Raw genomic sequence first — 288,358 nt, 5'->3', positions numbered from 1 at the left:
CTAAAAACATTATCATTAGACCAATATGCGGATCTAAGAATGTCCTCAAGACGGGAACCCGCCCAAAAGGCTTTAGATGCCATAGCTCTTCTGGAAGTGTGCTCCAAACCTGGAGGTGTCAATCCCCGCTAGCGACATTATCCATCTAACCCAATGGGCTAGAGTGGCAGAAGACACAGGTTTATAAGGTTTCCTGAAGCAAATAAGAAGTTGTGGAACTGAGGACATTCTTAGATGTGCAGTCATCTGTTCGTAAACTTTCAAACATTGTGCAACACATAGCTTGGGGTGATAATTAAGATTAGAACACCCCCATCCTGGGTGCTGGTCGGACCACTACCTGACACCATTCTATATAAAAAAAGAAGGAATTAACTCTGCACTCACACACCAGTCTAGACCATGTAGAAGCTGGGCTAATCTGAATGTTGAAAATGGGAATCTGTCCTATTTAGCTCAGTTCCACCTATTAAAGGAGAGTTAGCCATCACGTGCACCCCATTTAAAAACTGGATTGAGATTACTCTTGACCTGGTAATTCTTAAGAAAATACGGAAAAGTTGTTATATCCAAGCACTCACCTCATGGTTCTCTGATGATCTCCCTACACTGCAAAAGGAATGTAAAAAGAAAGAAAGAAGTTGGAGAAAACACTATGATACCAATAGTAAAAGAAATCCGTAAAAGCATGGTAAAAAAATACCACCATGCCAATAGGAAGGCCAGGGTCTCCTTTATAAGTGGCGAGATTGAAAGTGCTCCAATTCTGCAAAAGAACGTTTCAACACGGTCAAAATGTCTATGAAAAGTCTTGCTCCCCAACCTGGACAAATCAGCTCTGAAGCCAGAAATAATATGCTTGCTAGCTATTTTTATGAAAAGGTTAATGATATCTGTGCCTCTATGCCTAAGGTTTCGCCCTCATGTACTAATGTCACTCCAATATGTCAGCCACAGAAGGAAATATCTTTCTTCCTTTGCTGAAATCAGATCAGAAGACATAATTAGTCTTATATTACCATCAAATCAGGATCCCCGCTAGACGTTGCCTCCCCTAACATGCTACTCAAAGGTAGAAATACTATCTTCCCTCTCATGACCAAAATACTCAATCACTCCCTAGAGAGTGAAGTGCCTCCTGAATGTAACGCTGAAGCCACATCCTAAAACAAGCATTTGCAATACAATAGGTCTCGCAATTGCGAGAGTTAGAGCTATTGGCGTTGTAAATGACAATGTATTTTATTTATGTGTTTTGGTTTGGAGTGTAGGGGATGTATGTGGTGTGGAATGGAAACTTGTGTTTTGTATTTTAATTGTTACTTGTGGAATTGGGCACTGTGGAATTGTGTGGTACGGAGTGTATTTGTATAGTGGAATTATGTGGCAAAGTGAATATATAAGGGTGAGAGCTTCATAGAATAAATATAAAGGAAGATAGAGAGGCATAGGTAGCTTATTTAGAAACTGGTGCAAGCTTCCCTCACACAGAATGTACAATGCAAGCTTCCCTGATAGAGAAAGTACAATGCAAGCTTCCCTCACAGAGAAGATACAATGCAAGCGTCCCTCACATAGAAGGTATAATGCAAGCTTCCCTCGCACACAAGGTACAATGCAAGCGTCCCTCACAGAGAATGTACTATGCAAGCTTCCCTCAAACACAGAAGATACAGCCCAGGCAGCAGTGCATGCTCCCTCTCAGAGGACATGCAATGCAAGCTTCGCTCACCCACAGCAGATACAGCACAGCAGCAGTGCAAGCTTCCCTCACACACATGCAGATGCAGCACAGCAGCAATGCAAGCTTTCCTCACACACAGAGCAGATACAGCAGAGGCAGCAGCAGTGCAAGCTCCCATCACACACACATCAGAGACAGCATAGCAGCTGTGAAAGCTTACCCCACACCCAGGGCAGATACAGCACAGCAGCAGTGCAAGCTTCCTTCACACACAGCAGATACAACAGAGGCAGGAGCAGTGCAAACTTCCCTCACGCACAGCAGATACAGCAGAGCAGTAGTGCAAGTTTCCCTCTCAGCAAATGTACAATGCAAGCTTCCCTTACACAAGGAACAGATACAGTGCAGGTAGCAATGCAAGCTTCCCTCACACACAGCAGATACAACACAGCAGCAGTACAAGCTTCCCTCACAGAGAAGATACAGTGCAAGCTTCCCTCACACAGATGGTAGAATGCAAGCGTCCTTCACACAGAAGGTACAGTGCTAGCTTCCCTCACAGAGAAAGTACCATGCAAGCTTCCCTTACAGAGAAGGTACAATGCAAGTTTCCCTCCCACAGAAGGTACAATGCAAGACTTCTGGAGACCCTCACTTAATCATTACTAGAAGCTGGGATTCCCACTGAATCATTATTGGAATCCTGGACACCCCACAAGTCATTACTGGAAGCTTGGGTCCCCGGCCTAAGCATTATCAATCATTTGAACTGCAAAACAACACACAAAAATACAGAAAAAAGCATTTATCAAACATATACACAAATGAAGACACATTTTATTTAATTTGCAAACACATATAAATAAAACATTTTAATTGTAATAGAAAGCTTGGAGTTCAGTAAGGTTTCTTCACAGTGGATTTTGCCAATGTATAGAAGCATCCAAAATCAACTGAGACTCACCTGACAGAGTATTTAACCCTGTTCCCCTGGACTATATGATTATGTTATAGGGAATATGGATGGCAGGGAAGCATTAGGTACATGAAAACATATGTAAATTGCACAAAAATATAGTTTTTTTAATCTACTGAGGGCACATAATCTCAGATGGATCAATAAAGAATAAAGGCCCGATTTTGCAATAAAATACAGTGCAACAATAATCTGTTGTAAAAATGGCCAAAACCAGAAAGGGTTGATTGTATTCCATTTAGAATGTGGCAATTAGAACCTGAATGATCCTGCAGGTCCAATGGTGTGTCTGGCCTCTGTCTGGAGTGACATAGTGAGAAACAAGTAATTACCAGTAACTGAGGTTAAGGCCAACAATCCCACCCGTCAGTGTTTTCCTAACCATGATAACGATCATCAAAGCAAAGAAGTGTGAGGTTCTCACATATTTAAGCAATGAAATGGGTTAATAGTGGCAATTCCCTTTTGACTTAAAAGGCTCTACAGATGCCCCTCCTGGGCCACTCTCAAGGATAATAAGGATGTTGCCTGGTGGGTTAAGTGCCCAGCTTGATGTCACTTTTGAAGTATATGTGATGCCTAGCAGTCAACGCCATATGTGCAGTAGAGGTAATCAGCGCCTCTGTGTTATTCCTGGCTCACAACATGTAGGCAGGGGTGACAAGGGGTTGTGGAGGGAGGAGGAGGAAGAGTATTGAACAGTAGGAGGGGGTTAAGACAGAGGAGCTGAGAACTAGTGGCAGAGTGAGGCAGGCAAAGTCTTCAAACCTTAAAAAGCAAATAAGACTGGAGAATGGCATGGGAGGGTAAGGAGCACACAGTGGTAGAAACAGATTTACATGGAATGTGAGGGGGCAGAAAATGGGCTGGTAAGTTCATATGAAAGGTAGAGAAGTGGGGGGTTGAAGAAAGAGGTGAAAGGGTCAGAAGAAGAAAGATGCAAAGGAAACCAGTACTGGTACTATCATGGCCGATCAAGGGCTACTGGGCCTATTAAGCCATGCATAAACTGTGCAGCTCTGAACTACTTCCAGGCACTTTACACACATCTTTTCTGTTGGGTAATCATTTTTTTGCAGTTTTATGCAGAGCAAATTCAACCTGAAGGTATTGAAGCGCTTTACATGAGCTCCAGTTACATTACACATGGAGACATTCATTTTTTGGTAGGCACAGTAAGATTAAGTGATTTCTCCAGAATCACTGGATGTTGAGCCGGTACTGAGAGTTGAAACTCATTCCTCAGCTTCAAAGTCAGCAGCTCAGGCCATTGCGCCACATCCTTTTCATTGTCCCTATTGCAAAATGGTGAAGCATTCATTTGCATAGGTGAAAGTATACGCCACCAATGCACATAACAGCCAGATCATCACACATGCATTACAGCTGAAGCACACCCATGGCGCGACAATAAAATGAGATTGATTTAGTCAAACTCTTGAAAATCACACTTCAGTTTTTTCCCCTGCACCAATGAAAAGTGGTGGATTAAAAAAATTACAATATCAAAGTTGCCAGAGGCCTGAAACATGAATAATAGATTAATTGAAATTTTCCTTAACCAACAGTTGTTCACGGTTGTGGGCAATTCAATGAGCAGCAACTTTGTTAGTGATGCATGGCTTATTCCCCATTCAGTTTCAACATGAGAAGGTGACAGTTGCTAACTGGTCACATACACGTAGATGCTGGAGTCACAAAAGGGACGGCCAGAAGGGACGAGACATGGTTGAAAGCAAATACCCAGCTCAGGCCTGGTGGCTCTAGTACACTCCCTGCCTGCTCTTTCTGGGCTCTGCAGAAGTAGTGAAAAGGGTAAATTCCTCATTTTAATTTAATGCAGGCCAGAGAGGGAGGTTCTTGCATGGGTCTCTGTCACCCCTACCTCTTCAGACAACAGCAAGGAGAGTTTTAGAGAGGCTGGAAAATTATACATTGTCTTTCCAGGGAAAGGAGAAAAGTGTGCACTTTCAGAATGATGAAAGGCAGAGTTTGGGTAATACAGGGGGCACTATTGGTGGCATTTCTAGTGGTTGAGATTGACATGGAGTTGAGAGGGCCAACTCCGCTAATGCTCAAAGGCCCATATTTATACTTTTTGACGCTAAACTGCGCTAACGCAGTTTAGCGTCAAAAAATTTAGCGCCGTCTAACGCCATTCTGAAGCGCCATGCGGGCGCCGTATTTATGGAATGGCGTTAGCCGGCGCAAGCAGACCGGCGCTGCCTGGTTTGCGTGGAAAAAAACCACGTACACCAGACAGCGCCGGCGTAGGGGGAAAATGGCGTATGGGCGTCTTAAAATGGGGCAAGTCAGGTTACGTCGAAAAAATCGTCGTAACCCGACTTGCGCCATTTTTTTCCGACGCCCATCCCCCATCAACATGACTCCTATCATTGTAAAGATAGGAGTCATGCCCCCTTGCCCAATGGCCATGCCCAGGGGACTTATGTCCCCTGGGCATGGTCATTGGGCATAGTGGCATGTAGGGGGGCACAAATCAGGCCCCCCTATGCCACAAAAAATTTGCCCGGGAGTATAAATACCACGTAAAGGCCTGGGAGTCATTTTTTAAGACGGGAACGCCTCCCTTGCATATCATTAACGCAAGGAAGGGGTTCACGCTAAAAAATGACGCACACTCCGGGCACTTTGGCGCCCGAAGCGTCTAACGCCATAGTATAAATATGGCGTTAGTTGGCGTTAGTTTAGCGTCGAATTTGCGTCGAAAAAAACGACGCAAATTCGGCGCAACCAGAGTATAAATACGGCCCAAAGTCTTTGAATGCACAGCAAATGTGATCAGATAAGATTTACAGCCCTGTTTCCAGCAGAGATCAGAAAGACAAGCGCTCCTCTCCAGTGCTCCAGATGAAAGATCAAAGTAGTCTCTGAACACATCTTAAAATGGTGAGCAGTGCATTTAGATAGTAGTTGGTTTGATCTCATGGGAGGAGACAAAAAAGAAAAAAGGTTGGATAAAGAGTAAGATTGCCCAGTAGCAAGCAAGGATTTTGAAAGGACACTGGCATACACAAATCACAATGAACGGGTAGAGCTGAACCTCACAAACCATCTACAACAGGTCACTAAGTGATAGCACAAGCGCGGTCTAGGCTCGACCTAAAAACGACTCTGGATTCCTCTTCACCCGAAAGTTACAGACTAATATCTGTTCTTCCATGCATTACTAAGGTGGTGGAAACATTTGTGAACAATATGCTCTCCACATTTCTTGAGGAACAGGGACTCCTACACCATACACAAACAGGCTTTCAAGCAGGAAGCAGCATGGAAACTGCAGTGACTCCAAAGAAACAGTGGCGGTCCTCATTTTAGCCCTAAGTGCCACTTTTAACACGGTGTCCCACCCAATCCTCAAAAGACTGGAGCAGGTAGGAATTAATGGCATAGCCCTTAAATGGCTATCCTCTTTTTTGGATAAAAGAAGTTTCCAGGTGAGTGAGGAATTATTTTGCTCTGACACCCTATCCCTGGAATATAGGGAACCTCAGGGCTCCTTGTTAAGCACCACCCTGTTTAAAGTCTATGTGCAGCCCCTGGCAGACATTGTAACAGAGTATGGTTTCTCCATAGTATAATATGCCAATTATACTCAAATCATCATCACTTTAACTCACAATACAGGAACACTTTCCTCTAAACTTAATGGCTGCCTAAGAGAAATTACTGACTGGATGACTAGCAGCAACTTAAATTCAATGGAGATAAAACTGAGGTTGTAGTAGTTGGGAACACTCCTACTCTTTGATCTGAACTCTAGTGGCCCACCCACCTTGGTGAACCCCCCTTCCTAAAACTGAAATGAATTTGAATTTTGTTTAATTTTTTCATAGATAGTCATCTCCCTATGGAGGTCCAAATAAGAAAACTCAGTAAGAAAACTTGCTTCCTCCTGCTTCGGCCTTGGTCCTAAGGAAAGTTTTGAGCTGTCTCACCCCTACCCTCGCTACTTGAAGAACCGTGGTCCAATGTCTTATCTTATGCATTTTGTTGAAAATTCCCAAGTATCATTCAATCTACTCCTTCCTTGCCACCCTGCCGGTTTGTAAAAGAATCAAATACAAAGCCCTCTGCATGACCCATAAAATGATGCACCATAAAATTTCTCCTTTAATTCAGTGTTTGTTAACCTCTTACACTCACAAAAGGTCACTGTGTTCCGCTGACCATAGGGTATTTTGGGTACCTCGAATCAAGAAGGTGAGAAGTGGAGGACGTGCCTTTGCCTTTTTGGCAGATAAACTCTGGAACTTCTTCCATTTATCTTTAAGACTGACAGACGAAAAAAACGAATTTAGGATTTTTGAGTGATTCACCCTTTGTGCTAGATAAAGGAAGGACATGACTTCAGCACTGGGAAGTCCGTCAGGTAGCCATGCACTTTACAAAGGCATAGCATAGCATGTCATGTGTCACCTTGGCCCCATATTGCAGGTGCCTGCAGTTACCTTAATTTTGCACCAGCCCTTGCCATGTTGCTACTAAAGGCTGAGCCAATAGACCCTTTACCATTGAGGAGGCTTTGTTTCCTTGCCTTCATAAAAAGGAGAGAGAACACAGTGGAGGGCAGGCTTACCATTGCTTTCAGCAGGAGTCCATTATCACCATCCTATAAAACAGCTGCTGAGTTTAGTTGTGGCAATTCCCAATGTATGTTAAATGAGAAATCAAGGACATTCCCCTGAAAATGTGAAAAAAACATGCAAGAGACCCCTGGGGCCCAATTTGCAAACGTGTTTTGCCATGGGTAAGTGGGGTTTATATGTGGAGATTCACGATTAAGGGGCTTATTTACAAGCCCTGTGGCGCAGGGCTGTGCAGCAAATGTCTTAGTATGATTCCTGTCCCATAAATGCCCCAGTTTAGAAGTTTAGATATGGCGATCAGGTCCCAGACTCGAAAGCCGTGCCAACCTGCTACTTGTCCAAGCCAGGCCCCTGTGCCAGATCGAGGTCTTCTCACATGTGGGGACTCCCGCCAATCAGATCCATCTCAGTGCAAAGTACCAGAACAGCAGTGTTGCAGTGGTGTATCAAAGGCCACTGCAGCCCCAGTGTGCAGAGGGGCTCCAGGCCCCCCCCCTCAGCCCAGCACTTGGCCTGAGTAAGTCATCCTTGCAGGGGGCACCCTTTCTTTTCGTCACGCCACTGCAGTGTTGTCTGGTTGGCAGGAGGCAAATCCCAATGCCTAGTTGATTAATATACAAGGTCAAGCAGTCCCATTCGACCAAGCTGAAACCGTTCTAGCCTGCTACTGGGATCATCACAATCCATGAACATCCAGTCATTCACTGGGGCCATTTTGAACACCCAGTAATACAGTATGATGTCTGCTAGGCCTAGCCTGCCTTCGCATGATGACAGAACGCATTTGGTAAAGAAAATATGTGATGGCACACCCTCAATTGAAAATTTTATCTAGATGAATGAAGGTTGTTAATAGAATGTGTGGGGCTCTCGTGGGGGTAATTTTGCATCACATAGAGAAGCTGCAGCAGGGAGACCATCTTAAAGAGTGCCACTCTACCAGCAATGAAAGTGCCAGTTCGCTCTAGGCTTCCATATCTAGACTTACTCCTTTGCAAATTGGGTTTATGTTCAGTTCCCAGCATCTTATATGGACTTTTGCGATATGCGTAACAAGGTACTTAAAGTGGTTGGTTGTCCACTTGAGGTTGGTATTACTTAATCGTAGGTGTAGAGCCATGGCAAGTACATTGATAGTTTTGTCTTTACTTATGACAAGTCCAGAAGACTTAGGTGGTCATTACGACCCTGGCGGTCAGAGACCGCCAGGGGTAATGTGGCGTCCGTACCGCCAACAGGCTGGCGGTACGGAGGCCCTTATTACGACTGCAGCGGTAGAGCCGCGGTCGCACCGCCGGGGCCGGCGGTTTCCCGCCGTTTTAGCCCCGGCGGTGATAATCCGCCAGGGCAGCGTTGCAAGCAGCGCTGCCCTGGGGATTATGACCCCCCTACCGCCAGCCTGTTTCTGGCGGTTTGCACCGCCAGGAAGAGGCTGGCAGTAAGGGGTGTCCTGGGCCCCCTAACAGGGCCCCGGCCAGCTTTTCACTGTCTGCATAGCACACAGTGAAAAGCGCGACGGGTGCAACTGCACCCGTCGCACGGCCGCAACACCGCCGGCTCCATTAGGAGCCGGCTCCTATGTTGCGGCCTCATTCCCACCGGCCCAGCGGGAATGTCATAATGGGGTCCGCGTGAGTGCGGCTGCATTGGCGGCCGCACGGCGGTTACCACCTGGCGGGCTGCAGTAGCCGCCCGCCAAGGTCGTAATGACCCCCTTAGTGTATATACAAATATTCACTTAAAAAACCCAAGGTTACAGTGACGTTATAATTAGGCTCACATTTTAAACGTATCAAACCGTAAAAATTCAGCTGTTATAGGTAGAGTTATCTAAAGTAACTATAACTCGTGCCCCCGCCATGCACAGTTTTTTATCAATAATTTTACAACAGATGTTACAGTGATATTATCAATGATGTTATAAAAGGTGTAATAATTACTGTAATATTTAGGGTAATTAGCAGTGCATGGCGAGTGCGTGAGTCATAGTTACTTTAGGGCACAAGTTTATGTTTGTGGTTCCAGTTTTCCATCTAGGTAGGCCAATCCAATGGGTAATGTGGCAGAAGGGCTCACTTGCACTGTGCTGCCTGGCCCAAACATGGCTGTGTCTTAACAGTTCCTGGATCTGGTTGTCAAACAGCCTTCAAAAGAGGAATATTCCGTTTTAGCAAGCAGAGTAGGTAACTTTCTATTATCACTCCTCATGCCATTTCAACTGTGTGGAGATACTTTTTATGCCTGGTGACATCAGAAGACGTTTGTTGGGGAATGGCGGGATGAATATGAGTCATTTATCACATATTTCAGATTTCGTTCTCAGTTCCTGTCCTCTAAATCAGTCCCTCTTACAATGTATAACTGAGCCTGATTTTAAGCTTATCTAGTATCACACTGTATGTGAGATCTAATCCCTTTACCACACCATAGAGTAAGCCACGACCTTTCGGTATTGCACCTTTTGAAAGATGCCACATGTACAATTCTATTTTCCAAGTGGAATGAAACAGTCCTTGTTAAGCTTTAAAACACTAGTAGTAAATATCACTATGTATTGTGCATAATTCCTAGCAACCACTTACTCCCACAGGACCTAGTCAAGTTGGTATATTTTAGTCATGGAACTAGGAAATGTAGCCCAGATTTACTAAGATGTCATGCAATGCAGCACAGTAAGGGAAGTTACTGTTCTGTGTTGAGTGAAAGGAAGAGAGCAGAACTGCACCATATTTACAAATATATGGTTCACTTCAGCTCTCTCCTAGCACTGGCACACTTGTGGCTGCCTAGTACCGACACAGCTTGTGTGTGCTAGTGGGGAGAAAAGACAAAGTCAACATGGCATTTCCCTCAGGCATAGGTAAGTCACCCCTCTAGCAGGCCTTATAGCCCTAAGGCAGGGTGCACTATACCACAAGTGAGGGTATAGCTGCATGAGCACTATTCCCCTACAGTGTCTAAGTCAATTCTTAGACATTGTAAGATCAGGGAAGCCATACTGAGTATATGGGCTGGGAGTTTGTCATTACGAACTCAACAGCACCATAATGGCTACACTGAATACTGGGTAGTTTGGTATCAAACTTCTCAGCACAATAAACCCACACTGATGCCAGTGTGGGATTTATTGAAAAATGCACGCAGAGGGCATCTTAGAGATGCCCCTGTATGTTAGCCCGACTGCTAGTGTAAGGCTGACCGGTATATGCCAGCCTGCCACTTCCAGACGAGTTTCTGACCACATGTGGTGAGTGCCTTTGTGCACTCTCTGGTCAGAAACAAAGGCTGTCCTGGGTGGAGGTGCTTCACACCTCCCCCTGCAGGAACTGTAACACCTGTCGGTGAGCCTCAAAGGCTCAGGCCTGGTGTTACAGTGCCCTAGGGTACTCCAGGCAGTGGAGATGCCCAACTCCCGGACAAGCCCACACTTTTTGGCAGCAAGTCCGGAGGGATAATGAGAAAAACAAGGAGGAGTCAGCCTCCTCAGCTAGGACCACCCCTAAGGTGTCTGGAGCTGAAGTGACTCCCCCTCCTTGAGAAATCCTCCATCTTGCATTGGAGGATTAGGACCAATAGGGTTAGGGATGTGCCCCCCTCCCCAGAGGGAGTGGGCACAAGGAGGGTGTAGCCACCCTCAGGGACAGTAGCCATTGGCTACTGCCCCTTGACACTAAACACACATTTAGGGGGTTATTCCAACTTTGGAGGAAGTGGTAATCTGTCCCAAAAGTGACGGTAAAGTGACAGATATACCACCAGCCGTATTACGAGTCCATTATATCCTATGGAACTCGTAATACGGCTGGTGGTAAATCCGTCACATTTGGGACGGATTACCACCTCCTCCAAAGTTGGAATAACCCCCTTAGTATTTAGGGGCAACCCTGAACCCAGCTCTTCAGATTCCTAGCGACCTCAAGAAAGAAGAAGGACTGCTGAGCTGAAAACCCTGCAGAGAAGAGAAGGAGACACCAACTGACTCAGCCCCAGCCCTACCGGCCAGTCTCCTGCTTGAAAAGCTGCAAGAAACAAAGCAACATGTTCTGCAGGACTAACAACCCCTGAAAAGCCTCCAGGGGACTACCTCCATCACTGAGGACCAAGAAACTCCAGTGGACAGTGGACCTGTCCAAAAAGAAGACAAAGAAACCATCTTTAAAGGGACTGTCACCTAACTCCAGAAGTGTAAGTTCAACAAGTCTGCACCCGACGCCCCCGGCCCATGTTCAGAGAAACCAACTAGCCAGAGAGGATCCCCAGGTGACTCCAACGATGTGTCCACCCTGAGCTGACCTCTCTACACAATGCATCCCTAGGACCCTCCTGACCGCGACTTCCCAGGGCGAAGATATCTGTCGCCTTGAGAAGCACTGCACCCGCATCTCCCAGACCCAAGACAAAGTGACCACCGGTGCAGCAACAACCAGCAGGCGGCCCTCACCCTTGCCCAGTCAGTGACTTGCCCGAGAGGTCCCCTTGTGCCCATACTGCAGCACCTAAGTGACCCCGGTATCCCTCCACAGAGTTCTATTGAGAATCCAAGCCCTGTTTGCACACTGCACCCTGCCGCCCCGTGCCGCTAAGGGTGTGGTTTTAATACCTACTTGTGGCCCATCCAGTACTCCTCCAAACTCTCCTGGTCTTCCCTCTAACAACGCGGGTACTTACCTGCAAGCAGATCGGAACCGGAGTACCCCCTGTCTCCATAGAGGCCCACGTTATTTTGGCTCCTGTTTGACCTCTGCACCTACTGGCTCTGTGTTGTTGGTGCTGGGTGTTTGGGGTTATCTTGAACCCCCAACAGTGGGCTACCTATGTCCCGGAGATTGAACCCGTAAGTTTGTTACTTACCTCAAAAACTGTACTTTACTTACCTTCCCCAGGAACTGTTTAAAATTGCAGTGTCCACTTTTAAAACAGCTTTTTGCCATTTTAAAGACAACTGTGTACATTGTTGATTCCATTCAAAGTTCTAAGTATTACTGTGTAAAGTTCCTTTCATTTAATATACTTACCTGCTAAATGAATCTTGTGGTTCTAGAAATAAATTAACAAAAGAATATTTTTCTATATAAAATCCTATTGGTTTGGAGTTAAGTTATTGAGTGTGTATTTTCACTTATTGTATGTGTGTGTACATCACATGCTTAACACTACCCGCCTGATAAGCCTAACTGCTCGACCACACTATCACAACTAGAGCATTAGTATTATCTATTATTTCCTCTGTCAAGCCTCTTGGGAACCCCTGGACTCTGTACACACTATGACCCTCATTACAACCCTGGCGGTCGGTGGAATGGTGGAGGTATTACCGCCAACAGACTGTCAGTACCTACCTCCACTATTATGACATTGGCGGTATGGCCAAAGCCAAACTGCCAATGACCACACCGACTGCCACAACGGTAACAACCGCCCTCGGCCGTCAGAAGGCTGCCCATGCCAATATAACCCCGCCCCACCGCCATGGTTTCAGTAGTATCGGTACTGCCACTGAAACCATGGCGGTAGGCACTATCAGTGCCAGGGAATTGCTTCCCTGGCACTGATAGGGGTCTCCCCTACCCCCAACCCGTCCCTCTCCCCAGAATCCTAACCCTCCTAACCCCCCTTCCTCTCCTGACCCGCCCGCACATTTACACACATACATACACACCCATACACACATGCATACACACATTCACCCACGCATTCATACATTCATACACACTCACAGCAACACTCATGAACATACATCCAGGCACACACGCAATCTCACGACGCAACATGCACATACACTCACACAAACTAAGGCATTCACACAGTCACACACCCCCACTCACGCACACAACACCCCCACCCCCCTCTCCTGTCGGAGAACCCGACTTACCTACTTGCAGGGAGTACTCCGGGAGGAGACAGGACTCGGCACTGCTGCCAGCAGCAGCGTCCACCAACAAAACACCGCCAGGCCGTATCATGGAACATGATTCTGTAGGCAGTGTTTTGCTGGTGTGGCACTGCTTCTGGCAGCAGTGCCACCTTACCGCCGTCCCCCGCCATGACCGTTGAGGGAATTCCGTCAGCCTTCTGGCGGTATTCCGTCTACGGTCATAATGCCATGGATGGTCAGTAGCGACAGTTTGTTGGCGGCCGTCGCAGTGGCGGTAGGCGGAATTTGCCGCCAATGTCATAATGAGGACCTATATCTCATTTTGATATAGTATATACAGAGCCAGCTTCCTACCTTATGTGTATCACATAGATACCTATAGGGATAATCAACCAAACTTCATCCATATGTCTGTTGTTGTGTCATTTACATTTTTCTTCCAACAACTGCCAACTTACGCCATTGTCTGATTTCTCTGTGATTTCCCAGATAAATCTAAAAAAATCCTACTCCAGATAAAAGGGCTCCTACCTCGAGGAATCCAGAAAATACTTAATCCGTAAGATACGCCTGTTAAGAGACAAAAAAATGTAAAAACATTTTGGGCCTCATTTACAGGTGGCCTGCGCCACAATGTGTCACTTTTTTGGATGCACCGGCAGCACAGGCGGTAAAAAAATTGCAATTACGACCATGGCGGAAACCACCAACAAAGACAGCCACTTTAACACTCCGACCGCCACGGCGGTACAGACAAACAGCTTGGCGGTCACCGGCAGCAGACAGGCGGGAGACAATGTACCACCCACACTATTATGACAGGCCAATCCGCCACCTTTTCCGGGGCAGATTCACCGCTGAAAAAAACACGGCGGAAACAGGAATCCAGAAGGGAAAACGCTCACCTCTACACACCCCATGAGGAACGAGGACGCCATGGACCCGGAACTCCAAATTCTACCTGCAATAGTCTTCCTGCTCCTCTACCAGGAGCACCAATGCCGGCGGAGAAGACCACAGTGAGTACTGCACCTACGACACAGGGGAGGGGGAGGCAAAAAACAGGGATACACACACGCAACACCCCCACCCCCCACCCTCACCCACTACAACACACACACTAATGCATATCAATACATTACAGTTACACCCCCCAAATTCCCCGGAAGAATGCAAAGACAATAGAAAATGACTGTAACCATTGTAATATATTAAAAGCAAGTAGGCAGAAATATATATATACACCATGTACATAATATATACCAAGCATAGTAGTCCGTGGAACACTGGGACCACACGGTATGGGCAAGGCCCACACAAGATCCCCGACCATGACGGAGAGAACACTGCAGGGGCATCAGAGAGCAACTAAACAGGCACCTCAGGGGGAGGGAAAGGGGGGGCACCTCAGCCGCTTGAGTGCACGACGCCAAATCCACGAGGGGGCCACATGCCCACTGTTCCATCCTGGGGAGTGCAAAGCCACAGTCTCACAAGTCTCTACAGTGGGTGGGTTGCCCACTGCCATATCCTGGGGAGTGCAAAGCCACAGTCTCTCAAGTCTCTACAGTGGGTGGGTTGCCCACTGTTCCATCCTGGGGAGTGCAAAGCCGCAGTCTCACAAGTCTCTACAGTGGGTGGGTTGCCCACTGCCATATCCTGGGGAGTGCAAAGCCACAGTCTCTCAAGTCTCTACAGTGGGTGGGTTGCCCACTGTTCCATCCTGGGGAGTGCAAAGCCACAGTCTCACAAGTCTCTACAGTGGGTGGGTTGCCCACTGCCATATCCTGGGGAGTGCAAAGCCACAGTCTCTCAAGTCTCTACAGTGGGTGGGTTGCCCACTGTTCAATCCTGGGGAGTGCACAGCCACAGTCTCACAAGTGGATGACAGTCTCCACTGGTTCTGGAGGGGGCATTGTGCCCAGAGTGCTTCATCCTGCTAAGGACAGAGGTAGTGGATGCATCTCTCCAATGGTTCTGGAGGGGGCATGGTGCCCAGAGTGCTTCATACTGCTAAGGACAGAGGTAGTGGATGACAGTCTCCACTGGTTCTGGAGGGGGCATGGTGCCCAGAGTGCTTCATCCTGCTAAGGACAGAGCTAGTGAATGACAGTCTCCACTGGTTCTGGAGGGGGCATGGTGCCCAGAGTGCTTCATTCTGCTAAGGACAGAGGTAGTGGATGCATCTCTCCACTGGTTCTGGAGGGGGCATGGTGCCCAGAGTGCATCATTCACCCCGTGACGGACTCAGTTGTGTCAGTGCCCCTGCCGCTCATGGGCTAGCGGTGCTTCAGACGGCGGTGCCCTGTTCAGCGGTGCTTGAGATGGTGGTGCCCTGTTCAGCGGTGCTTGAGATGGCGGTACCCTGTTCAGCGGTGCTTGAGATGGCGGTGCCCTGTGCAGCGGTGCTTGAGACGGCGGTTTCCTGTTCAGCGGTGCTTGAGACGGCGGCGCCCTGTTCAGCGGTGCTTGAGACGGCGGTGCCCTGTTCAGCAGTGCTTGAGAAGGCGGTGCCCTGTGCAGCGGTGCTTGAGATGGCGGTTCCCTGTTCAGCGGTGCTTGAGACGGCGGTCTCCATTGCTGGGTCTCAGCTGCTGGCGGTCCTTCATGGCCCAGCGGGGCTTTTGCTGGCGGTCCTTCATGGCCCCGCGGGGCTTTTGCTGGTGGTCCTTCATGGGCCAGCGGGTTGGTGCTGGCGGTCCTTCATGGCCCAGCAGGGCTTTTGCTGGCGGTCCTTCATGGCCCAGCGGGGCTTTTGCTGGCGGTCCTTCATGGCCCAGCGGGGCTGGTGCTGGCGGTCCTTCATGGCTCAGGGGGGCTTTTGCTGGCGGTCCTTCATGGCCCAGCGGGGCTTTTGCTGGGGGTCCTTCATGGCCCAGTGGGGCTTTTGCTGGCGGTCCTTCATGGCCCAGCGGGGCTGGTGCTGGCGGTCCTTCATGACCCAGCGGGGCTTTTGCTGGCAGTCCTTCATGGCCCAGCTGGGCTTTTGCTGGCGGTCCTGTATGGCCCAGTGGGGCTTTTGCTGGCGGTCCTTCATGGCCCAGCGGGGCTGGTGCTGGCGGTGGCCCCTGGCCAGGTGGGCTGGTGTTGGCGGTGGCCTCCTGGGCAGCTGGGCTGATGCTGCCGGTGTCCTCCTGGGCAGTTGGGCAGTTGGGCAGTTGGGCTGATGCTGGCGGTGGCCTCCTGGGCAGCTGGGCTGATGCTGGCAGTGGCCTCCTGGGCAGCTGGGCTGATGCTGGCGGTGGCCTCCTGGGCATCGGGGATGATGGCGGTCTTCTCCGCCGTGCTGCTCTTCCCAGACTTGCCGGGTTTCTTGTGGCCCTTCCCCACCTTGGAAGGTGTCACAGCTGACTCCACACTCCCAACAGGACCCCTGGGAGCAGCTTTGGTGGCTGGAGTCTTCCCCCTCTCCCGCCGGGCACTGGCCAACTTCTGATGCTTCACAGGTGGGGGACAGTCTCTGCTGTGGCTCCGTGCCACACTGGCTACCCTGATGGCCGGTGCACTCCACATTCCGGTGACTACAGGCACCACTGTTCCCGGAGATGTTGTGGCTGAGGTGCTAGTTCGGGACCTATGAGACGGACGGGGTGGGGGAGGTGTGGGAAAGAGGTCAAGGTTGGACAGGAAACGTTTTTTGGACACACTGGGACGGGTAGCTGGAGGGGGTTTGGGAGTGGAGGAAGAGGCGGTGGTTGTAGGAGGTGTACGTTTGCTGACTTTGGGTGAAGGTGCATGCGCTTGAGGCTGTCGTGAGGTGGATGGCTGTTGGGTGTGTGTGTGCCTGCGTTTGTGTATCTTGGGAGGGGGCATCAAAGACACGCTGAGAGAGGACACAGGGGATGTGTGAATGGTAGTGGGGGTGGGGACTGCACGTGTGCGGGGTGTGGGGGTGGGTGTGCTGGAGAGGGACATAGTGTCTGTAGAAGTAGTGCATGCAGGTGTGAGTGTAGACAAGACTGGGAGGGAGGAGGGATACGAGGAGGAGGGGGGACACAGTGGAGGCAGTGGATGTTGGTGTGTCTGCATGTGTGTGATGCTTGCGTGAGTGCCTGTGGGATGTGTGGTGCTTATGTTTGCCTGAGCTTCCCTTGGGTGTTGAGGTGTGTGCATGTTGGTCTGTAGGTGTGCTTGGGATCGGCTGAGGTACAGGGGATTGGGCCGGGGTGGAGGAAGTTGGAGCGGGGAGGCTAGAAACGGGGACAATGGCTGCTATCAGTGCTGAGGCCAGAGTCTGAAAAGCTCGGTGAAGGGCCGCCTGACCAGAATGAATGCCCTCCAGGAATGCATTCGTTTGTTGCAACTGCCTCTCTACACCCTGGATGGCATTCAAAATGGTAGACTGCCAAACAGTGAGGGACCTGAGGAGGTCAATGGCCTCCTCACTGAGGGCAGCAGGGGTGACTGGGGCAGGGCCTGAGGTGCCTGGGGCAAAGGGGATGCCCACCCTACTGGGTGAGCAGGCACGGGGCAAAGGCTGAGGGGCTGCTGGGAGGGCAGTGCTGGTGGGGGGGTGGCGGCTGTACCTGTAGATGCGGGGGGCACAGATGTTGCCGCCACCACAGAGGACGAGTCCGTGTCGCTGGTGTCAGCTCCTGTCCCCGCCGTGGAGCTCCCCCTCGCCCTCCGTCCCACTGGTGAATTCAGACTCTGTAGTGTCACCCTCCAGGGCCATGTGGGATGCAGCTCCCTCGTGCTCCGGTGCCACTGCTCCTCCGCCTGATGATGCTAATGCACACAAGAACAGGGAGACCACAAAAAGGGGGGGAAGACAGAAGAAAGACATGTTGAGTGCATGCATTACCGCTACCGTTGGCGGACACGACAAACACAGAAGGCCCCTGCACTACGCCGCGCTCTTGGGCTCCACTGTTCAATTCCTGGGAAATGGCCTACAAGGCTATGGACGACATCTGCACACATAGATGACACAGGGGCATGACTAGGTGTACTCGGCACTCTACAGAGGTGGCCTGGGGTGCCACATGGCCTGCCTTATGGAGGGGCCTTGCCTACGGAACTCGCCCTGGCCTAAGGAAACCCACAGCCCACCTCCCCCACCTAGACACCTCCACTGCGCGCAAAGTCAGCAGAATGAGAGTGTACTCACCCCCTTGTGGCTGCTGTGATGCTCTCAAACGCCCATCCAACTCCGGGTAGGCCACCGCCAGGATCCTGAACATGAGGGGGGTCATGGTGCGACGGGCACCCCTCCCACGTTGGGAGGCCATCCCCAGCTGAGCCTCCGCCGTCTTCTTGCTCCAGCGGCGAATGTCCTCCCATCTTTTCAGGCAGTGGGTGCTCCGTCTGTGGTAGACCCCCATGATCCGGACGTCCTTGGCGATGGCACGCCAAATATCTTTTTTCTGGTGGGCGCTGACCTACATGCATTCACCGTCTTTCATGCACGCAGCACTCTCCCCCCTTCCTTCTTACATCCAGCCCTCTCCACACAGGCATAGCCCATACAACATGCTCCCAGTGTACTTACCTATTTGTCTGGAGGACCCTAGAGTAGCGTGTACTGGGGGAGGACCCCATCCACGAGTTTCTCCAACTCCTCCGATGTGAAGGCAGGGGCCCTTCCCCCAGACACTCGAGCCATTGTCTCTTCCAGATCGAGGTCACAGCAGCACTTGCAGTGTAGGTCCTCTCCTGTCGAAGATCAGGTATCGAGTGATTGAACAGATAGAAAATGGCCGTCACCGCCGGCGTACATCGTCATTGGCTCCTGGGACCCATAGGGTCCAATGTTAACCAATGCAGCATTGCGCCGCGGTCTTCGACCGCCTACCACGACGGTGTACAACTTCAGCGCAGTTACCTCACATCCCATTGTCCCACTTTACAGGTCAGGCAGCTGCCATTTCAGGGGCCCACATGGCTTCATTTCCAACTGCGTCACACATACCTAGACCTAGACTCAACACACATATAGGCCACATTTTGTGTATGTTTGGTGTACTGGGTAAACTGTGGGTACGTACCTCTGAGTTGTTTGACTCTGTTCTCGCTGTTGTCCTTCATAGGCACCGTCCGCTGGGACATGTGAGGAGATGGCGGCATCCTCCGGTGTACCGACCTTTGGTGGACCTGTCGACAATGGAGGAGCGATATTTGATTATCACATACAGGCTTGACCGTGCCACAATCCAGGAACTGTGTACCCAGTTGGAGCCAAACCTGATGTCAGCAATCCGCCATCCCACAGGAATCCCCCCTCAAGTGCAGGTGCTGTCAGTGCTCCATTTCCTTGCAAGTGAGTTTTTTCAAACAACAGTGGCCATAGCATCAGGGATGTCCCAGCCTATGTTTTCCAACGTATTGTCCAGAGTGTTGTCTGCCCTTCTGAAACACATGCGGAGCTACATCGTTTTCCCTCAGGTGGAGGATTTGCCTACTGTGAAAGGTGATTTCTATGCCCTGGGACACATCCCCAACATCATAGGTGCCATTGATGGGACCCATGTGGCTTTGGTCCCCCCCCCCCACAGGAGCGAACAGGTGTACAGAAACCAGAAGAGTTATCATTCTATGAATGTACAGATGGTATGTTTGGCAGACCAGTACATCTCACATGTGAATGCCAAGTTCCCTGGCTCAGTGCATGACGCCTACATCCTGCGTAATAGCAGCATCCCTTATGTGATGGGTCAACTCCAGAGGCACCGTGTGTGGCTATTAGGTGAGCACCTGGAGGCAAGTCAGTGGGAATGGTTGTCTGGGTCTGAGGATATCCCTCCAGGTTAGTGCGTGTCTAACAGTTGTCCCTCACCATTTGCAGGTGACTCTGGTTACCCCAACCTGTCATGGCTACTGACCCCAGTGAGGAATCCCAGGACAAGGGCAGAGGAACACTACAATGAGGCCCATGGGCGAACTAGGAGGGTGATCGAGTGGACCTTCGGCCTCCTGAAGGCCAGGTTCAGGTGCCTCCATATGACAGGTGGATCCCTATTCTACTCACCAAAGAAGGTGTGCCAGATCGTCGTGGCCTGCTGTATGCTTCATAACTTGGCTTTGCGACGACAGGTGCCTTTTCTGCAGGAGGATGGTCCAGATGGCGGTGTTGTTGCAGCTGTGGAGCCTGTGGACAGTGAAGACGAGGAAGCAGAGGAAGAAGACATGAACAACAGGGACTCAGTGATCCAGCAATATTTCCAGTGAGACACAGGTAAGAGTACAGACCTGCCTACTACATGTACTTTAACACTACTACCTCTCTACTGTGTGTCGTTTTCACCCAGTGTATGGTCACTGCGTTGTCACTTTCCCTTACGATTTCACAGATGTGGGTCCCACTGTGTGACATCTGCTGTGTTTCCTCATGGACTAGAGCTGTGTGACATAGGTATGTTGACATTACAATTGAAAGAGCATTTTGTCACTGTAATTGCTAATACACTATTTTTCAAAATCACAGGCAGACTCAAGATTGTTTTGTGCTTTAAGGGTGTTTATTTAAGTGCTCAGTATTGGAGGGGGTAGTGAAATGGTGAGGGGTGAAGGCGGAGGAATGTCCATGGCAGAGTCCAGTCTATTAGTCTCACAGGTGTATTGCCCAAATGGGCATAGGAAGTGGAGCTGGGGCAGTTAAAGTATGGACAGGGTGACAAAGTGGGACAGTAGGATGACAGTCAGGGTGGTCTCATTTCTTGGCAGAGGTCTTGGCATTGTGCTCTGTCTTTGTCCTGGATCTCAGGGACCATTTGCGTGGTGGTTCTCCCTCTGCAGGGGGTGGGGTGCTGGTGTGGTGGTCCTGTGGCAGGGCATCCTGTCCACTAGCGCCGGCGGAGGTGGTGGGCAGTTCATCGTCCATGCTAGTGTCAGGGGCCCCTTGTAGTGCCACAGTGTCCCTCCTAGTGTTCACAAGTTCCTTCAGCACCCCTACGATGGTGCCCAGGGTGGAGCTGATGGTTCTGAGTTCCTCCCTGAAGCCCATATACTGTTCCTCCTGCAGGCGCTGGGTCTCCTGAAACTTGGCCAGTACCATTGCCATTGTCTCCTGGGAGTGGTGGTAGGTTCCCATGATGGAGGAGAGGGCCTCGTGGAGAGTGGGTTCCCTTGGCCTGTCCGCCCCCTGTCGCACAGCAGCCCTCCCAGTTCCCCTGTGTTCCTGGGCCTCTGTCCCCTGGACCGTGTGCCCACTAACACTGCCCCCAGGTCCCTGTTGTTGTTGGGGTGGTGGGTTAGCCTGGGTTCCCTGTAGTGGTGGACACACAGCTGATTGACGTGTCCTGGGGACGGAGGTATGGGCCCAATGGGTGGGTGCTGTGCTGGTGTTTCCAGAGGGGGGAAGGTCTGTGGTGGCCTTTGACTGTGAGAGGGGAACCGACTTTCCCGAGGTCCCCAATGGGCCGGGCTGGTCATCTAGATCCAGTTGGACAGAGCTGCTGTCATCACTGTGGACCTCTTCTGTTGATGGTGTGGACATGTGTGGACCCTCCTGTCCGGTGACGTTGGGTAGGGGTCCTGCAGGGGTATAAAAGGATGGTTATTACATCTGTGTGTGTCATGGTGTACAATGGGTGGTTAACCATGTACCCCAGTGTTTGCATTCCTGTGTGGGACCTTGTGTGAGGATGGTTTAGGGGGTTGGATGGGTATGTGCAGTGGGCATGCTTTAGTGATGGGTGTCCATGCTTTGTTGTTGCATGCAGGGCTTGGTGTTGGGATGGGTGGTTTGTGATATTGGGAACATATGTGAGGAGTTGGGGTGCTGGGGGTGAGGGTGAGGGTGGGGGTATGTGATGGCATGCAGGTAGGGTGGGGGATGTAATAATTAAGATTTGTCTTACCAGAGTCCATTCCTCCACCTACTCCTGCGAGGCCCTCAGGATGCAGAATCGCCAAGACCTGCTCCAGCCATGTTGTTAGTTGTGGGGGAGGAGGTGGGGGTCCGCCGCCAGTCCTCTGAACCGCCAGGTGGTGTCTTTAGACCACGGAACGCACCTTCCCCTGTAGGTCGTTCCACCTCTTCCTGATGTCCTCCCGATTTCTTGGGTGCTGTCCCACTGTGTTGACCCTGTCCACTATTCTTCGCCATAGCTCCATCTTCCTTGGAATTGAGGTGTGCTGCACCCGTGCTCCAAATAGCTGTGGCTCTACCCGGACGATTTCCTCCACCATGACCCTGAGCTCCTCCTCCGAGAACCTGGGGTGTCTTTGCCGTGCCATGGGGTGGTGTAGGTGATGTGTGGGGTGGAGTGTGTGGTGATAAGTGTGCTGATATGTAGTGGTGTGTTGTGTGAGGTGCGTGGAAGTTCTGTGGGTGATGGTGTTGTGTGCATGTGGATGCTGTTGTTCTTGCTGGTGCTCTCTCTCTGGCCTTCTTTCTGAATTTTTGTGTCGTGGGGGTTTGTGGGTGATGTGGGTGTGTGTTTTATATTGTATTGGGTGTGTGGGAGTGGTGTGTGTATGTGTATGAGGTGTGTGTATTTGGAATTGTCCAATGTGGCTGTGTTTTGTAAGAGTGTGTGTATTTTGAGCGTGGCGGTGTGTGCCGCCAATGGAATACCGCGGGTGAAAGACCGCCGCGTGGATTCGTGTGTCGTGATAGTGTGGGCGTATTTCTGTTGGCGTCACGGTGGAGGTTTTATTTTCGCCAGTTTATCACTGACCTTTGGTGTGGCGGACTTGTGTGGGTGTCTGAATTTTGGCGGATTCCGACATGTGGGTCATAATAGCTGTGGTGGAATTCGGCGGCCGCGGCAGTGTGTTGGCGGTCTTCTGCACTGCGGTAAGCGGCTTTTACCACCAATGTTGTAATGAGGGCCAAAATGTCGTGAAACATATGATTCTATTTACCGTCCTTCAATTGTAGGTTGTCAATAGAGAGGGAAGCTATCAGTTTCTTAATCTTACAATCAAAACAATTTCACAGCATAATGACACAAGAGGAAAAGGAAAGATCTGCACAAGTTTTATGTAAGAAGATAAATGTCCATAAAGGATCCAGCACTTTCATAGTCGGCAAGGATGGCAACTTGGACTAAAATCTTGTTTATAGAATACATGCACACTGTTATTAAATCATTTTTATATTACCCAATGATGCAACATTTTCAGGGCAATTGCCTTCCTTGTTTCCCTGAAAAAGTGTTGAGATTCTTCAAAGAATCCTACATGATGGGTCATCGAACCATTAAATGATAAATTAAAAATCTAATAAGCCACCATTGAATCACCTAGAATTTGGCTGAAAACACCTTGCTTCCTGACAAAAAAAGTATTCAAAATGGTCACCTACAGTCTTTCCTAATCTTTCTGCCTTGTGTACCCTCTTTCTTGTCACAGAGACAGACTCGACCACTTAGGCACTTTGACAGGTAGGATATCTCCTAACTCTAAATAAGACTCTTAGGAACAGATGAACAAAACATTTTTCCCATCGCAAATGGCCTGATTCGCGGATTTGGCCTGTTAGCGACTGGAGAAATGCTTTTTCAAATGTACAAAATGCGATTTAGTAACTTGTTACCAAATCACATTTTGCATTTGTGATTCGGTATTTGGAAGGGGGGTGTTTAGGGCATCCCTTCCAAATACCGAATTCGTATAATATGTGTTGGAAATATCCCTTTTTGCAGAGTTATACCCAAACATTTCGGTTTCTTCCTCCTATATTTTCTAATTTGTTTTTGCTGGTTTATTGTCTCTGCGCACTTTACCACTGCTGATCAGTACTAAAGTGAAAGTGCTCCCTATGTAAATTGTATTGGTGATTGGTTTATCCATGATTGGCATATCTGATTTACTGGAAAGACCCTAGTAAAGCGCACCTGGGTGCTCAGGGCCTGTAAATCAAATGCTACTAGTAGGCCTGCTGCACTGATTGTGCCACCCACATGAGTAGCCCTGTGAACATGTCTCAGACCTGCCACTGCAGTGTCTGTGTGTGCAGTTTTAAACTGCCAATTCAACCTGGCAAGTGTACCCACTTGCTGGGCCCAAACCTTCCCTTTTTATACATGTAAGGCAGGGTGCAGTGTATGTTGCAGGTCTGACATGTACTGGTATGTTTTACATGCCCTAACATTGAAATACTGCCAAATTCTGTTCTCACTGTTGCAAGGCCTATCCCTCTCATAGGTTAACATTGGGGCTGCCTTTTATTATCCTTAAAGTACAGTTTCCCTTTCAGAGCAGATAGAGATATGGAGTTTGGGGTCTCTGAACTCACAATTTACAAATTCATCTTTTGGTAAAGTTGGATTTTAAATTGTTTGTTTGAAAATGCCACTTTAGGAAAGTGGGCATTTTCTTGCTTAAACCATTCTGTGCCTCTGCCTGTTTGTGGATTCCCTGTCTGGGTCAGTTTGCCAGTTGGGCTGGTTGCACCTCTCCTCTACACAGTGAGACAAAGGGAGCTGGGGTGTAGCCTGCATATCCTGATGGGCCATCTGGGCTAGAGCGTAGGGAGGATTGGTCACTTACACCTGAAAGGCCTGTGCCTGGCCTCACACAATGCAGTCTCCGACCCCCTGGAGTGTGTCTGGTACCAGGCCTGGGCAAGGCAGGATCTCGTGAACAACAGACTTTTCTTTGAAGGATGCCTACTTCAAAGGCAGAAAGGGGTATAAGTAGTGGACCCAAAACCCCAGACTTTTAGAATCTTTCTTGATCAAGAGGCACCTCTGCTCAAGAGCTGAAGAGCTGGAGGAGGAGTACTTCCCCTTTGCTGTGTGTGCTTTTCTGGATTGGCCTGCAGTTGCTGCTTTGGCCTTAAAAGAGAGCTCAGGGTGAACTTTGCTGTGTATCCTGCTTGAGAAAGTTCTCCAAGGGCTTGGAGTAGAGCTTGCCTCCTGTTGGAAGTCTCAGGGACACCAAGGACTTCAGTTTCATCAGCCTACAGCCCTGGGAACTGTGTGTTTTGTGCTGTTCAGGAAGAAAAACCACTGCGACGCCGGCAAAGAGGCTGCTGGTCTGCACCGCGACCTGCCGACGCTGCATTGAGCCGCACCGCCCCACTCCACACTGCAACCCTGGTGTAACTGATGCCGCCATCTGACACCACCTCTGAGCCGCTTCTTGCACCGTGACCTGTGGTCCCCGCACTCCGGCATCAGAGACAGGGGGGCATATTTATACTTTTTTTGCACCAAGCTTGCATCATTTTTGTAACACAAATTCGGTGCAAAACTAACTTCATATTTATACTTTGTTGTAGACCAGTCTAGCACCAAATTTATGGAGTTAAAGTCATTTTTTGGACGTGGAAACCTACCTTGCCTTAATGAGATGCAAGGTAGGCGTTCTCCTGCAAAAAATGACTCTATGGCCTTAGCACCATATTTATCCCCCATGCTAAAATCAGGCACAGGAAGGAGGGGTCAAATAACGGTGCAAAGCTTGCTTTGCACCATTATTTAATGTCTGGGTCAGGGAAAGCATTAAGGGACCTGTGGACCTATTTCCATGATGGAACACCATGGAATAAGCCCACAGGTGCCCTCCTCAGGCCCCAGGGACAACCACACCCACACCAGAGGGACAGCGGAGGATGGGGCAACCCATCCCAGGTAAGTATAGGTCAGTACAGGTAAGTATTTGTTTTAAAGTGCCATTGGGGACCCTGAAATGGGACCCCCTACATGGCACTGGGTGCAGTAGCCATGACCAGGGGACCCTGGTCCCCTGTGCTGGCCATTGGGGTGGTGGGCATGACTCCTGTCTTTTCTAAGACAGGAGTCATGTGGTATGAATGGTTTTGTGTCAGAAAATGACTCTAGGCAGGTTAGAGTCATTTTTTTTGTAGTCTAACCTGCCTATCGTCATTCTTTGGTGCAAAACCCCATTCTTCCATACCGCCAGCCCCACCCGACTAACGTAATTTTGTTTTACACTAGCCTACCCTTTGTACCGACTTGCACCATTCCATAAATATGGTACCTTGCTGGTGTACAGAAATGGTGCAAGCCGGTGCTAAACGTTTTGGTGCAAAACTGAGTTAGTGCACTTTGGCACCAAAAAGTATAAATCAGGGCCAGAGTCTCTAAGGCTCCTGTCGCCACCTGCAGACTTTCTTATTAAGCTGCCTACTGCATGGCAAGAAGCTGGTCTCAGAGACAGAGGCGGTCATTCCAACCGCGGCGGGCGGCGGTAGCCGCCTGCCATGCGGTTACTGCCGAATGACCGCACCGCGGTCAAAAGACCGCGGCGGCCATTCTGGCTTTCCCGCTGGGCCGGCGGGCGACCGCCAAAAGGCCGCCCGCCGGCCCAGCGGGAAAGGCCCAGCAACGATGAAGCTGGCTCCGAATGGAGCCGGCGGAGTTGCTGGTGTGCGACGGGTGCAGTGGCACCCGTCGCGATTTTCAGTGTCTGCTTTGCAGACACTGAAAATCATTATGGGGCCCTGTGAGGGGGCCCCACGACACCCGTTCCCGCCATCCTGTTCCTGGCGGTATTTACCGCCAGGACCAGGATGGCGGGAAGGGGGTCGGAATCCCCATGGCTGTGCTACAAGCAGCGCCGCCATGGCGGATTCCTTGGGCCAAGGGTAAACCGGCGGAAAACCGCGGGTTGCCCTTTTCTGACCGCAGCTTTACCGCCGTGGTCAGAATGGCCCAGGAAGCACCGCCAGACTGTTGGCGGTGCTTCCGCGGTCCCCGGCACTGGCGGTCATGGACCGCCAGGATCGGAATGACCCCCAGACTGTCTAAATAAGGTCTATGAGACTGCCTGCAGACAGTGTGTTCTACCTGGCATACCTTTATTTATTTAACAGAAGTCATTTATAGAGTGTGGTTGTCTCTCAAACGGTACAAAGAAATATACATAGCCACACGAAATATATTACCAAGAAGTGAGTTTGAAGTGGCAGGTTTGAGCATTTTATTATTAAAATGACAGAGTGTTAACCTGAGGTATGGAGGTAAACTAGACAGCAGCAGCAGAAGAAGAGGGGAGTGAATCAGTGCTTGAGAATTAGGGAGGTGAAAGAGGTGAGTATTGAGATTTTTACTGATGTAGTGCAGGAACAGGCTAGTTTTAGGTGCTGGGTGATATCATTGACAGACTAGGGGCATAGACACTGGTAACTTGCGTCCATTCTAATCTTAGGAGTCTGGCAAATACGTACTACAAGTTGCACTAGCGCTATGAGAGATTCTAGGATTGCAATCGTACGTAGTCAGGATTGTTGGTGTGGACTGCCTCTTGGATCACACCCACCATGATTTAAAGTGGATGGGTACTGCCAGGGCAGTTGCTTTAGTGTTATGCCATTTTCCACTGATTGGAGCTTACGGAATCTGCTGCCTGTAGTACAGTCTTTAGTAATAATTAGATAGTCTGTGGAAGATTCATTAGAAAGGTGTGCCCCTGCAGGGGCATAACAAATCTTGAGGGCCCCTGGCAAAGTACATTGAGGCCCCCCAGACTCACCCAGGAACTGTCAGGCCAGGGTACTGTGCTGAGGGCCCCCCCTGGAGGTTGGGCCACCCACATCATGGGGGCTTTAGGGGCCTTTGCTATGCCACACTGCCCCGTGTAGCTGTAAATTAATTAAGGTCTATAGGAGACAGTGCCTGGGTCAGGGGAAGGTTTGACTTTGAGTTTTCATACTAAGCTGATCAAGAATCAAGCTACATGGGTTTCTTTCCCACATAGGCCTTGACAGACTGGCTGGTTTCAATATAAAAGTATGTTCATTTGGAGTTGGCTAACTGCCATGGGCTGAAATGAATAAGTTACTTACATTTGGTATCACTGATTCCCTTGGAAACTCAGCCTAATCTCATATTCCACACCATATGAATCCTACCTGGCACCATACTTGAAACTTAAAATAGTTCCCATGCGCCGGCACATGGTGTCAACAGACTCTGCGTTGACTACTCACAGGTCACAGAGGTGACACCCCTGCAAGCTCACATAAGTTTATCACTATGGGCCTGATTACAACTTTGGAGGAGGTGTTAATCCGTCCCAAAAGTGACGGTAAAGTGACGGATATACCACCAGCCTTATTACGAGTTCCATAGGATATAATGGACTCGTAATACGGCTGGTGGTATATCTGTCACTTTACCGTCACTTTTGGGATGGATTAATACCTCCTCCAAAGTTGTAATCAGGCCCTATATCTCCTGTGCCCTCAGATGCACAGTAACTGACAAATAATTATAGACGGTCTGCTAAATCTTGGGCTCTTTTTAGCATGAAAAGTCAACTCCACAGATTTGAGAGGAGAGCAAGATATGAGGAATATGGAGTTACAGTATCTCCCAGAGTGAGTATTACAGATGGTAAGTAACTTGTTATTCTCTTAACTTGATCTTCAGATAGATACTTCTTACTGTAGATTCCTCACCTTGTGACACAATACCCAAGTAGTACCTTTAAAAAGGTGACGCCAACAGAAAGTCGACCATTAAGACAGTGTTCCCTAGTCCTATCGATATAGAAATTGAAGGCCCATTTGGCATTCAACCTGTGCATCCCCCCTTCTTAAATTGATATGGTGGAGATAAACATACAGGGATCATGACAGGGTGCGCCAAATGGAAGGGCATTACCACTCTTGGGAAGAGACACCAGAGTCCAAAGCACCAGTTTTGTGGAAAGAATGTGCTGTTTGGCTGGCTGCACAGATATTGTTAGTTTAACGATGTGTCACACAGAACCGATGATGATAGGCTGCGATCGGGGGCCAGGAAACAGTTTCAGGTAGGTCTCGTAAGAAAGGGGAGAGTCTCCCCTTTCTTACGAGGCCTTCTGAAACTGTTTCCTGGCCCCCGATCGCAGCACAGCTATTTTTTTTGCCCCAGGGAGACACGGAAGCTCTTCCGTGTCTCCCCCCGCCCCCCACCCGCCCCTTTGTGACGTCAGCGCGCCGCGAGGCGCGCTGACATAGCAACGTTGATTTCCCCATCGGAGCAGGAAGCAGCCTTGCGGCCGCTTCCTGCTCCAATGGGGAAAACGGCCTTTCCCACGAAAGGGGAGAGTCTCCCCTTTCTTACAAGGCGTTCCTGAAAGTGTTTCCTGGCCCCCGATCGCAGCACAGCTGCGATCGGTGGCCAGGGAACACTTTCAAGAAGGCCTCGTAAGAGAGGGGAGACTCTGCCCTTTCTTACGAGGCCTTCTGAAAGTGTTTCCTGGCCCCCGATCGCAGCACAGCTGCGATCGGGGGCCAGGAAACACCACTAGACGTCAGGGATTTCACTTTGGGGGGGTCGGCCCCCTTCTGAAAACGGGCCGGCCCCCCTCTGGGGGCATATTTTTTTTTCTGGAAACTAGACATTTGGGGGAGTCCACAGAGGTGTGACTTGTGTGGATTCCCCAAAGTTTCCTTACCCAGAATACCCTAAAAAGCTGAAATGTTGAATAAAAACTCTATTTTTCTTGCATTTCTGTCACACAAACTACAGGAATATGCTGGGATCCACAAAGTTCCTACCACCCAGTGATTCTTCACCTGTCCTGATAAAAACACTACCCCACTTGAGTGCCTACACCTAGTGCCTGCGTCAGGAATGGATCACCCCAGGGTCAACAGCTGCCTCATGTAAGGACCAACATTGACCGTTGTGTGATCTATTCCTGTCGCGGGCACCAGGCCTACCCACACAAGTGAGGTACCATTTTTATCGGGAGACTTGGGGGAATGCTGGGTGGAAGGACATTTGTGGCTCCTCTCAGATTCCAGAACTTTCTGTCACTGAAATGTGAGGAAAATTTGTTTTTTTAGCCACGTTTTGAGGTTTGCGAAGGATTCTGGGTAACAGAACCTGGTCAGAGTCCCACAAGTCACCACATCTTGGATTCCCCTGGGTTTCTAGTTTTCAAAAATGCGCTGGTTTGCTAGGTTTCCCCAGGTGCCGGCTGAGCTAGAGACCAAAATCCACAGGTAGGCCCTGTTTTCTATGAAAAAATGTGATGTGTCCACGTTGTGTTTTGGGGCATTTCCTGTCGCGGGCGCTAGGCCTACCCACACAAGTGAGGTATCATTTTAATCGGGAGACTTGGGGGAGCGCTGGGTGGAAGGAAATTTGTGGCTCCTCTCAGATTCCAGAACTTTCTGTCACCGAAATGTGAGGAAAATGTGTTATTTTAGCCACCTTTTGAGGTTTGCAAAGGATTCTGGGTAACAGAACCTGGTCAGAGCCCCACAAGTCACCCCATCTTGGATTCCCCTAGGTCTCTAGTTTTCAAAAGTGCACAGGTTTGGTAGGTTTCCTTAGGTGCCGGCTGAGCTAGAGGCCAAAATCTACAGGTAGGCACTTTGCAAAAAACAGCTGTGTTTTCTGTCAAAAAATGGGATGTGTCCAGGTTGTGTTTTGGGGCATTTCCTGTCGCGGGCGCTAGGCCTACCCACACAAGCGAGGTATCATTTTTATCGGGAGGCTTGGGGGAACGCTGGGTGGAAGGAAATTTGTGGCTCCTCTCAGATTCCAGAACTTTCTGTCACTGAAATTTGAGGAAAACGTGTTTTTTTAGCCACGGTTTGAGGTTTGCAAAGCATTCTGGGTAACAGAACCTGGTCAGAGCCCCACAAGTCACCCCATCTTGGATTCCCCTAGGCCTCTAGTTTTCAAAAATGCACAGGTTTGGTAGGTTTCCCTATGTGCCGGCTGAGCTAGAGGCCAAAATCTACAGGTAGGCACTTTGCAAAAAACAGCTCTGTTTTCTGTCAAAAAATGGGATGTGTCCACGTTGTTTTTTGGGGCATTTCCTGTCGCGGGCGCTAGGCCTACCCACACAAGTGAGGTACCATTTTTATCGGGAGACTTGGAGGAACGCTGGGTGGAAGGAAATTTGTGGCTCCTCTCAGAATCCAGAACTTTCTGTCACTGAAATGTGAAGAAAATGTGTTTTTTTAGCCACGTTTTGAGGTTTGCAAAGGATTCTGGGTAACAGAACCTGGTCAGAGCCCCACAAGTCACCCCATCTTGGATTTCCCTAGGTCTCTAGTTTTCAAAAATGCACAGGGTTGGTAGGTTTCCCTAGGTGCCGGCTGAGCTAGAGGCCAAAATCCACAGCTAGGCACTTTGCAAAAAACAGCTCTGTTTTCTGTCAAAAAAATGGGATGTGTCCACATTGTGTTTTGGGGCACTTCCTGTTGCGGGCGCTAGGCCTACCCACACAAGTGAGGTATCATTTTTATCAGGAGACTTCGGGGAACATAGAATTGCAAAACAAGTGTTATTGCCCCTTATCTTTCTCTACATTTGTTCCTTCCAAATATAAGAGAGTGTGTAAAAAAGACGTCTATTTGAGAAATGCCCTGCAATTTACATGCTAGTATGGGCACCCCGGAATTCAGAGAAGTGCAAATAACCACTGCTCCTCAAAAACTTATCTTGAGCCCATTTTGGAAATGCAAAGGCCCATATTTATACTTTTTGACGCTAAACTGCGCTAACGCAGTTTAGCGTCAAAAAGTTTTGCGCCGGCTAACGCCATTCTGAAGCGCCATGCGGGCGCCGTATTTATTGAATGGCGTTAGCCGGCGCAAGCAGACCGGCGCTGCCTGGTGTGCGCGAGAAAAACCACGTACACCAGGCAGCGCCGGCGTAGGGGGAAAATGGCGCATGGGCGTCTTAAAATGGGGCAAGTCAGGTTACGTCGAAAAAATCGTCGTAACCCGACTTGCGCCATTTTTTAACGACGCCCATCCCCCATCAACATGACTCCTATCATTGTAAAGATAGGAGTCATGCCCCCTTGCCCAATGGCCATGCCCAGGGGACTTCTGTCCCCTGGGCATGGTCATTGGGCATAGTGGCATGTAGGGGGGCACAAATCAGGCCCCCCTATGCCAAAAAAAATTATAAAAAAAAAATAAAAAAATACTTACCTGAACTTACCTGAATGTCCCTGGGGTGGGTCCCTCCAGCCTTGGGTGTCCTCCTGGGGTGGGCAAGGGTGGCAGGGGGGGTCCCTGGGGGCAGGGGAGGGCACTCTGGGCTCATTTTGAGCCCACTTGTCCCTTAACGCCATGCCTGACCCAGGCGTTAAAAAGCGGCGCAAATGCGCCGTTTTTAGCCACGCCCACTCCCGGGCGTCTCTTTTGCCCGGGAGTATAAATACCACGTAAAGGCCTGGGAGTCATTTTTTAGACGGGAACGCCTCCCTTGCATATCATTAACGCAAGGAAGGGGTTCACGCTAAAAAATGACGCACATTCCGGGAACTTTGGCGCTATACGCCTCTAACGCCATAGTATAAATATGGCGTTAGTTGGCGTTAGTTTAGCGTCGAATTTGCGTCGAAAAAAACGACGCAAATTCGGCGCAAACGGAGTATAAATACGGCCCAAAGGTTTTCTTGATACCTGTTTTTCACTCTTCATATTTCAGCAAATTAATTGCTGTATACCCAGTATAGAATGAAAACCAACTGCAGGGTGCAGCTCATTTATTGGCTCTGGGTACCTAGGGTTCTTGATGAACCTACAAGCCCTTTATATCCCCGCAACCAGAAGAGTCCAGCAGACATAACGGTATATTGCTTTCAAAAAATCTGACATCGCAGGAAAAAGTTACAGAGTAAAACATAAAGAAAAATGGCTGTTGTTTTCAGCTCAAATTCAATACTTTTTTATTTCAGCTGTTATTTTCTGTAGGAAATTGCTGAATTCAGAATTTTGTCTAGTTTTCAGAAATGTTTAGCTTTCCGGGATCCAGCATTGGTTTCACACCCATTCCTGTCACTAACTGGAAGGAGGCTGAAAGCACCAAAAATAGTAAAAATGGGGTATGTCCCAGTAAAATGGCAAATTTGTGTTGAAAATTGTGGTTTTCTGATTCAAGTCTGCCCGTTCCTGAAAGGTGGGAAGATGGTGATTTTAGCACCAGAAACCCTTTGTTGATGGCATTTTCAGGGAAAAAACCACAAGCCTTCTTCGGCAGCCCTTTTTCCCCATTTTTTTTAAAAAAACGAAATTTTCACTGTATTTTGGCTAATTTCTTGGCCTCCTCCAGGGGAAACCACAAACTCTGGGTACCATTAGAATCCCTAGGATGTTGGAAAAAAAGGACGCACATTTGGCGAGGATAGCTTATGTGGACAAAAAGTTATGAAGCCTAAGCACGAACCACCCGAAATAGCCAAAAAAGGGCTCAGCACTGGGGGGGGGAGGGGAAAGGCCCAGCAGCTAAGAGGTTAAGAGCCAACAACCTCAGGAAACAAGTGTGCATGGCCACAAAGTAAGAACCAAATGACAGCCCCAATGTGGCATAGCAAAGCGCAGAGGTGACAACAGATAGGTAGTCCTTTAAAAAAACACCTATCACAGTGGGTGTTAGACCTGACAGCCTTAGGATGATCACCCCTAACTTTTTGCCTGCCTCCCTCCACTTTTTGGACACTGTTTATGCTAGTTTTAGGACTCTGCACACTTTACCACTGCTAACCAGTGCTAAAGTGCATATGCTCTCTCCCTTCAACATGATGACATTGGATCATACTCAATTGGCTTATTTAATTTACTTATAAGTCCTAGAAAAGTGCACTATCTGTGCACTGGGCCTGTAGATTAAATGCCACTAGTGAGCCTGCAGCACTTCTTGTGCCACCCACTTAAGTAGCCCCTTAACCATGTCTCAGGCCTGCAATTGCAAGGCCTGTGTGTGCAGTCTCACTGCCAATTCGACTTGGCATTTAAAAGTACTTGCCAAGCCTAAAACTCCCCTTTTTCTACATATAAGTCACCCCTAAGTTAGGCCCTAGCTAACTAACAGGGCAGGGTGCTGTGTAGCTAAAAGGCAGGACATGTACCTGGTAGTGTAAAACTCCTAAATTTGTTTTTGCACTGCTGTGAGGCCTCCTCCTTTCATAGGCTAACATTAGGGATACCCTCATATACTGTTTGAGTGGTAGCTGCTGATCTGAAAGGAGCAGGAAGGTCATATTTAGGCCCATAATTATACTTTTTTAGCACGGCATTTGCGCCGCTTTTTGACGCAAAACCGGCACAAACTTACAAAATACAATTGTATTTTGTACGTTTGTGCTGCTTTTGCATCAAAAAGCAGCACAAATGCAGCACTAAAAAAGTATAAATATGGGTCTTAGTATGGCCAGAATAGTAATACAAAATTCTGCTCACTGGTAAAGTTGGATTTAATATTACTATTTTAGAAGTGCCACTTTTAGAAAGTGAGCAAACGCAAATGATGGACAGAATGTGGAACCAATCAGACATTCACCCCAGTCACATATCTTGGTTTAATCCATCAACTCTTTTGCTCACTATGCCACCCCAGTTTGGACACAGCCACATACAAATCAGTCTTGACCCTGTACCCCATGGGAACTGTCCTGCCCGAACTGCCAGACCAGGTCCTCCCTGGACCGCAAACAAGCATCCTGGGACCGGTTTCAGGGTTTCACCTTTCATCAGCAAGGTTAGCTTGAATCCAGAAGCATAGTGAGCCCGGAACCCACATCTGGGCATACCCGGCGCACTTAGGGCGAGAAAAGCCAGCAAACACAAATGATAGAGGGAATGGGGAACCAATCAAACATTCACCCCACTAACAGATCTGGGTTTAATCCATCAATTATTTTGGTTTGCTCACTATGCCACCCCAGTTTGGACCCATCCATATGCAAATCAGTCTTGACCCTGTTCCCCATGGGAATAGTCCAGCCTGAACTGTATTTGTGGCACCAAGTGGGAAGGGTATGCCCAGACGTGGGTCCTGTGCTCACTATGCCACCAGATTCAAGCTAGCCTGGCTGAAGAGGGGTGATACACTGAAACCGGTCCCAGGATGCTTGTTTCTAGTACAGGGAGGACCTGGCCTGGCATTTCAGGTGGACTGTTCCCATGGAGAACAGGGTCAAGACTGATTTGCAGATGGCTGGGTCCAAACTGGAATGGCATGGTGAGCAAAAATATTGATGGATTAAACCCAGATCTTTGACTCGGGGTGAATGTTTGATTTGGTCTACATTCCGTCCATCAACTGTTCTTTTTACTTTTAGAAAATGAACATTTCTCTGCACTTAAATTGTTCTGTGCCTGGCAATCCATGTCTGGCTAGGTTCAGTTGACAGCTCCCTTGTGCATTCACTCAGACAAACCCCAAACATAGGATGCTCAGCCTCAGTTGCATACATCTGCATTTTGAATGGGTCTTCCCGGGCTGGGAGGGTGGAAGGCCTGACACTTACATGTCAAAGGACAGTAGCCTGCCCTCACACAAAGGACTGCCACACCCCCTACTGGGACCCTGGCAGGCAGGATTGAACTGAAAGGGGACCTTGTGCACTTCTAAGCCACTCTTTGAAGTCTCCCCCACTTCAAAGGCACATGTGGGTATTTAAACAGGGCCTCTGCCCCTACCAACTCAGACACTTCTTGGAGAAGAGAACCTGAACCAGAACCTGCAACCTGCCAAGAAGAACAGCCTGGCTGCCCAAAAGACTCACCTGACTGCTTTCTGAGAAGGACTGCTGCCTTGCTGTTGCCCTGCTGCCTTGCTGCTCTCTGGCTGTGCTGAGAAGTGCTCTCCAAAGGCTTGGATAGAGCTTGCCTCCTCTTCCCTGAAGTTTCAGGACCAAAAAGACTTCATTCCTGCAAGAAGAAATCCCGGTGTGGCGAAAATTGACGTATCTCCTGCCACAAGCGACGCACAGCCTGCACTGCATGAAAAAATCACTGCATGCCGAAATGGAATGACACAGCCCGACTTTGCAAGGAGAGGTTTGATGCAGCGCCAGCGTAGCGACCGGAAATTTGCCGCATGGCCCACTGGATCGACTCACAGCCAAGCTGGAATGATGCAGCCCAACTTCTTGAGAGGAATCGACGCAGCGCCTGCCATTCGGTAGAATTTTTCACGCAACTGTCAACATCAGGGCAATGCGCACTCTACGGGCGACTGGAATGCAAAAACCCAGCACTTCCAAGATAACGTAATTCATGCATTATGCTAATGTGCTGTTGTTTAACCTTTTGCATTGCAGAGTTTAATCCTGAAGACTTATGTTCAAGGTGCTTATAAATACTGATCATTTACAATGTATAGCTGCAGGCTTTCAGAGTGTGTCAGGGTGTGGTCCCTTTCCAGGGCCTTCTAGAAGCTTCCTTTGCAGCTTGACTGGGTGTGGTTTGTGGGCTAGGCCAAGACTCTATATAAGGGAGCCAGCCCATCTCCACGTGCTCACTATTCAGAGGTCCCGGTGCAGAGCAGCAGCAACTTCCTGAGCTCCTGTTCCGGAGGCCTACTTTGAACTTCCAGGCATTGCCCTTCACTTTGTTGGTGATTCTTGATTAGGGCAGTAAGACAGAGGTCGGGCTGGGCCCCCGATCCCGTTCTCAAAGGATTTCGAGTTCTTGGGCCTAATTTTCATGATAAAAGATTTTACCTTGTGCGTGTGAATGTGCGCTTGGCTTTTTCTGGCATTTGCATCCTGACATTCGAATCGGCAAGACGCGCAATTAATTTCTTGTGCTTAACTCGTGATATTCATTGTGCACTACCATTTCTTGGCATTCACATGGTGGCATTCGAATCGGCAAGATGCGCAATTCATTTCTTGTGCTTAACTCGTGATATTCATTGTGCGCTACCATTTCTTGACACTCACATGTTGGCATTCGAATCGGCAAGACACGCGATTCATTTCTTGTGTTGAACTCATGATATTCAGTGTGTGCTACCATTTCATGGCATTTCATGGTGATTTTTGAATCGGCAAGATGTGCGATTCATTTCTTGTGTTTAACTCATGATATTCATTGTGCCCTACCATTTCATGGCATTTACATGGTGGCTTTCGAATCGGCAAGACGCGCGATTCATTTCTTGTGCTTAACTCATGATATTCATTGTGCGCTACCATTTCATGGCATTTCCATGGTGGCTTTCGAATCGGCAAGACGCGCGATTAATTTCTTGTGCTTAACTCATGATATTCATTGCGCGCGACCATTTCATGGCATTTACATTGTGGCATTCGAATCGGCAAGACGCGCAATTCATTTCTTGTGTGTAACTCTTGATGCTCATTGTGAGCAACCATTTCTTGGCATTTACAAGGTGACATTCGAATCAGCAAGACGCGCAATTCATTTCCCGCAATTGAACTTGATGTTTCAGATCGTTTGTAGTGTGCGCGATAATTTCATGGCATTTGCATATTCTTGTTGAAATCAGCAATGTGCGCAATTCATGTTTCAGCATTTTAAAAACTAAGTGGTAGAATTCTAGGTGTTACAATATATGTGCATAATAAGTCCTTTAATACAACTCCTATGGTGTTCCAGAGAAAGTTCAGATTATTCCTTTGTCCTGATGCAAAAAGATTATGGGGGTCATTACAACCCTGGCGGACGGTGTTAAAGCTGCGGTAATACCGCAAACAGGCGGGCGGACAAAAAAAGGGAATTATGACCGTGGCGGAAACCGCCAACATAGACAGCCACTTTAACACTCCGACCGCCACGGCGGTACAGACAAACAGCGCGGCGGTCACCGCCAACAGACAGGTGGAAGACAAAGTACCGCCCACAGTATCACAACCTACCAATCCGCCACCTTTTCCGGGGCGGATTCCCCATGGATAAAAACACAGCGGAAACAGCTTTTGTAATGGGAAAGCGCGCACCTCAACACACTCCACGAGGAAGGAGGCCACCATGGAGCCCGAATTACAAATACTCCCTGCGCTTGTCTTTCTGCTCCTCTAAGATCACCATCTACGTAGGCGCCGAAGACAACGGTGAGTACTGCACCTAGGACATTGGGGAGGCAAAAGTCAGGGGGACACACATGCAACACCCTCACCCCCAACCCGACCCTCACCCACTACAACACACACACCAATGCATTTCCAAACAGCAGAGTAACAACCCCAAAACCCCCCGGAAGAATGCAAAGACAAAAGGAAATCAGTTCAAACATTGTAATGTATAAAAATACAGCAAGCTAATATATACAGATATATATACACATTCCAGAATTGATACATTACGATTAGTAGTGCAGGTATGCACATATCAATGTCCGTGCACAACTGGGCCCAAAATGCATGGGCGGGGCCCACACTAGATACCTGTCCACAAACGGAGAGAACACTGCAGGGGCATCAGATAGAAATACAACAGGCACCTCAGGGGGAATGGAAGGGGGGGCACCTCAGCCGGATTACAGCACGACGCCAGATCCACGACGGGGCTCCATGCCCATTGATGTATCCTGGGGAGTGCAAAGACACAGTCCCTCAAGTCTCTACAGTGGGAGGTTTGCCCACTGCCATTTCCTGGGGAGTGCAAAGCCACAGTCTCTCAAGTCTCTTCAGTGGGTGGTTTGCCCACTGTACCATCCTGGGGAGTGCAAAGCCACAGTCTCTCAAGTCTCTCCAGTGGGTGGTTTGCCCACTGTTACATCCTGGGGAGTGCAAAGCCACAGTCTCTCAAGTCTCTCCAGTGGGTGGTTTGCCCACTGTTACATCCTGGGGAGTGCAAAGCCACAGTCTCACAAGTCTCTACAGTGGGAGGTTTGCCCACTGCCATTTCCTGGGGAGTGCAAAGCCACAGTCTCTCAAGTCTCTTCAGTGGGTGGTTTGCCCACTGTACCATCCTGGGGAGTGCAAAGCCACAGTCTCTCAAGTCTCTCCAGTGGGTGGTTTGCCCACTGTTACATCCTGGGGAGTGCAAAGCCACAGTCTCACAAGTCTCTCCAGTGGGTGGTTTGCCCACTGTACCATCCTGGGGAGTGCAAAGCCACAGTCTCTCAAGTCTCTACAGTGGGTGGGTTGCCCACTGTTATATCCTGGGGAGTGCAAAGCCACAGTCTCTCAAGTCTCTACAGTGGGTGGTTTGCCCACTGTTACATCCTGGGGAGTGCAAAGCCACAGTCTCTCAAGTCTCTACAGTGGGTGGTTTGCCCACTGTACCATCCTGGGGAGTGCAAAGCCACAGTCTCTCAAGTCTCTACAGTGGGTGGTTTGCCCACTGTTACATCCTGGGGAGTGCAAAGCCACAGTCTCTCAAGTGGATAACAGTCTCCACTGGTTCTGGAGGGGGACTGGCGCCCAGACTGCATCAGGCTCCCTGTGACAGTTCCTGTTCCGTCACTGTCCCAGCTGCACATGGGCTAACGATGCTTGATTTGGCGGTCTTTTCCCTGTTCAGCGGTGCTTTGCCATGGCGGTCTGTGCCCTGTTAAGCGGTGCTTGACTTGGCAGTTTCTGACCTGTTCAGCGGTGCTTTGCCCTGTTCAGCGGTCTTCACCATGGCGGTCTTTTCCCTGTTCAGCGGTGCTTTGCCATGGCGGTCTGTGCCCTGTTCAGCGGTGCTTGACTTTGCAGTTTCTGACCTGTTCAGCGGTGCTTTGCCCTGTTCAGCGGTCTTCACCATGGCGGTCTTTTCCCTGTTCAGCGGTGCATTGCCATGGGGGTCTGTGCCCTGTTCAGCGGTGCTTGACTTTGCAGTTTCTGACCTATTCAGTGGTGCTTTGCCCTGTTCAGCGGTCTTCACCATGGCGGTCTTTTCCCTGTTCAGCGGTGCTTTGCCATGGCGGTCTGTGCCTTGTTCAGCGGTGCCTGACTTTGCAGTTTCTGACCTGTTCAGCGGTGCTTTGCCCTGTTCAGCGGTCTTCACCATGGCGGTCTTTTCCCTGTTCAGCGGTGCTTGACTTTGCAGTTTCTGACCTGTTCAGCGGTGCTTTGCCCTGTTCAGCGGTCTTCACCATGGCGGTCTTTTCCCTGTTCAGCGGTGCTTGACTTTGCAGTTTCTGACCTGTGCATTGGTGTGTGGCATGACGGTCCCTCATTGCCCAGCGGGGTTGTGGCTGCCGGTGCCCTCCTGGGCACTGACTCTGGCGGTGGTCTCCGGACCTGTGACGACAGTGCTGCCCTCCTGGGCACTGACTCTGGTGGTGGTCTCCGGACCTGTGACGATTGTGCTGCCCTCCTGGGCACTGACTCTGGCGGTGGTCTCCGGACCAGTTACGATTGTGCTGCCCTCCTGGGCACTGACTCTGGCGGTGGTCTACGGACGAGTGACGACAGTGCTGCCCTCCTGGGCACTGACTCTGGCGGTGGTCTCCGGACCTGTGACGATTGTGCTGCCCTCCTGGGCACTGACTCTGGCGGTGGTCTCCGGACCAGTGACGACAGTGCTGCCCTCCTGGGCAATGACTCTGGCGGTGGTCTCCGGACCAGTGACGACAGTGCTGGCGGTGGCGTCCCGGCCGCCGGGGAGGATGGCGCCCTTGTCCGCCGTGCTGCTCTTCCCAGACTGTGCAGACTTCTTCTGGCCCTTCACCACCTTTGGAGGAGTCACAGCTGACTCGGCACTCCCCCTGGGACCCTTGTGAGCAGTTTTGCCGCCAGGAGTCTTCACCCTGTCCCGTCGGCCACTTTCCAACTTTAGGTGCTTTACAGGGGGTGGACTGGCAGTGCTTTGGCTCGGTGTCACACTGGCTGCCCTGGTGGCCGGTACACTCCACACACCTTGAACACGCACCACTGGTACTGGACTTTTTTTGGCTGAGGTGCTACTACGGGACCTATGAATTGGAGGGGTGGGGGTGGTGGCAAAGAGGTCAACGTTGCTGAGGAAGAGTTGCTGACGAAGACTGGGATGGGTAGCTGGAGGGGGTCTGGGAGTGGAGGAAGAGGAGGTGGTTGTAGGAGGTGTAACTTTAGGTGATTTGGGTGCAGGTACTGGAGGCTGTCATGAGGTGGATGGATGTTGGGTGTGTGGGTGCCCGCGTTTGTGTACTTTGGGAGGGGGCGTCACAGACACACTGGGAGTGGACACAGGGGACATGTAAATGGTAGTGGGGGTGGTGAGTGCAGGTGAGCATGGTGTGGTGCTGGGTGTTCTGGTGCGAGTCCTAGTGCCTGTAGATGTAGTGCATGCAGGTGAGAGTGTAGACGACACTAGGAGGGAGGAGGGAGACGACGACGAGGGGGACACAGTGGAGGCAGTGGATGTTGTTGTGTCTGTATGTGGGTGATGCTTGTTTGAGTGCCTGTGGGTTGTGTGGTGCTTATGTTTGCCTGAGCTACTTTTGTGGGTTGAGGTGTATGCATGCTTGTCTGATGGTGTGCTTGGGATAGGCTGGGGTACAGGGGACTGGGTCTGGGTGGAGGGAGTTGGAGGGGGAGGCTAGACACAGGGACAATGGCTGCCATCAGTGCTGAGGCCAGAGATTGCAGGGTTCGATGAAGGGCAGCCTGACCAGAATGAATGCCCTCCAGGAATGCATTACCGTGTTGCAACTCCCTTTCTACACCCTGGATGGCATTCACAATGGTAGACTGCCCAACAGTGAGTGACCTGAGGAGGTCAATGGCCTCCTCACTGAGGGCAGCAGGGGTGACAGGGGCAGGGGCTGAGGTGCCTGGGGCGAAGGTGATGCCCACCATCCTGGGTGAGCGGGCACGGAGCGAAGGCTGAGGGGCTGCTGGGAGGGCGGTGCTGGTAGGGGGGGGTGCGGCTGTACCTGTAGAAGTGGGGGGCACAGATGGTGCCGCCACCACAAGGGAGCTCCCATCGCGGACGAGTCCGTGTCGCTGTTTGGTGATCCGGTGACTGACGTGAAGCTCCCCTCACCCTCCGTCCCACTGGTGTATTCAGAGTCTGTGGTGTGGCCCTCCATGGCCATGTGGGATGCAGCTCCCTCGTGCTCCGGTGCCACTGTACCTCCACCTGATGATGCTGATGCACACAAGAACAGGGAGAGCACAAAAAGGGAGGGAGGACGACAGAAGAAAAACAGGTTGAGTGCATGGCTTACCGCTACCGTTGGCAGAAAATACAGACACAGCAGCCCCCTGCACTACGCCGTGCTCTTGGCCTCTGCAGAAGCAATTCCTGGGATCTGCCCTACATGGCTATGGTGGTCATCTGCACAAATAGATGACACAGGGGCATGTATACCTGTACTTGGCACTCTACAGAGGTGGGGTGGAGTGCCACATGGCCTGCATTCCGGAGGGGCCTAACCTACGGAACTCGCCCTGGCCTAGGGAAACCCACAGCCCTCCTCCCCCACCCAGACCCCTCCACTGCACGCAAAGTCTGCAGAATGAGAGTGTACTCACCCCCTTGTGTCTGCTGTGATGCCCTCAAGCGCCCATCCAACTCAGGGTAGGCCACCGCCAGGATCCGGAACATCAGGGGGGTCATGGTTCGACGGGCACCCCTCCCACGTTGGGAGGCCATCCCCAGCTGAGCCTCCGCCGTCTTCTTGCTCCAGCGGCGAATGTCCTCCCATCTTTTCCGGCAGTGGGTGCCCCGTCTCTGGTGGACCCCCAGGGTCCGGACGTCCTTGGCGATGGCACACCAAATGTCCTTCTTCTGGTGGGCGCTGACCTACATGACATGTACAGGTGAAGAAGAGAAGTCATTAACAACAGCACCGTCGGAGTGGGTGGCCCCAATCCCTACCCTTGCCATGTGGCACATGCATTCACAGTCCTTCATGTTCCCTGACCTCTGCCCCCTTACTACTGACATCCAGCCCTCTCCGCCCAGGCATAGCCCATACAACATGCTCCCTGTGTACTTACCTGTTGGTCTGGAGGACCGTAGAGTAGCGTGTACTGGGGGAGGTCCCCGTCGACTAGCTTCTCCAACTCCTGAGCAGTGAAGGCAGGGGCCCTTTCCCCAGACGCAGCAGCCATTGTCTCTTCCAGACCGAGGTCACAGCAGCACTTGCAGTGTAGGTCCTCTCCTGTCGTAGATCAGGTATCGAGGGATTTAACAGATAGAAAATGGCGGTCACGTCCGCGCTGGTGACGTCCACGGCGGTGCGTATCATCACCGCCGGCACACTTCATCATTGTCTCCTGGGACCCATAGGGTCCAATGTTAACCAATGCAGCATTGCGCCGCGGTCTACGACCGCCTACCGCGACAGTGTACAACACCAGCGCAGATACCTCACATCCCATTGTCCCACTTTAGAGGTCAGGCAGCTGCCATTTCAGGGGCCCACATGGCTTCATTTACTACTGCGTCACACATACCTAGGCCTACACTCAACACACATACAGGAAGAGTTTTGTATTTGGTGTCGTGTTCTGTGTAGCTGTGGGTACATACCTGGGAATTTGTTGACTCTGTGGTCGCTGTTGTCCTTCCTAGGCACCGTCAGCTGGGACATGTGAGGAGATGGCGGAATCCTCCGGTGTACTGACCGCTGGTGGACCTGTTGACAATGGAGGAGCGACATTTAATCATCACCTACAGGTTTGACCGTGCCACTATCCAGAACTGTGTACCCAGTTGGAGCCTGACCTGATCTCACCAATCCGCCATCCCACAGGAATCCCCCCTGAAGTGCAGGTGCTATCAGTGCTCCATTTCCTTGCAAGTGGGTCTTTTCAGACAACAGTGGCCTTGGCATCAGGGATGTCCCAGCCTATGTTTTCCAGCGTATTGTCCAGAGTGTTGTCTGCCCTGCTGAAACACGTAAGGAGCTACATCTTTTTCCCTCAGGTGGAGGATTTGGCTACAGTTAAAGGTGACTTCTATGCCCTGGGACATATCCCCAACATCATAGGTGCTATTGATGGGACCCATGTAGCTCTGGTCGCCCCCCACAGGAGTGAACAGGTGTACAGGAACCGGAAGAGTTATCATTCCATGAATGTACAGATGGTATGTTTGGCAGACCAGTACATCTCCCAGGTAAATGCTATGTTCCCTGGCTCAGTGCATGACTCCTACATCCTGCGGAATAGCAGTATCCCGTATGTGATGGGTCAACTCCAGAGGCACCGGGTGTGGCTATTAGGGGACTCTGGTTACCCCAACCTGTCATAGCTATTGACCCCAGTGAGGAATCCCAGGACCAGGGCAGAGGAACGCTACAATGAGGCCCATGGGCGGACTAGGAGGGTGATCGAACGCACCTTCGGCCTCCTGATGGCCAGGTTCAGGTGCCTCCATATGACAGGTGGTTCCCTATTGTACTCACCAAAGAAGGTGTGCCTGATCATCATCGCCTGCTCGATGCTTCACAATCTAGCTTTGCGATGCCAGGTGCCTTTTCTGCAGGAGGATGGTCCAGATGGCGGTGTTGTGGCAGCTGTGGAGCCTGTGGAGCCTGTGGACAGTGATGAGGATGAAGCTGAGGAAGAAGACATAGACAACAGGGAGGCAGTCATACAGCAATATTTCTAGTGACACACAGGTGAGAAGATTTTTTTTCACTATCACATTCACTTTCACACTTCTACCTCTATCCTGTCTGTCATTTAGTAGCAGTATTTGGTAACTGAGTTGTACCTTTCCATTACGGTTTCACAGGTGTGGTTACCATTGTGTGTCATCTGCTTGCATCCTTCATGGACTTGTAATGTGTGACATAGGTATGTTGGCATTACAATAGAAAACGCATTTTGAACTGTCATTGATAATACAAATTTACCAAATCACAGACTGACTCCAGATTGTTTTGTGCTTCAAGAGTGTTTATTTAAGTGCTCATAAATGGAGGGGGGTTGTAAAATGGTGATGTGGGATGGTGGAGGAATGTCCATGGCAGAGTCCAGTCTATTCGTCTCACAGGTGCATTGCCCATATGGGCATAGGAAGTGGAGCTGCGGCAGTTCCAATCTGGACAGGGTAACAAAGTGGGACAGTGGGAGGACAATCAGGGTGGTCTCATTTCCTGGCGGGAGTCTTGCCATCTTGCTCTGTCCTGTTCCTGGATCTCAGGGACCGCTTGCGGGTGGTTGTCCGTCTGCAGGGGGTGGGGTGCTGGTGTGGTGGTCCTGTGGCGGGCAGTTCATCGTCCATGCTAGTGTCAGGGGCCCCTTGGAGTGCCACGGTGTCCCTCATGGTCTTTTGTATGTCCTTCAGCACCCCTACAATGGTGCCCAGGGTGGGGCTGATGGTTCTGAGCTCCTCCCTGAACCCCAAATACTGCTCCTCCTGCATGCGCTGGGTCTCCTGAAACTTGGCCAGGACTGTGGCCATCATCTCCTGGGAGTGGTGGTATGCTCCCATGATGGAGGAGAGGGCCTCGTGGAGAGTGGGTTCCCTTGGCCTGTCCGCCCCCTGTCGCACAGCAGCCCTCCCAGTTCCCCTGTGTTCCTGTGCCTCCGTCCCCTGGACCGTGTGCCCACTACCACTGCCCCCAGGTCCCTGTTGTTGTTGGGGTGGTGGGTTATCCTGGGTTCCCTGTAGTGGTGGACACACAGCTGATTGATGTGTCCTGGGTACGGAGGTATGGGCCCGCTGGGTGGGTGCTGTGCTGGTGTTACCAGAGGGTGGAAGGTCAGTGTTGGGCTGTGCCTGTGCGAGGGGAACCGACTGTCCCGAGGCCCACGATGGTCCGGGCTGGTCATCTGGATCCAGTTGGCCAGAGCTGCTGTCGTCACTGTGGGCCTCTTCTGTGGGTGGAGTGTAGATGTCTGGACTCTCCTGTGTGGTGACGTTCCGTAGTGGTCCTGCAGGGGTATAAGAGCATGATTATTGCATGTGTGTGTGTCATGGTGTGCAATGGGTGGGTGTGCGTGTACCCCAGTTCAAGCATTCCTGTGTGGGGGTTTGTGTGATGATGGTTAGGAGGTTGTTATGGGTATGTGCAGTGAGCATGCTTTAGTGCTGGGTGACCATGCTTAGTTGTGTCATGCAGGGCTTGGTGTTAGGATGGGTGGTTTGTGTTATTAGTACACTAGTGAGGAGTTGGAGTGATAGGGGAGGGGGTGAGGGTGGGGGTGTGTGATAGCATGCAGGTAGGGTGGGGGATATGATAGTTAAGATTTGACTTACTAGTGTCCATTCCTCCACTGACTCCTCCGAGGCCCTCTGGATGCATGATGGTCAAGACTTGCTCCTCCCATGTTGTTAGTTGTGGGGGAGGAGGTGGGGGTCCGCCGCCAGTCCGCTGTACCGCGATGTTGTGCCTGGAGACCACAGAATGCACCTTCCCCCATAGGTCGTTCCACCTCTTCCTGATGTCCTTTTCTTGGATGCTGTCCCACAGCGTTGACCCTGTCCACGATTCTGCGCCATAGCTCCATCTTCCTGGCTATGGGGGTGTGCTGCACCTGTGAGCCAAATAGCTGTGGCTCTACCCGGAGGATTTCCTCCACCATGACCCTGAGCTCCTCCTCGGAAAACCTGGGGTGTCTTTGGCGTGACATGGGGTGATGTGGGTGATGTGTGCGGTGGTGTATGTGTTGATGTGTGTGGTGCTGTGTAGTGGTGTGTGGTGTTTTGTGCGTGGACTGTTGTATGGGTGATGGTGTTGTGTGCCTCTGTGTGGTGGGGTTCTCAATTGCTGTGCTCTCTGTCTCTCGGCTTCCTCAAAATTTCTGGTCGTAGGGGTTTGTGGGTGATGTGGGTGTGTGTTTTATATTGTGTTGGGTGTGTGGGAGTGGTGTGTGTATGTGTATCAGGTGTGTGTATTTGGAATTGTCCAATGTGGTGGTGTTTTGGAGATGTGTGTGTATTTTGAGCGCGGCGGTGTGTACCGCCAATGGAATACCACAGTTGAAAGACCGCCGCGTGGATTCGTGGGTCGTGATAGCATGGGTGTGTTTCTGTTGGCGTGACGGTGGAGGTTTTGTTTTCGCCAGTTTATCACTTACCTTTGGTGTGGCGGAGTTGTGTGGGTGTCTGAATTTCGGCAGTTTCCGAGATGTGGGTCATAATAGCTGTGGCGGAATTCCGCAGCGGTGTATTGGCAGTCTTCTGCACGGCGGTAAGCGGCTTTTACCGACAATATTGTAATGACCCCCTATGTTTGATTTTGAAAACATAATTCTAGAGGTTTCTTATGTTTCTAGTCAATGTGTAACATTTCATTAGGAGATTAATTGAGAAGTTGTATTAATCATTCTTAATTCCTTCCCAGGTACCCAGATGTCTTGAGGCCTAGTTATTTAGTCCATGCTTAAGTTATCCATGGTTACAGTATGACAATGCTTAGAATCATAGTCTAGTAAAGAATAATATGATATAATCTTGATATTGTGTGTTTTAACCTTTTGCTTCCTACAGGTCTCCTTCCCAGCTGTTCCCTACCTAATCCCCTTTTCCCCACTTGGACTCTCTTAGACTCTGTGACATTCTAATCAGAGTATTGGAGCTGTCTTGTGGTGGACATGTTGGGAATGTGCGCAGACCCGGGGATCTGGTGACTCTGACATCAACGCCCACCGGATCAACGCAGCCCCCGTGACTTCATCCTGCCAGCGCTGGATTTCAATGCATTGTCCCCGGGGCGTCCGAAAACCCCGCAACCCGAAAAGGATCCAAGACCAAGCACCGGAAATCGACGCAAAGCCTACCCTGCGTGAAAAATAAACAATGCATCACAGTGTGCGTCCTGAGAAATCGACGGACACCTCCTTGTTTCCATGCATCTCCTCCTCTGCGGTTCATTGCGGAGATTTTGAACTCAAACCCTTTACTTTTTTTTTCTGTTTTGATATTTTTTTATTATTTCCAACAGCACAAGGTCTAAAGCCGTTAACAATTATGCCAGTCACATAGAATAATAAATACAGTTTCTTAGCTGTGGTAGGAGAAGTAACATCGTATATCTACTGGTTATTGGCACCGTAATCAAGTATCGCTGTCTCATGTATACTTGTGAGGGTGGCATATCAGTGCTATAACAGAAGTATAATGACCCTTTTGCTAAGTCAGCTCTGCTATATATCATTATCCCAAGTCATCAACCACAATTCACAATGTAATCAGACAGCGTCTCTTACTATAAGGCCCTTGTGAAGGGAGTGTAGGGTAAAGGAAACCCAACTGGGCGGAAAAAAAACCAAAATAACTATAAAACGTTCCTGGTGTGTACGGTGCAGGGTAGAGAGCATCCCCGGCAAGGCCCTCATACGGGACTCTGATCCCCGAAGGTAGGCAGCTGAGTCGGGGGGAGTGGGCAGTTCGGGATCAGCACCCTTTATACAATGATCAGAGTGTGTCTATGGTGTGTCTACAGGGTGACTGGCTAGTCCAATCCCTCAATGACCCCAAGGGGCAGATAAGAAGACATGCAAGGAAGTGTATGATACTCAAGCGGGCGAGGGCAGAAATAAAGAGAACATCAGAATTTTATTAGTCATGTGAGTCTATTGTGAAATGGCAGTTTGTGTATTGGGAGTGCTCGTTTCTGGTTGGGGTGTTCCGGATGGGCTGGTGTTCTCATTCCCCTGTGGGGTCAGTTTGGTCTCCAGTTTCATCTGATAGGTGCCCCATAGTGTTGCACACCCACCCCACCTCAGGCACGTAAGTTCTGTTCCAATGTGCTAGCTTCCGCTGTGGCCCAGCAGGATACTGCCCGTAGCCAGTCTTTTACATCAGGCGGTTGGGGTGCCTTCCACGACATAGCGATAAGCTGTCTGAACAGTACGAAAGCAAGATCTACAAAATGTATATAATGTTTAGTCTGTTTGTTCCTCTTCGTAATCCCCAGTAGACAAAGGAGTGGGTCCAGCGGGAGGCGCACATCTATTATGTCTGATACGTGTTGTATGATGTGGGTCCATATGCTGTGTATCTCCGGGCATTCCCATGTCATATGTAAAAAAGTGACATCTTCATGGCTACATCTTGGACATAACGGAGTGGTTCCCGGAAATATACCATGGAGGCGATGTGGCGTCAGGTAAGTTTGATGAACATAATTGAAGTGCGTATATTTCAGTCTAGCATTACATGAAACATACCTTACACGCTGTAGCGTCATTCTCCATTGATGTTCGGTTAAGTCAACTCGCAAACAATCATCCCACGAGCCTTGCTACGGGGATGTGGCATGCCCTGTGTCCCCTCAATAGTATGTATAGATTAGAGACTGCCTTTCTCTCCAGTCCTCGTGTTAAAATATAATGTAGTCCATGGTGTGTTATGGGTTCCAGGGAGTCCATCTGCCAGACTTTCCCTATAATTGCTTGCAGTGCCACGTGGGCGAGAAACTGCCCTGCATCCAGATCAAATGTTTCACTTAAGTCCTTAAAAGAACGCAGTCGCCCCTCCTCATAAAGGAGTACAGTAGTCAACCCTCTTTCAATGTGTGAAAGTCATACATTAAAGTGAGGTCTCGTATTCGAGGTATGTTCCATATTGGGAGTCTAGGTGCGTAGTGGAGCGGCTGTCATCTGGGATGGATATATTAAGTCCAGGCTGTCTTTGCTGCATGCAGCAGTAGCCCTGAGTCTACCCTGCACCTATCCGGTGCAAGAAGCCATCGGAGCACCCCTCGTTCCCCTACAGCATACCGTACCATATCTCCCTCTATTGTCTGGTCTCCAGTCAACCAGAACATCATCCATTGCAGTTGTGTTGCTGCATAGTACCGTTCTATGTCTGGGACCGCCATGCCACCTTCAAGCAAAGGGCACTGGAGTGCATCTAGAGACACCCTCTTGCGTCCAGAACCCCATATAAGTGCTATCAGTAGACTGCGTGCCGCCTTAAAGAAGGCCATTCCAGGCGGGATCGGCAATGCCATGAACAAGTAAAGCAATCTAGTGAGAATCAACATTTTGGCAATGGCCGCGCTACCCATAGGGGAGAGGGGTAGGTACATCTAGAAGGATAAAGATTGTCAGGTGGAGGTTAAGGCCCTGCCGTAATTACCTACTACTAGGTCCTTCTCTGCGTGGTACACATTAATCCCTAAATAATGAAAGGTCCCTGTGGCCCACATAAGTCGCCCATTACCTGCCGGCTGGTCCATTATATCGCCAGCCCCACGCAAAGGGAACACACATGATTTGTCCCAGTTTACCTTAAGGCTTGTAACCTCACTGCATTGGTTCAACAGGGCAAATAACTCAGAGAGGGCACCATCGGTCTCCCGCAAATAAATTAAGACGTCATCTGCATATAGAGATGCAATATGCCCCCGTCCATCCACCCAGAGGCCCCAATCTAGTTCTTTCATCCGCAAGCGCAATGCAAATGGCTCCATTGCCAGAGCAAAAAGCACCAGGGAAAGCAAACAGCCCTGATGTGTCCTCCTTTGGATGGGAAAGGAGCAAGGCACCTGGTTGCCAGTGTGGGCCCTCGCTCGGGAGGCAGTATAGAGTAACTGTATTCACTGTATAAAACGGGGACCCAGCCCAAATCGTTCCAGCGTCCACAGTATCGAATGCTTTTTCTAAATCCAGGGACACAGCCACCGGGTGGCCTGCACCCCTGGAAGCTGCATCAATGATATGGCATAGCCCTCTAGTCTTATAATAAGTGGCCCTGTGTAGTACAAATCCATTTGGGTCAGGGTGTATCAAGGTGGAAATCAATGGGAGCAATCTGTTTGCCAGGGTTTTACTTAGGATCTTATAGTCAATGTTAAGCATGGACAGGGGTCGATAGGAGCTCACGTCCAGCGGGTCTCTACCGGGCTTAGGAAGTACCACAATAAGTGCCTCACATAGTGAAGGTGGCAGTTCCCTCCATTGATATGACGCCCTGTACATTTCTAGCAATCGAGGCGCGAGAGTGGCCCCACAGGTAGCATAGAATTAAACTGAGAACCGATCCAAACTAGGGGTCTTCCATCTGGCCATTTGTTGAATCACCAGTCGCACTTCATCCAGTTGTATTGGTTGTTCTGAGTCCTGCCTTTGTTGCTGCGTCAGGGTGGGTAAGGGAAGATCTTGCAGTATTGAGTGATTGTAAAGAGTGGCGGGGGCCGGTGGTGCTGCATATAATGTTTTATAATACTGTGTAAAGGTTTCATTAATTGCCTCTTGGGTATTGACCACCTCCCCCCTATCATTCCAAATTGCTCCCACAACTGCTCGGGGCACCTCTGAGCACAGCAACCAGGACAATGTGCGTCCTGGCTTGTTCCCGTCTCTATGCTTATGAGTCAAGTGCACCTTCCAAGTCTACACAACTCTTCTCGGTATTGACAGCGTTGAGCTAACGACAGCGGGTGTGCTAAGGGGTCAGATAAAGCCTCCTATTCCAGCTGACGTATATCTTGCTCAAGATTCAGTATACTACGCATGAGGGTAGACTTCACTCCCCAAGAGGTGGCCATACAGTGGCCTCGCAAAACCACCTTTATTGCATTCCACTCCACTCTGGGGTCACCTACCGATCCCCAGTTTTGTTGAAAGTACTCTGGGATAGTGGTACCTATTGTAGTTCTATATGCTGCATCCTGCAGGGCCTGCATCCTCCGCCTGAAACTTCCACAATGGAATTGTTGGTTTGGGTTTACCCCACTCAAAAGTAACCCTAAGGGGGTTATGGTCAGATAAAGTTCTGTCCAAGTATTCAGAATCACAGATAGAAGGCCATAGGAGTGAGTCACAGAAGATGTAGTCCAGTTGTGTATGTATTTGATAGCCCGGGTCATAATAAGAGTATTCCCTGTTCTCGGGATGGTGTAACCGCCAGATATCATGTAAACGCATAGAATGGGACCATTGCTGGAAATGCTTATTAGCTTGCAGGCCAGGAGTGTTCAGTAGAGGAGGGGTCGAACGGTGTTTTGTATACAATTAAAGTCTCCTCCCCAGAGACTAGGAGCTCCCAGATCATGTAATAAAGTTGGGGGTCAACTCATTTAGAAAAGTTCCTTGTGCGGTGCTAGGACCATATATAGATGCTAGCATAATGAGATGACCATTTAATTGACCCTCCAACAGAACGTACCTCCCTTCTTGATCTATGTGTTGCCTGACTTTAACAAAGGGCACTTCCAGTGCTATCCAAATTAACGTACCTCTGGCATATGCTGAATGGCCTGTACCATAAATTTGGCCCCTCCAGCGACGGCTAAGCTTAAGTAATTCCCCTTGCGTCAAGTGTGTCTTTTGTAGACAGTTAAAATGTGTCTGTTGCCGCCTAAAGTAGGAATACACTCTGTATCGTTTAATGGGATTATCCATACCCCGATGTTCCAGGATAACATAGCATATTCTACACCATTAGGTCAATAGATAATCTTCCATTCCACCTCCGCCCCCCTCTTCCAAACCCCCTGAAGCCCCCCTCCAACCCGCTTCCTCCCTGACCACCAAGCACTTAAAAGCAGTAAGAACAAAAAAAAACAACTCCCCGAACCCGGGCCTGATCCACAAGTATCATGCCAAAATTCCCAAAACATTCAAACAGTGCAATAAAAACTGCAATATATATGTGTCCCTTCGGTCAAGGCACTGGGCCTTCTGCTCCCGTTCTTCTGGGGGGGTGATGGAAGCTGTGATTGAAGTGCATGTCTGCGTTGTAGGCCCCGGGGGGGATAGAGCATGGCCAAGTCCAGGACCCGGTGAAGGAGTAAACCTAAATGATACAAGACCTAGCTCCGCGGGAACCTCCAACCTGCATCAGTTTCAATGGTTTATTAGGACAATAACAGGATGTCAGTTTTATCAAAGGTCATCTGCCATGCGTGGAGTAAATGTTGGGCATTCTTCTTCAAGCGAATTCCGGGAGGGCAATGGGGTTCCTGTGTCCGCATCAGAAGAAACTGGAGGATTGTCTGCCAGAGCAAAAAAGGGGTTACTAGACAGCTGTGATGCTTCTTTTATTGCCCCCTCTTGCTCCCTGGCTGACTGGGCCCGAGATGGCATCGTTCTGCTGGATTATCATTTGCACCCTTTATCTTGCGGAGTCAGCCAGGTGGCCACTTCTCGGGACTCCTGAGAGGGGTGCATTAGCCCTTTGGCAGATAACCAGGTCCACACGTCTTCTGGGGAGTTGAACACTCGTGTTGCCTCACCATCGATCACCTGAAGTTTTGAAGGGAATAACAGTGCGTATTTATAATTCAGTTCTCTTAAGCGTTGTTTCACTTTAACAAAGGAATTATGCTGTTTCTGCACCTCAGAAGTGAAGTCTGGGTAAGGTGAAATCTCTGCATTGTCGTTATGCCAAGGACCATTAGAGTGGGAGAGTTGTAGAATTAAATCTCAGCCTCTAAAATTAAGGAGACGGGCTACTGTAGGTCGTGGAGGTGCACCTGGGCGTGGGGCCTGATGGGCACTCTGTGGGCCCTTTCAACTGAGAAGAACTTCGAGGGGTTGCCACCCAAAACAGTGTTGATCAGCCATTGTTCCACAAAGAGTTCCATATTAGGGCCCTCCGCTTGTTCAGGAAATCCTACCAGTCTAATGTTGTTGCGGTGAGATCTCCCCTTTGTATCTTCTGCCCGCTTGTGCAGAGCAGACCTCTCCAGCCTCACCTGCGTCATCTGGGCCTGTAGTTCCTGTACTGTAGGGGGAAGGTTAGCAAGCAAGGATTCCGCTCCTTCCACTCGTTCCGCCAAGTTATGATGATCCACCCTGAGTAAATTAACCTCTATGGCTATTGCGTCGATCCTAGCTTCCAGTGACGTTTTCGTGTCCAGAATGGCTTGGAGTACTCTATCAAACTGATCTGAGTGTGATTTAAGCGTTGTGTCTAATAGAACAAGGGTCTGCAGTGCACCTCCATCTCTCAGGGCTTGACCTGGATTGTGCCCAGCGTTTTTGGAGCCTCTAACCTTACCCATCTTTTCAGCGCACCGGAGATCAATACACACCTGATAGTCACAAGTAGTTGCTCCAAGGCATGATCAAGAGCACCAGCAAGGCTGTAGAAGGCCGTGAATAGGGTATATCACCACTCACCTAGGCCTCAATTTGCTGTCCCCTCTGTAGGTTGAGGCCTACTGTGCGGAGTCCCCCTTGTGGTAGAGGCCATATGCATGAGAGGATCCCTCTGCCTCGTTACTGGCCGGTGGGTCACTGCTGGTGTTCAGTAAAGTTCCCAGGTGCCACGAGGAGCCCCTCCAATTCAGCTCAACTGGTGTTATTGCAAGGCCCCCAGGCTGCCACCACAAGGTGCTTCAAAGTTCTCTACTTCCGCTCTCCGCAGCAGTCACACACGCAAGCTGGCAGGGCGTACCCCTCCGCTCACGGGCCTGCAACTCAGGGAGAGAGCCGCCGATCCCAGCACGCGGCCACCTTGCTCTGCACTGGCCCGGCCAGCACTGCTGGCGTCACCAAGCCCCTGAGGAGAGTGCCCACCTTTCCCCTGTAAGTCCGGCAGCAATCCAGCAATCGCTGCCCAATGTGGCCGCCCACACGCGGACGTTTCACTCGCCGGCCCGGAGCGGCTCAAGGCAGGCCCAGCCTTCGAGTCCTCTTAGGCCGCAGTGACTGCTTAGTCTCCGCCTCACTGGGCGCGGCCGTCGGTCTCGAAGGTCCCAGTGTCTTCCCTGGGGCTGTGCTCGAAGCACAGCGCGTTTTGGTCCGCGTCCGGTGCTCTGCCAGGATACAATCCCCAGGGCCTCTAAGGAGCTCCAATTCAAACGTCCGCACCGGCTGCCATCTTCACTCCGCCCCTTCGCAAACCAGGTACTTTGTGCTTGCAAGAGAAAAGTGTTGCTTTTAAGAGACTAAAGACACTTTATATCATTTTTACTGTGATATTTCAACATATACTTATTGCATCTTAATCGTTTTGACCTACATCTTACCAGATAAATATTATCTATTTTTCTAAACACTGTGTGGTGTATTTTGTGGTGTTCTACTGTGTTATTGCATGATCTAGTGCACAAATACTTTACACATTGCCTTCTAAGTAAAGCCTAAATGCTCAGTGCCATGCTACCAGAGGGAGGGCACATGATAATTTGGATTGTGTGTGACTTACCAGGACTAGAGTGAGGGTCCATGCTTGGACAGGGGGTAACCTGACTGCCAAACAAAGGGCCCATTTCCAACTGTGGGTGATTTGAATAAAGAAGGCTGAGCCGACAAGTGCAGAAAGTCTAAAACTGCTGATAGGTAACCATTATCATTGACTACACCAAGGTCAAATAAAGAGGAGTAGGTCAGACAATTCAAACAGATGAGATTGACAATGCAGTGGTGCTCTCACCAAGCCACAAATGGCACAATGGCCAGCATAGATGAACCTACTGGAAGGCAAGTGAGCTGGCGAGATCACATCCACAACATCAGCATATTCAGACCACTCAGACAAATCTGATCATTCTCCATGCATGCCTGGATCCATAAAGAAGTGGACAGGCTATTGAATGATGTTAGAAATTGGATCTCCAAGTATACTCCCTTGTCTGAGCAGGGACCACAATCTTAGGCAGGGTAAGTCTCAACACAACCCAAATTATCCTATGCTCACCCTCTGGTAGCTTGGCACAGAGCAGGCAGGCTTAACTTAGAAGGCAATGTGTAAAGTACTTGTGCAATAAATCATACAGTAACACAGTGAAAAAACACCACACAGGTTTAGGAAAATAGATAATATTTATCCGAAGACAATAAGATCAAAATGATGAAAATCCAATGTATACAAGCAAGTTATGAATATTTAAAGATTAAATCCCACTAAAGTGCTTAGAAACTCAAAAGCTCCAACTGGGGCTACCACAGTATCGTTGCCGGAGTTGTCCAATGCCACAGGCGCCGGTCACGAAGTTGTTCGGACCCCCAGGTACAGTACCTTTGAAAACTAAGACCCAAAGATGTTGCACGGAGTCGTGGAGGTGAATCGTTGCTGGAGCCACAGCAGTGTGAGTCTCTTACAGCATCTGGGGAGGTGAGTCGTCGGTTCCGTACTCAGAGACAGAGGAGGCGAGGCATCGGTTCTGTCTGGTTGCATGGGAAGTTGATGCAGCTCGGTGGTGAGGATTCAGTTCCTTCCGACCCTGTGGAGTCAATGAATCCAGTCGGTCAAGACGTGATGTCACAATCACACTTTGTGACATCAGAGGCGTCGCAGCTACGTTGGACTTGCATTGCAGGCTGCCGTCATTACGTACAGCGAGGTCCACGGAGCAGGGAGAGCTGTGGTGGTGCTGGCGTCACTGAAGTTGTTATTGGCATTGATGAAGTTGGAAAACTAACTAAAAGCTAGCTGGTGAAGTCCTTGTTGACACTGAGACTTCAGAACAGGAGGGAAGCTCAATCCAAGCTCTTGGAGAGCACTTTTGGGGAAGGCAGAGTCCTTCCAGCAAAGTCAGAGGCCAGCAGGCTCAGGGCAGCAGCCCTTCTCCACAAAAGCAGTCCAGATGAGTCCTTTGGGCAGCCAGGCAGTCCCTCTGACAGAGTCCAGGTGTAAATCCAGAAGTGTCTGATTTGGTGGGGTCAGAAACCCAGTTTATATACCAAAAAATGCCTTTGAAGTGGGGGAAACTTCAAAGAGTGGTTTTGAAGTGCAAAAGTTCCTCTTTCAGCCCATTCCTGTCTGCCATGATCCTTGTGAGGGGTTATCAGTCCGTTGTGTGAGGGCAGGCCACTGGCCTTTGAAATGTAAGAGAAAGCCCCTCCACCCTTCCTGCCCAGTGGGACCCATTCAGTATGTAAGTGAATGCAGATGTGACCGAGTGTACTGTTATTGTGGCTGTCTTGGTGGAATGGACAAGGGGAGCTGTCAACCAGCACAGACCAGACGTGGATTGGAGACAGGCTGTAAGGAACAGATGGCAGTAAATGCAGAGAAATGCCCACTTTCTAAAGGTGGCATTTCCAAAATAATAATATTAAATCCAACTTCACCAGTAAGCAAGATTTTCTATTACCATTCTGGCAATACTAAATATGACAGTAGTGGAAATTAATTTATGAGTTTTTTCAGTACCAGGACATGTAAAACACATAAGTACATTCCCTGCCTTTTACCTACATAGCATCCTGCCTTATGGGTTACCTATGGCCTACCTTAGGAGTGACTTATATGTAGAAAAAAAAGAGAGTTTAAGGCTTGGAAAGTAGTTTTAAATGCCAAGTCGAAGTGGCAGTGAAACTGCACACACAGGCCTTGCAATGGCCGGCCTGAGACATGGTTAAAGGACTACTTATGTGGGTGGCACAATCAGTGCTGCAGGCCCACAAGTAGCATTTAGTTTACAGCCCCTGGCTCATGTAGTGCAATTTACTAGGGACTTATGGGTAAATTAAATATGCCAATTGGGTAGGAACCAATGTTACCATATTTAGGGGAGAGAGCATAAGCACTTTAGCACTGGACAGCTTGGGTAAAGTGTACAGAGTCCTAAAACCAGCACAAACAGGGTAAAAAAAATGGATGGATGCAGGCAAATGGTTGGGAGATGACCACCCTAAAACTTCCAGGTCTAACAAATAACCTGCGTCTGTGGACAGTCAAGGCCCATCAAGAACCCCTGGAATTTCCTGTATTGTTGAGGAAACTGACAAGTGGGGGAAAATAGACCCAGGGACATCTGCTTGTGACAGTTAGAGCATGGCTTGAAGTGTGTCCCCTTTGGAGAAGACATTTCCTCAGTATGCTGAACTTTTTGGAATTTTGTTAAGTTAGTAAAGTAAAGTTGGCAGCGGAGCTCTAGAACCGTGTAGAAGGGTGCAGAAAAGATGGACTGGTGGCAGTGTACAGGTATGGTGCCTTTATGTTGTTGTGTGTCATCACCTCTTGAGGTAGTGCAGAGTCAACGTGAAGTCTAATGGCACCACGTGCCACTGCATGAATGCCATTGCAAGTTTCGAGATCCACTCTGACACCAGGGAAGATTTACAAGGTGAGGAATCTGCAGCTAGGTGGAGTGCTTCAGGGTATACTTCTATATGGTGTTTGCAAAGTCCCATATACTGTTGGGTTTGTAGAAGAACTCCCCTGTTGTTTTTTGAGTCTCCCAGTCTGGTAACAGAAAGCGGCCGCAGAATGCAGGAGCGGATCAGAAGACATTATAAACATACAGGTGACAAGTTTGAGGACTTCGTCAAAGTATTATACGGAGAATTTAGGATGCCTTGCAGGGGACTGCAGCAGTCTTGGGTTACAAGCGGCTTGGTGTGGATATTTCAGAATGGTAAGCAGCTGTAGGCTGGTGGTGCTGTGGTCACCATAATGAATGAGAATTGTGGGTGGTTTATAGGGTGTGGAAAATCCCATTTGAGCATCCACGTGCTCATACATGGTACGATAAATATAAAGTATTAAATTCCATTTATGCATGGCACATGTATATAAAAAGTGTGTCTGCTAAGAGTGATATGGATAAAAGAATGTAAGTAACTACCAAAACACAACCTTGAACGCTATTGGTTGGATGCACTGAAAATAGGCTTGTCAAAGATTTCTTTTATTAAACGTTCTCTATCTGAAAGTTGTAACCTTGGATCTTGCTAATTTATGTGCAAACCACGTGTTGCATCAGATGACAGTGGGTGACCTACCAAAAACCTTTCAAGCAATAAATATTACGTCACATAAAGGTGAAAAAGTAATTCCCAATATGGTTCAATCCAGTGCCCCCAGAAAGAAAGCAGTGCTTCAGTTGTGAAATGCTCGAGACAGTTGAGAAATGCTTGAGACAGCAGAGCCAGCTCTCCGCTGTCGTTAAATACCCAATGGAAGGCGAATTATAGGTGTTGCCTTATCTTTAGCATTCAAATCCACTGCCAATTTGTTTATGATTCCTATTTTGATCAAAGCCAACCTGGTAAATACTCATCAACCTCCAAAGCCAACCTGGTAAATGTGGCAACAGCAGGGGCGCCTGGTTCTGTTTCATGACGGAGACCCCAAGTGTTCATGACGGAATGATTTCAGGAGGAGAGCCTGGTCATGTGGCTCGATTAAGAGGATTAAAGTGCAAAACAGAGCCGGCCGCTTTCTCTACCCTGATGTCAGGTAATCCCCGACTAGCGGAGCTATTGAAAAATACCAACAGCAAAGACCTTACTCTGTAAATCGTGCCGCGCATAGCAGAGAAAATAAACTTCCAAAGATTAACCGTGTAGGGTCTGCGCGCGGCGCCCGATGAGCGGTCCCAGCCTCCCCGATTAAACCATCTCCGAGTAATTCTGTCTGACATTGAGGCAGATTAATCGGTGACCTCCTGCGATGGAGCACTGCTCTCCCTATCTCCGGAGCCCTGGTCTGCTGTGATCGACACACATACCCGTGCATGGAAGTTAAACGATTCCAAACTGGATGGGGGTAAGCGCTGGGTCCAGTCCTCCTGTCATCATCCATTGGGTGAACCACCACAGAAAAACTGGTCCATGCCAGCCCTGCCAAAAGCGAAAGAAGAAAAGGGATGACTGTTCTTGGGGTAGCCTTTCGCCCCGTTAGTGACTCCCCTGCAGGGAAAATGAGGTACGTCTGTCTCCTCTGGGCCTGTCCAGCTTTCCAGTAGCACAGGGCGTTTTCCATACAATAGCGTCTGCTGTTGAAACCTCTGTAGAGAAGGTTTCAATCATCTTGAGAGATACTCAACTGTTCATCCCTCTGGTATTGATGAAGTGAATCCCGACGGGTGGAGTGATATTTAACACCACGAAACTATAGAAAATGTTTGGATTTTGCTAAGAAATTATTAATTATTAGCTGTGCCTAGACCAGCATTGCAGAGTGAAATCCTAGTGTATAATGGACTCGGTGGGTACTACTTGAATAACAATTGAGACACTTTATAAGTATTAATGCACATTAGGCAGGATGTTTGTGTATTTATCATTGCTGATACTCCATGCCTAAATAAAGTGCAAACGTGCATTTTTCATGGGGAACATCACTTACTCTGAGGAGAAGTCCTAAAACTACACCCCACATCATAGGAATTTCCCTCTTTTTCACTCTGAAAGCTGCTTACACCTGTGTTTCTAGGGTGGGAAAGCTACTTGCAAGAATTATGCTGATGCCAAAAAATATGTATTATGGTTGTTCACCGGCCTTTGCTCACCCAGGCGTGTTCGCAGTCCCGCTCAAAATAAGCACATGTGAAAATGTCACCTAACTAGGTTATTTCCAAACTTGTAACTGTATCACATGACACAAAATTTCACCAGAGCCAATTCTGTAATTAAGGATGTTAGAATTTACTTTTGAAATGTGTTTTTGGCTGTAAAAATGCCTCTCAGAGACGTGAAGGTGTACTGCGTTAGTTGGGTGAGAAATTGCTACAGTCTTGCTTTTCATTGGTTACTGATATTTGTAATATTAGCATTATTAATGTGGTCTACAGGTGCCAGCATGGAAAGTTACCAGAAGGAGCAGTTAAAGATACTCACAACTGACCAAGAACAGCTATACAGCTCCGTTTATTTTGCCCTGTTTTTTCGTCATCTTGTGATCTTGTGTGTCTAGTCTGAAAGGCTAAATGTCAACCTTTCATATCCAAGCATATTAAGGATAATAGCAATGGTGCCACCTTTTCCCAGTTTAAGAAGAATTTATATTTAGTATTCTTAACCTGGGTTTCACGTTGCCTACTGAGGGGGTTCACACTTGTTTAGACCATTTAATAATATGAGCAGATTAATACATTTAATATACATAAAAAAGCAAAATGGAAAATTGAGTTTCAAAACACTCTGTAAATGTGAAGGGATTTGAAATTGGAGGCTGAAAGCTAAGTTAGTATGGCTAGCTTGTTTCATGGGATAAGCGCAGCTACAGTAAGCGGAATTGGGTTGTCTCAGTTGAAGACAAGCTTGTAAAAGGAGCAAAAAAGACAAAGTGATGTTCATATTTTAGGAATAAAACCACATTTTGAAAAGCTCTTTCATAATTTCTGTATATGTTTGTCATATACCTGTTTCTGTATTTTATGACGTTCAAATTGTAGACAGTGCTTAGGACGGATTCCCCAGCTTCCAGTGGTACATCAGTGAAAACAACCACAGTGATATGAACCACATTTAATGAGTTATATGGAATATCATGAAATACATGTTGAATACTTAATATAATCGTTTTTTAAGTATAGTTTACTGTTGTAGTTTACCATTTCAAATCATTAAACACAAGTGGTACCTTTACCAAATTTAAGAATACTCGTTTTATCAACCTTGGAAGGATTTAAATATTTGTGAAAAGCTTTTCAAACTGAGTAGTGCCTGTCACCTATAGAGCTCCAAGAGGATAAAAGTTGCCTTTCCAGGGACTCACACTTGTTTTCACAGCCCAGATTCAAAATTGTGTGACCCCTCTTCCCAGTCACTCCCAAAGCATTTTGAATAAACTTTCAGTGAACGACTTTCTAGGTGTGTAGTCCTCATACACCAGAAACCAAATATAAACCATAAAAAGAACAGTTCCTCTACCTTTTGCTTTTCATTACTTTTAGTAAGGACAAAGGGCCTCATTTACAAGGCCTTTGCGCCATTGTTGCATCATTTTTGTTTCCCAGTGGTGGCGACAGCAATGCTCTACACTGCTCCAGATTTACAAACTGACACATTGGGCCAAATGAGTCAATTTGTAAACCCTTGCGTCACATTATATCTGCACCAGGTATAATATAGGCAGGGTAGGCATTCCCACGCAGAACTGACGCAGTGAAATTTACAACATTTCACTTCATCACTCTACAACTTTACTGGGTCAGAATTTTACCGCCTGCTCAGAGAAGGTATAAAATGGACACAGGGCTTTTCTTAATGGGGGCCTCCTTGCATTGCTGGAGTAGCATCATGTTTTTTTTTTACAGTAATCCAACAATGCACAAGTGCAGCGCCAACAGATGTGTCAGAATTTCTGACGCATATGTGAAAAAGTGTGCCATGAAGCTCTGTATTGTAAATACAGCACATACATGGGATCGTTAATGGATCATAGGGCAGCACAAGGAATCTGACGTATTGGGCTGATGCATCAGACCCTTGTAGGTGAGGCCTAAAATTTCCTCTATTTAAAGTATATTTGTTATGTTTCAAAGAGCAAAATTATTACAAGGCATTCCTAGCGCACAATGTTTTGCACTTTGTGAAATTGCAAGAACATTTCTTATGTACTCATCGAAAGTTTGTTACTTTTTATTCCTCCCTTCCCCCTACATTTAATTGGTTTTTTTTCCAACCACTTTTGAAACCTTTGCCCACATAATGTTTTTTAGTTAAACTGGACAAAGCTTAAAGAATATTTCACTAACTAGGTGTACACAAATTTTCCCAAAATCCCAAACCCTTATATTTGTCAGGAGAAAACAAACATTTATGCAGCTCTTACATGACTGTGAGATTTGGAGAGTTGCGTTTTTTGTCTGTTTGTAGGGAGGTAGAAATGGACTTCGTCCTATGCGCGTCTTTGGCCAGAGTGCATACATTTTGCATTCCTGCAATATGGAGCAAATGTTCTTTTCCACCATTTTGTTGCTTTTTGAAATTTGAAAGATGAAACTACGTTTGAGTTAAGATCAGTTTGCTCTATTTCTTTTTATAAAAGCAGCATAAACGGTGAAAAACTGGTTTGCAGCTTCATTTTGTTTAAATGGATTATTTAGGGATCAGGTAATACCCTTGTCTTTACAGATGAAAAATGAACTATGAGCAATAAATGTAAATCTTAGTGCAAGATTTTTTGCATAATAGTTTTCTTTATTTTCTGTGGTGCAAAAATATTTATGCATCAACAACTGTAGGAGAATCTGGTTGCTCCAGCCCCTGTTGGATGCACAGCACAAATAGTAGAAGAAGAGCTTTTGCTCCAGTTTGCACCTACGTAAATATCACTACTTTTGGCCCCCAAAGGAATAAACATCTGGTTCACTTGGTAAAGGGTTAAAATTAGCAGCTGAGGAGTTGCAACAGCCCCACAGCACACATTCTGGTTTTATTTTTGGGACAAAAGCACGCCCTGTGATGCTCCCTTGTGAACAAATACAATATGGTCAAAATGGCTTTAATATTTATTTTACATTTTTTTACATAGTGCCAACGTATTCGTTTTACAAAATGCTAATTACGGGTGGAAATCTACACAAATCACAGATTTCCGTGCATCATGTACATTCCGCTGGAGTAAGTGTGGCAGAAATGTGCATTTGCGCGTGCATTTTTCTTAACTTCTTTTTGACATAGAGAATACGTTCCCTTCAGGAGAAATCACTTTCTTACACCCACAGAACAAGCACTGGGCGGGGGCAATGCTACGAGGAGCATGTCAATCACAGTAGCACTATTATCCCAACCGGAAGAAGGGTAAACAATTTAAATCTTTGTAAATAGGCACACAGGTTATGACACTTCCAGCGGTGACATCTCTGGATCTCCCTTGGGCAAATACGTGTCCAACGCAAAACCCAAAATGTGTATAAAAGCCACCACATTTGAAGATTTTTTCCATGCAGTACGCGGAATTGATATTAGGAAAATGCACTTATCTTGAAACTCAAAATCAGATTTTGGGAATTTCTACCACAAATTCAAGTTGCGCAATAGTGAGCTGCACAAAGATCTGATCCATGACAGAGGGTTCGGCTGGATCACAAAACATTTTGACTAGTCCTATTTCATGTCTTTGGTGGTAAGTTAGGGTAGTGATTGTTGTTGCAGACACCATACTGCATTACGAAAGGAGTTTTTTTGTGGTGTTATTTTGTAACAAGAATGTTTGTGCATATTAGTTGTGGTGTATTTTATTGTGGTAGTGATGTGGTCTTTTGAGTTTGTGCTGTGCTGACTATGTGTTGCAATATAGCAATATGATGTGCTGTACTGTAGTTATTGTATGGAGTTCTGCTTTGACTATTTTGTTGTGTTTTGCCTAGAAATGTTTTTATTATGTTGTTAGGCTGCTTGTATATTATTGTATTATGTGCTGTTGTTTACTTTAGATGTCCACACATTCTGGTACAATTCCAACCAAGAGCAGTGCATGCATTATATTCCCTGGGACATGCACCCATTTAACTGCACTGAATGTGGTTAAAGTAGCTCTGATGCAGCTCTCAAACTACTTAAGATACCACCTGGCCTGAAGTTGAGACAGAGACTATGGGCCTGATTTACAGTTTGGCGGATGGGGTTACTCTGCCACAAGTGTGACGGACATCTCGACTAATTTATTACGATCCTATTACATCCTATAAGAATCGTGATACAGCGGACAGGACATCTGTCATGTCTGTGATCGAGTAATCCTCAAGCTTTGTGTCTTAAGTTAGCATTTGGAATGCTAATTTTATATGATAATGTTTTGATTTTTAAAGACAACTTGATGCCTGCTGCATGCACATTGCCATTGATGTTTTAACATATTACTCGTGGAAGGTCTGTTTTTTGCTGTGGGGTTTCAATCCATTTTTGAACAGGGGATTGTTTTGAGTGTCCATAGGGCACACATGGGCTATTGGGCTTGAAGTGTGGTGGGTGAGGTCTTTTGCCACTGGTGTTCTAGAGTCTATCCTATTATGACTCTTGTTAGACTTGACAGCCTTAGGGTGGTCACCCCTAACTTTTTGCCTGCCTCCCTCCACTTTTTGGACACTGTTTTTGCTGGCTTTTAGACTCTGCACACTTTATCACCGCTAACCAGTGCTAAAGTGCATATGCTCTCTCCCTTTAAACATGGTAACCTTGGATCATACCTGATTGGACTATTTAATCTACTCATAAGTCCCTAGTAATGTGCACTATATGTGCCTAGGGCCTGTAGATTAAATGCTACTAGTGGGCCTGCAGCACTGGTTGTGCCACCCACTTAAGTAGCCCCTTTAGCTTGTCCCAGGCCTGCCATTGCAAGGCCTGTGTGCAGTTTCACTGTCACCTCGACTTGGCATTTAAAAGTACTTGCCAAGCCTAAACCTCCCCTTCCTCCACATATAAGTCACCTCTAATGTGTGCCCTGGGTAACCCCTAGAGCAGGGTGCAGTGTGGGTGAAAGGCATGACATGTACCTGTGTAGTTACATGACCTGGTAGTGTAAAACTCCTAAATTCGTTTTGCACTACTGTGAGGCCTGCTCCCTTCATAGGCTAACATTGGGGCTGCCCTCATGCAGTACTGAAGTGGTAGCTGCTGATCTGAAAGGAGTAGGAAGGTCATATTTAGTATGGCCAGAATGGTAATACCAAATCCTGCTGACTGGTAAAGTTGGATTTAATATTACAATTCTAGAAATGCCACTTTTAGAAAGTGAGCATTTCTTTGCACTTAAATCTTTCTGTGCCTTACAATCCACGTCTGGCTGGGCTTGGTTGACAGCTCCTTGTGCATTCACTCAGACACACCACAAACACAGGGTACTCAGTCTCACTTGCATACATCTGCATTTTGAATGGGTCTTCCTGGGCTGGGAGGGTGGAGGGCCTGCTCTCACACAAAGGACTGCCACACCCCCTACTGGGACCCTGGCAGACAGGATTGAACCGAAAGCGGACCTGGTGCGCTTCTTAGCCACTCTTTGAAGTCTCCCCCACTTCAAAGGCACATTTGGGTATAAAATAGGGCCTCTGCCCTACCTCCTCAGACACTTGCTGGAGAAGAAACCTGAACCAGAACCTGCATCCTGCCAAGAAGAACTGCCTGGCTGCCTAAAGGACTCACCTGACTGCTTTCTACAAGGGACTGCTGCCTTGCTGTTGGCCTCCTGCCTTGCTGAACTCTTGTCTGGCTGTAAAAGTGCTCTCCAAGGGCTTGGATAGAGCTTGCCTCCCGTTCCCTGAAGTCTCAGGACCAAAAAGACTTCTCTTTTTCATTTGGAATCTTCGTGCGCCGAACATTTCGACGCACAGCTTGCTCCGCGGCGAGAAAAACGCCGCACACCGACGCTGATTGACGCAACGCCTTCAGGACGACCGGAACTTTGACGCACGGACTCGCAAGGACAACGCCGCCCGACTTCCAGAGGAGAAATCGACGCAACGCCTGCCGTGAGAGCGAAACTTTGACGCACAGCCCAGCGGAGCGACGCGCAGCCGGAAAACAAGCAGGAGAATCCACGCACAGACCCCGGGACATCTGGTAATCCCACGACCCACAGAAAGAGACTGTCCGCGTGCCGGAAAACGACGCACGACTTCCCCGCATGAAAAATAACGACACAAGTCCGTGTGTGCAGGGGAGAAATCGACGCACACACCATTTTTCCACGTATCTCTTCTTCTGCGGCCCTTTGCGGAGATTTTCCACTTAAACCAGGTACTTTGTGCTTGAAAGAGAAGTTGTTTGCTTTTTTAAGACTTAAGACACTTTATATCACTTTTCAGTGATATCTCTACAATTTCACATTGCATCTATTTTCGTTTTGGCCTACAATTATCCTGAAAAATATTATATATTTTTCTAAACACTGTGTGGTGTATTTTTCTGGTGCTATATTGAGTCATTGTATCACTTATTGCACAAATACTTTACACATTGCCTTCTAAGTTAAGCCTGACTGCTCGTGCCATGCTACCAGAGGGTGGGCACAGGATAATTTTGGATTGTGTGTGACGTACCCTGACTAGAGTGAGGGTTCTTGCTTGGACAGGGGGTAACCTGACTGCCAACCAAAAACCCCATTTCTAACAACTCTGCAAACTTGGCTAAGTGCAACCTTTCTGTAGTCAGCCTTCAGAGCAGCAAGGGCAGCTGGGGGAGGTAGTATGGCGTGCACAAGCTCAGAACTCAAGTCATCGACCAGATACAATGACTAATGTCTTAACCAGTGCTTCTCTTTTGAAATACACAGATATTACTCAATACTAAACAATTCAAACCAGAATACAGGGCAGTACTCATGATCATGATTCTCTTTGGGGCTCTACACCTTGTAACCACTTTTCAGTGCTCTCACCTACCTCTGTGAACCTAGTTGGATCGGTGCCCCAGTCAAACCATGATAGAAGCAGGAATAAGGTGAGGGATTGTATTTTAGGTCAAAGGTCGCCACTGGGTAGTTATAGTTAGGTCTGTGTTTCCACAGGAAGAGGTTTTTTTTCGGTTTGCTTATAACTGCGGTGCTGTTTGATGAACCTACACAAAATCTTTCCCAAAAAATCCTTGCCCGCCTCAGCTCATTCCTGCAAAGTTTCAGGGCGATCTGTCAAACAGGTACCAGGAAAAAAGGGGGTGTCCTAAAACCAAATCTCCTCATGCATTTTATATAGACTTTTTTAAGAAGCACTGCCGCAAAAACTGCTGAACTGAATTACACCAAATTTGACAGGACGCTAGATCTTTGCCCCAATGATTTAGTGTAAATCTATTCAGTAGGTTTTGAAATATTAAGGTACAAAAATATTTGTAGATCTGGACAGTTGTGTTAGAGGCGCTCTTGCAAGACTCCCTCAAAATCAGTTTAAAAAAATAGAGCCTTCTGATTGGCCCAGGGGACTTTTTCTCCCATGCACAATTCGCTGTGACGGGAGGCGCACTCTAAAGGGAGCGAGTACTCTGATCGGCTGCCTTCAACATGGAGAAAAATGTTGCAGGCAGACATTACAGGACTTGGGTCCTCCGTCCTGAGTTTTAAATAGAAAAAGTATATAATGGGGCACAGTAGGGATACCCGGCCCCTGTAGTTGTTGTGGGGGGCAAATACAAATATTTTTTAAATAAAAAGTTGAGATCCTGAGAAACTCCTTTCGGAATTGTGCCTTTTTTTTGTAAAAAAAACACAACAGCCAGCATTTTCAGTTAAATACATTAGACCCGAGGTGGGCCATAGCTGGGGGTCTACAATATATGTATATTTATGGGATGAGGGGACTGGGGCCCCTGTCTACTATCCACACAGGGCCCCAGAGACCCAATCCTCCAGGGCCAAATGTTTATTAGTGGGGGCAGCCATAAATGGCCCCCAGGGACCCCATCCATTGGGGCCAAATTGATGGAAGAGGGGAAGGGGCATGCAGGCTTCCTCCCTGTGCCTCTCTTAAGCCCAGAGGACCCCATACCTCGGGCCAAAAGAAACAAAGAGGAGGGTGTGCAACCCCAATCCTAGGGCCAAGATACAACACTGTGACCCGGGAGCACACCCCGTGAACACTGTAGGTTCCTGCTTGAGAGAGTGCAGGCATACCCTGGACCCACTAGAAGCCAAGTGGGATGGGGTCCGTGGGGCTACTAGGTGCTCGATGATGGGGGCTGCATGCCCCCATCCCCTTACTAAAACAATACGGCCTTGAGGCATAGGACCCTGAGGCCCTTGGTGGCTCACTGTCCCCCTCCCCTTATTTTAAAAACAGATATTGGGTCCCCAGGACTACTAGTGGCTCAGGGACGGGAACTCTTATAAAAATAAAATATGAGTGTCCTAGGTGGGCACCTGGACACCCATAGTAACTTTCCTTGAATTTTCAGTGAATAATAAATGAGCTATAAAATAAAGTTACTAGCTCTAAGCATGAACAAGGACGGATGGCTGAAAGGTGTTGCTGAGCTGGGGAATGCACTATCTTGAGCGCATGTTTATTTCACCTTTGACACAGTGTGTTTTGGTATAATTAGATGCAGGGCACTACGTCCATCGAAATGTGGGAAAGCTGTGGAGAAAAAGCAGTGTTTTATATAAATATATAAATATATATATGTAAAACTGAAAATATGTCATTCCTCCTAGGCATAAAAGAGACCACACTCCAAAGTTCTTAGATGCAAAAATAGATTTAATGGCGACGTGTTTCGATCAAATGATCTTCTTCACAGCTAGGAGGAATGGCATATTTTCAGTTTTACAATAATTTCTGCCGGTGGCCGTGACATGCACCGACCCGAGAAGTGGAAGAAGCTGGGTTATACCGGGAACCTTTCTAAAATATATATATATATACTTTTATATCAAACAAAACCCTTTCAGGCTTAGCGTGATGTATAGATAATGGAAAAAAGCAGAGTGAACTAAGCGTAGTTCCCAAGCTTAGGTGGAGACCAGCTCCAGTAAGGAGCATCCTACAACACAAGCCACACTCTAGATTTGCTCACCTCAAATGCCTGATTTTCTAGTAAGGTTTTTAAGCATAGGATTAGCACAGTGAATACATGCCGAGCTAGAAAGGGACAGTCTTTTACCATTTGACATCAAAATATTCAAGCATGGGATAGGCACAGTGCCATTCTCACCAGATTCCAAAGCTATAATACTGGGCCTGGATTGGTGAAAGGCTTTTGTCATTTTACAGCTCAGTGAGGATGGCACTATGCCAATCCTATGCTGGCTAAGCTCTGCGGCAAACCCCTGCCATGCATGGATGAAGACCCTGCGTGGCGGGAGGTTGGGTGGTTATAGGAGGTATGTTGGCATGCCCCCAAGAGGGCTAAATTAAAAACAAGTGAAGGAAACCACACTTGTTTTTTTTTAATTTTCTGTGGATTTGTGGATCCTCTGAAAAGTGTGCTGAACATTTTAAAAAAAATCTTTTTTGCCCTTGCGGGATGCCAGGGGGACCCCAGCACCAAGGCTAGGGGGTTAGGATAGTCCTACCATGCCACCTTTCCTTTTTTTATGTTTTCTTTTGAAACTTGGCTAAAGCTAAGTCCCAAAATGGCTGCCAGCACTTCCTTGTTGAAGTGTTGGCAGCCAATCAGATCTCAGCACAAGATCTCCGGGATCAGTGGAGCCTCCATGTCCCTAGATATATATATTTATTTTTCCTTTAATATATCTAAAACTATAGAACTGATTTACATCAAATCACAAAAAAACACCCTTTCAGGACCAAAAACTTGAGTTGTAGTTGTGTTCAAAATCCCTATAGGAAAATGCATGGGGAAAACGCGTTTTGGGATGCCCCCCTTTTTCTCGGCCTTGCTTGACAAACCACCTCAAAACTTTCAAGACAGCAGCTGAACTAACTGTTGTATTAGCTTTGAAAATGTTGTGAAGTTTCGTCAAACAGCATCAAAGGTATTAGCAAAACAAGGAAACACTTTTCCTATGTAAACTGGGTGCTAACTATCACTACCTGTTGGCGACTGCAACTAGATTCTATCTATCTATCTATCTATCTATCTATCTATCTATCTATCTATCTATCTATCTATCTATCTATCTATCTATCTATATATCTATATATATATATATATATAAAAAAAATCAGAGGGCATATGTCCATATGGAATGATGACTGATCTGAGAACAACACTGCTTCACACATGATGTCTTTCCAAATACTTTCATTTCCTTTTCAAACAGGAATGAATTCTCTTATTGTAGTAAAGCAGATTACAATGACTGAAGCATCAGATGTAAGGTCCAAAAGAGCCTTTCTTTCACCTTTATTCAAATTACGTTTACCATGACATTCATGATTTGATTCACTGTCCTTAATAACCAAGCTTCGAAACTCATCAATTACATTATCGCTCTGTAGTGCAAGAGTGAATTGTGATCTCTCTCTCAACCCACTTTCTCGTGCAGCGCTCCTCCCTGGACCTCTCTTGGGCCACTGCCCATTCTGAAAAAATGAAAAGGAAACTTTTAATTGTTTTGTTTGTAATGCATCCCGTTACCCTTTTAAGAAAAACAGGCTGCATTACAAAAAACTATTTTATTTAAAAGCAGTCACAGACATGACGGTCTGCTATTCCCATCAGGCCACCATCCCTGTGAGTGCTGGCCATTCCCAATAGGGTCGCAAATTGTGACCTTCCCCATGAATATTGATGAGGTAGGTCATTCGCGACTGAAGAGAAGAACATAGAGACTCTTCAGAAGGTGATCGTTCTTCTGTTTATTTAAGATATAAGTACGGAAGACACCCCAGCCTGCCGATCTGCTCCCAGTCTCCCTTCACTCCTTCAACCGTCGCCGTCACCTTGGTTACACCCCCAAGGTTCTCGACAAGCACATTCTAAGTATAGAATGCCACACATCTTCCTTTCATTATCAAACCAAAACATAAGAAAATAAGTCACATAAGAAATTCAACGATTATAACTATTAAGAATAGCTAAGTACAGAATTAGCTCATAAGAACATCTAAGTACAGAATTAAATTACAGCAATACCTGCTATAAAAAGTCATCTAGAATGTTAGGGCGTCTGATAATCCTTGAACGTTTCCGTAATACCCTGTGATCATCATCATCATCACCCCTTCCTCCAACATCATTTCTCACAGACTTCTTCCCCCCACATCCGGTTTTGATTTTCACAACTCTTCCAACGTGTCATACCTTATGATCTTCAGTCCTTACAGCATTTCCCATGACCTTTATCACTTTGAGGGGAACAGAAAACTTTGAATGATCCTTTGAAAGACCAAGACGAGTACTTCTCACTCTGACAAGATCTCCTACCTGAATCACTATTTTCTTTGCCGCCTTTTGCCTATCAAACCAAATCTTCCTTTCAGCGACCTTTTTGAGTTCCCTCTCACATTTTTGCTTATCATTACTCAAGAATTCTGATTTTGAATCCACTTTGTCATTTATGCACGAAGGACACATCAGAGTGTTTGGCTTTCTTCTCCTGAACAACTCAAATGGTGAAAACCCAGTAATCGTATGTGGGGTTAGTCGATAATTCTTAACCTTGCACAATAACTCTTCCTTCCAACACCTATTATTCGCCACCGCCATTTGGATAGTTTCCTTCAGTACCCTATTTAGCCTCTCCACCATGCCATTTGTTTCTGGATGGCAAAGAGAAGCTTTTTGTGCTTAATGCCCCTGTCACTCAGATACTGTTCCATGCTCTGCGAAACGAGCTGCACACCATTATCGGTGAGTATAGAAGGAAACCCTTCCCGGTCAAAAACTTGATCAAGAAAATGTATGACATCACAAGTTTCTATAGTAGTAGTAATCCCAATTTCAGGCCATCTCGAAAACATATCCGCTAACACCAACACATGTTTGTCAGTGCTGGAATGTTTGATAGGACCCAAAATGTCAAATGAAATTTCTTGAAGGTTCTTTTGGCAATTCTCTCACTTCGATTGGTTGAACCCTACAGGTTAATGCTTTATCCGCTCTAGAACACTTCACACACTCTCTAACACTGCGCTCAATGTGAACATCCATCCCTGGCCACCAATACATGAGTCTCAACCTTTTCTTGGTTTTAGAGATTCCAGGGTGACTCACATGAGCCATAGAGATTAATTCATCTCTCAACTTTCTTGGTGGAATAGGCTTAGTCCCTCTCAATACCAAATCACCATGTGAGGATAATTCATCCCTGACTCTCCAGAATCCACTTAATCGCTGATCATTCTTCTCAGTACCATCCCATCCCTTTCTGATCTTCTCGACAACCTGTTGTAAAACCTCATCACCAATCAACTCTGTCAGCCACTCGCTTTCTTTGATTATCCCTTCTCTGATCACAGACACATCAAAATCATCATCATCACGCATAAACTCATCCTTAGGTTCCAAATCATCATTAATTAATCTTGAACAACAATCAGCAATGTTATTCTTCGCCCCTGGTGTATACTTGACTTCAAGATTAAATTCCTGTAGTGCCACCAGCCACTTTCTAATCCTGCCAGATACAGCATCTAAACCCTTTTTCTCAACAAATTCTTTCAAAGGTTTATGATCTGTTCTTACCAGAAATTTACTACCCCAGACAAACTTCCTCAGCTTATTCACCGCCCAAAACACAGCTAATGCTTCCTTCTCAATTACAGAATAATTTAACTCTGCTCCCCTTAAACACCTTGATATGAAAAGTATGGTTCTCTCAACCCCATCATGTGTTTGCATCAAAGCAGCACCAAGCCCCTTGGCACTAGCATCTGACATAATTACAGTATCTTGCCCAGGTTCAAAACTCTGCAAGCTAGAGGCAAACCTAAAGCTTTGTTTCATACCCACAAACTCATTTTCACATTCCTTGCTCCATTGAAAGGTGACACCTTTCCTCACAAGTTCTCTCATAGATTTTGTTTAATCTGCAAAACTGTCAACGAACCTGCTGTAAAATTCAGCCATGCCAAGAAACTTAATTACTTCTTCCTTTGAAGAAGGACTCGCACGATTGAGAATTGTGTCTATTAAGTCTTTCTTTGGTTCAATACCTCTGGAGGAAATCCTGTGACCAAGATAGTCAATCTCATCAAGGTTAAATTTACATTTGTCCGCCTTCAACGTTAGACCACTCTCCTTCAGTTTCCTCAGAACCTCACATACCCTCTCGTTGTGTTGCTCTTCATCCTTGCCATACACTAAAATATCATCTTGATATATCTTGATTCCTCAAACTCCTTTAAGTACTCTTTCCATGGCACGTTGAAACAGAGCCGCAGCTGAAGCCAGACCAAAAGGCATACGGATAAACTTATAAGTACCAAACGGAGTAACGAGCGCCGTCAAATCTTGAGATTCTTTATGCAACTTTATCTGATGATATGCAGAAGTCAAGTCTATAGAAGAGAAACATTTTGCATTTTTCAATGAAGATAACATTTCCTTAATGTTAGGCAAGGGATAAGCAAGATGAAGGCACTCCACAAATCACTGAAGAAACACTGTACCATAAAAAAAATTAAGAGTGTGCCTATCACTGAAATGAAGGCACCGTTGAATTCAGAAAAAATTTGGCTGAAACTCCATTGTAAAGAAAGTGAAGGCACACGGAGAACACTCAAGCAAAAACAAGATAGTGTGCCTATCACCGTAACACTGAAAAACAAGGAAACCTTATAATAAATATCTTAATGTATTAAAATGGCTGCTAAACGTGGTGAAAATACTTCCTGCTTGAAGCCAAATCCTCCAGGAAGTTGCGCTTGTACGTGGATGCACTTCAAACCTTGCGTAACTCCGTCACTGAAGTGCCGGAAAAGGATCCGGTTGCATGCACATAAAGGAGATCACGCGGCGGTAAGTTTTCTTAAACGCACTCATATTGAGGCAGTACTCGCATTGAGATAGTACCCGTGTGCGCATGTGAGACTGGGCAGGTGCGGTAATGAGACAGAACGCGGCCGGTCGCACACTTTTCTCAAACGTGCTTGCGCTACCAACTCTAAGAAGGAAAGCAGTCAACAGGTCCCACACCAAGGTGAGGATTCCTGATTGCGACTTCCTGTAATATGAATGTCACATAAAGAAAAACTCAGCAAATTCCTGACTGCGACTTCCTGTAATATGCGGTACCATCAAAAATAGGAAGTAGCCGATAGAATGTCACATAAAGAAAAACTCAGCAAAACACACAATCCGAGTTGGGGTGTCCTTATCTGTGTTACTCCTGGGTTCTTCGTCCCTCGTCGCCAGTGAAGAGAAGAACACAGAGACTCTTCAGAAGGTGGTCGTTCTTCTGTTTATTTAAGATATAAGTATGGAAGACACCCCAGCCTACCGATCTGCTCCCGGTCTCCCTTCACCCCTTCAACCGTCGCCTTCACCTTGGTTACACCCCCAAGGTTCTCGGCAAGCACATTATAAGTATAGAATGCCACAGCGACCCCATTGAGAATCGCAAACAGTGTGATTATCACTGTTGTACATTTTGTTTTGCGACTTGCAATTTACGATACTCAAACTAATTGCAAATTGCTAGTCGCAAAACAAAATGTCGTACATCTATCCCTAAGTGTTTTGCACAGAAACACTGGATATTGTGCCAGCACCTCTACGTGCTTTGTGGGAGATCAACACTCTGATCGCGACATGCACTCAACAGTCCCCCCCGGGGCCAAAGCAAGGACTCACACTAGTGCTGCCTTTTGTTTGCAAACCAAGCAGCACACTCACCAGTCCCCTGGAGCACAAACATGGACCCACTCTTGTGTTCTCTTTTGACGATGCTCCCCATCTCCTTACCGTCCTCAGCTTACTCACTGGAATCTGCTAGCTTATGTTTGGTTCTGTTTAGCCCGCTAAATGACTGATTTCAGGTGAAGTACAACTATTCAAGCGTAGTCGCTCATAGTAAATGAAATGTTATAATATTTTTCTTATACTGGTTCGGGGGAGGTGGCTTTAATTTCTGCCTATTCAGAATGCTTTACCCCTGTTTCAGTATCAATGTCACGCACAACTTAATCAGTTAATCATTAATTCGTAATAACAATAGATTACACATTATCATTGTGGTAGAAGTCTTTTCTAGCACACATACCCCCATGTTTATACTTGCTTTGGCCGGCCAGACATTATATTTATGGAATGACGGTAGCCGGCGGTAAGACCCGTCTTGCGTCATAAAAAAGGATGCTAGCCGGGTGGGGGAGGCATAGGGGAAACAGGAGGTTGTGCATCAAAGGATTGCGCTAGTATGGGCAGAGGTATAAAAAATGCCTCTAACCAGACTAGCGTCATTTTTTGACGTAAAACCCCCATGAATATGACTTCTGTCTTCGTAAAAACAGGATTCATGCCCACCAGCCCAATGCCCATGTCCAGGGGACATGTGTCCTCTGGCCATGGCCAATGGGCCCAGTGTCATGAGGGGGGCCCAAGATAGGCCAATACTTACCTGTACTTACCTTACTTACCTGGGATAGGGTCCCCCCATCCACTGGCGTCCCTCTGGTGTGGGTGGGGGTGTCCCTGGGGCTACGAAAGGGCACCTGTGGGCCCATTCCATGGTCTCTGGCCATGGAAATAGCCCCACAGGTACCCTAGCGCTAGCCCTGACCCAGGCTTTATATAATGGCGCTAAGGAAGCTTAGCACCGTTATTTAAGGCCCCCTTCCCCTTGTGCATCATTTTAGCACAGGGGGATAAATATGGCACTTAGGCCATATCGTCATTTTTTGCACGGGAACGCCTACCTTGCATCTCGTTGACGCAAGGTAGTTTTCTTGCAAGCAAAAAATGATGTTAACTCCAAAACTTTGGCGCAAAAGTATAATGTGAAGTTAGGTTTGCATCGAATTTGCATTAAAAAAATGACACAAATTCAGCGCAAGCATTTATAAATATGTGGGACAGATATTCCAAGGTAATTGGCAAAGATGCATCTTTTTCTTAAAGATGTGCTGTCTTCTGGTGTTGCACTCGCCTTATAAACTGGTTTGGAATCTTAAGACGTCAAGGTAGATGCCCGGGAGGGTAATTTAAGAAAGGCCCCGTGTTTTTGGTTGTATATTGTGGTGAGAAGCTTTCAAGTAGTTACTTCTTCACTGTGCACACTGGGCACCACTGCCCGAATTGTGGGTGTCCAATCTTCCAGTTTCCAGGGCACAAATACAAACTGCTGTTTCTTAAATACTTCACTTTGCCTTGAGCTTCAAGCCAAACAAGTTGAGTGCCATTATGTGTTTGTTTTCCACTTTCCTCAACACATGCTAGTTAAATTTAGACTCTGAGCAGCACCCTCCTGCGTCACGCCAGGTGTTTACTTACTGGATATTTTTGGGCCGAAATGTTTTTCTTCTCACACTGCTGGTGTAGCCAATCTTGCTTGTTTTTGCAAGAGAGCTGGAAAGCCCACGCCTATCGAAAGGGGATTGCCATGTCATCAGGACGTAGCAATGTGAAACCGTTCTGTCAGCCTCGCACGACAAAAGCTGGCCTGTCACACACTTTTTATTGTTGTGAAATCGCAGGAAACCAGAGCGTTACCTGACTTCTATTAAAGCCATTTTAGCCGTCCTTGGCACAAACCAGGCAACGTTTGTGTTTTTTTTCTTTGTCCACTTTGGATTTGTGTTTCAAGTTGAAGGACATGGCTTTCAACAAGGGACCAAAGCTGTCGTTCTTTTTCTAATTGCAGGCAGAAGTACGTGCCTTTCAAACTAGAGAACTTAGTTGTAAATGTGTGTGTCATACGAAGATACTTAAACTTGGCTGTCTTGAACAAAATGTGACTTTGGAACTGAATAGTTGTCCTTACAAAACCCATGTCCTGGTTTGACTAGATTAGACGAAAAGCTTTGCAACATGTCCCCCAAGTGCAGTGATTGATACAAGCTCCAACGTGTCTTTCAAATGCATTCCACTTAGTTTGCCGTCCAGGAATAAGAGTCACCTGAGCCCTGAGTGTTCTTGAGGAACAGGGTCAAGACTGATTTGCATATGGCTGGGTCCAAACTGGGGTGGCATGGTGAGCAAAAAGACGATGGATTAAACCCAGATCTGTGACTGAGAGTGAGTGTTTGCATTGTTCAGCACTCCATCCATCATCCTTTTGTGTTCTCTGGCACAGCCAAGAAATTCTTCAGCACCCTCTGTGTACTTATCCACAGCGAGTGAATGCCCTCTGATTTATCCAGCACAGACGCACAATGCACATCTGTTGAACCATCGGTTTTCTCCAGCACAGCCAACGTTGTCCATCATCATTATTATATACTGTCTTTTTATTCGTTTATCACAGTTAGAGCACCAAAATTAAAAATAATACTCATTCATGCAACTAATATTAACAACAGAAACCCGATCACTACCCTTCCCACCCCGACATTCCGTCTAGTTCCTTTTCCCCATAATGATCCATTGTATCATCTTATCTTCTCTTGGGCATAAAGTCCTGGTATCCACAGTGGCAGCACCATCGGGGGGGTAGAGTGTTCTTATCTGGAGCCCATATCCTTAGGGCCTACTGCTTATCCACCCTATATTCCTCAGTTGCCCCATATTTTCTCAAATTTGTTCAAACACCCACGTCCCTTATACACCTCTTTTTCCAGCACTCTACAGTATTCTATTCTCGTCTCCCATTCGCTGTGTGTGGGGGAAGTGCCTGATCCCCATTTCTGTGTGATATCTCATTTTGCTACAATACACCCCAGATTAATCAGGTGTTTTGATATCATGTGTGATCTGTGTTCTCAAAAAATCCCAGCAGTGCCTTTTTCGGTGTAAAGTCCAGGCTGTTGCCTATGGCTTCTTCCAAGGATCTTCCTACTCCCTCCCAAAAGGGATGGATACAAGGGCAATTCCACATATTATGCAGAAAGGTGCCTTCCATGCCACGACCTCAAAGGCAATGTGCATCCACTATTTTGCCTGTCCTATGGAGCAGGGTATGAGTATAATATACCCTATGGAGAACTTTAAGTTGGATCAGTCGGAAGCCAACTTTAATGGCTACCCCTGCAGAGTGTGCCAGTGCTTCTTGCCAGTCCTCCTCTTCCAATTCTCCCAGGTTCTGCACCCTATTTGGCCAGTAAGGGCAGAAGAGAGGCCTGTGTGTTTCTCCTGAGGGTGCCATAAGTGAATGAGATAAGATTCTCGCTTACTCTCCCAATAAGGAGTCTAGCCTCCAGTGGGGATTCTTCCTGTGTCTCTGCCATATCATTACTACTGTTTTGGTTGCTGGGCAACTGTTCAGTGGTATTTTATCCCCCATAGAGTGCATGCATATAACTGCTTTCCCCAAGCACCATCCTATCCTTTCTAAATTCCAGGTCGTCCCATTGCGCATGTGCTCAATCGTTTACCACACAAACATGTGCCACCTCATAATATTTCTTAATGTTCGACAGGGATATGCCTCCCTCGTATTTTGATCTTCATATTACTCTCAAGGCAGACCTGGGTGGTCCCCATGCCCAGGGCAGGTTGCAAAGCAGGGAGTCCACCTTACCAAAGAAATGATTAGGGATCCAATATGGGCTATTCTGTAGGATGTACAGAAGGCGCAACAGAGCCACCATCTTAAACTCTGCTGTTTTACCTAATAGTGAGAGTGGAAGCCTCTGCCAGTGCCCTACCTCCTGTTCTAATCTTTTTACTTGGGGTTTGAGATTATCTTTGTAAAACATGGCTGAGTCCTGTGTAATACACAAACCTGAGTACTTAAACTGCAGCATCTCTACCCTCAGTAGAAGTCTTGGGTTGCATGTCATGTCCCTGTTCCCAGCGGCAACAGCAGCAATTTATTCCAGTTTATGGCAAAGCCAGAATGTTCCCCAAATATTCTAAAGATTACTTCCAGTCTGGCAGTGGATTGGGGCACGTTAGACAGGTATAACAAGATGTCATCTGCATATAATGAGATGTGTTCCTCCTCGTCCCCTCTACCAGTCCACCCCACACGTGCGCATCCACTCACACCCAGGCCGCCAGCGCTTCAATGGCAAGCACGAATGACATCAGGGAGAGTGGGCATCCCTGCCTCGTGCCTCTACGAATGCGGATTGCACTCAAAAAATGTCCATTGACATTTACTTTAGCTATAAGGCGGTCACATAAAAGTTTGACCCACCAAATATATTTAGGACTGAAGACCATTTTAGCCAGTATCCCAAAAAGGTATGGCCATTCTACAGAGGTTAAGGCCTTGTTTGTGTCTAACGATGCAATAGCCAATCCCATCGGTGAGTCTACAATCATAGCCAGATTATTATACAGTCTGCGTAGGTTCAGTTTAGTCGATCAGTATAAATGCCATTTGATTTGGGTATACCAGATCACGTATTAACTCTCTTAATGTCAACATTTAGTAATGATATGGGTCTGTAAGAGTCCCATTTGTCCAGGAGCTTGCCTGTTTTTTTAATCAACATGATTGTTGCATTACGCATGTCCTCCAATAACTGCCCTTCTTTATATGCCTGCAGATATGCTGCATGAAGTAGAGCCCCCATTCTGTTTACTAGTTTATTGATTAATTCAAGTGGAAGTCCATTTGGGCCCGGGGCCTTCCTTGACTGCAGTTGTCCCAGTTTGGAGGCTACCTCCTCCACCGTTATATCTTCTTTCAAATCCATTGCTTTTTGTCTCTCCAACCGCCTCACAGGGTAGTCTTTTATGAAATCCAACACCTCTTGGTGGGTGACCCCCAGTTGGGATCGATAAAATGACTCCAGGTAGTTGGCAAATGCCTCCGCAATTCTTCTGCTATCTTTTACTGAGTCCCCTGCAGTCACCCCACCTCCCTGATTGTCATATGTTCTCTTTCCTTGCAGCCCAGCCGTGCCAATAATTTCCCTGTCTTGTTTCACCCTTCATAAGTATGTTTTTGCTTTCCTAGATATGACGTCTTCACCTCGTTTCTTGCTACTGACTGGTATTCCGCATTTTGAGATCTATGGCATCTTTCCGAGAGGGGAGTGGATTACACGAGCAGTCCCCTTCTAGACACGTCAGCTGCTCTTCAAGGCTAGTCAGTCTTTCTTGCCTTCGCCGTCTATCACCTATTTCACCCGTAATGAGGGCACCTTGTATTGTTACCTTTTATGATTCCCACACTATTAGTGAAATATCCACTGAGTGCTGACCTACAAAATAATGTTTGGTCACTCTATGGAAGCATTTGACCTCTTGCTTGTTAGCGAGGTGCCAGATTTCCATCATTCCAATGCCCTTTGGGTTTCTGAGCCTTGGTGTCGATGACCGCCACCAGCGGAGAGTGATCACTAATGCCTCTTGCCTGGTATTCCACTGATCTAAATCGAGAGTGTGTGTCTCCTATAGAAAATAAGCAGTCTGATCTAGAGTGCATATTATGTGCCCCTGAGTAATAAGAGTACTCTCTATCCCATGGGTATAATAACCTCCACACATTGCAAAGCTCTAATGCCTGGGTGAAACCTGCTAGTTTCCCTCTGGTAGAGCTCCCCTCCAATTTATCACTCCCCAAGCCAAGGTAGTGTACATCACCAAATTAAATTCTCCCCCCATGAAGACCAGATCAGGGCTGGCCTCTGCCAGAACACCACCCACTTCAACCAATAGTATCATCTCCCCTTTCTGTTCACCCAGAAGTGCTATATACCAGCCAGTTGCATCTTCCCATGTGCCTGATACATGAAATGGGAGTTGTTAGACCTGACAGTCTTAGGGTGTTCATCTCCCAACATTTTGCCTCCACTTGTCTGACACTGTTGTTGCTGGTTTTAGGACTCGCACTTTACTACTGCTAACCAGTGCTAAAGTGCATATGCTCTCCCCCTTAAACATGGTAACATTGGTTCATACCCAATTGGCATTTTTGATCTACTTGTAAGCCCTAGTAAAGTGCACTACATGTGCCCAGGGCCTGTAGATTGAATGCTACTAGTGGGCCTGCAGCACTGGTTGTGCCACCCACATAAGTAGCCCTTAACCGTGTCTCAGGCCTGCCATTGCAAGGCCTGTGTGTGCAGTTTCACTGCCACTTCGACTTGTCATTTAATAGTACTTGCCAAGCCTTAAGCTCACCATTTCTACATGTAATTCACCCCTACAGTAGACCCTAGGTAACCCATAGGACAGGGTGCTGTGTAGGTAAAAGGCAGGACATGTACATGTGTGGTTCATATGTCCTGGTGGTGGAAAACTCCTAAATTGGTTTCCCACTACTGTGAGGCCTGCTCCTTTCATAGGATAGCATTAGGACTTCCCTCATATACTGTTTGAGTGGTTGAGTGGTAGATCCTGATCAGAAAGGGGTAAGCAGGTCGTATTTAGTATGGCCGGAATGGTAATACAAAGTCCTGCATATTGGTGAAGTTGGATTTTATATTACTATTTTAGAAATGCCACTTCTAGAAAGTGAACATTTCTCTGCACTCTAAAATCCAGCCCTACAGCCTGTCCCAAATCCATGTCTGGGCAGGGCTGGTTGACAGCTCCCTTGTGTATTTCACCCACACAACCACAAACACAGGATACTCAGTCTCACCAGCATTTATCTACATACTGAATGGGTCTTCCTTGGCTGGGAGGGTGGAGGGTCTGACACTTACATTTCAAAGGCTAGGGGTCTGCCCTCTTACAATGGACTGCCAAATCCCCTACTGGGACCCTGGCATTCAGACCTTGACTGAAAGGGGACCTTGTGCATTTCAAAACCACTCTTTGAAGCCTCCCCCACTTCAAAGGCATTTTGGGGCATATAAACTGGGTCTCTGACCCCACCAATTCAGACACTTCAGTACCTGAACCTGCAACATGTCAAGAGGAACTGCCTGGCTGCCCAAAGGACTCATCTGGACTGTTTTGGTATGAAGGACTGCTGCCCTGCTTTTGCTCTGCTGCCCTCTGACTTTGCTGAGAAGTCTCTTCAAGGAACTCCTTGTGCACAAAAAATTGACGCACAGCCTGCCGAAAACGACGCACAGGCTGTCCTGCAACGAGAAAATCACTGCACAGCCGAACCGGAATCACGCAGCCAGATTTTCCGAGGGCAGATCAGCACAGCGCCTGCATTGTGAACCAAACTTCGACGCATGGCCCTACTGGATCGACGCACAGTTGAGCTGGAATGATGCAGCCCGACTTCCTGAGTGAAGAATCAACGCAGCGCCTGCAGTGCAAAAGAACATTTTATGCATCGCCTACCGGATCGACGCAATGCCTGTGACTTCTTCCCACACACCCAGGATTTTCCCCACATCGTCCCTGTGCGTCCAAAGATCCCTGCATTGTAGTGAGGAACCAAGACTGTGTGTTGGAAATCAATGCAAAGACCCTTGCAGCATGGAAAGAAAAAACACGTCATCTGTGCCGCGTCTGAAAATCCGACGCACACCTTATTTTTCCACGCATTTCCTCCTCTGGGGTCTACGTGTGTGGTCATTTTGACGCAAACCAGGTACTTTGTACAAACAAGAGACAACTGTTGATTTCTAAGATTTAAGACTATTTTTAATATTGCAAAAGTAATATCTTAACTTGTGCTTATTGAATATTTATCGTTTTGACCTTAATTTAACCAGATAAATATCCTATATTTTTCTAAACCTGTGTGGTGTATTTTTTTGGTGTTTTCACTGTATTACTGTATGGTTTATTGCACAAATACTTTACACATTGCCTTCTAAGTTAAGCCTGACTGCTCAGTGCCGAGCTACCGGGGGAGGGGACACAGGATAATTTGGATTGTGGGTGACTTACCCTCACTAGGATTGTCATTCCTATTTGGACAAAGGTGACTACCTTTCCAGCTAGAGACCCCATTTCTAACAGTAGTGTTTTCGTAATCAGAATCATGATCCTGCGTGAGCCTGATGTATATTGTGGGAGCCAGCCAGTTCGAATCTACTGTGTCCCATGCTAAGGTGTTGCCTGTCCATTAGATGAGTCTCTTGTAAGTATACTATATCTGGTTTGATCCTGTTTATGGCCCGCTGGACTAGCCCCCTCTTTTCTCTATTTTGTAGGCCATTGACATTCCATGATGTCAAAATTAAGGAATTTATTTGTGTCATGGTTACAATTTCCTGTCTGTGATGGTGTGCCCATCTGCCTGGGTGATCCCTGTATGCTGTTTTGTGTCGGCTGCAGTGTAGTGTCATAGCAAACTCCCCTGTCCCCCCATCCATCCCTCCTCCCTATCTCACCGTGCTGTGATTTCAGAACTAACCACCTCCTCAATTCATGGTTTTCATCCAGCCCAAAGCAAATTTAACAATTAACACAAGTAGGCTCTTGTCGCTGGGGCATGGCTGTCCACCACAAACGTCAAGCAGTCCACTCTAACTCCACGCCACCTACAGTATTTCTACCTTTCGAGGAGAGCAAAGTCATTGTCCACCCTCCCATGCCCCTTGGACCCTAATATGTCTACCCTGACCCTGCTATATGGCAGGGGCCTTAACCCCAGTTGATCTGCTGTCATGGGCATTACCACTGGTCTGTCATCCTCCTCCAGTTCATTCTCCTTCTCCGTGTGCTCTGAGTCACTGCCTCGTTCCGCTATTTCTAGGAGTTTCCATTTGTTGATGCTGAGGATGTTGGTGTTTTGATGCAACTCCTGAACAGCCTGCTGTGGTGCCACTTTCATCTGTGCCTTTGTGGGGGAGGATATCAGCTTCCTCCCCATCCACCTCTGCTCCATTGTTTCTTTTGAAGCACTGTTCTCCAGTCTGTTTCGCCACCTGTTTCAGATTGCACACCTTTCCCCAGCCCCTGGTTGTGAAGCCAATTCCAGGCATCTTGTGTATCTGGAAAAACGTGGGTCTTGCCATTGTTTTCGACTCAGTTTTGGTGGGAAGAGTAGAGAATATTTAAGGCCCGCTTGTTGTAGCCTTTTCTTAACTGGTATGAATGCACCACGTTGGGTTAGCACTAGGTTCATATAATCCAGATATATGTGTACATTGTGACCCCCTGTGGGCCAAAGGCCATGTTTCCTATCTGCTTGCAGGATTACACCTCTGTCCTGAATATGAGCCTTACTATTATGGGGTGGGAGGGTCCTCCCAGTTTCGGCGGGTATGTTGGGATCCTATGTGCACACTCCACAGAGAAGAAGCGGGAGGGCTTACCTTGTAGAACCATCTGGTCGAGTCATTCCTCCACAGATAGTTCGATATTTGGGCTCTCGGCCTTCTCCGGCACTAGTCATTTTAGTTCTTCGTCCTTAGCTGCACATTTCTTAGTAAGATCTGCCACTTGTGGAGAGACAATGATGATTTGGTCCTTTGAGTCTTTAACTGTATCCCATAATTTCCGCTGGTCGTCCCTGAGGATCCCCACCTCACTCACCACTGCATCTATTTGGATTTCCAGAGACAACTTGGTGCCTTTGATTGCTTGTAGAATGGTGGCTGTGTGCACCCGCAGATGTGTATTGTCCTCTGTTCCACTCAGTTCGTGCAAGCCTGGGCCTGTTGTCACTTCATCCAGGGTGGGACTCTTTGTGACCCTGATTTCGCACCATTTTGTAGTTTCTTATGCCTGCAGGTCACAAAGAAGGACATGGGACCTTCTGCAGCTGTCCTCTGGTCGGCTGGGTCCGAAACACTTCTTCGATTCGCTTGCACCATGTTCGCCGTCCATCTCCTCACCTCTCCTCCTCTGCGATGTGCACCACGGGCGCCATCTTAGGATAAGGCAGAGTGGCCCCCCTGTACAATGAGCATGATGTTCAGTCCCTCCCCCAGCATCCTACAGGGACCCTGGTGATCTGCAATTCAGCATTGCAGGTTTGGCAGGGTCCACAACTGTTTGATTTCAGGATTTTGGGGTCCCTGGGGCTATGGGATCGGGAGCTCTAGGAGGCTAGGTCCTATTGCATGGGCGTTCAAGCCACACCACCATCGTTGTCCATCATCACTGCCAGACAAATTGTGACTCTTGGATGTTCGTACACAGTGCAGCCAAGAAGTTCTTCAATCCCCTCTACGTTATAGCCCAAGTCAAGTTAGAGCCCAGCAAGGAGTGCAAATCTCATGAGTCATCCGTGTCCTCTAGCATGACGTGTTTTCTGTGCCTCTAGGTCCCACCACACATCTTACGAGCCTCCATCGTTCTCCAGCACTGCCAGACAACCTTTGTTTCACGACCTTCTCTGTAATCTGCCCAGACAGGGCATGTGAGTATTTGGAGCCCTCCCCAGTACGGCCAAAAATGTAAGTTCCCGGATACCACCTGGCATTGTAAGTGTTCATGCCACTACTATCCAATTGGACCTTACGTCCTGTACAGCACAGCTGAAGAAATTAAGTCAAGTGAACTCGTGTGTGTTCTTCAGTACACCAAGGCAGTGAAAGTCTTGATTGAACTGGCCCTCCAGCCAGTCAGGTCCTGCAAGACTCCATCTCAACAATGTAAATCAATGAGGTTTAAGACTGCATGCCTTGCATTTTACGTGGTTTTTGAATGTCTTATGTATGCTTTAGTGTTCCATACCACAGTAGTATAATGTATGTTTTGCACAGATCTTGCGCTTGAGCACAGCTTTTTGTGCTAAAGATATCATTCAGTGCTTTGGCTCCCCCACACTGAGGTGAAGCACTACATAAATGTCACAAAAAAATCTCACTAGGTTTTGTGTTACAATTTTTAATTGCCTTATTAGTCAACATATTTGTAAATGCAGGAGGCAGCAGTACTTGCCAGTAAAGGGAATGGATAAGTGCTTACGTAAGGAACCCTTTGTGTTGAGTGCTCCTGTTCAAGTGCCCTTGTTCTTGGTCATAACATGATGAGTCGTGTTGTCTGGACACCTGTGGTGACCTCATCACAAATGATCTATAATACAACATATGAAGACTATCACATGTAGAAATGATCACCACATTTATGTGATGCACTGTACAAACTATGGGCCATATGTATGAAAAAATGGCCTTGCGAATCGCAAATAGCGATTTTTAATAAATCGCTATTTCCGAGTCGCAATTGGCCATGTATCAAAATGGCGATTCAGAATTAGCGATTTCTTTAAAATCTCAATTTGTGGTTTGCGAGGCCCATTTACCGAATCGCAATTAGCATTTTCGCAAATAGCGATTTTTTAGCGATTCGGTAAAAAATCGCAAATTGTGAGAACTTTTGAGAAAGCACACCTGGAGGAGCCTGATGACATCACAAGCAGGAAACAAGTCATCCCAGGCAGTTTCAGGTGCCACACCCAAACCAGCATCCTGAGAGAGAGCAGCCCAGCCACACAGAGCAGCACTCTGAAGGAGGCAGCACACCTGAGCAAGGATGGACACCTCAGCCCAAGGACAGGAGAAGGGGAAGAGAAAGCGCAAGCTCAAATTCAGCGAGCAAGAGCTTGAGGGGCTGACAGAGGAGGCGGTCAGGAGCCATGACCTCCTTTTTGGCAAAAGCTCACTCCAGGTGCCTGAGAGTGAGAAAAGGAGACTATGGGCAGATATACAATCAAAAATCTGCACAATTGGAGTGGCACAGCGCTCCGTAGAAGAAATTAAGAAGAGGTGGTATGACCTGCAGTCCCGTGCGAAGGAGAGGGTGGCAAAGAGACTGCAGGAGGCCAAGGGCACAGTAGGCGGTCCACCCACAGAGGCACCATCCACCCCATTAGAGGACCTAGTTGAGTCGACACTCCTCCCTGAAGCTGTGACAGGGGTCACAGAGATAGACACCCCCTGCACACCAAGTACCAGCCAAGGTAAGTGCACTATTGATTTGTGACCCCATATGTATGCACAAAATCCCCTTAGGAATTAGCAAGTAATGTTAATCTTTGTGAGAAGTAGTCTAGTCCACATCTTAGAAGCAGCACAACAATGCATTATGGGAGTGGCAGTCCACAACCCAGAGCTAAAAGTTGCACATACAATGTATTTAAGTAGAGCGACACCCAGAGGAACACAACACACACAACACAGTGTAGAGAAGTACTTGTACCTTTATTACCATTGTGTGACCGTAATTGTAACAAACATAACTGACATGCTGCATATTGTCATTGCAGGTGGGCCAGGCCTAGCAGCCACAGCATCAGCACGCGTAGGCGAGACAGACACCCATCCGGCCTCTGATTCCAACACCAGTGGGTCTCTCACCATTGCGCCTGTCCGACGCAGGCCCAGGGCACTGCCACTGCCAGAGCTAAGCCAAGACTCAGATGAGCAGCAGGAAGGGCCAATTTCACAATCACCAACAGGCAGGTGCAGCCAGATGCAGGAAGTCAGACCACAGCACCCCGCAGGATGGCGACCAAATCTGGGGCACAGCAGCATGAGGCAGGTGAGGGTCCCTCCTTATTTGGTGGGCTGGAAGCTGCTATGTTGCAGCAGCAGCGCCTACAAAACAAGAGGATCCTGGGATTACAAAAGAATTTGCGCCAACACAACAGCAACATGGTGGGCCTGCATGCCAGCTTGAGTCCCTTAATTCAAACATAGAACTGCTGCATGAGGGACAGGTGCAGGCATCACAGGACACCAGAGACCTGACAAGTGCTGTCCGTGAACTATGCCAGGAGCTGCGCCATGAGAGGGTGAGCCAGCGCAGACAGGAGCGCAGATTTATGAACATGTTTGGGGGCTTCTGTTGTTCTATGAAAACGGTGGCAAATGCAACATCACTGATTGCCCGTCGTGCAGTGGCTGCACAAGTGGAGGCGGCACACAGCAGCAGGGATGTTGCAAATGGACTGGTACAGATCACCAATGTGATCGACAACATAATGGGACAGAGGTCAACCACACGGAGTGAGCTTGCACTGGGGGACACTGAGGACAGTTCCAGCCTCAGCAGTGTAGCTGTACCAGCATTGGACACCAGACGGCGCAGTGCCAGGCACAGCACTGCCACTGAGGCGGTCAATAGAGGTGCCAGTGAGGGAACTGTGCACCTGAGTGGTGTGCGTGGCCGCAAAAAATGACTGTAGCTGAAAGTGGGCTTATGTTTTCACTATGACGTAATGGTGCATTACTCAGGTCCTTCATTGTTTCTAGTTTATTACTTAACCTTTTTATGCAATTCCTCAAACGCACATTACCTGACTTAAGGTAATACATTCATTTCACTACAGGTACAGTTGTCAGAGGATTTGTGTCATTTATACTTACGTCTGAAATGGTTGTGTGTGATTTCAGCACGCCTTTGCCTTCCCTCTGCTGCACTGGTCCTGTCTGCTGGCTGTAGGGATGGTATGGGATCATCATCCTCATCAGATTCAGTATCACATATTTCTACAGGTATGCCACTGGTGGTGGCTATATTGTGCAAGATAGCACAAGTAGCCACTATTCTACAAGTTGTCTCTGGACTGTACTGTAGTCCCCCTCCACTTTTGTAGAGGCACCGGAAGCAACTCTTCAGCAGTCCAAATGTGCGCTCCACCACATTGCGGGTTGCCCTGTGTGCTGCATTGTATCACCGTTCAGCAGGTGTTGCAGGTGTTGCAGGATTGAGGTAGGGCGTCATCATGTAGGTGCGCACTGCATAGGCACTGTCTCCTGGAAGGGACAGAGGGCATGATAAGAAGTGGGCCATCTGACATCAGCATGCCATCAATGGGCCATTGTATAGAGGGACAATACCTAGTAGACATCCTTCACCAAACTCCCCAGCTAGCAGTCTTGTGTGTATGCCGCTATGGCGAAAGATGTACGAATCATGTGTGCTCCCTGGGTACCTGGCCACGAGATCAGTTATGATGTAGGAGGCATTGCAAATCACCTGTATATTCATTGAATGTTGGTATGTCCGGTTGCGGTACACATACTCTGTGATGGATGGTGGACAGATTGCCACATGTGTCCCATCTATGGCACCTAGGACATGGGGGAACTGTGCTATCTGGTAAAATTCAAATTTTGTCTGCTGTATTTCCTGTGGGGTGTGGGGGAATCTGATGTACTGGTTTAGTTTGCTCAGCATGGCGTTGATAAATGCATTGAAAAATCTGGAGAGGGTACTCTGTGAGACCTCTCCAGCTGCTGCTATGACCCCTTGATAGCTCCCTAAGGCGATTAGGTGGAGTGAGCATAATACCTGCACATAGGTGGGTATGCTGTGAGTCCTTAGTGTTCTGCGCTGCAGTATGGGTTGTAGCTCAGCTATCAGATCAAGTATCATGGCTGAGTTCAACCTTTACCTCTCATATATTTCCTCCTCTGTCAGGTTAAAAAGTGTAATGCGCACTCTGAAATTGCGCTCCTGTCTCCTCCCTCTCCTCAAACCTGCCAAGATCCTCATCCTCCTTGCCATTACGTACAGTGCAGCCATTGTGGAAAAGAGTCTGAGGCATTCTGGGCCTCTTTCTATAGGTTGCACCTGGTTACCACCTGGTTTCAGTTAGTGGTATTTTGCATGTGCAAAATGCCATTCTGCGAAAAATCGCAATTTGCGATTTTTTGATGCATCGATTTGCGACTTGGATTTTGCGCCTCGCAATTTGCACCTCGCAATTTCCTACTGGAAATACCGAATCGCAAAATGTGACTCGCAAAACCAGGTTGCAACGCAAAAAATCGCAATTTTTGCGATTTCTTATTTTTGGTCTGCGAATGCCTTTCATGCATCGCAGACCACTTTTTTGCACTCGCAAACGGCCGAATTTTGTGATTCGCACCGTTTGTGAGTGCAAAAAAGTTTCATACATCTGGCCCTATGTGTTTATTTACCCATCTCAGTGGTGCTAGTTGTCTCAACCTCAGAAGGATGAGAGACTGAGCTGCCCGTTAAGGATTCAACCAAGCAATCTTTATCTTAGGCGCGGATTCTGCGATTAATGCCCACAATCAATGAGCTCTTTTGATGGCTAGAAGGTAACCTTAGGGCTGAAGCTTGGATTGTTATGGCACCAGAAGCAATTATGTGTTGCCACCCCTTTACGTCCTTACATAACACTACCCAATTTAACTAATCTCCCCACTTTATAATACCACCTGTTACAGCACAATACATTGCTTTTCTTAAAAAGCAAAGTCATAACACTTTAGCGGAGTTTCAGTAACTTATATTGCACAACTGTTCACCAAGATACAACTTACAACAACAAAAAACAGCTTATTATTAATAACATAGGCCAAGCCTATTGCATTTACCAATGCTTGCTACAAATGGGACTTTTCTTCTCATAGGAAGGAAATCTGAAGGAAGGTTTCACGTTGTGAAAAAACAGTTCAATACTTTCACACGACTGCGAAATGCAAGCTCGGTAGGCCTCAGTTATACTAACACAAGGAAAATATAAATCACATTTTAATAATGCTTGTTAATAAAACACATAAAATGCAAAATTCATCATTAATAATATTTCCTCAGTATAAGTTAAAAAAATTCACATACACCTACTTTCAAAGTCAGAAATCTTTGATAAAACACAAGAAATCAAAATTCATTTTGACATACGCTATTAGGTTAGAGTCTAAATTACATTTTAATATCAACGTTAAAAAGGCACTTATTTTGAACTCTGAAAATACAAGCAAATAGCACATTTAAAATGCGTGTCAGTGCAGCTTTCTATGTTAGGTTTTCTCTCTTTTACATTTATGACTGAAACTTGTCACAGACTACTGACTTCAGTTACACCAAGAACAGAGGTAAGATTTACGCTGTATAAGAAGGAACATTGATCCTGCTGGTCTGTCTGTGGTCAATGCTTAGGAGATGTCATACATGAACCTAGTTTGCCGAGTCCAGTGCTGTGGAATTGTGAAAAAGTGTTAGGTAGTACTAGAGGGAAGCTGCTCCCATTATGAAACCACAGATTGGTAACATTGCAGCAAAAATAACCCTTATCCAAGTTTGGAGAGCCTACAAAGGACAAGGGCACTTCCTACCACCAATCTAGAAAAGCGTGACTAAACTGGACTGAATAAATGTCTCTTTCCGTTCGGAGAAAATCCAGTTGGAAAACATCTTCCAGCATGAACTTCTACAACTGCTAACTGTGCTTGGGCAGCTTCACTGCATGGTTGTTGCTGTGTGAGGCTTTCCAAGCTACAGACAAGCTGCAAAAAATGTGCCTGCAAGATGGCTCCAAAGCAATCTAACACAGTTGCACTGGCTGTCAAAAGCCACCTTTTTCCATTGGGAAATTTGGTCTTCAAGTTTTTGTCTTCCAAGTATGAAGCTAGAGATGTGAAAACCTCCTTGACTGCCATGTGCATTCTTGTCCCATGTACAGATTTTTGCTCTTAACAGAGACTTAGGGCCTGATTTAGAACTTGGCGGATGGGTTACTACATCACAACAGTGATGGATATCCCATCCGCTGAAATCTAAATCACCTCGGACATAATGAGATTTAGATTTCGGCGGGCGGGATATCCGTCACTGTTGTGACGGAGTAACCCCTTCCACCAAGATGTAAATCAGGCCCAAAGTCTTAATGAAAAATTCTTACATGGTCCTGCAGCCTTGCTTTGTGTACATGCATTCACAGACAACTCAATCTTCTTTCAACCCAAGGGCCCACATATTGCAAGATTTGTAAAATTGAACCTTTTCCAATAGACTAACAATGGCACCACTGACTTCAGTGTTGAAGATTGGGTTTATTGACTATGTACGGGAAAGCTTGCATTTATTTTTTAACTTTTGATCTTTTCACTTTTCAAATTTTCGTTTTATCTATTTAATACATTTTGAATGTTCTGTTTTATAAATACTTGGCTTGGATCTATCAGTTTATTATCATAAACTTGTACTGGTTTTCAAGTTGTTGTTATCTTGCATCCTCACATCTCAGAAACAGTAAGGGCCTCATTTAGAATTTAGTGGAGCTGGAGCCACAGCAAAAATCATCTGGGATACTGCTCTTCGAAACCAAGGGGTTCCCCTTACTATTTTGAGATGAGGGAACCACTGATTGCGCACCAGTGGAGAACAGACAAGCTCTGCTATCGATCTATCATTGGCATTATCCTGTTTACTAGAGGGCTGCTTCCTTTAGAGCCACTGGGAGGACTGCCTATTTAGGACGTCCTCCTGATTTTCCCAGCTCTTGCCTGTCATGCAGGTTACAATTCCTGTGCACTCAGGGTTTGTTTCTGAAAAACAAAAAGAATCCCAAGTGGGTTGTCAGAACATTTTGGCCAACCCTGCATTCATTTTTGACGGAAGTGCTTCCACCGGCCGGGGTACCTTCATCAAAAATAATACAATAAACCTATGATTAAGTCTAAATACGGTAGTAGGTCTGCCGCTGGGTTGGTAGATGGATGGTCCGCTGAGGCAAAGGCTTGAGCTATGTCAAGCTTCAAAAGTATGTGGCACGGGATACCTTTCTGCGACTTCATCTGGAATGCCCCTTAACCCTACTGCTGTGTTTGCTTGTCATGGATTACTTTTTAGGCTTTGGATAGTCTTCGAAGATATGTCTTAATGCATGATTACGTGAATGCTAGGGGTGGGAAATTTGCAGAAAGCAGTGACACAGCAGGCAATACCACATTTTAGGCATCTGCCTCCTGCCGTGTATTGAAAAAAGGGAAGAATGAAGGAGAAATTCCTTGCAAAACAAGAATTCCTCATTGCTGGCATTAAGGAATGCAAGGAACAAGGATTTATTTTGCCAATCGGCCCTGTCAGGGGCCAGCCATTGTAATTAACATAATGTTATGCACATTAAGTTAGTTATAAATTGTGGTCTCTGGCAGTGCTCTTCAAAGGAACATCCTCAGCAAGGAGCTGGACTGTGGTCCCTGACTGCCAGGAAGACCCTGCAGGCATTCCCTACACACATACTTACCTGCTGGGGAAGTTTCTTTGAAGTGCAGTATGTGGGACTGGGCAATGTGTTTATCTTAATGCATCTAGCAGTAAGGTAAATACATTGCTCAGCCCCTCACAGTTTGAAAAAAATCAGCTGTGCTTTTTTGCCCATAGGGTACAAGATCATGTCCAATCCCACCCCGAAGGCACAGAAAACAAAGCTGCATATTTATACTTTTTGATGCAAAACTGGACTAACGCAGCTTTGCGTCAAAAAGTTTAGCATCGGCTTGCGCCAGCTGGGTGCCATGTTTATGAAATGGTGGAAGCCGGGGCATAGGGTAGGCTAGCGTATTTTTTTTTTACGTTAGCCAGGTGGGGGTGGCAGTATGGGAGAAGGGGGTTTTGCACCAAAAAATGACGTTAGGCTGGTTAGAGGGAAAAAATGCCTCTAACCAGCCTGGCGTCATTTTCGGACACAAAACCATCCATACCACATGACTCCTGTCTTAGAAAGGACAGGAGTTATGCCCACCATTCCAATGGCCAGCATAGGGGACCAGTGACCCCGGGGCATTGCCACTGCACCCTGTGCCATGCAGGGGGGCCCACGTTGGGCCCCTGATGGCACTTTAATATAAAATAAAATACTTACCTATACTTACCTGGGATGGGGTCCCCCATCCTCCGGTGGCCCTCTGGTATGGAGGGGGGTGCTCCTGGGGCTTGAGGAGGGCACCTGCGGACCCATTCCATGGTGTTTAACCATGGACATGGGTCCACAGGTCCCCTAACACCTGGTCTGACCTAGGTGTTAAATAATGGTGCAAAGCAGGAGTTGCACCATTATTTAGCCCCTCCTCCCACCCGTGCGTCATTTTAGCAAGGGGGAAAAAATATGGGGATATGGGGTTAGCATCATTTTTTAGATGGGAACGCCTACCATGTATCTTATTGACGCAAGGTAGGTTCACACATCTAAAAAATGGTGCAAACTCCAATATTTTGACGTTTGACGTGGCTAACGTCAAAATATAAATATGGAGTTAGTTTTGTACTGAATTTGCATAAAAAACAATGTCACAAATTTGGCGCAAATGGAATATAAATATGCCCCTAAGTTCTTAGTTAAAACCTACACAGTATTCATAAAATCACCTTTACCTGTGATGGGAGAAATTCATGCTTGAAAACTGGAATACAGGAATTTCACCAATCACAGCTAAGAGTGATATTATGAACATTGAGTAGGTTTTAATTAAGAGCCTCATCAACTGAGGTGAGGGAGCCTGATGCTTTTCTTTTGCTATCAACAACCTACTTCCAGGGGATGCGGCAGTCACTGTGAAAAAGAGTGGATGTGGAAACAGTGGCCCATATTTAAGAAAAATGAGGTACAACTGCGCTATAGCAGTTGTGCATCAAAAAAATGAACGTCGCCTAATGACATTTCCTTTTGCCATCTGTGCACCTTATTTAGAAAACGATGCACCATGGCGCTAAGAAAAGGTTAGCGTAAAAAGAATTACGCCAACCTTTACGACATGTCATAAGGAAAAACTAAGCTAATGCTGAAAAAGTGGTGTTAGCATGATTAGCGGCAAGTTTTCTGACGTTAATCGTGATGGCACCATATTTTGCGGCATTAGCGTAAAATAAAAGCCAGCAACATTGCTAAAAAATCCACAAGGACCCAAGATGGGCAATGCAGGTCAACAATGCAGGTCAGGAGAGACCCCAGAGAGACTCCAATCAGCCAAGTACAAGCCAGGATGGACCAGCACAATCACAGGAGGAGAAAAGGAAGCGGAAGTGTTGCATCAGTGAGGAGGAGAATAACATCTTGGTCAGAGAGGTGACGGAGCACCAACACCAGCTCTTTGTCACCTTCAAATTGGCAATAGATAGGAAAGAGGCAATATGACAGTCAATTGTCAATAAAGTCTATAGTGTGGCAGAGGTGAAGAGGACTGTCATTGATTGTAAGAAGTGCTGGCATGATTATAAACGCAGAGTGTCAGGAACCAGGCTAAAAAAGTTTATTGAGTAGCTGATGTCATATTACTGCCAATCAGACACGTCCTTGGTTATAAGGGATACACATAGTCACACATGTAAATCAATACTGAATGTACACCCAAAGGCATTTGTTTAACATGACCAGTGCAGACATGATAACACCCATACAGCCAGTCATCCTAGAAGCACTATTGTAGAAAACTAACAAGTTTTATTTATACTCAAAAGACACTACCTATCAAAAACCTAAACTACACACTAACCTAACCTATACTAACTTATCTTAACTTATCCCTACAGCTAACTAGCCTAATCTAAATTTATCTTATACAAGTAACACCACACAATAAACATTGTCCCCCCACCCCCTTAAGAATCAATAGATGAGAAGGACACCATGAACTAAAGCTAAACATAGACTAACTAAACCTATTGCCACAACATATATATATTTTGTTTTGTATTTTATTTTTTACATTTTTTTAAATAATATATACTCCTATACATAACCCCCAGCACCCCTTCAAAGCAAACAAAAATTCTAAATCCCAGCCCCCAACTATACTATGTTCTAAAACTAACCCACTGCATGCTACCTAACGTAAGCCTACCCACCTAAAATCCACTAAAATTATTTACAATGAAAACTAGGGGAAGGGAAGGTACTTGGAAGAGGAAACTATCCAAAGTTGGAGCTTTTCCAGCTTCTTTTTTATGAATTTCAACAGTTTGTAGTTAGGCTCATTTGCCTCCTCCAGTTTGGCCAACCGTGATTTCATCTCCGCCATGTCCTTGCGCATCTCCTCCTCAAATTTTTAGCCAGTAGCAGCTGGTGGTGGCTGTTGCTGGGATGCTGTTATGGTAGGTGCCATGGATGTTGATGGATGGAACCTGAAGACCCACCCCTGACCGTCTGCATTGAGGTTACACTCTTTTTGGTGCTTGTTACATGCTGTTTGGCTGGTCCTCCATGCGGAAATGCCTGACACAACCCCAATGTTTTCTCCCATCTGTACCGTTTGGCCAACCTGAGGTTTCCTCTCTGGACCTCACAGATTTGCCTATATCACTCAGCCATCTTTTCAAAGGCACACTTCTCTGCTGAAGTTATTGATGTCGCCAAAACATGAGAAGAACATGTCATCAAAACTGCGTTGGGTAGCGGAAGAACAAGCATGCAATGGAAACAACATCTTCAAATGACTCATGTTGTCCGCAAGGCAATATCACAAAACAAAGTGATGGATGGAGTTTTGAAGCTATTGAAACACTCACCCCCTCTGCTGAAGTTATTGATGTCGCCAAAACATGAGAAGAAAATGTCATCAAAACTGCGTTGGGTAGCGGAAGAACAAGCGTGCAATGGAAACAACATCTTCAAATGACTCATGTTGTCCGCAAGGCAATATCACAAAATAAAGTGATGGATGGAGTTTTGAAGCTATTGAAACACTCACCCCCAGTCACAGTTCTGGGTTTAATCCATTGTTATTTTGCTTGCCACGTCAATCCAGTTCAGACCCAGCTACATGCAAATCAGTCTTAACCCTGCACACAATGGGAGCAGTCCAGCCTGAACTGCCAAGCCAGGTCCTCTGTGAAAAGGTTTCAAGCACCCTGAGACCGGTTTCAGGATATCACCCTTCATAAGCCAGGCTAGCTTGAATCCAGTGGCGCAGCAAGCAAGGGACCCACATCTGGGCATACGCTAGCCACTTAGGGTGCACAACGCAATATCACAAAATAAAATGATGGACGATGTGTTGAAACTTTTCAAACACTCACCCTGTCACAGATCTGGGTTAATCCATAGTTATTTTGCTTGCCACGCCACCCCAGTTCTGACCCAGCTATTTGCGAATAAAACACATTTCTAGCTTACGCGTCAAGAATTTTCGATTCAATTAAGGACATGGAGGCGAGGATTATGCTTTCTCTTTCTTTTACTGTCTCAACACAGCAGCCAATCCAATAACGGCAAAACAAAAAACATCAATACCCATGATGCTTTACATTAAATCACATGTTTCAGTCACGTCCCGAGACCCCAGTCAATATAAACCATAACCCCATAAGTCACTTCCTCTTTCTTTGTCAAAGTCAGATAAGCATCAAAACATCAGAAACGAAACTCCTTACAGATTACCTTTTCCGAAGACCACCAGATCCGAAATCGTGGAAACCACAATCCGTGCTCAACAGGAGCCATATCCAGAAGTAGCAGAATCCTTCCCAACAAGAATGAAGTCCACAGAGCTGTCTTCTTTGAAAGTCGAAGATCGGAAGATTCAAACTTCATGGTGTCTTCTGATCAGACCCTAAAATAGCTGGAGGTAATGTCTCCCAAAAATAAAATAAATATACGATTATCAAAACTTCTGTGAGCAAATCCATAAAAACAAGGGAGGGCAAAATCCATAACCATATTTAACAATAAATCACAAAAGATTCTTAACATTAATTCCTAAACGACTCATAAAGATATATGGGAGGGATAATCCTCATCTCTGTGTCCTTAATAGAATTGAAAATTCTTGATGCTTAAGCTAGAATTTTTTGTATTCTATGTCAGGACCGGAGGCTCTGATTATGCTCATTTAAAGCTGTCCAATTGAAACGTTTTTTGACAACTATCACTCCATTAAAATTTAACTTTGTTCTTACGTAATGTTCTTATTTGACGAGTTCTATGTGAAAAATTCTTTACAAATGTTGAATAGAACTCAGCCAAACCCCAAAAATATCTCAATTCATCCTTGGATTTAGGAGATGGAGCATTCACAATAGCATCCACTAATTTCTTTTTAGGTTTAATCCCCTCTTGATTAATCTCATGACCTAAATAAGTAACTTTGTTTTGTGCAAACCTACATTTGCTACTCTCTGATGTCAACCTATTTTCTTCCAAAATGTTTCCCATAACTAAAATATCATCCTGAAAGAATGTAACATTTGGCAAATGTCCAGATAATTTCATCATTAATCTTTGAAAAACCACTGTCGCCGAGCCAAACAGCACAACCCCAGGGTGTTCAGAATGTTGTTAAATGTCTACTCCAATAATCCAACACCACCTGATGATACGCAGATGACAAATCCAACGTAGAAAACCACTTGGCTTCTCCAGCTGAGGACAACATCTCATCAATTTGAGGTAAAGAAAATTGGTCCACAATGGTATTGTCATTCAAACCTCGTAAATCAACACAAAAACGCACCTTGCCATTAGCTTTGCATGCCACTGCCAATTGTGAAACCCATTCTGATGTTTCTACCGGTTCTATAATTTGAGTCATGTAATTTTTCCAATTCCCTTATCACCTCCTCTTTTACAATAAGCGGGATGTTACGTACTCTAAGAATTTTAGGTTTAGCTCCTTCCTTAAGTTGAGTGTGATGTATAAATCCTTTCAACTGACCCACATTCCCTTGAAAAACTCCAGGAAATTCTTGTAGCACCCATTTTTTAGTATCTTCTTCGTCACTATCACCTGCTCTACACTATTAGGATCTAAAACTATATGTAACTTCTGGTGATCCATCCAACCCAAAACTGACGGTCCATCCTTAGCTACATATAATTTACACATTGCCTACCTATGCTTAAACTTAAAAAACTAGAAGTCTGAATCCAAGCTTGTCTATTCTGTCTCCTGTGTAACTCTCGTGAGTTATGTCTGGAGGTTCCAAATGATTCCCAATACTATTCACAAAATTGTTCTGCCATGTACTCTCAGATATAATAGCGCATGGGGAACCTGAGTCAGCTGCAACTTGCAGGGTGACTCCACCAAAAGATACCCAACACATAGGTTTGTTTCGACCATTCCCAGCAATATTCAGCACCACACTTTCTCGCCTCAACTTCTTAGTACTTTCTGCTTCCTCTTCACTCTCCTCCGATATTCTTCCTCAACTTCTTTAAGACATGACACTTTTTTACTGCATTTCTTTCTTTGTTTCTTTCTGCACACACTCGCAAAATGACCTACTATTCCACACTCCAAACATTTAGTATTTTTAGCTGGACATCCTTCAAACTTTGCAGAGTGGAACGCGCTTCCACAATGAAAACACAAGTTTCTTGTTCAAACTGACATGTCTATTCTTTTTTTTCCTTCCTTATATCATCTTCACGTCTTCCTGTAGATGCTTTCTTCTGTTTTCCATCACTCACTTTGCCAACCACTTCAACCATATGCTTATTCTGTGCCAATGTGGCTTTGGCACATTGGGGGTCATTCTGACCCCGGCGGTCTCAGACCGCCGGGGCCAGGGTCGGCGGGAGCACCGCCAACAGACCGGCGGTGCCCCACAGGGCATTCTGACCGCGGCGGTTCGGCCGGAGTCAGACAAGGAAAACCGGCGGTCTCCCGCCGGTTTTCCGCTGCCCTTGGAATCCCCCATGGCGGCGCAGCTTGCTGCGCCGCCATGGGGGATTCTGACACCCCCTACCGCCATCCTGTTCCTGGCGGTTCGCCCGCCAGGAACAGGATGGCGGTAGGGGGTGCCGTGGGGCCCCTGGGGGCCCCTGCAGTGCCCATGCCAATGGCATGGGCACTGCAGGGGCCCCCATAAGAGGGCCCCACTGTGTATTTCAGTGTCTGCAATGCAGACACTGAAATACGCGACGGGTGCAAACTGCACCCGTCGCACCCCTGCAACTACGCCGGCTCAATTCTGAGCCGGCGTCCTCGTTGCAGGGGCATTTCCTCTGGGCCGGCGGGCGCTCTTTTGGAGAGCGCCCGCCGGCCCAGAGGAAATGTCTGAATGGCCGCCGCGGTCTTTTGACCGCGGTGCGGTCATTTGGCGGCTCCCTCCAGGCGGGCGGCTCCCGCCGCCCGCCGGGCTCAGAATGAGCCCCATTGTTCTGATAGTTCAACTTTCTTTACCATAGCAATGATATCTTTAAGATTACCCTCACCTTGAACTTCCAGCCTTTCCTGTATAGTTTTGTTCTTAGTATACATACCTATTTGATCACGAACCAGTTTGTCATGCAAACCACCAAACGTACATGTACTTGCCAACTGTTTTAAAGCAGAAACATAACTTTCTATGTCTTCATGCTTTTCTTTTTTTCTTTGGAAAAATGCATGACGCGTAATGACAATGCACACCGCATGAGAAAAATTATCATTTAAATCTTGAATGGCATTCTTAAACACATCTCCGTCACTTCTATAAAATTTTTGTAATTGATTATGGATATGCAAACCTTCCGGACCTAAATAGTGTATAAGAATCCTTTTTTCCTCTCTGCAGTGAATGAATCATTACAATCTTCCAAATTAGCAATATAATTCATAAAATACTCTCTTCATCCATTCCCCTGTACAGCTGGTTCTCCTGGAGATGCCCAAAATATCTTGGAGGGCTCAAATGAAGAGAATGCATCACCCCTGTATTTTCTGAATTTCCACTTGACGACATATGAACACCAATTGCCACAAACACACAACATTTTTTTTACATCCAACTGTACAAAGTCAGTTACTGTACTTCCTGTACCTCTGCCTTTCAGTGCACAGTGCAGGTATCCCTCAAAAGAAAACAAATACAAAATAAAGTTTATTGGTTTCAACTGCTGCTTTGTACATACTTCTTTCCGATTTCAGAAAACAGAATGAAAATAGCTGCAATATGTCTAAATACATTCTTACAACGTGTTCACAGTATTGGGTAATTGAAACCTATCCAACCCTATAACATGGCCGCCATGCGTCGTCCAATGTGACTTTTCTACATTAATTAGTGCTTGTTTAGCCGACGTGCAGCAATGGCCGCCATGCATGCTGTAACATGCCATTTCCGTAGGAAATAGGTCTTATTCATAACATATCAATGTGCCGAATGTGCAGGTTCAGACGTTCACCAAAGTGCTGGTTGCGCGCCTCCAATGATCTCTGTCCTTGCGGCAGTCTAACATTTGGCATGTGTGGTAAGTTGCACACTGGCAAAGTCATAAAAATTGAAATAGAAGAAAGCAAAATTGTCAACTTAAAAAAAAAAACATAGGTTGTCAACTTGCCAAGAGTTCATGAAGCATGTAATCTTGAAGTCATACGAAGCGTAAAACAGCAACACAAAGAGTGGTCCTCAATGATCCTACTCGTCGCCAACTTCTGTAGTGAAGGACTTCACTACTTCTTAATTCCAAGTTTACTGCAGATAACATACGATACACTGCATTGCAGAGATACAACAAGGTACATCCAGCACAGTTAACCACCTTCTCATCAATCCTCCCCACATTGCAATGCCCCCCATCAGAACCCGTGTAGCAGGATTCCACTCCACCCGCTCCCATGATCATTCTGTTACCATCACTACACCCCACTCTCTGATTATCTGGAGCAAAATTATCGGATCTAGTTTCCAATTGCTGGAATCCCTCAGATATCTGGAGTTCCAGTCTGCAGTGGTATTCTGGGAACCTGGAAGATAATCCACGAGGACAAGCTGATGATGGCTGAGGCAATAATGCCAGATTTCCTTGGCAATTTCTGCCAGGATCCTGGACTTCGTCCCCCCCAATCTGTTGACATTTCTGACTGCTGATATATTGTCCATCTTCAATAATATGCAACAGTCTGTCCTCTGAGAGGAGAGGCTCTTTATGGCAAATGAGCCCACCAGAAGCTCCAAACAGTTGATGTGGAGATTCCTTTCCGATCTCGACCATCGCCCTCCATCACCAGAGAACAGCAACGAGCCACCCAGCCCCACTTACTGGCATCTGATTCAATCACCACATCTGGGTAAGAACCAAAAATTGCTCTGCCGTTCCAAGCATCCATATGCTCTAGCATCCATATGCTCTAGCCACCTACGAATTTCCGACCTCACTTCGTCAGATAACGGAATCTGTTCTGAATAATTCAAACCCTTCCACAGGTGTTGGATTTTGAGTCTCTGAAGAGCACAATAGTGAAGGGGAGCCGGAAAAATGGCCTGAATGGACGAAGCCAGAAGACCCATTAATCTGGCAATCGACCTCAACGACACAGTTGGGCTTACTAACGCAGACCTCCATTTTCTCTTAATGCTGCAAATTTTCTGAGAGGGAGGAATAAGCTGTGATCGGACTGAATCTATCCTCAAGCCCAAGAAGTCTATCACCTGAGACGGGCTCAATAGTGACTTCTGCAAATTGATAAGGAAGCCCAGCTCCTGTAAGAGACGAATAGCCCATTCTAAATGAGTCAGGAGAGTCCCCTTTAGCTCAAAGGTACTCCACCACTGGTCTCATCAGTTTGGTGAAGCACCAGGGAGCTGACGACAGACCGAAAGGGAGAGCATTGAACTCCAGACAGTGACCCCTCCACAGGAATTGTAAATATCTCCTGTGTGGAGGAAAGATGGGAATAGAGAGATAGGTGTCCTTGAGGTCCAGGCGGACCGTCCAGTTGCCTTCTAATAGAATATCTATCAACATGTGTATTCCTTCCATTTTTAAGTGTTTGTACAAAATCTTTTAGGTTTCGAACAAGGCGATGAGCCCCATCTTTCTTGTCTATTAGGAAATGGGGCTTTTAAAACCGCACTGATGGGGGGAGGAAAAACGTACTGCTCCTTTGTCGAAAATGGCTTGAACCTCTAAGTCTATAAAGAACTGATCTGCAAGGGAAAAATACATCTGAAGAGGGGTCTGCAATCATCTCGGAGTACTGAGAAACTCAAACCTGAACCTTAATACCGTCGGAAGAACCCAAGGATCCCCAGAAATCTGTTTCCAATTGTCTAGGAATAATCCCACTCTGCCCCCCAGTAATACCTCAGAGTGTGGTATAATGCTTACCGGAATATCCAGTGTCATGAATTGCTCCCTGTTGTCCCCAGCGGGCCCTTCTATGGAATCTGGAACGCCCTCCTCTGGAGCAGGTTGGGTAGAAGGTGGCGTCTGAAGACTGCTCTCCATACCAATCTCCTCTTCTTGTAGGATAGTAATTCTGAGGAATTGAGAAAAATACTCCGGCGGTCATTCGCCCTCCGTAATGACCGGCCCTGAGAAAAAGGCCTCTTTTGAAAACCTTTTTAAGGGACATCTGCGCCTTGTCAAGGGAGGAATAAGTAGAACAGAACTTAGCCAATTCTTTGATGAAAGAAGCACCAAAGAGCAATCCGTCAGCCGAACGATCAGGCTCTGAGTTGGCCAAGTCGTTTAATTTAGGGTCGATACGCATAAGGATAGACTGCCTACGTTCGGATGAAATTGCGCAGTTAGTATTGCCAAGTTGACATATAGCTCTTTGCGCCCAACCAATTAAAATGTCGGTGTCCACTGGTGTCCCTGATTCCTTGGCGTGAAAATCCAATTCCAGAATTTTTGACAAAGGACCAGACATGTCTAACAGTTTGTTCTGGCAGTTATGCCATGACCTGCCCAGGCCCTTTTTAGGGTCTCTGGCAAAGTTTTCATAAAGGTCACCATAGTGGGGTCAATTTCTGGTGTTTCTGCAACCTTGCATTCTAGATCTGGTCTAGGATATTCCGCTCCAAGGCGGGACCAAACCTCTTTATCAAAGCTCTTGCCAATGTGGGACTTTACATACTTTGCCTCTGCTGGAGGAGGAATCCAATTGGATGGCCTGGGGTGGATAATCTCAGTGAGTTCAAAATTGAGTACCTTAGGAGGAGAAACTTGTTTTTTAGGCTTTTTGCTGGGACCCGCTGCATCAGAGTCCTCAGATGAGGTATCTTTGTACGATGAAGAAGGGCAAAAACCAGAGTCTTTTTTTACTCTATAGTTATGCTCATTGGCTCTTTTGCTGCAAAGTTTTTCAGAAGCGTCAGCACGGGCGTCCACAGACGCAGAACCCAATCCCTTTCCTATGTTTTTAGATTTAGATTTAGACCCTTCGCCCTGAGTCTGGGGCTCCTGCGTCCAACCCAGGGTGCGAGTGTAGTCAAGCAGTTGACCAGAAAAAGGTCCCAAAGCCCTACCTAGGGCATCGTTAACAGATTGTTGGACCCTGCAATCAAGGGCATCAACCAGGTTCATCTCAAGCTGATAACCATTATCTTCAGGGAAATACCCTGATTCATTCTCATCCTATTGAGCCTTTCTCCTTTTATATATATTTATTTAGATATAGAAATGATAGGCAGAAAAGATCAATATAGGGGGAGTGTAAAAACTCCTAACAGGCTAAACAGGCCAATAAAATGTGGAGGGAGCAGTATGTGAAAAAACACTCTAGGCAAAGCCTTTTTTAATTTATTACAGCCCCGAACTCCAAGCAGCCGGGCGAATTGGGAGCACACTAACTAAGAGAGGGGGCCTCCACATGGTCGAGTTGCAGAGAAACAAGCCGATATCCCAGAGGAAACACTCTGATACGGATTGTAAAACACAAGGTGCCATGTTGAGGGGAATAAAAATAGAAATAGGACTATGATATAACCCTAAGGTATGCCCAGATGTGGGTCCTTTGCTTGCTGCGCCACTGCATTCAAGCTAGCCTGGCTGATGAAGGGCGATACCCTGAAACCGGTCCCAGGATGCTTGAATCCTGTCCAGGGAGGACCTGGCTTGGCAGTTTGGGCTGGACTGCTCTCATTGGGAGCAGGGTCAAGACTGATTTGCATATAGCTTGGGCTGAACTGGGGTACTTTTTGTCCACAAGACATCCTAAACAACATCAAGCCCCAAGTCTATACCAATCTGCCTCCCATGCATCTACGACATATTGTTGATGTTGCAGGGATGACGGCTATCCAGTGTTGCACACTATTTCTGCACAAGCTTGAAACATCTCCTAAGTGCCAGGTGCCACTCAGCATGCACATCTCATACACACTTGATGTGGCCATGCTTGCTCACACTCATCATGATGGGTAGATCACGAGGTTCATCTGCACACATCTTGTTTGCTACAATCCGTAGACATATCCCACATCCATCTGGAGAAGAGCTGAAATCTCTCTACGTATTCAACTTACTCTTGGCCTTCTCAAAAAGCTCCTTGCATGGCCGGTGCCTCACTTCATTTTTGAAGAGTAGTGAAGTACTGGTGTTGCAAGAGTCTCACTGATAAGCCCCTTGGAGACCTTGACACATGTACATAACTTGCACCATGTCCAGAGTACATTTGTGCAATGTGTGGCACACAGTGCAGTAACGTGCTGTGACAAATATGTTGGCAACATCCATATATTTCTGAAAGCCAGAACCTCTGGCATATATCTTGACTGCCATCACTGTGTTTGTGTACATATTTACTTTTTCCAAAGACTCTCAAATCCATTGCAGCACACGTTGGCACCTTTGCATCATTTAACTCCTTCCACATCCTCAACATTACATCAGACATGATGTTGATACCCAAGGATAGATGATGGTGTCTTAATTGACATTCCACATCCTCAACATTACATCAGACATGATGTTGATACCCAAGGATAGATGATGGTGTCTTAATTGACACACATGCCATTTGTACATTGCATTGCACACATCATACTCTCACACACAACCTATTATCTACACATTTGACATACAAGGTAACACTTACTGGCTGCATCGTGGTCTTCAGAACGAGAACCCTTACCAATGGTGTAGCGTGGTGTCCACCTGCAAAATATGACAAGAAAACATAGCTTTGTGATTGTTGAACAAAGAAAAGCATGGACAACTGTTACACATTCCCACTTGTTTAGCTGTGTGGCCTAGTCAACTTAGTTTTAGGAATGACCAACTGGCATATTTAACATGTCATTCAGATAGACATAGTTAGCTCACAAAAACATGTACATATATGGGATTCACCCATACATACATGTCTTAGATACATGTTACAATTTCTTGGGGACTGGGTACTGTCAATTGACAGAAGCTTGGACCTTTGTAGAAAATCTATGTGAAAATGAGGCAACCACTCAGATGCCTGACTTTTTCAGCCACCTACTACCACCACATAAGTCCACCATGTATGTGCTGTATTTGACATATGGCACACCATGGCGAATGTTAGGACACTAACGTTGTAAATTATGACATTATGGTGGCACTGAGCATGCTTTGCGCCATACATTAAGGTGCCAAACCTGCTGAATGAAATTAGGCACATTGAAAACAATGAGAGTGTCATTAAACCAACCTGCCTTAGGCACCCTTTCAAGTTAACTCCAAAAATGGTGCAGTGGAAACTAGTAGATTTATCTGCTCAGGTAATGTGTGCATCCTACCGCAGGAATACTCCACTTGCATTCATTATGCCTGGCGCAGGCACTGTGTGGCACCAGGGTTTCAAAGTGCAACAATGCTTGCACTGTACAACTTTTGACATATGACATGCCAATATTTGCCTCTGTCAGCCACATCACCTTCCAAAACTATGACACTAGTGTTGCAGTTGGAGCCACTAAGTCCTTATTACAATTGTGTCCTTGTTGTGTCACTCTGCACATAAAATGACTCAAGGAGCACACACATCCATGACTACTAATACTCCAGAGCCATGGTTGTCATCACTTAAACATTAATTTGCTAATTTCCACAGTTGTCAAGCCCATGATGGACATAAACATTAGTACCTGGGAAACATGAACCCTTGCACCACTGCACATGTGTGTTGTGTTTTCAGCACTTCAATATATATATATATATATATATATATATATATATATATATATATATATATATATATATGATACAGAATGTACAATGAGAGGGATGTGCTAAATGTGTGCAACCAATGCAATGCTGACCTCTCAAGAATGCCGGTTGGCTGCGACACAAAACTTGCTTTCCTGAACTTTGTCATGACATCCTGAAGTTATCCTTATGTCCTACTGTCATGTACATGCCAATAAGGATGTTGCATGTATAAGGGGTACTTACCAACAGTTCTGCCAATCCGAATGACCAGGTGATTGAGAAGATCCCTTTCATGGCTGATGAGGTCTGCCCACCGGTGCTTCAACTGGTGGTCAGTGCGGTCCACTAAGAAGATGCATCAAAGCTGGAACAGCACCTTGTCCCAGCGCAGCTTCCATGACTCTGTTGGGTAGCCCATGATCACCCGGCCACCCATAGCTACCATGCTGGAGAGGTAGTGGCACACCAACCAGATAAACCCTCACAGTTCATCCCCATTCATCCTCTGCACTCTTCCCTTCCCTGACATGTTGCAGTTTCCCTCAAATGCAACCTAAATACCCCAAAACAATATTATGAAAAACTATTCCCCAACTACCTCCAACTACCACAACAAACTTAACTACCCCAAGACAGACACCTGACAATACTTACACAATAACAGGACAATTATCTACAATAAGTACAAAAAGCACCACATAACCTCTACCAAGCACAGAATACAAGACTGTAAAGTGAAAGTAAGTTTACTTTATCATGTGTGCAGCAAAGAAGAAGTGTTACATAACTTCCTGGGTGTATGCGTCACATTTTATGATATGCATAGTTTTTTTTACGCATGATGGCAAAGAGTGAAACTTTGTATGAAGGCTGACAAGGCATGATGACTTAGATTAGATGTGCAGGTGCGAGGCATCATTTTTGGTAAATGTGAGGTTTGAAGTACTTCCGCATGCGTTTTGTTTTACACATGACGGTCATGCGTGGGTTCTTGTATGAAGGCATGATGACTTAGATTAGACGCGCTTGGTGTGAGGCGTCATTTTTGGTATTTGTGATGTATGCAGAACTACTGTATGTGTCATTTTTTCGACTCATGATGGGCATGCGTGGATTTTAGAGGGAAGGCTGACAGTACAACCAGATTCACATTCCTAGTTACAGGGGTATGCATCTTTGTTGTTTGTATGGTGGGGCAACATGTGTATGCATGAGTATTTCACTGTGTACCAGTAACATAGGTATGTGTTTCCATATATTTGTAGGTGTGTGTGATGCATGGGAGGACTGATACTGTTTGAAAATGTGTATAAAGACTCTTTTCCACATACAGGTTTCCACATGTATACAATGTGTGTATTGTGAGTGTACATATGTGATGGAATTCATATGTCAGAATTCCCACTGTTAGTTTCACAACACAGCATAAGATAGTATAGGCCAGGTGCAAAACATGTTCATGCATGTGATACCCTTGACAAATCTTTAGCAAAGGATGCTGTTGACTAAGGCTGGCTTAAGATCCGGTAACCCACGACAATGTGAGTCCAAGTATTTCTCACACTGGGGTGTTCTAAGGGCCGGACTTCATGATGCAAAGCAACACGTGTGACGTATAGTTCCCCATGCATGCACATTGCTGGAGATGGTAGGCTGACATGTGTCATTGTTGGTATGTATGTGACATGTTTGTGTGTGAAAAGATATGTTTCATGTATGAAAAGTAGTGCATACTACAGTGGTGGGTTTATGGATATAACAGATACCAATTCTCTATCCCAGCCTGGTAGGCCATTATCTTAAGACTGTGTACTCATATCTGTGTTAAATATGTTTCCCTATGTGGAAACATATGTACTGTTCAAATCAGTTTGTAAGTAAATATGTGACACATACACATTTTCTTATGTAAATTGTTCCCTTTTGTCCTTACGCAAGTAGACAACACCATGCCTGGTCAACCTAGGTGGGACTTGTGTGCAAAGATTTAGGAATTATGGGCCAGATGTAGCAACTTCCGCATTTGCGATTTGGAAATTGCGAGTCTGTGCGACTCACAATTTCCGAATCGCAAATGCGGATGCAGAACGGTGTCTCTGATACAGACTGGGACTCGCTATGGGGTCACAAAGACCCCCCTCATAAACATTAATGAGGTGGGTCGCATTTTGCGACCCCATAGCGAGTCCCTGCACTCACAGGGATGGTGGCCTGCTGAAGTCAGCAGACCTCCATGTCTGTGACTGCTTTTTAAATAAAGCATTTTTTTATTTTTATTTTGCAGCCCGTTTTCCTTAAAGGAAAACGAGTTGCAAAATAAAAAAAATAACGAAACCATTTGGTTTCGTTTTTTCAGAGTAGGCAGTGGTCCAATGGACCGCTGCCTGCTCTGAAAAAACCTTTTGGGCAACATTCACAAAGGGGAAGGGGTCCTATGGGGGCCCCTTCCCTTTTGCGAATGAGTTACCACCAGTGTGACACTGGTGGTAACTGCGAATTGCGATGCGAGTCGCAAATAGGAAGGGAACACCCCTTCCTATTTGCGAGTCGCATTCACAATTTGTGAGTCGGTACCGACTCGCAAATTGTGAATGTGCATCGCAGAAGGCTTTTTGAATGGCCCAAACTGCGATTTTCGCAGTTAGCACCATGCAAACAGCTTACTACATCTGACACTAAGGGGGTCATTCTGACCCCGGCGGTCTAAGACCGCCGGGGCCAGGGTCGGCGGGAGCACCGCCGACAGGCTGGCGGTGCCCCGCAGGGCATTCTGACCGCAGCGGTTCGGCCGCGGTCAGAAGAGGCAAACCGGCGGTCTCCCGCCGGTTTACCGCTGCCCTTAGAATCCCCCATGGCGGCGCAGCTTGCTGCGCCGCCGTGGGGGATTCTGACACCCCCTACCGCCATCCTGTTCCTGGCGGTTCGCCCGCCAGGAACAGGATGGCGGTAGGGGGTGCCGCGGGGCCCCTGGGGGCCCCTGCCGTGCCCATGCCAATGGCATGGGCACGGCAGGGGCCCCCGTAAGAGGGCCCCGAAAAGTATTTCAGTGTCTGCTAAGCAGACACTGAAATACGCGACGGGTGCAACTGCACCCGTCGCACCCCTGCAACTACGCCGGCTCAATTCTGAGCCAGCGTCCTCGTTGCAGGGGCATTTCCTCTGGGCCGGCGGGCGCTCTTTTGGAGAGCGCCCGCCGGCCCAGAGGAAATGTCTGAATGGCCGCCGCGGTCTTTTGACCGCGGTGCGGTCATTCAGCGGCGGTACCCTGGCGGACGGCCTCCGCCGTCCGCCAGGGTCAGAATGAGGCCCTATATGCTTAGCACATACACTTGGAATGTTTCACCCTTTTGTTTAATTGCCAGATTTCCCTATTGGCATACAGGGGGTCATTCCGAGATTGGTGGGCGGTGGGCACCGCCCGCCAAGCGGAAACCGCCAATTGGCCGCTCCGTGGTCAAAAGACCGCGGAGGCCATTCTGGCTTTCCCGCTGGGCCGGCGGGCGCCCGCCAAGGGACCGCCCGCCAGCCCAGCGGGAAAGGCCCTGCAACCCAGAAGCCGACTCCGAATGGAGCCGGCGGTGTTGCAGGGGTGCGACGGGTGCAGTTGCACCCGTCGCGATTTTCACTGTCAGTGAAAATCATGCTGGGGCCCTGTTAGGGGGCCCCTGCACTGCCCATGCCAGTGGCATGGGCAGTGCAGGGGCCCCCAGGGGCCCCACAACACCCGTTCCCGCCATCCTGTTCCTGGCGGTAAAAACCACCAGAAACAGGGTGGCGGGAAGGGGGTCGAAATCTCCATGGCGGCGCTGCTTGCAGCGCCGCCATGGAGATTCAGCCCAGACAGGGGAAATCCGGCGGGAAACCGCCGGATCCCCTTTTCTGACGCGGCTTTACCGCCGCGGTCAGAATGGGCAGGGAAGCACCGCCAGCCTGTTGGCGGTGCTTCCGTGGTCATTCACCCTGGCACTTTGTATGCCCACACAAGCCCACTGTTGCATTTATTGACACAGGTTGACTGTGGTACCCTCAGCCCAGGACACTGTGCACAGGCAGCAGGCCCCTGACTGTGTCAAGAGTCAATGTAACCTCCTTTGGGGACTGGGGTGTGGGGGTTGGGGGGTCTGCCATCCTCAAGATCAGTCATCAGCACTGCAATGTCACCTGCAGACATACACATGCACATTTGTACTCCCATGGCCAAGTATATTTTGTTAACTTTGAGGTTGTTGATGTCAGGCTTGCCCTATTATATACTCAGGATTTACAGCTTGTTTGTATTGGACATGTCTCATCATTTGCTATAGTTTGACATGACTTGGCATGCATAGGTGAGATTATTCCTATGATACTTGGTTAGCTCATTGATAGATTGTGGAACTGGGTCATATCTGCAGACCCAGGGTACAGATACTGCCATTTGTCACTTGCTTCTGTCACACTAGTGTGTGTTGACCAAGCACATAGTTGTAGTCATTGGCAAATGTGACTGTAATATCTACGGATCTACACATTCTCTGTGAATATGTGTCGAATGTTACTTGGAAACATTGTTGTGTTGTACAGTGAGTCTTAGTCTATGGGCCTCATTGAGACTTTGGCGGTCTTATCGGAAGACCTTCGCAGTGGCGGCTGCCAAAAGACCGCCATGTTGGCAGTAATCTGACCGCTGTATTATGACTCACACCGTGAAGACTGCAGAAAAACAGCCACAAACCCGACACTGCAAGGAGACAGGAAGGCGGGAAAGAGGCAGTTCCCGCACCATCAGCTCGACAGAATTCCACCCACCATGTTATGAGCCACAAATCACCACAACGGTTCTTTCACTGCAGAAAACCATTGGCGGTGTGAACCGCCGCACTCATAACCCTCTACATTCAGAAACACCACATTGGACAGTTTGAATAACCTACGCAGACACACACCAGACACACCTACTTACTGCACTATAGAACACACCCCAAACAACCCACAATCCTTTGTTACAATTATGATTTTCACAAACACCAAGATCAGGCAAATACACTTGTATAGCACCATTACACCATAGGCACATATACACATCTCACTCAGCACACATCACACATTTGCACTACCAACACAAAACACACATAACGAGCACACACCAGAAGCGTCCATCACCCACACCCCATCAATCACCCTACACCGCACCCTTACACACACACAACATCCCCCCACCCTCAACAAAACCACTACTGTGTCCCCACAAAAGCACACACGGTTTAAGGACGATGGGTTAAGCGTCATGGTGGATGAAATTGTCAGGATAGAGCCACAACTGTTTAAAGGACAGGTCCAGCAAACCTCGATAGCCAGAAAAATGGAGTTGTTGGAGAAAATAGTCGACAGGGTCAACTCAGTAGGCAACCATCCACGCACAAGGGAAGACATCAGCAAGAGGTGGAATGACCTAAGGGGGAAGGTGCGTTCCAAGGCATCACAGCATCAGATCGCCGTGCACAAGCCTGACGGTGGGCACCCACCTCCTCCCCCTCTCCTCCCTAGACACATAAACACCCGCATTCACCTACCCAACAGACTCCCAGCACCCACAAGCATTCCTCCCATGCACATGCACCCAACACATCCACCAAGGCACTTCGTACAACCACTCCCTCTACATCCACTTCCAAACCTTTTTGCCATGACCTCCCCCATGTGTCTAACAAGGTATTCCTCTCAGAGGTTTCCCTGCCCTTACTCCCCTCCCACCCCATGATAGTCCCAAAAGGTCTGTTTCCCTCCCCAAGTCCATTCCTTCCACCTCCAAGTCCTCTCCTGCACCCATGCTAGTACTCATGTCCATCACCCTGCCAAGAAGTCGACCCCTCATAAGTCCAAGGACAATGACTTCCTCCCAAGCCCAAGCCCAAAGACCTTCCTCCCAAACCCAAGCTCAAACCCCACATTCGGACCACCCCCAATCCCTGAGGTGCCTGTCTGTCCGCTTGATGCCCCTATCCTGTGGAGGTCATCTATCAGTCAGGAGTCATGTAGGGGCATTTGTGCCACTGTGAACTTTGGACTGGCCAATGGCCTTCTCTTTGTACATAGTTATTTATTTATTGCCATAGATTTATATATCTATTTATTATATCTGGGCCAACCAGCTGTTGGTTCGATACTGACATACTTGTCCTGCCTTTATTTACACATAACTGTTTTGGGGTTTCCTGCTATGGTTCATGTCTGAGTGACATGTGAGTGTGTTGGTTGTGCTAGTTATTGTGTCTGGGCAGCAAATGTGGGTGTGGCCCTGCCATCTGTTCCGCTGTGATGGTTGTGTGTTGTGAGTAGGATATGTTTGTGTTTGTACCATGCATGTATGTTGATAATTTGTGTATTGTTTGTGTTGACATGTGTACTGGGGGTGTTGTGTGCCCTTGTGTGGTTGTTGTGTGTGTGTACGTGGGTGTGGTGATGGGTATGTCAGAAGCATTGTTTGTTGTGTTAGCGTGGAATGACATATGCTTTGTTGTATGGCTGTGTGATTTTGTATATTGATTGTCAGGTGTTGTTACATTTTGTTGTATGTATGCATTGTCATGTCACGCTTGCCGAAGCATTTGTGTTGTTGCGGTTGTGGTGTAGTTGTGTGAATCGTGGTGTTATGTCTTGTTGTGTTGGAATGTGCTGGTGGTGTGTGTCTGCAGGTTGGTGTGTGTATTGTATGTGTGTTTTGGCTGTGGTGTGTGTAGTATGGGTGTGCGTGTGTGTATGTGGGTGCATATGTGTGTGCATATAGGTGTGTGATTATGTCTGTGTGTCACCCTCACCTGCCGTCCCTAATGTGTATGTTGTGTGCGTGTGTGTGTGTGTGTACTTTGGGTTTTCCCTACAGTGTCAGGTAGGTGTGTGTACTTATAGATGTTGTTGTCGTGCTGGTTCCAGAGTCGTTGTGCGAGCAGGAGCAGTGGGAGGATGTGCAGTTCAGGTTTCATGGTGGCTCCAGACAGGTATGTGTTCCATAAGGTGAGTGTCTCCTTTTATAGAGTTAGTTTTCACCAGGGTTTTCGTGGTTGCGTGACCACGGCAAAAACCTTGGCGGTGACTAGCCTCGTAATATGTGCAGCAGGAACATGGTGTCCGCCGGCCTGAAGGTGACTACTGCCGCCTCTGGCGGCATGACCGCACTGGTGGTACAGGCCGTGGTTCGGCTGTCTTCTGTTGGGAAGACCGCCATGGTCATAATTTGGCGGTCTTCTCCGTCGGGCGGTCGGCGGTACAACAGCTGCCACCAACATGGCGGCCCTGGTACTGCCAAACTCGTAATGACCCCCATTGTGTTCCTTCACACACATTGATGGCATATGTTGTCTGGTATGGTTCTAGTTCAACATTGCTGGCATAATTTCTGCTGTTTACCTTTAGTACCCATCTTCATCATCAACATTGTCCCTTCATTCATGCACAGCATACCAAGTCATGCTTGTGAACTTTGTAGATGGATACAGCATCTTCTACAGGCTAAGCAATATTTGCCCTTGCATTTCCAGGCTTTGCTAGATCACATGACTGACCCCCACACATTACAGAATACCAGCCACAGTACATGTGTAGTGTCTGATTGACACTCTACATATTGGATCTCAAAGTGAAGCAAGGGAGTCTCTAAGCTGTCCTTCCACATCATTTATTCGACATGGGCACACACTCACATTTGCATCTCACATTCTCACATTCAGCATGAGTGTATTTAGTATGTGTGATTACTCATGACCGCTATGTATTGAGAAGATGCAACATTCAGCCTATCTGTTTTCTTCATCACACGTACAATTTGGTAAAAGTCTGTAACTTGTTTGGACATTTCTTGTCTTACATGCATATTCCAAACTGGATTGAGTGTGTGATACCTAGACATTTAGGTGTTTTGAACCCTGTATGTCACTCTCTCTTGGTCAAACATGTAAGTGCCACTGAGGAGTACGTTTTCAGTTATCAAGTGTGATAGTGTCATTCAGACTTTGCTTGGTTACCTAGCAGACACAAACCTACCACTGTAGGGTATTGCTACTCTTTTTCTATCAAGGCCATACATCTGTACAGCAGTCTTTACATGTATTTCTAGGATTGCTAGGATTACTGCAGATGTATGTCAAGCCAACACACTTGTGTGGTATGTGTGTGGCAATGTAAATTGTAATTGCTTCAGCCTATGCCTACATTTCACGACACATTCATGTGGTAGTGCATTCTTTTAATTTTTTTTAAATTTCCTGACTATGTTATTTACATCTGTTGTGGTGTAGTCATGCTCTCTGAGTTATGGGCAAGTTAAAAATGGTATGTGATGTGACAATGAGTACACTATGAGAAATCAGATTTAAAGTTGTTTTGTTGCAATATTTTGAGGAATGATTATTGTAGAATAGTGTCTAAGAGAAAACTTTGTGCATAATTTGGACTCTTCTGTGTGCTCCAGCAGCAGAGTTTGTTTGTCACCTATCCTCTGGTTGTGCTCATCATCCTCACTGGAGACATCTACCTGTTCGTCCCAGGGGACATTTGTGCGTACACAGATGTTGTGCAAAATAGCACACACAAGTATAATTTTGCACACAAGGGGTGGTGTATATAACAGGCTTCCTCCTGTTGGGGCTAGGTACCTGAACTTGGATTTGAATAGACCAAATGTCCGCTCCACCACATTCCTGGTACTTTTGTGACCTTCAGTGTAAGCCTGCTCAGCATTAGTTGTTGGATTGCCATATGGGGTCATGACCCATGGCTGGATGCTGTAACCTTGGTCTGCTGCATAGGAATGTAAGAAAATGTGTCAGACATGCATATTTGTTATTTGCTATTTGTCATGGCACATATTTGTTTTCAGTGGAGGAGTGATTCAGACTTGCAACTAGTATTGTGTTTGTTCCTGTTTGAATGAATGGTTGTATTCATGTGTGGTGGTGCACTTTCCAATCATGGGTTGTGCCTCAGGGACCTGGTGATTGTTAATTAATTTCCGGTCTGACAGTTCAACCATGCAGAATATGTGTGGTGTTGTCTATATTTGACCATGACGCCTAAATTTAAGAGGGCCTAACGCCTCCTTGCGCCACATTAGCATCATTTGTTTTGATGCTAATGTGGCGCAACAAGGCCGAAATCACTGCACCATATTTACAATGTGGCGCAACGCATGGATTTCTGCACTCAGTAACCCATTGCATCCCCTTAATGCCTGTGCCAGACTTCATGTGTGGAAGGGAGGGCGTTCCCCCATTAAGGGGACTGCAAAATGGTAAAGTGGAATCGAAGAGATTCCACTGTGTCATTTTTAGCGGCTACTCCTAATGCCTGCACAGAGCAGGCATTAAAAGGGGGCACAACATTGCTTTCAATGGCCCGCTATGTACTGTGCACGATTAGCACCATTTTGTTTGCACTATTACTACACAGTACATCGGTAACGTCAAATATTTTGGCACTATTGCCCCAAAAAAATGTGTACCTATTTTGCGTGTTGGTTGCCATGTAACAGGTGTTGCCCCTGTGTTGCATGTGAGTCTCAGCCCTTTGACCTTTAAATACCTCCTTTGCACAAAGATTTGTTGTTGCTAATTGCTGACTAGCATGCATATGTGCATGTGGTTCATATGCACAGTGTGGCACAGTTGTATGGGATGTATTGTGATGTATGCAAGAGTTTTCAGACCCTGTGGGACAGGACAGGGAATGAGGTGCTTTTTTGCACTGCCTCCGTCACAAGTCCAGCCCTGCAAAGTCACATATCTCCTTAATATCATGTGCGTCTGGCCTCTAGCAGTGCATTTGCAGTATTTCAGCTGCCACAGTCCACTGTTGGCACCCTTGTATCATGGTAAGGAGATGTGAGATTTACAAGTATAATTGTTGGTGCGCTGTGAGGTGTCCATTCCTACAAATGATCTATCAATGAAGGCGATGCTGTGTTTTGTATGTGTCTTGCACTATGCACCACACAGGGAAATGTGAACACAATGAGTATATTAGGTATGTTTTGGTGATATGTAGATGGTGATGGCACCAATAAGGTGGCATTAATTGTCGGTGCTGCTTCGGGTTTCTACAGCATGACAAATGTGGGGCAGTGCTAATATGTGAGTTGTTTGATGGTGGCGTGCCCAATGCAGTACACATAGCAGAAGTATTCCATGCTAAGTTTTATGTGTGAAGTATCTGTATTTTGTAATACACATGTGGACACATGTAGTGGTTTGACCCCATATTTTGTATGGATATTCATGGATGTCAGTTGTTACCCCTTGGTTGCTGTTTAGTACCCTTGGCCCTGCCCTTACAGCATCTGGTCCAGAGGTCTTGATGGCCACAGCAGGAATGGAAAGTAATCAAGGCTACCAGAGTCTTATTGACATCAGCGGTGTCCACGCTGTTATTCCCCTGTCCCATAAACAGTAAATGGGAGACTGTTAAGATGCGGGGTGTTCAAAACTGAAGGGGTCAACACTGCCAAAAAGGGGTCCACAAGTCACCAATGGAAGTGGGGAGGGGTGATTTGTGATGTCATTCCACTTGATTTAGCAATTTCTTGGCTCAGACGTCTATGTTTAAGGCATGCCTCACCTTTGCCTGTGTATCCGCAGGGCTAAAAATACCGAACACATCTGGTTACTCCGACCTTGATCCCATCATTGCAGGGGCTAAGCTTTCCTGCTGCACACACATATTAGTCATGTGACTGCACAATGAAGAGCTTGAACTGTTCAAGTACTTATTACATTAGGAGAAGATCAGAGCGACAAGTGGGTCATACCAACAAAACCAATTAATCCCCCCCACAGATCAAACAGAAAGAGCAAAGAGATTATCTTTTTTCCCTACCAGTCACAGCTTGAGGGCTCATGCTTGAATAGAGCTCAGATAAGATGTGTCTGAGGTTGAAGAATTTCAGCATAACGGGAGGTAGTGCACTGATTTTTAAGGACCGAGAAGGTGCTGAAGTAATTCTATAAAAACAGTGCAAAAAGGCCTAAGGATACATTGTATAGATTAACTGTGTATTTGTATCAGAAAGGAATCTGTGTAATCAGGAAGAATATATAGAAAATCAACTATTCACAAGTCCTATTCTTTTCGATGGGCTGGGCACCTGTGGCTGTAGGAAGGAGTCAGTGATCATGGCAGTGATACCTGATGTATTGGTAAGTAATTAAAGGGCAGGGGCAAGAAGATTCATGTCCAGAGGATTATGTGGGATGACAAAAGGTGGGGTGGGGCTTGTCAGGTACGGTCTCTAAAAGGAGCGTGGCTTAAGACGCAGTACTAGGAATCTTTTCTAAGAGGCACATTAAAATCATGTGTAACCACTATTTTAGTACCTCTCTGTGAGCCTTCGGTTATTGCATTAAGAGATTTCACACAGTAAAGGACATGCACCTAAAACTAGGCAAACCTTTTTGCTTTGCCAATGCTTTCAGCAGTACCAGTTAAATGAGTTACAGCAATGATTTTGCTGAAAATAAGTGGAAACATTACAGTATAAAGGTCTGTGGATAGTGGAGCATCTCATTTATGCCTGTTCTTCCCTTCACACCACTTGGCACTGCAGGCTCTCTGTTGGACCTTTACACCCTTTTTCTCCCCACATCTTTCTGAAGAATTCCATCTGCATATCCAACACCTCATTTCTTTCATCTTCAGCACCCTTGCCTTGCTTTCTCAAGCATGTAATTTCTTGCATCTCCTCTTCTTCACCAACCATGGTGTACCAAAACTTAAGGGCCCCCCTGCCATGTACATGGAGGGCCCCCCCTTGCTCTGAATTTAGTCAGGAGCTCTCAGGCCCCGGTACTGTGCTGCAGTGGCCCCCTGGAGATCGGTACCCACGCACCGCGGGGCCTATTTTACGCCACTGCTCATCTAACACACAAAGCATGACCCCACAACTGCGTACCTTCTTCACACACTTTCACATAGATTCATAATTTCAATTGGCACACATGACAATTGCTCTGTGCAATCTGCAGAGAATCTAAGGGTTTGATGTGCATTTAGTCTGCACACCTTTATGACCCAGTGAGAAGCACTGTGAGGAACTTGCACTGCCTAAAACTGCAGCTCCAGGGATCTTAATCATGACCCGTTATAGACACCCACCCACAACCTGAGCTCACGCAGCTACCTAGAGGTGACTCAGTCACAGTATGCATGATGCAAGAAGAGTCCTATTGTATGAAAAAACCTACAGAAACACAACATCTGAACAAACAAGTACTCTTAAGGAATTCAAGGTGACTTAAACATGAATGGAAATTACATCACTGACATGGAATACCCTAACAGGTTTTACATTGTTCTGAAATCAATCAGTGTCTTTGCTTGTAAAGTACACAAAATGATTACAAAGCCCTATTTGCACCCGTTTCAAATGTCAGGCTTTATTTACAACTGGGTCTGTGAGCAGAGGGACATGCCCTACTTAATTCTTAGGATGATCCTGCTTGTGTCCTCTTCTACTAGGATGTGAATCTGTGTCAACTTTCCATTGCCCCCAGTCATCGCTTCTGGATTGGAAGCGGTCACCACCTGTGCACACCTCAATTACTCAGTGCATTACTGAACCCATGTAATGATCTGTGTATTTATTAGAGTACATACACAAGAGACAGCACCCGTCCTGACATGATGATGTATAACTCCCAGCTCTAAGTATTTCCTAATAAAGCTAGTCTCCAATTTACCAGCTTCTCCTAAGTCCAGGCACTGTCCATCTGCCAGGTGGTGCTCCCATCCCTGTGCACTTGCAAGTTTCAGCCATTGTCCAAGCAGGGTTAGTTCTAAGATTTGTGGGGCCCTTGGAAGAATAGGAACATGTGAGGCCCCTCTGAGATGTAACATCATAAAAAGGGATATCAACTGACCATTAATTGTCTGACATTGTTGAAGCAGCTTTACAAAAAGCTAGTTACCTAGCGTGGTTATCACTGAAATGGCAGCAAATATAAATAATAATCCTAATAAAATAAGTATATATATTTTAAAGCTGTAGTGAGTGGAAACACGTCACATTAATCAATCTGGGTGAAAAAGCTGGCTCTAGGTCTCTCCAAAAGTGATATGATTACTTAGACGTTCACTAATTGTTTCCAGATTAATGCATGATTAAAATTCCAAGACGGATTGTCCAAGAGTTAGACATTGGGATATTAGGTGACTCCCCACCCCTCCCTTTATGCCACTGGAGTTCCAGATATGGCATTTGGTTTTCAGCAGGTATGGGTGGTAAGTACAAAAGGGTACATGCTAGATAAGGTGAGTGATCTGCAAGTATTGCAGCAAATAACAGAACACACAAATTGCAAAAGATAAGAAGAGATGGCACAAAGGCTTGCACAGATGGGGTGCCTAATATTTTTCGGCAGGCAAAAGCACCAAAGGCTGGACACACCTGTGCACTAAGGGCCATATTTATACTTTTTTAGCGCCGCATTTGCGTCAAAAAATGACGCAAATGCGGCGCTAAAAAAGTATAAATATGGGCCTAAGCGCCTAAACCCAGCAATTACTCTCACACTCCATTTTTAAGAGATGCAAAGAGTTAACTTAATATAAAGGTATACAGAGGGGATGACTAAAAAGGGACAACAGTTAGTTGCCAGCGAAAACACTGCCAAAAGCTCTCCTCAGAGCCAGCAACTAAAGAGACAAGCAGTATATTACAGCAATAAGAAAGAGGCACTTACTGCAGTATACTATATGCAGTTTCCACCTGTATGGAAAGGAAAGGTAGCAGCGTGGAATATATAGTCTGGGGGAGGTGTTGGTTGATTTGCAAAATAAAGCTAAAGTGATCCCAGAGATTTCATTTTTTTTAAATTGAGTCACTTGACCCGAATATTTGAGAATACACTTGCCAAACTGCAAAACCTTGCTGCTGACTCATATTTAGCCTTAATAATAGTAATGGCCAAATTTTGCCTGCCCTCAGGTAAATTAATTGGATCTGGTTAAAGAAGTAATTAAATGCAAGACCCTTGCATGACCATTTCTGTCCTCCACAAGTCACTCTGGCCACACCCTAGGCAACATAACCATACATGATTGGTCTTCCAAATGCCAATGTAAGATCTGCGTCCCTGAATCCATTGGGTGCCAACTGACCGAGGCGCAGTTGATTGGCAGATTACTCCATGCGCATTGATGTACTCTATGGAATGCCCCTCACTCCTCAGCCTACCTGCGCAGCCTTCTTCTCCTGTTTTTCTTATCATCTCCCACAGGGGGTCAGTTCTATCTGTGCTCCTGAGAAGCAGCAATTTCCCTGTGTCTTAATGTCACTCTCTGAGGTTTGAGATTATTTGCTGTGGGAGGAGGTGCACATCATATTGTGCTTGCCCAGGATGGCCTATTGTCATCCTGCATATGACAATGAGCTGGCTGGCTTAGTGAGCACAGTCAGACTGACTCTGTGCACAACAACCCTAAAGCTGCAACAGCCTTTTATGTTGTTTATCAGCAGCCAAGCCAGCCCAAGCCAGGAGCCCAGTTTATCTACATTAATAAAAAAAACATCCCACCAGCTAGCCTCGGCCATAGGCATGTTGGTCAGCTGTGGATTCTGTACCTTTCCTTTCTGAGCCAAACCTTTTTCCTAGCCCTTGCATCACTTGAGTCTTGCAGGGTAGACTACTGTCTATCATCATTTAGAAGGATACTTTTGCGCACACAGAGACATTCAGGAGACGTTTGTTGAGTTTATTCATCATAAAACCAATTTTTTGGTATTTTAGTCCATAACTATCTTCTTTAAATCAGTCCCCTTTTAAAAGACATAGCTAGTCTGACTAGATAGGGTAATTATTGGGATAGAATAATGTGACATAGGGGGTTATTCCAACTTTGGAGGAGGTGGTAATCCGTCCCAAATGTGACGGATTTACCACCAGCCGTATTACGAGTTCCAATAGGATATAATGGACTCGTAATACGGCTGGTGGTATATCCGTCACTTTACCGTCACTTTTGGGACGGATTACCACTTCCTCCAAAGTTAGAATAACCCCCATAGTGTATTTGAGTTGTAATACCTTTATCCCCTCTGGAAGTAAGCATTGCCTGCCGGCTATTGCCACCTTTGGAGAGGTAAGTTTGTAAAAGGAGTAACGTTTATCCAAATTAAATGTAATTGTCAGTTGTGAAAAAGCAATCATAAACAACGGTATCCACCACAGATACTGCTAATCAACCACCGATTGCCCCATTCCAAAGCAATGGTCTCGCAATATACCTCTGCCCTTTTCCTATTACATACAAATACAGTGGGAATTTTAAGAAAAAGGAAGCAAAGAGATATCAGAAGATGCTGAGAAGTTTTGAACCTGCTGAAGGTTTTTTGAACAAAGGGACAACCATAGCTTTTTTAGTTTTTTTAACACTAGTAGTAACTGACAACGAGGCAAGCATGATATTGCAAAGGGAAGTCAGAGCAGAAACTATTTGCTCTAGAGTTCCGGTCAAGAGATGACAAGAAAGCATTCCACTTGTGGTGAGATTTAACAGAAAGTCAAGGAGCAACAGTGAAGGATGATACATGCTTCTCAAAACTAAGACAATTAAAAAAAAACAATTTACATGGAAAATAAAGAACTGGGGATTTGCAAAATTGGGCAGAAAGCTCAAAGGCCCACACACACTGGTTCATATAAATTTTTACCTCTTTTCCAGCTGCTTTCTTACTGAGTTTACCCACTTATATCCACCTCTGACCTTCATGCTCTTTTTTTAACCGCATCTCTTGCCCAGCTTATTACTTATTCTTGTTAGGTAGCCCCTCTCATATCCAGTTCACCCCTGCATTATCTCCTTTTCACTTCTCATCTCTCCCCAAGCATCTTATCTTCTCTGTCTGATTCTGCCACTCTTACATCCATCTGTTCCTTCAATGCTCTCTCTCCTATTTACCTCTCATCATTCCATCATGCCTCTCACTTTCACTTGTTCCTGTCCCTCTTGCATGCAGTACACTTCACTTTTCAACTCTCCACCCAGCCTTTAATCTTCTTTTCTGGCTATGTCATCCTAAATCCACCTATCCCTTTTCCTTTTCCTGGTTCTGCCCCAAAGACCTCTCCCCTTTCTCCTTCCCTTTCTCCTCCTGCCTTCTCTTGGTTATTCTGCCCCTCTTACAGAGACCTATTCCTCTCTGATCTATTCTTCATCCCTCGCCAAGCCTTTTAATTTTCTCACTGATTTTTTCCCTCTTGCACCAATCTTACCCCTCCATGCTCTATTCTTCTTCTCATCTCTCTTCCGCCTCCAACATTATCTTGCAGATTCTCCCTATTGTACACCCATCTATCTCCTAGCTTTGTCCTTCCTCTTACATCTACCTCTCCCTTCCATGCTCTGCCCTACGCCTCCTCCCCTGGTTTCTTACCTTTCTCACTGATTCTGGCCCTGCTACATTCATCTCTCACCTCCCCACCATACTCATAACCTCTCATCTCACCCCAGTTTCTAACTTTCCCATTGGTTCTACCCCTCAAACATCTACGTCTCGCCTGCCTCCCTCCCTCAGCCGCTTATCTATTTTTGGTGGTCATGCTCTTTTACATCCTCACCTCACATTACCTCTCCTCACTTCTCAAGTTTTCCTGATGGTTCTGTCTCTTATATTTACCTCTCCTATCCATGCACTAGTTGTCACCTTTTTTTTGTCAAACGTTCTTTATTCAAGTTTTTTGTGGTACAAATCAGAATACTGACAATAGGGCCAAAGGGCAAAATCAAACAGAAGATTCAAAAGAGATGGCACATGGTGTAAGCACTATCACTGTATCAAACATCCCATCAACATGTCAGTTAAAGATAAGCATTTGTCGTGGTACCTCATTATAATTTGTAAGACATCCTGACAAGGATTCAAGTAACATGCTGAAAGGAAAAAACAATAAACTAACTAGCACGGAGAATCAATTTGAGAATAATCTCATCATCTGGAGCATGGTGAGGGGGGAGTTTTGCAAGGTAGCTTATGTGGTAATAGCATAGAGCGCAAGGGGGAAAGTTCCTATACCTGGAAGAAATGAAGCGCTCTTATGCGGGGGTGACAGTAAAAGAGCGGAAGCCCTCTGGATAAGAACTACATCAGGGGTCCCAAAATATAATCACAGTTCATCCTGTTCCTTGGAGAGAGCTTGCCAAAGCCTCTCATGCCACTGGTACATAGGTGGGATCTCGGGTCTCTTCCAAGCTGCCGTGACGGCCATCTTAGCTGCCCCCAAACACAAACATTGAGCGATCTCCTACCATCTGGCGTTTCAAAGAGGGGTCTCGAAGGCCCAAAAGTATACATTCTGGGTTGTCAGGGAGTGGATACTCTAAAATTTCTTTAAGCTGTGATAGTATTTCTATCCGATATGGGCGAATATTTGGGCAATTCCACCAGATATGGCGGACGTCCCCCACCAACCCACATCCCCTCCAGCAGGTATTGGGCATATCTGGGTGGATCTTTTTTAAGTTCCTCAGGGTACAAGTACCAATCATAAAGAAGTTTATAATGTGCCTCTCGGAGCCCCATAGAGTGACTAAACCTACATATATCTCAATAGAGCATGTTCCATTGCTTGTCGCTAATGTTGGTATCTAGTATACAATCCCAGAAAGTTGTGTGGCAGGGGTGGGGGAGTGGCTCACTGTCTGCAGTGATGTATACAAGGCAGAGATACAACCGCAGGACGTTCCCACATGTCGTGCAAATTGCTCCATAAATAAAACTTCTCTAGTGGCTGCTAGGTATATGTGGGGTTGTGTCACCCAGTGTTTCAACTGTGTATAGTGAAAGAATTCAGATGCTGGTAAATTAAAGTCTCTACAACAGTTCTCGAACGTCAAGAAGTCCGCCGCATGGAACATATACAGTATATCGGAGATGGTCAAGCAACCAGTCTCTCGCCCTCTATCAAATGGCCCCTGTGATTGTGGTGGGGGAAAGGCTATATAGTAATGAATATGGGTGTGGGGAGAGGGAAAAGTAATTAGTCTGTACGCCTTAGTCGCCGCATCCCATACCTTAAGCGTAGTAGCCGTGGGTGTACTTAACTCTGCATTCCATGGACGGTCCTGTGGGGGCTTCCTTAGGACATCCCACACTGTCCATCCCACCACTGCACGGTCCATATGTAACCATAATTTATCAGACTCCTAAAGGGACCATTCGGACACCACATGGAGCTGTGCCGCCATATTATACATGTGGACATCTGATAAAGCCAGACCTCCTGAGTCTCTCGGGAGGGTCAGGACTCTATGTTAGAGTCTTGCTCTGCAGCCTTGGCACACGAACTTCGTTATTAGCATGCAGAGTTCTGTAAAAAACTCCCTATTCTCCCTATTGGAAGTCCCTAAACTGATATAGGATAAGTGGAAGGACCGTCATCTTGATTGCGTTTATACAGCCTATCCCAGTAAGATACATTAAGGCAAGCTGTCTGAATTCAGACTTCAGATTTCGCAATAGTAGGGGGTAGTTGGCCTTATATAATATCTCCACTTTAGAGGTTAGTTTAACCCGCAGGTACGTTATCTCTCTTTTAGCCCATTGGAAGGGAACCTGGGATGCGAGTGTCTCCATTTCCAGCAAGGGAATCATTAGATTAAAAAGATAGGACTTTTGGATATTAACTAGGAATCCTGACACTGCCTCATATTCCCTAAGTTCCCCTTGAACAGTCGGTATTGAGCTGTGGGGAGAGGTGAGAACAAGCAATTCATCATCCACAAATAAGGAGATCTCATGTTCTTCAGAGCTGAGGGGAATCCCTTGAATGTTAGGATTTGCCCTGATCTTAACCACCAATTGTTCTATAGCAAGCGCAAAAAGCAAGGGGGATAGAGGGCAACCTTGCTGTGTCCCCCTTGTCAGCACAAAAGACTCAGAAGCTGTACCATTGACAGTGACCTGTGACCTGAGGCAGGAGTATATGGCCAAGATCATAGTGATGAACCTCTCACCAGATCTGAACCTTCACAGTGAGGTGAACAAAAACTATCAATCTACCCTGTTGAAGGCATTCCCAGCGTTTAGCGCTAGCAAAACCACAGGAAGCTTTTTCTTGGATGCTTTGTCTATTAAGTGCATCACCCTACATAGGTTATTGTGGGTTTGGCGCCCCTTTATAAATCCTGACTGGTCTGGATGAATTAGTTCAGGCATAACATTGTCCAATTGCGTGGTCACAATTTTGGTGTACAATTTTGCATTGAGGTTGAGAAGAATAATTGGCCTATAAGAGGCACAGCAGTGGGGGTTCTTTCCCGATATGGGAAGGACCGCAATCAAAACCTTGCTCATAGGAGAGGATATTGCTGCACAGTTGCCTATATAATTAAATAAGGCAGTTAAGTGAGATGTCAGATCGGAACTAAAGGTTTTAGAAAAGTGCGCGATAAGGCCATTAGGACCTGGGGGATTTATAGAGTTTTAACGAGTCAATGGCCTTTTGAACCTCTTCTCCAGTGATGGGACTATTCAAGTCTTCTACTGTGCCTTGGGGTACCTGCAGCAGATCTACTAGGTCCAGGAATGCAGTTTGGGCCTCCCCCAGTAGGGGTTCAACAGTACAGAGTTTTGCATAAAAAGTCATGGAACGATTGGACCTTCCCCTCCTCTATGTAGTACATCACTCCCACTTCATCTTTTATCTGGCCTACATATTCCTTCCTGCGCCTGCTTTAGCCGTAATTGCCTTACTAGTATATGTCCTACCTCATCTTTTTTATGTGTTTTGCTTTAACCGCAAGAGTGTATGCTCGGACCTATTAGCATATATCGCATGGAGTTTGACATCTAATGCGACAACCATTCTTAGCAAAGTTAGAGGGGTTGTGGCTTTTTCTGCTAGAATGAACTCCCCTTCGAGTGTCATCCTCTCGCTGCTTTTTTGCCGCTGAAGTGTAGATATAAGTGAGATACACTTACCCCTAATAATAGCTTTGAATGCGTCCCAAGTAATGGCATAGGAGGTGTCCTTGGGGTCACTGAGTTGCAAAAAACCCTTAATGGTCTTCCTGAGTTCATCTCAGAACAGTCTATCAAGCGTAAGGGCATTGGGGAAATACCATCTATGGAACTTGGACTTTGGTGTAAGTCAAATGACCTCCAAGGGGGCATGGTCAGAAAGGAGATTATGATGGATAGTCACCATTGTAGTATTTGGTCGAGGCGTTGGCTTATGAAGACATGATCTATCTTGGAGTAGGATCTGTGTGTGTGGGAGAAAAAAGTATAGTCCTTCACAGTGGGATGGAGAGTGCGCCAGGCATGTAAGAGGCCCATTTAATGAAGTGATGATTTTATGGAGTGTGGGAATATCCGACTAGGTGATCAATGGGGATATGTGGTATCTAGTGCAGGGTCGCAGATGACATTGAAATTCCCCATTAGAAGTATGTCGCCTTCTGCGAAGTCCGCCAGTATCGACAGACCCGATTTAAAAAATGTGGATTGGCCCGGAACTGGCAGCATAGAGGGTCTCTATAGTACACAGTATCCCTCTAAGGAGACCCTTAACAATGAATCTTAATACTTTGCAGTTGAAAGGGCACAGAGAAGTGAAAAAAACTGAGTCACCACGTTATGTCTGATAGCAGCAGATAAGTGATATATAAGCTGATGGCGTCTATGACATAGCTTCTGGTCATCCCCTCGTTTAAGATGTGTTTCCGGAGGAGCTACAATATCGAAATGGTGATCTCCTAGCTGTGTGTACTTGTTAGGTAAGTTTACACCTTTGATGTTCCAAGTAAGAGTGTTAAGTGTCATACTAGGGATCAGTATCTAGTCGGTCCTGCAATCCCCTGCAGATGCTTATGATAACCTGATTCTTTTCCCTTCCTCCCCTCCTGCCCACAGTCCCCCACAACCTGATTCTTTTCCCTTCCTCCCCTCCTGCCCACAGTCCCCCACTCTGTGGATGCATTCTAGGTGCACCTTTGGATGGTCATCACCGAGGATCTCAGAAAAAAGCCAACCCTATAGGCCTTGAGACCTGGACCTTCACTATCCTCCTCCAGACACCGCACCCTTATATTGTCCCGGGGGGAGCGGTTCTCCAAATCCTAACACTTGAGGAATGTGGAATGTAGTTGAGATTTAAGAAATGTTAGCTCCCCATCCAGTGGTTGTAGCCGGCCTTCCATATCCTGGCATTTCGTCTCCAGATTCAGAGTCCTCATGCCAACTGAGTCTATATCTGACTGCAGGGAAACCATGCGAGAATTGACTTCCCTTGGGATCTTCCCTCATTTCAGCTTTAAATTCAGCTTCAAATTCCCTGAAGGACGAAAGGAGGTCCTCCTTTGTAAGTACCATGTCTTCTTGCGGTGACTGGGCAGCCCCCTTTGTTTTGGCCTCACTGGGGGTGAAATAACTCAACACCATGTTGGTTGCGACATATATGCTGGCAAGTCAAGTGGGTAAGAAGGCCCAAAGTAATTGCCACAGTCTATCTAGGAAGATCAAAGTAAGTCGCGTTGGGACCCCCTGACAGTCATACAAACTGAAAGAATGCTAATTCACCAGCAAGTGTCTCGCTTGATTATTCATGAACCTCTGGGCCTGTCTTTCATTTTCAGGTGAAAGCTTTTCCTTTAGGAGGAGTAGACCCGCCTGGCCTTCTGTTCCCAGATTCACATGTAAAGCAGCCCACCTTTCCTTTATATTGTGGCCACTGTTCGTTCCTCCATTCTTTCCCCGATCCTTCCAGGAGGCATTCACTGCGTTGGTTTTCCAATTCCTAAGCACCATTTTAAAGTCAGGCAATCTGCTGTGGGTTTTCCTCTGTCTAATGGGCACCAGGGACCCCTTCTTCAACAAGGTTGCACTGGTTAGGAGGCTTCTAAATGTGTTCCGGTCCTGAGCGTGGTGCCCCACTCTGCTCCTCTGATGCTAGACAGTCGCCGTGATTGGGGCTCTTCTTAGCTGCACTTTCTTTCACCGCCTCTTTTCCAAAGTGGATCATTTCGATCTGGCTGCAGTCTCGTACTGGCCACCTATCCTCTGGGGTTTCTCTCACTCTTTGCAGTTTCCAGTTACTCCAGCGCTCTCACGCCTGCCATGTTGTGACTAGGCCTCTGGTCGCTGAGTTTTCTCTCTGTAATCGGAACTTTGCAGGTTTCAAGAACTGCAACTAGTGTTTTCCCGCAATCAACTGGTTCTCCGTTTCCCCATAGACTGCAATTACGTGGAGGATGGCATCAGATTATGCCTTTATGGCGGGTTAGTATGCGAAACCACTGTGGATCCCGTCCTCTCAGCCATGATGGCAGGCCACGCCCCGCTGTTGTCAACTTTTTATCGTTCCTTCCAGAGTCAATTTTATTTGCTGGAAAAAAGGTTTAACATCTTCTGTGTCAACTGAGCCACATTCATGTACATGGACAAGAATTACACTGTGTTAAACAGCCATAAATACAATGTGAACCCTGCCTGTTACCCACACTAATTCTGTCCTCCAAGAATTCAAGATGAAGCATTAATCTTTAATGTCATAAAGAGATACCCATCTGGCTGAATTACACAGTGAGAAACTAACCAGAAAATCTAGGGTTAATTCAGCTTCCCTGCTTGACCAACTTGTGTGATTCTAGGCAAGTGCTGTACTTCGCAAGCCTACATTTTGTTCATCAGAAAACTTTCTGTGCTTTATGTAATGGACTATAATTTTGCTCCATGTCAATAAGAATCTAGCCCACTTATGGAGTACACTTGAACTTTGAGGTGCCTCTTAGTTCACTAATAACATTATCATCAGAGTAGAGGTAGGAACGTTTTCAGTTTATGTTTATGAACTCTCACGTTAAATGCCTATTGTGATGCACCACTGCCCTTTCTTTTGCTAGTGGGACACCTTGCTTTTATTCAAGCTGGCAGGACACTTCACACCTAAGGGCACTTCTAGTACCCAGCCACTCGCTGTTTAATGCTGATGCAGTAGTTAGAGCTCTGAAGCCCTTTAGCCCATGGTTGTGCGACCCAGGGGAGGGTGGCATCCTTCCTTGGGCCACACAGCGCTGACCTCTGCTGCCCCCTGCGCCTCGCAATACTAGTCTTTTTAAAGGTGTTGCACTGGTGCGGCCCATACTGCCCATGCCTAGAGTGGGCCTTGAGTCCAAGTGTTTCCTTTTCCCTTTCTTCTGACTGCCATCTCTGCTGGCATTTCTGCTCATTCATCTAGTCTTCTGGGAGCAAGTGTCTCTGACGTCAGGCTCCTCTATGGACCCCATGGTCTGCCTGTGACAAGCAGGGCACAGCAGCTATTATACCTGAGGGTTTGAACCTAACCTCTTCGCCATTAAGTTATTATTATAGGTTAGAGACACTATCACTTGAAACTAAATATCAAGTTCGACAAAAGCAATGCGTGCCGTTTATAGCGTGACACATAACAATGTGGTAACAAGCAATTCATGAATAAAGTGTTATGTTTTATTACTATACAACGCTTTGCTTAACATTCAGAGTTTTAGAAGGGCATTATTCTAAAACCTTTTTATATGGGATACTTACATAAAAATATTTTTTGCCTGACTGTTTTTCAACAAAACCTGTTTGCTGATTTATTTTCACTTTTCTATTTACATTTCACAAAAAAATGTAAAGTGCAAAGAAACATTTCTGAGCCTATACAACTTTGTAACATATTAATCATTATTGTTAGACCGCATGTCGATTGGTACTTAACTGACACAGACACAGAGGCACTCGTGTTCCGTGCAGATTGATGCTCTACGCCTATCCCCCATGTATTTATACACTTCTGCTAGCCTGCCACAGGAAACCATTTTCAAATCCGGTTCATACAAATAATGCCCTGGTGCACTAGACCGGCACACGCTTAACATCCCTCCCCAACTAGATTCAAAACAATTTCAAAACTGATTAACACACAAGGTCCTACAGTACGTGTTTGACTAGGAGGTGGATTGGGCAGAAGATTGTATTGTTGGGAGCAGGCTCATCTTGTCTCTTTCGGAACCACTTGATGATCGGCCATTGGAGGTTCCGTGATGGACCTTGTGCTCCCACCTCCGGTCCGCCTCTTGGCTGATCCTCCTGCGAGCAGTTCAGGTCTGGTGTCACCAGAAGGCTCTGCGAGTGCTACTTTGCAAAATCTGGAGACATTTCTAGTTACTTTCTTGCCCTTCTTTTGTGCAGTCACTATGGTGCCAGCCACCCCAGCAACTGTCCATATCCCTGGCTCGTAGGGTGTGTGGAACTTCCAGCCAGGTTTTCGGTCTTTGATGATCATTCTATTACCGATCTGTAGGTGCGAGTCACGGCGTGCCTCCTACTGATGCATTGTTGTTCCCCCCTCTCCTTTGTGCTTGCATTTGTCCAGGGCAGTAGGGAGGTGACTGCCACCCAGGGTGACTGAGGATGGCACTCCGCCTTTCTCCAGCCAGAATCAATAACCAGGGTGACCGCCTTGTGGTGCAGTGGGGTGTTCCTCGCTACTCCCTGAGAAATCAATGAAGGCTAAGTTCACAATCACTGGGTTCCATTGTGGTGATCCGCAAAGTTTTTTGGAGCATACACATGAATCGCTCAACCTCGACATTGGTCTGAGGCCACTGGGGCGTGATCCTTCGATGTTGTATGCCCAGGTTCTCTATTAGCTCTTGAAAGTCACTCCCTTGAAATGGGGGCCCATTGTCCATTTTGACCTCTTCTGGAAGCCCGAACATGGCAAAAGTATTTTTGAGCACTGAAGCGACATTGCTGAATGTAGTGGAGTCAATGATCTCAACCGCTGGACATTTGTACCAATCGACAATAACCAGAGTGATCCTGCCATCAGGGAAGCTTCCAAAATCGAGGCTGATATTGGACCATGGTCCGGGGTATGGGTCTTCTGTCAGAATAGGTGCTGGTGCATCTGGGGTGCTTGTTGGCTGGCAGACTGGGCACTGTCTCACAAAGTCATCTTCCTTGACTTCAAGCCAGAGAACCACAACTTTTGTCTCATGCGAGCTTTCATCTTTGTGGTGCCTTGGTCTCCTCCATGCATTAACAGAGTTAGTCGTTGCTGTAGGCTTTGAGGAATCACAGGACCATGTCCTCGTAGTAGGAGACCGGCTTGGATCAAGCCAAGCTTGTGTCGAACGCTCCATAGTGTCAACCAGCCCCTTCCAATGCTCATCCATCTGTGGGTCCCCTTGGGGAACTTGTGCCAGGAGCCGGTCTCGATGGATTGCTTCACTCTTGTCAGGACAGCATCCTCCACCCCCGCCTCTGCGATCTCTTGAAGGTCTATTGTCTTGGGACAGTTGCCGTGGGCGATTGTTTGCACATGTGCCTTGGTTGCCTCGTCATCTGCTGTGTTCTCCTCATCTGGCTTTGTTGGATGTCGGAACAGGAGATCAGTTGGGTTCTTTGCACCCAGTCAATAACTCACTTCCACACAGTATTGTTGGAGCTGGATGGCCCACCGTTCCATCCTTGGTGGTGGGTGTGGAGCCGTCCGTTTGAACAGTGGCACTAGTGGTTGATGGTCTGTGACCACTCTGAATGGCCTCCCTTGGAGATACAAGTGAAAATGTCAACAAGCCCATTTAATGGCTAAGGCTTCCCTTTCGGTTTGAGTATAGCGCTGTTAAGTCAGTGTGAGGGCTTTGCTGGCGTACATGAGCAGAGCCCACCCATCCGGCTCCACTTCCTGCATGAGGATGGTGCCAAAGCCCACTGGACTGGCATACACAACCAACTCAGTCTTCTTTGTCCGGTCAAAATACATCATGGTGGTTTCTGATAGCAGGGCTTCTTTGAGCGCTTGAAATGCCTCCCCTTCCCGATACCCAGGATGTGCCAGCTTTGGGAGCGCTCGGAGTGGCTCAGACAGAGTAGCCAGACTTGGTATGAATCTCCCACAGTATGTGGTCATGCCTAAGAAGCTCCTCACTTCTGTTATGATTATCGGCGCATGCTTGCTTGATGGCGTGGGTCTTCCTTGGATCTACCTTGATGCCCATTTGATTGAACACATGCCCGAAGAGCATAATAGATGTCTGAAAGAAGGAACGCTTCTCTCTGTGGAGTGTGAGGCCTTATACTGACAGTCATTTGAGGACAGCTGTCAGATGACGGTGGTGTTCTTCATCAGTGGTGGGGTGGATCAGGGTATCGTCTCTGATGCTCATGACCTCCTGAAGTCCGGACAGGGACTTGTGGATGACCTCTTGTAAGACTTCCACCACTGATGATATGCTGAAACGTAGGCGTTTATACCTCCTCAGTCTCAGGTGCATCAAGGATTGTGGCTATATACTGACTATCCTCTGCTAGCCTTAGTTGATGGTAGCCTGCATTTAGGTCTACCTTGGAAAACCATTTTGATCCACTGAGGTCGGTGATGATACTGTCTATGGTGAGTGTTAAGTGTCTCTTCCTTTTGGTGGCCATATTGGGGAGGCACATGTCGATGCAGAGCAGGATTTTCCTAGGTTGTTTTAGCTTTTTGGCAGTGGCCATGGGCGAGACCCAGGGGGTTGGCTCGGACACTTTTTCGATCACACTTTGCGCTTCAAGCTTGTTTAGTTCTTGCTCTACCGAGGGTCGAAAGTGGAACAGGGTGCACCTGTGTCACCGGGTGATTGGCTTGACTGCTTTGTCAATGTGTAGTCGGTTGGGGGTGCCTTCAGACACCCTAGGCCAGTGAATATCTCCAGAAGCTGCCCTAGTAGTTCAGCAACTTGGACCGCTGTCATACTCCATGCGAAAGACACCAGTTCCAGGTCTTCTGCTGAGTGGCTGCCGAGAAGGGTGTCAACTTCTCTGTCTACCACATGAAACATGATTTTGATTTCCTTTCCATCCTGAGGTCTTCTGTCATCTTCCCTTTTAGCGGCAGGGGTATGTGGCTTCCATATGTAAATATCTTGGTGGTTGTCAGTGTGTGTGTCGGGTGATGTTTCAACTGTCGATATTGCTGAATGCCCATGACATTGACGGATGCCCCTGTGTCTATTAGTGCTTTTACTTTAGATCTCGCCACTTCAATCAGGCATGTTGGCTTGGGCCTCCTGTACCGCTTTAGAGCATTAGTGAATGATATCAAGAGCACTTCTTCTTCTTCAGGAGAGGAGTATTCCAGTAAGTATTGTGGTGTTTGATATTGTGTTTCATGAGAGGCCGGTTCTTTCAGCAACAGCTGTTTTACCGCCTTTGCGGGGAAATGTCTTTCTCACGTTCCTCTCCCTTGGGAGCCTTCACTGCAGATGGATGTGAAGTGATTAATTTTTCTGCAGTTGGAGCAAGTCCTCCCCGGAGCTGGGCAGTCTTTCAGGGTATTTTCTTCCCTTTTGCAATATTCACATCGTCTTCCTTGTTTGGCTGGGGTATAGATTTGTGTCTATTTTTTGACCTGCTGCGTACGAATCCCATTGGCTAGTTCTATTTTTATCACCACTGTCTTTTCAGGTATTTTTGTGAGGGCCTTGTCCATTTCAGCTGTTCTGGTTGCTGCAAGGTCATGCGATCTAGCCATTATTAGAATATCCTCAAGGCTAATGTTGGGTTATCTCAGGATGAGGCCTCGGAATGTTTTGTTCCATCACCCCTATATGATTTGTGCAAGTATTTCTTTTGGTTGGTCATCCTCTTTGCACATGCCTGCAAGCACCCGGAGATGGGCATAAAACTGGTTCATGGACTCTCCTTCCCTCTGACGCGCCTGATGGAGTTTGAACCGCTCGATGTCCGGGTTCAGTTGTGGGTCAAAATGTGCATTTAGCGCCCTCACTGCCGCGTCATATTCGTCGACCACTCTGGTGTTTGGGAGATGTCTGAAAAGTTCACAGGTGGCAACAGAGTAGTTCTCCAGCTGGCAAACCCAGATTTTCCACAGTGGGGATGCTGTAGTTGGGTCACCCAATTCACTAAATGGTGGGAGACCATGGCATGTTGTTGCAGGGTGTGTGGCAGGTTAACAGCTGGCGCAGCATCATCTGCCACGGTCATCAACTTGACCACGCTCCACTGAAATTACTTTGACAGTTCTGCCTGGACCACTCAATGTTGTAGTATGTGACTATACCCCAAGGCTCACCAGGGCCCCTGTAGAGAGTGGTTTGTGTAGCAGACCTTAGAGTTGGCCAGATATGCAGACGAGACGACTGCATCTAAGAAGTGTAGGCCATGTGGGCCTATGGCATCTGAAGCTTGTACTGTGGGGTCTGTTCAGCATGTGCACAGTCCAGCCAGGAAATACATTTATTAACTGTCCTACCGTACTGGTATCAGTAGCCTTAGCACATGGATGGCTCTGCTGATAAGCATCGGTGGAGTCTCATTGGTGTCTGGGGCGTGGCTTCACTCCAGCACCCAATCTGGAGACGAGTAGGCCTCAGGGAATGTTCAGGCATCCCCGCGGTGAAAGCAGCACATGGATGCTGCTTGGCATTATTGGGTCAGCATGCCAGCTGCATGGGGGCAACCACTCACTCCTGCGGGGAGTGCGGCAGGCAGGCAAGGCTTCCAACTTCTCTTGCAAAATCCGCTCGTCGAGTGCACTTAATATACTTTTCCGGACCAGGCATTCACGTGGGCGGTTTAGCAAGTAGGCACAACATAGGTTTGCATATTCTCGTCGCCAGTGTCAGACCGCATGTCGGTCAGTCCTTAAATAACTGGAGCATGCGCAGCGGCACAGGTGGTTGGTGCAGAATGGTGCGCTATATCTATCCCTCATTTATTTATACCTTGTGCCTAGCCCGCCACAGTAAACAATGTTCAACCTGGTTCATACAAATAATGCCCGGTGCACTAGATCGGCACACAGGCATAACAATTACTTGTGTCATGTATTGTATTGCAATTCAATTGATATAGTACCTCAAAAAATCTACTGCAGTGCATCAAAGTGTATTATCTGATAGGTAGTACACTACACCCTGAGGCAGTGTTTGGTTGGAGGGGCATTATGCTTGCTGTGAGCTTATGTGGACATGTGCTGGTATCGTGCGTGAGTGACCAGAGTGGTGGTCTTATTTTTTCTTGCGTAGTAGCATTTATCTTTGTGTTGGAGGAAGTATACATGAGACATAAGATGCACGTATGTTATAGTTAGCTGGCAATTATGATTTGCTTTGGAGGTCCCATGTTGGGTTTTATGTGATGGCAGGCAATATTCAATAAAACTCCTGCATGCATTGGATGTGGTTGGTTTTTGGCCGTATAAACGTGTATTTGACAGTTCTGATCTGTTAATATAATAGCCAGCTAAAACAGAAGTTTTTCTTCATGACCGCTTAATTAACACTGTTTTACAGGCTACTACAGTCGGTCGCTGTATGTTCCATCTGTAGTGGGTCCAGTTATGTTTAAGTGTCAATGTCTTAGAAAAATTTCCAAGAGGGTGTAACCGCCAGTTCTTAATTTGTGCTTGTTGTTTCCGGTGCTAAGCACCAGCACTTGTTTTTGAGGGCCGGCGCTTATTTTTCTGCCTCAAGCATTTCCTGTGAGCAAAAGACACATATGGGAAAGACGTAGGAAGAGAAAAACGAAAAAGCGCCTCAAAGGGAGAAAACAGAAAACTGCAAGAGTGAGGTGAAGAGGCAAGGAGTGGCTGTAAATGGATTGAAGAGGCTCGAGATGGCTTCAGGATTACGCTGCCTCAATATTCCATGATCGCACATTTAATTGCAGCAGGCGCATGTTTAAAAGGAGGACTTTGAGCACCAGCACGTTTTAATTTACAAGTTAAGCACTGCACCCGGCCTGAGCTGGTTACAGTCAGGGGAGTTACTCTTCACCCAACAAGCCCTTTAAATATATCACACTCGAGTGTCAGGACCTGCAACCTATTAATAAAGGCAAGAAAGCAAAAAGTGATACAAACTTCTGGCCAGCATGATTCCTGTTGAGATCTGCTGTGATCTGCAGGTTTTACTAAAGCATTTTTGGCTTAAGTCCTTTCCCAAAAAAGGCTTGTAAAATCAAGACCAACTGAAACGTCCGCCTTTATAAGGTTGGGGATTTGAGTACCTTTGAAATATTATTACACACTATTAATACTACTACTAATACAAATAATAATATATTGTGAGGGATGCCATTGATGGATGCCTGTACAATGTACAATAACATAGGAAATCCGCCATTCTTCAAGCGAACATGTGTTCTAGAAGGATTAGCAGTTTCCTTAATTTCCTGTTAGGATAAATAGTGAATGTTCCTCCAACATCATTTGACAAAGAAGGGAAAAGATGTAGGTTTGATATTGAAATTGAAGATTAAACTTCTGAGATTCACTATCGAATACATGTTTTATTTAGCAAGTGTTTTAGTATGTGTGTACTGCAAACTATTTGGGACGAGCGTAAAATTCTTGTTTTATGTTAAGTATTTATGACGATATTAAAAAGCAACAGCTGGAGTATGAAATAGTGACAATTTAAACATACATGTTATAAGCAAAATGCAATTTTTGTAAAATGAAAATAAAATATATTGCACACTGCTCAAAATCTGCGGTACCGAGGCTTCGAGATATCGTTGTTTTTCTGTCACATGGATTAGTTTAAACTAGACAGCTCAGATATGCTGTTCGCTAAAACGGATAAGCCTATTTGGATTAAAAATAAAACAAAAACGTAGAGTAAAATAATTATGGCTGTGATTCATAATTCCGTAATCCCACCAGAGCTGTGGGTGTGTTTTGTTGTTGCCCCAGACTTCCTAGAACAGCCAAGTGCAGCAGTGATTCTTAACTGAGTTATCATGCAGGAGAAATGAGAGCCACCCTGCAGCATGTGCAAAGGGAGCCAGCATCCAGGAATCGGCTGGTTTATGCTGTGATTCCGTGTTATGTGAACGCAGTATTTCTGGTCTGGACTGTCCTATTATAGATCATTGTTCGGGTGACAGTAAAATAGTTTTAACTGAAGTGAGGCAAGACTACAAATGCCAGATTGCATTGATGGGGTCAGTGAGGCGTGTGTCCTCGTGACATGTAGTCATGGATGTGTTGTTGCTTTGTTCACTAGTTGAAGCAATGGTTTATTATTAGTGCTGATGACTGAACTGGTCAATCTCTTTACATTTTATTTTAAATCACTTTATATTTTTACGTTTAAATGTTTTGATTAACATTTGACCATCTTCTCTTAGAAATGCATAATTATTAAATGCTATGAAAATTAATGTGTGCATAACATTGTATTTAGGTTACTTGTGGGATCATATGTAGCTCAATTTGTATGACCACAACTCCTCCCGGTTGTTGAACACATGAACATCTTCTTGGCCTAATCTCTTGGCAACGTGGTGGGTTTAATCCCATTATATCTCAAACATCTGAGCATTCTTTCGGTGGCGGCAGGCGGCATTTCTAAGTGGTGGGGCAAGCAAAGCAAATATTTTAACCCACTGACAGGCACTGTGAGGAATAAGCAATGCCTTTACAGTAAGTGTCAAGGCTGTCGTTCTCGTTCATTATAAACAGTGTTTATAATGGGCCACGACTGAGAAATCTGGAGTTGAGGCAATGCAAGTTTCTCACAGTCCATAACATTGGGTCAGATTGACAAAGTATTAAAATTAAATCTTTACTTAACCACTGGCTGCGCATTCTTCGATCCCCTATGTTCATTTGCAGTCCGTGGGTCCCCGAGCTAACTCCTTTAACCAATCCAGATGCCCCTGTCATGCTACTGATAGTGTTAACCAGCATGACAAAAATGCCAGGATTGGTTGATGCGGGCAAGCTTGGTGCTTATTCGGGCACTGGGGACTGTGCCTGCCCTCCACCTGGCTGTATTACACAGTTTAAGTTGGAGAGGTTAAAAGTGCACGTCAGGCTACCCATCGCAAGACAGATGGCCAAACTGGCATGCATACTTTAAACTGGAGTGAGCACCACTGCTCCCCTGCTGCCAATCATCACCAATGGTCCCACCCTGCGCTCACACATGGCTCGGGCTTGGAGCAGTAAAATATAAAATGGTAATAAAATAATTTTATTACCATTTTCTTTTTCACGTGTTGCTGAGCTTGTAGCAGGGGATGCAGGGGCCCTCTCCTCCCTAATGGAGGAACTGCCACTGAATTCCAAACACGTAGGGCTGTAGTACAAAACCAATGCATGGCACCTGTTTAGCATGCAAAAAGCAGCAGTACCTGATGCAAGCAAGCACCATATTACGTGAAAGTGACAGAAGGGACACTCTTTGCAACTTTGTTGGAGGACAGCCAGGACACCGCAACGCACAGCCAGTGCTACCAATTTATCTCTTCTTGGAAGAGGACATATAGGGCCTTATCTAGAGCTTAGCAAGCAGCCCAGATACTCTGGCACAAACTTGGAGGATGTTGGATCTGCCATATTACAGGTGCATTATGGCTTACGGCACTTGTAATATGGTGGGTGGGATAACCTTCACGTTTTGAAGTACTATCCTCTATGCAAAACTCTAAATATAACCCTTAATTTTTTGCCTCTGAGGATAGGCATGCATGCACGTTGATGGTTATTTGAGACTGGATAAAATGTTCCCTCCCCCAGGGGCCTATTTGCTGCTGTACATGCTTCCATAATAGCGACACCAGAAGGGCAGAGGGTATTGGAGAGAAATAGAGAGTAGGTTGAAGAATGCAAGTGTTAGATCTATCAGTCTTAGGGTGGTCTTTCTTCAAACTTTTTGCCTGTTCGCTTCACATTTTTGCTGTATATTTTTGTTGGCCTTAGAACTCTGCACACTTTATCACTGCTGACCAGTGCTAAAGTGCACATGCTTCACCCCTGAACATGGTATCACTAGTGTATCTGCAACTGGCATATTTAAGTTACTTGTAAGTCCCTTGTAAAGTGATATTATATATACTCAGGGCCTGTACATTCAATGCTAGTAGTGGGCCTGCAGCACTGATTGTGCCACCCACACAAATAGCCTTTCAAACCTGTTTCTGGCCTGCCATTGCTCAGCCTGTGTGTGCATTTTCACTGCCACTGTGACCTAGCATTTAAAACCCCTTGCCAAGCCTTAACACCCCCTTATATTACATATAAGTCACCCCTAAGGTGGGCCCTAGGTAGCCTATAGAGCATGGGTACTCACAAACTTTTTCTCGGGGGCCAAAATTGCAGTATGGTTTGCGGCCGAGGGCCGCACTGAAGTGACAGCGGGGGGGGGCGGTGCTTAGAGGGGGAACAACCACCCCGCCCTCTTTTTCAAAACAATGCTAAACAATGCACACACAGCGCCATCTGCACACAGCGCCATCTGCTCTCACCCCTACCCCAGTAACACACACAGCGCCATCTGCACACAACGCCATCTGCTCTCACCCCTACCCCAGTAACACACACTGCGCCATCTGCACACAGCGCCATCTGCTCCCACCCCTACCCCAGTAACACACACAGCGCCATCTGCTCTCACCCCTACCCCAGTAACACACACTGCGCCATCTGCACACAGCGCCATCTGCTCTCACCCCTACCCCAGTAACACACACTGCGCCATCTGCTCCCACCCCTACCCCAGTTACACACACAGCGCCATCTGCTCCCACCCCTACCCCAGTAACACACACAGCGCCATCTGCTCTCACCCCTACCCCAGTAACACACACTGCGCCATCTGCACACAGCGCCATCTGCTCTCACCCCTACCCCAGTAACACACACAGCGCCATCTGCACACAGCGCCATCAGCTCTCACCCCTACCCCAGTAACACACACTGCGCCATCTGCTCTCACCCCTACCCCAGTAACACACACTGCGCCATCTGCTCCCACCCCTACCCCAGTTACACACACAGCGCCATCTGCTACCACCCCTACCCCAGTAACACACACAGCGCCATCTGCTCTCACCCCTACCCCAGTAACACACACTGCGCCATCTGCACACAGCGCCATCTGCTCTCACCCCTACCCCAGTAACACACACAGCGCCATCTGCACACAGCGCCATCTGCTCTCACCCCTACCCCAGTAACACACACTGCGCCATCTGCACACAGCGCCATCTGCTCCCACCCCTACCCCAGTAACACACACAGTGCCATCTGCTCTCACCCCTACCCCAGTAACACACACTGCGCCATCTGCACACAGCGCCATCTGCTCTCACCCCTACCCCAGTAACACACACTGCGCCATCTGCACACAGCACCATCTGCTCTCACCCCTACCCCAGTAACACACACAGCGCCATCTGCTCTCACCCCTACCCCAGTAACACACACTGCGCCATCTGCTCCCACCCCTACCCCAGTAACATACACAGCGCCATCTGCTCTCACCCCTACCCCAGTAACACACACTGCGCCATCTGCACACAGCGCCATCTGCTCTCACCCCTACCCCAGTAACACACACTACGCCATCTGCTCCCACCCTACCCCAGTTACACACACAGCGCCATCTGCTCTCACCCCTACCCCAGTAACACACACACACACAGCGCGCGCACACACAGCGCCATCTGCTCTCACCCCTACCCCAGTAACACACACACACAGCGCACACACACAGCGCAATCTGCTCTCACGCCTACCCCAGTAACACACACTACATTAAAAACAAATAAATAAATAACCAAAGAGCCTTACCTGACTCAAAGCACTGTAAAGATGCCACAAAGTGGAGCCGGTGACAGGAAGCAGACGACAAAGCCCCGTAAAAGTTAGCTGCAAGCGCTGACTTTAATGGGGCTTTGGCTTCCAGGATCGACAGGGTAACGCCATAAACAATGGCCGCCGTACGTAAACATAGAGGAGGGCCGCGGGAGCATGCGCAAGGAAGCCACTGTTGCGCATGCTCCCGCGGCCCTCTTCTATGTTTACATACTGCGGCCATTATGATATGGCGTTTGTTGTGCGTCTCGCGGGCCGCCAAGCTAGGTCCGTGGGGCCGCTGGCGGCCCGCGGGCCGTACTTTGAGTACCGTTGCTATAGAGCATGGTGCTATGTAAGTAAAAGGTAGGACATGTACTTTTAAGTTTTACATGTCATGGTAGTGAAAATCTCCAAAATTCGTTTTACACTACTGTGAGGCCTACTCCTGTCATAGGCTAGCATTAATAATTCCTTAATATACTTTTACGCTGTAATTCCTGATCAGAAAGGAGTAGTTACATCATGTTTTGTATCGTTCAATGGTAATGATAAATCCTCTTTAATGGTAAAGTAGGATTTAACATTACTATTTTAGGAATGCATCTTCTAGAAAGTGGGCATTTCTCTGCTCTTATTGCTCTGTGCGCCTTGCGGCCTGTCTCCAATACACGTCTGGGGTAGGTAGCAGCTACACTTTGTGCATTCCCTCTAGAAAGCCACAACCACAGGATGATTAGGTGTTTCTGAGAACGCATCTGCATTCATTTGTATTCTGATGACCCTTCCTGGGCAGGAAGGACCGAGGGTAGCTGACACACTTGAATAGGGAAGTGCCTGCCCCCACACAAAGAACTGATTAACCCCTACTGGTTGTCTGGAGCCAAGCCCAGGAAGAAAGGACCTCTTTGCACTTCAAAGACCCTTCTTTGAAGTCACTCCCACTTCAAAGGCACATTTGAGCATAAGAACAGGGGCTTGGACCCTACCAAATCAGAACCTGGGAAGAAGTCTGCTGGAGTGAAGACTGTTGTGCTGTGGGGATTGCCACTTTGCCTTGAATGACTGTTCTGAGAAACTGTTTTTCTGCTTTGCTGAGCTGCCTTGCTGCCTGCTGATCTCTGTCCTGCTGAGGACAAGGACTGGAGCCTCTCACTTGAACCCAGAGTGACTCCAAGGGCTTTCTGGCTTCCCTTCTGGTTTCTGAAGTCTCGGGGTCACAAAAGATGTCTTGCAACTCTCCTGGTGCTTATGGACTCTGCCATCTGTGAGTCCTACCCTTTCCTGAGGTGTCCCCTTCAGTCCTAGGTCTCAGAAGTGGGGTCTGCAGTGGAACCAATGCATTACCTTCGTATTTGCTCCTCGACATTGGCGCTTGCTCTGCCCTAGATACTTTTTCAGCTAACCCTGCATGTGTACTGTAGCCGGTCTACCCTCCATCGTGGGCTACCTGAACTTTGGATTTGCACCGGTCCCTTCCGACCTCAAGTAACCTTTTGACCTCTAGTGACCATTACGCACTAGTTTTAGTTTATTCTTTAAAAAAATTATATCTTGACTTCTACTGATTGGATTTTTATCACTTTGGTCTTGGTTTCCTCAGATAAATATTTTATATTTTTTAAACCTGTGTGGAGTCTTTTTGTGGTGTTTTCATTGTGTTACTATGTGTGTGTTGTGCAAATACTATATACATTGCCTCTTTAGATAAGCCTGACTGCTCTGTGCCAAGCTACCAGAGAGTGAGCACAGGTTAACTCTAAGTGTATATCAAGCTTACCCTGACTAGAAGTGGTGGTTCCTGCCTGTACAGGGTGCATACTCTCACAACCAGAAACCCTAGTTATAACAGCATTATCGGCATGTGCAGACACCCTCTGTGGAACTTTAAAATTGACTCAGTAAATCAGAATGTTCAGCATGAAGGCATTAACTCCTGTTGTCTACCTATTCTAAGTTCAGAAAGCATGAACAGAAACTCAATGGAGGCAATAGGCTTGTCTGTTTGTAGAGAATCAGATTTGAGGAAGCTAGTGCTAATTGATTTACTGCAGTATCCCTGCTGCTAAGCTCACAGCGTTTTCTGTTCTCAATTCCTTCTATTTCATGTTGTCACTTGGGAGGAAATGCCTGTTGTGTTTTTATTTTTTTTAATTGAGAGCTACAGTAAAATCAAGTCAGACTTTAAAGTGCTTGCTATTTCATTGCATTTTTCCCATAAAGAGACTATACAGTGAGTGTCACTGCAAGCATGGCTAGATATTGAGTTTCGATTTATAAATGAAATGATGGCTTAGTGAGTTAAGTTCTCACTGCTGACATCTGTTACTATATCAGAACACAGCTATTTTCCGTACTATTTTCCATTGGTGAGCCACGTATGAGTAGCAACAGGTTTGCTCAATAAACTCCTAACTTAGGTCTTATTACAAGTTTGCCAGAATTTGGTTTAGGTGTACTGGGGGCTAAAATGTCTCACTCCAGCCTGTATGCCTACACAAAATACCAGCTATTCAGAGTTTTCTCCATTACCACACTGCCCTGTAAATACCAGCAGCTTCTTTTTTGTGCATTTAACCCGTTCTGGTGAGAAAACCACTGACATTTTCAGCCTCCTCTGAGCAGGTGGAAAGTGTCAGCAGGAGGACCGCAGGAGGGGGAGGACGGATATTTGGGAGGAGGATACTGTGTTTCAGGACAGGCTTCTGTCAAACAGAGAAGAAACATGGTCTGCTCCCCCATGCTGGTGCAGGGGTTGGGTCATGACCGGTCTATGCAGCTGTCTTTGATGGTCGGTGACCTGAGACCCCCAATTATCAGGATCAGTGTTTGCAGACCTGGGCCTGGCATCATTCCACCAAGAGTTATCACTCAGGATGAAACTCTGCCACTGGTAATGAGGACCTAAGTGAAGAACTGAGAAATTCTGAAGTAGGTACATTGTTTCCATTTGAAATGCTGTCAATTCATTACATGCAAATGTTCACACCAGAAGCCTTAGGTACACATGCTGTATTTCATTGGACTCACGACTACATTTACCCAAGCAATATTAAACAAAGCAGTACCTATGTAGAAACAGCAATAGACACTTGTGGTAGTGTAATGTCATGAAGGTACTAGGGGCAAGTTGTAGATAACACCAAGAATACTGAGGGCCAGATCTACAAGGCCCTAGTGCCACCGGAGCATCACTTTTAGTAACACTCCGGTGGCGCTATTCACTGCACGATATTTACAAGGAGGCATTAAGCCACTGTTTGTGGCTTAACGCCTCCTTGTAAATATTGGCCTCTCTGATGCAGTTTTCTGCAGCAGAGGGGCGTGCAATGGGTGTTGCTGTGGGTGTTCCACCGCAACACTCATTGCTTTTGACGCTGCCCCAGACTTACGAGAAATCTAAAATCTGTGGCAGCGCTAAAAACTAACACCACCCCTGGGGTGGCGTTAGCTTGGCGCTGCGAAGAGAAATACTTTTATTCCTCCTCGTTTTTGCTTTTTCTATGTGTGCTGTGTTCTGCAGCACACATAGAAAGAGCAAAAGGCCATGAATGATTGTTTATGTGCAAGAAGGGACACCATCCCGCACATAAACAATCACAATTCTCAACGCAGACACCCTTGCACTAATGGTGCAAGGATGCCTGTGTTGGTGCTGGAAGTTAAATTTAGAGCCGGCTCAGGGGGAAACACAGGGGTGCGCTGTATTTTTGTAAATATGGTGCATCCTTGTGTTTCAAAAGTGGTGCAGCACAGCACTACAAATTCTGTCACAGCAGTGCACTCTACCACCTTTTTGTAAACCTGGGACTTAGTTGTCAGAATCCAAGCATGGTCATCCTTAGCCAGCCAGCAATCAACTGACTTACCCTAGAAGTCTCACACTTGAGAAACAATAATAGAATACAGAATGTTACAAAACAACACAAATAACATTCTTTCAATGCCTTAAAGACATTTCACAACACTTTATCACATCATCCTCAGAAGTCTTTAAATGCTTGGTATCTTTAAACACTTTTTTTGCTAGTACCCAAGTGTAGAGTTAGACCTGGGTTGTAGATTTATATGTCTCCGGCTCCTTAAAACAGGATATGGAGCCTTGTACAACAGGATTTATGACTGTAAAGTTACCACTAATTACTTTGCACGTGCAGATGGAGTTTATGTCACTGTTGTGGAGATTTTACTATGGAGAACACTATTAAAGTGGATTATTCTTTAAAAGAACATAAAAAATAAATGTTCCTCAAAAAAGGTGGTTAAATGCTAATCATTGCACATCTGGCAAAAAGAAAGTCCGGAAACATAGTATCAAATGTAAGTCATATGGCAGGTGCCAACCTGGTGCAGAAACCCAACCACCATGGGTTTCGAAAATACACAGACACATAGGCGGTAGCAGAACACCGACTACGTTGAGTGCTGTATGGAACAATATGCAAAATCTAGAAAGAGCAACCAGGGCACTCCATGGTCAATGGGTTTGTAACGGATACTTTAATCCTTAGTGTTGCAAGGTATGAACAGAAATACAGAGATATTACAAGTCCATGAAAGCAATCGAATATACGTGAGATCGGTGATAGCCAACACGTGTTTCGTCCTCACGGACTTCTTCAAGGCTTAACGAGTCAAAGTATTTAGGTAACACTGTATTCCAGTATGCAGTAAAAATGGAAAGCCATATCCGGAAACCTATGATTTAAATGTCTGGATAGGGAAAGGTCCCTCGTGATTACAGGGACCGTTAGTATTCTCCAGGGCAGAAGAATGCCCCGTAGGATGTATCCGTAGTTCGGGATACACACTCCGTCTGTGGTCTCAATAGACCCCGTCAGTGATTCCCCAGGATCCGGGAATCGGAGACACCTCGGTACGCGTGCCGAGTGCAGCGTGTGATAACGCTGTCGAGTACGTTGGGCCCAAAAATAAATGTATAATACAAATTTTAATTAATTTAAAAGATGTTCTGTTAACATCCAACTAATAAAATAAAATGGTACAGCATATTTACATATTAACTTAAATGTGTTTTAAATATTACAATTATCTAAATATATATTTGAGATGCATGATATATTTTTACCAAAACATTTTTAGGTAGCTGTTGTGGAAACAGATGCCCTCAGTGAGGCAAAAAAACAGCACAACAGTAATTTTTAGAAATTAACAGTTCGCCCGCAAGTGAAAAACACAACAGATTCCTTGGTACAATGCTTTTGCTTTACTGAGCTGTCCTCATGTTAAGAACTGGGCATAGTGCTGTTCTTAGTTCTGTCCTTTGTAAATTATTTGGTTTGTATTTTGAGCATTATTAGCCAGACTTATTAAGGTTTTGTGTCGCCCTTGCGCCACGCTAAGGAGTGCAAGGGCAACGCAAAACCTAAGTGAGATTTATTAAGCTACACAAGGTGTGGCTTGATAAATCTGGAGTAACACAAGGCAGCACAAATCGCTGTCTTGCATTACTCTGCCCCAGGGGGCGTTCCATGCTATGAGCTTGGGTGTTCCTACGCATTCACCCATGTACTTTGGTGCATTTCCAGATTAAAAATCAGTGGTTGACTTGAGAATGCTTCAAAATGCCATGTCTCCCCAAGGGAGATCATGAGGAAATATAGGCAATATAAGGAACTGAAAACAGAAAACGCTGTGATCATAGCAATACAGATACTGCAGTAAAGCAATTAGCACAAGCTCCCTCAAATCTGATTCTCTACAAACAAACAAGTCCACTGTCCCCACTGAGTTTCTGTTCATGCTTCTGATCTTTTTTTAACTTAGAATAGGTAAACAACAGGAGTTAATACCTCCCCAGGAAAGACATAGCGAGGAGAAATATCTTTATTTCTTCTAGTTTTTTAATCTTTTAACGTGTGCTACACGTACAAGGTAAAATGCCTCTCAGGATTGTTTTTGTGCAAAAAGGTGTCCCTTCTTGTGCAAAACCAACCCTGTTTGGATTCAGACACCTTTTCACCACGATGCAAGTGTGTCTGCATCGGTGCTAGGCAGCCAAAAGTGAATCAGTGCAAGGAAAAGACAGGAATGTGCCATATAATGTTAAATACAGTCCATAATCACCTTCTCCCTTTCATGCAGCAGAGCGCAGCAGGGTGGATTACTGCATTGTGCTGCATGAAAGATTGATAAATATGCCAGGTAGACCTGGCATCCTTGGGGTGCTCTTCCCCCAGACACTTTGACTTTCACCTCCTGTTTTTGCTGTATCTTTTTGTTGGCCTTAAGACTCTGAGCAATTTACCACTGCTGACCAGTGGTAAAGTGCATGTGCTTCTCCCCTAAAACATGGTAACATTGGTGTACACACAATTGACACATATACTTGTAAGTCCCTTGTAAAGTGGTGTACCATATAGCAAGGGCCTATAAAATAAATGCTACAAGTGGGGCTGCGGCACTGCACTGATTGTACCACCCACACCAGTAGCCTTTCAAACCTGTCTCAGGCCTGCCAATGCAGGGTCTGTGTGTGCAGTTCACTGCCACTTAGACTTGACGTTTAAAATCTCTTGCAAAGCCTTAAACTCTCCTTTTATTACATATGTCACCCTTAGGTTAGGTCCTAGGCAGCCCAAAGGACTGGGTGCTATGAAAGTAAAACGCAAGACATGTACAGGTTTTACATGTTCTGGGAGTGAAAAACTTTAAAAGTTGTTTTTCATTACTTTGAGGGCTACTCATCTCATATGCCAGCATTCGGAATTCCTTAATATACTTTTAAGCTGTAATTCCTGATCAGGAAGGAGTAGCTTGGCCATGTTTCATTTCTTTGGAATGGTAATGATAAATCCTCTTTAATGATAAAGGCGGATTTAACTTTATTATTTTAGAAATGCCACTTTTGGAAAGTGGACATTTCTCTGCTCTTACTGCTCTGTGTGCCTTACAGCCTGACTTCAATACACGTCTGAGGTAGGTGACAGCCACACTTTGTGCATTCCTTCTAGACAGACACAAACAAATGAAGGTTAAGTGTGTCTGAGCACTCATCTCAATTCATCTGCATCTTGTTGGGCCTACCTGGGCAGAAGGGATGGAGGGGAGCTGACACTTACACCTGAATAGGGAAGTGCCTGTCCCCACACAAAGGGCTGATTACCCCCTACTGATAGTCTGGAGCCAGGGCTGGGATGAAAGGGGGACATTGCACACCAAAGAACTGCTTTGAAGTCACCCCTACTTCGAAGACACATTTGGGCATAAGTACTGGGGGTCTCTCCTTACCAAATAAGTACACTACTAGTCTTGGGAAGAAATCTGATGGAGTAAAGACTGATGTGCTGTAAGGATTGCCACACTGCCTGGACTGACTGTTCTGAGGAGCTGCTTCTCTGCTTTGCTGAGCTGCCCTGCTTCCTGCTCATCTCTGCCCTGCTCAGGAAAAGGATTGAACCCATCTCACTTGAACCCAGAGTGACTTCAAGTGCTTGGTGGCTTGCTCCCAGTTCAAGTGCAGTTTAAGGCACATCGAAGACTGCCTGCAACTCTCCTGGTGCTGCTGGACGCTGCCATCTGTGAGTACTACCCTTGTCTGAGGTGCTCCCTTCAGTCCAGGGCCTCTGAAGTAGGTTTTGCAGCTGTCTTCTGCTAAAAACCGACACATCGCCACCACTGCACTGGTCAGAACCGGCGCATCACCCCTTCGACGTCGATACAGAGGCTATTCAACAACAGTGGATCCACAGCCTGCATGGCCTGACGCTCTGAGTGGCTTGACAATGATGCATCTCATTCATCTCAGTGGAGTTCGATGCAGGACCCAATTGCGAGGTTCGACGATGAGGAAGTAATCCATCTGCATGGAAAATATCGCTACATCGCCTTTGCGTTTGCTCCTCGACGTTGATGCTCACTCCTTCCAAGGTACTTTTTCAGGGTACCGTGAGTGGGTTCTGTAGCTGGCCTACCCTCCATTGCAGTATTCCTGAACTTTATATTTCAACCTGTCCCTTGTGGCCTCAAGTAACCTTTTTGACCACTAGTGACTTCTAAGCACTATTTCAAGTTTATTCTTCAAAAATGAATATCTTGACTTCTACTGATTGGATTTTTGTCGTGTTGGTCTTTATTCTCTTTTTTTCTAACCTGTGTGAAGTCTTTTTGTGGTGTTTTCCTTATGTTACTGTGTGAGTGTGTTTACAAATACTTTACACATTGCCTCTAAAGTTAAGCCTGCCTGCTCCGTGCCAAGCTACTAGAGGGTGAGCATAGGTTAATTTAGGGTGTGTATCTGACTTAACTTGAATAGGATTGTGGTTCCTACTTGGACAGAGTGCCTATCTCTGCCAGCTAGAGACCCAATTTCTAACAATGCCCCTATGTTTGTATATTGTGTGACAACTTAGTCCTTATGCACTATGCTGCCTTGCCACTGGGTATTATGTTAGAACATTGCATGAGTGTTTGTGACACCATTTTTTTTGTTATTTGGCCTCTGAATTGGCTGATGATCAGAATTGAGATACATATAATCTGGCTGGAATTTTTTTTGTTGCTAAAAAGCTGTCTTAATTGGTAATTTATAAGTGTTCATAATTGGTCAATTAAGGGACATAGGAGTTGAATAAATCTGTTTGAAAAGACCATGTTTCCTGCAGGAAGGTGAAAGTTTTGATTCCAGATTACACCTAGGTATATATTTTCTTTGTTGCTATTAACCAGCTGTAGAGTTATACCTAGGTTGTACACTTACAAATCTCCAGCACATCAAAGCAGTAGTAGGGGGGCATCTATAACAGGACTTATGAGCATAAAGCTACTATTAATAAATTTGCACATGTAGATGGAGAGCTCACTGTGCTAAAGATTTCACTATGGAGGACGTTATTAAAGTTTATTATTGTTTACAGAAAACATAAAACTTGTATACTATAAATTAAATGAATTTAAAATGGTACAAAACATTTACTCATCGAATGAAATGTGTAATATATAATACAATTATTTAACTATATTACTATATAACTAATAATATCCACTGATTGTTGAAAATAACCATCCCCACAATGCAAGCACCCTTGCTCCATTGTGCAAGGGTGCACGCATTGGCACATGCCAGCAATTTGTGGGCCAAGCCAGGGAGAGAGGACAGAAATGCACTGTATCTTGTAGATAGGGCAAATTTCTTCCCTTTCCCAGTGGTGCAGGGTAGTGCAGCAAGTCACTTGTTGCCCTGCCCTGCGCCATGGGCCTTGTAAATATTGCCCTAGGTCTCTTTCCTAAATAGTTTGGGTAGAAAACCTACAAAAAAACTGTATAATTTACGAAAGGGGGTTAGCTAGTCACAGACTACTGTAGTTTAACCCTGTGCTTGACTTACTTTGGGGAAGAGCTAAGTGATCATTAAGACGAAAAGAAGACTTATTTGCTGACTGCAAGAATTCGTGTCTGCCTGACAGAAGACAGGGAAGAAACTGTGGGGCATATTTAAGAGCCCCTAGCGCCATTCCAATGCCACATTAGCGTAATTTGTTTACGCTAATGTGGCGTTAGAAAGCCAAAATCGCTGCATATATCTACAAAGTGTGCACATTTTGTCTGCGCCAGGCATAATGTATACAAAGGGGGCATTCCCCCATTAGGGAAACCCCCAAAAATTGGTGCAATGAAATGTAAGAGATTTCCTCGCGCTATTTTTCTGGCACTATTAAAGCCTGCTCAGATCAGGCATTAAAAAAAGTCTTACATCGCTTACAATGGGCCTCTGGGTGCTTTCCAGGATTAGCGTCAACATTTTTGATGCTAATCCTGCAAAGCGGCAAACTAGCGTAAAAAATTCAGATGCTAGTCCCCTAACTACTGCCATGGTGCAGCGTATTTTAAATATGGCGCACACATGGTGTCATTAGGGGGGTGCTAAGGGGCGCAAGGAAAGTGGCGCTGCACTGTGTGCAGCACCACTTTTCTTAAATATGCCCCTGTGTCTTCTGCCCTGGCCTGTTTTTTGGGACATGAAAACATCTCCAAGTGCTAAGGAATTTCACCTTTTTTTCAATCCCCAAGGAGAGAGGGGCACAACAGGCTGATCCCCGGTGGAATGTCTCCACTGAAGATGGATAGTGCCGAAGGTCCTGGAAAAAGGGGAAGCTGCATCGGCTTGGAAGAGAAGCAGTGGTCTAGCTGTAACTGAGCACTTCTTCAATCTGCTCATATGAAATTTCTCCCCAGTTCCTGGGCGGCTAAGAAGGACATGTGCATCTACATAGTTCATACCGCTGCACAGGAATCCCAAGAACCAGTACTAACTGAGCATTTTGCTGATAACCTGAACTGAAATTGAGGAAAGCGCTTATGGAAAAATGAATCCATAGACTAGAGGCTAAAGATCTTTTGATTAAAATTAGAAGCATTTTGTATGACCAGAAACAACATTACAGAGCCTTTGAAAATAGTTGCGGCTTACGAAAATTTAATCTCAGGAGGAATGGGGCAAGATGCCATGTCAGCCTGAAAAAGACATAACCTTCCAAAAACTTTCTACCTAGCCATGTTCCTTTTTAGATCCGTCACAAAGGGTGACTAGATCTTGGTCTTCAACACACCTTAGATCAACATTCATTTTCTGACTTCGAATTGTTTTTAATGGAACTATTCTACTTTTTCGATAACTTTTTTCAGATGTCACAAAGTTTTTTAGAGTAAAATCAAATTATTCATAGTTGAAAAATACACTTAAAATTCAGTTTACAATGAGGACTATTAACATGTCAGCTGTACTCATTCAAGTCATTCAAGTCGTTGGTTGCTATAAGACACTAGAACCTATATTTCCCATTGACAACGCTAAGCTGTACCTCCCAACACAAAATGGTGCGAGCAGCAGCATTGATCAACCTCTGAATGACAAATTAATTTTGTGAGGCAAGGTAGCCAACTCCAGTGCAAAAAATGCTTTTCTTTGTGAGTCACCAAGTTGGGTGTGCAAAGTTTCTTCTAGGGAATTTCTTTGGAAAATATGGCAAGTTACAGACACTGAAGGGTCACCACTTTAAAACTATAAAAAGGATGGAGGACCATTGCAATCAGTCAATTTGGCCTAGAGTATAACACTACTCACTCCATCCTGTCACATTTCTAGCCTATACATTCACCCCACCTTTATCTGCTTCCTTGTCATTTATCCTCTTTAAAATGTATTTTTACTTTCTGTCTTGTTCCATTGCTGCTGTGTTTTTAGTTTTCATCTTTTTTAGTGTCTGACGATTTATCATCGTCAGCTCCCTGGTCATGGCAGGCAAAGCCTCATACTCCAATGAGTATAGTCCAGGTGTTAAGCTGCGCTCTTATCTTTTCCAATTAGGAGGAGAAGGCAATTATTTTTTACTAGCTGTGTTACCTGCTCATCATGTTGATAGCAAGCCCACCACAGGCCAGAGCTGGGGTGAGTGGGGTGCTGTCCATGTGACAAAAATGGCATCATGCGCTTCCCATAGAAAGTTAAAGCACCACTGAGCAGATGTCTTTGACAAGGAGACAGGATCTGCTGGACCTGCTCAGCACTGAAGTGGCAAAAACAGGTATGTGATGTTTTGTGTTTTTTAACGGTAATTGTAAATTGCATTTACGTAGTGCTTACTACCCCTGATGAAGTGTTGAACAACTTTGCGGTGAATAGCTCTCTACTCTGGAACCCAATATTAGAGTTAAATAGTTAGTAGATTAGTAATACGTGCTTCAATGTTTCCTTGTGGAGTAGTTATGGTAAGTTTTCTAACTTTGCTAAGTTTGTGCTGGCGAGGTCTTAAGTGTCTAGTAGTGTTTTGAGTGGGGACAAAATAATGGAGATGGATTACAAAAGGAGAAGCAATGAGTTATTTAGAGAAGTGGATATATTTACCTGTAGGGTGAAGTGGATGAAAAACAGTTGGAAGTCTTCTTCCTTGGCCCTTCATGCAATGCATATCTAACAAACGGAAGAAGACCGTGAAGGTTGAAACGCGTTGCCCTATCTTTCTGCTTTATGTATTTTTGGAATAAATGAAGGCCATTATTTTTGTAAGGAGTGCCAGACTTTGATTTATATATATATTTTTTGGAGTGGATTAAAAATGGGTCCTGTGCCCATTAACTGAGCACCAACCTCGATAGGCGAGCGCTGGAAGGAACACCGGATTACCTTTGGCTGATATATATATATATATATATATATATATATATATATATATATATATATATATATATAGAGAGAGAGAGCGCAATATATATATATATATATATATATATGTAAAAAGAAGCTGTAATATTTATATGGTCTGATATACACCTATATTGTGGCTAAGTATTCTTTTTTTCATTGTGTTTTTGTTTATGAAAGGAAGCATAGTTCCATGTACAGGGACGCATGTATAAGCGATGTAATCTCCATATGTTGACCTGCATATTTTGTCATTTGTATTCACCGAAAAAAACAAAGGTTAAAGTAATGTTACAATTAGGTGAATTTCTCAGTGTCAATATCAATATTTTGAACTAAAAGAAATAGACCTTTATTAGTTGTGAGCTAACTATAACTTATGCCCCTGCCATGCACTGCTTATGACCTCACATATGACATCACTCACGACAAGTTCTATGACATATTTTATGACATCACTGATGACATCTCAAGTGACACCATTGATAACATCACTGATGACATCATCCAAGCTTCATTTACCTGCATTTTGCTGTACAAATTGCGATGTCTTTACGCATAGCATACTTCACATTAATAATCACTCAGTCAGAATCTTTTTTCAATCATTTCTACGATCATCATAAAAGACATACATAAATACAAGTTACATCAAAATAGTTGACAATAAATAAACATAATCTAAAAAATCACTGTTGCGTTAACTATATTTACCTAAAAACGCCAATCAGAATGTGAAACATTTAGGGGTCCCTATGCCCTGCGCCCTATTTACAAGGTGGTGTTAAGCCACTTTTGTGGCTTAACGACACATTATAAATACGGCTCCTTCACACACAGCACTTTGCGTGGGAGAGGCGTGCAATGGGTGTTGCTGTGGGCATGCCACGGCAACACCCATTGCATTTTGATGCTGCATCAGATTTGCGAGTTTTCATAAACCTGAAACAGCTTCAAAATATAACACCACCCCTGACCACAGCGAGAAATGCTTTCATTTCCCCTCATTTTTTGCTCTTTCTATGTGTGCTGAATTTTGCAAATCACCATTTAAGTTTGTTTTTGTGCAGGAAGGTGTTCCCACTCAATGCAGCCATACTTGCACTACGGTGCAAGGGTGGGTGCGTTGGCGCACGGCAGCAAATTTACCGCTGGTGCAGGGGGGAACAATGGGGTGCATCGTATTCTAATAAGTATGGTGCATCCCTGCATTTTGAACATGACAGTGCACGTTGCTTTCAAATTTGATGCAGCGCACCATCATTTTCCATTAAATATGGCCCTTAGTATTTTCTACACAAACTAAAATATCATGGCCTTTCTAACACGTAAAATATTCCTTAAAAAACAACTGACATCATTGAGTTGCTGAAGGAACAAGAGGGCAGCTTTGCATTTAGTAAATTTATGTCTGTGCAAGAGTGGCAATAAAAATCTCTTGGTCCATGGAATGAAAAATTTGCAAAAAAATACAAATTGAATGAAAGTCTGGCTAGAAGTTTCATCATACGGGCACACGCAGATATCCTTCAAAGAGTATTGGCCAAGTGGAAAGCACAACATACAGCGTATAAACCCAGTTCTAAATTGTGTTAGAAGATTCCGTTCATACACATTTTGTACAAAGATCAAGTTGGGTGCAATCCCATCTGACATCTGAACTAGGAAATATGATCTCATGCTGGGTTTTACCACTCCCATTTCCTCCCTGTTAGCCTGGTTATGCTTAAGAAAATTGTCGAGCACCCGAGTTTTGTCTTCTTTTGCCAATACATTCTAGGGACTCAAAGAGGGGAGCAAGATTCAACAATAGGAAGATGTCTATAACTTACTGTAACCATTCTATTTTTAAAGCATGATCACCAGCCACACAACCTCGAATAATAGCCTTATTGAGGTCCACTTCATTGTTTGCCCAAATAGAACACCAGAGGACCAACGGTGCTGCCCCAGAGGAGTCCTGAATGTAGTCAAGACCTAATTCTTGAAGAACTAAAAATTAAGAAGGTGAAGGAGGTACACCCAACAATTGTTGACAAACCTTATCTTCTTCTAGTTGGATTGCCCCAATGTTTTTAAATCCCCAGATCCTAATACCATATGTTAAAGTCGGAATACATTTTGTTAGACCTGGCATCCTTGGCGTGGTCTCCCCTGTCTTTTTTGCCTCTTCTTCCTATGTTTTGACAGTGTGCTGGACTTTGTTTTTGCTGATTTTGGTACTCTGGGCACTTTACCACTGCTGCCAGTACTAATGTGCAAGTGCTTCCTGTGTAAATTGTATGTGTAAGTGGCTTTTCCATGATTGGCATATTTGAATTACTAGTAAGTCCCTAGAAAAATGCACTAGAGGTGCCCAGGGCCTGTAAATCAAATGCTACTAGTGAGCCTGCAGCACTGGTTGTGCCGCCCACATGGGTAGCCCTGTAAACATGTCTCAGACCTGCCACTGCAGTGTTTGTGTGTGCAGTTTAAACTACCAACTCGACAAGGTAAGTGTACCCACTTGCCAGGCCCAGACCTTCCCTTTGTATACATCTCATTTAAGTAGACACCGAAATGATAGCTCGTGGCTGGTTTTGTGAATCTTGTGGATCTTGTGAACAACAGAGACTTTCCGTTGAAGTTTGCCTACTTCAAAGGTAGAAAAGAGTATAGGTAGTGGATCCAAAACCCCAGATTTTCAGATTACTTCTGGAACCAAGAGCAACCTCTTCCAAGGAGAAGAGCTGAAGAGCAGGATGAGGAGTAATGCCCCATTGGCTGAGACTGTGCTTTGCTGGGTTGGCCTGCAGTTGCTGCTTCTGCCTGAAAAGAGGACAAAGACTAGACTTTGTGGTATATTCATGCTGGTATAGTGCCTCCAAGGGCTTGGACTGAGCTTGCCTCCTGTTTTGAAGTTTCAGGGCCATCAAAGACTTCCTCTGCAAGCACTTGGACTCTCTGCTGAGACTTCTGCCCTATCAAGTGGTACCATATCCAGTTCCTGGGCCCTTGAAAGAGGAAGCTGGTAGAACAAGGACTGAAATCCACGCACAGTAAGCCGAGCAGGGAAAATTCCGATGCACCACCTGCAACGCAGCTGTAAAAATGATGCACCACCCACCTCACGGCTGAGATTAACGCATCATCTGCGTCACGCCGGAGAAACTATGCAACACCTGCTTGTGGCGGCTGAAAAACTATGCTAACCCCACGCAGCACATTTTGCCATCACTGTGCGGTCGGATTTCGCACACATCATCCCTAGGCGTCAAAATCAACGTGAACCTGCATGGACCCGAAGTGCCACGTCTGGAAATCAACGCATCGCTCTCTTGTGATCTCTTGCGGGAGAGAAAAACGACGCATCGCCTACACGACCAGAGAAGAAACTATGCAAGGCATCACTTGCAAGTAAGGAATCGTTGCATCGCTGACTTTTCCGACACACCCTTGCCCATGCGGCTTTATTGTTGACACAAACCAGGTACTTTGTGTAACAACAACGTCTCCATTGTTTTCTATGGAGTAAGATTCTATTATTTTGAAAATTCATATCTTAACTTGTGTATGTTGGATTTTTATCATTTTGGTCTTCTTTGATTTAGATAAATATTGGCTATGTTTCTAAACTGGTGTGGTGTCCATTTTGTAGCGTTAGTGCAGGTTTGCGTAAAAAAATATAGCGCCAGCTAGTGCAATTCCATGACACTGGCCGGGTGCCATATTTATGGAATGTCGCTTGCCGGCGCTAAGGCCCTGCTAGCATCCTTGGGAAGGGCGCTAACAGGGCCGGGGAGGCGTAGGGGGAACTGGGGCTTGTGCACCAAATTATGGCGCTAGACTGTGTAGAGGCAAAAAAAATATTATTAAAGACAGGAGCCATGCCCACCAGCCCAGTGGCCATCGCTGTGCAGGGGGCCTCAAGACAGGGCCCGAGCGGTGTTGGGAAAAAGAATAAAAATACTCACCGGGGCTTACCTTCTGATGGGTCCCCCATCCTTAGTTGACCTCCTGGTGTGGGTGGGGGTGGGTCTGGGTATGTCCCTGGGGCCAGGGAAGGGGCACCTGTGGGCAATTTCCATGGTCTCCGACAAAGGCATTAAATAATGGCGCTAAGCAAGCTTATCGCCATTATTTAAGGTGCCCATCCCCAGTGCTGGATTTTAGCATGGGAGATAAATATGGCGCAAAGGCCATATCGTCCATTTCTGGATGGGAACGCCTACCTTGCATCAATTTTGGCGCTAGATGTGTCTAGCACCAAAGTATAAATATGCAGTTAGGTTTGCACTGAATTAGTGTAAAATATATGCCGCTAAATCAGCGCAAACCGAGTATAAATATGGGCCTGAGTACTCCAAACAGTATCTATTGAGAGTGTTCATTATATACCACACTGTTTGCAAGCAGTTAAACTCTCATGGTAAATACACCACAGAGTATTCAAAAGAATCTACTAAGAACAGTGTACATTCTATGCAACAGTTGTCAGAAAAGACACTATTGCTAAAAAAAAAACAAGTTCTGAAGGTGCTAAAGATCATACTACCTGCAGCCTTGGTATTGTGGTGAAAACTTTAGTGATAGCCCTTCTTTTGATGCAAAACAAACATGTACATAGGTTAGCACCTGGTGCAAGCACTCGTCCATGTAAACTACAAATTATCATGCTGACACAATTCTCCCTAATAACACATCTGCTTACAAAAGTTAGTATCTAGAATATAGAATCTTTCTCCTGGTGGAATTTTGTTCTGCAGAATGAAAAAATGTGGAGCAAAAGGAATACAAGTCAGCTCTTACTTGCCCACAGAGTTACTCCTGAATGCAAACATTTATAATGTGTTCAATGACTCTACACAGCTAACGTGTATTAGAAGCACATGCATTTAGTAAACACACCCATTAGCTGGACCCAATATGTACATAATTACGTAGAAAAATAATATGGTAGTTATCTGGCACTATGTAAACTTTAAAACAAACTTGCACACTCAATGAATGGATGATGTCATCAGGCATGTCATCAATGATGTTATTTGAGAAGTCATCAGTGATGTCATAAATGATGTAATAGAACATGTCATGAGTGATGTCATAAGCAATGCAGCGCAGGGGTGCAAGTTGTAGTTAGCACTCCTAACTATAACTGCTGAATTTCTGTGTTTTTTTAGTTCAAAACGTTAATGTTGACACTGAGATATTCACCTACATATAAAGTTACTTTAATCCTTGTTTTTTTAGTGAATTTCAACATTTAAAAAAAAAAAAGATCCTTTTATCCCACCTAACTATAATTTTAACCTTTGTATTTTCAGTTAATTTCAAGAGTTTTTTTAATGTCAAGTAATACTTAATCATCACAGGTAAATGCAAACCCCCACCTCACCTGAAGGAAGGACAAGCCCTGCAGCCAACACCCTCCCATACAGCCAACCCCACGATGCACATGGCCTTCGGCCGTGCATAGTAGGGCATTGCCTATAGGGCCTAGCCTGGGTGACCCACCCAGAGAGCCAGTTTTTTTGTGAATTAAAGGAAGGGGGGCTGCGTGACCCCCTCGCTGAGATGGTATCTACCCTGGAACCTCTATCCCAGTCATTTAAATGAAGGGGACGGGGGCCGTGTGCCTGCCTTCCCAAGCCTTGTTAGGCCCTGGAGACCCCGTCACCCAGGGCCACTCTTTTATCTCCATCACCAGGCCCAAACCTTCCTGTTTAATACATAAAAGCCACACATAGGGTAGCCATTGACATCCCACAGTGGAGGGTGTAATGTATTTAAAAAATTGGACACGTACGTTAAAGTTTTCCATGTCCTAGTAGTGAAAAACTCTTACATTGTTTTTCACTACTTCATGGCTTACATCTCCTAAAGGATAACACTGGAGCAACAACAAAATCAGCAGAAAATGGAGGAGGAAGGCAAAAAGATTGGGAGTAGGCTACCCTAAGGCTGACAGGTCTAACCTGCTGTTTCCAGATTTTGTCCCCCCTTGATAGTCATTTCAAAACATGACAGAAAGGAAACCAAATTGTCTGCCAAATTGCATGCAGATTCGTCAAAGTATGCCAATTTTGTCAACAACTGAACAGTTCTTTGAGCTGCAGCCCTTTTAAATGTGGCCCTCCTTAATGGATTTTCATGAATTTGAGACTACCAAGAGTATGTTAAACATACTAAACCTCTTCTAAATTTTGCGCATATCCAATAAGCTGTGGAAAAATCATCAGCAAATCAAAATGTTTTGATCACCCCCATTTAACTTGCGCCCTGCCCCTTCGATCTGCATGAAACCTCAAGTATCTGCATGAAGTGTAACTTTCTAACACCCTGTCACATTTAAAGCAGGTTCATCAAAGAGAGCAGAGCTATTTATCAAATGAAAAATATATTGCCCCCCTTTCTACTCCCCCCACCCTTGCTGGGCTGGTACAAAACATGACATACCAATAGGAAACAATTGTAACCAAAGGTCTGCAATATGTGCTGATTTGTGATACGGTGCCAAATTAATAACAAATTGACACTTTTCCACCCCTTGTTTTCATCTGATGGATCTTCACATATTTGAAAAAAACAAGAGTAAGCTTACCGTGGAGTGTATGCAAAATCACATATGTTCGTCAACCATTTGCTGATGTAATAAGCAATCAGAACTGCCTGTTGTACTGTCAAAATATAAAGCACACCTGTCATCTTCGTTCACTTGCTAATATCTCAAAACTACATAACAGCCCTACACCGAAGCATGAAAATCACACTTTACATTCATACCTAGCATGGTGTAAAAGTCATTCAGCGTTTTTTACTGTATCAGTGAGGAAAAATTAAAAGCGAGCAAAAATTAGATAACAGATCTTTTTTGACCATCCTCTTTAACTGTTTCCCTTCATGCAATGGCACGACAATTGGCCTGAGAGTCGGCAGTAGAGGAGTGGGGCAGAGACTGAGGAGGGCTGGTCCAGACTAGATGGTCATCAGCAGAGGAAGCCGAGTCAGTCAAGGTACTGAGATTTAAATTAAAAACAAAAAAATGGTGTCACCAAGCGTGACAGCCTGCAGCCCGGAAATCAGGCAAGCTTAGGCTGTTGGGCAGGAAATGTGGAGTAAGTGAAGAGCCCAACGGTAGTGGTGGTTAAGCTCCAGCTTCTCCAAAGTTTCCTTCTCATCATGTTCACCGTTTTCAGGTCTTCCGATGTCTTTTGTGTGTTGATCGTGAAATGTATGATGGGTTGGGGAGGAAGAATATCATTTGTAGATATCTGTAGGGCAAGAAGAATATCATTTGTAGATATCTGTAGGGCAAGAAACTCTTGCGATTATGATAACGGAGGGGGTATGATGTGTTACTAAAGCACTAGATTTGTTTGACGGATTTTTTTTATTTTTAACTTACTTACAGCTGTCTAAACTACTAAGCAGTGGGTTCTTGATCTTTCCTCTTTTAAGGGAAACTACAAAAATTAAAATCCCAGGGTAAGGTCGGCACTAGCACCAGTTATGCTGTGTCCACCACAGCAACTTCTGCAGGTGTGCCTACTGTTGGTAGGTGAGGTGTATTTATTCTTTGACAATAATTAATCTTACAACTTTCTCAATTTACTTATTTCTTCTTAACTTCCACTTTCACCTCTTTTGGTCTGTTAACCGGACGTATCTCCTTTTGGTTACTTTTACATTTCCTTTTTTACCTCATCCTTTTCCTCTTCCTATTTTATCCTGTTTCCTCGTTATTTTTTCTCTTCTTTTATTCTTAATATGGTCACCACACCCATCTCCCTCTGTTGGTTTTCTGCTCTCCCTTCTCACTTCACTTTCCCTTGTTCATGGTTTTCACATTATTTCCTAGTCATTTCTACCATTTCTTAAATTTTCATTGAGTTGAATTATTGATTTTGATACTTTGGTTAGCACATTTTTAAGTGTTACCTTCTTGTTATATGTGCAGTTACTGCGATTGGTTGTGATATTACTAAGTAAGTGCCTTTTTTCCAGAGCCTACTCAGGAGGAGGCCAACAGAGGAGGAACCTCGTGTGAAAGAAGAGGTTGCCAGGGAGAGTATCAAGTTACATTTCTTTCTTAATGACAACAGCTGCCTTTGTTAATCTTAACACAATTCTCCTTCATTGCATTTAAGCATGGTCCACAAACCATTTTAACTACCTTACTATGCTTGCGTCCCTTGCTTTCAGCCACCTAATGGATTGAAGAGATTGTACGGCCTTCCAATACCTGCCACCCCTTATCACGGTACAAGCCACACTTCTCCTTTGCCTTCTGCCTATGTTTCTTCTATGACATCCCTTGCACCACTCTGTCTTTTATCTTCCATGAACCTAACCTATTCAGAACCAAACCTAAACATAGATACAACCCTGTCCTAAACACAACCTTACCAAATAATTGCTTGCTTTCTATTCTATTAACAGTATTTGTTGTACTAGTAATGCAATAGGAGGTGGGTGTGAAGTGAGTAGGGAGTCAGGTACGGAAAGGGCAAGGCCACCAGAATTTTTATGTGGCAATAGTTGGTCAAAAATCCATGTCGCTGGGTTAACTCAAATAATTGTATAACTTGAAAATCAAATTGTGCTGCATACAGCCAAGTAACACGTTTTCTGTGGGAGTATATCTTGGTCGTTTAGTCATTTTTTTTTAAAGCTATAAGGTAAAAGTTTCACGCCATTTATTCATTTTTTTCATTTTTTTATCCGTTTGAACTAAAAAAAAATGTTTCTATTTTGAAAGTGTTGGTGGATGGGGTCATAGCAAGTACGTTAAATAGTCTGAAACATCTGGGATGCCGAATTACATAACTTCTGTGACCTTAGTTAAAAGAACCTGCTAGATGATGTGAGTGTACAAATGGGTGTTTGCAATAGGTACTTAAATTCTATATATTTTATTCTGTCATTATAAAGGCCTGCTGCTCCTGCCACAGACCAGCGGAAAGTTAGGTGACAAATAGGTGCTTGGCTGTGACTCAAAACAATTGAGGCAAGTGTGGAACCCTTCTGCCAGCTGGGGGTCTTGGAGTGGGAGGTGGCAATGGCAACAGGTCTAGTCACCTCACAGACTGCACATCAACGCCACCACAGGCAGCTGATTCACATCACTGCCACCTTTCCGACAGCTGCCAACTACAGCCACTCAATCTGCACATTTAGATACATCCAACTCTTTAAGGTCCTGGAGACACTGGAGCAATGCCAATAGGAAGAGTGGATACTTTAGATGGTTGTTTGGTTAGAGCTTTTAACTTAATTCATCTTTTTTCACGTTTGGTACGAATTAAAGGGGGGTTTGATGGGGAGGATAGTTTCAAGAAAAGGAAGAGTTTAGTTGGGCTTTGTCACAATCCTGTCCAGAACTAAAAGAAAGATCAGTGCTTACATAGGTTCATGCAGTTCTGGAAGAAGAAATCTCTTTCATGCTATTGTTCAGCACGTTGCTGCGAGTTGCACCTTGTAAAAAGTGGGACTTCTGAATGTGTGATTCGCTCTGTCACCTTTGTACTTCCCAGAACCGAAAGAAGTTTGATACGTGCAGCAGATGGAGCATAGTACTGGTGGCAGCACAGCTCCAGAAAAATGCATGGGTACAGAAATCAAACTTGGACTTCTTCATGGAAAAATGAATTTACAGTCAAAGATGAAGTAACAACACATAAAGTGCCAGATCAAAAATGATAGTCTCTCCATTCCTAGATAAGGTCATATCCTTTTTAGACATATATATGGCTTCGTTTCGAAATGCAGTATACATTACAACATGTGTTCTCTGATTTTGTCACACTTTTCATAACCTTACTATATATTTTTGCCATCTTTCACAGCAGCTAGCATTGTACTTTGGAATCACAATTTTTCTCTGTTGTCTTGCTTACCATATTTTGCTAATGTTGTCACTTTTCTTCAAGCAGTTTGGATCAACTTACTTGTGGATTTTCTTACTCTGGACTTACATTTTGATTTGCTCTTTTCCCTTTCCTGATGTCCTTGGGAGTCTGTTCCTTTCTGACTTTACTAGTGGAGTCTACGTCTTCAATCAAGGACTACATAAACTACCAAAGGATGTTGTTTTTCATTTGTGGACTTTTCTTCCTAGCTGTGACATTCTAGAGGAGACATTTGTCATCATTAATGTATAATATTATATGCAGAGTGGCACTGTTGGAAAAGTTGGTCTTACTTTGGGCAATCTGGAAGGGCACACGACAAACCTACTTGGTATGCAGCTCTTGACAGTTTTTTTTTTGGGGGGGGGGGTCAGCTGAGAGTGGTGTTCATGGGATGGGTTGGGAAAGGGGTAGATTAGTGTGACATGTTTTTTAGGGTTTAGAGAGGGGGTGAGTCATTTGTGTGTGACGTTTTCTTAAAATAAATGTATTGTTGTCCTATCCATCACATTAAAATATAAACAATTTAAAGGTAAAGCTTGTCAATCGATAGTGTGAGGATTTGGGTGTATTATATGATATGACTATGGAATCCTACCATGGAATACATTCACAAAATGTGTCTTAGGTCCAGTCAAGCTCATTTGAACAACTTTAAGCTCACCCCTGGGTAGCTATGGCTTTCAAGAAGCAAAGCTTGCATAAAGGAACTTTGTGTAAATAATTTTACACTACCAAACAACGGAATAAGGAAGTCACACCAGGTCACCAATTTTTATAAATAGATTATATTTGTATGAATTTATAGAGACACTGATGAGCAAAATCCACTGGAGGGATCACTTTTTCATTCAGCCGCAAACAAGCACTGGTCAACAAAAGATTGGAAACTTTTCAAAAGTTTGTAAAAGTTAGTCTAGCTACTCAGTCCCGTTTTGGGCAACGAAATCTAACAGGATGAAGGTCTAGGGACCAATAGTGTAAATCTAGACAGTTGCATCACCACCAGAGTGTTTTCCAGTCCAGTTCCAAACTTTACAGCACGACCTCCGTAGACTATAATGGAGTAGTCCTGATGCTGGGGATGTAGGGTGAAAATATCCTCAAGGATGCTCTAATATCTGTGGGGTCAACGGGATGCCTGTGCGGTGAGTCCTCCATCCACTGGTAATGTGGGGCGACTTTGGCTGCAGAAGTCACGGTCCCATGAAGTCCTCTTCGACACAGTAGAACGACAGCTGCTGTTGGGCTACTAATCTCAGGATACAGCGCTTGGAGCGAAAACCTTTGGGCGAGACTGGTGCCCCTCTCGGGCAACCAATCCGGACTTGGATGACACTTCTGGGTCCGGCTGACTCGATGCAACTTGTGGACATTGAGGATTGGTCTCCTGGAGCATCCTGTGACTGGTAGCTGCGGATCTTCTGCAGTGACTATCAACTTGTCGTTTGGGCTTCTTCAGCAGTTTTGTTCCCGAAGCTGGTTTCAAGGGATCACCCTGCTTTCATCTGGAGCTCAACTTTTTCCCACGCCAGGAGCCACAGGGACAGCCCGACTTTGCTAGCCCAAAGTATAGCAGGTGCACATGGTGCAACCTCTCTTCGTGTGATTCCAAGGGCAGCAGGGCAGTCCTTCTGCAGTCCCTGTTCCAGTTATGGTCTGATATGAGGTTCAGGGTGCCAGGGGTGACATATTTATCCCAGGAAAGTGCCCTGAGGGGGTCACGTGGGCACTAGTGTATGGGCTACCAGTTTCCCTCCCTCTGGCTGACAAATTTCTGGCACAGTGTGGCATTTGGCAGTCCCTGGGTGCACTACTCGAGCCACCCTCACGATGTCTGAACCTTCCCTCGACTGTGAGGAGCTTGGGAAGCTACATGCCCACGGAAGAAACTGTTTGTGCACTGGTCTACACTCCCTGGCCCTGTCTACCTGAACAAAGGGCAGCCTCTTTGGAGTGTTATTGCCATTTGCCCACCAAAGGCGGCTTTCCCTTTGAAGCTCACTGTGATGTATGAGAACACGCGATCACCGCAAGCGATCGCCGTCATTCGAGTGTGAGAATGACGGGGATGCGAGGAGACGGTTGGCAGCGTTAGGATAACGATGGCTGAGGTGATATAGAATAAACTGAAGACTGTGCATTTAAACTTGAAGGTGATTGTGTCTACCTTACATTTGGCGACGATCGATGGGTGTCGCCTCAACATCCGTGGAGTTGTGTGTCTCCAGATCCTTTTGAAGTAATTTTGACGCGCTGTTCTGGCGATCGCGGAGATCGTGTTTGCGCACTGGTTGAGAAGACGCAGCTACAGCGTAGTCCGTTTTGGGAGGATTTCGGGGTCGGACCAAAGAGGAAGCATGCGGTTTCACGGAACCTACCTAGAAAACAGCACAAATACAACGAGTGGTGAAGAAAGCTACGCTGCGTGAACAACGTCTGTTTGGGGGCGTGCCCAACAACACCGGTGTACTTAAAGGGATGGCTAATTCAATGTCTTAAAGGGAAGTTGGACTTTGCTACGATGGGTAAACCATAATATTGAACTGAATTGGAACGGTGACAGGCACACCTTATACAAAGGAATACATTTTGTTTGCCTGTCGTGTGGAACATACGGTGATAGGCACACCCAGACAAACGGTGAAGCAAGAATTAATCATCTGTTATAAAGGAAGTTGCAAAGCAAGGACATTGAAAGAGTGGTGATTCACCGGTTCAGTTACATATTGGTCCAGTCGAGGTCTGACATTCAGTGTGTTGCTCTATATGTTTGTCTAGTTTATCAGAATAATGCAGAACGTAACACCACCTCCATTTTTTTTTAGCAGTCCAGGTGATCCGATATATCCTTGGAACAAATGGAAAAAGATATTTGCTCACTATGCTAGAGTGTGTGGACCGACACTGAGTGCAGAAAGAAAACATGCATTGTTGTTACACTGTCTAGGTGGAGAGGGACAGGAGGTTTTAGAAAATTTGCCTGATTTATGCACTGAAGAAAGCAGGAATTTGAATGAATATGATGCGTGTATTATGAAGTTAGACAAACATTACTTACCAAGGGTGAGCACAATAATGGAACGATATTATTTTGGAAAAAGGGAACAAGGTAAAGAAGAGTCAGTGGAAGATTTTGTAACTAGTTTGAGAAAGTTGGCAGTGTCATGTAAATTTGGAGCACTGGTGGATGAGAAAATTAGAGATCAGTTCGTATTGAAGTGCTGCAGTGACAAAATTAGGGAAGAACTGTGTTGAAAGATGAACCACCTTTGGAAGAAGTGATTATGGTGGCCAAAGAGTAGAACACATGCTGAGGTGTGTTAAGGAATTAAGTGGAAACAAATTAATGAGTGGAGAATGTACAAAGGTGGAGGAGATAGTGTGTGAAGTGAAGTACAAAGGAAGTGGAGGTGAGAAGAAAAAGGAAGATATAGTGAAATTCAAAGGGGAATGCTATCGTTGTGGTAATAGTGGCCACAAAGCCAATGCGAGCAATTGCCCAGCATTGCATGTAGTATGTAATGGGTGCGGGAAGAGAGGTCACTTCTACAAATGTTGCCGTGGTAGAAAGAATAGGTTCCTCAATGACAATATGAGGAAAGAGATCAAAGAAGTATCTCAGGAGGTAGTGTTCCAAATTGATGCTCAGGTTAAGTGTGGAGAGCATCCAAGTGAGGTGGTGAGAGTGGATGGAGTGAATCTACTAATGCGTTTTGATTCTTGTTCACAACTGACGATAATTTCAAAAACACGTTTTGACAGATTAATTTTGAAACCTAGAAAGTTAGAGAAGATGGATGTATCTCCTGGAGGTTACGGTGGACAGCCTATAAGAATGCTAGGGTACTTTGAAGGTCATATTGAGTTCAAAAGTAGACACCTGTTGGGGAAAGTCTATGTGTCCAATCAAGGTGATAATCTCTTGAGTTGGACGCACCAAAAGCTTTTAGGTGTCATTTTGAATCCAAACGCACAACCTCAAGTTCAAATTCAGAGTGTGGATGGTGTAAGCAGTGAGTTAGAAAATGAATTTCCTGAAGTATTTTCAGACAAGTTGGGATGTCTAAAAGGTTATAAACATAAAATCAGGTTAAAGGAAGGCGCTATTCCTATGGTAGCGAAAATGAGAAGAATACCGTTGGCTTTACAAGAACCAGTGAAAGCTGAACTTAAAAGATTAGAGTTGATGGGCATAATTGAGGAAGTAGAGGCAACCGAATGGTTGGCTCCCATAGTTGTGGCAAAGAAAGGGGATGGTGATATCAGGCTTTGTGTGGACCTTAGGGCTCTAAATAGAGAGGTAGTGGTGGATAAATTTCCCCTTCCAAATATTGAAGAAATAGTATCTATGATTGGCGGAGCGAAGTATTTTTCCACCTTAGATCTTAAATCAGCATTTCATCAGGTAGAGTTGGAAGAGAAGTCACAAGAATTGACTGCATTCATAACACCTTTTGGTGCGTATAAATTCAAAAGACTGCCTTTTGGGCTTGTGTCGGCGGCCTCTGTGTTTCAACGCATTATGTATAAAATTTTGAAGTAGGTCAAAGGGGTGAAATACTATCAAGATGATGTGTTAATTTATGCTGACACAGCAGCAGAACATGAGGAACGAGTGAGGTTGGTTTTGGGTTGTCTAAATCGTGCTGGTCTTAATTTGAAGAGAAAGAAATGTCGTTTTGCTTTGACAGAAGTTGAGTACCTGGGACATTTGATAACAGGATATGGAGTAAAACCTAAACCAGATTTGGTTTTGACTATTAAGAGGTTAGTTTCTCCCAGAACCAAGGAAGAAGTGAATTATTTTTTAGGAATGGTAGAATACTATGGGAGGTACATTAGGAACTTGTCAGAAAAAACTGTTAACATGCGAGATTTACTAAAGAAAGGAAGAGAGTTCAAGTGGGATTCATTGTGTGAAGATGAGTTCGAAAAAATTAAAGAAGAACTAGAATATGCTCCCTGCTTACAAGCTTTTAAACCGGGTAGGCCAACTGCCATTGTCACTGATGCTAGTGCAAAAGGTTTGGGTGCGGTTCTGATGCAAGAGGATGAAGGTATGAGAAGAATGATTGCTTGCGTGTCCAAATCTTTGAGCGGAACAGAGAAGAGTTACTCTGTAATTGAAAGAGAGTCACTGGCTATATATTGGGCATTGAATAAATTTAGACAGTTTGTGTGGGGAATGGAGTTTGTGGTCTTGTCTGATCACAAACCTTTGGTAGAAGTGTTTGGTAGTAAAGGTCTTAATTGCATTTCTGCAAGAATAAGAAGATGGATTATTGGGTTACAGGATTTTAAATTTAAAGTAGAGTATTTACCAGGTGCATTCAATGTTAGTGCGGATTGTCTTTCAAGATTAGTGGACGAAAGCAAGAAGGATGAAGAACAAAAAGATGTACATTTTCGGGAGGAATTGGTGTGTGAAGTATGTTGTGATGTGTCTGAAGTTACATGTGGAATAATAACCGAACAGGAGTGGAAAGAGGCGTTGAAAGAAGATGTGGAGTTGAGTGGAGTATATGAAGTTTTAGAAACTGGTAAAATTGAGGATCTAGGGAAAGTGTGGAGGTTGGTGAAAGACGAATTGGCGGTGGATAAAGGTATATTGTTGAGAGGAACAAGATTGATTCCACCAAAAGTATTAAGATTCAGGATAATGAATCAAGCTCATGAAGGTCATCTTGGGATTGTTAAGACTAAAGAAAATTTACGTGCAAATTTTTGGTGGCCAGGTATGGATGTAGAAGTGGAGCGGGTAGTTAGAGAGTGTATACAATGTGCACGGAGTGACAAAATTTTAAAAACTCGTAATGCACCTATGCATTTTAGGAGTTTACCATGCAAACCCTGGGATGAGGTAGCAATAGATATTGTTGGTCCTTTACCGGGAGAAAACTCTATGCCAAATCTAATTGTGTTAATAGATTTGTATTCCAGATGGGTGGAAGTCAAAAATGTGCATGAAGTTTCATCTTCTAGTGTGATGATTTTCTTAGAAGATATTTTTAGGAAAGAGGGATTTCCTAAGTCATTATTGTCAGACAATCGTCCACAATTTTGTTCGACAAGTTTTGAAAATGATATGAGTAATTGTGGCATATCTCATAAGAAGTCAGCAGTTTATCATCCGGAAACTAACGGTGCAGTTGAAAGATTCAACAAGTACATAAAGGAAAGCATACAACTTGCAAAGGTGAATGCTCTAAATTGGCGTGCAGAACTTTTGAAAAGGATTACAGCCTATCGTTTCTCTCCACATTCAACTACTGGTAGATCCCCTTTTGAACTGTTTAATAAAAGGATACCTAATACCAAGTTGTCTCCTGGATGGATGGAGTGGATAAAAAATGGATATAATTTGGTCCACACGAGTGGAGAGATAGAGAAGAAAGGCTCATGGAAAAAAGGAAGCAAGAATTTGATACAAGGAAGAGAGTATGTAAAAATAATATAGTTGTGGGTGATGTGGTGAAGGTGAAGGCACCAGTTGGATGTCTTGAGGGGTCAAAGTTCACTAGACCTCTTCATGTGATTAAACTTTTCAAGAATGCTGTAAAAACTTCAGATGGCAGGATATGGAACATGAACAGAGTAGTTCGGCTGAAAGGGGTGGTGGAGACGAGTGTTAGTACTGAAAGGTCCAGAAGATTCAGAGACAATGATGGGTCATGTACTCAAGATAAGGGACGACATGGAACTGATGAATTTAATGTAATGAGGAGAAGTTGTAGAAGGAAAATAAGTCCTGGACATCTTAAAGACTATGGGGGTCATTCTGACCTCGGCGGTAAAAGGCCCTTACCGCCGGTCAGAAGTCCGCCATTCTACCACCGCGGCCGCGGTAAACCGCCACGGTCATTCTGACCACCAACTGTGAAACCGCCAACAATCCGACATCCAAGGAAGGCCGCCTCATCAGCGGGCCGTGGAAAACTGGAGATGACCAAACCTCCACCGTCACGCCAACACAAACACGCCCATGCCATTCTGACCCACCAATCCACGCGGCGGTCTTTCAACCGCGGTATTCCATTGGCGGCAAACACCGCTGCGCTCAAAATACACACACAGCTCCAAAACACAGCCATATTGGACAATTTGAAATACACACACCTGACACACATACAAACAACACTACCACACATCCAATCAACTATAAAACACACACCCACATCACCCACAAACCCCCACTAGTTGGAAATCGGAGAGAAGGCGAGAGAGATACAGATAGAGAGAGCGAGCACAGCAATAGAAAACCCCAACACACACAGGAACCCAACTGCATCACCCACACCACATCTACGCACACATCACCACATATCACCACGCACATCACCACAAACACCACCCCACACCTCATCCACACCACCCCATGGCACCCAAAGACACCCCAGGTTCTCGGACCAAGAACTCCGGGTCATGGTGGAGGAAATTATAAGGGTTGAGCCCCAGCTCTTCGGCACACAGGTGCAGCACACCACTATAGCAAGGAAGGCTGAGCTATGGCAAAGGATCGTAGACAGGGTCAACGCTGTGGGACAGCATCCCAGAAATCGGGAAGATATCAGAAAGCGACGGAACGACCTACGGGGGAAGGTGCGCTCGATGGTGTCGCGACACAACATCGCTGTGCAGAAGACTGGCGGTGGACCCCCACCCACTCCACCCCAATTCACAGCATGGGAGCAAGAGGTGGTAAACATCCTGCATCCTGATGGCCTCGCTGGAGTACACGGAGGAATGGACTCTGGTAAGTCGAATCTCAACTACTTCACCCCCCCCAACCACCAGCATGCCAACCCCCCCCTCACCTCCAATCTCAACCCCCAGCACACAACCTCCCTGCCAATGTCTCACCAGCACAACCCACCCTAAACAACACCAACCCCTGAATGTCAACACAAACCATAGACAGCCACCACCAAAGCATGACCATTGCACATACCCATACACCCCCCCCCCCCACCACCCTCACAACACCTCCCACAAGGGAATGCCAGCACTGGGGGACAAGGGCACTCAAAATGCACGCCATGGCACACACCGAAACAATAACCATACTCCTTTACCCCTGCAGGGCCCGAACGCCAACACACCGCCACGGAGGGTCCAGATTTGTCCATCCCACCCCCAGAACAGGCCCCCAGCAAGGACAGCAGCTCTGTCGACCTAGAACCTGATGACCAGCCCGGACCATCGGGGACCTCTGGACAGTCGGTTCCCCACACACAGACACAGGCCACAGCAGACCCAACCCCCCCTGGGAACACAAGCAGAGCTCCCACCCAGCGGGCCCATGCCTCTGTCTCGCGGACGCGTCAATCAGCGGTGTGTCCGCCACTACAGGGCACCCAGGCTGACCCAACACCCCAACAACAACAGGGACCTGGGGGCAGTGGTAGTGGGCACACCGTCCAGGGGACAGAGGCCCGGGGAAACAGGGCAACTGGGAGGGCTGCTGTGCGACAGGGGGGGGAGGACAGGCCCAGGGAACCGACTCTCCAAGAGGCCCTCACCACCATCATGGGAGCATACCATCACTCCCAGGAAACGATGGCGACGGTACTGGCCAGGTTCACTGAGATCCAGGCACAGCAGGAGGAACGGTACATGGGGTTCAGCAGTGAACTCCGGAACATCGCTACCGCTATAGGGACCATAGTCCAGGCCCTCAACCGTATAGAAACCACATTGCGGGACCATGTGGCACCACAAAGGGCCCCTGTCACTAGCCAGGAACAGCCTACCACCTCCGCCGGCGCTAGTGGTCAGGAGGCCCCCACAGAACGACGGGCCACCAGAACCCCACCTCCTGCTGAAGAACAACCACCCCACAAGAGGAACCTGAGATCTCAAAGGAAGACAGAGTAGGATGCCAAGACCCCCGCCAGCCTAATATCCCCCCGGATGTCATTCCACTGTCCCACAGTCTCACCCTGTCCAACCTTGAACTGCCCCTGCTCCATCCTTCCACAGGCATATGGACAATGAACCTGTGCGACCGAGAACTGGACTCTGCCATGGACATAACTCCACCCTCACCCATCACCGTTTTAATATCATGTACCAATATCTAGCACTAAAAATAAATCACTCATTGCACTGAAATCATTCTGGAGTCAGCCTGTATTATTTACAAATGTATAACACATTACTTATCAATAATGTTCTGTTATTTATGTGATGACAACATACCGATGTCAATAAGCATTAGTCCATGGGCTAACCAAGCAGAAGTCACGCAGTGGGTCATACAGCACTGAAAAGGGAAGGGAAAATCAAACATCAGTTTAAAAGAACTGGGGGGAAATACACAAAGTAAAGGTGCAGGGGGCTTTCAGTAAATGTTAAATGGCGTGGGTGATTCCTACCTGTGTGCTACTGAAAATACTGTTGGATAACTCTGTCCCTGTTGTCTGGGTCGTCCTCTTCGTCTTCCTCCTCTTCACTCTCCGCAGGCTCCACAGCTGCTTCAACACCACCATCTGGACCATCCTCCTGCAGGAAAGGCACCTGACGTCGCAATGCCAGATTGTGAAGCATACAGCAGGCCACGATGATCTGGCACACCTTCTTTGGTGAGTACATCAGGGATCCCCCTGTCATATGCAGGCACCTAAACCTGGCCTTCAGGAGGCCAAAGGTTCTTTCAATGATCCTCCTAGTTCGCCCATGGGCCTCATTGTACCGTTCCTCTGCCCTGGTCCGGGGATTCCTCACTAGGGTCAATAGCCAAGGCAGGTTGGGGTAACCAGAGTCACCAATTAGCCACACATGTTGTCTCTGTAGCTGTTCCATCACATAAGGGATGCTGCTATTTCGCATCACATACGCGTCATGCACTGACCCAGGGAACTTGGCATTCACATGGGAGATGTACTGGTCAGCCAAACAGACCACCTGGACGTTCATCGAATGGTAACTTTTCCTGTTTCTGTACACCTGCTCATCGTCTTTTGGGGGTACTAAAGCCACATGGGTCCCATCAATGGCACCAATTATGTTGGGGATATGTCCAAGGGCATAAAAATCACCCTTCACAGTGGCCAAATCAACCTCCTCAGGGAATACAATGTAGCGCCGCATGTGTTTCGTCAGGGCAGACAACACTCTAGACAAGATTTTTGAAAACATAGGCTGAGACATTCCAGATGACATGGCCACTGTTGTCTGGAATGAGCCACTTGCCAAAAAATGGAGGACTGACAGAACCTGCACTAGAGGGGGAATTCCTGTGGGTTGGCGGATGGGGGACATCAGGGCTGGCTCCAGCTGGGCACACAGTTCATGTATAGTGGCTCGGTCAAGTCGGTATCGTAGTATGATATGGCGTTCTTCCATTGTCGACAGGTCCACCAGCGGTCGGTACAAGCGAGGATTCATCCTTCTCCTCGCAAGTCCCAGCGGACGGTGCCTAGGAAGGACAACATGGAGCACAGAGTCAAGCAAATCACAGGTACGTTCACCACTGCATGCAGAGCACACGATTATCTATGTATTGAAAGGCGTGTATGTGTGGCAATGCAAGGCCTAGGCCTGTGTGACGCAGTACAAGTTATGCCATGTGGGCCCTTGAAATGGCGGCTGCCTGACCTGTGAAGTGGGACAATGGGATGTGAGGTCAAAGCGCTGGCGTGGCACACCGTGGCGGTAGGCGGTCGAAGACCGCTATACGAAGCCGCATTGGCTAACATTGAGGCCTATGGGTTTCAGGAGCCAATGACGAGGTGCGCCGGCGGTCGCGGTACGCACCGCCGCGGTACGCACCGCCGCGGGCGTGACCGCCATTTTCTATCTGCTTAATCACTCGAGACCTGATCATCCACAGGAGAGGACCTATACTGCAAGTGCTGCTGTGACCTCGGTCTGGAAGAGACAATGGCTGCTGTGACTGGGGAAAGGGCCCCTGCCTTCACGTCTGAGGAGTTGGAGAAACTTGTGGATGGGGTCCTCCCCCAGTATGCGTTACTCTACCGTCCTCCAGACCAACAGGTAAGTACACTGGGTGCACATTGAATGGGCTATGCCTGTGTGGAATGGGGTGGACGTAAGTTGGTGGGGTGGGGTGCGAATGAGGAGTGCAACGCACGACAGATGAGAGCATGTGCCATATGGCAAGGTTGGGGAGGGGGGGCCAATCGCATCTAACATGCAGAAAATTGATGATTTTTCCTTCCCACCCTGTACATGTCAAATAGGTCAGCGCCCATCAGAAAGTGGACATTTGGCGTGCCATCGCCAAGGAAGTCCGGGCCCTGGGGGTCCACGTCAGACGGGGCACCCACTGCCGCAAGAGGTGGGAGGACATCCGCCGCGGGACCAGGAAGACCGCCGAGTCACTGCTGGGGATGGCCTCCCAACCTCGGAGGGGTGCCAGTCGTACCCTGACCCCCCTGATGTCCTAGATCCTGGCGGTGGCCTACCCTGATTTGGATGGGCGCTTGAGGACATCACAGCAGACACAAGGGGGTGAGTATCAGCACATTCTGCTATCTCTCTGCGCAGTGGAGGCGTCTGGGTGGGGGAGGAGGGTTGTGGGTGACATTAGGCCAGGGCGGTTTCTGTAGTGTAGTCCTCTCCTTTAGGCATGGCCCTGTGCTCCCGGCCCCCACCTCTGTAGGGTGACAAGTACAGCTATCGATGGTCCAGCATCACACATGTGCGCCTTTGTCGTCTCTAGACCTGTTGTCCTAGTCAGAAGTACTGAGTAGTGTACCCTGAATGCGCGGCTTAGTGCATGAGGCTCCTGTGTCTGTCCTCTCTGCCAACGGTGTTGACATTGCATGCACTCAACCTGGACTTCGTTTTTCTCCCCCCACCCTTCTTCTTCATCTTCTTGTGCATGTGTGCATTAGCATCATCAGGCGGAGGAGAATTGGCAACGGAGCACGAGGGAGCTGCAAGTCACAAGGCCCCGGTGGGACCAGGAACAGACACCGAGGGCACCAGTGATCCGGAGGGCGAGGGGAGCACCACAACGGGGACCGGTGGTGACACCAGCGACAGCGACACGTCCTCGGATGGGAGCTCCCTAGCGGTGGCGGCAACATCCGGGCCGCCCCCCTCTACAGGTACAGCCGCCACCCAGCGCACCAGCCCCGCCCTCCCAGCAGCCCCTCAGCCTACGCTCCGTGCCCGCTCGCCCAGGAAGGCGGGCGTCTCCTTCGCCCCAGGCACCTCAGCCCCTGCCCCTGTTACCCCTGCTGCCCTCAGTGAGGAGGTCATTGACCTCCTGAGGACCATCATTGTTGGGCAGACTACCCTTTTGAATGCCATCCAGGGGGTAGAAAGGGAGGTGCATCGGAGCAATGCCTACCTGGAGGGCATTCATTCGGGTCAGGCTGCCCATCAACGATCGTTCAATGCTCTGGCCTCAGCACTGACGGCAGCCATTGTCCCTGTTTCCAGCCTCCCTCTTCTGACTGCCTCCAGCCTGTCTCTGTCTCCTGTTCCTCAGCCTATCCCATCCACACCATCAGACCAGCCTGCACACACCTCAACACCCAAGGGCAGCTCATCCAGACACAAGCACCACAGAACCCACAAGCATTCACGCAAGCAACACCCAGATGCAGACATTCCAACAGTCACTACCACCTCTGTGTCCCCCTCCTCCTCGTCTCCCTCCTCCCTCCCTGTGACGTCTACACTCACACCTGCATGCACACCACCATCAGCCAGTGCTTCCATCACCAGCACACCCTCCAGTCCAGTCCGCACACGTGCAGTCACCACCCCCACTACCATTTACACGTCCCCTGTGTCCTCTCCCGCTGTGTCTGTCACCCCCTCTTCCAAGACACACAAACGCAGGCAGACACCCACCCAACAGCCATCCACCTCACGACAGCCTCCAGCACAAGCACCTGCACCCAAAGACAGCACACCTGACTCTCCTACAACCACATCCTCTTCCTCCACTCCCATCACCACTTCTCCTACCTTTTACCTTGGTCCTAAGAAAGATTTCCTCGCTAATCTTGACCTCTTTCCCTCCACTGACCCACCCCCTCCATCTGCAAAGAGTCCCAAGAGCACCTCAGCCACCACCAGCCCAGCTTCGAGTGTCACTGTGGTGCATGGGTTCTGGAGTCCACCCTTTGCCAGCAGTGACACTTCAATCAGCAGCAAGGGGACAGCCAGCCCCCCCCCAGGCAAGAGGACCCGGAAACTAAAGGGCCGCCGTGAGAGGACTGACCCGGCTGCCCCCAAGGAGCCAAGTTTGCCCACTTCACCAGCCTCAACAGCTAGGGGAGGAAAGGGCCCGAGAACCCCATCTAAGGAGCGAAAGGGCAGCAGGGCGGAGAAGTCAGCCAGCAGGAGCGCGGAGCAGGAGGCGCCCACAAGCCCCATCCCGGGTGTTAGGGAGAACACCAAAGGGCCCAGGACTCCGTCACCGAAGGGTCCAGCAACAGCTGAGCAGGGAGTCCAGGCCAGGTCTGGCTCCCTTGACTTACTGGACGAGCACCGCTGAACAGGGCCCCGCCGTGCAGAAGAGCACCGCTGAAGAGGGCCCCGCCGTGCAGAGGAGCACCGCTGAAGAGGGCCCCGCCGTGCAGAAGAGCACCGCTGAACAGGGCCCCGCCGTGCAGAAGAGCACCGCTGAAGAGGGCCCCGCCGTGCAGAAGAGCACCGCTGAACAGGGCCCCGCCGTGCAGAAGAGCACCGCTGAAGAGGGCCCCGCCGTGCAGAGGAGCACCGCTGAAGAGGGCCCGCCGTGCAGAAGAGCACCGCTGAACAGGGCCCCGCCGTGCAGAAGAGCACCGCTGAACAGGGCCCCGCCGTCTCAAGCACCGCTCCGCTGGGCCCCGCCGTCTCAAGCACCGCTCCGCTGGGCCCCGCCGTCTCAAGCACCGCTCTGCTGGGCCCCGCAGTCTCAAGCACTGCTCCGCTGGGCCCCGCCGTCTCAAGCACCGCTCCGCTGGGCCCTTCCTGTCAAGCACCGCTCCGCTGGGCCTCGCCGTCTCAAGCACCGCTCTGCTGGGCCCCGCAGTCTCAAGCACCGCTCCGCTGGGCCCTTCCTGTCAAGCACCGCTCCGCTGGGCCCCGCCGTCTCAAGCACCGCTCCGCTGGGCCCCGCCGTCTCAAGCACCGCTCCGCTGGACCCCGCCGTCTCAAGCACTGCTCCGCTGGGCCCTTCCTGTCAAGCACCGCTCCGCTGGGCCCCGCCGTCTCAAGCACCGCTCCGCTGGGCCCTTCCTGTCAAGCACCGCTCCGCTGGGCCCCGCCGTCTCAAGCACCACTCCGCTGGGCCCCGCCGTCTCAAGCACCGCTCCGCTGGGCCCCGCAGTCTCAAGCACCGCTCCGCTGGGCCCCGCCGTCTCAAGCACCGCTCCGCTGGGCCCTTCCTGTCAAGCACCGCTCCTCTGGGCCCCGCCGTCTCAAGCACCGCTCCGCTGGGCCCCGCAGTCTCAAGCACCGCTCCGCTGGGCCCTTCCTGTCAAGCACCGCTCCGCTGGGCCCCGCCATCTCAAGCACCGCTCCGCTGGGCCCCGCCGTCTCAAGCACCGCCCTGCTGGGCCCCGCCTTCTCAAGCACTGCTCCGCTGGGCCCCGCCGTCTCAAGCACCGCTCCGCTGGGCCCTTCCTGTCAAGCACCGCTCCGCTGGGCCCCGCCGTCTCAAGCACCGCTCCGCTGGGCCCCGCCGTCTCAAGCACCGCTCCGCTGGGCCCTTCCTGTCAAGCACTGCTCCGCTGGGCCCGACGTCTCAAGCACCGCTCCGCTGGGCCCCGCCGTCTCAAGCACCGCTCCGCTGGGCCCTTCCTGCATGCACTGTTAACGGTTCACTGTGCCCGCCATGCCTCCTCCTTGACCAGTGGAGACTGTAATCCACTTGAGAGACTGTGGCTTTGCACTCCCCAGGATGGCACAGTGGGCAAGCCACCCACTTGTGAGACTTGAGAGACTGTGGCTTTGCACTCCCCAGGATAGCACAGTGGGCAACCCACCTACTGTAGAGACTTGAGAGACTGTGGCTTTGCACTCCCCAGGATGGCACAGTGGGCAACCCACCCACTTGTGAGACTTGAGAGACTGTGGCTTTGCACTCCCCAGGATGACACAGTAGGCATGGTGACCCCTTCGTGGTTCTGGCGTCGTGGACTCATGTGGCTGTGGTGCCCCCCCCCTTCCCTTCCCCCTGAGGTGCCTGTAGTTTTTTCATCAGATGCCCCTGCAGTGTTCTCTCCAGAGGACTCAGGTCTCCTGTGTGGGCTTTGCCCTTGTGTTGTTACACTTTGGCCCACTGACACTTCGATTTTCTTTTGATATGCAGGACTAATTGCCTCGGTTATCCATTGCACTGTATATAGACTTATTTTTATATTGATTTTTTGGCTAGTTGACCATAACTTTTCAGAGCCTATTTTGTACATAAATTTTTATTCACAATTTAATTATGTCTTTGCATTTATCAGGGGGGTTTGGGTGGTGTCACTGTGACTTGTTGCTCTGCATTGGTGTGTACATAGTTTGGGGGGGTGGGGGTCGCATATGTGTGTGCCCATAAGCTTTCCTCCTCCCCCCTCCCGTGTGTCGTAGGTGCAGTACTCACCGTTGTCGTCTGCGCCGGCGTTCGTACTCGTGGTAGATGAGCAGGTAGACGAGAGCAGGTAGTATGTTTAATTCGGGTTCCATGCTGTCCTCCTTCCTCGTGGAGTGCGTAGAGGTGAGCGTTTTCCCGTTCGTAGTCTGTTTCCGCCGTGTTTTTATCAGCGGGGCTCCCGCCCCGGAAAAGGTGGCGGATTGGTGAGTTGTGATAGGGTGGGCGGTACATTGTCTGCCGCCTGCCTGTTGGCGGTGACCGCCGCGCTGTTTGTCTGTACCGCCGCGGCGGGCGGAGTGTTAATGTGGCGGGCTGTGTTGGCGGTTCCCGCCAGGGTCAGAATTCCGTTTTTTGGACCGCCGGCCTGTTGGCGGGTTGGCCGCCGCTTTATCACCGACCGCCAGGGTTAGAATCACCCCCTATGTTCTCATTTGACAAAGGTGATGTTTATAGGGTTGGATGATAACATGTATTAAACTTATTTAGAGTATAGGTGGGGTTGATATGATTTTTAGTTTATATGTTTAGGGTATACATAGTTTCTGGCTACTCATTCATTTGATGTCATGGTTATGCTCTGTACTAATTTGTTCATTGTATAAAAGGGAGATGTGTGATGTATGAGAACACGCGATCACCGCACGAGATCGCCGTCATTCGAGTGTGAGAATGACGGGGATGTGAGGAGACGGTTGGCAGCGTTAGGATAACGATGGCTGAGGTGATATAGAATAAACTGAAGACTGTGCATTTAAACTTGAAGGTGATTGTGTCTACCTTAAACTCACATTTTGGGCTAACGCTCAGTGTGGCTTCCTACTAAGGGGAGATAACACCTTGTCCTTCCATGGGCTGCTATTTTTCCTAAGCCTGAGAGTCATTCACAATACTCACACCAGGTAGGCATAAAGCTGGCTGTTGGCCAGTGCCCCGTGAGGCAACTGGACCAGCTGGGTCACAGAGTGGCAAATTTCTAAAATTTGCATTGCTTTCATAGAGACATTAAATTTGACCTGGGCATCAGGTTGGGTTTAATGCCCCACTTTTATTTGATACCATTCAGTACCCAGTTAGGTGGGGTGCAAGTCGGTAACCATGTGTTATCCAATGGGGATTCCAACGTCTCCACAGCAAAACAACAGTTTTGAAGTGTTGCTGCTAAGACATATGAAAAAGTGATGTATTACTAATTAATATTCAGTTCTCTGCAATTGGGCTTTATAGGCTTTCCTTAGGGGATACTTACATATACTATTTAGGGAAGTGGTTGCTTTTCTATTAGTTTGAATGGCAAAGTTGAACTACAGTGTGGCCACTGCTCTTCCATTCTTCAGTGGCAGGCTGAGAGCTATTTTGTACTTTGTCACACACAGAGTGGCACAATTGGTGCTGCAGTACTGGGTCGACACTCTGCCTTAAATACCCTTGGTACTCTGGGTACCATGTACTATGGACTTATAAGTAAGTCAGTACTTGCCAACTGGGTATAGCTAATTGGACATACACTTTGCAAGGCATTAGAACACTGACACTGCGGTCTGGTTAGCAGGCCTCGGTGCACTCTCAGAATCAAAACACCAGCAGCTAGTAATCCAGATAGGGGCAAGAAGTGGGGGGAAACCTGCAAAAGCCAGTTTCCTTACAGATAGCATCTATGGTAGTCCAGGGATGGTCCGCCTCATAAGAGAGGCCCACACTTGGCCCATTACGAAGAACAAAGGGCCAGATGTACTTTGCTTAGCATTTGTGATTTCCTAATAGTGAAATTTTGCGATTTGCTATTATGAAATCGCAAATAACTATGAACAACAGTGTCTCAGACACTGTTTACAATTTCCAAATGGTTCACAAGGGACTTGCCTCATTAATATTCATGAAGCAGGTCGCAATTTGCGATCCATTGGGAATTACCACATTCACAGGGATAGTGGCCTGCTGGAGTCAGCATACCACCATGTCTGTGACTGCTTTTTAAATAAAGCAATCTTTTTTATGTAATGCAGCCTGTTTCCCTTAAATGAAAATGGGATGCATTACAAAAAGAAAACTGAAAAGTTGGACCACTGCCTGCTCTTAAAAAAATGTTTTCACCCACATTCACAAAGCTTCCAGTTTGCGAATGGGTTACCACCTCCTCTCTGGAGATGGTGAAGTATGAATGTTTTGCAACCGTATTCTGGATGCAAAATTTTCATACATACCAATGTGATCTGGTATTAGGAAGGGGCAAATTTAGGGAGTTACTGAGTCGCATTTTGCCATCTGTACATGCCAAATAACTTTTTACCTGTCACAAACGGCACGACGGCCCATTTGCACCTGGTAAAATGCTTTGTACATCTGGCCAAAATTACTTTCCACCCTCCTTGCAATCAGTGTCTGAAGTGTGACCAGGTCCTTGTATCTCCCTTCATCACTTATGACTTGAGTGCCATTCGACTGGTAACACATGTGTAATGCCCTCCCCTATGAAATAACAAGTAGAAGTGCCCATAGCATACATGATACATTATACTAGCATGTCCCTAAACCTAGCCTTACTCCTAATCTGAGCAGGGATTGTAGTTAAATTCTCTCAATACCTCAGAGTTGCTGTCACTGTAGGTATATTGCCTAAGGGTTATTTGGACACCCTGCCAGGCTCAAATAGGGAAAGCCTGATAGCAAAAAAGGGGAATTATTTACAAGCCCATTGAGCCGCTGCAGCATCACTATATTTGTTATGCTGCGGTGGCGCAAGCAATCCCCTACACTATGCCACATTTACAAAATGGAGCAATGGGACCATTGCACCAGTTTGTAAAACCATGCCCCACATTATACCTGTTTTAGGTATAATGTATGCAAGGTAGGTGTTCCCCCGTTAAAAGCCACGCAGAAGTGCAAGATTTTACTGCACCATTCTGCGCCTTCACAGCATCAATTTTTAACCCCTGCTTTGAGCAGGAGTTAAAGTGATGCTGGGCTTTTTAACATTGGACCCATCCTCGATTTGCTTGAGTAGTGTAATTTTTTTAACGCTAGTCCAGCAATGCTACTTTTTTGCGCCACTGATGTGTCAGAATTTCTGACGCATCTGTGAAAATGTGTGCCTTCGAGTGCTGTATCATAAGTACAGTGCTACCATGGCATCCTTAGGGGTGACAGAGCCTGCGCAAGAAAACTTTCTTGTAAATGAGGCCCAAGGTTTCTTATTTTTAAAGGGGCAGACGAACCAGGCCAGGACAAACCAACACAATATTCCTGAGACAGAGTAATTTGCTAAATCAAATGTCCTATATTCTTGTGACAAAAGTGTAGGCACCAAATTAAATATCACAACATTATATAACTTATAGGCAAAGTATAGATTTTCATACACCTGAGTCAAAATTAAGGATTTCTCTGCAAATTGATTTTCGATGGTGTATAGATTGTAAAAAGAAAAGTACACACTGCCTACTGAACCATTTCCAGTACCAGGATATTTCTTGGGGGATGGTGTCATGGTGTGGGTAACTGTGTAGTTTTTGCCACCTTCTAAATACGTCTAGTATTGCTTACACCACACCCTCACTGCTAAGTGTGATATCTGTTTATGGTAGAAATAGAGTAAATCTCACAAAAGAGGGAAGATGGTTAGGAAATCAGTCAGGAATAAGATAGGTAGGTGAAATTAGGAAAAAGGAAAATGTTGAAAGAAAGAAACAGACATGGCATTCGATCACTCCCATGGGCACATCACATCTGTTGTGGAAGGAAGGTGACTGTTAAGTTAACGGATCCCAATGGCTTCCAAATGACTTACCTAGAACGTAAAATAAGGAGGACAAACACAATGCTAATATATTTATAGGGAAGAGTGATAATGAATGAAAATAGTGCAGTTGCACTCTGGAACTGAAACATGGTCCATATCCATCGGGTCTAACTATAATTTCGGGAAACTGCTGGTAGACTTACTGAGATTAATGTGGTCTGATGCGATTTAACATTGTATCTGTTTTCTATAAGTTATGAGACATTATCCTCGGTTCAAACTGTTTTGTTGTCGATCAATATTTACACCCGAGAAGAAGGCCTCGCGAGTCTGAAATGCATTGGGCATGGATGGAATGACATGAGAAACGCCATGCACTCAGGAAATTATAATTTGAAGAATACGCACGAGAAGTAATGGAGTGAATGAGAATGTTTAAGAGAAGAATGATTGAAATAAACATTGGTTGCAAAGCACAAGAAACTTGATTACTGTCTTACAAGGCATCGTGCTGCATCAATCACTGTGCATTCAAAGATTTTATGATTTTTTGCCATATAGCTTATTGTCGAATAGACAGAAGGCTGTGGACAGATAGTCTATTTGAACAGGACATTGACAACAGATAACGTTTTGTAAGAGTGATCACATCGTGTACTTAATGAACATTTCATCTTTTTCCATGAAAGCCATACACATTTGCAGCGTAAGGTTTAGCCAGGGATGTCATCAATTTTTTAAACAAATGGCATCATGCATTGCTGATTCAGGAGCCATTGTTCATTGGAAAGTCAGTAATTGACCCTAAAGCTGAATTAATTGTCTTTGTTTATCGCCAGGCCAAAATGAGTGTCCTTGATTGTCTGTCTATGCCTCACACACTGAGCACAGTAGCCCTTTTTTAGGGTCAAGCCTGCGCTAGCATGCGCTTGCGCATGCGTATCACTTGCGAGACGCTGTAGTAGTTAGAAAAGGGCTCAGAGCCCAGTCCATGGCTTGCCTTTTAAAATCTGCTTGCTTTCATTAGTGTAAGGCATGCATATGTTATGCCTTTTCCGGTGGTTAGCCCTCCTCAAGCGCAGCGACCAAGTACTGAAAACATACGAAGCTAGCTGTTTTCCGAACGGTTTTTGGACTACTTTTTCTCTTTTTTCACAGCGCGATCTCGCTTGGCAGAAGTCGAGCGCTTTGCATGACATCGACCCTGTTACATAGTTAATTGCACTTATGCCGGTTACGTAGATAATTGCACTTTTGCCAATTGGTTTCACTACAAGTGAACTGTAGCAGCCCGATCGCGCTCCTTTTTTCCATTTAATGAGGCAAGAAAAGTCCGGTTGGGAGTTTACAACTGCTAATAGCTCTTACTCGGACAAATGCGAGTCCCGTTGCATTGCAAATGCTGGTTTTATTTACATCTTGTGGCACACCAAATAGAGTAAAAACAAGTTCTGTTCAGCCTAATATTTTTAACAGTGGACATTGTTTTTAAATGCTTTAGTACATACAGTTAATTTTCATTTTCAGTGACTACATCTGGGGTATTACTCACACGGTGTGGAATTTATTTAAATATTTATTTGTCCACGGAGTATGTTGCTTCAGATATCTACTTGTCCTGTAGCAAAATCCACTTGTCCCTTTGGTGCCATGTAGAGCAGCAACAAATTATGGCTGCAATCTCATTATATAAGAGCTCTGATAATAGCCTCTCTGATAATGTCAGGGCTCATACTATAGTAGGGTTTGAATACTAGCAATTAACTTATTATGCATACTGTGGTTGAAAGAAGCAGTAAGCAATTGTTCCAGGGTTGGAACGCTCATTTGCATCTGTGCAAAACTAGGGATTTGCGTTTTTAAAGGATTTTCACTAGCTCTTCTCTAATCTTTTCCCACACTGAAAAAGCTTGGAAATTTATTTCTGATAAGGGCAGAAGTAACATTTCTTCCAGATCTACAGATTTTCAAATGAGCAATTCTACACATACATATTTGCTTGTGCTAAAATGCAGTTCATAAATATTTTCTAGGAGTAACGTTTTCTGGCCTACTTCTGTATATTCTTGGGAATTCATAAAAGCTGTAATTCTGCACTAATATAAAGACATACACCATGGGTGCACTTGTGTAAGTTTCTTTAAGAATTGGGCTACTACGTAGGTCTGGCGTTAACCAAAATCTTTTGCTTGTATTAAAATTCTATCTATTCCTCTGTACCGGCTGGCTTTACTGTGAATGACAGCACTATGCTCTTTCACATGGAGCATCTCTGCACACTAAACAGTTTTGTTCATTGGCAGGAACTACTCTGGCAATGGTTGCTTTTTTAAGACCAAAAAATATTTTTGTTCTTTGCCAGTGTTTGTTATAACAGAGTCCAGCAGCTCCCACAACAATAAAGTATTGACAAAACCAAAAGGCTGACCATCCATGTATAACCTACTGGCTTTGACAATGCTTGTTTAATTTCACGTTTCCTATTATCTTGTTGACACTGCTTACAATCATTTTCCATTGTGAATATTTTTTTAGAAATACTGTCATGCATTACCACATTTTAATAAATTATGTTTCAAATAAATGGTACCTAAAATTTCACAGTAGTTTAGCAAAACGTTTTTCCTAGTTGCATTTTTTTGTGAACGTTTTATTTTGAAAGCAAAGAATCCTCAATCTTCCATTCAAGCTTCTGCAAATATTTGCATTTAATTATAGAGCATTCTGGGGGCATTATAGGTAGCCTCACAGTGTTAAAATTGCAAAAATGTGTACACATCTTTATACTAGAACTACTAACAGTAGTGCAGTCCAAACTTACAACATTTCCTTAGGGAGCTCACCCTAATAATAATGACTTTGCATTATTGAAGCATAAATATAGGTTTGAGCAGTATGAACACAAGTATTACTTTCACTGCAGGCAATGCACTTCCTTGTTTCATATTGTGGTACTGTAAACTGGCAGCCAAAGGGTTTGTGCTGTAGGGTGTTGGCCTATTTGCCTCAAGGGCAAAATAAATATCTACACTTGTTGTCTTTTACCCCATACCATATGTTCTGGGTGTCGGGCCATAGGAATAAGGAATATCACACCCATGTACTTGCCATACTGGGTATTCCTGAGAAATTACTCTCATGCACTGTTTTGGCTTCCGAAGCCTGAAAAATGTTAGGGATGAAATGCTTTCCCATTTTGATCTTCATGAGATCATCATGAGGCTCTCCACATTTGAGGAGATAGACTGGTCCTTCTGACCATGGCAGCTGCCCCAGATAAACTACATACCCACTCAGAAGACACACTTACTTCAGGATACGCTAGACTTTTTATTGCCAGTCTTCTGAGTTACGGCCACAGTTCCTTTTCCCCCTGCTAACAGATCAACAGCTCTTTATTTACTAAGAATCTTGTTTGATCATCCTGAGTAACATATTATTTATTTTCTTAGTTGGCATTGTCTGCTTCAGAGTTTCCTATATCTTTGTGCTTGATTTAAGTACTGGAACTTTTAAAAACTATCTTGGCGCACAGGATGTTTCTAGTGATGCTCCTGGTATTGGTTTTGTAGGAGAAGGTTGACCTTGGAATGGTGATTATTTTACCAACGACAAGTAATGACATTAAGACATGTTGCTGGAGCCACAATTGTGCTCTCCATAGGTTAGTGAAGAAAGACTTCAGTTTTTCTTTGCCCTCGAAATTCAGGATTTCATTCTCAAGATCAAACCTTTTCTTGACGATCCCAAATCTTATAAATAATGACATCCAGCACTGAAAAGGGAATGAAGGTAGACAGCCCATGTTTGCACTGTGGATCCAATAAAGAGGCATTAACCTACTCTGCTGAGGACATGATCTCTCATAGTAGCCTAGTATTTGTAACCAGATGAAATAAAAAAGCTGTTGAAAAAAACAGCTGCATCTTTACAAATAGTGGTAAATGTTTCTTCCACTTTACACAAATGGGCATGCAGGCAGTGCAATAATGGGATGGCTTGGCCCGTGATACAATCTTTCTGGGAAACATCCTGAACCTCGCCTCCAGAACTACTAAATCATCTACAACGCAAGCTTAACCACGCTTGCCAGAATGACTGCCTTTTTCTCTGCCTTAACCACGCATGTGCTGAACAACGCACATGCGTGGTTAAGGCAGAGAAAAAGGCAGAGTGGATCGGAAGAGGGCGCGGTCAGGTAATGGGGTTGGGGCAGAGTAGAGGGTAGTTTTTAAATGCGGGAGGTGGATTAGGGCTTGATGTGGTGGTGGTGGTGGATTAACGGCTTGGGATGGGGTGAGGGGGTCGAGGTAGTTTGGTTTTTAGGGGCGGGGTGGGGGGGACAGGGGTAGTTTGGTCAGGTAAATGGGCTTGGGGCAGGGTTGGGGTAGTTTTTAGGGGTGGGGAATGGATTAAGGGCTTGGGGTGGGGGTGCAGGGGTGCAGGGTAGTTTGGTTTTTAGGGCGGGGTAGGGTGATCAGTGTAGTTTGGTTTTTAGGGGTGGGGGTAAAAGGGTAGTTTGGTTTTTAGGGGCATGGGTGTGGGGATTGGGGTAGTTGGGTCAGGTAAGTGGGGTTGGGGCAGGGTTGGGGGTAGTTTTTAGGGATGGGTGGATTAAGGGCTTGGGGCAGGGGTTGAGGGGTCGGGGTAGTTTGGTTTTTAGGGACGGGGTAGTTTGGTTTTTAGGGGCGGGGTGGGGTAATCGGGATAGTTTGATTTTTAGTGGTGGGTGGGGGATTGGGGTAGTTTGGTCAGATAAGTGGAGTTGGGGCAGATTTTTTAGTAGTTTTTAGGGGTGGGGTGGATTAAGGACTTGGAGCGGGGCGGCGGGGTAGTTTTGTTTTTAGGAGTGGGAGGTCAGGGTAGTTTTGTTTTTTAGGGGCGTGGTGGAAGTTGGGATACTTTGGTTTTTAGGGGCGGGGGTTGTGGTAGTTTGGTTTTTAGGGTTGGGGGTCGGTTGTTTTTAGGGCAGGTGTAGGTCGGGGAAGATTTTAGGGCTCAGGGTAGGTAGGGGGTATCGGGATAGTTTTGTTTTTAGTGGTGGGGGGTCGGGGTAGTTTTGTTTTTATGGGTGGGGTGAGGGTTTCAGGGTAGTTTGGTTTTAAGGGGTGGGGGATCGGGTAGAGTGGTTTTTAGGGGTGAGGCATTGGGGTAGTTTGGTTTATAGGGGCGGGGAGGGGATATTGGGTAGTTTTGTGTTTAGGGGTGGGGGTAGGTTGTTTTTAGGGCAAGTGGGGGGTCGGGGAAGGTTTTAGGGCTCAGGGTGGGTGGGGTGTCGAGGTAGTTTTGTTTTAGGGGCAGTGGTGGTGGGGTCAGGGTAGTTTTGCTATTGGGGGGCAGGGGTTCGGGGCACGTTTTCTTTTTTAGGGATGGGGGATCGGGGTAGTTTTGTTTTTAGGGGTGTGGTAGTTTTGTTTTTATTGGCGAGCAGAGGGTTTGGGGTAGTTTTGTTTTTAGGGGAGGGGTGGAAGGGTCAGTTGTTTTAGGGTGGGTGGGGGTTGGGAAGGTTTTAATGCGCAGGGTGGGTGGGGGGTGTTGGGGTACTTTTGTTTTTAGTAGCGGGGCTCGGGTAGTTTTAGTATTAGGGGTGGGGTACTTTTGGGCCTTAGGGTGGGTGTGGGGTAGCATGCTAGAACCACGCATCCTGATCCCGCACATGACTTTACTAGGCATGCTTTTACATTGAAAAATCGTTGTAAAGGCATGCGTGGTAAGACACTTGTGGTAACAACGCAGTCGTTGTTACGACAGCATTGTTCAGGCATGCGTGGCTCTCGCATTAGTTGTTCCATCATACATTCTATCTCCCTTGCTGACTTCCCATGTAAAAAATCAAAAGGTGGGATCATTGTGATCAGGAGCTCTACTAGCCCTCATTTGTCAGCACCCATTGACATGCTTTGGCTGAAGCATCTCCTCCCCTTGGTAGCACAGTAATGTTTATAGACTTGTATTGCTGATGCAGATGTTGCAGAATGTATAAAGTAGAGTTCCTGTGGTTTGGAATCCCCGGTATGAGGGCTTTTTCAGGGATTTTATTAGGTCACTGAATTATCCTTAAGCACTTCTGGGTATCAAGTGAACAGCTAAATGTGTGTGAATCTAACACGTGGCTGGTATGTTGTAGACCACTTAATTTTTAAACAAGTCCATCACAATCAAGTTGATACTGTGGATTAAACAGGACACTTTAAAGTATTCTCCATCTACCATGGCATTGACAATAGAACTGCAATTGTTATCCTAATTAAGACAATTCTGACACATCTGGGTTGAATTCACACTGAGTGATGTGTGTGCTTTCTCCACGAAGAACATTGCAACCTTTACATTTAGACAAATGACCTGAAAAGCACAAGTATTGGTGGTATCAGCTGACAGCCGGATCTTAATGCCCTTAAAGTGTACGCCGATGCACATATAGTCTGAACTTTGACAACTGAGCCACATGATTGAGATGCATGGACTGCACAGTGTCCTCCATCAACAACCAATCTTAGTGCTTAATGGTGCAGCTGTAGCACAACAATGTCTGAGAAATAAGTCTGGCTTGTAAGCCATCCATTTTGGACAAATGGTCCACAGATACCAGGAACCCCATTCTTCCACTAAAGAAAAGGGATGAAGGTCAAGCACCAACATTTTGTTCTGTTTCCAATTGTGTAAACTGACCAGATTAATAGTTTGGTGGTATGGTTTATCGTTGTCGAACACAGACATTATAGTGCTTTGTTTGTTTTGTGACAATCTAATCCTAAATTACTACCTTGGCACTAGTAGGCTGCATGGAAGCTTTGGGGCGACTGTGATATCCCCCTATGCCTTCTGCCAAGTGGAAATTACTGCAGATTTTCAGTGCATTTTAAGAGCAACAGAGAAGCTTTTCCTGAAGGTGACGTCTTCATCATAATTACCATCTCCTAACAGTTTGGGTTTATTTATCTCATCAGCACCCATCTTTCTTAGGTATTGTAACTATATGATTGGATGTTTGTTTTCATATGAACCTATTGGCCTCTGGTAACATGTCAGCCTGACCTCCCACAATGTGCTGTTACGCAGAAAACTGTTTAGTCTGTAATGTGTTTGGGATTCAAATTAAACCGAGGCTGCAAGCTTTGTTGTAGGCCAAATGCAGAATTTGTGTTTGGGATTTCTTTTGCTTAGGGTAGGTTGGGACTATGGTGGAGGTTGGTGGTGCTTGTTTTTAGAATTTTGTGAAGGTAAAAGCAAGTGTTGTTTGCACAGGCGCAGGCAGAAAAGAAAGGATTTGCACTTCCCCTCTGCAACACTCCACAAGAACAATGACTAGTTCTTCCACACTGCCAGCTATGCTTTATTGAACCTTTATTTTGCCCTGTCACCTATGACAGGGTTTAAGGTCCACTTCTTCATACCTTCTCAGTAGGGGCTTGGAGAAGATGTGGGGGGTTCTTTCTTTTTTTGGAGTACGGGTTTGTAAAGACCATGGTGCCCTTTATGAGTGGCCCAGATTATTACAGTAAGTACAGTAACTACTGGTACTCCACCGAACAACATTCTGAGTTCTGTGGCTAACTCCTCCCTCCTGCAGTCTATCCCAGATACAAACCTGCCGAAATTTATAGGAATTAAAAGATGGATAATTTTCAAGACCATACAGATTTTTGTTGCTGGAAGCATGAAAATCTTCATGTTGTTGTGCAGTATCAGGTACAAGCTCATAATTGGGTGCTCTTTATTGCACCCAGTGAATCCTAATTGAGTTGTGTCCGATTTCATTAGGTGTGACAAATCAACCCAAATACCGTGCCACTCCTGAGGAAGGCCTATCTGTATGGTGGTAGAGCAAACTCAACATTTTGCTGTGTCTAAAAGCAGGGCCTTCTCTTCCTGCTGTTATGACCAATGTGCTGAATAGGTACTTTAATATCTTTCTTACTGGTATGGTTACTACCCTTGATTACAGTTAAGATGCTATTCCTGTATTAGGATACACTACGCGAAGAATGATTGGGCTTAGACAGTGTGTACAAACAGTAGGGAGTCAATTATAGTTCAACATAATAAAGTACAGACATCAACAATTAATCAGTTTTAAGGGTAGTAACGGAAAAATTAGGAAAGATCTTCTTGGAAGACTGTATTTCATTCTTCTTGCTTGTACAGAGGGTCTCCAGTTCTTGTTTACAGGTTTTATACTTCTGATGCTTTAAATACAGCTAACGAGTTTCCCCTGTTTGGCTTGTGGAACTAGAGATTTCTCAAGGCTTGAAATATGCATGTGATATCTAGAGTGTGTATACTGTAACCAGTTTGAAGTTTGTAATTTTATAGTCTGAGTTCAGTCTGGAAGACACATGTTTCTGGGTGAGTATCTTACGGTCTGGCTGTAATCTTCCTCTATTCAGCAGAGATAGATTCTAAATACAATCTAACTCATTCTTAATTTCCTTCTTCATTCCTTAATGAAATGTCTCATGGTTCCTTTCAACCCAACAAGCATCTACTGTTAATTGGCAAAAATGAGTCACGTATGTCATTGGAACCATTCCACCTTTTTGACCATCCCATCCAGCTTTCTAAAGAGAATGCTGAATCATGACATTAGAACACCTCTTAAAAGCTCTAGGAAGGCATCATAACTGTCCAAGCAGGAATCTGAAGTCATAACCAAGGGAATACGGCAAGCTAAAGCAGGTCCAGCAAGGCAGCTACTTAGGAACTTGCATAAACTGTGTAAAGCAAGAAGCAAAATGCACCACTAGGGAATCTAAAGATTCCCTTAACTAAGCAGGATCCCCATACAAAAAATGAGTCTCGAAGGGACTACTGGGAAATTAGTAGACCTTAAAGGGAAGGTCTGTTTTAAGGCAGAATGCCTAATTTGGGCTTGTAGTAGTACTTGAGCCAAATCCTGAGCAGGAGCTATGACACAAACAGCACAGACAGGCCAAATGAGTCTTGGGCATCGCAATTTGGCATGGAGTGGGCATAGAGAAGATGTGTCCTGTTTCCCTCTTTTTGATTCTCTGAGGAAAGACTGACTACTCCCAGTAGCCACGGTGTCTCCCAAAAAGGAATGTACAAGTGAATTGTATCACCTAAGACCAACTAAATATAATTAGCTGTGGGCTAAGATGTATTGATGTCTGTATTACCCTTGAGATTTGATCAAAAAATTATGCCCAGTAAGAAAATAATCAACATCATATATATGGGTAATGTTCACTGTGGGTTTCCCACAGCTAAAGCGTTCTGAGTTCAGACGGCAAACCTATTCAAAAAGCTGATTGAGAGTATAATACATCTCTTGTATAACTTTAAAATGGTACTCTTTCAGTCAAGAAACATTCACACATAGGTTAAGTTTAATTGATTTAAAAATAAGGGACACGTCCACCTGAATCGATAAATTACGGGACCATTTTAATGCTAACATAGATAAACAGTAGGATTGATCTATGGTGATACAATTTGCGTAGCCTACCCTTTTGCTGATTGTTATATGATTCATTGCATGGTTTTGATCATTAACTGATAGTCACTGATTTTTTGGGAAAAAAAGATTTAATCTGGATATATTTTAAAATACCCACCATATGAATGGTGTATCTTGCAATTAGATTGGAAAAAGACCAAAACTGATGACCCTCAAATAACTGCCCTATGTTTTGAAGATTGACCTTCACACATGCATCTGAATAAAAGTCATCTGCTAAGGAACGAACATCTGAATTACACCATAAAGATTTATATTTTATGACTAGCGATAGTGCCATTTTATCCTTTTTTTTCTAAACCGGCACCAGTGCTGACAAAGTCTCAAAACAAGCGCATTCGAAATATGAAGGGCCATAGAATATTGAGATTTGGAAGACACCACCCACCCTTATCTGTCAAGAGTTACAATATCGCAATTGAACACTGAGGATCCTTATATTCCCAAATACATTGCTCCTAGAGCTCTTCTTATAAGACCCAAAGATAGTTTATTCCATTGCTCAAAAAAGTGTTTTGATTTAGAAATAAGTGGTTTGTAATTCAGGAGTATAATATCTGAAATCAATGAAGATACCTGAACACCTAAGTATGAAGTTGAATCAACATAATGGTTATGCCCTGGTGGTTTTTTCTGCTTGTATAGAATTCGTGTTTTCGGATGTATTAGGCATATAGCCAGACAATGCACCACAAGTGTTGGCTTCTTTTTTATTTGCTGAAATGGCCATTAAAGGGTTAGAGGTAAAAAATAGTTAAGTCATTAGCATAAATAGCAAGTCTAAAAGTTGCTGAGCTGATTTTAAGCTGAGACAATTGGTTGGATTTCCTCAAATTTTGCATACGTTTCAAAATAAAGCACAAATAATAACAGTGAAAGAGGAGGACACCTTTGATGTGTTCCTCTCTTTATTACAACCTTTTCAGATATCATTCTCAAGTTGATTATTCAGGCAGAAAGGTTTGAGTAGAGTATTGGAACCCTTGACAGCAAAACTGACTAGGTCTCCCATAGAAAACGCACAGAGACCCTATCAAACACCTTCTCTGCATCCAACATAATCATCCCCATCGAAGCCCAAAAGTACTGGCAACACTAAAAATTGAGATTGCCAAATTTGTATGAGCTGCGGTATCTCTCTCAGGGAACAAACACAATCTGCATATTATCAACCCAACCCATAAACTTGGTGCATTCCAATTCACCAAAACTTTAGAAATAAATTATAGCATCTCAGTTCATCAAAGGTATGGGTGGATAGGATGAGCATGTCTGAAGGTCTTTCTCCTTTTTAGGGATTCACCCCAGCTTCTTCCATATATACGTGTAGTGCCTCATAGTGTTCAGAAAGAATGTTACAAAAAACATTATAGAATCCTGATGGAATCACATCAGGACCACTTGCTTTACCCATCAGAAATGATTTAAAAGCTTTATTGAATTTCAGGGCGGGAATTGGTGAATCAAGAATGTTCTGTTCTGTATCAGAGATTAACTTTGGAGTTACTGCAATAATATAATGATTGAGTGCTTCTAAAGAGCTGTCGTTTCTTCCTCATATAGCAGGCCATAATACTGTTAGAAAACCTGCATAATCTTGTTGGATCCCATCTAATCTTTATGGCATCTGTAATATACTTAATGGCATTCTTATTTTTTTTCCCCTCATTTGCAGGGACGGGAGGTTATTCATATATTCGCTATTCTAGAAAAAATTTAACTTAATGTTATAAGACGTTTTAACAACCTTATCCCAAATCACTTGTTGGAGTTTATTTTTAATTAGGTTAAGCCTCTATTGTTAACTGGTAATCTCTGCATTTAGCTTCTTTTGACATAATGTATATGCATGAACCAGTTTTAAGTCCAATAACTCCCAACATAAAAAGTCATCCTCTTTGCGCATTTCCATGTTCCTGCATATTACAAAGCTGACGTTGAACCCCACACTACAGCTTTCATGGTATCCCGTACAGTGGCAGGAGAAGCTGATCCTCGATTCTCTCTGAAGAAATTGTCCAAAACGTGGAACATATATTTGTGATATGACCTGTGAAGCAAACGAGAACTGCCAAAAGTCCATCTACGAGGGTGTATGGAATTACTGATACCTTCCAGGAAGTTTGTAATTCCAGCAGGTCATGATCCGACAATATCCAAGGGAATAATTGGGATGAAATAGTTGGCATCAATTCTAGTGAGATTGAAATCATATCCAAACTGAAATGATGCTTATGTGGTACATAAAACCAGGGGAATTGAGTCTGGCAAAGCACCAACTATCAATCAATTCATGTGATTGTACCACTTGTCACAATACAGATCGAAGTTTGGATAAACCCTATTTGGCAATTCAGTATGTGGGCAAACGGTAACATTATAGTCCCCACATAAAATCAATGAATTGCTCCAGGATGCTAACTCATGAAACATTTGCTGAAGTGAAGTAGGGTCAGTGTTATTAGTGCCATATATGTTGCAGAGGCTAAAACAAATACCCTTACTCCTATGACTATTTATCACCCGATGCCCCAGCCTATCTCTTTGAGCCTTCAGACAAGTCCAAACATTGCATTGCACTAAGATTGCCACCATTCTGATTGATTTATCATATCCAAAAGTGCAAATTAACTCATAAACTAACTCACCCACTTCATTAGACTCTTTTCTAGTCAGGTATGTTTCCTGCAGATAGACTATTTCTGGTCTCATAAGCAATAACTCAAACCTAACCCTATGAATATTTGAAAGAGACCATAACTCATTAACATTCCAACTTAATATGCTCATTTCAATTCCTATAATTAGTTTGGCACTTTAAATGGTTTATAGTGTGACTAAAATCTGTTTCCACCACGTCTATATGCCTCTTTTTATAACCCTAAGAAAGAAAAGTTACTTACCTGTAATCATAGTTCTTTTCCAGGGGAATACTCATTAACATTATTAGCATATATTTGCCCCTCCCACATTTTGGATTCCGGCGCACTTTGTCAAATATATACAAAAATGTAAATATGAAAGGTCCTCATTAGAAAAGTGTGTTTAGGAAAAACAATTGTTTTTGCAACGTATTAAAGGCTAAGCATGGCTACTTTTCACTTATTTTTCATTTAAGAAGGATCACTCATTGGCACAAATGGTCACTACATTAAGAAAAGTGATTAGAAAACATCTTTTACAAACCTTGTTAAAATAAAAAAGAAAGAAGATAAAGGGCAATGCCAGCAGATAGACTGTATTAAGCAAGGAGTAACAAAACTGTCACTGTGACTTTATGGGCATCAACTATCCTCCAGTGTCCTATCATGCTTCAGAGATGACAGGTCAGATATTCTTTTTAGATTTAATTGGATCCTGGGTGAAAGAAATAAACACTGTATCCTCTGTTGTAAGCAGCTTTACCTTCTCTTGCAGGGGATCCTCGTCACTAGTCAGAAGCAATTAATAGAGTAGCAAGCCCATCCCATTAACCAGTGAGGACTAAAAGAAGAAACAGTATTCATCCTTATCTAAACAGATTTCCCAATGAAGCCTGACCATCTGCCCTGGAATCTGCATCCAAACAATATTGTCTGATAGATGAATAAATGGATCTTCAGGAAGCAGCTCCATATACCTCTGGAATAGGGATGCTTCTTAAGAGAGCCATGCTAGCTGAATGTTCCCCAGTTGTGTGTGCCTTAGGCCTACCAGGAAGGATGTTATTTGACAACTGATAACATAGTCTAATGCAAGAAGCTATCCATTCAGAAATGGATTGTTTCATTGTAGGCAAACCAGTTCTCACGGTCCATAGTTCACACATAGTTGGTCAGATTCTCTGCTAGTCTTTGTCCTTTTCAGGTAGAACTATATAATGCTTTTAACACCCGAAGAGTGGATAGCTCTCTGCTGGACTGGTATGTTTCTGAAAGAAAGAAGGTGAAGAAAGGTCTGATGTACATGGAAATTTCTGGGTGGAAACTCAGATGAGTTCTCATTTTCCTTCAACTCCATCTCTTATCACCCTTTTTCTAAGAAAAGCTAAATATACTTCCTGTGAACAAAGAGCCTGTATCTTGCTTACTCTGTGGACAGAAGTGGTCATCACCAAGAAAGCAGAGTCCATGTTAAATGGTGCAACGTAGCTTTCTTTATCAGCTCAAAGGGAGAGTCCTATAATTTTGAAAGAACAATGTTCAGGTCCCAAGGTGGAGAAAGGATTCTAGTGAGTGGAGATACCTTTTAAAAATACTTTCAAATAAATCTTTCACTGTGTGCAATTCTAAAGAAAGAGGTTTGTGAAAGATATTTCCTACATGTAGTGATTGTTGCAAGGTGTACTTTTATTGATATAAAATGAAGTCTAGACCCTGAATGATATAGCAGTTTAGGCAATCACAGTATCTTCTTGGCATACAGATGGAGTGAAGGTATTCTGTATACACCAAATGCAGAATCTATTATGGTTGAAAGATTATAATGTCCTAGTTGAAGGGAACTTTGCCAATTTCCATGCAGTCCTGAGGAAGATTTAGCTGACCATAATACAGGAATTCAGGAAGTATTCTCAATTTAGTGATGGTAGGTTGGAGTGCTGGATCTGACCCCTGAACTTGTAGAAGAGCTCGGTGTGCACAGCAATCTCCTGTGTGGTCTCTTGAGGAGATGTAGGAGATTCATGAACCACCACTGATGTGGCCATCTCTGGTCTATTAGCATAACTCTTACCTTGCAATGGGATAGTTTGGTCAGCACTGTTGGTAATATCAGAATGGGAAAAAAGCATGGATATATTTCCACGACCCCTCCATCAACTGGACATTCCCACTGAGTCTGGTTAGTAGTATTTCAAGTTGAAGTTTGGACATCTTTTGTTGTTTGTGCCCTATAATTTCCAAATGGTTTGATCTTTAACATGTTTAATAGGGAAACAGTTTTCAGTGGATGGGTGGATTGAAGTTATTCTGTATACACCAAATGCATAACGTCTTCTAGTTGAAAGAGTACAATTTCCTAGCTGATGGGAACTTTGCCAATTTCCATGCAATCCTGAGGAAGATTTAGATGACCATAATGCAGGAATTCAGGAAGACTTCTCAGTTCAATGATGGTAGGTTGGAGTGCTGGATCTGCCCCATGACCTTGTACAAGAGCTCAGGTGTGCACAGCAGCCTCCGGTGTGGCCTCTTGAAGATGTGTAGGATATCCATGAACCACCACTCATGTGGTAGGTTCCCCCTGCTTGTTTGGATAAAATCTTTAGGCTGCTCTGTCTAAACAAGAAAGGTTTTAAATGCAACCGATGGAACAAATGACTGTAGAGCCCGATGAACAGGTCCAAAGTTCACCAGGTTGATATGATATGATGTTTCCTTTTCTGACCATGTCCCTTGCATTTGCAGATAGTATGTGTGAGCCTTCCACCTTAGGAGGGAAGCACCTGTCACTATGTTCTGAATTTCAATGTCATGAAGGAAAGTAATCCTTTGAAAAGATTGGCTGATCAAAACCACCATTGGAGTGACTGAATTGCTTCTTGCGTTAGCTAAACTTGTTTTACTAGCTCCCTGAAACCTGATTCCACTGGTCTTCTAGACTCTGTCCTAAATGCCTTATAAAAAGTGTGGTGTTTGAAACAAGTAAGATGCATGATGCAATCAACCCCAGTAATGAAGAAAGTTGTTGAACCGTTGGGTTGAGTGTGTGTAATAGACTGTTATATTTCTGCTGAATAGAAATTAGTCTCTCCTCCAAAGGTTACACAATTGCAGCCTGGGTGTCTAAGAGTGCTCCAAAGTAGTGAATACTTTGCAAAGAATTAGCTGTTGATTTCAGCATATTAATCTGCATTCCAAGATGTCTACTACTTGATAGAAGAGCTTTATTACTAGGTCTTGAGATGTCACCTTTGCCAACTAGTCACCTATGTAGGAGTAGAAAATGATCTTTTGCTTTCTCAAGTACACCACCACCACTGCCATGCACTTTGAGAAAATGCAAGGAGTCGACTTCAGGCTGAAAGTGAGAATCTTGAATTGGTAATGGTCTTGCCTTCTTCTAATTGCAGACACTTGCAGTATTTTCTTATGTTTTAAATTTGAAAGTAAGCATTGTGTAAATCATTTGTGAACATCTAGGTCCCCTGAGGTATGTGGGGGTAATTGTGGTGTAACACCAACATCCGTAAGTGACACAAGTGGCTGATTTATTTTTTCCTGCAGCGTTTTGTTGGAGTAGGGATCACAAAGTGCTGCCAAGCACGGCCATCTTGGGTGACTCCTGGCCATGCCCCCACAGGGTCAGTTTTAAACTGTTCCAGTGACCTCCTTTGTATTGTTGTGTAGCCATCTTAGTTATAGCTCCATGCACGTTATTTTAACAAACCAGGCCTGCAGCTGTGCACTTTAACCTAGATATATTTTATTCAGCTTTGTTTATTATTTTAACAATAGCCACATTTGTGGTCTTGTTTTATTTCTCTCTATCTAGCTGTTCTTTTCCTAGGCCAGCACAGCCTTCTTAAACAAGACATTTCTTTCACTCTATGCTTTTCTCAAGGCTGCAGTAAGATAGGTTTGCGGTAAACATGGTAACGCTTTGTCTCCCGTATTCATAGAAACATACACATCCTTACGTAGGGACATTTTCTCAGAACATTAGCTGTTTTGCTATAAAAGCACTTCTCTGTCCCATACACCATAGAGGGAGATTCCAGCCAGATGACCACAACTGTATGCTGATTGCTGAACGCTTCACTACAGCTACTTTTGCAGACTTCAGTCCTCTTTTTTTTTTTGTGGTGTAATTATTTTATTATATTATCCATGAAAGATAGAGAACAATACAGAAAGGGGGGATGAGTATGAGTCATCCTTTGTAGGCTTATTCAACATTTTGTACAGAGAAGGAGATGGCGTATATTTATACATATACTTAACTCTTATATCTATGCATTAGAAGAATAATGCAACTGGTGTTGACTATGGTCTTAGTAACACACCATCCATTGTGTTCTCAGGAGGTAACAAGTCTGAGGAAAGTCGAGGGGGTAGTGGTCGGGGGGGGAAGGAAGTAAGGGATGAAACCGGGGCAGATTGGGGAAACATTCAAGTCGTGTCACGAAGCATTGTAGAACGTATTTGCTTACAGCCCGGCCGTCTCGATGTTGATAAAGTTGTACGAAGGGAACGAAGGGGTGTGATATACAGAACGTGTCATGTTGGTATGTATACGGTTATACCATAGACTATGAGGGGGTGGGTTCTGAAGGAAAGTGCAGAGGGAGGGAAGTGGAGGGATATATCCGTGAGAAGTCGGAGGGGGGGTCGTGGATCAGTAGGGAGAAAGAGAAAGGTAGGGAGGGGGGAGAGTGGGGAGAGGCGAGGGGAGGAAAGAGAGAGAGTGGGGGAGTGAAGTAGGGGAGATTGAGCGGGGGAGGGGAGGAGAGAGGGAAGGAAGCAGAGAAATGAGGGAGAAGAAGGGAGGAGGGAGAAAAAAAGAAAGAGAAGAGGCAGAAAGAGGGAGATAGAGAGAGAGGGTCACCCAGGAGCGTGGGGGTGTCTACTGGGGATGAAGTACCTGACTTAAGTCGTGTTATGGGTGAGGGGGAGGGAAAGAGGGAGGGGGTGGGGGGAGAAGGGGATAGTGGGGAGAGTGAAGAATTAAAAGGGAGGATGGATGGGGGTGCGAGTCATAATGTGCAGGGAGGGGGAGGAGGGGTAGGGAACAGCTATAGAGAACTACACGATGAGTGAATAAGGACGATAGGATGTATGCATGGATAGGTCATGATAATAGTGCAAGTGGAAGGGAGAGGGGGAGGTATTATGGGCGAGAATGGGTTCTGAGCCACGAGTGGTGTTGTTGTGGGGTCAGACGACAAGTAATCACTGTTTTGGGGTTAATATTGACAGAGCAGAGTCTGCAGTGTTTATAGGGGTTGCAGCGGCAGAGGGTCGGTAAGGAACGGGGCCCATACTCTACGGAACATGTCCGCCTGGTCTTGGAGGTTGTAAATGATCTTCTTGCACGCAGCTATCCTGGTCATTGCCGTTATCCATTCTCCCGGTGTGGGGGGGTCCGTTGAGCGCCAATGGCGAAGGATACATATCTTTGCCGTTGCGAGTGCGGTATACAGCAGTCACTGTAAGGGACGCAGTAATACCGGGTGGGTGGCCATGTCGTGTAAGATAATGAGAGAGGGGGGTAGTCGATCTGGGAGCAGGATTGAAGCGGAAAGGGTGAGGCTGACAGCTTCCCATAGAGGGCGGACCGATGGGCAGCCGACCAAAATATGGAGTAAATCACATTGAGTTTCCGAGCAACGCCAGCAGCTCGCGTGCGGGAGGAGGTCTGCGCTATGGAGTCGTAGAGGGGTCCAATACCAGTTATGTATGATCTTGAAGAGGCAGAATTTCAGGCGAACCTCGCAAACGCCTCTAGCAGGTCCACCCAATCTTCCGTGTCGAAGGACCTCTGCAGTCGTGTTTGCTATTGTGAACGTAGAGATTCTGAAAGGGGTTGAGAGAATTTATGCCGTGTGAGGACCTCGTATAGTCCTGCCATAACACCCTTATAGTTCCCCCATGTTTGGATGTACTGCATCACTGGTGATGATTTTGAACCTTGGTGGGTGATGTTTGTGTTATGTTGCAGGCAGTGTTGGAGTTGCAATGTACTGCCATTCTTGGTTTGGATGGAGACCGAAGCTCTTTTTCAGTGAGGCAAAAGTCCTAATCGCTCCGTCCTGTAGAATCTGGCCTAGATGTACTATACCTGCCTCTCTCCAGGACAGCCAAGTGAAGACTCTCCCTCCTATTTGCAATCCGTCGTTGTTCCACAGGGGTGCTTGGGTGTGCAACGAGGGGTGGACTCCAACCAAGGAGTGGGCCCTTCTCCATGCCATTTGCGTCGCTTTCAGTATCGGATTTGCGAGTTTAAGGGATGCTGTGTCAGTGCAGTATAGACTCTCTATGCTGCCACCAGGGGGGAGCAGGGTTTTCTCAATTGCCACCCATTGGGGTGGTTCTTTCATGTTCGATGCTACCGTGGCTAAGGGCGACAGGTGTAAGGCTAGGGTGTAGTATTCTACTGAGGGGAGGCCAAGGCCTCCACAGGAACAGGGTGGCAGAAGTTTGGCGGGGGCCAAGCGTGGTCTCATGGAGCTCCATACGAAGGCTCTGATCTCTGCGTCTACTGACAGGAGTAGCGGGAGATGTATCTGGAGAGGAAGGAGGCCAAGAACGTAGGTAAAGCACGTGACCATTCTCACCGCTTGTACTCTGCCCAACATGGAGAGGCCCAGATGGGACCACTTGTCGAAGTCTAGCCTCATGCGTGTGATCAGATGGTTAAGGTTATCCATCACCATGTGATCCAGTACTCTATTAACCAGAATTCCCAGATATTTAAGATGTTTTGGAGTCCATCTAAATGGATGTCCGTGTATGTCAGATTTTGTTGTCATGCGTGAGAGGGGGAGGGCCTCACTTTTTTCCCAGTGCACTTGGTAGTCTGAGATGGGGGCAAAGGTGTCAATGGTCTCCAGTAGCGCAGGGAGGGAGCGCCTGAGGTCTGCTATGGTGAGTAGGATGTCGCCGGCATATAGGTAAATTTTGGAGACGCCGCCGGGAATGGTGAGTCCCGTTATCGAAGGGGAGGTGCGAATAGTAGTCACTAGTGGCTCCATAGCTAGTAGGAATAAGAGAGGGGAAAGGGGGCATCCCTGATGGGTTCCTCATCGAATGGGGAAGGGATCGGAGAGAAAGCCCCCACAGTTGACCCGCGCTGTTGGGTTATCGTACAGGAGGCGAACTTTGGATATGAACTGATCTCCGAGGCCAAATCTTTTCAAGGTCGCAAATAGGTATGGCCATTCGATGCGATCGAACGCCTTCTCCGCATCCAGGGACAGAGCTAGGGCGGCTTCCGGCGTGTTTCTAGATGACCATAGTGAGTGGCACAGGGTACGCAAAAGGTTCCTAGAGGTACGGCCCGGCACAAAGCCCACCTGGGATTGATGTATAAGTGAGGGGATGACTTTGCGTAGCCGGTTCACTAAAACGTTGGCTAGGATCTTGATGTCTCCGTTGAGGAGGGCGATTGGCCGATAACTGCTACAGAACAAAGGATCGCGTCCGGGTTTTGGTATTACCGCTGTTGTGGCAGTATTAGAGATTGTGCCTAGGGAGCCCGTCTGACAGGCTTCGTCTAGCGCTCCGTGTAGGATATCGAGTGCTTCCTCCCCTGCCCCTTTGTAAAATTCTGCTGGGAAACCATCTTCACCCGGCGATTTGTGGTAGGGGAGGTCGGAGATAACCTGTGATATTTCCAGCCGGCTAATGTCTCGCTCTAGTAGGGCGCATCCTTCCGCAGAGAGGGAGGGTAGTTCTATACCATTTAGGAAGGTGTCAATGCATTCAGGTGTAGTTGTCGACTCAGGGGTATAGAGGTGACTATAGTAAGATGCAAACTCATTGACTATGTCTTGCGGGCGCGTGAGCGTTGTTCCGGAATGGGCTGTCAGCACTGTTATGGCCATGGCTGCTGTTCGCTGATGAAGTTGGGCCGCTAATAGTCTCCCTGCTTTTTCCCCCTGCTCGTAGTGCCTGCCCTGTATACGTTGGAGAGCGTATTCGGCTTGTCTGGTGTGCAGGTCATTGAGTGCCATGTGGGCGGCCTCCAGGCGTCTGCGCACGGGGAGAGAGGGGTGGTCTACGTATTGCCTCGTCAATTGACGGACCGATTCTTCCAAGTTTGCTTGTATTTTCCTGTCCCGGTTTGCCAGCGCTGCGCCCTTCAGCATCTGTCCCCTCACAGTCGCCTTTGCCGCCGCCCACAGGACCCTTTGCGAGTCAGTGGAGCCTTGATTATTCTGGGCATATGTGGACATGTGGTCTTGTAATCGTGCCTTGCCCTGTGGAGAGCGGTATCAGTGGACTGCCAGTCTCCAAGGTTTACGACCGGGGGACATTAGGCCCAGATGGATCGCGATTTGCAACGGGGAGTGGTCCGATAAACCACCCTCCAGTATCCGGGCGTCTGTGACCTGTGCCGCTAGGCCATGTGAGATAAGAAAGTAATCTAGGCGGGAATGGGGACCATGATAGGAAGGTATATTCCTTGTCGGTCGGGTTTGCCATTCTCCAGTAATCTACCATACCATTGTCCTGCATCACATCTGATTGTATAGCCCTGTCTCCGTTGTTGGTCACATCTAATGGGCCCGTTCTGTCTAGCACTGCATCTCTGGCTAGGTTCCAGTCTCCACCTATTATGGTTCTGGTAGGTCCTATTTCTGACAGTAGACGGTTGAGTCGCAGAAAGAACAGATGCTTGGGGCCTGTGGGGGCATAGACAGATCCCACACATAAGGAGGCGTCTCCAAACTTGAGCTTAACAAACACATACCGGCCCTCTGTGTCTATCCATGTTTTGGAGACCGAGCAGGCAATATTTTTCCATATCAGTATGGCTACACCACATTTGCGTGGGGGACCGTCGTCTCTATCTCCAGAAGGAGGGCTGCAGCTGTATAACGCCGTTCCCACCCAATCCCGGTGCAGTTTGGCCGATTCCTCCTTGTTTAAGTGGGTCTCTTGTAGGAGGGCAATGTCTACTCGTTTCAATTGGAGGTATGAGAGTATTTTTTTTTGCTTGATGAAGTGGGTCAGGCCGTTGACGTTCCATGAGATGATCTGTAGGGGGGTGGGAGTATGCGGGTGGGTCCTGCCATATGCGGGCTGTTGTGTGGAGCTTGTCTGGGTATCAGTGGGGGATAGTAGCTGTTTACGGGAGAGGGATGGAGAAGTTTAAGGATGTTTAAAGGGTCCGAGGGGGGATATATATAAGCTGTAGAGGGGAGCAGGAGTGAGTATTTATGCTAGTGTAAGAGGGTAGACGGGGCGAAGGACGAGGACAAGGAGCAGGGGGGAAGAGAGGAGTGGAGAATGCAAAGGTTGGAAGAGTCGCGGGTGGTGGAGAGCACGAAGCGGTGATGATATCAAGCTAGGACGATCAGAGAGCAGGATCAAGGGGGGGGGGAGACCTGGGGAGAAAAGAGGCAGAGAGAGAGAGAGAGAGGAGTAGAGAGAACAGTAGCAAAGGAAAGTAGGAGGGGAAGAAGGGAAAGGGGGGGAAGGTGGGTGAAGAGCTGGGGAAAGAAGGAGCGGGTTGTACAGATGGATATACGAGCTAGTGGTAGCTGGGAGGGGGTAGGGGAAAAGGGAGGAAAAGAAAGAAAAGAGAGATATAGAGGGGAAGAGGAGGGATGAAAGGAGCTGAGGCGGAGGCGCTATAGCCCCACTCTTCGGCGTCTGTTGTCTGTGGGTCTAGACCCAGATCGGGAAGCCCCATCCCAGCCAGCGGGCCCCACGACCAGGAACGGCAGGCGCCCTTGGAGTAGCAAGGATGTTGTAACCCCTTTGTTCTATTACCCTGTCTTCGATGGCGGTGTCCCACAGTGGAAGCCCTCGTGTCTCTTTTACAGTGGGCGATGTCCTTTCTTCAGTTCTAGAGAATAGGGAAAGGAAGAGGACATGAAGAGGGGAGTTGTGTCTTGAGTGACAGATTAATGTGGTGGCATGGAGGGGGGGAGGCCACAGGGGTTGCGTTTCTTAGAAACCAAAAATATTCCTGTCAAGGGCAGGGGGGAGGCCCTCGTCTTTTGCCGTGGCTGAGAAACCATTGGCTGTTCTCCCGGTAGAGGGGGCTGTGAGGAGAAAGAGCAGATGGGTAGGTGGATATATATAGATATGTGGGGCCGGTCTGAGCGTGGTGCGGGATAGCCAGGGTGAACGCAGGGATGTAAGCGAAAGAGCGAGAGGTCAGAGCGCCAAAGCTGAGTCAGTGGCTAGCATGTAGCCCAATAGAAATATACCCAACATTCAGAACAAAATAAACAAGGATAACAGTGCACAGTGGTAAAACTTCACACAACACTCATCTGCTGTTCGTCGTGGCTGTAGGTTCAGAACAGGTGGGTAGGTACTGGGTTGGAAGAAGGATGTCTTTTCCTTTCCCAGCCCGCAAGGTATGTGTCCTGTTCTGGTCTTTCCATCTCAGATGGGGGCTGGGGAGGCTTTAAGGGAGAGCGGGATTTGTCCCTGTCCATCCCCTTGGTGTGTTTAACCACTGTGTGCAAAATTTGGCCCCTGTCGTCATAGTTCTTAGAGAGTCTTTCAAGGTCTCTGCCTCTGTTGGAGATTTCTGAGGGGTCGTGGTCCAGATGTTCGGGAGTCATTTCTATCGATGGTGGGTTCTGCGCTTGTGTGGTCTGGGCCTTTGGTAGGGTCCGGCTGGACATGTCCATCGAGCGGTCTGAGATGCTGTCCAGGTAGAAACTCAGGGCTGTTGGATCACAGAAGTCCTTGGATACGTTATTTTCCGTGATCCACATTCTTGCAGGTTCAAAGAGGCCGAACGTGATCTCTAGTTGTCGCAGGCGGGGGCAAAGGGCTAGGAATGCCTTTCTGCGGTCACTGGTCTCTTTGGAGAAGTCGGCCGTCATTCGAGTCTGGAGGTCGCTCATGTGGAAAGGGCCCTGCACTCGTGCTTTTTGTAAAAGCTGGTGTGCCTGTGTGTGTTGTAGGAAGCAGGCGATGATGGGTCGGGGTGGTTGGCACCCTCCCGGCGTTTAGGGCCCAGTCTGTGTGCTCTGTGGAACTCCAAGGGGGTGTCGAAGGCGAGGCCAGTGAGTTGAGGTAAGATGTTCTTTAGGAAAGACTGCGCGTCCACCCCTTCAATCTCTTCTGGGAAGCCAGGGAAGCGGACATTGTCTCTGCGGCTTCTGTCTTCAAGATCGATGACCTTGCTGCGAAGGTATAAGAGTTCCTGGTCCCTGTCCTCAGTGAGTGTGGCTTGCATCTCCACTGCTGTTACCTGCTGCTCCAGTGTGGCCACTCTGGTCTGGAAGCCCGCGATGTCTAGGCGCATTGACTTTGTCTCCTCCGTTAGGGAGATCATCCTGCTATCCATGCCCTCGAGCCTGCGGCCCACTGCCGATATCTCCTGCAGGATGCGGTCCATTGTTGCACCCTGTGGGGCGTCCGCCCTGTCACTAGGTTGGTGAGTCATATGTTCCTGATGTGTCGAAGGCTGGGCTCTGTTCTGTCTCAGGGCTTCCGAGAAGAGCAACTGTCTCGCTGGTTTACCCAGGTGGTTGTTTGAAGGTTTGTTCCCTGGCATCACCAGATGTTGGGCTCCAGGGGGGTGAGCATGTTGTCGGAGCGTGGGCTTCTTGATGAGAGGTAACGTGGTCACATGGTCGATGGGTGGACGTTCCTTAGGACGTCAGAGGGGTCACTGCCGTGGTCGCCGCAGGCTTCCCAGAGTCTCAATCCGCGTGTCCGCGAGTGTGGTGGCAAATGTGCTCGGGCCCCTTGCAGTGGGACGAAATGGGGTCAGAGCGCCAAAGCTGAGTCAGTGGCTAACATGTAGCCCATAGAAATATACCCAACATTTAGAACAAAATAAACAAGGATAACAGTGCACAGTGGTAAAACTTCACACAACACTCATCTGCCGTTCGTCGTGGCTGTAGGTTCAGAACAGGTGGGTAGGTACGGGGTTGGAAGAAGGATGTCTTTTCCTTTCCCAGCCCGCAAGGTATGTGTCCTGTTCTGGTCTTTCCATCTCAGATGGGGGCTGGGGAGGCTTTAAGGGAGAGCGGGATTTGTCCCTGTCCGTCCCCTTGGTGTGTTTAACCACTGTGTGCAAAATTTGGCCCCTGTCGTCATAGTTCTTAGAGAGTCTTTCAAGGTCTCTGCCTCTGTTGGAGATTTCCGAGGGGTCGTGGTCCAGATGTTCGGGAGTCATTTCTATCGATGGTGGGCTCCGCGCTTGTGTGATCTGGGCCTGTGGTAGGGTCCGGCTGGACATGTCCATCGAGCGGTCTGAGATGCTGTCCAGGTAGAAACTCAGGTCTGTTGGATCATAGAAGTCCTTGGATACGTTATTTTCCGTGATCCACATTCTTGCAGGTTCAAAGAGGCCGAACTTGATCTCTAGTTGTCACAGGCGGGGGCGAAGGGCTAGGAATGCCTTTCTGCGGTCACTGGTCACTTTGGAGAAGTCGGCCGTCATTCGAATCTGGAGGTCGTTCATGTGGAAAGGGCCCTGCACTCGTGCTTTTTGTAAAAGCTGGTGTGCCTGTGTGTGTCGTAGGAAGCAGGAGATGATGGGTCGCGGGTGGTTGGCAACCTCCCGGCATTTAGGGCCCAGTCTGTGTGCTCTGTGGAACTCCAAGGGGGGGTCGAAGGCGAGGCCAGTGAGTTGAGGTAAGATTTTCTTTAGGAAAGACTGCGCGTCCGCCCCTTCAATCTCTTCTGGGAAGCAGACATTGTCTCTGCGGCTTCTGTCTTCAAGATCGATGACCTTGCTGCGAAGGTATAAGAGTTCCTGGTCCCTGTCCTCAGTGAGCGTGGCTTGCGTCTCCACTGCTGTTACCCGTTGCTCCAGTGTGGCCACTCTGGTCTGGAAGCCCGCGATGTCTAGGCGCATTGACTTTGTCTCCTCCGTTAGGGAGATCATCCTGCTATCCATGCCCTCGAGCCTGTGGCCCACTGCCGATATCTCCTGCAGGATGCGGTCCATTGTTGCACCCTGTGGGGCGTCCGCCATGTCACTAGGTTGGTGAGTCATATGTTCCTGAGGTGTCGAAGGCTGGGCTCTGTTCTGTCTCAGGGCTTCTGAGAAGAGCAACTGTCTCGCTGGTTTACCCAGGTGTTTGTTTGAAGGTTTGTTCCCTGGCATCACCAGATGTTAGGCTCCAGGGGGGTGAGCATGTTGTCGGAGCGTGGGCTTCTTGATGAGAGGTAACGTGGTCACATGGTCGATGGGTGGACGTTCCTTAGGATGTCAGAGGGGTCACTGCCATGGTCGCCGCAGGCTTCCCCGAGTCTCAATCCGCGTGTCCGCGAGTGTGGCGGCAAATGTGCTCGGGCCCCTTGCAGTGGGACGAAATGGGGAGCGGGATGAGGAGGGCAGCGGATGCAGGGTAGTGTCCAAAGTATGTGGTTCCTCTCTCCGCGGGGCAGTAGCGCGGCGTTAGTTGACTTACCATGGCTGCCGTTTCTCCCTTTTTGTAGTAGGGGTGACCATTTGCTGTCAGAGAGTGTCTGCGGAGGTTCCCCTCCTCACGTCATGCGAGAGGGGTCCTCTTGAGTGGGAGGAGAGGAGGTGGTATCGTAGAGGGCTAGGATATAGTGACCTAGCCAAGGGTGGCGTGAGGTCCTTCAATGAGCAGCTTGCGAGTTCGAAAATGTCTGTTCCCTGTGTTTTTGTTCTGCAGCTCCGCGAGGCTGTTGTGCCCACAGTTCAATTCCCACATGGAGCAGTGTTCGCAGTGTACAATGGGGGCTCTGCTATGAGGTGGTCTCTCAGGGTTTAATGGGAGCTTTTGTCTGCTCCTTAGTTGGGTCCAGGTGGCCTTGTACTTCCCGCTGGTCTCTTCGTGGCCCGGGCGGGGGTAGATGGGCTCCTGTTGGATTATTGGTGCCTCTGGGGATGTTAATGTCCTCATGGGGAGAGAGGCTCTGGGGGTGGGGGGGCTTCCATAGATCAATAGAGTTTTTATTACCTTATTTTATTTCGTTTTGTTAGTGTTATTTGCTCTTTCTTTTTCTTCTTTTTTTTTTTTTCCCCTCCTTGAAAGTGGCCCCTAGGTCGGGTCCTTCCTGTGTCGGTCCTCTGTAATAGTCAGTGTCTCCGCCACCCCCCCCCTTCCCGCTCACCGCCTTCTCTCTCAGCTTTTTCTGTTTCCACCCACCGGCCTGAGTATTTTACCAGAGGCCGCAGCTTCTCCTCTGCGTGCAGGCCTCACCATCCGCTCCTGACCCTTGTGAGGAGAGGATGAGGGCGGGGCTCTCGCGGCCCCGAACGAGCGAACCCGCGGCTGCCTCGGGACCTCACAAGTCCTTCACGACTCTGCTGCCAGGGGGCATCGGTTGTCGGGACGCCGTCCTGCCCGATCCGGGGCCCGCCGACGGCAGAGCTGTCCGTCTAGGCGGCCATGTCGTCGCGTGGCCAGACCACGCCCCCCAGACTTCAGTCCTCTTGTTCAGATATGAGGGATGATGTCTTCCCAGGGGAACCTGAAGGGCAGAACTAGAGCATAACATGCTGTTCTCTAACATAGCCTAGGTAGGAATTATATTAGTGACACTGGTGACAATATGGTAGCGTTATTTTTATGCTTTACTCTCCTTGTCACAATTTTAATCCTGTCATGCTTCATTGTCCTGGTTATTGCAGTACATCCTTTATTATCTAAGATGCAGTTGCTACATTAAAATGTTATTGAAACATATACTGTGTCTGATTGTCCTTGTATATGTGAGACTAATGTAACTGAGAGAAACAGATGTGATCTGAGTGACCATGATTTATCTGAGGAGACAATTGTGTCATGCGCTCGGCTGCCCAATCCTCCCTGCTCTTGGGTAAAGATGAAGCACTGCTACTTAACTGGAGCAAAACTCGGAATAGGCAGACAGGTGTCACCTGTAGAGGGTCAGACTCAGTCCCCCACACTGCAGTCGATTCTGCCACTCAAATCCAGTAGTCTCATTAGAATAATGAGAGCCTATGCGACAGTACTACCAGAGGTGTGGTTCCTCGGATCAGGTTGGGAAAAGATGCAAACCGCAATGCAGCTCCATGCCTTTCTTAATCAATGAATACAAGAATTGGCTGTGTTTAAGAAGTACGGTCTGTTAATGCTGATCACACCAGAAATTAGCAATTTAGAGATGGAGTTGACTTGTATCCCATTTTAACAGCAGTTCAGTGTTGTTACTACTGACATCTTGCCACCAGGTAGATCACCTTCGAAATCCACATTAGTCTAGGGAGGCTTCATTTCAATTCAGAACGATTTTTTTTGTTTGCTAGACAAAGATACTACAGAAGGGGGTGAGACGAAATGAGGTCAGCATTTTGATCGTTGGAGCACCTACTGCATAAACCTTTCAGATATCATTCAAAACAAGGTTCACACTAACTTAAAGTCACACACCAGGTGAAGAAAGCTAGGACGTTGTCAGTTATATTCTGGTGAAGAGGAAGAGACAGATTGATAAGTTAATATGCCTTGTTTTGATATAGTGTAACACAGCTTTTTGATTCCTGTTCCAACATAGAGGATAGGCATAATAAGTAGGTAATACAGTACCAGCTGGATACTGGCAGCCTCCGCTCCTTTTGGTGTCTGTGCTCCCACTGCCAGAAACCAACAAGGCAAACAAAACACTTATGCGTACCAAACTCATTAGTATCATAGCTCACTGCTTTACCACTGTCAGAAGTGACTTTGTCACAGCATACTGCTGTGTCAAATCAGAGACGTTTAATGCTGTTAATATGTACAATAACAGCACAAAACATAAGTCTTAGTGAAGGTTGCTAGTGGTGTCAGCCTTTTGTGTTGCATGTAATGAACGTTCAGCATACTAACGCCTGCTTTGATTTGTCCAGTCTGAGGGCTGCATGGCCAAAACGAGGTTTCTTCACTACAAAGTGTAATAAGGAGTTAAGTTAATATAAGTGTGCTGTTCTCTTTCTGCACTAGTGTCTTGAAGTTTGGCAAGTCTTTGCACACTGGTGATGGGTGCCTGTAATGTGCAGCTTGGGTATATAGGCAGTGATTAATTTTGTTGTCTTATGAATGCAAAGGGGTAACAGGTGAAAATATTGTTACCAGGTATGCAGTGAATGGTTGATGTCTAATGCTCTTAATTTTGTAGGTCTAGCTTGACAGCAGAGTTGTCACCAGACCTTCTGTGACCAACTGAAAAAGAGCTTTCATAACTACTACTGAGGTATGGGCTTAGGTTCTGTCCACATGTTTGAATGAGCAGAAGCTGTATGCCTCCACTGAAAGCGAGTATTTCTATTGCATGTTTTGCCTTGTGAGAAAGCTTATGATCAATGTGGCAGGACTAAATTGGTTATAGTGGCAATCCAATGATCAAAGTCATAGGCCTGCTCTGTTTATTATGAAAAGTTACTATATAGGCAGAAGGCATGAAGCATGTATTACGAAAAGTGTATGTTAGAGCCAATTGGTATCAAAGATTGAATTGTTATTAATGTTTATTCAAGCCTATGTTCTTAAATCAAATCTCACAGATTACTGCAGAAGGCAAAGGTTTTAGTGTTGGTTATCGCCTTTGATAAACCATAGGAATAGAGGATTGCACTGTGACAACCCTCGTAAGGTGCTGTTAGAAGTGATAGTATTTTACTTTGCCTACTGTGATTTTCTATGCATGTCTGATCTTATTTCTGTTTACTTGATGGTTACCTTGTGGGAACGTTTGTGCTCATATAGTAAGCGTGAGTTGGTTATTGTGAAAAGCCAGTAATAAAGGTTGATGGTCAGATTGGTTGATTGGGAAAAGTTATATCCATTGCTGTAGGTTCGATTTGTTTATTATGAAAATGTATGACAAGGGCAGTAGGCCTTACATATTGTGTTTTTTAAAGCCAATCAGCCTTTAACCCTGAATTGTTATCACACTGTGTTACAGGCTGTAGACGACTATTTTGCTACTGGGAATCTCACAGATCACCATAGTAGTAGGCAAGGGTCGCAGTATTTGTAATTGTATAGTTGCAAGCATGATGGTTGCCAGTTTATATTCACTTCAGTAGGCCTGTGTTGGTTATGGTATCAAGCCAATTGGAAAGGCTAAGGGACTTATTGGTTCATTGAGGATAGCACCACCAGATTGTATAGGTTTGATCTGTTTGTTAATTAAAAGTATGACAAAGCTAGTAGGCCTGTGTTAGTTATTATAAAAAGTATGTGCTAAAGATCATAGGTTTTAGGGTGCATTCTTTTTACACTGAGACAAAGCATGCAGGCAGGTATTTTTATTGTCTAGAATCTCACAGATTATCTTAGTAGGCAAGGGTTTTGGGCCTTCATTACGAGTGTGGCAGTCTTAAGACAGTGGTGGTGGTCGGACCACCGTCAAAGTGGCAGTCTGACATCCACATTACGACCATGGCGAAAGCACCACAGTCGGACTGCCTGCACCGCCACTTGCCGGCGGTTTTAATACACCAGGGCAGCATTTCCCTGGGGATTAAGACCCCTGTGTCTGCCAGATTTTGCATGGCAGTTCCAGCGCCATGCAAAGGCTGGCGGAGATGGGGTGCTGGGCAATAGCCCGTCGTGCTTTTCACTGCCTGAATTACAGGCAGTGAAAAGCACATCGGGTGCTGTCGCACCTGACGCACCGCAACATTGCCGCCGGCTCGGATTACGAGCCGGCGACAATGTTATGGTTATTTCCCACTGGGCCAGCAGGAAACTATAATACGGCCAGCGGGGGGAAACCAAGGTGGTGGTCTTCTGCCCAAAGACTTTGGCGGGCAGCCCCCGCCACCCGCCAAACTCATAATGAGGCCCTTGGTGTAAGTGACCTAGTTCAACAAATTGTGAGGATAGAAGATTTATCATAATCCTTGTTAAATCCTTGTAATAGAGATTTATATTGTTTTGACAACTGTAATTTTTAACATATTTGTAAATTTTATTATGGCAGGCTTAATTGGCTGCCTTGTGGGAAAAACTTATGCCCAATTCAGTAGGTCAGACTTGGCTATTGTGACAAGGCAATATCGGATACTTCCGTCCTGATTGATTTTTGGGGAAACATAATTTCACATGCCATAGCTGCAATCTGGTTATTATGAAAAGTTACAACAAAGACAGCAGGCCTGATTTATTTATTATGAAATTGCATATATTAAAACAAATAGGCCTTTAAGAATAGACTCATAATGCACCCTTTTAAAACCTGCTGACATTTACCCTCTTAATTAGAATCTCACAGACTAATTTTGTACACAAGGACTGTGGTGCTCATTACCCCCTTTGCCAAACTCTAGGGTAGTAGGTTTGGTCGGTATATTTCTTGCTAAAAACTCTTTGGAGGGCCTGGAGCCGCGTGCACACGCACGCACACAACACAGACACACACACACACACACACACACACACATAATATACAGGGGATTTATGGCAGCCCTCTTGGCATGTCTGTGCAAGCGTCATTTATACCTTGCTCAGATCCATTGCAACGTACAGCGTGAGGTAATGGGTCAGCTCTCTTCAGCCATTGGTTGTTTTGCCCTGTAAGTGACAGCATTTGTCTGCTCGCATGTTCACATCACTTGAAAATGTGTGTGCTTCAGTGCTAAGGCTGATTGCCCAGAACTTTGGTTTTTAATTTTCTCCTTTTACTGCAGTTCCCCAGACAGTGCTAATGGGCCTCTTTCATTTCGCCAACTTCATCTGCAGTTTGTAGCATCCCACGTGCCTGTAAATCAGGCAACCATGATGAAATGCTCTTGGCCATATTTATTTGGTATTGCAACCACATTCATTCTTTAAATTGCAAAAGGTTTCTCCTACTTTAAGTATTTTAATTTAACTTGTATATTGTAGTGTGTGTGGTAGTGTGTGTTTGTTAGTTTGTATGTGTGTTTTATTGTGCTTGTGTAAGTTGATGAACGTAAGAATGAGTCAGAGGGTTGTTGATTGGATGCATGAGTGAAAGGATAAGTGAGAAAGTGCCTGCATGATGACATTTGAGTGCCCTCACCTATCAAAGACTGAAGTGGCATTTTCATTTATAAACCAGGCCTGCTGGCATTCCCAATGCTTTTTATTTGCAGGAGGTAATGCTGAGTGGGTTGTGTCTTAACTGAATTGAGAGGTGTGCTTCAACTGGAACAGGAGTTTGGGATAACACCTTCTTGCTACATAATGTTAATGAATGAGGGAGTCCCCTTCGGAAGTACTCCTAAATTAACATTGTTAACCTGTCCCACGTCAGGCTGCACCGCAGGTCAATGCTGCTTAGTTCCTCCTACGCATTAACCTGGGTCAATATGAGTGCAGGATAACCTTACGTGTTAATGGGATTAGATGATTAAGAGGTTCCCTGTGACATAAGACGATACGTACAGGACAAGGAGAAGGCGGATGGCAAGGATGACGCTGCAGGATTCACTTAGATTTAGCACTGTCTGTCCCGCCTTGGGATACCGGACTTCTGGTTCTGTCATTATAATAATAATAATAACAACGACCGAGATAATACTGATAATGAAAACAGTGTTGGGAGGTGAGAGAGTCGGAGAGCACACGGGGTGCTGTGGGTGGCTGGCAGGGGGGCAGTTTTTTAAATTTAATGTGGGGAGGGAATGTTGTGTTTGGCTCCCTCATTACTCTAGTGTCACAGCTAGAAGGTAAAAGCAGGACCAGGTGATTTAGGTGGGCACACATTACATAAAATTAAACATGGGCATCAAAGAATAATATCAACATTCTTCACCTGGGTGTTCCGAGTGACATCATAGACAGCTCAAGCTTCACTCTCCTTCATTTGATTTCACTCAGAACTCCTCGATGAAGAGCCTACCCTTTACAACCTACATATAAGACGTGATAAAAATACAAAATTGTAAAAATTCAAACATATCAGGCCAAACATCAACAAATTTGGAGAAATGGCTATTCCAATGATCCTAGGGATACTTATAGGCTGAAGCATCTACAGTGCTTGATCCAGGATCGCAGGGTATGAGACAACCAGCTACGAAATCTCATATCTCAAGTGCAATCATGGTTAATATGACTTTTGAGCGATAAAAGGTTGGCACACTCTATTGTTTGCATTGAATATTAGTTATTCATGAGTTTTAAATATTATTTTCTATATGCAATCAGTGTGGTAGGGATGCATAAGAAATGAGGTAAACACACAGTTCCTGGGCTACTTATTTGTCAACCATTCTTTAATGATCCTATACTCAAAGGTCCGAGAAGGCCAAACGCAGAAAAATGGAGGCGATGCATTAGGTACTGGAATTGGTTTTTCAGGTATGTCCGTACTGTAAAATATCTTTGTGGGTCAAGGCAGAATAAGTAGGTGCCAATACATGACAAAATGTAATTCTAACTGAAGGGCAGGGATCTAAGAATCTTAAATAGTTGTGAAATAAATTGATTAAAAATTAAATGAGGCTATATTTTTTATTCCTTTCAAACTCCTTTCTTTGTCGTTGGTGGACTGAGAGAGAGCCACTGACTTTGGCGTTATGTTAAATCGAAAAAATAAAGAAATGTTGATTTACCACACAATTATTCAATGGCAGTTAAACCGAATTCAAGCCATATGTTTTCATATTGGGTAATCTGATTATAAAAAGTCTCCTAAGAAAAGCTGCCTCAAAATGTTCTAGTTCGGAATTAATTTTACTATGATATATAATAGAATAATTATGAAATACAGGGCAATCTAGGCAATAAAATCCCTTCAAAACCACTGAGTAGTCAACTGAAATATATTGTGTTAAAAAATGTTTAATCCAAATAAAATATTTGAGTTTTTTTTTTTTTAGTGAAGCTAGGTATTGGGGTCATAATAAATTAGAGGACGGGTTAATGTCCAGGTAATCTAAGGGTGACCTTCAGACTTCAGCCTTCGAAACACCAAGCTAAATCTCTGGGGTGATCTACCAAAATTCATGTTCTTCTTTTTGATCAAATTAATCATGAGGCCGTTGTCTTTACAGGAATGGGAAATATGGGTTGTATCCATTATTATAGATTCATTGACATATGCCATGATTGGTGCGTTCTTACTATTGTTTAGGATGGTAGCTATTAACCTTGGCAGCTATAGAACATAAGACACCAGGTACATGTTGAAAAGAGTAGGGGGCAGCCTACAAAAAGATGGTAATTTTTACCTTCATTCCTAGGCCCTTTTTATAGATAGGGATTAAAATCCCACCTGAGGAGGAGGGAGAAGGGTGTTTCTGCTACGCATTTGAGACCAGGATGGGATGTTAGACTTGACAAGTGATGCAAATGTATCTGCCATTGGGGCCAGGGGCCCGAGAGTTGCTAAGAAACAGCATTTGAGGTATATGTACAAGGCCCGTGTAGCACAATAACGACGCTGGAGAATCACAAACGTGACGCTCTGGCAGTGCAGTGTGCCCACACATATTTACAAGGCTACGTAAAGCCACCTTGCATGGCTTTTCATGGCTTTGTAAATATGGCCGCTTTCACGCATAACTCTTCATGAAAGGGGCGTTCCATGGGTGTTACTGTGTGTGATCCCATGCAACACCCATGCAATCTGGCACATTCCCAGATTTACAAGGTTTCGTAAAGGGGTGGCGTAAAAGTTGCGCAGCAAGGAGAAATACCTTTATTTCTCCTCGTTTTTTGCTCTGTGTGTGCTGCATTTTGCAGCACACATAGGAGGAAAATGCCATTAATGATTATTTATGTGCAGGAAGGTGTTCCTTCCTGTACATACACAATCACCCCTGCACCTCTGAGACCCTTGCAGCATGGTGCAAAGGTGCCTGCTTTGGCGCTTGGCATGAAATTGTGCGCCAGTGCAGAGGAAAGTACAGGGATGCGTCGTATTGCTGTAAATATGATGCGTTCCTGCTCTTTCCTAATGGTGCAGCGCGGTGCAACAAGCAGGCTTCTGAAGCCACGCTGCATCGTCTTCTTGTAAACATGGGCCTGAGTTAATATCGACCGGATATTGTTGCCATAAAGGTCAGTAATGAAGGTGTGCTAGTATTTTTCACTTATAGCAAGATCAGGATGGATTTATATTTTCGGTGAGTCGGTCTCGAAAACCAATGTTTCAGAAAACTAATATTATTTCTCTTATATATGTCAAAACGAATTGTCCGTTTTTTTTCCTCAAAGGCTGTTTTGAAGTGCTTAAATGTGGCTTCAAATGTGTTTCTTGCAACAATAAAAATATTTTTTGTAATGTTGTGTTGTGAAATGTATGTAATGCACGATGAGAAAAGCCTCTTGATTTTTGCGCGTTCACTGTTAAAACCTCGGTTTATGAGAATACTGACATATAGAATTACTCAAGGGGTTACTACATATGGACCTATCACTCTCACTTGAAGCAAAGAGCCAATGTTGCAGAATTGATCCTGGACTAAAAGCACAACACAAGCACTAACTTGGATGGAGGGCTCATCAAAACTGTTAGGCCAATTTAGAATTTTAGTCAATTGGCCTCAGCCCATTTTACAAAATAAGTATTATTTTGTAGAAATAGCTAGAACGATTTTCAATTCTAACTATAACAGTCTCTTTCATTCAGAAGAAGGCAATATGCTGTGGTAAATCATTCGTTTCAAACCTTAGAGTAATCATTTATTTGCAGGTTTGGTCAGCGAACCAGCCTTAGACCCAGGTGTAATCCCGCACAGGATCAAGAGGGAGATTTATGTTTCAACTGGGCATGTTCATCTAGGAGAAATCTCAATTTTAATGATTAAATTATAGCTATCTGCCCTGTGGTTTCATCTAGAATTGGGAAACACAGAGGGGGCAATGTATTAAGTATTACATGTTGCGAAATCATCATTGTTATATTCTATCACAAATAAGAAATTGTTGAAATCGCCAGTGAGAACAATAGGAATTTGGACATATGTTTCAGACAATTGACGAAGATAATTTATCAGTCATACAAAAGGATTGTGTGTTCCTTTGTCTTGGGTGAGATATTCATTTACTGTAAAAAGAGCTAAAATTACATCTGGTGGGTGGTCCCTCTAAAGCAGTCAAAAGATTGTTATTGGCAGACACGGAAACAGCAGCCCTCATGCACCCACTCATGGATTTTACGTTTGTGATAAGTCCACCTTTGGGTATCCATGGGTACAAGGCATGGCTCTGATATCGAAAATGATGTATCTATCGCATGCGATAGCAGAGAGGTGCCAGGGTACCGACAGACATACAAAATCGTAAGCCTGAAGGAATTCATCAACATCACAAATTGCATTGCAACTAGGTAATCCTGCAATGTTCCATGAACACATATTTTGTTTGAAAGACATTTATGAATTAGATATCTTATTTCATGCGATTTCTTGCACATTTTAGTGAGCCGTGTATTCGAACAAACTGTGGAAAGTCAATGCAAGTTTGAGCCCACCAGGGTATTAAATCATGTGTGTTGTGTATGGTGACATATATGAGTAGTAGTATTTTCTGTAGCGTTATCTGGAATAGTGAGCAAGCAGGAATTGGTGCATCATACTCAGGTTTCTATTTTGTATGCCCACGGGGAGAAACCCAGGAGAAAGTCGAGGGGCATGGGGGTCTTCTTTATGCTCGAAACATTTATGCTAGTGCATTCATCCTGTTGGCCCATTTTGCTTTCCAGTAATTCCCCCTTTTCTACGAGACTCGTGTTAATGATGATTAGGTCTGGTATTGTACTTCACAATTTTAATATATTCATGGTGGCCTTCAAACTGGACAAGAGGAGTGAATATTAATTTATAAAATTTGCTATGATTTTTTCTTTCTCTATTAAATGGGGGTGATCAATAAGGAATCCAGGTAAGTGACACCCACATGGTTGAAGAAATTAGCTATTTTTGAGTTTAATTCACTACTTCCACCAGTCCTACCTAATAGCGGTTCCAGACTATGGATGAGTGATACCCAAATGTCTTCCAGAATGTAAGGGGGTTCTTTGCTTACACTATATCCCAGTACATCGAAAATTAATTTGAGGGTTTAAAAGGTTGCATGTGGGATTTAATGTACCAATTTTGGTAATACTGCACGATTTGGTATTTGGGGCATATTTAGGCCAATCTTCCTCTCTTTTAATAGTACTACTCTTCATTGGAGTAGCATTCATCTTGGAAAGGCTAGTAGTACCCATATTGTCCTCAGTGATTTCAGCTCACCCTGTGAATCCAAGCTCTGCACTGGAACTTTTTAGGAAATGTTAGGAGAAAGCTTGGCACCAGGGTCAGGGTCACTGCTTCTTTGGAGGACCTAGCAACCTTATTGTGTTTTTTATAGTTTTGTCCCTTTGGAAAATAAAGCTGTCTATTTCCTTGACAGTATGACAAAGCCCAAAAAAATGGTCTTCTTGGCCATGCAGAGGGGTTCATCCCAAAAGGTGCTGAAATCCGCTCCTTAAGATGGGTTAGCACCCGACCTCAGGCTAAGCTACTTCCGGCATTCCACTGCGGCTGTGTTAGTAGCAGGAGCTGAACTGGCGCAATCATTCTGTGAACTATCAGTATCATTATGTGTATGAAAAATGGACATGCAAAGATATTGATAATCATATTCGGTACCCACTTATTTTGTGTGCCCTGACTTAACATTAGCATCTGCCCCTAGAACTTGGTAAAGTACAATCCAAGCCATGCGTAGCATTGACGTTCCTTCATGTTTGGATCATTCGGTTGTGTAAGTCAGCATTTTGTGAGGATAATTGCACAATATGTTGAGACATTTCTTATATTAGTGCTATCTGAGTGTCCAGCCTTGTCAAGTGTCAACCAAGTAAAGTGATAATGGTTAATAAAGATGACGTACTATTTACCAACAATGAAAGGTACATGCATCTTTATGCCCGGGGGCTCGCCAACGGGCTCTTCAACAACCCATGTATCAAGGCCACACACAGGTCTTGACTGACATAATAAAAACATGTTGAGAAACACATATTAAAAACAGACATAATCAAACACAGTAGAATACGTTTGCCGCGAATCTCATTAAGCAAATAAAGGCTGTAGTTCACAATATACAGACATTTTTAAGGGCATCTACCGTGCAAAAAAATTTACATTTTGCCATAAATGTCTCCTTTGTGTTGATATCTGATCATGTCAGAAAAATCTATCCTGCCTTTTACCTTGGCTGCTGGCAGGAGGCATTATAGTGTCACAACTGAACTGTTAGAATTTATTACAGTTGAGCTGCTATGTTATTATGGTATTGCTTGTGACTGAAACATTACAAATCAACTGGAGGAGGAACACTGGAACTGCCCTTCATACAGAGATTGGAGGCTCCCAAGTATTTTACATAGAATCATAGATGGGTCACAGTGAGTACCAGGAATGTAATTCACCATTGGGTTCTGAGTGACATCAGATAGACAACAAAATGAAAACCTGCGCTGTCCATGATATCACTCAGAATCTGGCAATGAAAAACATGGCCATTATTCAGCTTTTAGGCATCTCTAATATTATGTTATGTCTGTTCTCCCAAAATCATTTGCCCCTACTTTTATCATCAATACAGGGACAGAGGAAACACAGAAGAGCCATACATACAATGGCCCCACCTCCCAAAGCTAAAACAAGCATTTGCAGTGCAGTAGGTCTCGCCTTTGCTCGAATCGAGCTATTTGCGTTGTAAACTCCTAACCGGACTTTTCTTGTCACATAAACTGAAAATGAAAAGATAAATAGTTTCACATAAGCGAGCCAACGGCTGCCATGAGCATGAAGGAGACACACAAAAGGAAACAGAAGTTTGCTCGCAGCCAAACGTATCAGCAAAAGTGCAGTTATCCATGTAACTGGCAAAAGTGCAATTATCCATGTAACAGGGTCAATGTCATGCAAACTGCTCAACTACTGCCCAGCAAGATCGAGCTGCATAGGAAATAAAAAGAAAAAGTAGTCCAGAAGCCATGTGGAAAAAACAGAGCCTCGTATGTTTTCAGTAGTTTACCTGTGCTCTCAAGGCGGGCTAAACACCGGAATAGGCATGACGTATGCAATCCTTTCACTAATGAAATCAAGCGAATTTTAAAAGGCAAGCCCACAAACCAACTAAACTGATGGGCGTGACATGGGCGTGGTTAAAAAACCACAGAGAGATTACATCAGGGGCCAGAACGCTTGTGTGCTCAACCCAGAAAAACAACCACCCTAACCATTTTGTTTGCCTTCCTTCTCCTACCACAACAGAAGCTATGCTCCCTGCTCTCAAGTGAGCAGAGAGCCAGCGCCCTGTTCACAGGCTGCCTGAGAGCCTGTCAGCACATCCTGGATTTCATTTCTGACTTAACAGCGCAAAACAAATGTTATTTCCCACTGTTGCTAACAAGGCGGCGAATAACCTGCTTTCTCCGTATACCTTGTATCTGTGTGGCAACACAAAATCATTACCTTCAAAGAAAAAAGTGTTGTTGATAGCACATGAAGGCCGGAATAACCAGAAACTGAGGGATAGAAAGGCTTTTACCATGCCCCTCACACATTTTCTTATGAAAAGTCCCGCCAGTATCAATAGCCCATCAAGGATATTCAATCAGAAAACGCAGGTGATGTGAGGGGAAGGTTAGGAGTCCATGCAAAACCACATAACATTCAGGAAATCTCTAAAGCCATCGCACTTATTGTTGGTGACATAATTGGTGGCACCTTGAATAACAGCACATTACTGTGTACACTTTCCTTTTACTTTTTGCAAAACGTGAGTTTCAAAATAATACATAAGTGACCAGTGTAAGATGCATGGGTCAAACTAAGAACATGTGTTGAAAAGGCGTGTAACAAAGCGCACGTATAGCCTAATTAGGCAAAGGAGACCAAAGAGAACCGATTCAAATGAGAACTTAAACATAAGTGGTAAACAACCGGGCTAATATCTGTTCATGGACATGGACAGTGGCGTACTAAGGGCTTGAGGGCCCCCAACGAAAGAATGGAGAAGCGGCACTCTGCTCCCTAGATCGGTAATAAAAGACGGAAAAAATTGAGGTCCTAGGATGTGTGTCATTGTACCCGCTGCACCCACCTCCCTATCTGCGGCCTTCGCTCTCCCTCTCTCCTCCATGTCACTTCCTCTCCCCGGCTTTAATATCTTACTCTCACTTGGCCTTATCGTCCTCCTTCCTATCTTTAATTTTTTCTCCTCTATCTGCCATTAAACCCTCCACTCATTCTCCTCTTCTTCCCCCCCACTTCTCCTTTATCCTCTTTCTAGCTGCTCCCAGCCTTCTCTTCCCAACACCTCCTTAATATACAATTTCTCTCTATAGCCTTCCTCCCTTACTTCGCACGTTATTATCTTGCCTTCGCCTCTCAATCTTCCATCTTGTTCCTCCTGTTATTGTCCTGAAGTCCTTTTTTTCTGGTACATTTCTTTTCCACTTGCCTTTTCTATTTGCCCTTAATAACCTCTTTCTCCGTGTCACTTTTTCCTCTCCTTTCGTTCTTTCAACCTTTCATTTTCCTCTCCTTTCATTCTTTCATTTTCTTTCAAAGCTTTCATCTTTCCTTTTAGTTTCTTCTTTATTCTCTATATTCTCCTTCATCATCTCTCACCCTTCTCTACTCACCCCCAGGAAAAACAGTGGGTGTGCCCAGACAGGCTCCCTGGTTAAGTCATTCAAACCCAGGCCCATTTTTAAGAAAAAGTGGCACATCTGACCTGATGTGCCACTATTTCTTCACCCCCCCATACTGGCATCTAACGAGTCCTTGGGTGCACCATATTTATAATATGGCGCACCATGGTGGTCATTAGCACAATACAGTCAAAACTTTTGATGCTATTGTTGCGCTTTGATACACTAGCGTGAAAAATGTTGACGCTAGTGTAGCAAAGTGCAAGGAGGCCTATAGATTTCTATGGGAAAGTAATTTTAAAGCCTGCCCAGGCTTTAAAAATGATACCAAAAATGGAGCAGTCAAGTCTGTTTAATTCACTGTGCCATATTTGCGGGCCTCCTATTGCCGGAACGCCCCACTTGCATACGCTATGCCTGGTGCAGGCATAATGTGGCACAAGGGTTTACAAAGAAGCACAATGCATGCATTTCGCCACTTTGTAAATATGCCGTGTGGAAAAAGCCACTTTAGAGCCACCTTAGCATCAAAAAAAATATGCTATGGCAGCACTAAGGTGGCACTAGGGGCTCTTAAATATGCCCCTTAGATCTATTTGCAGCAAGTGAAAGGGAAAGGTGGTATCCTCTCTCACCTCTGGGCCACAGTGCCACTGCGCCAGCTGCACAACCAACAGCTACAGCCATGTCTATGGAAGAGACCATGATGCAGTGTGAGTTGTAGAGCAGTTATAGGAAAAACTCAGGGTTTAGCAAAAACATTGTTCTTCAGCCAGTGCAAGTAATAAAAGTAACGAAATGCAAGGGATGTCAGAGTACTTTTAAAAAGCCTAGATTAATTTTAAGGCTATTGTGCAACGAGTGCGTATAGATATCACAAGTGGTAAATAGTGTGTGGAAGGTATTCTCGCTTATACTGTATCTCCACCTCTTGAACAAGTAAACTTCCATATGATGTCATCAGTGAACTCATCTATGTAATTTAGAACGTACTTTGGTGTCATGAGCAGCATTCTAAGGAGTTGAGGCTTTTTGCAATGATAATTTATGTAATTTGTGACTGTTGAATTATTGCAATGTAATAACATAATTCTGGTAGTGGTATTTATCTGAGCAATTCCTTTACAAGTTCATGTGCCTAAAGTAACACTGCCCCCTTTCCTCTTGATGCAGGATACGGCTGAGAGGGTGTCATGATCTGGAATAGCCCCAGCAGGCTGAAGTCAGCTCCGCCATGGCTATGGCCATTACCAGCAGCAGTCATGAGCTGCAGCAGGACAATGGAGTGTGCTTTCACAACCACGTCACTGACTACCGGGTGAAGTTAGAGGAAGCACGGGGGCGGCGGAATTCCATCCCTCCCGTACAGACCCCCACTGCCAAGCACATGCTGGCATACCTACCCAGACCGCCCACAGATACAAGCCGATATGGAACCTTTCCGCAGAAGGCAAGTACAGTAGCACCCACTTACACGATCACTGCTCCCTACATGCTCTGACACTGGTGATCAAGCTGACTGAAAAAGTATTTTACAGGTACCTTATGCGTTGGTAAATTACGTGGGATACTTGCCATGACCAGGGGCAGGTCCAAAGGTTTTACTTTTTTGTTTGAAAAAGAGGAGCATACAAGTACAATTTAGGCACCAGATCAGAATTTTCGTATGATCCATTTCTTATGCTATTATTTTACTCCTCACATTTTTTTTCCAGCATAAAGGGGCATCTTTATACTCTGTTTGCACCGAATTAGTGTCATGTTTTTTTACTCTAATTCGGTGCAAAACTAACGTCATATTTAAACTTTGGTGCTAGACCCGTCTAGCGCCAAATTTATGGAGTTAAAGTCATTTTTTGGAAGTGGAAACCTACCTTGTCTTAATGAGATGCAAGGTAGGTGTTCCCGTGCAAAAAATGACTGTACGGCCTTAATGCCATATTTATACTCCTGTGCAAAAATGGTGCACGGGAGGGAGGATGGGTCAAAAAATGGGGCAAAACTTGTTTTGCCCCATTTTTTAACACCTGGGTCAGGGCAGCATTAGGGGACCTGTAGGCCTATTTCCATGGCGGAGCACCATGCAGTAAGCCCACAGGGGCCTCCTGAGGCCCCAGGGACACCCCCACCCACACCAGAGGGACAGCGGAGGATGGGGGATCCCATCCCAGGTAACTATATAGGTAGGTACAGGTAAGTATTTTATTTTATTTTTTAAAGTGCCATTGGGGGCCCTGAAATGGGTCCCCCTACATGGCACTGGGTGCATTAGCCATGCCCAGGGGACCCTGGTCCCCTGTGCTCTCCATTGGGGTGGTGGGCATGACTCCTGTCTTTTCTAAGACAGGAGTCATGTGTTATGGATGGTTTTGCGTCAGAAAATGATTCTAGGCAGGTTAGAGTAATTTTTTTTACTCTAACCTACCTAACGTCATTTTTTGGTGCAAAAACCCCTTCTTCCATACTGCCAGCCCAACACGACTAAAGTCATTTTTTAGCCGCTAGCCTACCCTTTGCACCGGCTTGCACCATTCCATAAATATGGTGCCCCGCTGGTGCACAGTAATGGTGCAAGCCGGTGCTATACCTTTTGGTGCAAAACTGAGTTGGTGCAGTTTTGCACCCAAAAGTATAAATCAGGGCCAAAATATGCAAGGGATGTCAAAATTCATTACATAGAATTCTTACAATCTACTAACAATATTTTAGCGCATTTGTTAAAAATTATTGAAATGTTACAGCGTGGTGTAAAACACAGCTAACCACAGTAAATTGCAGTGCCACATTTCAATAAAATGTACAGTTTACAACTGATTTCCGAGTCGTAAACCTAATGACTCCGTAGCTCCCTTTCCTGCAACTTTTAATTGGTCCAGAAGATAGAGAGGCAAGGAAGTTGATGCTGTAGGATTCCTAGTTGCCTGAGATCTTCTGCAGTGGGCGAATCAATCAATCAATCAATCAATTCATAAAGCGCACTACTCACCTGTTAGGGTCTCAAGGCGTTGAAGGGGGAAAGGGGCTGCTACTGCTCGAATAGCCAGATCTTGAGGAGTTTCCTGAAGGTCAGGAGGTCCTGGGTCTGTCGTAGGTGAACCGGGAGGGAGTTTCACGTCTTGGCAGAGAGGTGGGAAAAGGATCTGCCGTCAGCTGTGGTCCGATGGATGCGAGGTGCGGTGGCGAGGGCGAGGTTGGCGGATCATAGCTGACGGGTGGGTGTGTGGAAGGCAAGTTGAGGTAGGTAGGGCCTGCGTTGTGGAGAACTTTGTGAGCGTGGACCAGGAGCTTTAACGTGACCCTTTTGTTGACGGGAAGCCAGTGTAGGTCTCTGAGGTGAGCCGTGATGTGGTCGCAGCGAGGGATGTTGAGGATGAGGTGTGCAGAGGCGTTCTGTATTTGTTGCAGTTTCTTCTGGAGCTTGGCCATTGATCCTGCGTAGAGCGCATTGCCGTAGTCCAGTCTGCTGCTGACGAGGGCGTGGGTGACCGTCTTTCTAGTTTCGGTGGGGATTCATCTGAAGATCTTGCGGAGCATACGGAGGGCGTTGAAACAGGCGGATGAGACGGTGTTGACTTGCTGGGTCATGGTGAGAGATGAGTCAAGGATGAAACCTAGGTTGCGTGCGTGGGTGGTGGGTGCTGGTGCGGTTCCTAGGGTTGCTGACCACCAGGAGTCATCCCATGCGGAGCGGTTGGAGCCGAGGATGAGGATCTCAGTCTTGTCTGAGTTCAGTTTGAGGTGGCTCATCTTCATCCAGTTGGCGATGGCATGCAGTCCGTCGTGGAGGTTGGTCTTGGCTGTGGCGGGGCCTTGGTGAGGAAGAGGATCAGCTGGGTATCGTCTGTTTAGGAGATGATTTGAGGCTGTGGGATCTGACGATGTTGGTGAGCGGAGCCATGTAGATATTAAAGAGAGTAGGGCTGAGAGCGGATCCTTGGGGAACGCCACAGATGGTCGTGGTGGCTTCAGACAGGAACGGAGGGAGGCGGACTCTCTGGGTTCTGCCAGAGAGGAAGGAAGTAATCTAGTCCAGGGCCTTTTGGCAGATCCCAGCATCATAGAGGTGTGTTTACAGGGTGTGGTGACAGACGGTGTCGAAGGCTGCCGAGAGATCTAGGAGGATGAAGGCAGCGGTTTCGCCTTTGTCGAGCATGGTCCTGGTGTCGTTGGTTGCGGCGATGAGTGCCGTCTCGGTGCTGTGGTTCCTGCAGAATCCGGATTGGGAGATTATCTAGCGCGTTGTTGTCTTCCAAGAAGCAGGTCAGTTGGCCGTTGACGAACTTCTCGATGACCTTCGCAGGGAAGGGAAGGAGGGAGATGGGCCGGTAGTTCTTGAGGTCTCGGGGTCTGCTTTGGGCTTCCTTAGCAGGGCGTTGACTTCGGCGTGTTTCCACATATATGGGTAGGTTGAGGTCTCGAAGGAGCTGTTGATGATGGCCCAGAGCTGGGGAGCGATTATTTTGCTGGCCTTGTTGAGGATGTGGTGGGTACAGGGGTCAGTAGGGGAGCTTGAGTGGATAGAGCTCATGGTTTTGCTGGTGTCTTCATCGTTGGTGGGGGTCAAGAAGTTCAGTACGTTGGTGCAGCAGGGTGCTGTGGTGTTAGCTGTGTCGGTGGTGGTGATGGTGGGAGATGCCGTTGTGAAGCTTTCGTGTATGTCTACGATCTTGCGTGGAAGTAGTTGGAGAGGGAGTTGCAGAGGTCTTGTGAGTGTGGAGGGTTGGTGCCGCAGGATTTGGGTTTGGTGAGTTCTTTAATGATGGGAAAAAGTTCCTTGCTGTTGTGCACATTGTCATCTATGCGTTCTTTGTAGAAGGATCATTTGGTGGTCCGGATGAGGTGGTGATGTTTGCACATGGCTGATTTGAGGGCAGAGAAGTTGCTCACTGAAGGTTCTTGGCGCCAGGCTTTCTCAATTTTCCGGCATTCTTGTTTGGAAGATTGAAGTTCTGCGGTGAACCAGGGGGCTGTCTTGTTGGTGCCGGTGTTGTTGGGTTTTTTGAGTGGGGTGAGGGAGTCTGTGTATGTTTCTAGCCATCGAGTAAGGTTGAGAGTGGCGGTGTTGGGGTTGTTGGTACTGGGAGGTGGAGCTTGTGCGAGGTTGCAGTGTCGGCAGCATTGCGAAAATTTGTCTGATGAAGATGCTGTTTGAAATACTGTACCAGAAAGGACTTCTCGTTTTCAGATTTCACTAGATCATTAATATGTTGTCCGGGTTTAGATAGGAGGCTATGACTAGATTATACCTAGATTTGTACTGCCTGGCAAACTAGGAGATCCTTCACAAGTGGCAAGACCTTGAAGCTATTTTTGAGTTGTGGACTTACTGCATGTAAACAGAAATTCATTTTGCTGGGATTCAAAGATGGGACATGATTAGCTATTAATATGAAATTTAGATAGAGCTTAAGGTACATGATGTCTTGCATGAAAATAACTCAAAGATACAGATAGTTATCATCCTCCTAATTTCACCAAGTCTCCTTTTAGTTCCAGATACAAATCAAGCAACATGGTACATAAAATGTCTCTCTAAAGTGCATCATATGAAATGGCCAAAGGATCTGACTTGTTTGTGACCATACTGAACAGCTAAAGCAAGAATCATTTCAGGAGCTGGCTTCCCAAGTTGGTCAGGCTCAGAGAATGGTTACATGAGTCCATTGGTCTGTAGCAGAAAATGTCAGAGTGGTCTAACAGAGAGCTAACAAACAGGTCCCTGTATGAATATAAAGCAACCTCAATAAAGAGAAACAAAATGACAAATCCAAAATGAAGAAATGTAACAATTATGAATTTTGTTAGAAATTGGGTCTTTGGTTGGCAGCCAGGTTACCCCCTGTCCAAGCAAGGAGCCTCTCTCTAGTCAGGGTAAGTCACACACAATCCAAATTATCCTGTGCCCACCCTCTGGTAGCTTGGCACTGAGCAGTCAGGCTTAATTTAGAAGGCAATGTGTAAAGTACTTGTGCAATAAATCATGCAATAACACAGTTTAACACCACGAAAATACACCACACAGGTTTTGAAAAATATATAGTATCTGGTTAACTCAAGGTCAAAACGATCAAGATTTGATAAGTACATGTTGAAATATCACTCTGGAAAATGATAAAAAGAGTCTTTAGTTCTTAAAAAGCAACAAGTGTCTCTTGCAAGCACAAAGTTCCTGGTTTGCGTTCAAATTTTTCTCAAGGGACCTCAGAGGAGAAGATGCATGGAAAATGGGGAGGTGTACGTTGGTTTCTCCGGGTCCACACAGATGATGCGTCGATAATTTTCCATGCAGGGAAGGCTTTGCGCCGATTTCCGGCACGCTGACTTGGATCCTCTTTGGGTTGCGGGTTATTCGGACTCCCCGGGGACGATGGAGAGAAATCCTGGGCGTGCAGGACGAAGTCACAGGAGCTGCGTCGATCAGGTGGGCAATGCGGGAAAATTTGTGTTGCAAGGCAGGCGCTGCGTCGATTCTTCTCGCAGGAAGTCAGGCTGCGTCGTTCCTACTCGGCTAGGCGTCGAGCTCAAAGTTCCATTCGCAATGCTGGTGCTGCGTCAATATCCACTCGGGGAGCCCAGCTGCATCATTCTGGTTTGGTGTGCGGTAATTTTCTCAATGCCATGCAGGCTGTGTGTCGTTTCTGGCAGGCTGTGAGTCGAATTTTCGCTGCACAAGGAGTTCTTTGCAGGAGGAAGTATTTTTGGCCCTGAGACTTCAAGGAACAGAAGGCAAGCTCTATCCAAGCTCTTGGAGACCACTTCTCAGCAGAGCCAGAGGGCTGCAAGGCAGCAGGGCAACAGCAGGGCAGCAGTCCTTTGCAGAAAAGCAGTCAGGTGAGTCCTTTGGGCAGCCAGGCACTTCCTCTTGGCAGGTTGCAGGTTCTGGTTCAGAGTTTCTTCACCAGTGGTATCTTGTCCAGAAGAGCCTCAGTTGGTAGGGTCAGAGGCCCTGTTTAAATACTCAAATGTGCCTTTGAAGTGGGGGAGACTTCAAAGAGTGGCTTAGAAGTGCACAAGGTCCACTTTCAGTTCCATCCTGTCTGCCAGGGTGCCAGTAGGGGGTTTGGCAGTCCATTATGTGAGGGCAGGCCACTGTCCTTTGACATGTATGTGTCAGGCCCTCCACTCTCCAAGCCCAGGAAGACCCATTCAGTATGCATATGTGTGCAGGTGTGACTGAGCATCCTGAGTTTGGGGTTGTCTGAGTGAAATGCACAAGGGAGCTGTCAAGTAACCAGCCAGATGTGGATTGTAAGGCACAGACGTATTTTGGTGCAGAGGATGCTCACTTTCAAAAAGTGGCATTTCAAAAATAGTAATATCAAATCCAGCTTCACCAGTCAGCAGGATTTTGTATTACCATTCTGGCCATACTAAATATGACCTTGTTACTCCTTTCAGATCAGAATCTACCACTCAACCAGTATATGAGGATAACCCTAATGTTAGCCTATGAAAGGAGCAGGCCTCACAGCAGTGTAAAACGAATTTAGGAGTTTTACACTACCAGGACATAGAAACTACACAGGTACATGTCCTGCCTTTTGTCTACACAGCACCCTGCCCTATGGTTTACCTAGGGCCAACCTTAGGGGTGACTTATATGTAGAAAAGGGGAGTTTTAGGCTTGGCAAGTACTTATAAATGCTGAGTCGAATTGGCAGTAAAACTGCACACACAGGCCCAATCAGTACTGCAGGTCCACTAGTAGCATCTAATCTACAGACCCTAGGCACATATAGTGCACTTGACTAGGGACTTATAAGTAAATTAAATAAGCCAATTGGGTATGATCCAATGTCACCATGTTTTAAGGGAGAGAGCATATGCACTTTAGCACTGGTCAGAGCAATCAGCACCCTCCACTGACCTATCACCTTCCTTGGCTGAGAGGAGGTCGGGGAGGGGCTCGCTCTTCTCTTCCATGCCCTCATCTGTCACAAGGAGCATGCTGACTTCAGACCTCTCAAAATGAGGCTTCAGTCTGTTGTGGTGGAGAACCCTGACCACATCATGGGGAGGTTTCTTGGGAGCTTTCTCCCATCCCTCCTTGACTATGCTTAGTGTTCCCCTGAAAGGGTAACTATAGAGAAGTTCAAAGGGGCTGAACCCCTCCCCTTTCTGGGGCACCTCCCTATAAGCAGAGAGCAGGCATGGCAAGAGCATTGCAAAGTATTTGTGCAATAAATCATGCAATAACACAGTATAACACCACAAAAATACACCAAACAGGTTTAGAAAAATATAAAATATTTTTCTGGTTAAATGGTGGTCAAAAAGTACACGTTGAAATATCACCTTGGAAAATATTAAAAAGAGTCCTTAGTTCTTAAGAAAAAAAACAAGTGTCTCTTGAAAGCACAAAGTACCTGGTTTGTGTTCAAATTCTCCACAAGGGACCGCAGAGGAGGAGATGCATGGAAAACGGGGAGGTGTGAGTTGGTTTCTCCGGGTGCACACAGATGAAGCGTCGATAATTTTCAACGCAGGGAAGGCTTTGCATCGAATTCCAGCATACTCACTTGGATCCGGTTGCAGGGTATTTAGACGCCCCGGGGACGATGCAGAGAAATCCTGGGCGTGCAGGACGAAGTAACAGGAGCTACGTCGATCCAGTGGGCGATGCGGGAAAATTTCTGTCACACAGCAGGTGCTGCATCGATTCTTCTTGCAGGAAGTCGGGCTGTGTCATTCTGGCTCGGCGAGGTGGCGATCCAGTGGGCCGTGCGTCTAAGTTCTGGTTGCAACGCTGGTGCTGCGTCGATCTCTACACAGGGAGCCGGGCTGCATTGTTCCGGTTTAGCGTGCGGTGATTTTCTCACTGCGATGCTTAAATACTCAAATGTGCCTTTGAAGTGGGGGAGACTTCAAAGAGTGGCTTAGAAGTGCACAAGGTCCCCTTTCACTTCCATCCTGTCTGCCAGGGTCCCAGTATGGGGTTTAGCAGTCCATTGTGTAAGGGCAGGCCACTGTCTTTTGACACGTAATTGTCAAACCCTCCACCCTCCCAGCCCAGGAAGACCCATTCAGTATGCAGATGCGTGCAGGTGTGACTGAGCATCATGTGTTTGGGGTTGTCTGAGTGAAATGCACAGGGAGCTGTCAAGTAACCCAGCCAGATGTGGATTGTAAGGCACAGAAGGATATAAGTGCAGAGAAATGCTCACTTTCTAAAAGTGGCATTTCAAAAATAGTAATATTAAATCCAACTTCACTGGTAAGCAGGATTTTGTATTACCATTCTGGCCATACTAAATATGACCTTGTTACTCCTTTTCAGATCAGAATCTACCACTCAACCAGTATATGAGTGTAGCCCTAAGGTTAGCCTATGAAAGGAGCAGGCCTCACAGCAGTGTAAAACAAATTGAGGATTGTTTCACTACCAGAACATATAAACTACACAGGTACATGTCCTGCCTTTTGTCTACACAGCACCCTGCCCTATGGGTTACCTAGGACAAACCTTAGGGGTGACTTATATGTAAAAAACGGGGAGTTTTAGGCTTGGCAAGTACTTATAAATGCCAATTCGAACTTGGCATTGAAACTGCACACACAGGCCTTGCAAAGGTTGAAAGGAAAGATAGGATAAAGGTTAAAATATGGCTAAGTCTGATTTTAGGGGAGGGGTGGGGGCCTAATTCTGCTGAAACTAAATGTTGGAACTGACCCACTCTGAAGGGCCACCGCCAAATGTTTTGCCTTTGCCCCTCCTGTTTTCTTAATTCCTTTCTGTTGGCATTAAGACTCTGTGCAGTTTGTCACTGCTAACTAATGCAAAGGTGCTTGTGCTCTCTCCCTAAAACATGGTAAAATTGGCCTACAAGTGAATGGCACATTTAATTTTCCTGTAAGTCCCTGGTACATGGTGCTATATGGTATCCAGAATCTGTAAATTAAATGCTACTAGTTGACCTGAAGCACTCATTGTGCCTCCTACTTAAATACCACCATAAAACTTGTCTCGAGGCCTGCCACTGCAGCCTGTAGCGCAGTTTTAAACTGCCATTTCAACCTGGCAAATTAAACCTTTTGCCAGGTGTTTGAAATAGAGTCTCTAGTTGGCAGTTAGTTAACATCCTGTCCAAGTAGGGGCCCTCACTCTAGTAAGGGTAAGAGAGTCACACACCTCTGTTAACCCCTGCTCACCCCCTCGGTAGCTTGGCACCAGCAGTCAGACTTATCTCAGAGGCAAAGTGTTAAGTATTTTTACCCACACACAGTAACACAGTGAAAACACTACAAAAGGGGCAACACACCAGTTTAGAAAAATAAACAATATTTATGTAAGTAAAACAAGACCAAAACAACAAAAATGCAGCATACACAAACAAAGATATGATTCTTTAAAGATTAAATCCCAATAAAGCACTTAGAAACACAATACCTCCAACCGGGTGCTATCAGGGCATCGTACCGGAGTCTTTCCTAACAGTCTGACACCACTCGCGAGGTAGTGTGACAGCAGTTACGAAGTCACATGGACCCCAGGTACAGTACCTTAGAAACGAGGCAGAGTCAAAGATGTGGCACAGAGTCAGGGAAGTGAGGCAATGCTGGAGCCAGTGCTGTGTCGATTCCGCTCTGCTGCGCAGGAGGTGAGGCATTGGATCCTTACAGCCACACAGGGGAGATGAGGCGTTGGTTACTTATGGAGGCAGCGGAAGTGAAGCAGCGTTGGCAGTGAGGCATCAGTTCCTTACGATCCAGCAGGGTTAATGAGTCCAGCTGGGCAAGACACGGTGTCGCAATTTTGCGGGGTCGCGGTCAAACTACAGGGCTATAGGCACCACAACAGAGTTGTGTGTCACAGATGTCAGTGACACAGCACTTGGGGCTCACAATGTTGTGGCACTTCAGAGGCACTGAAGCAGTTTTGGGCCTGCTGTGTGGTTGTGGTTGTCACACTTTAGTAGGGACCACGGCTTCTGGAGCAGGCAGAGGCGCGGAGTCGGAGAGGGGTGCCAGTTCTGAAGTCTCTCTGTTGTCAATACACTAGGTTTCTTCTTGGTTTCACCAGAACTCACTTCCAAGGGCCCAGGAATTGGATTCGGCACCACTTGGCAAGTCAGGATTCTCAGCAAGAAAGCCCAAGTGCTGGCAGATGAAGTCTGAGACTTCACAACAGGAGGCAAGCTCAGTTAAATTCCTTGGAGAACCTTGGAAAGCACAAGGAAGAAAGCAAAGTCCATGCCCTTCACTCCCAGGGCAGAGGTAGCAGCAGCAGGCTAACACAGCAAAGCAACAGGCAGAGTGGCAGGTTCTCCTCAAGCATCCAGCTCTTCCCCCTGGCAAAATGTCCTCTGTCCAGAGATGTTCTGAAGTTGTGGTGTCAGCAGCCCAATGCTTATACTCATTTCTGCCTCTTAAGTAGGCAAACTTCAAAGGAAATTCTTTGTAGTGCACAAGAACCTGCCTCTCCCTGTCATGGCCCCAGACACACTCCCGGGAGTTAGAGACTGCTTTGTTTAAGGACAGGCCCAATCCTATTCAGGTGCAAGGGCCAGCTCCCCCCTCCTCTCTACCTCAGGAAGACCCATCAGGATATGCAGGACCTCAGCTCGTTTTGTGTGACTGTCTAGAGTGAATTCATAGACAGCCCAACTGTCAGCCTGACCCAGAAGTATATTCCACAGCTAGGCAGAGGCACAGAATGATTAAGCAAGATAATGTCAACTTTCTAAAAGTGGCATTTTCAAACTTACGATCTAAAAGCCGAATTCACAAATAGATGTACTTTTAAATTGTGAGTAGAGAGACCCCAAACTCCACATCTTGTCTGCTCCCAATAGGAAAATGACCTTAAAAGATATTTCAAGCCAATCCCCAAGTTACCCTATGAGAGAGATAGGCCTTGCAATAGTGAAAAACGCATTTAGCAGTATTTCACTATTAGGACATGTAAAACACACCAGTACGTGTCCTACTTAAATACAATGCATCCTGCCCATGGGGCTGCCTTGGGCCTTCCTTAGGGTTACCTTACATGTAGTAAAAGGGAAGGTTTGGGCCTGGCATGTGGGTACACTTGCCAGGTGGAACTAGCAGTTTAGAACTGCCCACCCAGACACAGCAGTGGCAGGCCTGGGACATGTTTACAGGGCTACTCATGTCGGTGGCACAATCAGTGCTGCAGGCCCACTAGTAGCATTTTATTTACAGGCCCTGGGCACACATAGTGCACTTACTAGAGACTTACTAGTAAATCAGATATGCCAATCATGGATAAACCAATCTCCTATACAATTTAAACAGATAGCACTTGTACTTTAGCACTGATCATCAGTGGTAAAGTGCCCAGAGTCCTAATGACAGCAAAAACAAAATTCAGCACAGGATAAAATCAGGAGGTCAAAAGCCAAAAACACAGGGGAAACCACACCAAGAGCTAACAGTTCTAACACCAGGCCTAAAGCATCCTTTTCAATACATATATGTCAACCCTAATGTAGGATGCAAGCCCCATAGGGCAGGGTGCATTGTTTTTCAAAAGTAGGAAATGTGGGTTTAAGTTTTACATTTCATAGCAGTGAAAAACTCATAAATTCATGTTTCACTTCTGTAAGGCCTACCTCTCCCATTGGGTAACATTGGGTTACCTTATTACATTTAATAAGCATTAACTTTTGATTGGGAGCGGGAAGAAATCTTAAGTCAGAAGTGTGAAAATACCACTTTGAGAAATTTGGCATTTTCTTGTCCTAAACAATTAGTGTCTGCTGCCAGTGTCCTGTGTTACATGACTGCGAATGGCTCTGCTGTTGGGGTTTGTGTAGTCTTGCCAGACACTGAGGCAAAGCGGACTAGGTGTAGGTAGGATGGGCAATAATGCATGGATGACTGTGGCAGAGCTGTTCCCTGGTCCACTTAACTTCAAAGGGCTTGTCCCCAGCATACAAAGGAACTTGGTACCAACCTTTTTTTTACCTCAGACTTCTTGGAGCCTTGGCAGGGGAAGGGAAGAGCTTTGGAAGAACTTTTTAGTACCAGATGTGGATGCAGCCCAGGATGTTCCCCCCTTCGTCGGTTGGCACCAGGTATAAATATTGGACCTTCAGAACACCACTTCAGTACACTTCTGGACCTGTGGAAAACATTAGAAGGACTACCTATACCCCCTGAGGAGTCGCTTGCTGCTACAAGAGGGACTGCCTTGTTGCTTGAATGCTTGTCTTGCTGCTTGAAGCAGAACCTGACCATTTCCTTGAAAATAAGCCTCCTGTGTCACCTACAGGGATTTTACAAGCTCTATAGATCTTGAACCTCACACCTGGCCTCTGCTGGAGTAAGTCCTAACCCTCCAAGTGGTGCATCCCACATATTGGACCATTGGAAGTGGTGTTACAGTTGTTGCACCTGCATAGCCAAGAACATGGGACATAGAAACTATTTCACCATTGTGATTATACCTGTGTTAATGAGCAGCAGACATTGTCAATTCATCCAGCATATAAGAACTTCTTTTTAGACAAGCTGGTTTCTGAGGACATATGTGTCTTTCCTTTCAAAGGTGGTATCACCCTTTCACGTAGGACAGTCTATTGCTCTTCCTGCATTCTTTTCCCCTTTGTATCCATCTAAACATAAATAAAACTACACCAACTGGACTGGCTACATGCCCTTAACTTCTGTATTAGGGGGCAAAGATAATTGCATTAGTGATCTACTGTCTATAGTGTAGGGCCACTCATCAGAGGCACATCCTTTTTGGGGGGTGTAACTTTAGTGCTGATTCGAAGAGAAGAGTAAACTACAGGTAGACACATGCATCATAAAAATAACCACACATTCAGAATCAATCTTTTGGGTGGATGATTTATTTATCTTTGATTCCTAATTGCCTACCCACATCCCCTTTCTGCAGAGTGTAACAGCATGGTAAAGTGGAAGAATGGTGCATAGATGTGACTAAGTGGGGGGAGTTGGACTCCGACCTTTGGTGGACTCCAACCACCAGGGCTGTGAAGCTGGATAAACCTATCTTCACAGATAGTTGACCAGCCCTTTCAGGGGTGCCCAACCCAGGGAGGGGTGGGTGCAGAATCCAAGGGACAGAGCTGAACTGGGGGTACATGCTGGGATTTCAAAAAAGGTTTGTGCACTTGGAGTTCTGCAAGTTCAGACACGAGTTTCAAAGTGCGCAGGCCGACATGCCCTTATTTGGTGTTTTGGAGCTCCAGATGGCCACCAAGGGCAGACTTCAAGACAGTAGCAGCCATACGCAAACACCCAGGGGTCCCAGCAGCAGCAGTGTGGCAATAGAGGGGGTAGAGGTACACAGGGATCTGTGCGAAAGGCTTGTACTCCGGTTAAATTGTCCAAATTGGAATACTGGATATGATTCTAAGCTGTAGGAGGCACGGCTACTGCACTAGGGGTTCACATGGGGTTTCTATTTGGGGTAAGAGGATCCTCCGGTTCATAGGTGGGCAGACAATTTGCCGTCTGCTAAGGAGTACAAACAGGCAGTGCAAGACAAATTGAATAAGGAGGTATCGGATGGCAGGATGGCTGGCCCCTTTTCAGGTTGGCCAATGGAAGACATGATTGAATCACCAATTGTTTTTGCTTTGTCACCCTAAGTGGGAAGGGTATACCCAGACGTGGGTCCCGTGCTTCCCATGCCACTGGATTCAAGCTAGCCTGGCTGATGAGGGGTGAAACCCTGAAACCGGTCCCAGGATGCTTGTTTCCAGTCCAGGGAAGACCTGGCCTAGCAGTTCGGGCTGGACTGTTCCCATGGGGAACAGGGTCAAGACTGATTTGCATATGGCTGGGTCCAAACTGGAATGGCATGGGCAGCAAAAAAAGATGGATTTAGGCCCAGATCACTGTACTGGGGGTGAATGTTTGACAATGTTCAGCATTCCGTCCATCACTTGTTGTTTTTGCTTTGTCGCCCTAAGTGGGAAGGGTATGCCCAGACGTGGGTCCCGTGCTTCCCATGCCACTGGATTCAAGCTAGCCTGGCTGATGAGGGGTGAAACCCTGAAACCGGTCTCAGGATGCTTGTTTCCAGTCCAGGGAAGACCTGGCCTAGCAGTTCGGGCTGGACTGTTCCCATGGGGAACAGGGTCAAGACTGATTTGCATATGGCTGGGTCCAAACTGGAATGGCATGGGCAGCAAAAAAAGATGGATTTAGGCCCAGATCACTGTACTGGGGGTGAATGTTTGACAATGTTCAGCATTCCGTCCATCACTTGTTGTTTTTGCTATGTAAGATGTTTACCACAGCGCAAGAGAGGGGGAGCCTCCCCCACTGATCTCTGGAAAGCAATTGTGGTCCTGATACACAAAAAGGGTAAACTATTGGATTGCTGCGGTCCTACAGACCAAAATCATTGAAGAACTTTTTAACTAAAGTGTTAACGAAAGTTGTTGCATCCCAACTAAATAGTGTTATTGGGGAACTAATTAATCCCAATCATTCTAGTTTCATGCCACAAAAGGCCACAAGCCACACCTTGAGAGACTATTTGGCTGTTTGGCGCAGCAGGATCAAATGGCTGAACCAGCAGTTATTCTCTCGCTAGACCGAGAAGGCCTTTGACTCCCTTGAGAGTCCTTACACGCATTGATTATTGGAAAAGATAGCCATTGGCCTTGAGTTCGGTGCCTGGGTCCACCTGCTTTCCATAAACCTGAAACCAAAAGTCAGAGTCATGCGTTTCATAACTTTCCTTTTTTGTCCAGATATGTTAGTGTTGATTATGTCTCCATTAGGAGTCTTCGAAGAAATACATTTATGAGGAAACCATTACATAGAAAAGTATTACCAATTTTATTTTAGGCTGTTATAAATAATTTGTTTGTAAGAAAGTATTTTTATTAATAAAAGGGGAATACGACATGAAAATAAAAGATCATAAGTATCAAATAACATAAGAGGTGCATGCAGGGGAAAGAATTAGTAGTATATTAAGTGTTAGATTTAGGGTTTCGGAAAGCATTAATGTACATATTCTCAAAAGAATTAGGGATAAAATTAGAATTAGAAATAGTGTGGGTGAGGGTTTGGAAATGCCTTTTTCACGTAATTCAATGTACAAGTTTCAATATTATATGCATCTAACGGTAAATTACGTTTTTGTTTTGGAAGATTCGTCATAGTAGATTATCCTCGTACGGTATTAAACTTTGTATATATATGTATGTATATATATATATATATATATATATATATATATATATATATATATATATATATATATATATATATATTTTTTTTTTTTTTTAAATAACTGTAATTTTTCAGTCAGGTCCCAAACAAGCAAATAAAGTACATTCGGGTTTTCTGCACCAAGCCCATCAAAGGGGATTAATTACAATAATTAATTACTGATAAAAAGAAGCATATGGGGTTGTTTTGGGAAGAAAATTCTAAACAGTCATGTGTTTGCTCAAACATATTACTGGAGATTGCTCTGTAAAAGAGATTGTTTTTGTGTTTTAAGTGTTGACAAAAGTAAGTTGTCCAACTTTTAAAGAAATATGTTTTTGTTACATAAATAACTTTAGTGATACGAAGCAGATATCAAAATGTAACCCGGATATATTTTAAATCAATCAAGTAATGTTTTAAAAGTAGCCAATTTAGCTTCTTTAGTGCAGAAAGACTATATAAGTAGACCCTTTGAGGTGTCTTTGTTAACTATTCTTACAATTTGTATGTGTTTCAGCCTGAAACTATGGTGGTCTCAACGCCTTCCACAGAAGAGATCAATCATAAATCTGAGCCAGCTCCTCGAAAGAAAAGTGGGATTATGTCAAACTTCATCCCTTTGCCCCATGCCCCTCATGCTGCTGCATTGGCCAGCCTCCACAGGAGGCTGAGCTCTGCTGACTCTACAAAGTCTGCCTCAGGCCATGGCAACAAGCATCAACCCAGCGTCTCGATCAACACAGAGGATCTACCAACATATCACCGGGCTTCAAAAAATGAAATGCCTGCTCCAAACATGAGCAGCAAGTGGTACCCAAGACATGTGCTCAGTGTTCCCAACATTCCTATGCGCAGTAAAACACCAACACGAAGTGTGGTGTCTGCGCCCACCTCAGAAAAATCTCATAAAATGCGTTGCAAACTCATGTATGATGACCGTCAGCTTTTCAGTCTTGGCAACAGACAAAAAAGGCAGCGATATGTTACCAAAGATGGCAAATGCCGGGTAAACCTTGGAAACATTCAGGATAAAACAAGGTTCTTATCTGACATTTTCACCACCATAGTGGACCTGAAATATCGTTGGTTTATTTTTCTATTTATGACATGCTATGTTGTGACTTGGGTCATGTTCGCTGTTATCTACTATGTGGACGCCTTGTTGAGGGACGATGTGAATCACATTGGTGACATAGAGTGGAAGCCTTGCATTGAAAATGTAGACTCTTTCCTTTCCGCCTTACTATTCTCAGTAGAAAGCCAGAGAACTATTGGTTATGGCTCACGAATGGTGACTGCTTACTGTCCAGAAGGCATCATACTTCTGATGATCCAGTCGATTCTTGGGTCGATGATTGATGCTCTTATGGTGGGCTGTATGTTTGTTAAGATCTCCCGACCTAAAAAAAGAGCCCAGACTTTAATTTTCAGTAAAAAGTGTGTGGTGTCTCACAGGGATGACAAACTCTGCCTCATGTTCCGAATCGGAGATCTGCGAGACAGCCACATGGTGGATGCAAAAATACGAGCCAAACTGATCAAGTCCCGACAGACAAAGGAAGGGGAATTTATTCCCTTGGAACAATCTGAAATCAACCTTGGCTATGACACAGGGGAGGATCGACTGTTTCTGGTGGAGCCGCAGATCATTTGTCACATCATAAATGACCATAGTCCTTTCTGGGAAATGACAGCAGAGTCCCTTAAAAGGGAGGAGTTTGAGATCATTGTGATCTTAGAAGGCATTGTGGAAGCCACAGGTGGGTGAATAAATGCAAGTCTGTGCTTCAAGATAGGTTTGAACCATAGGGTAGTAATTTACAGAAACAAAACTAATTGTGAGAGACCATACTCCTAAACATTTTAAAGATTTTAATGACAGAAATAATTTATCAGGTTTATTGTGTGCACACATATTAGATAAACCGTGAGCTATATTCAAATAAATAGTCAAAAATAGCACCTTTCAGTAGAATGCACATTGCCAAAAACCATGAGGATACTGGTTAGAAGTCTCAATCCATTAAAGAACTTCTGCTGACACCAACTCAGAAGTGTAAGTTATGGGGTAGATTCATGGAAGGCCAACTCATCCTTTCATTCCACAGTGCCTGATAAATTGATCACTAAATCGGGTACTAGTAATACTTGTCGATTGTAGATTTTATAAACATCAAAAATGCAGTGTGTGTGGCTCTCTAAAAGAAAACAATGCCAAGAAACAGCTAACAAACCAAATGGCATTGTTATCTTCATCATATAGATTAATACTGAACATTGAGCTGGTCTGTTTGGGACAGAATGCCCTATTAAGTAAATTGCTTGTTGTTTAGAGAATGCAGTGGTTACGTTGTAACACACTCATTTTCATAACTTTAGCACACTGCTCACACTCATTCCATTCAAGTCAGTTCAGGCCAACACAATAACAGTCGATCGAGATTGAATTGAAGACTATTTAGGCTGTGCAGTTTGTTGAAAAGATACTTTGGTGCTGGGGTCTTCAACTTTTTCAATAATAAGAGCTACTTATGATCAATGAAACCATCCTGGGCTATTCTTATTAGTGTTGTATGTGCCAGGTAAGATTAAGATAGTGTCCACCCTATACAAGATTACCAGAGGTGATGAACTCAGAGCAGGATTGCCAACAGTAACTATCATTCAAATATCAGCTTTTAATATAATTCAGAAATGATGGGTTTTGAAAGTAGACACATTTTTGCTTTGTCTAAAATATACACTTAAAATTTTGATAGACTCATATTCATCAAATCAAGCAAAAGCTTCTAATTTAGTATACCTGGGTGGACAGAGGAGAGCTACTTGTGGGTAGCTGGAGAGCTACCAGTAGCACAAGAGCTACTCATTGGAGAAGTCTGCTTTGGTGTGACCTTAATGAGTTATACATTGTTTTCCTGAAATGTTGTTGCTAAAGCATTCATACCAGTGAACTGCATTCCTCGGGGTATTGCACATTCTTTCCTAGATGGTATGTTCAAACTTCCATTACATCTATGAATTTGGCAGAAATTATTGTGTAATTGTAGGCTTACTGTTGTAGGTGAAAGTTAAGTGGGCATGAAGCAAAATGGATAAATATCATGATCACATTGGTTACCTCCAAATTATGAGCATTCACCCACGTTCAACAGGACATACATTGACCAATTAGCCAAATATGACATTGATGCAAAAGCACTACTCCAGCAACTGCATGGTCAAGCCATTCATTTTTTACCCCCTGTGGTATGACATCCAGGGACCACAGGGAGCAGATCTATATTCATCCAGAGAAACCCTTAATTCTGGGATGCACATCTGTATGATTGGATGCTGCTTTATATGTAAACAGTATAATTACATATGCCACTTGAGATATGTCTAGTCTGTCTCTTCAGTCCCAATATAGCACTCCACTGTCTGGTCCTGCGAGCCAATGGAAACTAGAAAATAAAGGGACTTTTCAGTCCTAGTTATTGGCTTGTCTCTGCGCTCACACACTCCACTATGTTCCACATCTCTTCCTTCTACCTCCATTAAGGTGACAAGCCTGTACAAACGAAAGAGACTTGTCAGTACTAGTGGTTCTCCTGTCTTTTCACTCATCCAGCTGAGTCTGAAACTTAGCCAATCCTATACATGGTGAGAGGCAAAATGGTCTTTGTGGGTATGATTCAACTCACTTCATGCCCCATCTATTTATATGAGACACTGCCTGGGAATATGTCCTGTATGAGTCACAAATATGGCAGGCACCGGGAACTTCTGTAGCTTGGACTCCAGTTTTCCATATTCAACAGTCTCCCCGTTAATGACCTCCATCCAAGCCATCCTTCGGAGGCAGGTGTGTCCTATCCCTGATGGCTTCTGACACCATTCAGGTATCTACCCTCTTCTGACAAGCTTCCTTGCGCTGCAGCAACTGAGGACTCAAAGACCACAATATGCCTTAAACCTGGCCTCTGCATCTGTTTCCTAGATAAGCTGGCCTGTCACTGTGATGGAAGGATGGAAGGCCAGATCAGCAAAGTATGTGAAGTTAGGATGCCACCAGGGTTGGAAAGACTGAGGTTCGGAAGTATGCTCGGTACGCCCAGCACAGGGAGTCAGGGAGCCACCAAACCACAATATGAAACTCAACTTCCAATGCCCCCACCATATGCAAGAGGATCCAAACTGACTGCATAGAAAGATCAGTGAAATAAGACAGACAGTTGTAAAATGTCTACCACTGAGCTCAGTTTACCCACATGTCAACAAAAAACAATCATCTCAAAATACATGAACGGATGTCAAAAGTAGTGCAGACCTTGAATACTGGGTTCCATCCAAACTGCGAGGATCCATACTTGTTCGAAAAAGATATATGTGTGTCCTAATGTTCAGATACCACAGCAGTGTAAAATATGAAATCTGTTCAGCCCGAACGATAAACTGATGACCTATCCTTCATACTATAAAATGGAACACACGTCTTACCACGCTCACTATCCGCAACAAACCACTGACTCATCACAGATTAGTAGAGCAAGACCCAGTTACAAAAGAAATAAACCTGAGATTTTCAAAACCAAAAATTAGTGAAATCCACAGAACCTTTTAGGAGCCTCCACCTCAATTTAAAACGCCATCTTGGTAGAGGACCCCAACCTCAAAATGAAATTATCAAACTGATTGAGCACGTCAACAAACAAATGGTAACATTAAGTGCTTGTCAAATTTGAAAAACAAACAGAGGTCTGGGATGTTGCTGGTATGGATCCAGTTTTCAGATATTGATTAGTTGCAAAACAAACAGAAAGAGGAAGCTATAAATGAGGGGTCTCCAGTGTCTAGTTCGTGAGCTTCTAGCAGCTCTCCAGCTGTCAGTAAGTAACTTAGAAACCTGAATCTCAGACTAGATCACCAAGTCTAGAACCGAGCCACTGTACTTTCTGCAATATGCAGGGGGCAGTCCTGCTCTGATACAGACATGGGGACCTATTATTCATAGGGTGCACTTTTCCTGTTTGTGCCACAGTGCACCTTTAAATAGATGTGCCATGCCCAAACAGGGCAGTGAGCCCTATTACAGTGAATGTATTGCCCCCAGGGTAGCTGCAAACTCAAGCTCTCCGGGGGGGCAGCACATTCAAATTAAATACAGACCAGCTGCTTCAAAGCAAATGTGTCCAGGAGACAGACATCAGGATAGGAGTAGGACTGGAGATATATAAGTAGCTCACCAGCTGTGGGGGACTTTGTCTAGGGGAGCTGTGTCTGGGACATGTGCACCTTTATGTATTTATGTATGTGTATGAGTGTGCATGTAAGTATGTCTGTGAACACCAGGTGTGTGGGCCCTCCGTGAGAAACATTGTACTTGCTTAGAGGTAATCCCAAGAATCTGGGATCACAATTAGGGAGTGCGGGTGGGGTGTGGGAAGTGGGGGCATCTCTTGCACAGTGCAGGAAATCCCTGCCATACTGATGCCCATTCGAAAATAACAGTGATCCTGTCCAGGCAAAACATTTGCTTGTGCTTTTTCTTTTGAGAAGTGTTGGCCTAACAGTAGCCACCATTGGAATAATGTTGGTTTAATAAAGATCATCCTTGATATACTACCACCCTTCTTAGTATGATGGTGTTCAACATGGGCACTTTGGGAGACTAGGTATAATGATTGTCATTATTAGCTTAATTGTGGGCATCCTTTGTTGGACTGTGCCCACCCCTGATCTTTGACATATTGTGGGCATCATTGACCTCAACATACTATTGCTGGAATAATGGTGTACACCACTGCCATAAATATATCCATTATTGGCATATGGTTGGCATCCTTGGCGTTATGGTGTCATTCACTGGTTTAATGGTAGCTCAGGCGCAATTTTAGTAAATGTTGGACTTTTATTGGGATCCATGGCACTTGCATTTCCAAAATACATCCAAAGCTGGTACTGGCATGATAATGGCTTGACAATTCTAGGACAGTGAGAGAGACCTATTGCTGATATCACTACCACTGGAGTGACCAATGCTAATTCTGTAAAGGGTGGTTACTGATGTAAAATTCGTGAGTATCTCTTTGCAATTTTCATTAATCAGAAGTAGCTGTCGTAAGAGAAATGTTCGAGGCCCCTATTCTAAAGCATTCAAAAACGTGGTCGGAAGTAGACGATCAAATGGAATTTTCATCAGTTTCTATAACTTGACAAGTTCCGGAACTTTCAAAAACGTCCCTTGTGTAATCTAACAACATTGTGAAGACTTGCAGTGAATCTTCACTTGAAAAATGAAGAACATACGGGAGTCCTTCATGAAAAACAAAGAAGCATTCACAAGGCTCCCTCTCCAGTCGCATACTGAGATGAAGCAATGTCTCCAGAATCAATAATGTTTTAGTCAAGCGCCAAGCCAGGGTTTAGTCCCATGCCTTTGGATTCCTAGACCATCTGTTTCATAACTTGACCATTAGAACCTGATTATGACAGGGGTGTGCTTGTTATGAGCTCAGCCCAGTTATTGGCTATTAAGTGCTGTCTTAGGATGTGTGACGTGGGAGTGTAATTAGTAAAAGCCCGGAAACGGTATATATGTATGTCAGCTTGAGAGTTAGTCGTGAGTCAAGATCTATACTAGTCTTATTTGCTTTCATTGATCACTGCAATCTGCATCCACGATGGTCTGCCATAGATTCACTACATTTAGATGTTATTCTTATTACGAATCAATATTAGTTTGCAACACGTTATACATCATTAGGGTTGCTTTAATATCTAGGCTTAGCTTTGCCAGACGGAATCAATGACTACCTCTGTTATAGAACAGTTATGTGACGTGATCTCTTGTAAGGGTTTGAGTTTGAATTGCTTTCTACAACTTCAATAATTTAAATCCTTGGAGGTGCCAGGTCAGGATGTTTCCCTAGCTGATTTTCTTATGGTAAACGGTAAGTCTGCCTGCATTTAACTTGTTTTAATGCCTTGCATTGCCATCTTCATGCTACTTCTTTATACAAGAGCTCTCGAGGCCTTGTCTCAGGATACAGTATGGCCTTCACGCATAAGGTCCAAAGAGCGAGACAAAGAACCTTAAAACAGTACGTTTGACTTTTAGGGGACTCGTGTGATTTCATCAAAATGGGTTTTCAGTCTGAAAGTCGACGGCCGGACCGGTACTGCCAACGTCTAAATCAGGCCCTTAGCCTCTTTTGAACTGTTAGTGCCTGTGCTCACTATTGTGCTCTGTTGATGCATAGAGTGATTTATGGTCCTGAGAATCCAAATATGTGTTTTCTCTTGTTGTGCTACTGATGCTCTTGTCTTTTGTTTGCGGTGCCACTGTTGTTCTTGGTAACCCCTGGCCACAGTTTTGTTTTACTGTTGGCAAGCTGGCTAAGGTGCCCTCCTTTTTTATACTTGCCTGCAACTGTACTTCAAGGTGAGGGCCTGATTTAGAACTTTAAGGACTAGAGTTATTTTTAGACAGACCATTAACCCTTGGAATGATACCTTTTTGCAGTGGCCAGCCATCAGTGATTGGGATCTCTATGAGCTATTGTTGTGTTATTTTGCATTCTGTGATCTGGCATTTGTGTAGTGTGCAATTCCCATTGCGTGCAATCATAACACTGTTAACTGTCGAGCAAAATTAAATGAGCTGAATATTTGGTGGAGTTACGTGAGGTAGTCATTTGACCTTTGTGGTAAGGCTTGTGTAAGGTGAGTCGAGGTAATTACACATAGACTGGTTATGTGACGGTGAACTTGTCACTGCTAGTATGTTTGCAAATGTTTGTGGAAGTATGTGAGATGATTAATGCATGTTTCATGCATCGTGCATTCCATGTAACTGACTGAAAATAGAAGCGTGATCAGAGTGCTATTCCATCTTGGCAGATGGTGAATGGGGTAAAATTATCACCACTTTATAAGGGTCTGTGAAGTCCAATCAAGACTGTAGAGGTGCAGCTGAAGTAAAACCACACATACCATCATGGTATGCCAAACATAGCGTCATGCTATCCCAAACAAAAGCAACAGTGCATCCATACGCAGTCTACAGGCCTACAGTGAATGGCCAAACCAAGGAAACTAAGATGAATTTTAGGGTAAATCCTAACTTGGGATGTCCCACTGTAGTGCATTGTCCAACTAACCATTAATGCAAGCTACTGTTGCTGATGTCTTCTCTTTCAAACCTACCCTGACCCCCTACAAAATAAACAATTTAGTTAGTGTGTATACTTCTTTGTGTTCACCAGCAGCCAATACCACTATTTCACCTTTTCATTGCATGTGTATTTGTAACTGCGTAGACTTCTTGGCAGATTTCAAAAGAGTGTGTGCACGATCCAGAGAGGGACAAAGTAATGGCAGCTACCTTAGGGAAGGGAAGAAGATAACATTGTGGGGGTAGGTAAGGTATAAACATGATCCCACTCATGTACACTGCTACATTGGATCCGCAGGGCTTTGATTACTGGCCTGTATCTGCATTCGATAAGCAAAGAGAATAGAACACAGCTCTCTAAATTTGTGCTAATCCAGCAATGTGGTTGAGTTCCAGATTCTTCATAGGTACAAGAAACTCCTATAGAACACTCCTACATCAAAGATTAGTAATCTGGTGCTCTTCGAGCATACCTGTGTTAAAGCCTCATCTGCAACTCCTTTGCAAGGGAATGTAGGCATCACCTTGAAGGGGTGGGGGAGGGAACCAATGACAGTTTCTCTGTGGAAAGCAAGTGTGCAAGATCCAACCAACATGTTACTGTATGGGCAAAGGATGTGACCCAATGGCCAGAGATGCCACCTTTGAACCTGGGTTCTAACCATGTTAGATTCTCGGCGTCGGCTCAACATCCTGTGATTTTGGGCAAACCCCTTAAACTTCCTGTACCAAAAAAAGCAAATATGAATGTGTGCTTGTGTAATGTAACTGGTGCTCATGTAAAGTGCTCCAAAAACCTTTGGTTCCAATCTGCGCTTGTGCTCTGTAACAAACTGCAAAAAAACTGCATTCCACATCAGCAGCATTTTTATTCTCCAGCTGTCATGCCCTCTAGTGAACACAAGGGGAGGAACTTCAAAGACTAGGAGGGGACCCACCGCTACTCTCTCTAAGTCATGTGTTGCCTCTTCTCCAAAGTGTGCAGTCACTCTAAAAACTGACACAGTAATATTGTTTCAGAACTAACAGTAACTTCGGTGTAATTGTAGAGTCAGGAAGTATTCGACTGAATACTTTAAAGCATTATATAAATGTTACTTTGTAGCAAAATGCCAACAATTGTGTGTGTGCTAACTTATATTATCGCCTGACAGACTCGTCTTACTCCAAACACCGTTACCCACTTAAGCATATCTTAATGGAAAAGGCGAGAAAAAACACCTGACAGTTTTCCTTTTCCCTCAAGAGCTTGCACTATGCTTTTCGGGCTTAAAGATTCTAATGGGTGTGACCCCAATAAGTTCGGGAAGAAAAACGGTATTATTCTTTCAATATCACAATTTATTTTATTAGAAACATTTTCCTTCAGAGCAAGATATAGTTACAATCGAAAATCATGTGTCTGCATTAGTTCACAGTGGAGTCTAGGTTTGTTAAGGTCAGGCTCTGCCTGCCCTTGTCAGGTAGAGCATGCAAGTGCTTTGACCTGTTATAAGTATTGTTGGCTTTTAACCACACCCACCTCATGTCCACCTCACGGCCTTGGGATGGTTTTGTTACCGCTCTGCAGACTGACCCTGTTACATGGATTATTGCATGATTGCTGATATACTTCAGCATGGGTGAACTACTTTTTACTTTAGTCTGTGCTCCGTGGCTGCCATTGCACTCAGAGTGCGATCAAGGGTATTGGAGTGCTGCTCACTTTGTTTAAACTGTTACCTAATAAGAGTCATTTAATTTTTGCTTTTGTCATTTATTCGCGTGATCTGCAGGTTGCCAGATAACCTTCTCGGATAATGCCTGGTAAATATTTATGTATTTGTTTTTTTTATTAGCGTTAGCACTTCCAGGCACATTGGAAAGCATTTTCTTTCCAGGTCCTGAGGTGTGTTGAAAGCACTGTCGCCCATCATGCCCGCGCAAGCAGTAGGCAGGTGTCACTGTGTCCAGTGTGGGAAATTCGGTCTCTGTGGAGTCAGAAGCAGGGAGTAGGGAATGCGGACAAACCAAATGGCTTCCAGGACACATAGCAGAGACCTCTGGTGACTTCAGAGTCGAGATTTGACCCAGAGGTGGCAATAAAAGCTGTTCCCTCTCCAGAAAGAAAAGAGTTATTTTCACACTTTTACATTATATGCACTCTGATCTGCTTAGTACGTGTTCTATGCAGCAGGCATATAAACCCTCTGCACTACCATATAATGACTCCAAACTTACACTAGACCATAGAATGTCCTCTCTTCGGAAAGAACATCGATCTCCAGGGTTATTTTGAATTTTTTTTATTATATGCACTTGCACGTTCTTTGCAGCAGGCACATTAACCCTCTGTGTTACCTTATGATGACTACAAGCTTCCACTAGACAAAAGTACGTTCTCTCTCTTCAGAAATAACATTGATCACTGGAGTTATTTTGACATTTTTAAATTACATGCACTTTCTGAACTGCCTAGTACATATTCTTTGCATCAAGCACATTAACCCTATGTGCTAACTTATCATGAGTCCAAGCTTCCACTAGACAAAAATATGTTCTCTCTCCAGAAAGAACATTAATTGCCATAGTTATTTTGACATCTTAACATTATGTGTATTTTGTGATTTGCCTAGTACACATTCTTTGCTGCGGGAACATTAACCCTTTGCGCAACCTTATAACGAGTGTAAGCTTACACTAGACAACGGTACGTTCTCTCCAGAAAGAAAATAAATCACCAGAGTTATCTTGACATTTTTGCATTATATGCACTTTGCGATCTGCTAAGTACACGTTCTTTGCAGGAGGCACATTAACCCTCTTTGCTACCTTATGATGACTATAAGCTTCCACAAGACAAAAGTACATTCTGTCTCCAGAAAGAAAATTAATCCTCAGAGTTATTTTGATATTTTTAAATAACATGCACTTTGTGATCTGCCTAGTACACGCTCTTAGTAGCAGGCACATTAACCCTGTGCACTACCTTATCATGAGTCCAAGCTTCCACTAGACAAATGTACATTCCCTGTTCAGAAAGAACATTAATCGGCAGAGTTATTTTGACATTTTTACATTATGTGCATTTTGTGATTTGCCTAGTAAACATTCTTCGCTGCAGGCACATTAACCCTCTGCGCGCAACCTTATAATGACTACAAGCTTCCACTAGACAAAAGTACGTTTGTTTACAGAAAAAACATTAATAACCAGAGTTATTTTGACATGTTTACATTAAATGCACTCTAAGCAGAAAAACGTCAGAAGTAAAAAACAAAACACAGCTGTAACAGTGAGCCAAAGGGGCTGGGGGAGTGGCTGGGCATGGAATATATAGGCCTGATATAGCTTTGAAATTATGTTGCCTTAGTATTTAGTGCTTTAACATTTATATGTTGCAGCCATGTTACTGCATAGTGCTTTGATGATATTTTCTGCTTTGAAAATGTTGGTTTGGGCCTCCAGGAATAACTAGTTATTTCTTTGAGTGCAGAATTACAACTTTACTGAACTCATGTGTAGGAAGCCAATCCCAGCTCATGAGCTGTAGCTGCAGTCTTTGATGAAAACAGTCAGGTAAGGTGCGGAAATCCTGGCTTTGTCATGTTTTTACTGTGATACACTACTATCCAAGAGGGCATTTCAACTATAATATTGTAAAGTTGGAAGACAACCCTTGGAGCAGCATTTGTAGAGTTGGTAAGCTCTCTAGGTCAAAACCTGAATCGCTCATTTAGTTTATGCTTCTGCTTTGCATTCTGGGACTTGTAGTTGTATTTTTATAAAGTGATACTAGCTGGAAACCAGCCCTTAGAGTAGTATTCGTAGGGTTGTCTAGCTTCCCAGTTCGATGTGTGATTGGCTCATTTAGTTTATGTTCCTGCTTTGCATTCTGGGACTTGTAGTTTAATTTTTATAACGTGATACAAGCTGTGAATATAAAGCAGAAACCTGACTAGATAAACTACACACATTTGAGTCTGTGAAACTTGAGCTGTGTGTGTGTGTATTTAGAAAACTAACCTGGAGGAGAGCTTACAATTGATTATGCTGTACAATGGTCAATATACTGAGGATCATTAATATAGTAAGATGGCTGTCCTCAAGCATGTGAAAAATCATGGGTGTTTTGTTCGACTCCACAGACTGCAGTAAAGGGACAACGATCCAGTAAGCACGCATTCTTGGAGTACAATGATTTATTCATTGCCCTGCAGGCAATCTCGCCTGTACCAACTGTCAAGTAAATATGTTTAGTACCTGGGAGTAGTTTGTGTTTTAAGGGCCTTGTTTGAAAAAATATTCCAGTAGGCCTACCAGCCCATTAGCTATATGCAGGTCCACAGGAATTATGTGGCAGAAAGGGCCAAAATATGTGGCAGGGTTGACCAATTAATGTGGCAAAAAAAGTCCAGTTATGAATTTATAATGCCAATAGCTCTAACTCAAGTAAATGCGCGACCTATTGCATTGCAAATGCTTGTTTCCACTGGGCATTTTTCCAGTAGTCTTCATCGTTTAGAAGCCCTTTTTTAATGGCAGGGGGCACTGCTGGTGCTTCTGCCACTTTTTCTGAGAAGAAGTGGAAGAGAGAGAGTGGGGGGAAAAGTAGAGAGATAAGAAAGGGAGGAGGTATGAAGCAGAGATGGTTTGAACATTTTTGCCAGAGCTGCTTTCGGTTCCTAGTCTGGCCCACAAGTTCTTCGCTCTGGGTTACATTGCACATTAGTTTTCTAAAAACCCTCTCCATATATTTAATCTATGAGCACTGAATCTTAAATACAGCACAGTTCTTCATATATTCTGTACATCTGTTTATTTTCCTGATATGTGTACAAAATGCTGCCTGGCGTTGCTGCAAATATCTGGTCAAAATGTTATAAACGTTTTTTCTTAAAAGTGTTGAAGGTGGCTTTTTCCTTTCTTTGTTCAGGCACCATTTCATCACTTTGAGCATTTACCTTTTATATTCACTGGTTTGATATTCCGTATGGGTACACTCATCACCTTTTGAATCACTATTCAAATAACTAGCACAAGCTGCATGGCTTTGGTTTTTGCTCAAACCATACATCATTTGTTCGCTCCCTGGTGGACTGTGGATTCTAAATCTGTATAATGACTTCTGTGCTCTTTGCCATTCTTACATGTTAAAGGGTTTTTGGCAATATGAAGATTCGATGAGCGGAGAGCTTGGTTTAATAGCATTGCTTCATGTATATGTTTCTGCCTGATTGCCAACATCACTTTTATAATTAGTTGTTTATTTTCTAATGTTTGGAGATTTAAGTTAGGATTAATGGGACGAAAGAGTGCTGCAGCAAGATGGCCGCACATTAGGGCTGCTCCGCTGGTAGGGATTCATATTCCGGCAACTATCCATCTAAGGCAGTGGTTCCCAACCTGTGGGCCGGGGACCCCTGGGGGTCCGCGAAGCCTCCTCAGGGGGTCCGCAGCTGCTTAAAAAATGTAATAATATTAGGTCCCAGCTATCAGTAATGACTCCTTGGGGGTCCCCGTGTTCCAATAATGATTCAGTGGGGGTCCCCGGGCTCCAGTATTGATAAAATGGGGGTCCACAGAAGTCAAAAGGTTGGGAACCACTGATCTAAGGGACTACCATCCATCCCTAAAAAGCACACCAGTTCATAAATGTGAAGTGGGAGGAGCTGCAGACGATAGTGGAGGCGCCAGGGAGAAGTGCAGTGCATGCGGGAGCCAAGGAGCTGGAGTCCTGCACGGCCCGGACCAACACGGTTGGGTGGAGTCTGACTGCTGCAGTGTCAGGGGGCGGTGGCTGGGCAGACTGCGGCCTCCTGCCTTGGACTGGAAGTGCGTGGCGGGGGCACTGCAGCTGGGGAGGAGGCCTGGCTCTGAGTGGAGTGTGGAGCTGTGGGCCGGGTCATGGTGGCCTGCCACAGCAAGCTCGGGGCTCCTGGTCCTCCCCCACTGGGTGAAGCTTTGAGCATGGGACCGGTGAGGGGCCGAGAAGGAGACAAACAATTCAGGCCTGAGGCGTGGTGCCTATCAGCTTGCAGGCAGAAAATCAGGCTTGGTCAATGAATCTTCGCTTCCCGCTGGCACAGTACGATGTCGGGCAGCAGCTGTGGCCCACTCTGGAGTAAACCATGCATGGCTGCTGCGGGCATATAGAAGGAGAGTGCTGTTGAGGGGGGGAGCCTGGCCGGGCTTGCGATCCCAACACTGGGGGAGGATAGAGGAGGTGCTGGGGCCTGATAGCACCAGTGGGATCCCCTTAGGGATAGGGGGAGCACAGAAACTGCCATACTTCCCTCAGGGCAATGCACCTCGTGTGCTAGAGGAAGTGATTAGCACCAACCTTGAGAGCACCTAGGAACTGCGGCATACAGGTGCCCACTGGGTGAAGCATCTAAGCACTACCAATACTGCACATTGACATTTGAGGGTGCTGGCTTGCAGGAAGCTCCGGGCAGGTAAATTAAGTGTGACGTTGAGTAGTGAAATTAGAGATCACACAACTTCCCTTTGGAGCCCCAGTGAGTTACACAAGCTATGGGAGTGGTCCACTCCCCTCGGAGGGACTAACAATAGCAGTGAACAGTGTGCATCCTCATCATGGGAAAAACTGAAAAACAACAGTCCCACCTCACCTTTGAATCACAGCGATCAACCTGCCCCTCCAAATGCTATGTCGGACTCTGAGCTGGAAGCATCCACACAACCGTCCCCACCTTTGGAAACCACACAAAAGCAGAGTCTGTAGAGTCTGCAGAGTCTGCAGTCCATTGATTGCAAAATCGATACCTTAAACCTCAGGATGGATAATATGGCAGCAAAACTAGACAAAAACACAGCAAGGATCACATCTGCGGAACAGTGCACATCCTCCTCAGAAGATAGTGTGCAGTCCCTCACTGACAAATGTCTCAATATGGAAAAAGTGCTTGAGGTGATTTGAACAAAAAATGTATATTTGGAAGCACGCTTACATCGCAATAACTGGCGTATAGTGGGCGTGTCGGAATCAACCAACACCGGTCAATTGGAGGACTATGTGGAAGCAATGCTGCATGATATCTTTGGGCTGGAGAAACTGTTCTTGGTTCCCATTGTGGAGAGGGCTCACAGATTGTTAGCAGGCAGGCCTCTCCCTTCTCGCCCCCTCCCCCGGGTGCATCACTGCACCCGTTTATTGCCAAACTCCTCAAGTACTAAGCTTGAGAAATGGTGCTTCACCTCTCCAGGGAGAAGCAGACCGCACAATATCAAGGAAGCACTGTTGGCTTCTTTCTGGACCTTCACCATGGTGGTTCAAGCAGCCCAACGGGAGTTCCTCCAGGTCAAAAAACGATTGCAAGCCAGCAACATTGAATACGGTATGCTATATCCAGGTCGCACCTGCAAATTGATCACAGTGGCAGACAGAAAATCTTCACCTCACCAAAAGCAGGAATGGACTTTGCTCAGTCCCTCACACAATGGCAGCGTAGCCCCTTTGTCGCACCATTCGGAATCTACAGACAAATTAATGTATGCGCATTACAGGATGTAAGACTCCTGAGGAACATGGCCAGTGGGACAAATACCTGCTACTTTTTCCTTCACCTACCAGAGATCAGTATGTGTGGGATTGCCCATGCAGGAGGACTGGATTGCATGATACACAGTAGACGCTTCAGTCATATACCGGCTGGACATTGGTACATGCTGCTCTCGAGTCTGCGATGGCCCCAGCATCTTGGACCAATAGGGCCCCCCGCTTGGCATGGGCATCCCTGGCGATTCCGAGGCAATGGATCCAACTAATGTCAACTTGTATGTGCAAGCTTCTCATGAAGGTCAAAGCTAATGCTCTAATCCCTGCCACCTGCTGTCCACCAGGTGGACCTACGGCCTCTAGCAGCCCACTGAGGGCATACCCCACATGGCAGTATTGCTTGTTACTTTGAATTTATCATGTTTTATGTTAAGTTTGATAAGTTTTCAGATTTGAATATCTTTATTTTACTGTTGTCAAGGGTACTGCTTTAGCATCGCTGGGATGCAGAAGTGGATTGTGGATTGGAGTTCTGTAAGGTTTAGGCAACAATGTCGATGCCCAATACTTTGGATATACCAGTTGTTCTATCATGAATATATGCTGTTGTTGTACATACCAGAGCATGAACTTCCACATCCATCACGACCCATAATATAGGGCAAATTAGATTCTTAACATAGAATGTACAAGGCCTCAACAACCCCCCCAAAAAAACAGGCAGATATGGACAGGCAGTAAATCCAAGTCGCACGTTACAAGAAACGCACCTACCACCCTCCACGAAGATGATGGTGGGCGCAAAATGGGCCAGTGCTCGTGTAGCCTCCTCCTCCTATTCTCGAGGCGTGTTGCTCCTGATTAAGAGGGGAGTGCCATTCAAACTAACATACCCTGAATCGGACGATCAGGGCAGATATTTTATCATTCAGGGCACACTAGGCGGGACAGCAGTTACTATCATAAACACGTATGGGCCAAACACAGATGATCCAGAGTTTTACACCAGATCTGGGGCCGCCTAGATGCCTTGCAGCCATCCGCTGTGTTGTGGGGTAGTCATCTCAATACTTGCTTAGACCCTCCCATTGACCGGTCAGCCTCAGTAGATTGGCAAGCAAGCATTTTGCTCTGGTTATCCAAGAAGGCATGGATGACTATGGGCTTATCGATGACTGGAGACTCAATCATCCAAGAGATAGACAGAGCAACTTTTACTCATCAGTTCATAAGTCAAGGTCCAGGCTAGATAATTGGCTAGCCACAAGGGAGGTGCACACCTGGGTAGCTGACGTAACATATGCTGAAGACCCTATCGGATAACTTCCTTGTGCTACTAGTACTTGTGATTCCCGTATGCACACCTCCACAATTCCAATGGCAATTTCAGGCCACAGACCTATTAGACCCAGTATTTAGGCATAGAGTGCGCACAGCGATCACCCAATATTTTAAGGAACACACAAGCTCAGTGGGAGGGGCGGGAATTTTGTGGGAAGCATTCAAAGTTACTATACGAGGGGTGTGTATTCAACTCCAAGCAGGAATCTTGACATCCGTTTGATCCAGGTTACAAGCAATACATACGCTAAAGGATCTGGAACGAAAATATGCAAAACAACCAAACACTTCCACACTCACTGCCATTAGAGACCATGTCACTGAATACAATGACACAGCAATGCAGGAAGTACGACACTTATACTGACAATGGGTTGCGAGTGAAGGGTATCGAGCAGGCTGCAGTCTGGCAACAAAAATAAAGCAACCATGGGTACATAACCATGTAGTGAGCACAGAGTCACAACATGGGGAAAACTTCCATGATACACCATCTATTCTTCAACACTTTGTGAACTTCTACAAACAACTACACGACGCCCGTGCAACTGCGCCTGAGATAGACACAGCGACATATCTAGGCGAAACAGCTCTGGCATGGCTGTCTTCAGGGAAGAGAGAATTTCTAACACAGCCAATCACGATAGAGGAGATCAAACAGGCTGTGTGGAAGCTGCCTAATGGGAAGGCCACAGGCACGGATGGCCTCCCATATGATTTTCATAAGGAAGATATAAATATATTGGCCCCACATTTACATGCAATGTACACCGAGGCTTATGACAAACAGAACCTACCACCCTCCTTATGAGAAGCACTAATCATAGTGCTGTTAACGTTAAACCAGACAAGCCACTAGAGTGCTATGAATCCTACCGCCACTATCCCTTACCGATACAGATGCTAAAATATTGGCTAACATCTTAGTGGCATGAATACAGCCCCTTTTTGGCCTATTGAGATTGCCGGATCAAGCAAGCTTCATGTCAGCATGCTCTACCTCCCACAACTTGTGCACACTCTTTGCGGTCTTACACCAGCTAACTGCATTGATGCAAGCAGCTGCAGTCCTACTTGGTGCTGCAAAAGCATTTGACTTCATACAGTCGAAATACATGTTCATGGTCCTCAGCCGAATGTACATGCCACAGGTGTTCTTGCGTTGGATCAGCCTATTAAACGCCGACTCTGCAGTGCAAGTGCACATCAATGGTAATACATCGGCCCAGTTTAAAATTCGTAGGGGGATGCGGAAGGGGTGCCCTCTGTTGCCGCTGCTGTTTGCCCTGGCATTAGAGTCACTGACATGCTTAATAAGAGAAATAGAAGGGAACAGATTTGCTCTTTCGTCAAGATCCCCTGGCCATATCCCTTAACGCAGATGACATGTTACTGTACGCCCGCAACCCAATAGAGCAACGATCCCCATTAATACGGGAATATATTCAGCAAGAATGGTATTCTGGGCTAAGCATTAAATGGTCTAAATCCACCATTATACCACCCTTGCTGAATACTAAGCCCTGTGAGCAGGACTTCCTTCTGGAATGGAGGGAGAAGCCTGTTAAATACCTGGGAATATGGGTACACAGGGACCCTGTGACAGTTGTCAGACAAAACTATGGCACGGCGATCTCCAAATTAGGGGACCAAGTTGCCAAACGGACGCGCCCACCCCTGTCCCTTGTTGACAATACAGTAAACATGAAAATGAATGTACTAACCTAATTCCTATAATTGTTCATAAACATACCCATCATCTTAACAAAAGCCTTCTTCTCCACTCTTCAATCCCAAGTGTTGGCATTAGCGTGGGCTGGCAAACAGCCATGGATTGGCTGGAGCACGCTTACGTTGCCTTATGCACAGGGAGGGTTCGGGCCCCCTATCTTCATTTATACTATCTCTGTGCACAGGCACAATTTGCGCGCTACTGGTATTTCCCGCCCCAAAACATGCCCACCATAACTATAGATGTCGATGATGCACACCCCCTACCCCTCAACGCCCTTCTACCTCATGAGCGTAAAGAAGTGACGCACCACAATACAAAACACCATGAGAGCCTGGCACACACTTAGTATACGGGCGGGTAAATCTCATATCTACGCACCCATACTGCCATAGCTACATCATCAGGCAGTTACCTCCACTTAGGAACCCAAGGCACTCTCCATACTCGCAGAGACAGTGCTACACACAGTAAGTGACCTGTACCCAGGAGGAACATTTATAAAGCTGGAAGAGGAATCCCAGCACCAGCGCTGCATGCCACCGTTGACACTTATCTATTGCAGACTACAGAAATCAGTGGGAGAGTTGTACTCGTAATTCCCTAACGAACCTCCCACACTGGGACACTGCAGACACTGCTCTCAAGGAGCACACGTAGTCATTTATCACCAGAGTATATAGGCCCATATTTATACTTTTTGACGCTAAACTGCGCTAACGCAGTTTAGCGTCAAAAAATTTAGCGCCGTCTAACGCCATTCTGAAGCGCCATGCGGGCGCCGTATTTATGGAATGGCGTTAGCCGGCGCAAGCAGACCGGCGCTGCCTGGTGTGCGCGAGAAAAAACACGTACACCAGGCAGCGCCGGCGTAGGGGGAAAATGGCGCATGGGCGTCTTAAAATGGGGCAAGTCAGGTTACGTCGAAAAAATCATCGTAACCCGACTTGCGCCATTTATTTTCGACGCCCATCCCCCATCAACATGACTCCTATCATTGTAAAGATAGGAGTCATGCCCCCTTGCCCAATGGCCATGCCCAGGGGACTTCTGTCCCCTGGGCATGGTCATTGGGCATAGTGGCATGTAGGGGGGCACAAATCAGGCCCCCCTATGCCACAAAAAAAAAAATAAAAAATACTTACCTGAACTTACCTTAATGTCCATGGGATGGGTCCCTCCGTCCTTGGGTGTCCTCCTGGGGTGGGCAAGGGTGGCAGGGGGGGTCCCTGGGGGCAGGGGAGGGCACTCTGGGCTCATTTTGAGCCCACTTGTCCCTTAACGCCATCCCTGACCCAGGCGTTAAAAAGCGGCGCAAATGCGCCGTTTTTGGCCACGCCCACTCCCGGGCATCATTTTTGCCCGGGAGTATAAATACCACGTAAAGGCCTGGGAGTCATTTTTTAAGACGGGAACGCCTCCCTTGCATATCATTAACGCAAGGAAGGGGTTCACGCTAAAAAATGACGCACATTCCGGGAACTTTGGCGCTAGACGCGTCTAGCGCCAAAGTATAAATATGGCGTTAGTTTTGCGTCGAATTTGCGTCGAAAAAAACGACGCAAATTCGGCGCAACCAGAGTATAAATATGCCCCATAATGCCTCGCAGAACGAAAGACCGCCAGCCCCTAACACCGCATTGGAAAGGTAGAACACATTAGGGACCACGTTTACAATGGAGGAATGGCAGTTTTGCTGTACGCAGACTGGGCGTCTCACCTCCAACTGCAATTTAAGAATTATACACTTTAAATACCTCCACCAAGTATATTACACCCCTCTTCAATTACACAAATATGGATTTGGCAGACACTGCATGCGCAAGATGTCAGGACAGAGAAGCCGACTTCTGGCTCCTGGACTGGACGTGTGCGTAAGCGCAACACTTTCGCCCCAAGTGACGCGGGCACTGTCAGCAATGGCTCTGGAGGAGGTGGCATGTTCCCCCCAAATGCGTCTCCTCGGATTGGTAAAGTCACTGCAACCAACTAATCGCAGGCTGACTGCAATAGCCCTGCAGCTGGGACAACGGAGAGTGACCATTCACTGGAGTAAACTATTGCCACCTAAATTCGACCAGTGGCTAAAAGACTTGACGTAGTGTAAAGAGCAACTGGATAGGTATGAGAAAGAACTGCCACAGGACTCCAGATCACAGGATATACGGGGTCCTTTACTTCTTATCTGCTGACAATATCTGATGGGTCTTAAGCTGTTATACATATCCTGAACTGTAGCCATTGTACCACAAACAATGCTTTAAACTGTACCAAGTGTAGTTATACATGACGACAGCACTTCATATCATGTGTTGAGAATGTGTTGACATTATTGGTACCTTGTTGCGTAACACTGAAAAATTCAATTAAAATAAAAAGTTAGGATTAATATAGCCACTAGAGCTCTTATCAGGGCATGGCACAATGTTTTCCTCTAAGCTCTGTATGCAGGCATTATTATGCATCGATGAAGCAAAGTGGTCATTTATTGTGCATGCTGTCTCTGACACGGGGTAGGACGTAGCTGGCTTCCATTGGTGCAGCAGGAGCAGTGGCAGCGGGGGCCCAGTGGCATGAGGGGACCACTGAACCCTGCTCGTTGCTGTATTTTACAGTTCAAACAGCAGCTATGGGAGTGGTCCACTCCCCTCGGAGGGACTAACAATAGCAGTGAACACTGTGCATCCTCATCATGGGAAAAACTGAAAAACAACAGTCCCACCTCACCTTTGAATCACAGCGATCAACCTGCCCCTCCAAATGCTATGTCGGACTCTGAGCTGGAAGCATCCACACAACCGTCCCCACCTTTGGAAACCACACAAAAGCAGAGTCTGTAGAGTCTGCAGAGTCTGCAGTCCATTGATTGCAAAATCGATACCTTAAACCTCAGGATGGATAATATGGCAGCAAAACTAGACAAAAACACAGCAAGGATCACAACTGCGGAACAGTGCACATCCTCCTCAGAAGATAGTGTGCAGTCCCTCACTGACAAATGTCTCAATATGGAAAAAGTGCTTGAGGTGATTTGAACCAAAAATGTATATTTGGAAGCACGCTTACATCGCAATAACTGGCGTATAGTGGGCGTGTCGGAATCAACCAACACTGGTCAATTGGAGGACTATGTGGAAGCAATGCTGCATGATATCTTTGGGCTGGAGAAACTGTTCTTGGTTCCCATTGTGGAGAGGGCTCACAGATTGTTAGCAGCCAGGCCTCTCCCTTCTCGCCCCCTCCCCCGGGTGCATCACTGCACCCGTTTATTGCCAAACTCCTCAAGTACTAAGCTTGAGAAATGGTGCTTCACCTCTCCAGGGAGAAGCAGACCGCACAATATCAAGGAAGCACTGTTGCCTTCTTTCTGGACCTTCACCATGGTGGTTCAAGCAGCCCAACGGGAGTTCCTCCAGGTCAAAAAACGATTGCAAGCCAGCAACATTGAATACGGTATGCTATATCCGGGTCGCACCTGCAAATTGATCACAGTAGCAGACAGAAAATCTTCACCTCACCAAAAGCAGGAATGGACTTTGCTCAGTCCCTCACACAATGGCAGCATAGCCCCTTTGTCGCACCATTCGGAATCTACAGACAAATTAATGTATGCGCATTACAGGATGTAAGACTCCTGAGGAACATGGCCAGTGGGACAAATACCTGCTACTTTTTCCTTCACCTACCAGAGATCAGTATGTGTGGGATTGCCCATGCAGGAGGACTGGATTGCATGATACACAGTAGACGCTTCAGTCATATACCGGCTGGACATTGGTACATGCTGCTCTCGAGTCTGCGATGGCCCCAGCATCTTGGACCAATAGGGCCCCCCGCTTGGCATGGGCATCCCTGGCGATTCCGAGGCAATGGATCCAACTAATGTCAACTTGTATGTGCAAGCTTCTCATGAAGGTCAAAGCTAATGCTCTAATCCCTGCCACCTGCTGTCCACCAGGTGGACCTACGGCCTCTAGCAGCCCACTGAGGGCATACCCCACATGGCAGTATTGCTTGTTACTTTGAATTTATCATGTTTTATGTTAAGTTTGATAAGTTTTCAGATTTGAATATCTTTATTTTACTGTTGTCAAGGGTACTGCTTTAGCATCGCTGGGATGCAGAAGTGGATTGTGGATTGGAGTTCTGTAAGGTTTAGGCAACAATGTCGATGCCCAATACTTTGGATATACCAGTTGTTCTATCATGAATATATGCTGTTGTTGTACATACCAGAGCATGAACTTCCACATCCATCACGACCCATAATATAGGGCAAACTAGATTCTTAACATAGAATGTACAAGGCCTCAACAACCCCCCCAAAAAAACAGGCAGATATGGACAGGCAGTAAATCCAAGTCGCACCGTTACAAGAAACGCACCTACCACCCTCCACGAAGATGATGGTGGGCGCAAAATGGGCCAGTGCTCGTGTAGCCTCCTCCTCCTATTCTCGAGGCGTGTTGCTCCTGATTAAGAGGGGAGTGCCATTCAAACTAACATACCCTGAATCGGACGATCAGGGCAGATATTTTATCATTCAGGGCACACTAGGCGGGACAGCAGTTACTATCATAAACATGTATGGGCCAAACACAGATGATCCAGAGTTTTACACCAGATCTGGTGCCGCCTAGATGCCTTGCAGCCATCCGCTGTGTTGTGGGGTAGTCATCTCAATACTTGCTTAGACCCTCCCATTGACCGGTCAGCCTCAGTAGATTGGCAAGCAAGCATTTTGCTCCGGTTATCCAAGAAGGCATGGATGACTATGGGATTATCGATGACTGGAGACTCAATCATCCAAGAGATAGACAGAGCAACTTTTACTCATCAGTTCATAAGTCAAGGTCCAGGCTAGATAATTGGCTAGCCACAAGGGAGGTGCACACCTGGGTAGCTGACGTAACATATGCTGAAGACCCTATCGGATAACTCCCTTGTGCTACTAGTACTTGTGATTCCCGTATGCACACCTCCACAATTCCAATGGCAATTTCAGGCCACAGACCTATTAGACCCAGTATTTAGGCATAGAGTGCGCACAGCGATCACCCAATATTTTAAGGAAAACACAAGCTCAGTGGGAGGGGCGGGAATTTTGTGGGAAGCATTCAAAGTTACTATACGAGGGGTGTGTATTCAACTCCAAGCAGGAATCTTGACATCCGTTTGATCCAGGTTACAAGCAATACATACGCTAAAGGATCTGGAACGAAAATATGCAAAACAACCAAACACTTCCACACTCACTGCCATTAGAGACCATGTCACTGAATACAATGACACAGCAATGCAGGAAGTACGACACTTATACTGACAATGGGTTGCGAGTGAAGGGTATCGAGCAGGCTGCAGTCTGGCAACAAAAATAAAGGAACCATGGGTACATAACCATGTAGTGAGCACAGAGTCACAAAGTGGGGAAAACTTCCATGATACACCATCTATTCTTCAACACTTTGTGAACTTCTACAAACAACTACACGACGCCCGTGCAACTGTGCCTGAGATAGAAACAGCGACATATCTAGGCGAAACAGCTCTGGCATGGCTGTCTTCAGGGAAGAGAGAATTTCTAACACAGCCAATCACGATAGAGGAGATCAAACAGGCTGTGTGGAAGCTGCCTAATGGGAAGGCCACAGGCACGGATGGCCTCCCATATGATTTTCATAAGGAAGATATAAATATATTGGCCCCTCATTTACATGCAATGTACACTGAGGCTTATGACAAACAGAACCTACCACCCTCCTTATGAGAAGCACTAATCATAGTGCTGTTAACGTTAAACCAGACAAGCCACTAGAGTGCTATGGATCCTACCGCCACTATCCCTTACCGATACAGATGCTAAAATATTGGCTAACATCTTAGCGGCATGAATACAGCCCCTTTTTGGCCTATTGAGATTGCCGGATCAAGCAAGCTTCATGTCAGCATGCTCTACCTCCCACAACTTGTGCACACTCTTTGCGGTCTTACACCAGCTAACTGCATTGATGCAAGCAGCTGCAGTCCTACTTGGTGCTGCAAAAGCATTTGACTTCATACAGTCGAAATACATGTTCATGGTCCTCAGCCGAATGTACATGCCACAGGTGTTCTTGCGTTGGATCAGCCTATTAAACGCCGACTCTGCAGTGCAAGTGCACATCAATGGTAATACATCGGCCCAGTTTAAAATTCGTAGGGGGATGCGGAAGGGGTGCCCTCTGTTGCCGCTGCTGTTTGCCCTGGCATTAGAGTCACTGACATGCTTAATAAGAGAAATAGAAGGGAACAGATTTGCTCTTTCGTCAAGATCCCCTGGCCATATCCCTTAACGCAGATGACATGTTACTGTACGCCCGCAACCCAATAGAGCAACGATCCCCATTAATACGGGAATATATTCAGCAAGAATGGTATTCTGGGCTAAGCATTAAATGGTCTAAATCCACCATTATACCACCCTTGCTGAATACTAAGCCCTGTGAGCGGGACTTCCTTCTGGAATGGAGGGAGAAGCCTGTTAAATACCTGGGAATATGGGTACACAGGGACCCTGTGACAGTTGTCAGACAAAACTATGGCACGGCGATCTCCAAATTAGGGGACCAAGTTGCCAAACGGACGCGCCCACCCCTGTCCCTTGTTGACAGTACAGTAAACATGAAAATGAATGTACTAACCTAATTCCTATAATTGTTCATAAACATACCCATCATCTTAACAAAAGCCTTCTTCACCACTCTTCAATCCCAAGTGTTGGCATTAGCGTGGGCTGGCAAACAGCCATGGATTGGCTGGAGCACGCTTACGTTGCCTTATGCACAGGGAGGGTTCGGGCCCCCTATCTTCATTTATACTATCTCTATGCACAGGCACCATTTGCGCGCTACTGGTATTTCCCGCCCCAAAACATGCCCACCATAACTATAGATGTCGATGATGCACACCCCATACCCCTCAACGCCCTTCTACCTCATGAGCGTAAAGAAGTGACGCACCACAATACAAAACACCATGAGAGCCTGGCACACACTTAGTATACGGGCGGGTAAATCTCATATCTACGCACCCATACTGCCATAGCTACATCATCAGGCAGTTACCTCCACTTAGGAACCCAAGGCACTCTCCATACTCGCAGAGACAGTGCTACACACAGTAAGTGACCTGTACCCAGGAGGAACATTTATAAAGCTGGAAGAGGAATCCCAGCACCAGCGCTGCATGCCACTGTTGACACTTATCTATTGCAGACTACAGAAATCAGTGGGAGAGTTGTACTCGTAATTCCCTAACGAACCTCCCACACTGGGGCACTGCAGACACTGCTCTCAAGGAGCACACGTAGTCATTTATCACCAGAGTATATAGGGGCATATTTATACTCCGTTTGCGCCGAATTAGCGTCGTTTTTTTCGACGCAAATTCGACGCAAAACTAACTCCATATTTATACTTTGGCGTTAGACGCGTCTAGCGCCAAAGTTCATGGAGTTAGCGTCATTTTTTGGCGTGAACACCTTCCTTGCGTTAATGATATGCAAGGTAGGCGTTCCCGTCTTAAAAAATGACTCCGATGCATATGCGTGGGATTTATACTCCCGGGCAAAAATCACGCCCGGGAGTGGGCGGTTCTAAAAAACCCGCATTAGCGCCGGATTTTAACGCCTGGGTCAGGGGAGGCGTTAAGGGGCCTGTGGGACACCCCCTGTCACCCATGCCCACCCCAGGAGGACACCCAAGGCTGGAGGGACCCATCCCAGGGACATTAAGGTAAGTTCAGGTAAGTATTTTTTTTTAATTTTTTTTATGGCATATGGGGGCCTGATTTGTGCCCCCCTACATGCCACTATGCCCAATGACCATGCCCAGGGGACAGAAGTCCCCTGGGCATGGCCATTGGGCAAGGGGGCATGACTCCTGTCTTTGCTAAGACAGGAGTCATTTCAATGGGGATTGTGAAAAAAAAATGGCGCAAATCGGGTTGAGGCGATTTTTTTGCCTCAGCCTCACTTGCACCATTTGTGGACGCCCATACGCCATTTTCCCCCTACGCCGGCGCTGCCTGGTGTACGTGTTTTTTTTTAACGTACACCAGACAGCGCCGGCGGCTAACGCCGGCTAACGTCATTCAATTAATACGGCGCCCGCATGGCGCTTCAGAATGGTGTTAGCCGGCGCTAATTTTTTTGATGCAAAACTGCGTTGGCGCAGTTTTGCATCAAAAAGTATAAATATGGGCCATAATGCCTCGCAGAACGATAGACCGCCAGCCCCTAACACCGCATTGGAAAGGTAGAACACATTAGGGACCACGTTTACAATGGAGGAATGGCAGTTTTGCTGTACGCAGACTGGGCGTCTCACCTCCAACTGCAATTTAAGAATTATACACTTTAAATACCTCCACCAAGTATATTACACCCCTCTTCAATTACACAAATATGGATTTGGCAGACACTGCATGCGCAAGATGTCAGGACAGAGAAGCCGACTTCTGGCTCCTGGACTGGACGTGTGCGTAAGCGCAACACTTTCGACCCAAGTGACGCGGGCACTGTCAGCAATGGCTCTGGAGGAGGTGGCATGTTCCCCCCAAATGCGTCTCCTCGGAATGGTAAAGTCACTGCAACCAACTAATCGCAGGCTGACTGCAATAGCCCTGCAGCTGGGACAACGGAGAGTGACCATTCACTGGAGTAAACTATTGCCACCTAAATTCGACCAGTGGCTAAAAGACTTGACGTAGTGTAAAGAGCAACTGGATAGGTATGAGAAAGAACTGCCACAGGACTCCAGATCACAGGATATACGGGGTCCTTTACTTCTTATCTGCTGACAATATCTGATGGGTCTTAAGCTGTTATACATATCCTGAACTGTAGCCATTGTACCACAAACAATGCTTTAAACTGTACCAAGTGTAGTTATACATGACGACAGCACTTCATATCATGTGTTGAGAATGTGTTGACATTATTGGTACCTTGTTGCGTAACACTGAAAAATTCAATTAAAATAAAAAGTTAGGATTAATATAGCCACTAGAGCTCTTATCAGGGCATGGCACAATGTTTGCCCCTAAGCTCTGTGTGCATGCATTATTATGCATCGATGAAGCAAAGTGGTCATTTATTGTGCATGCTGTCTCTGACACGGGGTAGGACGTAGCTGGCTTCCATTGGTGCAGCAGGAGCAGTGGCAGCGGGGGCCCAGTGGCATGAGGGGACCACTGAACCCTGCTCGTTGCTGTATTTTACAGTTCAAACAGCAGCCAATGGGGAACATGCCTTCCTTGCACTATGGCTCATTCATGACACATTGGCTAAACTACTTGGGGGTGCATTCCTGCATTAGCTATTCTGTCACTGCAAGCTAACCACTGTCCTGGATTGCAGCTCGCGCTGCAAGAAAAGGAGCCGGTGGCAGTCGGTCACAGTGTGTAACCTGCACTGCAGTGATTGCAGAGCAACATATTTTGGTGTCATTTTTCAAGCCACCACAGTAAAGCCATGAACTACACATGGGGAATAACTACCAGTGCGCCTGTATTCAAGTCACACTGCAGCGCTATGTGGAGGGTCAGGTTGCGGCGCCACTTGACGTGAAAAAAATACATTTTAACACAAATAGCTCGGCAGTAAAGTAGTTCAGTATAAGTAAGAGACTCATGAAGGTCTCATACTAAAATAGCACGTTCAACTTGATTTTGGCCCAACTGAGAACCCCCAGTTACCAGGAAAGCTTTACCAGCAGAGCTCAGTTTGTAAAACAATAAGTGCCGGTATCCAAAGTTTTGCCCAGAAGCCTGCAAGCGGCGCTGATGAATGTCAGGGATGATGAATACCAAGTCTGCATAGTCATAAACCCACCTCCTGCCTCTTTCTTCAACCACCAGACTCTCCCTGCCTCTTCAGTTCACTCTTGCAGGTTCCTTTTCACCTCTGGTTCCCTTTGTCACTTTTCTTTCGTATTTCTCTTCCACCTCCTTTCCTTTTTTGTTTGTCTCTCTCTTGCGCTGGGTCAAAATCTGATGAGAAAACATAAGTACCTCGGCAGATTATCTCTGGATTTAGGCCCCATACTTTGTTTTCTACTACACTTGTACTACCGTCCCTGTCTTGCCGAAGGTTTTTGGTTTATTCAACTTACTGCCATTATTCCTAACTACTACTGTCAAGACTTTCTCAGAACGCTCTCCACCCCTCTTCACTCCTCATTCCTGCCTTTGTGTTCTTGATTTATTATCTTACTTTATGTTCTTGATGTTGATGTAGTTGTCTGCCTTGATTTATGTTGTTAATTTATGTTCTGTTAAGTTCTTGATGTTGATGTAGTTGTCTGTCTTGATTTATGTTCTTATTTAATGTTCTGTTAGGTTCTTGATGTTGATGTAGTTGTCTGTGCTTTAGGGTGTAGCTTTCCTCATTTGAATATAAAGTACGCTAATTCCCTAGGAACACAATTGCACTGTATAGGACACACATGTAAATATTACAAATATATGGCATCGTTTCCCATTTCCATTTTCACAGCAGAGCTAAGAAGTCGTGTTTACTTTTCCTCCAAAGTGTGCAATAAGTACTACCAGCATGTCTAGCAACAAAGATACTCTAACACCTTCAGGCAAGAATTACTAAACAAATGCAGACGAGAATTTGGAATAGAATTTACGCTGAGGTGTAGAACATTAGGACGTTTCTCAGAACACTTTGAAAATGTGCATTGTAAATATGGCAATCCACAAATTTGAACTTTTGTGCAACATATGACATCATGGTTTGGAAAGTTGTTTAGACTCCTATGCCCATATATATTCTCGGTTTGCGCTGAATTAGCATAATTTTTTTACGCTAATTCAGCGCAAACCTAGCTCCATATTTATAGTTTGGCGCTAGACACGTCTTGCGCCAAAGTTAGGGAGTTAACGTCGGTTTCTGGACGTGAAAACCTACCTTGCGTCAAAGAGGTGCAAGGTAGGCGTTCCCGTCGTATTTATCCCCCCTTGCTAAAATCTAGCACGTGGGGATGGGGGCCTTAAATAATGGCGCTAAGCTTGCTTAGCGCCATTATTTAGCACCTGGGTATGGGCAGGCTTTAGGGGAATTGTAGGCATATTTCCATGGTCAGAGACCATGTAAAGTGCCCACAGGTGCCCTTCCCTGGCCCCAGGGACACACCCACCCACACCAGAGTGACACCACAGGATAGGGGACCCATCCCAGGTAAGTCTCTGTAAGTATTTTTTATTTTTCCCCACTCGGGGTCACTAATTTGGGGCCCCCTGCAAGGTGCTGGCCCTAATGGCCATGCCCAGGGGCATTCATCCCCTTGGCATGGCCACTGAGGTGGTGGGCATGGCTCCTGTCTTTAACAAGACAGGAGCCATGTCCATGGGGTTGTATGCCAGTAAATGGCGCTACACTGCTTCGAGGCAATTTTTCTGCCCCGGTTTCCCCGATGCCCCTCCTGCCCTGTTAGCGTCCTTTCCAAAGACGCTAACATGGCATGATGGCCGGCTAGCGCCATTCTATAAATATGGCGCCCGGCCAGCATCTTGAAATGGCATTAGCCAGCAAGATACTTTTTCATGCAAAACTGTGCTAATGCAGTTTTGCATGAAAAAGAATGCATCTGTCCCCTTATTTCTTAAGTACCACCACAGCTTGCATTTCAGTCACAAGACCACAGCTCAACTGGTTATTTTAAAATGGTTCCGATATATATCTAGCAGGGGGGTTGGGTTGGCCTCTATGCTGAGATTTAACATCTGCAACAAGTGCCCTTCCATGCAATGCATGGGGCAGACAATGTCTATGATGATTTCTGACCTGTCAATGTACTAACAAATGTGTACAAATGAAAACCTCTCGCCATCTTTGAGAGGCTGCCTGGCCAGGGAAGAAATCATCGGACGGGCAAGGAAGCAATCTAGTGAAAACCTTAGAAATGTGGCTCAACGCTGTACGCCAGTACAGGCATCTCCCTGTCTTTGGTGAAAGAGAAGGGTGTCTGGGAGGCCTGACGACTGACAGCTGGAGCAGGAAAAATGGATTGTATTTAGTTTCAAGGTTCTGCAAGGGGATTATTGGTATAAATAAATGTCACTGCCATGGAGTAAACCAGGGGAAATATATTACTGTCGTGTACTTTCTCTTCTCAATAATCGCATTGTGCCTGATTTCCTTACATCTACCGGTTTGGTACCAAAAAGAAGGAATCAACACCAGATTCATAAGTTTTTGTAAATTATGGCCATGCAAGTCAGTGTCTGCTTCCTGCCCGTTTTCAGAATGTGTTGCCATCTGACTGACACCGGGGCAGACTAGTTCTGTAACTTCTAGATAGAGACACTGATTCAGTATAATGTAGCATGGAAATAACAGCATCACAAGGTGTACATGTTTCTGTTTGAGGGAAGGGCTGAAATAAATCACAGGATAGCAGCTTATCAGAATAGACTGAATACTTGCTACAGTCGTGTTTATTATTGTCTTGAAGGGGGCATTCCTCGGTGTAAATCAGCAACACTCCTGGATCTCTTTTCATGGTCACTTACACAAGGGGTCTGCCACAGCCTTAAAACAAGCATCTCACTTGCCATAATGCAAATTTTCTGAAATATTCTATCATCACATATTTAGGTTCAGAGACAACCCACTCCCCTATCTCTATCAATCTCAGGCAATCCATGGCTAATGCTCCCCCACTGACTCAGAGTCCATACCTGGTACTGATGCTTTTTATGCCTCAGTGACAGACTGCTTTAGCTGTCTATGGCAAGACCAGTTCTTTCCAATACATAATACATAATAATTAGACTGTGCTTTGGGTTAGTTGTCACCGAGAATTAGATGGATTTGTTGTTTATATCTGGTGTCTGCTTTTGATTGAGTAGCTTTCCTCCATATACTTGTATTTGTGCCACCCAGGAGCCTTTCAGTCCCACTGTGTTCTGATTGGATGAGTTTTATCCTTTCACTGCAAAGTCAATTAGATTGTTTTTTGAGTTTTCACTTATCACTCCATGGGAGTGCACAGGTTTTCTTGCTCTCTTTCCCGCTTGTTTCAGTGTCCCCCGTGTGCTGTAATTTTGCTCCCCTTCGCCTTTACTGTTCCCCATGCCACTTTACATTTTTTGTATTTACTTATTCAAGGGTCCAGAATCTGCTAGTCTGCTTGTTTCATTTTAATGCACTTGTGTGCACGTTTTTAACCGTTATGTTTAGCTTTTAATTTACAGCTCTAACATGGCCATCCATTCTGCTAGTGTTGTAAATTAACAAGCATTAGCAAAGCCAATCCGTCTCGCCTTCGAGGAATAATGGTTTTGCCAAAGCTTTTTGGCAATGTTGTACAGCAGGAGCAGAAACATTTTTTTGCGAATGTTGTGCAGCACTGACCAAAATAAAACAAAAAATAAAACGCATAATGGCATGCCCAAAGCATATTTTTATGTGATGAGAAATGTAGAGCTGTGGGCACGCTCATATTTAATGACATGTACACAATGTTTTTAACCAATCCAGTATGAATCAGTAAATAAAAAATGAAATTAGAATAGTGTGAAAGTGATTTACCTCCAATGAGAACTTCCAGCTGAAATTGTAATTGAAATTATATAACATAGCATGTTAAAAGAACAGAAATTAAACATTCTGTATAAACAAAATAGCAGAATGCCAGAAATGCCTCTATCAGAGCATTTAAGTTTGAAATAATATGTTAAAGTATATAAATTGTGAAAATCCCAGAATCTCACATTACATTTTTAAACCATGAAGCAAAATAGCTTCTCATGGAAGTCTGAAAGTGGCAAAAAATTTAAAGCAGTGTGTGTTCTGCTATGTCTGGAGAACTGCAGAAATGCACATACGAAATCAATACATTAAGGGGGCATATTTATCAAAGAGTTACGTCACTCTTGCATCTCGAAATGGGGGGCAAGAGCAACGCAACCCTTAAGTTCGATTTATCAAGCCACGCAAGGCCACCTTGAGTGGCGCTGCCTGGCTTGATAAATCCACAGTAGCGCAATGCAGTGCAAATCACTGCATTGCATTACTCTGCCCTGGGAAGGCATCCCATGGGTGAAGCATGGGTGTTCCTATGCATTCACTCATGGATTTTGGCACATTTCCAGATTTTCAATTACTGTTAGACCTGGGAATGCGTCAAAAACCTACGCCTCCCAAGTGGGTCATAATGAGGAGAAATATCTTTATTTCTCATCAATACTCTTTCTATGTGTGCTGCATTTTGATTGAGTAAAAGAAGTGATAAGGAAAACCTCACAGACTGAGCCAGTGTCATACCATCAGATCAAAGAAGCATTAGGAGCAAAGTTCAATCCGAGGCCAAGCGTCGATTACGAAAGGTACATTTTCAATCAAGTGAGACAAGTTGATGAAACCATGGATGAGTCTGTTGAGAGACTTGATGTGCTTATCAAACACGGTAAGTTCAGTGAATTTAATGATGAAGAAGCCATGTGCCTCAGAGTCATTGATAGTTGTTTATCTGACTTGTTCAGAAGATGCATGTTGAGGGAGATGCTCAGTTTAGAAAAAGTACTAATAGCTGCCAGAGCTGAGGAACAAGCAGATCGGCAAGCTGCCAACGTGGAAGTGAATCGGTGTTAATCATGAAGAGTAAACACAAGCACCAAGTCGATGACTGTAAGTCGGAACCCTCAAAGAAAGAAAGTGTGTGTTTTCAATGTGGATTTTCATTTCCACATAAAGCAAATGTCTAGCCATAGGACAGACGTGCAAAGGTTGAGGAAAGGAGAACATTTCATAACAGCTTGTAAAGCAAATGATTGCGTTGTGGCAAGACAAGAAAATGGCAGCCAGAAGGTTCCAGAAGCATTCTTGTCATGCCCACCAAGACAAAATGCAACCTCAACTGCGACAGGTGGAAGCTAAACAAAGTCCATCGTCATCAAATTCATCATGCAAAAATTCCTCAACGTCACCGTCAAGTGACAGTGAAGGGGATGAATGTGCAATGATCATATCTAAAAAAACAAACATGCACATGTGGGTCTTGCTGCTTGCAAAGAAGACAAACAAACGACAAAAACAAGTGAGTCAACGAAACAAAAACAGTCATATGGACATTGTTCCAAGTTCAAACTAAAGTTAACAGTTGCCCCATAGCCTTTGTAATCCATCAAGATCATGCCAGTTGAACAATTTGACAGTTTCTCATCTGTACCATGACTTAAAGTGTCAAATACGAAGGAGCACATATGAGCTGGTTCAAAACTGTTACAGAGTCAAGGATCATTCACAGCCACCTTGTGGCACAAGAAGACGTCTGTGCAGGCTCCAATCCACATTCTTCAAGGTACTTCATCCAGTGCATGCCTACTTAGTTTTGCTACTGCTGCTGACATGGGACTGATATTCATCAATCACAACCTAAATACGCAATCCGAAATTGTGAGGCAGTTCCCGTTGCTATTTAATGGCCTAGGAACGCTCAAGACAATGAAGGTGCAACTTCACATTAATGAAGACATCCGGCCCATTGCACAGCAGCACTTCAGAATAGCATTTCACCTACAAGAAGCGATCAAGAAGGAACTTGAAGTGATGTTAAAACACAACATTACTGAGCTCTCTACTGGTCCCACACCATGGGTATTGCCCATAGTGGTAGTGCCAAAAAAGGACAGTGGAGGCATAGTGTGCATCTGCATGGATACGTGCCAGGACAACAAATCACTCAAGTGAAAGACATCCTGGTCTGCACATTGCAAATATTATCATGTAGCGGAATGGAGCCGATCTGACTTAAACAAGGGATACCATCAACTCGAATTGAAAGAAAACTGTATGGACATTACCACTTTTTTGACTCATGTTGGTTTGCTCAGATACAAAAGATTGAGTTTTGGAGTGTCATCTGCTGCAAATATATTCCAAGATGTTATAGGTAGAATAATTCAACCTGTTATGCATGCTTTCAATTACAGTGATTATATACTGATATTTAGAACAACACAGAAGGAGCTTGCAAAGGCCCTCAAACAAGTGTGTCAGTCACTTACAAATGCAGGTCTTACGTTTATTGCAGAAATGGAGTGCATTTGCAAAAACCAAACTCAAGTTCTTAGGGCATGTATTTTCTAATGGGAGGATGACTCCTGATAAAGTATGATAATTGTCAGCCACCAGCCCCTCACAAGATGTCACCATGTTACAGTCCTTCTTGGGCCTGGCCAGCTATTGCTCAAGATACATTTGGACCTTTGCTACAGTGAGTACCCCATTGGGAGACCTAACCAAACAAAATGTTCAGTTCCGATGGTCCTCTGAATGTGACCAAAGCTTCATAAGAATAGAGCATGTGATTAAAAACATGAATAAAATGTCCTACTTTAATCTTAAACTACACACTGAGATTACAGTTGATGAAAGCCCGGTGGGGCTGGGAGCAATCCTTTCTCAGAAAAATGGACATCCAAATTCTCAGATACACATTGTGGCGTACGCCAGCTGAAGGTTGTCTGGCACAGAACATGCCAATCCCCAGCCAAAAAAAGAGAATCTGGCTGTGGTGTGGACCTGTGAACATTTTTATGTGTTTCTGTATGGAAAGCATTTCACGATTGTAACAGACCACCAAGTGCTGCCCAGCATATTCAGAAATCCATAAGCCAAGATGCCCCCTCGCATTGAGAGGTGGGGGTTTTGTTTACAAAAGTAAATTTATATAACTGTGCATAAGCCAGGCAAGAACCAAAACCCTGCAGATTATTTCTCATGAGTACCACTGCAGCAGCACAGCTGAACATCGAAAACTGCTGAGAAATACATCAACTTCATTGTAAGGTCCAGCACGCCAGCAGCCTTACCATTCGAGCAGATTGTTGCTACTATAAATGCAGATAAAGACATGCTGGACCTTAAAAACATAATTTTGGCACAATCATGGATACAGAGTGTTCGACTTCTGAGTGACAATGTTGAATTCCAAAAGTATCAAAATGTACAAGATGAACAGTCTGTCACTGAAGAAGGCATTGTGCTCAGAGGCTCCAGGATTGTCATACCTGAGAGTCTGAGACACAACTCATTGAACATGCTCATGAAGGACATTGTGGCATTGTCGACACCAGAAGAGCCCTGGGAGTTTGAGTGTGGTTCTCTCACTTGGACGAGAGAGTTGGGAGGGATTTAAAGGAGTGTCATTTATACAATTGCTTTTCCCCTAAAGTGACCCAGCATTCACTGACCATGTTTAATCATCCTGCACGAGCGTCGGAAAGAGAGGCCGGAGACTTCCTTGGGCCCCTAGCAAAATGACACCATCTAATGGTGGCCACTGACTACTATTCCTGTTTTACTCTGGTAGAGGACATTTCATCAATAACCCACAACAAATTCACTGAGCATATAGATGACATATTTGCAGTGTGGAGCATATCAGACACTCTTAAGTCTGACAATGGACCACCGTTCAAGACAAAGGAGCTTAAGGAGTTTCTGAGTACACTCAGTGTCAAGCATCAGACACCCTTGTGGCCTCAGGCTAACGGTGTTGTGGAACAGTTTATGGGAACCCTGAAACGAGTGATCCAATGTGCATCAATGGAGGGAATTGAACTGTCAGGCATCAATGGAGAGAAATGAACTGTCAGGCATTATGTCAAGCCCTCCATGCACATAGTTGGACTCCTCACTCTACCATCATTGAGAGTCCTGCCACCTTGATGTTTGGGAGAGCTATAAGAACCAAACTACCACAGTGGACCACTGAACAAACCCAGAGTGATGAAGACGTTTTTGCTATAGAAACTGCTCTGAAATGTCAAATGAAGGCAAAGTCGAGCTCAGCAAAACGTCTTCGACGGCAGTGACTACATTCTCGTCAAGCAAAAATGGAAGCAAAAGACAGATCCTCCATTTGATGTTGAACCTCTAAAAGTTGTGATCTGCAAGGGACACATGAAAATGGTGCAATGTCCTAGAAAATCCATCATGAGGGACTTGTACCATTTTCAGACATTTATCTCGAAGATCATCGATCCCTGTAACCCCGGATGAGGCTGCTCCACCTGAAGGCCCAGATGAGACTTTAGACCATGTATCCTCCAGATCCACTCCAGGTACAGTTCAACTACCTCATATCATGCAGTCTGGCCGAACTCTGCGAGCACTTCGACGACTGATCAAAGAAAATGTAATGCAGCTATTGTTTATATCTTTTTATTTAACTAGGGGGAGATGTAGTGTCTTAGGACTGTGAGCACTAAGACCCCCTTTGGCCCTGAGCAGTGAAAGAATTACATAATCATTTGGGAGGCGGTCAGGTGTGGTTATTAACAGTTATGAGATAATGAGAAGTTTAGTTTGAGTGCTGGACACTGATGAAGAAAGACGTTGGCTACAAATTCTCTGTGTGGTGTGTTCTTGTGCATGCTCCAGGGCCAGGAAGGACACAACAGCTGCCATAAGTACATTTTGTGTGCACATTGTGATATAGCCTTAGATTTTAAAGTAATGACTTATAAACAAATGAATTCAGCTGCATGTCACTGTCATAATAACTCTCCCCCCAACCTATACGGAGACACAGAGATATTAAATCAATGGTACTCTTTAATAAAAAGCTACCATGGAATGTAAGTTTACAATTCTTCCTGAAACCAATCCATAGAGATGCCACAACAACATGTCAGAGAGGCAAACCTGTATCCCAGAGGGGGTTTGCACTGCGAACAGGAGAAGGAATGAGTTATCCATACTTTCAGAACCCTAGCAAGAACAGGTGAACACTTACTGTACCCAACAGCGTTTGTGACATTCACTTTCAAGTAATTAAAAGATTACATAGTGATTGGGGGTAGTATCAGCAGGAACCTTATTGCTCAGGCAACAAAGACTCCAAAGATTGGAAAAAGGATAGAACATTAATCTTGACAGCATTGCTCTCCTAGCAAACAGCCAAGACGGCAAACACCAGAGCATTAGGTCTCATTAGAGATACATCTGCAGCGTGAACCTATGCAGGCTAAATGTTTTTGACTCGAAAGCATGCATATGAAGGTGCGGGACCAGTATAAATGAAAATATACATCAAGGACATTAAGGCGCATGATAAATGCCCACAGTATAAAGCACAGAGAAACATGGATGGTGGTGTGAGGATAAACCACCACGAGCAATGGGGAGTGGGAGTGTTTATTAATAACACAAATAATGCCGGAGTTGGAGGGGGTAAAGCAGCATGAAAACAGGGAGGTGTGAGGAGGATAACGCAACACAAATAACGGGAGGGATAAGAGCAATAAAGCAACATGAACAATGGTGGGCTGGGTGAATAAAGACACTTGAACAATAAGTCAGTTGGGGAGAAAAACACAAACAACAATAAAGAAGCACCATGCAGCACACACAGAAGTGCCAAAGCGTTATTTTCAAATGATTGTTTATGTGCAGGAAGGGACACCTTCCCGCACATAAACAATAATTTCTGGCAAGGTGCTCTTTCTATGCGTGCTGCAAAATGCAGCACGCATAGAAAAAGCAAAAAATGAGGTGGGGGTGGCGTTAGATTTTGGCGCTGCCTTGGGTTTACAAAATCTCATAAATTTGAGGCAGCGTCAAAATGCAATGGTTGTTTCTGTGGCACGCCCACAGCAACATCCATTGAACGTTCTTTCCACGCACAGTGCTGCGTGGGAAGGGGCCATATTTACAAGGTGACGTTAAGCCACAAAAAGTGGCTTAACGCCACCTTGTAAATATGGAGCAGTGCTTAGCGCCGCAGGAGCGCCACGAAAAGTGATGCTCCTGTGGTGCTAGGGGCCTAAATATACGCCCCTAAATTTGTGAAAATGGGTGTCAGTCAAAATGAACGCAGAGTTATAATAAATATGGGTATGACGTTGTCAGTGTATATGGAATAGCGATGTGGACGGCTACCACGATAAGCATAAAGGCTATAATTGTTGTAATCAAGTTTTGGATAAAAACATTGCAATGAATATCATTTTTTGAAAATGGTCTGAGGATGTCATAAATAAAAAATACATGGTGTTCTGAAACTTCGACCTCATTCCACTATCTAGCTATAACTGGCAGTAAAAATGCCCGAGGGTTAATCCATTGTTGTATGTTGCTGTTTTCCCCAGGTTGATTTAATCACCATATTCAGATTTTTCTGGCAAGAGGGGTAAAGTGTACAATAGGAATCACAGCACCCAAATTCCATGCATTTGCCCTTGGTGTGGTCATTTTCACCATATAACTTTGTCTAGAAAATACCTGAAGGAATGTGTACAGGAAAAACTGTTGGGTGCAAAATTACCACATAATTTGTAATGTATATTATTAAAAAAATATGCCACAGTTTGGAATGTTGTATCACGTGTTATTTAGGTGACCCCAAATTGTGCTTTTAAACATGTATTAAACTTGAAAAAGGTTTCTTACAGTCAGAGAATTAAACCCGGAGGTGACTTTCTGTTTTTTGATAAAAAACAAAATGCTCCTATCTGAAGAATGATTGGGAAGCACCTTAAAAATAAATTTAAAAAACACTTAGCTCTCCTGAGTTCTGTATTTAGCACTGTCACTGGTTACTTACACCTGGAACAGGACATTATGGCTTAGCAGACTGTGAGGATGGTTTATAATTTGGTGGAGAGGGTGCTCCTTAGCAAAGGAGACGTAGTACCCTATCCGCCAATCTGAAGATCCGCTTGCCTGATTTACTGACTGGCAGGCCCTATGTGTCTTTGTGACTGAGACTGCTGGCTGTTGCTGACATTCTAGCAGTCTGACAGAGCAAAGACAGTCGGAGGTGTGTCCATTTAACCAACCTACAGATTTAGATTGGGGTGGCCTAATCAGTAGTTTTTACTGTTTGTCACCATTGGGTACAACCTGGCAGTCATGGGCAGTGAAAACTGCAAAATGACCTTCCCACCCTGGGAGACATCTCCAGTGGTGTGGAGGTCTTTAGTTTTTGTAGTTTCAAAAACAAAATATCGCTCTAGGCATACAAAACATGTTAGACGTTTGATGGACGGTACTGTCATGTTGACACAGCTATTCAGCGAACACATTGGTAAGAGCCACCAGGAATGCGGTTCCTACCAATGTTAAAAGATGTCCAATGGGCCAGCAGAGATCTCTAAATTTGGAGCATGGTTACTCCATCAGGGCTACAGAGTATTTTAGTCCGTCGCCCTGATGGAGTACTTAAAGTACTCAAACTATAAATCAGTCCCAGAGTGTCCACAAATGTACTCTTTTCTGTTGCCTCATTACACCATACTATATATTCCATCACCAGTTTTTGCCACTACATGTCACAATCGTCTTATACAGTAAACCTCTTCTGTTAAAATTCCATAAATTCAAGACCACTTCATGGAATTGCTCTTTTCTAACGACTCCAGGATGTCAGATAAGGGCTTCACTCGTCTTTATGGAGTGCTTTTGGGATATTAATTCTGTAGGAGGGTGCCTACTAATGTTACCAATACACTAAAATGCTCAATGGTCCACTGGAATGACTCATCTTTGGCCAAGGGTTTTATGAAAGCTTCTTGTTTATTCATGGGAGAAGAGAATGAAAAGGGGCTCTAGTTTTGAGGGTGCTCTCCAACACGAATAAGAAATCTACTTTTTTACTGCTAACAGTAACATTACAAATACTATTACTATGTGTGTTACAACTGCAACTTGATACTATGAACTGTGGCACTCTAGAAAAAACGTGTGCCACTACTACTGTTCCTACCACTGCCATGTCTAGCATTACTACCGGTAAATCTGTTATTAAAATTTAACAATTGGGCATCGATGATACACCGATCACACTTTGTCTTGCCTTCTTTTTCCACATTTTTAAAAACGTTTTTAGAAGGTACCTCTCAGTAATAAGCTTGATGTATAGACATCTATTCTGTATTTGGTATATTCAATGAGTATGTTACTTGATGAGTTTAATGCTATGCTGTAAAAAGAATGGTCATCAATGTTTCATGTTCTGATTGGTAAGGTCTGTGTAATGGAAGTGGACATTCTTTGCTGTCATTCTTAAATGATGACTTGACATGAAGGAAGCTGACACATAATTTTCTTTCAATGCAGGGATGACCTGTCAAGCCAAGACTTCGTACACCGAAGATGAGATTCTCTGGGGTCATCGGTTCGAGCCCTGCATGAGCCTTGAGAAGGGCGCCTTTCGGGTCGATTACAGCCGGTTTGACAAGACCTTTGATGTCCAGACTCCATGGGGGAGTGCTAAGGAGATGCAAGAGATGGAACAGACTGATAATTCAACACTTAGCTTGTTCTGGGATAATATGGGTCATGCCTGTGTCACAGGAGGTGACATGAACATGGTGTCCACTGATCTGAACATGATGGCCAACAATATGAACATGGTACCCAACGATGATGCCTCCCAAGACTACTCCAGGATGGGTTTTCCCAGCATTAGCGAGGAAAGGAGTGTGGAGTTTAAGAACAATGACATGGATGTTTGATAGTTTTTAGATATTCTTATCAATGTGCCAGAACATTAAAATGTATTCAGACAAATCTGGGCTATATTACAGTACCCAGCTCAAGGCACTGTCGCTGTTATACAGTGCTATGGGGGTCATTCTGACCCTGGCGGCCGGTGACCGCCAGGGTCACCGACCACGGGAGCACCGCCAACAGGCTGGCGGTGCTCCCAAGGGCATTCTGACCGCGGCGGTTCAGCCGCGGTCAGAAAGGGTAAACCGGCGGTCTCCCGCCGGTTTACCGCTGCCCCATTGAATCCTCCATGGCGGCGGAGCGCGCTCCGCCGCCATGGGGATTCAGACACCCCCTACCGCCATCCTGTTCATGGCGGGAAACCCGCCATGAACAGGATGGCGGTAGGGGGTGCAGCGGGGCCCCTGGGGGCCCCTGCAGTGCCCATGCCAATTGGCATGGGCACTGCAGGGGCCCCCGTAAGAGGGCCCCACAAAGTATTTCAGTGTCTGCTTTGCAGACACTGAAATACGCGACGGGTGCAACTGCACCCGTCGCACCCCTGCAACTACGCCGGCTCAATTCTGAGCCGGCGTCCTCGTTGCAGGGGCATTTCCGCTGGGCCGGCGGGCGCTCTTTTGGAGAGCGCCCGCCGGCCCAGCGGAAATGTTTGAATGGCCGCCGCAGTCTTTTGACCGCGGTGCGGTCATTTGTCGGCAGTACCTTGGCAGACGGCCTCCGCCGTCCGCCAAGGTCTGAATGACCCCCTATATATCCTGTCGGACAAGATAATGGTATTGAGCTGACATAACAGATCCAACAAAGAGCAGCAAGATAGCTCAGTGGGATAAGTTTCTGCCCCAAAACCTGTAGATCACAGGTTTAAGTCCCTACACTTCGACTCAGAATTTCATTGTCCCAAGGTTAATGAAATGGGTACCATTGAAAAGGGTATTAATAGCACCTGTTACTAAAGCTCCTATAAACAATCTTGTTTGTGTTGTACATTATGTAAATAAATAGTCCTATTTTTTGTTATTAGTAAATGTATACCTCTGTAGAAAGCTAGGAAATCTGAATTCGGTATGCAATACTGGATAGAAGTGTAATTTTTCTTATGGGGACCCAAATAAACAACATCATTCCAGCCTTATTTTCAGAGGCTCTCAATTGACCGCATCAGATGGGTTCTTATTCAACATGTGCAGGTTAATGCCAACCTTTGCAGTCAATTACATTTTAGATTTTTTCTCTTTTTTCACCGGCCGTCCAATTTAGTCAATCTTCCAGGTCAGCCGACTTAAATTAATATGCTCCAAAAAGAGGGTCTCCTCTGTGGGAGGATACCAAAAAAGTCTTTAGAATTAAACACACATAGTAGCAGGATTTAAGGTTGGCAGTGCACACGTTTCAGGCGAATAGGTGTAGTGATGTTGATAGGTTTCCCCACCTTTCTGTCATATTAGAGCATCAACAGTTTCTAGTGCAGGTGTGATTAATTGTTCAACACTGCAATATTGCATAAACCATGTTCTGTAATTTCTGAACACCAAAGTCGGAGGTGGGAAACTTTATATGATGGACCTGATTTTCAAGTGTCTTTGGCTTGCTGAGATTGTTTCATTACAGCGAAGATGATTACAGAGCAGTTCAACACAAAGAATCTCACTTATGAACCCCTACACTTGTTGTAATTAACATTACTTCATCTGCCACGGCAGATTTGCTACAGTTAATTCCCATGTGACACATACTAAGCTAAACTTAGTATATTCCTTACTCTAATTCTTAATGTAACTTTTATCCCAGTGCAAACCATAACTTTAACTTTACCATGATCTTAACTCTTAACAATAGATGCCATAGTTGCTGATGCTAGTTATTGGAACTTTAAACATATACACTAAATTGATTAATCCTTCCCTTAAGATTGGCCTGTCCCCTTTCCTTCTTTCTAAACATCTCTCAGCATTTCGCCCTGTTTCCCACTCTACCCTTACTTACTGTTCACCTTCAGATTTCCATCTCCCCACTCCATCCTTTCTTCTATATGGCACTCCCAAATTCCTGCATTGTGGCTAACCACCCCCCCTTCCAGTCTTTTTTATGGCTCATGTCTCCCAAGCTAGTGATTTAGAGTAGTAGCCCCTCTCTTTGAGATGCCACCACAAATACCTCCAGGAATTATTGTTGCACCGCTCTTGCATATGTCTCTCAAATGTCTGTTTAATGTATGCCTCTGATTTCTCGACATTGTTTAACCATCTTGCTTCGTTCTGTCATACTGTAATCCGTCTGGATTATGGTTGCACTATACAACTGCTGAAAATAAAAAAATAAACCTTTGCTGTAACCCTATTGTGGTAAAGAAGTCTTCATTTAAGGTAAAAGTAAGTTTTATTTATTAATAAAAAAAGGCCGCTGCGATGTCGCAGCCACAACCTCAACCGTCCTCCAGCTCTCGCTGTGCCGTGTCTCGAGCTTACGTTCGGTCCTCGAGCTTTACACTACAAACACGAGACGCGAGACACAAGTCGAGAACGCGACCGGCACAATACCACTACATTATCCCCTTTCCTTATAAAATAGCATCACATTCAAACAATTTACATAACTCTTCAAGCAAGGAGATTTACAAGAGAACAATAGTAAAAAAATAAAAAAAATAAAAAATAAAAGAGAAAAAACATTGAAGAAAGATAAAAGCACAGCTAAAATATTACATTAAAAATGTAACACAAAGGATGGATTCACAAAGTTAACGGTATCTCAAGGGTTTCACCCTTTGTCTGCCACTTCTGCGTACGTAATGCTCAGGATCAAATTTCCCAACACATCGAGGATTTGTTTTCCCTGCAACGGGTACACTATGAAATGGTTTGCCCTGACACACAATAGATTGATCTGAACCACACATTTTGTTAGGAGAATCCTTGACCTTAACCACCTTGTCAACATTCCACCAATTACACAAATTTACTCTAACAGCATTACCACATATTTTGTCAATTATCAAGGGTTCTGAAAATCTCTTTTCTCCCTTCTTCCTGTGAACAGGTCATTTGATTCCTATCCTATCCCCTACTACAAACCGATGGGGATAGATCTTCTTTGATGAATCAAAATATTCAGTTTGCTTCGTTTGTGCCACACGGACATTATTTCTGACAACATCATCAATCAAACTCAAATCACTTTGTTTAACCCACTTGGACATCCAACCAGGACAGATTTTAGAAGATGGTTTCCTTCCATGCAGTAGTTCAAAAGGAGAAACTCCTGTAGATGAATGGGGGGTTGTGTGATAAAACCAAAGTATAGTCCATACAGAAACTTGAACATTTGTCTTGTTGGCAATAGCCCACTGCACACAATTTCCCAACACTCTATTCATGCGTTCTAGCAGTCCATTAGTTTGAGGATGATATAGTGAACTCTTTACATGCTTGACATCTCCTTCAGATAAAAATTCTCTAAACTCTTGACTAACAAATTGCACACCATTGTCAGACACAATAGCCGAAGGGAAACCCTCAGGTAGAAACACATCTCTCGAAAATGCAATTATATTTTTTGATGAGGGATCACTTATAAATTTGATTTCAGACTGCTTAGAATATTAGTCAATTAAGACTACAGCAAACCTCAAAGAAGCTGGTAAGGCAATGAAAGGACCAATAAGATCAATTCCCAGTTTTTCCTAAGGTCTACAGGGTAGTTCAATAGGTTGTAACGGTGGAGTCCCCACCTTGAACCCCTTTTCACAGCTATTGCATATCACATACCCCTCGACACAAACATTAACACAATTGTCCATTCCAGGCCACCAAAATGTTTCATGTAACCTGTGTTTAGTAAGGGTCCCGCCTAAATGACCCTCATGTGCTGCAGCAACTATTCTTTTCCTCAAGCTCTCTTGGGGAACAAAACTCTCACCCCTTATAAGAACATCATCTTCAACAGTCATTTCACCCGATACTTTGACAAAAGTTTGGAATTGAATCGGAACATTTCTTTCTTTGGGCCACCTTCCTTTTACAAATTTTATAACCTGAGTCAACACCAAATCTTTTTCCAATTCCCTCTTCCCCTCACATTCACTTATCGCGCACATATTTTCTAGATCAACAGCTGCTATAAAACAGTTATCAACATCATCTTCCTCTACATCCTCACCAATTCCAGCTTCTTCAAGTGTCGGGAACCTGGATAAAAAATCTGCTCTGACGTTCTTGTTGCCTGGTACATAACAGACTTTAAAATTATATTGTAATAGTTTTGTGACAAATCTAGAAATACAATGTGTTAACTCTCTGACTTTGTCTCCAGTCAAAATAGATAGGACTATGATCTGTACACAACACAAACTTGTTTCCCCACACATACGGATGAAATTTCCTTATAGCTCACCAACATGCCAACAGTTCCTTCTCAATTACAGAAAAGTTCAATTCAGACCCTCTCAAAACTCTTAATGCATAACCCAAAGTATTTTCCACACCTCCTTTCGCTTGAGTCAACACAGCACCCAGACCAAAACTGCTGGCGTCCATAGTTATAATGCATTGCACATTTGGATCAAAAGGTTTTAAAATTCTAGGTCCAACTTATTGCGACTTGACCCACTCAAAAGCCTCCTGACAATCCTACTCCAATCAAAAACAACATCTTTCTTTAATAAATTTGTCAAAGCCTTAGTTTTAACAGCATAATCACTCATGAAGCGTGAATAGAACTCACACAAACCAATGAAGGACTTCAACCCTGTTTTGCCGCCAACGTCAACGACATCCCTCCATCCCAGAAACTCTGCGACGATCTCTCCACCTTCTTCTACCAGAAAATTGCAGCCATCCACGACAGCTTCAACACCTCACCTCCGCCAGACCCCACCCCCAACAACTCCTCCCACGCCGACCACATCACCACCTGGACCCAAGTAGACGACGCCGAAACCGTAAAAACCATGAACTCCATCCACTCAGGATCTCCCTCTGACCCCTGCCCACATCACGTTTTCAACAAAGCCGACGTCGCCATCGCCCCCATACTCCGCAAGATCATCAACCTTTCCTTCAACACCGCTACCTTCCCGGACAGCTGGAAGCACGCAGAAATCCAACCTCTCCTCAAGAAACCTAAGGCTGACCTCAACGATCTCAAAAACTTCCGACCAATCTCCCTCCTCCCTTTTCCATCGAAAGTCATCGAGAAGATCGTCAACACACAGCTCGCCCACTACCTAGAAGACAACTCCATCCTAGACCCCTCCCAATCCGGGTTCAGACGAAACCACAGCACAGAGACTGCACTCCTCGCCGCCACAGATGACATCAGACTACAAATGGACAACGGCGAAACCTCAGCCCTGATACTCTTAGACCTATCAGCCGCCTTCGATACAGTCTGCCACCGCACCCTACTAACCCATCTACACGAAGCCGGCATCCAAGACAAAGCCCTCAACTGGATCTCCTCCTTTCTCTCCGGCAGAACCCAGAGGGTCCGACTCTCACCTTTCCACTCCAAAGCCACCAACCTCATCTGCGGCATCCCCCAAGGCTCCTCACTAAGCCCAACGCTATTCAACGTCTACATGGCCCCCCTCGCACAACTGGCCCGCCAGCACAACCTCAGCATCATCTCCTACGCCGACGACACCCAGCTCGTCCTCTCCCTGACCAAAGATCCTCTCACCCCCAAAGCCAACCTTCACGAGGGACTGAAATCCATCGCCGAATGGATGAGCAACAGCCGCCTAAAACTTAACTCCGTCAAGACGGAAGTCCTCATCCTCGGGCGCACCCCATCGGCCTGGAACGACTCGTGGTGGCCCACCGCCCTAGGCCCTCCACCCACCCCAGCCAACCATGCACGAAATCTCGGCTTCATCCTCGACTCCGCCCTCACCATGTCCAAACAGGTCAACGCAGTCTCATCCTCCTGTTTTAACACCCTCCGTATGCTCCGCAGGATCTTCAAGTGGATTCCAACAGGAACCAGAAAGACGGTAACCCAAGCCCTCGTCAGTAGCAGACTCGACTACGGCAACGCACTCTACACAGGCATCCCAACAAAAGGCATCCAGAACGCATCCGCCCGCCTGATCCTCGACATACCCCGCCGATGTCACATCTCCCCTCACCTGAGGGACCTACACTGGCTCCCCGTGGACAAGAGGATCACCTTTAAACTCCTCACCCACGCACACAAGGCTCTACACGACACCGGACCCACCTACCTGAACACCAGACTCAACTTCTACGTTCCCTCACGTCTTCTACTCTCTGCCAACCTTGCCCTCGCCATCGTCCCCCGAATCCAGCGCAAGACCTCTGGCGGTAGATCCTTCTCCTACCTCGCCGCCAAGACCTGGAACGCACTCCCGACCTCACTACGCCAGACCCAGGACCTCCTCACCTTCAGGAGACTCCTCAAGACATGGCTCTTCGAACGATAGCAGCACCCCCCCCCCTAGCGCCTCGAAACCCTAACGGGTACATAGCGCGCTTTATAAATTATTGATTGATTGATTGATTGATTGGAGATGCATCCATAATTGCTTTGACTAATCCTGGTTTGGATTCAATACCTTGTTCAGAAACCACATGTCCTAAATAATCAACTCTATTGCGCAAAAATTTGAATTTTTCACTTCTAAGAACCACTCCTCTTTCCTACATGATCCTTAACACTTTTCTCACAATGTGATCATGTTCCTCTTTGGATGCTGCATGGATCAAAACATCATCCTGAAACACAGCTACCCCCTTTATGTCCTTCAACATCTGAGACATAACCTGTTGAAAAACAGCTGCTGCAGAATCTAAACCAAAAGGCATCCTACAATACTGAAATGTACCCAAAGGTGAAACAAAAGCAGTAAGATGTCTTGAAGCTGGATCTAAACAATCTGATGGTACGCCGCAGCTAGATCCAATTTGGAAAACCATTTTGATTCACCAATAGTGGCTAGCATTTCAGTAATTTTGGGTAAGGGATGAGAATCTACCCAAATATGTTTGTTCAAACTGCGAAGATCAACACAGATTCTCAAATCGCCATTTTTCTTCCTTGCAACAACCAAAGGGGAAAACCATAAAGATGATTCTATAGGTTCTATGATACCCTTCATACATAAATCCTTCAACTCTTTTTCCAGTTTGTCTCTCACGCTGAATGGTACACTCCTGAACTTATGTTTCACTGGAATGGGTCCCTCCTTGACATTTATCACATGAGTAAACCTCTCAATTGTGCCCAATTTTCCTGAAAATACTGATGGGAAATCCTTAATTAGACTGGCTGCAAAATCACTTGATTCTACAACAGATACCTGTTCCTTAGTTCCTGGCCTCAAGACCATTTGAAACAAACCCTGATGAAACCACCCCAATATATTTAGTCCTTTTATCGCGACATACATTTTGCCAAAAATGTTCCTTCCCTTAAATTCAAGCACATCTTAAAAATACCCTGCTAACTCGATCTTCCTCCCTTCATAAGACACAGGTGCTCTGTCAGGCGCACAGAGAGTCCTCTCTCCCCAAACCTCTTTAAAAGTTCTTGAGTAATCATCGTGCTGCGGGCCCCAGAGTCTACCAAAAGCTTGACAACCTTGTCACCCACACCAATCTCAACGTAAGGATCTACACACATAGCAGGGTCACCAGTAACTACCTGATCCTCTGTAACAATCATTACCATGTCCCTAAACTCTTCTTGAATTCTATCTATATCACTATCAACTACCTCTGAGTCATTTGCTACCCATGAACTATTAGTTACCTTCCTGAACTCTGTTGAGAACCAGTAATTATGGTGCCACTCTGACATACTTTGGCAAAGTGCCCAACTTTGTTGCACTTCCTGCATATGGCATTCTTAGCAGGACTGCCTCTGCCCTTCTTAAAATGATTCGGATTACCACAAAGAAAACAAAAACTGTTTTGCTTAAAAAATGGTTTGGAAGCAGTCTTACCACTACACCTATGTTTTGCCATAACTCGACTCTTAATTGTAATGCTCATTGTAAGCCTTTAAATAATAAAAAACGATCCTGTTGACCCCAGTGCTTAAGAAAATGAACTACTATAATGACTTACATGAATTCTTACCAATAATAATGTTTGATTGTGACGTCTTCTCTGTGATAGTTTTCTCTTTTATCGATTTGTTGGCGTAGCTTAATCCCAAAATATTTAGCATTTCATTTGTACAATGGGAGTGTGCAGGGTATACTGAAATGAACAGACAAGTAGTACTCACCTCAGCCTTTGGAACAGAAGTTATGGCATTCTTTCCCTTTTCCTCCAGCTAGCTCAAAGTTGTTGGACATCTCAATTGGCTAGTTGTGGCAAAATCTGTTCATTTTCTGAGCACTGTCATTATTGCCTGTGGAAGTAGGTAGGTCATTTCGGAGCATAGCAGTGTCTGACAAACTAGGAGAACCCAAGAGTTCTCTGTTAGCGAAATGGAAAAATACTGCAGATTCTTTAGAAATGCGCTTGTGCACCTGACTGGCAAGGACATTTTCAGTAGACCCGTCACTTTCACTATTGGGTAGGCCCATTGCAGGTGGGCAGTACTCACATCTCTTTCTGCCCACTGGTGCATGAATGCGGTCCAGAGAAATTGAGCAACACTGTGGATTTGCATGTGTTAACATGGACGTGTATTGTTATAACTTTTAGCAATCGAGCTTATACAGCATGCTGCACATTCTAAATGCTTTAGAAGTCTAAACTGTGTATGTTCGACATGGAGAAGGGTTATGTTCCCTGTTGGACCAGTTATCAAAATCAAACTGTTGGCTTTTTGGGTTTGTCACTCCAGCTTTCAAAGCTTTTAGAGCCTATGTTCTGATTGAGTGACAAACAACGCTTTTGACCGCACTCATCATACACAGGTTGTCTTGCTTGTCCGCTTTCTCGATTTTACTTTTCCAAGACTTTCTAATTTATCTTCTTGAAAGGTTTTGCATCAAGTAAACATAGCGGTCGTGATGCAAAAATGTTTTCTTATGAAATAGAGTATGCATTGATTTACATACTAGCGCCATACCACAACCACAAGGCCTTCAAAGTAGAACCAAGCAGAAGTTGAGGGTTGTATACAGCACAAAGAAAAACTTCCTTCTAGGAGTATATATGCTTAAAATGTAACTCAATTTATTTCTCTGTCCAAATTGCACAATTCTATAATATACGAGGGTGGAAGAATTCTTAATGTGGGAGAGACAGAGGTAAACATTCTGGATAGTTCATCATCATCATCATCATCATCATCATCATCATCAGCTTTATTCGATCAATGACCATAAAAGCACATAAAAACAAAGATAATAAGTAATACTTAAGTAAATAAATAAATACACATCTATAAATTGG

General features: G+C 45.8%; 1 protein-coding gene across 2 annotated transcripts; it reads left to right on the top strand.

The window, feature by feature from the left end:
- Nucleotides 1-58,694: 58,694 nt before the first annotated feature.
- LOC138284988 (G protein-activated inward rectifier potassium channel 4-like) lies at nt 58,695-279,259 on the top strand. Of its 2 annotated transcripts, XM_069224382.1 has the most exons (5): nt 58,695-59,133; nt 160,732-162,449; nt 222,761-223,037; nt 238,269-239,511; nt 278,598-279,259. In XM_069224382.1, the coding sequence occupies exons 3-5, from the start codon at nt 222,822-222,824 to the stop codon at nt 278,993-278,995; spliced, it is 1,857 nt and encodes a 618-aa protein (XP_069080483.1). In that variant the 5' UTR covers nt 58,695-59,133; nt 160,732-162,449; nt 222,761-222,821; the 3' UTR covers nt 278,996-279,259. The 2 variants fall into 2 exon arrangements, with proteins under 2 accessions (XP_069080483.1, XP_069080481.1); XM_069224380.1 differs by lacking the exon at nt 160,732-162,449.
- The last annotated feature ends 9,099 nt before the right edge of the window (nt 279,260-288,358 follow it).

Source organism: Pleurodeles waltl, chromosome 3_1, assembly GCF_031143425.1.
Source record: "Pleurodeles waltl isolate 20211129_DDA chromosome 3_1, aPleWal1.hap1.20221129, whole genome shotgun sequence".
Taxonomy (NCBI): Eukaryota; Metazoa; Chordata; class Amphibia; order Caudata; family Salamandridae; genus Pleurodeles; species Pleurodeles waltl.
The sequence above is the reverse complement of the archived record's forward strand: the minus strand, read 5'-3'. Positions and strand labels throughout refer to the sequence as shown.

Excerpts from the sequence above, each read along its gene's own strand:
- LOC138284988 (XM_069224380.1), top strand. The coding sequence starts at position 222,822 with ATGGCTATGGCCATTACCAGCAGCAGTCATGAGCTGCAGCAGGACAAT. Across the intron at positions 223,038-238,268 it reads ATGGAACCTTTCCGCAGAAG|CCTGAAACTATGGTGGTCTC; the intron begins GCAAGTACAGTA and ends TATGTGTTTCAG. Across the intron at positions 239,512-278,597 it reads AGGCATTGTGGAAGCCACAG|GGATGACCTGTCAAGCCAAG; the intron begins GTGGGTGAATAA and ends CTTTCAATGCAG.